The sequence below is a fragment of the Staurois parvus genome, unplaced genomic scaffold (genome assembly GCF_062004578.1).
Source record: "Staurois parvus isolate SC_StPar_1 unplaced genomic scaffold, SC_StPar_1.0 ptg000037l, whole genome shotgun sequence".
Taxonomy (NCBI): Eukaryota; Metazoa; Chordata; class Amphibia; order Anura; family Ranidae; genus Staurois; species Staurois parvus.
The window spans coordinates 206,234-453,786 of record NW_028317833.1 but is presented as its reverse complement, the minus strand read 5'-3'; the positions used below and the strand labels follow the sequence as shown (position 1 = coordinate 453,786).

General features: G+C 46.0%; 4 protein-coding genes and 1 long non-coding RNA gene across 5 annotated transcripts; 4 read left to right on the top strand and 1 right to left on the bottom strand.

Moving 5' to 3' along the window:
- The first annotated feature begins 35,881 nt into the window (after window positions 1-35,881).
- On the top strand, window positions 35,882-189,839 carry LOC149470589 (uncharacterized). The gene is made up of 2 exons (XR_016308346.1): window positions 35,882-36,004; window positions 189,752-189,839. It is a non-coding gene; the product is annotated as an uncharacterized LOC149470589 (long non-coding RNA).
- LOC149470592 (uncharacterized) lies at window positions 58,454-63,026 on the top strand. Its single transcript, XM_089662125.1, has one exon. It carries the CDS (start codon window positions 58,637-58,639, stop codon window positions 59,699-59,701), a length of 1,065 nt encoding a protein of 354 aa, XP_089518251.1. The 5' UTR covers window positions 58,454-58,636; the 3' UTR covers window positions 59,702-63,026.
- LOC149470591 (uncharacterized) lies at window positions 109,008-110,331 on the top strand. The gene has a single exon (XM_089662150.1). It carries the CDS (start codon window positions 109,263-109,265, stop codon window positions 109,989-109,991), a length of 729 nt encoding a protein of 242 aa, XP_089518276.1. The 5' UTR covers window positions 109,008-109,262; the 3' UTR covers window positions 109,992-110,331.
- On the top strand, window positions 128,407-145,501 carry LOC149470590 (uncharacterized). The gene is made up of 7 exons (XM_089662100.1): window positions 128,407-128,762; window positions 128,854-129,084; window positions 129,201-129,298; window positions 129,388-129,609; window positions 131,430-131,636; window positions 131,743-131,884; window positions 143,301-145,501. The coding sequence occupies exons 2-7, from the start codon at window positions 128,907-128,909 to the stop codon at window positions 145,214-145,216; spliced, it is 2,763 nt and encodes a 920-aa protein (XP_089518226.1). The 5' UTR covers window positions 128,407-128,762; window positions 128,854-128,906; the 3' UTR covers window positions 145,217-145,501.
- Window positions 189,840-216,233: 26,394 nt separating the features above from the next.
- On the bottom strand, window positions 216,234-217,166 carry LOC149470588 (uncharacterized). The gene has a single exon (XM_089662113.1). It carries the CDS (start codon window positions 217,156-217,158, stop codon window positions 216,430-216,432), a length of 729 nt encoding a protein of 242 aa, XP_089518239.1. The 5' UTR covers window positions 217,159-217,166; the 3' UTR covers window positions 216,234-216,429.
- Between the last annotated feature and the right edge of the window lie 30,387 nt (window positions 217,167-247,553).

Here is a 247,553-nt window from a genome sequence, read left to right as displayed (position 1 = left end):
GGTGGCACTTGCAGGGGGCACTGATGAGTGGCACTGCTGGATCCTGGTGGGAGGCACTGCTGGGCAGCACTGCAAGGCACTGATCATCAGGGCCCTGATGATCAGTGCTGATCTACCCTTTGATAGCTTCTGGTTACCGATAACCAGCAACTGTATTTACTGCTTGATCTGCTCTGTCATTGGATACAGCTGATCACGTGGTAAAAGGCCACATCATCACGTGATCAGTTGTGTCCGTAGGGCTCAGTGATCACAGATTTCGTCAGGTGCTCACCCCTGGGGGTGCGCTGCAGTGCATGTTCTGGAAGGACATCATATGATGCCCTTCCAGAACTGGGTAACCAGGGGTATAGCGTGGTCACCAAGTGGTTAAAGGCTCACCAATCCCACATCTTAATCTTTAATGTGCACCTGTATGGAGATCCCTCTTTGGATGTGATGATCCCTCTGCACTGTGCTGGACCGGTGGATGCCTAATTGGAGGAGCAGCTGCTGCAGCTATATCACCCAGGCAGGCCGACGCATGGATTTTTTATGTAATTTTTGCATTTTTCAAAATCTTTTGATAAAAATTAGATCTGCAAAATACCGTGCCTCTGATCAAATACTTTGGGGTGTCTACTTTCTAAAACAGGGTCATTTGGGAGGTGTTTGAACATTCCTGGCAATTCAGGACCTCTGAAACTGGGATAGGTAGTATGGAAACTAAATATGACCTTTGAAAGCCTGAACGTGGTCATTAGATTTTGGACCCCCTTACGTGGCTAGGCTTCCAAAAATGCTCTCATATGTGGTATCCCCAGAATTAGCAGAATGTGTGTTGGGGGTGTAATTCCACATATATCCATGTCTTGTGTGAGAAATATCTCGTCTCTGACAACTTTGTGTAAAAAAAAAAAATCTTGCATGCACTCAACATGCCTCTCTGCAAACACCCACATCCCATATACAAGGGGCCTAAGAGATACCATCAGCTTGTGTCCCATTCCACCAGACTCCTAGAACTGGAAGAGGACATTTTTGAGGGGATGTGTTGTAGAAGAACCCAGACCACGGTATTGTGCGGTGAAAATATCATCCAACTTTATTCATCATATATATGTGACACTTTAACAACAGAAGGAAAGAGATAGATTGTTTACATTTCAAGGATCTATTTATACCGTTTATATCATCTATGCTAAGAAACTGATTAACATATGCCACGCCCCTCATTAATACCAGCCCCGCCCACTTATGTAACCCTCTAAACATCCAAATCCCTGTAACTTCCCAGAAGACACTTTCATCTTTTATCCATAACAAGCTGATTGGGTACAAGAGAACCCCGAGCCCCTCCTGCTCATTCCCACACAACAAGTCCATGTCACCATCTACAAGGTGAGAGGACCTGAAGGAGAACAAGACCATGACCACCAGGACCATCGCCTGACTGAAGCCATGCTCACATTTCTTTCTAATGCTGCTTCTATGGTCTACTCAGATACAGATTTGGCAGATGTACATTCGTGTCTTCAAGGAGCTGATAAAACATGATCTGTGCTTGACCATCTTTTTTGGGGACCAGAGGTGACATTAGGGGTCTGATAGACCTCTTGTGTTTCTTTACAGAGAATCTGTGACCAGCAATATGTTATCACATGCGAGGCTATTAACCCCCTATATGGCAATAATAAAGTTCAGAGGAAAAAAAGGTTAAAAGTAACACACTGTAAATGAAAAAAACACAAAAAACACATTTTAAAGCCCCCAGTTCCCGTATACATGAGCAATTGCAAGGGTTGGGTGCGGTTATGTAGGAAAACATCAATCACACTACACATTGTACATATCTCTGCACACACCAGAGGGAGAGGAATAACTCGAGGGCCATCATTCATGGTTCACTATATAAACTGATGACCTGTAAAGGCTTTTAAAGCGTCACCTATGGATAATATTTGGTACTGAATTTTGTCACCATTTCACAAGCACATGACATTTTTAAAGCTTGATATGTTTGGTATCTATATACTTGATGACAACCTCATCTTTCATCAAATTGGGTCATATATTGTGTTTGTCTGCACTGGAATTATTGTTAGAGTTTTTTTTTTACTGAAAATATGCATTTCATAGACAGCTGTGCTAATATTGTGTGATAAAAACCACCACCATTTTATTCTCCAGGGTCTCTGCTTTCAGAAAATAAGAAAATGTTTTTTGGGTTTTAAATAATCTTCTGGCCTAACAATGTGAATGTAATCATGTGCATAAACAAGCAAAATCAACTGGCAGCAAAACACACAACAGCAACAATGTATACAATTATCATCAAATCTATAGTAGCAACTAATGGCCTAAGAAGCAAAGCCACCATATTACTCAACCAAGTTCCAGCTAAACCCATCCAAGAAAATGGATCCCACTTCCCCCCACCCAGGTGACTGTTGGAACTCCTTTTCCTTGTGTAGATATCTCCTTCTGAGATCCTCATGATCTAATATAAATGTACAACACTCTCTGACACCAGTTTGTAGACTCTGCCTTGATCTTCCGAGAGATAGTCAGCCACCATGCAGTTCTGTGACACCACCTTAGGTGATGGAGCCACTTCTGCTGTCAGCTCTGCTATACCATCAATGGTGTCATTGGTTATCTGATCCATGACTCCAGTACACCGGTTCATCTTACTTATCTTAGATTACTTAGATTCCCCATCCCGTCTATGAAGGGCTCACTGCATAAAACATCTCCACTCCAGAGAAAATGATTCTTCTCACTGGAAGGCCAGGGGGGTATTGGGAGAAATTGAGGCTTTCCCTTACAGATATGGGGGAGGGGCAACATCACCTAAAGTACAGCTATGGGTGGAATTGAAGGGAAGCCATTTTAGGGCGCTCCTTCCACACAAGAAGCAATATCATCTGGAAGGACTAGGAATCCATTGGACCAATGGGGATTAAACATTCTGCAATACATTGAGACACCATGAAATGTTACTGGCCTGTGATTGGCTCTCCTCTTGTTAGTGAAGTGAGACTCCCCTTGTCGGTGTCATTAATGGAAAGAAACCATGTGAAATGTTTCCCCCCAAATCCAAAAAGGTGACCCTCGTCGGTAGGTAGCCATCCTACTATTCCTGATATGAGTTTGTAGTCCCTGCTACTACAGGAAACATGCGGGCGAACATTTACACCTTTTACAGCAGGACAGTAAATATCAGAACACAATCCAAACATCAGACCAACAGCAGGAAGTCTGCTAACTGAATGTGTAATGCAATCTGTCATTAGCATTCCCAGAGTTCCCTCTGCAACATAGTTGTATCAGCTGTTGGTCCTGTCTGTAGATCTGTTATTTTCCCACCTTCTGTAACAGGGTGACAACCCTGATCATTCTGCAGGAACATTACACAGCAGCGTTGTCACCCTGTACAGGGAAGTCTTAGATAGATTATAAGTAAGACACACAACAAGTAAAGCCCAACTTCAGCTAACGCTTCTACAGCAGTTACAGCAACAGGTTCTCTATAAGGTCCAACCCCCCATATGAATGACAACTGACAGTTGTGAGCACCACCGGAAGTGTTATAGGATTTGCCCCAACCCCTCCAACTGCCATTTTTCCCAAAAGACTTGGCCTTCTACAGGAAGTAGACAAAAAATATCTACTGGGAGGGACAACAAAAAATAAAACAATAAGAGACTCGGAAAAACAAAGCCTGCTCTGCTAATGACAGATTTCATTATTAATGTCATTACTGATTTTGCCCATAGTTACACTTTGGTGCCAACGTTGTAATATTTCCAGGGAGAAGAAGTTTTCTTTACAAACTTTCCACCAAAAAGAGATGTGTGCACTCAGAGTGATTATTGTGAACCCCAATCAGAGGAATGTCAGTCCCCCGGAAGAAGTGGTAGGAATATGACCGCACACTCAGCACTTTGTAAGTTCAGATCTCTGGCAGTTGTATTGTGTGATTAGTCTATGGAGAGGAGTAATAGCTGGAAAGAGAAAACATGGAACAAGGATTTCTGATCTTCACCTGATGGAATCCCATTTGGCAGAACCACATGGAACACAAGTGGCCAGCTGGGCTTACGTTTTACTGCTGAATACATCCCCTAAATCAGCAGAAACTCAGTATTGGAAGGCCTGCATCAGCTTGGGATGTTGTTTTCTCACTGAACAGAGACTTCTTTCTAGCTGGTGTCACAGACACAGACCTGCCTGAAAGGTTGTCATCCATGAGATGATATCCTACAACCTCACAAACACCCCCTTTCCTCTCTTTGATCACAATCTCATCACCTTCACAGTCTCCTCATCTTCAAACACTTATCCCTCCAATCAGCAATCACCTGCAGAAACCTTCACAACTTGAACCCTTCTCCCTTCCACTCTGCAACTGACCAACTCTATGACAGAATCTCTCCCCTGTCCTGCCCTGACCTGGCCACTGCTGTCTACAACAGTTCACTTTCATCCACATTAGACTCACTTGCTCCTCTAACATGAATCATCAGGCCCCGCCCATTACAACCTTGGCAGACTGACAACACCAGAGATCTTAAATGACATAGTCGTGTGCTGGAGCGAATGTGGCGTAAAACCAAATCCCAGCAAGCATTCACCCGATATAAATCTGCTTTCTTCACATACAATTCCTCCCTCCATGCTGCCAGACAAGCCTACTTTGTCACTCTCATCAATAGCTTGTCATCCAGTCCTCATCGTCTCTTCTCTACTTCTAACTCTCAGCTTTCTCCACCTCCACCCAGTACCTCACTCACTTCTCACGAGATTGCAAATCATTTCAAAAACAAGATTGATGCAATTCGTAGGGACATCTCCACTGCACAGACATCCATCCCACTTAGCATACCTTATACTGAACCTCCCTCCACACTTTCCTCTTTTGACCTTCCTACTACCGAAGAGGTCACTAAGGTTTCTCAGAAGCCCGTCTCACTACCTGCCCCTGGATCCTGTCCCCTCACAACTACTATGGTCATCCTCTTCTTCCATCCTATGTTCCCTCACTCACATCTTCAATCTCTCCCTCTCTACTGGTGCCTTCCCCTCCTCTCTAAAGCATGCGCACATCACTCCCATACTTAAAAAGCTCTCGCTGGACCCCACCAACCTGAACAACTTAAGACCCATCTCCCTGCTGCCATTTACCTCTAAACTCCTAGAACGCTTAGTCTACAATCGCCTGAGCTCCTCCCACCTCACCGACAACAACCTTCTTCACCCTTTACAGTCTGGCATTCCCTTACTACACTCCACTGAAACTTCCCTACTAAAACTCACTAATGATCGACTAACTGCTAAAACCAATGGCCACTACTCCATACTCATCCCAACCAATGGCCACTACTCCGTACTCATCCCAACCAATGGCCACTACTCCGTAATCATCCCAACCAATGGCCACTACTCCGTACTCATCCCAACCAATGGTCACTACACCGTACTCATCCCAACCAATGGCCACTACTCCGTACTCATCCCAACCAATGGCCACTACTCCGTACTCATCCCAACCAATGGCAACTGCTCCTCACTCTTACTACATGACCTCTCTGCAGCTTTTGATACGGTTGACCATCCCCTCCTCCTCAAAAAACTCCACTCTCTTGGCCTCCAAGACTCTGCGCTCTCCTGGTTCTCCTCCTACCTATCACAGTGCTCATTCAGCATTACCTATAACTCTGCCTCCTCCTCTTCACTCCCTCTTTCTGTAGGGGTCCCTCCAGGTTCTGTCCTTGGACCCCTACTCTTCTCCATCTACACCTCCTCCCTTGGTTACTTGATAAACTCCCATGGCTTTAAGTACCATCTCTATCCTGATGACATACAAATCTATATTTCTACCCCTCACCTCACCCCTTCAGTCTCCTCCTCACCTCACCCCTTCAGTCTCCTTTCGCATTACTACCCTACTAAGTGACATATCGGCATGGATGTCACTACACTTCCTCAAACTCAATCTTTCCAAAACTGAGCTCTTTGTATTCCCCCCAGCCTGTGCCCCTCCCCTGACTTCTCCATCAAGATCAATAACACAACCATCAGTCCCTCCCCTCATGCCAGGGCGCTAGGTGTAATCCTAGACTCCCATCTGTTATTTCAGCCCCAAATCCAATCACTGTCCAAATCTTGTAGACTTCACCTCCGCAACAGCTCCAAGATATGGCCGTTCTTAACCTCGGAAACCACTAACCAACTTATTCAGTCTCTTGTTATATCACGCCTCGACTATTGCAACTCCCTCATTGGCCGACCTCATTGCAGGCTATCCCCTCTTCAGTCTATCATGAATGCTGCTGATATCCACCTTACAAACCATTCTGTATCAGCCATCCCTATCTGCCAATCCCTCCACTGGCCTCCATTCAGTGTCCTCCACCAATCCCTCCACTGGCCTCCATTCAGTGTCCTCCATCCCCCTCTGCCAATCCCTCCACTGGCCTCCATTCAGTGTCCTCCACCTCTCTTTGCCAATCCCTCCACTGGCCTCCATTCAGTGTCCTCCACCTCTCTTTGCCAATCCCTCCACTGTCCTCCATTCAGTGTCCTCCACCAATCCCTCCACTGGCCTCCATTCAGTGTCCTCCATCCCCCTCTGCCAATCCCTCCACTGGCCTCCATTCAGTGTCCTCCACCTCTCTTTGTCAATCCCTCCACTGGCCTCCATTCAGTGTCCTCCACCAATCCCTCCACTGGCCTCCATTCAGTGTCCTCCATCCCCCTCTGCCAATCCCTCCACTGGCCTCCATTCAGTGTCCTCCACCTCTCTTTGCCAATCCCTTCACTGGCCTCCACCCTCTCTGCCAATCCCTCCACCCCTCTCTGCCAATCCCTCCACTGGGCTCCATTCAGTGTCCTCCACCAATCCCTCCACTTGCCTCCATTCAGTGTCCTCCATCCCCCTCTGCCAATCCCTCCACTGGCCTCCATTCAGTGTCCTCCACCTCTCTTTGCCAATCCCTCCACTGGCCTCCACCCTCTCTGCCAATCCCTCCACTGGCCTCCACCCCTCTCTGCCAATCCCTTCACTGGCCTCCACTCAGTGTCCTCCACCCCTCTCTGCCAATCCCTTCACTGGCTTCCCATTGCCCAACGGAGAAAATTCAAAACACTAACAATAACATATAAAGCCATTTATAACTCTGCCCCAAATTACATCACCGATCTTGTCTCCAAATATCACCCAAACCGTACTCTCCGCTCCTCGCACAACCTCCTGCTCTCTAGCTCCCTTGTCTCCTCCTCCCATGCTCGTCTCCAGAGCTTCCCCCATCCTCTGGAACTCTCTACCCCAATTTATCAGACTATTGCCTACTCTGCTCACTTTTAGGTGATTTCTGAAAACCTATATCTTCAGGGAAGCCTATCCTGCTCTCAGCTAATAATGGAATCTTCTACTCTTCCAACCAGTCCATCCCCCACAGTTACTACCTTTTGTACCACTAGCCCCTCCCTCCTAGATTGTAAGCTCTGAGGAGCAGGGCCCTCCTATCCCTCTTGTATTAAACTGTATGGTTACTGTATTGTCTCCCGTTATATTGTAAAGCGCTGAGCAAACTGTTGGCGCCATAAATCCTGTATAATAACAATAATAATAATATCAATGAGAGATGAAATGTGGAAAGAAGGCATTGATAATGGGAGAGGAGATGGAACAGGTAATGGGAGGAGTGGACAAGGTGGGCTTAGCTGGAGACCTCAAGCCTGGCTGATGATGTATCAATAGTCAGAAGAACCTGGAATGGACTCTCCCACTGAGGCTTCAGAGACTTGGTAAGATAATAGATCCCATCCTAGTCTCTGGTACTGAGGCAGTGTTGGTCATGTATTACCTCAGGATCCAGAAATGAAGAAAATGCTTGGAAACACAACTCAGTTGGTGTATCATGAAAATGCATTACATGTTCATTCAAAGCTCCATAAAAAAGATAAAGATGAGAATCATGAGGGAAGCTGTTCAGTTATTGATGCTTATCTTAAAAGAAATTGTCAAGCGATAAAATATTCAAATCCCTTCTAGTTGTGTATTGATGGACATAAGCACTAAACTCAGTTCATCCAATCATTACATTCCAGTTTGCTCAGATTTTAGTTTGTTTCTTCTAAAGTAGCATTTTATCTTCTCCCTTCTTCTCTAGCTTGTGGGATGACATTGTGGATGTGAAACTAACTTGTGACACCTGAAACTTATTTAATATTCCTTTTTTCCAGAATATAATCTATGCTGAAATTTGTGAATCCTCCGGTGATAGATTAGACCAGCATTAACTCTAAAAGTTTTGTCACATGGAGAGCATTAAAATGACTTCTCTCCAGTGTGACTCCTCTGGTGTCTGATACGATCTGACTTCCGTGTAAAAGCTTTATCACATTCAGAACACTGATATGGCTTCTCTCCACTGTGAATCCTCTGGTGTGTGATAATATATGACTTCTGTGTAAAAGCTTTATCACATTCAGAACACTGATATGGCTTCTCTCCAGTGTGAATCCTCTGGTGTGTGATAAGATGTGACTTCTGTGTAAAAGCTTTATCACATTCAGAACACTGACATGACTTCACTCCAGTGTGAATCCTCTGGTGTCTGATAAGACTTGACTTCACTGTAAAAGCTTTATCACATTCAGAACACTGATATGACTTCTCTCCAGTGTGAATCCCCTGGTGTGTGAGAAGACTTGACTTCTGAGTAAAAGCTTTATCACATTTAAAACACGGATATGACTTCTCTCCAGTGTGACTCCTCTGGTGTGTGATAAGATGTGACTTCACTGTAAAAGCTTTATCACATTCAGAACACTGATATGACCTTTGTCCAGTGTGAAGCCTCTGGTGTGCGATAAGACTTGACTTCTGTGTAAAAGCTTTATCACATCCAGAACACTGATATGGCTTCTGTCCAGTGTGAATCCTCTGGTGTCTATTAAGATATGACTTTGCTGTAAAAGCTTTATCACATTCATAACACTGATATGGCTTCTCTCCAGTGTGAACTCTTTGGTGTGTGATAAGGTATGTCTTGCGTGTAAAAGTTTTGCCACATTCAGAACACTGATATGGCTTCTCTCCCTTGCGAACCTTCTGGTGTGTGATATATTTTCTCTCCATTGTAAAATCTACAAACAAGTAGTTTGAAATGACTCCTCTTATGTATACTGGGGTTTGGACTTTATTGTAAAGCCATTGTCACTTCCAGAACACTGAAATTACTTTTCTCCTGCTGGATCAATGTGGAAGAGGATCCAAACCATGACTTTTAGAACACAGATATGACTTGTATCCCGTGTGAATCCTCCAGTGAACTGCAGTAAAGACTTTCAGTCAATTAAGACACCCATATGTCTTGTTTTCCATGTGACTCAGCTGTATTCATGAAGACAAAAAAGTCCCAAAAACCTGGTTCATCAATCTACCTGTAGAGAAAGAAAAAAGATAGAATTCTATATAAAAGGGCTACATAAAGTTGCTTTCTATTTTTAATGTTCATTACTAAATATATCTTATGAATAGAAAGAATATGTACAGCATTATCTACAGTATTTTTTAATCAAATAGATTTTATTAATAAAGTTTATAAGTGCGCACAGTATTCCCAACATTCAGCCCAGACAATGGAGTCATACATTCTCACGTATAGGCAGTTGTGGCACTGTTACAGATCATACAGAACAATAACTTGCTTTGTCTATGGTGTCAGTTTTACCTTTTATAAACAAATGAACAGAGAAAAGAAGAAACAACCTAGAACAATTCAGCTGTACATGGCAAGTAACTCCCCCCAGTACATACATAGATAGCTGACAACAATCAATGAGGACTGTGTCTCCAGGATCATACCCCAAGTATGGGTCTCCAATGTAGTTACCATTCAGTAGGATACAACTGGCCGTTCTCCTTCTATGGGGCTAAAAGAGATAAGATTTTAAAAGCCTATGAAGAACTAACCAGGAGTGAGCAAGGAGTATCCAGCCAGTTCTGCCAGACATACATCTCCTGGGGAATTACAATGTTGGAGAGTTCATTTTTCACATGTTAATGTGGAGTTCACCTGCTCAATTCACTGTTGTCTGCTGGGAGTTTGAGATGATAGCCAAGATCGGGATATTTTTTATGGTCAAGCAGCCTCACTATTGCTATATGACTTGTAATAGGAGGAGGTATAAATAATTCCTCCTCTATTGACACCAAGAGGCACACCTGAGGAATATTGAATACCAACATTATAACACTGGTCATATCGTTCCACTTTTTGAATATCTCCAAAACACGTATCAAATCCCCAACATCACCGCTACAAGTGGGGTCAAAGGGGAAATCCCTCCTGTCCTAGCTGAACAATTGAGCTGGAGTCCTGAAAGCTCTATGCAAAAGAAATGACTGAGTTTCTGTGAAGAGGACAGAGACATGAGAGGTATGGAGGTCACAATCACCTCCCACCACTCTCTCATTTTCTCTGTTTCCCATTTCTTTCTAATAGGTCTTCGGCAAGAGTCAAAAGACTGGAATAAATAGATGAGAGATCATGCCTTTCCCACTGGTGCCATCTGAAGCCCATTAACAAGTGTGAGAGTGATGTGAAATCTGTATCTGATGGAAGTAGCAATCGATGGATGGGATCTGATGTGTCTACTAAGTCCCACCTGGTAAGATGCTGAAGTTGGGCAGCTATAAAATAAAGTCTAGCATTTGGTATTGCTAGGCCTCCTTGGTCTTCACCATACTGTAGAGTAGTGAGTTTGATTCTAGCTGACGGCTTCTTCTAAATGAGTTCCCCAAACTGGGAGTCTATACTGGAGAACCACTTACGAGGTGTCCACATGGGAGAATTGTGGAGTATATAGAGGAATTGTGGGGTCCATATCTTCTCTTGTTCATAGATGTTATTGGAAAGAGATAATAGTTTTACAAGGAGCTCATAATGTGATTGCAGGACTCAACAACAGTGTCAGGGAAGATCGCTGCAGCGCACGAATCTGCGCATGCGAAGGATCCTGACAAGGCATACAGGAAGGCGGGCACTAGGACCCAGGCGCACCTGTCACCAATGACGGCGGTGGGCAGGCACTAGAACCCAAGCGCGCCTATCGGTGCCAGGCGGGCTATTTAAACGGGCCACTGCAGGATCCAAATTGCCGTATGGTCTTATTCCTTTGCCTGTGATTCCTGACTCTCAGTTGTTTCCTGTTGCCGAACCTAGCCTGCTCCTGACTACCATTGACCTTCTCCTGCCCTGACCCCTGGCTTGTCTCTGGATATTCTTCTGCCTGCTCTTGGTCATTCTGACCTTCTGTTGCTGAACCTGGCCTGTGACCCGACTATGCTTCTGCCTGCTGCTCTGGTCTGCTCTGCCTTTTGGGACACCAAACCCGGCCCGCCTGACTCCGCTACCTGTCACATGGATCCATCTGCATCCTGCTCTGATCTGCTCTGCCTTTTCACATCAGGCTCACTACTAAATTACGTGACACTAGAAGTCTCCTCTACCGCAGCTGGGCATACCTTGGGGCCACAACCTGGTCTCAGCCTGCTCCAAGTCCATCCCCACCATCAGGGGCTCTGGTGAACAAGCAGACTGGGGCTTAGACCCCGTGCCCTAGAGAACCCCAAACTGTGGACCTATAGAGCTACCGCTAGAGTCGTGACAGTACCATACGGCCATGTCTGAGCCTGGAAGAGGACCTTCTCCCCTGGATGAGATATGTCATCATTTGACCGCACTTACCCAGGCTGTTAAGATCTTACAGGATGGATATGCACATTTGGAAGAACGTATCCAAACCTTGGCTACACCAGCTTCTGTACCAACAGATCCGGCTACTTCTCCCTCGGCCAGTGATTCCTCAGAAACCCGTACTAGTACGGTGGTCAAGTTACCTTCACCTTAAGCTTGTGTGCCTACTCCAGAACGATTTATTGGGGATCAAAGTAAATTCAGGGCATTCAGAAACGCATGTCAGCTGTATTTTGACCTGCAAACACAAACTTTCTCCACAGAGGCTTTTAAGGTGGGGTTCATCATCTCCTTGCTGCAGGGAGAACCTCAGGGTTGGGCCCACTGCCTGCTCAAGAGTCACCATCCACACCTAAACACCATGGCTACATTCTTCAATGCCATGGCCCAGCTATACGACGATCCACAGCGGACAACTACAGCTGAAGCAGCATTACATGCGCTTCAACAGGGTCGCCAAGCAGCAGAGGACTATATCTCAGACTTTAGACGATGGAGTGGTGACACAAACTGGAACGATGCAGCCCTACAACATCAGTTCCACCTGGGCCTGGCCGAACCCCTCAAGGACGAGCTAGCTCAGGTAGGCATACCTGGTTCCTTGGAAGATCTGATTGCGTTAGCCATCCAGATTGACCGTCGGCTACGATAACGCAGGTTGGAAAGATCCAACCAAGCTCTGAGGCCTACCTGGGTGCTACCCAAGTTTCCAGCCCAGCACAATCCCCCCGCTAGAACCCGGGATTCTGAGGATACGGATGCCCCGGAACGTATGCAACTCGGGCTAATACATCCTTCACTAACTACCGAGGAATGCCAAAGATGTCGGGTCCACAACCTCTGTTTATACTGTGGAGAACCAGGCCATTATGTGCTCAGCTAAATTGCGTAAGTGCATCTTTGTTTCTTCAGCTGCTCCTCCATCATGTTCAAATAGTTCAACTCACCTGGCTGTTCCCATTTCCTTCCAGCATCCCGGAAGAACTGTGTAGGTGACGGCAATTATTGACTCGGGGGCCTGCAGCTGCTTCATAGATTTAAACTTTGCCGCCCAACAACATATCCCATTACTGCCAAAAGAACACGGGTTAAACATTTTTCTTGCTGATGGAACCCGTATTAAATCCGGACTGGTAGACAAAGAGACCCCACCAATCCATACTACAGTAACCAACCATCATCAGGAATTTTTACTTCTAGATGCTATCACCGCCCCACTGTTTCCTCTCATACTGGGCCTTCCTTGGCTACGGGGCACATGAACCTCAAATTAACTGGAAGTCGGGCTCGATCCAATTTCCCTCTTCTTACTGCCAGGAACATTGTTTGCCCAAGGTATCCTCAGGTCCACCTACCCTACTGTGCATGGACTCTGATACGGAACTCTCTCAAACAATTCCTCCAGCTTACCATGACTATCTTGATGTATGCAGTAAACGGGGAGCAGATACACTTCCTCCTTATCGATCCTATGACTGTCCGATCGATTTGCTTCCCGGGTCTGAAACCTCCATTGGGCAGATCTTCCCCTTATCTGAATGGGAACTAGGAGTTCTAAAGGAATATATCGAGGAGAATCTTCAGAAAGGGTTCATTTGGCCCTCCACTTCACCAACTGGAGCTGGAATATTCTTTGTAGAAAAAAAGGACAAGTCCTTGCGGCCCTGCGTGGATTATCGGAAACTAAATAAGATTACCGTTAAGAACCGGTATCCCCTTCCCTTGGTTCCTGAACTATTCCAGAGACTCAAGACTGCCACTATCTTCACCAAGTTGGATTTGAGAGGGACATAAAACCTGGTCCGCAAACAGGAAGGGGACGAATGGAAAACGGCCTTCCGCACCCGTTTCGGCCACTTTGAATACCTGGTCATGCCATTTGGGTTATGCAACGCGCCTGCTACTTTCCAACATTTCATTAATGACATTTTCAGAGATTACCTGGATGTTTTTGTTGTCATCTACCTGGATGATATATGTAAATCCTCCTGCGCTTCTATGTCTCCTAGGATGAGTAAAAGGAACAGCCGCTCACATCCAAATCTCACCTTAAGATAGAACTAATAAATCTAATATATAAATGATGTAGCGCTGTAATAACTCATGAGTATGGTTATAAACATATCACTCTACTGACATCCAAAAGATAGCAATTGTGACATATATAAGTGATGTGTGCAATATAGAATACACTTATATATGGTTGCACTTCTCTACGGTTGGTGAATCACAGGATTCCCAAACATCATACTTATGAGCATCCTACCATTGCCTGACTAAAGAGGAATAGAGGAAGGAGGAGGAGAGAGAGTATAGAAGGTGGTGGAGTCATTTCTGGCCTGGAGGAATCGTGTAGGATCCAGGGTGATCCAAGAGGCTTATTTGGCCCCTGTGGGTCGCAGGGGGAAAGTGAGCGGGCACGCCTGCCATATAGGAGTACTTCTCACTACCTGCACTGGCACAGCAGCACATGGTGTGATCATTGCATTGTGTGGATTTTTGAGACACAACTTGACACTGAATATAGTGGACTTTTTATTATTACATTATTATTACATTACATTGAGTTTATATAGCGCCAAAGGGTTTGCTCAGCGCTGTACAATAGAGGGGGGGACAATACATGAAACATTACAGCAACTACGAACAGCACACGAGGGGTAAGAGGGCCCTACTCTTTCGAGCTTACAATCTAGGAGGGAGGGGGTAGTGGTACAGGAGGAAGTGGCTGTGGGGGATGGAGTGGTAGGAGGAATGAAGGAGAGCAGCAGTTAGGTGAGGGTGGGGTAGGCTTCCCTGAAGAGGTGGGTTTTCAGGGAGCGCCTGAAGGTGAGGAGGGAAGGTGACAGTCTGATTGATTGGGGTAGTGAGTTCCAGAGGATGGGGGAGGACCTGGAGAAGTCTTGCAGACGTGCGTGTGAGGAGGAGACCAGGGAGCAAGATAGAAGGAGGTCCTGTGAAGAGCGAAGGGTACGGGTAGGGTGGTACTTGGGAATCAGGTCGGTGAGGTAGTTAGGGGCAGTGTTGTGAATGGCTTTGTAGGTCAGAGTGAGTAGTTTGAATTTGATGCGTTGGGCGATAGGGAGCCAGTGGAGGGAGAGGTAGAGGGGGGTGGCAGAGGTGGAGCGGGTGGTGAGGTGGATGAGTCTAGCCGCTGAGTTGAGGATGGTCTGAAGCGGGGAGAGCCTGCACTGGGGTAGGCCGATGAGGAGGGAGTTGCAGTATATAAGTGATCACCATTGTTTATATAAGTCACTTATCTGATGATGCATAACCCTGTATAGGGAAGCACTGTGTGACAATGATGATATGATCACTTGTTTATGATCACTTGGATATTTATAAGTGTATTCTATATTGCACACATCACTTATATATGTCACAATTGCTATCTTTTGGATGTCAGTAGAGTGATATGTTTATAACCATACTCATGAGTTATTACAGCGCTACATCATTTATATATTACATCTACCTGGATGACATTCTGATTTTCTCCGCATCTCTGGAGGTACACCGAGACCATGTGAGATGCGTTCTGGAACGGCTTTGCCAGCATGGACTATATGCTAAGGCAGAGAAATGCAACTTTGAGCAACAGAGCATTCCATTCCTGGGCCTGATCATCTCTACTGCCAGAATTGCAATGGTTCCCAAAAGATCACTGCAATTTTGGAATGGCCGGTACCCTCAGACAAAAAAAGAGTTCAGGGGTTCATCGGATTTGCAAATTTCTACTGGAAATTCATTAAGAACTTTTCAAGCCTCATTTCACCTATCACTCACCTCACCAAGTTAGGAGTCCACTTCCATTGGACCCCAGAGGCGCAAGCGGCTTTTGAGACAGTGAAGAAATTATTCACAGCAGCCCCCATCTTAAGCCATGAAGACTCCTCTCTTCCTTACACCTTGGGAGTAGATGCGTCCTAAAACGCAGTAGGGGCAGTTCTTTCACGAAGGAAAGGCCTGAAGGAACTAATGCATCCAGTAGCCTTCTTCTCTAGGAAACTTACCTCAGCTGAAAGGAACTACAACATTGGGGACCGAGAACTCTTGGCAATAAAGACAGCACTGGAGGAATGGAGATACCTGCTGGAAGGGGCCATACATCCAATTCTGATATATAGCGATCACAAGAATTTAGAATATTTAAGGACTGCTAAACGTCACAAACCACGCCAGGCTAGATGAGAACTGTTTTTCTCCAGATTCATTTTTCACATCACCTACAGGCCAGGATCCAAAAACACTAAACCAGATGCGCTTTCACGTATGTTCGAGGATCCAAAAGAATCTCCAAAACCGGACACCATTCTACCAGCAGGGAATTTCTTGCTATTAAAGTCTGAACTTCTGTCTCAATTGCAGCAGGCCTCAGTAGGAGCCTCTAGTCCACCTGGAATCACTGTACAAAACAGGGAAGGGCTTTTATGGAAAGGGGAGCAAATTTTGGTACCCGAAGAGGCACAAATTCTTGTTCTGGGTTACTGCCATGATCACCCGTTAAGCAGGTCACTTCAGGGTTTCCAAGACATTGGAATTGGCCCAACGCTCGTTCTGGTGGCCGAATATGGCTAAGGATTGCAAAATATATGTAAGGACTTGTGCCATCTGCAATCGGAACAAGACCACTCGAAACAAGGCCTGGGGTTTACTTAAACCTCTACCAGTGCCTGATAGGCCTTGGAAAATGATATCCATGGACTTTATAGTGGAACTTCCGCCTTCCCAAGGACATACTGCTATTTTTGTGGTTGTGGACCGGTTATCAAAAATGGCCCAATTTTTGCCACTAAGGAATACACCCTCTGCTTCTGAGACTGCTCGGATTTTCATTAAAGAAATCGTAAGACTCCATGGAGTTCCTGTGAACATTGTCTCGGACCGAAGGGTACAATTTACTTCGAGATTTTGGAAAGCGCTATGCGAAACCCTGGAAATCAAGTTATCCTTTTCCTCTGCCTACCACCCACAAACAAACAAACGGGCAAACCGAACGAACCAATCAGACCCTGGAACAATACATCAGATGTTACACATCCTTCCTCCAAGACTACTGGGTGGCAATCTTACCTCTGGCAGAGTTCGCATATAACAATGTTAGCCATTCTGCCACTAAACAATCACCATTTTTTGCTAACTATGGGTTCCACCCTACTTTTTACCTGACCTGGTCCCAGAAACTTCCGTTCCTGCTGCTCAGAATATACTAAATTTCTTTGTCTCTAACAATAAATTGTTACAAGAGGCGGTCGCAAAAGCCCAGGAAGACAACAAGAGGGTCTTCAACAGAAAGAGAAGGGAAGAACTGATTCTGCATCTGGGAGACCAGGTCTGGCTGGCTACAACTAATCTGAAGATGGCGTGCCCTTCGAGGAAGTTGGCACCAAGGTTTGTGGGCCCATTCTTGATAAGACACAGAATTAAAGTCACATATGAATTGGCACTTCCGGAGTCCATTAGAGTACACCCAGTTTCCCACGTGTCACTGTTGAAACCTGCCGTACCTGATCCATTTCCTAGTCATAGGTCAAGGTGCGCCGAGTCCATAGACGTGGACAGGGAAGAGGAATTTGAGGTCAAGGCTGTTGTGGACTGTAGGAAAAGGAGGGGTCAGACACAGTACCTTATTAAGTGGAAGGGGTTTGGTCCGGAGGAAAACTCATGGGAACCAGCTCAGAATGTTCATGCCACAGACCTAGTTCAGGAATTTTTTCACAGTCACCCGCAAAAGAGGAGCCAATTGGGCATCCAGAGGCTGCCCATAAGGGGGGGCAATGTCAGGGAAGATCGCACGAATATGTGCATGCGCAGCATACCGATAAGACATACAGGCAGGCGGGCACTAAGACCCAGGCGCACCTGTCACCAATGACAGCACCGGGCAGGCACTAGGACCCAGGCACGCCTTTTGGCGCTGGGCGGGCTATTTAAACTGGCCACTGCAGGATCCAAATTGCCGTATGGTCTTATTCCTTTGCCTGTGATTCCTGACTCTGAGTTGTTTCCTGTTGCCGAACCTAGCCTGCTCCTGACTACCATTGACCTTCTCCTGCCCTGACCCCTGGCTTGTCTCTGGATATTCTTCTGGCTGCTCCTGATCATTCTGACCTCCTGTTGCTGAACCTGGCCTGTGACCCGACTATCCTTCTGCCTATTTCTCTGGTCTTCTCTGCCTTCTTGGATACAAAACCCGGCCCGCCTGACTCCGCTACCTGCCGCACGGATCCATCCGCATCCTGCTCTGGTCTGCTCTGCCTCTTCACGTCAGGCTCACTACTAAAGTATGTGACACTAGCGGTCTCCTGGACATACCTAAGGGCCGCGACCTGGTCTCAGCCTGCTCCAAGTCCATCCCCACCATCAGGGGCTATGTTGAAAAAGCACACTGGAGCTTAGATCCCGCGCCCTAGGGAACCCCAAACTGTGGACCTATAGAGCTACTTCTAGAGTCTTGACAAACAGTAAGTCAGAAGGGGTACAACCCTTAGAGGTAACATACAGGTTGTAATTTGTACACTACAAATAATATCTTCATACATTAAGATTAAATTAATACATTTTTCAAAAAATTTGAAAAAAAAGTTTGTTTCTATTATAAAATTTAGCAAACAGGTAATTTTTCTACTTCACTGATGTGAGTTGATGAGGCTGCACTGATGAGCTGGCACTGATAGGCAGCACTGATGATGGGTACTGATAGTCGGCACTCATAGGCAGCACTGCTGGGCACTGACTGGCGGCACTGCTGGGCAAAGGTGGGTGACACTGCTGGGCACTTGTGGGCGGCACTGGTAGGTGGCTCTGCTGGGCACCGATCCTCAAGGCACTGATCATCAATGATCGATGCCGATCCCTCCTCTGACAACTGCCAGCAGTACTTTCCTCATGCTCTGACAGGGTGAGGAAAGTGCAGTCAAGACCCGGCAATTGCATTTCCTGATGACCAGCGTGTCATAGGACACGGCAATCACGGAGATCACGGGGGGCACGCAGGAGAGCGCGTTCTGGGAGGACATCATAGGACGGCCTACCAGGACTGGCCAGCCACAGTGCAGCCGTCATTTGGCTACCTTCGGTCATCAACTAGTTAAAGCAGCACTTCCCCTTTTGGGTGGAGCTCTACTTTAACTTCAGCAAGAGATAACAGTGCTATAGTATCAAGGGGGGAGTGAATGTAGGGACTGAAACATGTTATATACTCTATAGTATCATTTCTGGTACTCTCACAGTGGGAGTATAGATACCATACACATCCCTCCTCAGCTTCTCACCCCTCCCCCATACACATCCCTCCCCAGCTTCTCACCCCTCCCCCATACACACCCCTCCCCTGCTTCTCACCCCTTCCCCATACACATCCCTCCCCAGATTATTATACAGTATTTATAAAGCGCCAATGGTTCGCTCAGCGCAGTACATTAGAAAGGGGGACAGAACATGTGACAGAACAATACCAATACAATGCAAAACATGAGGGGATTGAGGGCCCTGCTCTTTCGAGCTTACAATCTAGGAGGGAGGGGATGGTGGCACAGGAGGAGATAGCTGTGGGGGTTGGAGTAGGAAGAGTGGAGGAGGTCAGCAGGTTAGCAGGGGGTGGGGTAGGCTTCCCTGAAGAGATGGTTTTTCAGGGTGCGCCTAAAGGAGAGGAGAGTAGGTGATAATCTGATGGGTTGCGGCAGGGAGTTCCAGAGGATGGGTGACATCCTGGAGAAGTCCTGGAGGTGGGCATGGGAGGAGGAGACCAGGGAACTAGAGAGAAGGAGGTCTTGTGAAGAGCGGAGTGTGCGTGCTGGGTGGTACTTGGATATTAGGTCAGTGATGTAGTTCGGGGCAGTATGGTGGACAGCTTTGTACATCAGTGTTAGGATTTTGAATTTGATCCGTTGTGCAATCGGAAGCCAGTGGAAGGATTGGCAGAGGGGGGTGGCGGACACTGAGTGGAGGCCAGTGGAGAGATTGGCAGAGGGGGGTGGAGGCCAGTGGAGAGATTGGCAGAGAGGGGGTGGCGGAGATGGAGCGGTTGGTAAGGTGGATGAGTCTGGCAGCCGTATTCAGGATCGACTGAAGAGGGAATAGCCTGTGGTGAGGCAGGCCAGTGAGGAGGGAGTTGCAGTAGTCGAGTCGTGATATGATGAGGGAGTGGATGAGCTGTTTAGTGGTTTCTGGGGTTAGGAACGTGCAGATTTTGGCGATGTTGCGGAGGTGGAGTCTGCATGAGTTTGTTAAAGATTGGACTTGGGGCTGGAAGGATAGGTTGAAGTCCAGAATGACACCAAGTACTCTGGCCTGCGGGGCGGGTTTGAAGGTGGCGTTGTTGGATGTGACGGAGAAGTCAATGGGGCGTGGTGTCCGGGCTGGGGGGGAAGACAAGAAACTCGGTTTTGGAGAGATTCAGTTTAAGGAAGTGGAGCGACTTCCAGTCTGATATGTCGCTCAGTAGGCTTGTGATTCAGGCGGAGACCGAGGGGGTGAGGTGGGGGGTTGAGAGATAGATTTGTGTGTCGTCGGCATAGAGGTGGTAGTTGAAGCCGTGAGAGTGTATGAGTTGGCCAAGGGAGGAGGTGTAGATGGAGAAGAGAAGGAGCCTGAGGACAGAGCCTTGAGGGACCCCAACAGAGAGGGGGAGTGAGGGGGAGGTGGTAGCATTATAGGTAACGCTGAAAGAGCGTTGTGACAGGTAGGATGAGAGTCAGGAGAGAGCAGAATCTCTGAGGCCAAGGGAGTGTAGTTTTTTGAGGGGGAGGGGGTGGTCGACTGTGTCGAAGGCCGCAGAGAGGTCAAGGAGTAGGAGCACTGAATAGTGGCCATTAGCTTTGGCGGTTAGCAGGTCGTTGGAGAGTTTGAGTAAGGCAGTTTCGGTGGAGTGTAGGGGACGGAAGCCGGACTGTAGGGGATCGAGGAGGTTGTTGTCGTTGAGGTGAGAGCTTAGGCGGGTGTAGACTAGGCGCTCGAGGAGTTTAGATGTAAATGGGAGCAGGGAGATGGGTCTGAGGTTGTTCAGGTCATTGGGGTCCAGTGAGGGCTTTTTAAGTATGGGGGTGATGTGTGCATGTTTCAGAGGGGAGGGGAAAGTGCCGGAGGAGAGAGAGAGATTAAAGATGTGGGTGAGGGAGCGTAGGATGGAGGGGGAAGGAGGTCATAGGAGTTGTGAGGGGATAGGGTCGAGGGGGCAGGTGGTGAGGCGGGCATCAGAGAGGATCTTGGAGGCTTCCTCGATGGTAATAAGGTCAAAGGTGCGGAGTGTTAGGGGGGCTTCAGTATGAGGAATGTAGGGTGGGGTGGAAGTGGGGGTCAGAGCAGTGGTGGGGCCGTGGGAGAGGGGTGATGAGGGGGTAGTTGAATGAGGGGGAACGAGGTTGGAGGGAATTTGAGCAGCGACAAAGTCCCTGTGGGTTATGTCGAGAGAGAGGGGGGATGAGGGGGTAGCTGTGTGAGAGGGGACGGGTTGAGAGGGCATGTGAGTTGCGGCGATGTCCTTGCAAATTGTGTCAATCTTGTTTTTGAAGTGATTGGCAATCTCAAGGGCAGTGAGTGAGGTGCTGGGTGGAGGTGGGGGTGGCGAGAGTAGAGAGTTGAAGGTGGAGAAGAGTCGGCGAGGATTGGAGGAGAAGGCCTTGATGAGGATCAGGAAGTAGGCTTGTTTGGCTGCGTGGAGGGAGGAGGTGTAGGTGTGGAAGGCAGATTTGTAGCGGGTGAAGGCTTGTTGGGATTTGGTTTTGCGCCATAGTTGCTCCAGGGCACGACTGTGTCGTTTGAGGGTTTTGGTGTGATCAGTCTGCCAGGGCTGGAGCGGTCGGGGTCTGACATTGCGTGTGGTTAAAGGCGCTAGTGAGTCAAGGGCTGTTGACAGCGCGTTGTTGTAGGTGGTCATAGCCAAGTTGGGGCAGGACAGGGGGAGGATGCTGTCGTGGAGTTGATCAGCTGCAGAGTGGAGGGGGCAGGGTTAAGGTTGCGGAGATTACGGCTGGTAGTAGTGTGACATTTGGAAGGGTAGGCGTTGGAGGACGAGGAGATAGGGAAGGTGATCAGGTTGTGGTCAGAGAGAGGGAAGGGGGTGTTGGTGAGGTTGTGGGGAGCGCAGCGGTTGGAGAAGACGAGATCAAGGATATTACCGTTGGAGTGGGTGGTGGATTGTATGCACTGTGCAAGTGCAAAGGAGGAGGTTAAGTGGAGGAGATGGGATGTGTCCGGGTTGTCGAGGTTGACAGGGATGTTGAAATCCCCAAGGATGATGGTGGGTAGCTCAGAGGAGAGGAAGAAGGGTAGCCAGGAGGAAAAGTCATCCAGGAAGCGGGGTATGGATCCAGGAGGCCGGTATATCACAGCAATCTTCAGGGGGGTTGGGGAGAATAGTCTGACGCAGTGGGCCTCGAAGGAGGAGAAGGATAGGGAGGGGGGTTTGGGAGGACTCGGAAGGTGCTCTGCGGTGACTGGAGCAGACCAACTCCAACCACCTTTACGACCGTTAGGCCTGGGTGAGTGGGTCCAGGTGAGACCTCCGTAGGAGAGTGCAGCAGGGGAGGTAGAGTCAGTGGGCTGGATCCAGGTTTCTGTGATCGCTAGAATGTTGAGGGAGCGGGAAACAAAGAGGTCGTAGATGGCGGTGAGCTTGTTGCACACCGATTGGGCGTTCAGGAGTGCACATGAAAACGGGGGGGAGATTTTAGGGAGCAGGGGGACAGATACTAAGTTGCGGGGGTTGAGGCAGGACGTGGAGGCGGGAGGGTGTTGTGCGGGTGAGGAAGGTGGTGGAGGGCCAGGATTCGGGGAGATGTCACCCACGGTTAGGAAGAGGAGAAGGGTGAAAAAGGTGGCATGGGAGCGGGATGTGCAGGAGCGTGAGAAACTACTAGTGGAGGTGTTCGGGTCAGTGGGAGAGTGGAGTAATAGGAGGAGGTGGTGGGTGCCGTAGTGGGGTGAAGGAAGCAGTGAGGACACGATACACAAATGTTTGGGAGGGGCAGAGGGATATAGTGAATGGATTTTGGGAACGGAGGAGAGGAAAATGAGAAGGAGGAGTGGAAGAGGCATTGTGGGGAGGTGATGAGAGCAATAGTAGGGAGATGATAGCAATGAGGGGGAGATGTAGGGAGATTCTCAACCCTCCCCCATACACATCCCTCCCCAGTTTCTCACCCCTCCCCCATACACAACCCTCCTCAGCTTCTCACCCCTCCCCCATACACAACCCTCCTCAGCTTCTCACCCCTCCCCCATACACAACCCTCCTCAGCTTCTCACCCCTCCCCCATACACAACCCTCCTCAGCTTCTCACCCCTCCCCCATACACAACCCTCCTCAGCTTCTCACCCCTCCCCCATACACATCCCTCCTCAGCTTCTCACCCCTCCCCCATACACATCCCTCCTCAGCTTCTCACCCCTCCCCCATACACATCCCTCCTCAGCTTCTCACCCCTTCCCCATACACATCCCTCCTCAGCTTCTCACCCCTCCCCTATACACATCCCTCCCCAGCTTTTTACCCCTCCCCTATACACATCCCCCCCAGCTTCTCAAACCTCTCTCATACACATCCATCCCAGCTTCTCACCCCTCCCCCATATATATATATCCCTTCCCAGCTTCTCACCCCCTCCCCCATACACCCCTTCTGAGCTTCTCACCCCTCCCCCATACACATCCCTCCCTAACTTCTCACCTTTCCCTAGCTTCTCACCCATCCCCCATATATATCTTCCTTAGCTTCTTGCCCCTCCCCCATACACAGCTGTAATGAAACCGACCCAGACTGCGCTTGAGTACTTCTGTTAGAATACCACTTCCCCGTCCGAACACCGACCACAGACACCACAGCCAACCATACAAGACTAGACGACACCAGTCCTGAAGTAAACCAGGAGGTAGACTAGTTGATTTGAACACAGATACAAGATATATACACTCAGGGGACAATCCCCCCTCCCTGCATAATGACCCTGGGCGGGGCAATCTACCTTTATTATGTGATAGGTTAGTGTAGCGCTACAAACATAAGAGCATAATAAAAAACATATAATAATAGACACAATATGAATGGCACACATCTCATAGTGCAATAAGGTGACCATGTGATGATAAAACAGAATAGATGTGAACATATGTGGCCCAAGCCCCACTCAGTAATGTGAGAAGTGAGTACTATATAGGTATGATAAGTGAGTACACAAAGAAAATGCAATAAAGGTGATCACATGATAAACTTCAAGTGATGGTCGTCACGATCCTGACGAAGTCACATGACGGTGACGCAACGCATAGATACGTGGTGACGCAGCATCCGGTCCACGGTGACGTGCTTCCGGTACGGCCGCCATCTTAGCCTACCTTGAATGTGAATAGGAAACCCATGCAGTACACCCATACATCCCTATGGAATGGTGGCTTCTTATACAGCATGTGAGTTTACAACTTTACTTTTTTAATAAAAGCACCTATTGTATGGCTTTATATGAGAGATTCTTCCTGTGCTTTTATCACCCGGTTGAGAGGTTTATCCTGCTGAGACCAGGAGCCAGTGTACCCTGATTACTTACCTTACCGGATGAGATGTCCATGGGAGACTTGCTGGTGATTTCTGCAATTTTGGATCAAGATCCTGAGTGATCTTAAAGCCGTACAGGCCCTTTGGGCTGCTGAGTGGAGGTGAGGGGGCAATTTAGCCACAGGAGGAGAGTCGCTCACCATCACTTGACGTTTATCGTGTGATCACCTTTATTGCATTTTCTACTGCTTTGAGCTTGAGCACCACCTTCTAGCCTAATGAACGTTTATACAGCGATGTGACTCCACTTGAAGCTTACTGTGTTCTCACCTACATTGTGTTCTGTCTTCAGCTGAGCGCCATCATATCGTGTGATGTACTTTGTGTACTCACTTATCATACCTATATAGTACTCACTTCTCACATTACTGAGTGGGGCTTGGGCCACATATGTTCACATCTATTCTGTTTTATCATCACATGGTCACCTTATTGCACTATGAGATGTGTGCCATTCATATTGTGTCTATTATTATATGTTTTTTATTATGCTGTTATGTTTGTAGCGCTGCACTAACCTATCACATGATATTGATCTTTTGACTGTTGGGTACCAGTTTGAGTGCTAGCCGCTTAGTATTTGAGGGACTCCAGTGAGCGCAGGAGGATTATATATACAGTATTGAATTTACATTTATTAACAGGAGACACAAAAGGTATTCAAACTTCACACCAGCAGACAGTCCCATCAGGAGGGAGGGCCGCTGAAGACCCCCCCCCCCCACCAACCAATACACACAAACACATACATCCCATAATAGTTTGCTCCCAAGCCAGACAAACAATAGAACAATGAGATGCAACCACACGGCATTAAACAATGAACAACCTCCCACCCCCCCTAGACATGTCTACACAATATCAGGACATCTCACCCTGCACCCCTAACAGGCACAGGGTGACTTACACATAAGTGGGATATGGAGAGCTTAGACAGGGGTCTCCCCACCTCTCCAAAGTAAGCTGGGTTCCATGGGCCCCCCACCCAAAGTGACTCCCATCACATATCTCCCCTTTTGGCAGGGGACCCCAAACAGGTTGACTCTGAAGTTAGTCTGTACTTCCAGTCCCCCAATGCCAGCACCCACACAGTACCCCAAACAAATTGTCCCACACATAGCAATACTCACTCAGCCAACCTCTGCCTCTCTCGTAGAACATATCTGCCACTGGGGAGAAGTACGGACTGGTCCTTCTCCCTGAAGTCCTCTCAGCCACTGGAGAGAAGACAGGGTGGCTGGGCCAACTCCATCATGCTGTGGGGGATCTGGGCCGACTGCCCAGCATCCCTGGGGTACCCAGGTGGTGACTGTATTGTCATCCACTTTGACTTGATGGACATCCCCCAGTGTTCGCAAAGTAAGGCTGACATCCTCCTGTCCCAGTGCCAGACCCTTTTCTGGGGTTGTGTCAGTGGAAACCGAAGTCCCATCCACGGACATCAGCTCATGCAGTTGTGAGGTGCCGATTGCATCCTCTTCCTGTAGCTCCTGCGGTGCTGATTGTTGTGGTCAGAGGTCAACCACGCCATGTCCTGATGACAGCTCTTCTGCTGGAGGCGCGATGGCCGGTTCCTCCTCCGCAGAAAAGTCAATCAAATCCCCAGTCTCTGGAACTGGTATCTGGGAATAGGCATTTGCCATCTCCTGTCCATGGAACCCAGAAGATGTTACCAGTGCTGGGCAGAGGCTAGCAGAGCTCTGCCCTTTTGTCAGCACTTCAGATTTGGGGACGGCAATCTCTGGAATTTCCACTGCCGATTCTTGGGCATGCTGCTGAACATGTTTTAGCAGCTGCCTGTATGCCCTTTCCAGATCCTGTTCTTTCATCAGTAGGTATTCCAGATCTGGTTCAAGCTTTGAGACCCCTGTGAGACCGAACATAGCCTCTCTGTATTGTCGCAGGTCCTCCAGGGTAGGTTCTCCTTCTTTGCCAAACACAAAATGATTTGTAAGGCTCTCCCACAGCAATCCAGGACCACCAAAGTCCTATCCCTTCAGAGAGAATTCTGTTGTCATTCCAAAATATTTCTGCTTTGCATTGCAGAGCCCGATATCGGTTGTCCAGCTCTATCTCCTGCTGGACCATCCTGTCCAATTCAGTCACCCATTGCTCCTGGGGTCCCAGGAATGGCATCCGTAACTTCCTATGGTCCCTGGCCCATTCCCCTGTGCTTGGATAGCATTTGCCCTTGTCCATACCAGCAGCCTGGAGGGCTCCACTCTAAAGCACCACCTGAATCCGCTGCCTGAGCTCCAGGTACTCATCCACAGACACAGTCCTGGGGTATTCTGCAAGAACGATCTGCAGCAACCCCGGGAACTCTGATGCCAGGTCCACATCTCCACTGGGGTGACCGACATCTACTTTCCTGATCTTGAATCCCGGTAGTGGTTTGGACGTGTTCACAGCCAGGAAGCACAACCTTGGCACCAATGTAATGGAACCGACCCAGACTGTGCTTGAGGACTTCCGTTAGACTACCACTTCCCCCTCCGAACACCGACCACAGACACCACAGCCGACCATACAAGACTAGACACCAGTCCTGAAGTAAACCAGGAGGTAGACTAGTTGATTTGAACAAATATACACTCGGGACAATCCCCCCCCTCCTTGTATAATGACACAGGGCGGGGCAATCTACATTTAGTAACAAGAGACACCAGAATATTGATCTGTCTATAGCAGGGACAGGAGCCGGGACCAGGAATAGGAGATCCACCTGACTTACCCGTGTGCTCTGACATGGAGAAGATCCCATGCTGGCCCTATGGTGGCCGTGTGTTCAGGATGGAGACCGACAATCACAGGATCGTCTGGAAGCCGATCTAAAATGGCTGAAAGGAGGAAAGTGTTCCCGGGACAGGAAGTGACACAGACAGGAAGTGACTCCAGACAGATTTATACAGAGGCTGCAGCATGGAGAGCAGACACTAGATGGTGCTGGTCCAAAAATAGCTGAATAGCATAAAACAACAGAGAAAAAAAACTGAAAAACAAAAGATGATGGCGGCTCCTAAACTTTTATTGTCAATGTATGCACAGTTATCACATTACAGTGGATTAGATCTCCCTCCATTTTGTTGTAGCCCGCCTGTCCTTCCTCCGGCGGCCATTTTCCCTTAGTCTAATACAATGTTCTCACAGTTATCACATTACAGTGGATTAGATCTCCCTCCATTTTGTTGTAGCCCGCCTGTCCCTCCTCCAGTGGCCATTTTCCCTTAGTCTGATATGAATGCTGGCACATTTTGTCCCCTGATATTAGACATTAGCCGGGTGATTGTATACACACAGCGGGCAGATCTCAATCAATGTTACCCACTAGTCTATACTGTCACGGGGTTGGCCAGCCAATCATGTGGCTCCTATTCTGTCCTTCCAATGACCATTCCTAGTACATAGGACTCATCTTCCATACTACATTCATGATACAACAAGATGGAAACTCCCAATATACAGAGAAAATCTCCCATAAAATACATAGAAATCACATCTGCCCTAAAGGGCCATAAACATAAGAAGATTGCCCCCGACGCCCCCAGAATCATCTACAATACTAGCCAAGGTGTCATTGGTCCCCCTAATACACGGATAGTACCCCAATCCTGCATTCATACATGTGACAATACACCATGGATTCCTCCCGCTCTATATTATGTCTCCATACAAATCAGTCGCCATCCAATCCATCCATCTCACAAAAGCTCCAATACCCAGCAAATGTTTCCGTCTCCTCCTAGTAATAACCATGTGATCTCCATGAGAATAAAGCGCCAATTTGTGTCCTTATCCCCTCCCCCTACGCAGGATGTACACGCCTTCATGGCCACGCCTCTTTATGTAACTGACAATTGCGCGGTCGTGCAACGCTGCACCCAAACTAAATATCCGTCCTTTCTTCACACAAATAGAGCTTTCTGTCGGTGGGATGTCATCACCTGCGCGCTTTTTATTTTTCACGCCATAAACAAAAAAAGACCAAAGATTTTTAAGAAAAACGATATTTTGTACTTTCGGCTATAAAATATATAAAGTAACCTCAAAGTTAGTTATAAATTTCACCAAAATGTCTCCCGCTCCATGTTTATGGGAAAAGGACCCCAATAAGTGGATATTGATTGCTGTGTGTGACCGTTATATTGTCTGCAGACTATGGGGAGATCATGGGGTGTACACAGCTTGTACTTCTCACTGCACAGCACATTTCTGGGGGGCTAAGATACCAGGACACCCCCAATACCAGGACACCCCCAAATACCAGGACACTCCCAATACCAGGACACCCCCAAATACCAGGACAGGACACCCCCAATACCAGGACACCCCCAAAACCACGACACCCCCAATACCAGGACACTCCCAAATACCAGGACACCCCCAATACCAGGACACCCCCCAATACCAGGACACCCCCAAATACCAGGACATGACACCCCCAAATACCAGGACACCCCCAATACCAGGACACCCCCAAATACCAGGACACCCCCAATACCAGGACACCCCCAAATACCAGGACACCCCCCAATACCAGGACACCCCCAAATACCAGGACACTCCCAATACCAGGACACCCCCCAATACCAGGACAGGACACCCCCAATACCAGGATGGGACACCCCCAAATACCAGGACAGGAAAAACACCCCCAAATACCAGGACATTACAAACACCCCCAAATACCAGAGCAGTATAAATACCCCCAAATACCAGGATAGTACAAACACCCCCAAATACCAGGATAGTACAAACACCCCCAAATACCAGGACAGTACAAACACCCCAAATACCAGGATAGGACAAACACCCCCAAATACCAGGACGGGACTCCCCCAAATACCAGGACAGGACAAACACCCCCAAATACCAGGACGGTACAAACACCCCCAAATACCAGGACAGGACAAACACCCCCAAATACCAGGACAGCACAAACACCCCCCAATACCAGGACAGCACTAACACCCCAAATACCAGGACAGGACAAACACCCCCAAATACCAGGATAGGACAAACACCCCCAAATACCAGGACAGCACTAACACCCCAAATACCAGGACAGGACAAACACCCCCAAATACCAGGACAGGACAAACACCCCCAAATACCAGGACAGGACAGTACACACCCCCTGTGACGGGGGTAGGCAGGACAGGACAAACACCCCCAAATACCAGGACAGGACAAACACCCCCAAATACCAGGATAGGACAAACACCCCCAAATACCAGGATAGGACAAACACCCCCAAATACCAGGACAGCACTAACACCCCAAATACCAGGACAGGACAAACACCCCCAAATACCAGGACAGGACAAACACCCCCAAATACCAGGACAGGACAGTAAACATCCCCTGTGACGGGGGTAGGCAGGACAGGACAAACACCCCCAAATACCAGGACAGGACAAACACCCCCAAATACCAGGACAGGACAAACACCCCCAAATACCAGGACAGGACAGTACACACCCCCTGTGACGGGGGGGGGGGAGGACAGGACACACAGAGCAGATGATAAACACACAAAGCTTTATTGAAAGAATGACAATCACTCAATTGGAGTCAGCAGGCAGCGTCTCAGTGCCCAGTGTAGGGGAAGAGCAGGGAGAGGGCCCAAAACAATTGTAATCCGGCCCCAGGGGGCAAAGTCAGAGTCTCTGGCAGTTTGTAATCCAAACAGGGAAGAGAAAGGGGGGAGAGTTCATGGACAGTCCATAGGGGAATAAAACGGGTGCAGACACTCACGGGTCCAGCAGGGATGTCCTGGCTCACAGCAGACGACAGCAGGGGGGCGACCCTCCTCAGCACACCGGGCCCCAGAGAATTAGGAGGAGTATCGTGGGGCTCAAAGCAGGTGGTCCTAGCACACAGCAACAGCGGGTTTTCCGGGACCCAGAGTATTAGAGTATAGGGGGGCCCACAGCAAAGAGTCTTATAAAACAGCAACAGCGGGTAATCCGGGCCCCAGAGTATTCAACAGAGTATAGGGGGGCCCACAACAGGTAGTCCTATCACACAGCAACAGCGGGTAATCCGGGCCCCAGAGTATTAGGCAGAGTATTGTGGGGCCCACAACAGGCAGTCCTAGCACACAGCAACAGCGGGTAATCCGGGCCCCAGAGTATTCGACAGAGTATAGGGGGGCCCATAACAGGTAGTCCTAGCACACAGCAGCAGCGAATAATCCGGGCCCCAGAGTATTAGGAAGAGTATAGGGGGGCCCACAACAGGCAGTCCTAGCACACAGCAGCAGCGGATAATCCGGGCCCCGGAGTATTAGACAGAGTATAGGGGGGCCCACAGCAAAGCAGTCCTAGCACAGAGCAGCAGCGGATAATCCGGGCCCCAGAGTATTAGGCAGAGTATAGGGGGGCCCACAACAGGTAGTCCTAGCACACAGCAACAGCGGATAATCCGGGCCCCGGAGTATTAGGGAGAGTATCGTGGGGCCCACAGCAGGTAGTCCTAGCACACAGCAACAGCAGGTAATCCGGGCCCCAGAGTATTAGGCAGAGTATAGGGGGGCCCACAACAGGCAGTCCTAGCACACAGCAACAGCAGATAATCCGGGCCCCAGAGTATTAGGCAGAGTATTGTGGGGCCCACAACAGGTAGTCCTAGCACACAGCAACAGCGGGTAATCCGGGCCCCAGAGTATTAGGCAGAGTATTGTGGGGCCCACAACAGGCAGTCCTAGCACACAGCAACAGCGGGTAATCCGGGCCCCAGAGTATTCGACAGAGTATAGGGGGGCCCATAACAGGTAGTCCTAGCACACAGCAGCAGCGAATAACCCGGGCCCCAGAGTATTAGGAAGAGTATAGGGGGGCCCACAACAGGCAGTCCTAGCACACCGCAGCAGCAGATAATCCGGGCCCCAGAGTATTAGGCAGAGTATAGGGGGGCCCACAGCAAAGCAGTCCTAGCACACAGCAGCAGCGGATAATCCGGGCCCCAGAGTATTAGGCAGAGTATAGGGGGGGCCCACAGCAGGCAGTCCTAGCACACAGCAGCAGCGGGTAATCCGGGCCCCAGTGTATTAGACAGAGTATAGGGGGGCCCACAGCAAAGCAGTCCTAGCACACAGCAGCAGCGGATAATCCGGGCCCCAGAGTATTAGGCAGAGTATCGTGGGGCCCACAGCAGGCAGTCCTAGCACACAGCAGCAGCGGATAATCCGGGCCCCAGGTATTAGGCAGAGTATAGGGGGGGCCCCCAGCAAAGCAGTCCTAGCACACAGCAGCAGCGGATAATCCGGGCCCCAGAGTATTAGGCAGAGTATAGGGGGGCCCCCAGCAAAGCAGTCCTAGCACACAGCAGCAGCGGATAATCGGGGCCCCAGAGTATTAGGCAGAGTATCGTGGGCAAACTAAAAAATCCCAGCGCCAATCAAAGAAAGTGTACAATTATGCAGCTGTGCACCAGTGAAAACCACCAATAATGAATAACACAAAAAAAAGCGCAAAAATTAAATAAAAAACAATCACAAATAAATAAATGTAAAAAATATATGTATAATATTTCAAACATAAGTCCTTATTCCCAATTCCCAAAAGGATTTTCAAGACAATGTTCCAAAATGTGCTTCCACCTGATCACCACGTGACACATCATATTGACCGCACTCACCAGATGGAGGTGAGTAATAAGCCTCATAGGATATAAGGGATCCTATAGCCCCTCAAGAGGAACTCAAATCTCCTTCTTCACCCTGCTTAGATACAGCAATCGACTCCACTCTACTTCTCCATGGAATCCTCAATCATGTGCAAGGAAAGAAAGGCTACATAGTGTAATCCTGCCACTCAATACCATAGAAATCCATAGAATAAGGACACTCACATGTTTCATACAATAACAGGCCTTGTTTAGTAGCCTCAAAGGCTTCAAAGGAACAAGATTCCAAATTGTAAATATAGGGATCTCACGCTTTAAGAATCACTGTAGAGGATGACCAGCTTTCCACCTCTAAGATGGCCGCTTGAACCACAAAAGACGGCGTGTGTTCCAAATACCGGAAGTGACGTTGGACCGCACGGTATTTGGAATGCACGCCGTATTTTGCGGATTCTTAAAGCGTGAGATCCCTATATTTACAATTTGGAATCTTGTTCCTTTGAAGCCTTTGAGGCTACTAAACAAGGCCTGTTATTGTATGAAACATGTGAGTGTCCTTATTCTATGGATTTCTATGGTATTGAGTGGCAGGATTACACTATGTAGCCTTTCTTTCCTTGCACATGATTGAGGATTCCATGGAGAAGTAGAGTGGAGTCGATTAAATATATAAATTGTGCCGCGCTCCTGTGTATAAATAATTACAATATTCACTATTTCAAATGACAATCCAAAGTAAAAAAAAAAAAAAAATATGAAAAAATAATAAAATGATATATATACTTATATGTAGTGTATAAAATACAATTATCTTCTGCTTATAACACCATAAATAAATACCGCATACTGTGCTGGTGACAATAGTAAATAGTGATAGTGATAAAAACAATATATATAAAAAGTGCTCATAGACAGTCCTCTTTCAATGTAAATTATGATGGTTCAATGCCGCTCCCATAATCCACTGCAGTGTGATTTTATTATGCCTCACCTCAGGTTTTCCTTATAAAAAGGCAAAACTAGCTTTTTGTCCTTATAGGACTGCTGGGATGATCCTGGAGTGGAGTCGATTGCTGTATCTAAGCAGGGTGAAGAAGGAGATTTGAGTTCCTCTTGAGGGGCTATAGGATCCCTTATATCCTATGAGGCTTATTACTCCCCTCCATCTGGTGAGTGCGGTCAATATGATGTGTCACGTGGTGATCAGGTGGAAGCACATTTTGGAACATTGTCTTGAAAATCCTTTTGGGAATTGGGAATAAGGACTTATGTTTGAAATATTATATATATATATATATTTTTTTTGCACAGAGTATAGGGGGGCCCACAGCAAAGCAGTCCTAGCACACAGCAGCAGCGGATAATCCGGGCCCCAGAGTATTAGGCAGAGTATCGTGGGGCCCAAAGCAGGTAGTCCTAGCACACAGCAGCAGCGGGTAATCCGGGCCCCAGAGTATTAGGCAGAGTATCGTGGGGCACCCAACAGGTAGTCTTAGCACACGGCAGCAGCGGATAATCCGGGCCCAGAGTATTAGACAGAGTATTGTGGGGCCCACAGCAGGTAGTCCTAGCACACAGCAACAGCAGGTAATCCGGGCCCCAGAGTATTAGGCAGAGTATCGTGGGGCCCACAGCAGGTAGTCCTAGCACACAGCAACAGCAGGTAATCCGGGCCCCAGAGTATTAGGCAGAGTATTGTGGGGCCCACAGCAAAGCAGTCCTTGGAGTATGGCAGCGTGCCCAGCGGGTAATAATACTGTAAATCCCGGGTAATACTGCAGAGTGTCAGCGAGTAATAATCCTCCTGATCCCGGTATTACTGCAGAGTGTCAGCTGGTAATAATCCTCCAGATCCTGGGGTCTTTGCAGAGTGGCTGCGGGGGTCTTGCCTCATCGCAGACCTCCCAGCTGCTGTTTAGTGGACAGAACGACCTGGGACGCTCCCCACCGGCCTTCTTAAGACCAGTGTAGGACGCTCCCAGTCATCCTGGCAACCATGGGGCGGCGTGCCGCATTTCCCAGCAACGAGGCACACCCCCATGACATGGACCACGCTCACGAGAGTACGGCCTTTGTTAGTCAGCGAGTGCAGGAGCGGGAAACTCCTGTGCCAGCGCTGTACTCACCAGGGCCATGCGGCGTTGGGCTGACTGCCGCGGCCTGGAACATCCCTGCGGGGGGTCCGCCCCTTCTCCTGCTGGATGGCTGGAGAGGTGTGAACCTTACCGCAGGGAACTATCTCTCCCCCTCCAGCTGCTCTGGATAGAGACAGAGAGGTGACAGGAGTCACACCTCTCATCCTGGATGGCTGGGCTTCAAAGGGGTGTGACATGATGAGAGGGGGAGAGGTGGGTGGAGCTGAGAGGAGGGAGAGCGCACAGCCTGGCACACCGTGACACTTGAGTTTGGTGTTGGGTCTGGTATGTTGGTTGGAGGAGGAAGCTTGACACTGGAGATCTCGTCACAAATTGTGTCCATCTTCTTGAAGTGACTGGCAATCTCCTGTGCAGTAAGTAAGTTGGTGGGCGGAGGCAGTGGGGGGCGGAGTAAGGAATTAAGGGTAGACAAGAGTGACGAGGATTGGATGAGAGGGTCTTGATGAGAGTTGTAGTAGGTTTGCTTAGCAGCATGGAGGTTGGAGTTGTATTTGAGGACAACATGGAGCGGGAGACATTTTGGCCAAAATTTATAACTAACTTTGAGGTTACTTTATATATTTTATAGCTGAAAGTACAAAATATCGTTTTTCTTCTAAATTTTCAGTCTTCCTTTGTTTATAGCGTGAAAAATAAAAAGCGCACAGGTGATGACATCCCACCGACAGAAAGCTCTATTTGTGTGAAGAAAGGACGGATATTTAGTTTGGGTGCAGCGTTGCACGACCGCGCAATTGTCAGTTACATAAAGAGGCGTGGCCATGAAGGGGTGTACATCCTGCGTAGGGGGAGGGGATAAGGACACAAATTGGCGCTTTATTCTCATGGAGATCACATGGTTATTACTAGGAGGAGACGGAAACATTTGCTGGGTATTGGAGCTTTTGTGAGATGGATGGATTGGATGGCGACTGATTTGTATGGAGACATAATATAGAGCGGGAGGAATCCATGGTGTATTGTCACATGTATGAATGCAGGATTGGGGTACTATCCGTGTATTAGGGGGACCAATGACACCTTGGCTAGTATTGTAGATGAATCTGGGGGCGTCGGGGGCAATCTTCTTATGTTTATGGCCCTTTAGGGCAGATGTGATTTCTATGTATTTTATGGGAGATTTTCTCTGTATATTGGGAGTTTCCATCTTGTTGTATCATGAATGTAGTATGGAAGATGAGTCCTATGTACTAGGAATGGTCATTGGATGGACAGAATAGGAGCCACATGATTGGCTGGCCAACCCCGTGACAGTATAGACTAGTGGGTGACATTGATTGAGATCTGCCCGCTGTGTTTATACAATCACCCGGCTAATGTCTAATATCAGGGGACAAAATGTGCCAGCATTCATATCAGACTAAGGGAAAATGGCCGCCGGAGGAGGGACAGGCGGGCTACAACAGAATGGAGGAGGAAGATCTAATCCACTGCACTGTAATGTGATAACTGTACAAACATTGATATCAGACTAAGGGAAAATGGCCGCCGGAGGAGGGACAGACGGGCTACAACAAAATGGAGAACAAAAATCTAATCCACTGCACTGTAATGTGATAACTGTGTTTTTATTTATAACAGAAGTTTACGAGCCGCCATCATCTTTTGCTTATCAGGTTTTTTCCCTGTTGTTTTACGCTATTCAGCTTTTTTGGACCAACACCCTCTAGTGTCTGCTCTCCATACTGCAGCCTCTGTATAAATCTGTTGAGTCACTTCCTGTTCAGTGCCACCACCTCTCAGGTCACTTCCTGTTTGTGTCACTTCCTGTTCTCTGTCACTTCCTGTCCCGGGAACACTTTCCTCCTCTCAGCCATTTTAGATCGGCTTCCACAGGGTCCTGTGATTGTCGGTCTCCATCCTGAACACACGGCCACCATAGGGCCACCATAGGATCTTCTCCATGTCAGAGCACACGGGTAAGTCAGGTGGATCTCCTATTCCTGGTCCCGGCTCCTGTCCCTGCTATAGACGGACCAATCATCTGTGACCGAACCTTCCTCCTCGTCATCGATGATCTGGGTGTATTATTATTATTTATTCCAGGTACTTATATAGCGCCGTCAGTTTACATCTATATTGTACATTCCTGGATCCTGTCCCCATACAACTCCTCCGGTCACCCCCTTCCATCATTCGCTCCGTCACTCACATCTTTAATCTCTCCCTCTCTACTGGCGCATTCCCCTCCCCCCTAAAGCATGCGCACATCACCCCCATACTCAAAAAGCCCTCCCTGGACCCCACAAACCTGAACAACCTCAGACCCATCTCCCTGCTGCCACTCACTTCCAAGCTCCTTGAGCACTTCGTCTACAATCGCCTGAGCGCCCACCTGTAACATACATGTAAGATTTGAGTGGATAAAGATTTGATCAGTAGAAATATGGAATCATAGCCATAACAGGTGGAATGGATAGGATATGATCAATAGGCTGAAAGCCGGGCTTCTGGGATGTGACATGAAGGTGCAGACTGGAGTAGATGAGATGAGGCCACGCCCTCTCATTGTAAAGGTGTGTTCAGGAACAGTCTGGTCATTAAGGATGTATATTGAGCCCCTGGGCAGTAGGGAAATGAATGGTCATCAATGGATCTGGGATACAGATGTGTATGTATACACAATGACTCCATAGGCCTTACAGACTCAATCATCATTTAGCATGAGTCTAAAGCCCCGCCTCCTGGAGGTGACACTTCTTGTGTGTCAATCAGGTTATCACTTTCTGGGGAAACAGGTTTGGAGTTAAATGACAGCAGACTGTCTGCCTGAGGTGGAAAGCTCTATAGGTAATATTCACATCAAAGAAGTATGTTTCATCTCTCATAGCTGAAATATTAGTTGCAGAGATATGAACATACTCCCTTCTTGTAGGCCATTCTGTGCGCTGCACTTGCATATGAAAATCATAGTTGTGGCTTGGGGGGAAAAGCCAGAAAACGCAGGAAACGGTTAGGTGACGCTGGGTCGCGACCATTGAACAGTGTTTGGTACTGTCGTGATCGGGCTGATGCACTAGTGTCAGAAATCCAATCCCCGACTTGGGGTTCAGGCCAGTCTTGGCCCAATTGGACTTGGGAGGTCAGCATCCACAGCATATTGTGGGCAGATGCAAGAGCCGCCCCCCATGGTCGGTTGGCCGAGGACTAATGTCCCGCCTATGTCCTAATCCGAATATATTGATTACACGGACATTTGGACACTTGTGATTCATATGGAGCTGGTTCGATTGACCAATGGATTGCTAAGTTTCTGGCTTGCTCCCTGTTGCGTCCGCAAATGCGCGTCTCGGTTAGCTAGTCGCTGTGGGCATGGCGTGTGGGGGACACGTGACAGGGTGATCGTTGACAGATTCTTGACACCACCTCACTGACAGCAACCCCTACAGTCTGGCTTCCTTCCCCTACACTCCACCGAAATCGCCCTACTCAAAATCACCAATGACCTGCTAACCGCCAAAGCTAATGGCCATTACTCAGTGCTACTACTCCTCGACCTCTCCGTGGCCTTCCACACAGTTGACCACCCCCTCCTCCTCCTTAATAAACTACACTCCCTCGGCATCAGAGACTCCGCTCTCTCCTGGCTCTCCTATCTATCCCAACGCTCCTTCAGCGTTACCTATAACGCTACCACCTCTTCCTTTCTGTTGGAGTCCCCCAAGGCTCTGTCCTCGGGCTCCTCCTCTTCTCCATCTACACCTCCTCCCTTGGCAAACTGATACACTCCCACGGCTTCAACTATCACCTCTATGCCGATGACACGCAAATTTACCTCTCCACCCCTCACCCCTTCAGTCTCTGCCCGTATCACCCACCTACTGAACGACATATCAGACTGGATGTCACTCCATTTTCTCAAATTGAACCTTTCCAAAACTGAGCTCCTGATTTTCCCCCCAGCCCGCGCCCCCCCATCCTTTCCATCACAACCAACAACGCCACCATGAATCCCACCCTGCAAGCCAAAGTCCTGGGTGTCACTGTAGACTCCAATCTGTCTTTCCAACCCCATGTCCAATCGCTGGCAAAATCATGCAGGATCCACCTCCGCAACATCTCCAAAATACGTTCATTCCTAACCCCTGACACTACTAAACTACTCGTTCACGCCCTTATTATCTCACGTCTGGACTACTGCAACTCCCTCCTCACCGGCCTCCCTCATCACAGACTATCCCCGCTTCAGTCTATCCTGAACTCAGCGACCACACTCATCCACCTCACCAACCGCTCCACATCTGCCACCCCCCTCTGTCATTCCCTCCACTGACCACTCAGTGTCCTCCACCCCTCTCTGCCAATCCCTCCACTGGCCTCCACTCAGTGTCCTCCACCCCCCTCTGTCATTCCCTCCACTGGCCTCCACTTAGTGTCCTCCACCCCCTCTGTCATTCCCTCCACTGGCCTCAACTTAGTGTCCTCCACCCCCCTCTGTCATTCCCTCCACTGGCCTCCACTCAGTGTCCTCCACCCCCCTCTGTCATTCCCTCCACTGGCCTCCACTCAGTGTCCTCCACCCCCCTCTGTCATTCCCTCCACTGGCTCCCAATTGCCCAACGCATAAAATTCAAACTACTAACACTGACATACAAAGCCATTCATAACTCCGCCCCAAACTACCTCACCGACCTGATACCCAAATATCACCCAACCCATAATCTTTGCTCCTCACAAGACCTCCTACTTTCTAGCTCCCTGGTCTCCACCTCCCTCGCCCGACTGCAGGACTTCTCCAGTACTTTCCCCATCCTCTGGAACTCACTACTCCAATCCATCAGACTGTCAACTACCCTCCTCACCTTTAGGTGCACCCTGAAAACCCATCTCTTCAGAGAAGCATACCCCGGCCTCACCTAACAGCCGATCTCCTCCACTCCTCCTACCACTCCATCCCCCACAGCCACTTCCTCCTGTACCTCTACCCCTCCCTCCTAGATTGTAAGCTCAAAAGAGCAGGGCCCTCGCACCCCTCGTGTATTGTATTGTTACTGTATTGTCTCATGTTCTGTCCCCCACTATAATGTACAGCGCTGAGCAAACCTTCTGCCGCTATATAAATACTGTATAATAATAATAATTCCCATCAGTCCCCGCCCCCGAGGGGCATACAATCTAAGGTCCTAACTCACATTCATACGTACACATACTAGGGAACACTTAGGAGACAATTCACCTCCCAGCATGTCTTTGTAGTGTAGAAGGAAACTGGAGTACCCGGAGGAAACCTACGCAAGCACAGGGAGAACATGCAAACCCTATGCAGGTGGTGCCATGGTCGGGATTTGAACCAACAACCCGAGTACTGCCAGATGGAAGTGCTAACCACTCAGCCACTGTGCTGCCCCGTGCTGTATATATCTCAGCATCTACTTCTCAGTGTTGGTTTCCTCCTCATTGCCGGCCATCATTTGGGCCTCAGAATGGCTCCGGTATTCCCTCCTAGGAAGGACATTCAGGCAGATCTCCCACCATGTTCCTCTGATGTGTCCGAGACAGAATAACAGGAGAGACACCAGGTATGTATGGGAGAGGGGTGAAAAGCTGGGCGGGGATATGTATGAGGGAGGGGTGAGAAGCTGGGAGGGATGTGTATGGGGGAGGGGTGAGATGTTGGGGAGGACTGTGTATGGGGGAGGGGTGAGAAGCTGGGAGGGGATATGTATGGGGGAGGGGTCAGAAGCTGGGAGGGATGTGAATGGTGGGAGAGGGGAGAAGATGGGGATTAATGTATATGGGGGAGGGGTGAGAAGTTAGGGAGGGATGTGTATGGGTTAGGGGTGAAAAGCTGGGGAGGGATGAGAAGCTAGGAGGGGATAAGTATGGGGGAGGGGTGAGAAACTGGGAGGGATGCGAATGGTGGAGGGGTGAGAAGTTGGGGAGGGCTTTTGTGACGGGAGTCACTTTGGGTGCGGGGCCCATGGAACAGCTCACTTTGAAGAGGTGGGGAGACCCCTGTCTCAGCTCCCCATATCCCTCTTATGTGTAAGTCACTCTGTGCCTGTTAGGGGTGCAGGGTGAGATGTCCTGACATTGTGTAAACATGTATAGGTGGGGTGGGGGGTTGTTCATTGTTTAATGCCATGTGGTTGCATCCCATTGTTCTATTGTCTGTCTGGCTTAGGAGCAAACTATTATGGGATGTATGTGTTTGTGTGTATTAGCTTAGTGGGGGGCGGGTCTCCAGCAGCCCTCCCTCCTGATAGGACTGTCTGCTGGTGTGAAGTTTTAATACCTGTGTGTCTCTTGTTACTAAATGTAGATTGCCCCGCCCTGTGTCATTATGCAGGGTGGGGGGACTGTCCCGAGTGTATATACAGTCAGGTCCATAAATATTGGGACATGGACACAATTCTAACATTTTTGGCTCTATACACCACCCCAATGGATTTGAAATGAAACAAACAAGATGGGCTTTAACTGCAGACTGTCAGCTTTAATTTGAGGGTATTAACATCCAAATCAGGTGAACGGTGTAGGAATTACAACAGTTTGCATATGTGCCTCCCACTTGTTAAGGGTCCAAAAGTAATGGGACAATTGGCTTCTCAGCTGTTCCATGGCCAGGTGTGCGTTATTCCCTCATTATCCCAATTACAATGAGCAGATAAAAGGTCCAGAGTTCATTTCAAGTGTGCTATTTGCATTTGGAATCTGTTGCTGTCAACTCTCAAGATGAGATCCAAAGAGCTGTCACTATCAGTAAAGCCATCATTAGGCTGAAAAAAACAAAACAAACCCATCAGAGAGATAGCAAAAACATTAGACGTGGCCAAAACAACTGTTTGGAACATTCTTAAAAAGAAGGAACGCACCGGTGAGCTCAGCAACACCAAAAGACCCGGAAGACCACGGAAAACAACTGTGGTGGATGACGGAAGAATTCTTTCCCTGGTGAAGAAAACACCCTTCACAACAGTTGGCCAGATCAAGAACACTCTCCAGGAGGTAGGTGGATGTGTGTCAAAGTCACCAATCAAGAGAAGACTTCACCAGAGTGAATACAGAGGGTTCACCACAAGATGGAAACCATTGGTGAGCCTCAAAATCAGGAAGGCCAGATTAGAGTTTGCCAAACGACATCTAAAAAAGCCTTCACAGTTCTGGAACAACATCCTATGGACAGATGAGACCAACATCAACTTGTACCAGAGTGATGGGAAGAGAAGAGGATGGAGAAGGAACTGCTCATGGTCCTCAGCATACCACCTCATCAGTGATCATGGTGGTGGTAGTGTCATGGCGTGGGCATGTATGGCTGCCAATGGAACTGCTTCTCTTGTATTTATTGATGATGTGACTGCTGACAGAAGCAGCCGGATGAATTGTGAAGTGTTTCGGGAATATTATCTGCTCATATTCAGCCAAATGCTTCACAACTCATTGGACGCTTCACAGTGCAGATGGACAATGACCCAAAGCAGACTGCAAAAGCAACCAAAGAAGTGGAATGTTCTGCAATGGCCAAGTCTATCACCTGACCTGAATCCGATTGAGCATTTCACTTGCTGAAGACAAAACTGAAGGGAAAATGCCCCAAGAACAAGCAGGAACTGAAGACAGTTGCAGTAAAGGCCTGGCAGAGCATCACCAGGGATGAAACCCAGCATCTGGTGATGTCTATGCGTTCCAGGCTTCAGGCTGTAATTGACTGCAAAGGATTTGCAACCAAGTATTAAAAAGTGAAAATTTGATTTATGATTATTATTCTGTCCCATTACTTTTGGTCCCTTAACAAGTGGGAGGCACATATGCAAACTGTTGTAATTCCTACACCGTTCACCTGATTTGGATGTAAATACCCTCAAATTAAAGCTGACAGTCTGCAGTTAAAGCACATCTTGTTCGTTTCATTTCAAATCCATTGTGGTGGTGTATAGAGCCAAAAATGTTAGATTGTGTCCATGTCCCAATATTTATGGACCTGACTGTATATTGTATCTGTGTTTAAATAATGTAGTCTACCTCCTGGTTTACTTCAGGACTGGTGTCTAGTCTTGTATGGGCGGCTGTGGTGTCTGTGGTTGGTGTTCGGAGGGGGAAGCGGTATTCTAACGGAAGTACTCAAGCGCAGTCTGGGTCGGTTCCGTTACAGCTGTGTATGGTGTAGGGGCAAGATGCTAAGGAAGATATATATGGGGGAGGGGTGAGAAGCTGGGGAGAGATGTGTATGGGGGAGGGGTGAGAAGCTCAGAAGGGATGTGTATGGGGGAGGGGGTGAGAAGCTGGGCAGTGATATATATGGGAAGTGGTGAAAAGTTGGAAGAGGATATGTATGAGGGAGGTTTGGGAAGCTTGGGGGGATGTGCATAGGGGAGGGATGTGTATGGGGGAGGTTTGAGAAGCTGGGGGAGATGTGTATGGGGGAGGGGTGAGAAGCTGGGGAGGGATGTGTATGGGGGAGGGGTGAGAAGCTGGGGAGGGATGTGTATGGGGGAGGGGTGAGAAGCTGGGGAGGGATGTGTGTGGGGGAGGGGTGAGAAGCTGGGGAGGGATGTGTGTGGGGGAGGGGTGAGAAGCTGGGGAGGGATGTGTGTGGGGGAGGGGTGAGAAGCTGGGGAGGGATGTGTATGGGGAAAGGGTGAGAAGCTGGGGAGGGATGTGTATGGGGGAGGGGTGAGAAGCTGGGGAGGGATGTGTATGGGGGAGGGGTGAGAAGCTGGGGAGGGATGTGTATGGGGGAGGGGTGAGAAGCTAGGGAGGGATGTGTGTGGGGGAGGGGTGAGAAGCTGGGGAGGGATGTGTGTGGGGGAGGGGTGAGAAGCTGGGGAGGGATGTGTGTGGGGGAGGGGTGAGAAGCTGGGGAGGGATGTGTGTGGGGGAGGGGTGAGAAGCTGGGAAGGGATGTGTGTGGGGGAGGGGTGAGAAGCTGGGGAGGGATGTGTGTGGGGGAGGGGTGAGAAGCTGGGAAGGGATGTGTGTGGGGGAGGGGTGAGAAGCTGGGGAGGGATGTGTGTGGGGGAGGGGTGAGAAGCTGGGGAGGGATGTGTGTGGGGGAGGGGTGAGAAGCTGGGGAGGGATGTGTGTGGGGGAGGGGTGAGAAGCTGGGGAGGGATGTGTGTGGGGGAGGGATGTGTGTGGGGGAGGGGTGAGAAGCTGGGGAGGGATGTGTGTGGGGGAGGGGTGAGAAGCTGGGGAGGGATGTGTGTGGGGAAAGGGTGAGAAGCTGGGGAGGGATGTGTATGGGGGAGGGGTGAGAAGCTGGGGAGGGATGTGTATGGGGGAGGGGTGAGAAGCTGGGGAGGGATGTGTATGGGGGAGGGGTGAGAATCTGAGGAGGGATGTGTATGGGGGAGGGGTGAGAAGCTGGGGAGGGATGTGTATGGGGGAGGGGTGAGAAGCTGGGAAGGGATGTGTATGGGGGAGGGGTGAGAAGCTGGGGAGGAATGTGTGTGGGGAAAGGGTGAGAAGCTGGGGAGGGATGTGTGTGGGGGAGGGGTGAGAAGCTGGGGAGGGATGTGTGTGGGGGAGGGGTGAGAAGCTGGGGAGGGATGTGTGTGGGGGAGGGGTGAGAAGCTGGGGAGGGATGTGTGTGGGGGAGGGGTGAGAAGCTGGGGAGGGATGTGTATGGGGGAGGGGTGAGAAGCTGGGGAGGGATGTGTATGGGGGAGGGGTGAGAAGCTGGGGAGGGATGTGTATGGGGGAGGGGTGAGAAGCTGGGGAGGGATGTGTATGTGGGAGGGGTGAGAAGCTGAGGAGGGATGTGTATGGGGGAGGGGTGAGAAGCTGGGGAGGAATGTGTATGGGGAGGGGTGAGAAGCTGGGGAGGGGTGAGAAGCTCAGGAGGGATGTGTATGGGGGAGGGGTAAGAAGCTGGGGAGAGATGTGTATGGGGGAGGGGTGAGAAGCTCAGAAGGGATGTGTATGGGGGGGGGGTGAGAAGCTGGGCAGTGATATATATGGTAAGTGGTGAAAAGTTGGGAGAGGATATGTATGAGGGAGGTTTGAGAAGCTGGGGGAGATGTGTATGGGGGAGGGGTGAGAAGCTGGGGAGGGATGTGTATGGGGGAGGGGTGAGAAGCTGGGGAGGGATGTGTATGGGGGAGGGGTGAGAAGCTGGGGAGGGATGTGTATGGGGGAGGGGTGAGAAGCTGGGGAGGGATGTGTATGGGGGAGGGGTGAGAAGCTGAGGAGGGATGTGTATGGGGGAGGGGTGAGAAGCTGAGGAGGGATGTGTATGGGGGAGGGGTGAGAAGCTGAGGAGGGATGTGTATGGGGGAGGGGTGAGAAGCTGAGGAGGGATGTGTATGGGGAGGGATGAGAAGCTAGGGAGGGATGTGTATGGGGGAGGGGTGAGAAGCTGGGGAGGGATGTGTATGGGGAGGGGTGAGAAGCTGGGGAGGGATGTGTATGGGGGAGGGGTGAGAAGCTGGGGAGGGATGTGTATGGGGAGGGGTGAGAAGCTGGGGAGGGATGTGTATGGGGGAGGGGTGAGAAGCTGGGGAGGGATGTGTATGGGGAGGGGTGAGAAGCTGGGGAGGAATGTTTATGGGGGAGGGGTGAGAAGCTGAGGAGGGATGTGTATGGGGAAGGGGTGAGAAGCTGGGGACGGGTATGTATGGGGGAGGGGTGAGAAGCCTGGGACGGGTATGTATGGGGGAGGGGTGAGAAGCCTGGGACGGGTATGTATGGGGGAGGGGTGAGAAGCCTGGGACGGGTATGTATGGGGGAGGGGTGAGAAGCCGGGGATGGCTATGTATAGGTGTTCTGTCTCTCCAATCTAAGCATTGATAGTGTGATCTCTGTAGCTTACAGTTGTGATGAGATGGTGATAACTTCATCCTCAGTTGGATACCACAGTCAGTGACTCCATCGATAAGACATCTTGTAGATCTTGTGAAGTTTCTTCCATAAACTGAGAGAATCTTACAACAATGAACATTCGATCGGTCAAAAGATCATAATGTTTCTGCTTCTTGCCATGAGGCTAGAACTGCAATGCATTTCTGGGAAAGGGGGAGGGGCTATCTATACAACATTAAACCAAATAAACTTTAGTTCAAGTCCAATATAAATAATGAAGATTCTTTCCGGGAACATCTGCAAAACAAGAGGGAAGGGAAGAACAAAGGAAAACAATGCAAACATTCAGCATAATTCTTGCAGATGTTGGTGTGGAAAGTCCAGGCTGAGACATGGAAATCCATATTCAGAGGAGAAGGCAGCAACATGCACCTTCCTTCTTACCTCCCTGTAATTCAGGTGGATGACTTGTCTTCCTCTTTGGTTCCTTTATAGGCCTGAAGTAAAGGTGTGCAGAACCTTCTTTCATGACTCTAACTTCTACCTTGCGTACCTTTCCATCGTTACTTGGCATAGTCTTTGTAATAAGACCCATGGGCCAATGGTTACCATGGGAATCTGTCTCCTTCAAAACAACTACGTCTCCCACTTGTAGATTGGGTTTGCTAGTTTGCCATTTATTACGACTTTGAAGGGTAGAAAGGTACTCCATCTTCCAGCGATTCCAGAACACATTAGCAAGATGTTGAACCCGTCGCCATTGATGCTTGTAAATGTTGGGGTAATCAAGTTCCTCTGTGGGAATAGTGGCTACCCCAGTTTTTTGGGTAAGAAGAGTGGCTGGAGTGAGCAACACTGGGAACTCGGGATCTGAGGACACAGGGACCAATGGCCTTGCATTGATTATAGCGGACACTTCTGCAAGAAGAGTGACTAAGATTTCATGAGTAAATTGAGAAGTTTTCTGGTCCAGTAGCATAGAGTCCAGGATCTTTCTTGCAACTCCAATCATGCGTTCCCAAGAGCCTCCCATGTGAGAGGAATGAGGTGGGTTGAGTTCCCATTTACACTTATTGCCACTCAAGAAAATCTCTATCTTTTCTGCTCCTGTAAAATGAGTCCCACAGTCAGATCTCAGGGACTTTACAGGTCCTCGTACAGAAACAAATCTTCTGAAATCATTAATGATACAAGAAGAGTCCATTGATTCTATCACATCAATGTGCACTGCACCAATGCTCAAGCAAGTGAACAGCACAGCCCATCGCTTATTGTTAGCAACTCCGCCACGAGTTCTGCGTGTAACAACAGTCCAGGGGCCACATATGTCCATGCCAACATTAGTAAATGGTGGTTCAGTGCTTAATCAGTCAGCTGGCAACTCTGCCATTTGTTGTTGGGAAGCGGGAGTCTGACTGAAATACCCTAGTGCATTCGGGGTCCGGTTCCGTTACACTTCCCTCTTAGTTTTTGACACTTGACGCATTTGAGGAGTATGGACGATATACACCTTTTCATCCGGACGATCCAGAAACCTGCAGACCTTACTGCTCCCTCAGGAAAGTGATGACCTTGGTGCTGAACTCGCTCATGGAAATGTCTAACACAGCAGTAATGTGATGACGTCCTTGAATAATGAGGGGATTTCTCTCTTCTCTGGATGAATCGGATCTTCCAATGTGACCACCGACTCACAATAGCTTGTTGTGATCAATTACTGGAATTCATTTGCACAGAGAGCTATCCTTAGGTTGAGTCCTTTTGATATGTTAGCAATCTCTTGTGAGTACACTTCATGTTTGACACATTGAATAATGACCCTTTCTGCTTGAAGGACCTCCTCCATTGTAGGGGGGGGGCTTTACAGATGTGCCAGTTGTGACACTTTTTTCAGTGCTAGAGCTGTTTTCAAACTGATGAGCAATGTGAACAAGACGTGCAATGGCTCGTACAACAGAGGACCACTTAGAAAAACATTCAAAACGGTGAGGACTCAGCCCTGCCCTTGCTTTCATAGAGGTGTTGAGTGTGATGGTAACAGCTCTGATTTCCTTATCATATTCCGGATGAACCAGTTCAAAGGTGGAATTTGTTGAACTTGAGATAAGTTTATCATTCAAGAGTACTGGTGGATATAGCCAAGATGTGTCCAGAAATGCAGTGGTAGGTACTGCACGACTGCCGCTGTCAGCAGGGTTGAGGCTAGTTGGAACACAGTGCCATTGTTCAGGGGTAGAGAACTGCGTTATGCGTTCCACTCTGTTGCCGACATACATGTAGAACTGTCTGTGCGATTGTGTATATATCCTAGCATTATTTTGCTGTCTGTATAAAAGTCAAAGGAGTCTATTTCAACATCTGTGTCAAGTTTTATGAGCTCAGCAATTTCCACAGCTGCACTAAGTTCAAGCCTTGGAATAGTATGTGCATGTTTTGGTTTGAGCTTGGTCTTGCCCATGATAAATCCTACACCCACTTTACCGCTGGGATCCGTAGCTCGAAGATAAGCCACCGCAGCAAGGGCTTCATTGGATGCATCGGAGAAGACATGAATCTTTCTTCTGGTGGCATTCTTTAAGGATGCTTGTGTGTAAGAGCGTGGTATCTGGGGGAGTTCTAATGCTTTTAGAGACTGTTTCCAGGATTCCCACCTTTGTGGTTTCTCCTTGGGTAAGGGCGTATCCCAGTCTGAGCTTTCAGAAGTAAGTTGTCTCAGCAGTATCCTACCCTAAATGGTGAACGGTGTAATGAAACCTAAGGGATCATAAATGCTGTTCACTGTAGAAAATACTCCTCACTTTGTGAAGGGCTTGTCACAGGCTGATGCTTGAAATGTGAATGTGTCTTGTTTAACATTCCAAAGCAATCCAAGATTGTGTTGTGTAACAGGTCAGATCCTAGTTGGAATTTCTTCACACTGACAGCATGATCATCAGAAGGAAAGGCTATCATGATCTTGTCAATGTTAGAGATGATTTTGTGAAGTCTGAGGTTCGCAGTGGCAAGCATGTTCTGGGTTCTACTAAGAAGGTCATTAGCTTCTTCTTCATTGGGCACAGATTTGAGTCCATCATCTACATAGAAATTAATTTCGACGAACTATCTTGCATCAGATCCAAATTCTTTCTCACCCTCTTGAGCTGTTTTCCTCAGTCCATAAATTACTACTGCAGGAGAAGGACTGTTACTGAAAACATGTTCCTTCATTCGGTAGTCTGTGACTTCATTGTTGGCATCATTATTGCGGAACCTGAGGAAGTTTCTGTAGTCTTCGCAGACGATGAAACAGTGGAACATCTGCTGAATGTCAGCCATAACAGCAATTTGCTCTTGTCTGAAGCGAAGTAAAACTCCTATGAGATTGCTGTTCAGATTAGGCCCAGTGAGAAGATTGTCATTGAGGGAGACACCTTCATGATGAGCACTTGAGTCAAAGACCACCCTAATCTGATCAGGATTGCAAGGATGGTAGACGCCAAAGCATGGTAGGTACCAACATTCTTCTCCTTCTGTAAGAGGAGGTGCAGGCTCAACATGATCTCTCTCAAACACTTTCTGCATAAAGTCCACAAAGTGCTTTTTCATCTCAGGCTTCTGGTTCACACTGCGATTTAAAGAAACCCTGATTCTGCATGTACCTGTTATTTGGTAGTCTCTTTCTTGGGGTACAAAATGGTAGAGGTGCTACTAACTATTGGAATCATCTTGGTAGAGCTCTTTACTCATGGTTTTCAAGAATTCTTTGTCTTCTATGGTAGCTGCCAACTCAATATCTTTAGTGGTTACCTCAGACACTGTGTTGCTGATGTTGTCATCCCAGAGATTAAGAACTTTCTTATTGTCTTGTATGATGGGCCGTTGTGCACCTTTTTTCAAACAGTCTTTCTTTCACGATATATTTATGTGGTCATTGTGCAGAACAAGTTGTTTGTCCATTTGACAGGACATGTGGTTTAAGGGGAAGAGACTGAGTAGGACCTCCTGTCCTGGTCTAGGCAGACATTGCCTATGATGACCCATCCTAGGTCCAGACGTTGAGCATATGGTACATTGTGTGGACCGTTGATTTGATGACTAACTTTGTGCACCCTTAGAACTGAGATCTTAATATTCCCTCCAGCCCGTACCCCCTCCCCTGACTTATCCATCAAGATCAATAACACAGTCATCAGTCCTTCCCCTCATGCCAGGGTACTTGGTGTAATCCTAGACTCCCATCTGTCCTTTCAGTCCCAAATTCATTCACTGTCCAAATCTTGTAGACTTCACCTCCGCAACATCTCCAAGATACGGCCGTTCTTAACCTCAGAAACCACTAAGCAACTTATTCACTCCCTTGTTATATCTCGCCTTGACTATTGTATCTCCCTCCTCATTGGCCTACCTCATCGCAGGCTATCCCCTCTTTAGTCTATCATGAATGCTGCTACCAGACTCATCCACCTTACTAACTGTTCTGTATCAGCCACCCCTCTCTGCCAATCCCTCCACTGGCCTCCAATCAATGTCCTCCATCCCTCTCTGCCAATCCCTCCACTGGCTTCCATTCAGTGTCCTCCATCCCTCTCTGCCAATCCCTCCACTGGCTTCCCATTGCCCAACAGATAAAATTCCAAACAATAACAATAACATATAAAGCCATTTATAACTCTGCCCCAAATTTCATCACCGATCTTGTCTCCAAATATCACCCAAACCGTACTCTGTGCTCCTCGCACGACCTCCTGCTCTCTAGCTCCCTTGTCTCCTCTTCCCATGCTCCTCTCCAGGACTTCTCCAGAGCTTCCCCCATCCTCTGGAACTCTCTTTCCCAATTTAGCGCCTACTCTGCTCACTTTTAGGCGATCTCTGAAAACCTATCTCTACAGGGAAGCCTATCCTGCCCTCAGCTAATAATGGAATCTTTTACTCTTCCAACCAGTCCATCCCCCACAGTTACTACCTTTTGTACCACTAGCCCCTCTCTCCTCGATTGTAAGCTCCTGGGATCAGGCCCTCCTATCCCTCTTGTATTGAACTGTATTGTTGCTGTATTGTCTCCCATTATATTGCTTGATCTGGGCGCTCCCCGCCTTGTTTTGCCTCAGGAAGATTGTTTGTGAGCGTAGCAGAGTTGTGCGAATATTGATGAAGAGCTTGCACATGGTCATCACGGTCACACTCTATACATTTGATCGCTTTACAGTCCTTTGCAAAGTGTTCCATGGAGGCACAGCATTTGTAGCAAACCCCAAATTTCCTCAAAAGTTCTTTACGTTCTTTGAGAGTTTTCTTTCTGAAGCCGATACATTTCTTAAGTGGATGTAGTTTGTTATGTATTGGACATTGGCGATTTGGGTCCTCAATTCTCTTGTTTTGATCAGTCTTTTCAAGAACTGTAGCAGGTGCAGGTAGATCATTAGTCCTTTTCACTAACGCTGGACATCTACGGTCTCCGTGAGACATAAGTGTGTTCATAGGTCTTGGAGAGAGTGTACGGAGAAGGTTTGAGTCCCCATATGAGAAACTTGGGTCATTCTCAGTGTCTGCAATTCTTCTGATGAACTCACAGAAGTAGGAAAAAGGAGGAAAGGCAACTCTATATTATTCCTTATACTTTGATCCAAGCGCTGCCCATCTTTCTTGTATTCCATATGGTAGCTTGAGAAAAATAGGTTTGATGCTATGAGAGGTGTCAAGATAACTGAGACCAGGTAAGTTGATGTCAGAATAGCAAGTTGAAGCTCTAATAGAATATCACGGAGTTCTTGAAGATTGCCATTAGCAGACATCCATGGAAAGCTTTGCAACCTTTTGACTAAAGCATCTTCAATGGCCTCTGGGCTGCCAAAGATATGTTCAAGTCTGCCCCAAGAAGCATTAAGGCCTGCAGCAGGGTTGTCAATATGAACTGCTTTGAGCCTCTTGATGCGTTCAGTAGACTGGGGACCTAGCCATCTGATGAGTAGATCTAATTCCTCAGTGGCATTGATGTCTAGGTCACTCATTGTGGCCTTAAAGTGGATTTCTAGCCTCTGTAATTTTCAGGCTTGTCATCAAACTTGGTGAGGCCTGTCTTAACAAGTTCTCTGCGATGCATGTATTTAGCAGACTTTGACATGTCGTGTTTTCTGATTTTGGGTGCATGACTGCAGGTGGAACAGAGTTGGTTGTGGCGGTGGACTTACGTGGAGTGACTTGGCAACATATGTTGCTGCTAAGTCATTCAGTACCAGCACTGGCTTAAAGTTCATTGGCATGTTAGTTTGTAGAGTAGTGCATTTGCTAGGAGGTACTGTGTTGGTGCCAAAGTATGATGGACGGTCTATTAAATACACACCAGTGTCTGCAGCTATCTGAGATGTTGCAGTCTGATGTATTGGAGGATATAAGGGAAAATTGTCTTGAGGTACAGTAGGTGCAGAGAAGAGACTGCTGTGACAGAAAGTTGACGTTCTGGAGAGGTGTGTGAACAATCTGAGACATAAGATACAACTGAGTGTCTGGAACTGTTGTCTCTTTTGTTTTCACTAGCGGCTTGTTCTAAGACCCTTAACCTTTCCATGGCTGTGGCATGATCACATTGTTTTTCCAAAACTTCCATTTCTGCCTTTTGGCGTGTGGCTTCAGCTTCTTTCTCTGCTTTCTGATGTGCGGCCCGAGCCTCCATTTCTGCTTTCTTTTGGGTGAAAGCTGCCTGAATTTTAGAAGCTTCAGCATCAGCACGGGCTTTTATTAGTTGTTGACTGAGTGTAGAAGACCTTGATTGTATGGATTTGAAAGCTCTTGAGGAGCATCTAGTAGATGGAGAGCGATAAGATCTGGATTCATGGAGCTGTGTTATTCTCACTTCTGCCTTTGTCTTTGTTCACACCACTACATTGTCTCTTTCAAGATTGAGCGCCTCAAAACTCATTAATTCTTCCAATGACCTTTGAGTGTTGTGCCACTTTAGGAGAGCAATAGATTTAACACACAGTCTTTGATAATTCTCATAAGCAACATTCAATTGCTGGATAGCACCCCCTAGTTGTATTGGCTCATGAGATTGTTGGGAGGCAGCAGACATGCATTTAACAGTATTAGTCCATAAGTCATTAATATTAGACAGCAATTCTAACTTGTCAGCATGAAGATTCTCTTGAATTTTCCAGGATGGTTTTTTTAAGCGTTTTGTATAATTCAGGGTTTAAGTCCTGCTCTGGATGAAGCGCTGATTATGGTTGTGTGTTAGTTTCCCCAGACTGTATATTACTTTCCTGAAACATCATGTTAGCAAGGAGAGGGGTTGATAGAAAGTTTACAGAGAAATGTATCAATTTTTCTGTGGGTGAGTTCAGGTTTCCTAGGCAATGATTGCAGAAAGGTTTTCTTTCTCTTATAATTTCACAGACAAGCCATGTGCTAATGCATACAGATGCAGTGTATAAACTTGCAGTTGTAAGACATTCACATCAATAATTTGTCCTGACACTCATGGGTGTTATGCTGAGATATACTTGCAGACATGTACAGGCTTGTGTAGAGATGGTGGCACTCTCTGTAGCTGCTATATCCATCTATGTAACATCTCACTGTGTGCAGATAGCAAGGATCCTGTGAAGACATTTCACTGATCTTTTGACTGTTCTGTCTCTCCAATCTAAGTATTAAAAGTGTGATCTCTGTAACTTACAGTTGTGATGAGATAGTGATAACTCCAATCTCAGCTGGATAGCACAGTCAGTAACGCAATCAAGATGATGTCTTGTAGATCTTGTGAAGTTTATTCCATATACTGAGAGAATCTTACAAGAATGAACATGATAGGTCAAAAGATCATACTGTGCTCTGCTTCGTGAGACATTAGGCTTGCTGAAATGCATTACTGGGAAGAGGGGTGGGCTATCTATACAGCAAGAACTAAACCAGAGGAAAGGGAGGAGCAGAGACAAAATAGAGAGAACACTTAAAGGCATATGACAGTCATGTGAAACATGACAGACATCCTGGTCCAAACGACCCCTCTCATGGATGGGTTGTATCACGGTTGTAAAAAATGACAATTCTGCCCAAAATATTATACCTTAGTCCTACCCATATATATACCTTCCTGTTTCCTCCGCATATTACAGTGTCATGCCACCATTTAGGTATGGGGCACTATTAAACTGCATCTACCCAGGTCCATCCGTACCTTACCAAAACTTAGAGTGGTCTGGGGCTTCCGAACTTTGCAAAATATTTCCAAGCTGCACATCTTGCTCAACTCCCTAATTATCATGCAGTAAAAGTGACCCCCCCCCCATGGGTCCCTATAGAGTCAGTAGATTGGGACCCCTTATCAGTTGCCAATTTGCTATGGCTACACCCAAGAGGCCGTCAATCACTCCAAAACCCAATTACTCAACACTACCCATCTATCTGGGACAGTCTAAAGTTCTGATACACCTTTCAGTCACTCCATAACCCACTCATGGCATACCTCCTCAATCCAGGCTTTTATCCGGCATGGATGCCTCCATCTTCTTTTCATGCTTGTCCTAGAACTAGTCTAGTTCAAACTTACAATTTCACAGCACCAGACTCCTTTTATACCCTTCCAAACCCTATGTGACTCCCACAAAATATCTAGACCTGAAAGTTTTAGATATCTTCAGATCAATCACTTTTGTTCCTCCCACTTACACACCAACCCCCTCCCTCCCAGACTTGACAAGGTTTGAACACATATGTAAATATAACCCCCATGTCAGAGGTTTGATTTCCACCTTATATACACAGCTACCAGCTCCACCACCTTACACTTCATACCATATACATCCAAGTGGGAATGGGATTTAAATCTACATTTAGAAATCCTCCTCCCAAAATATAGTAGCCATGGAGACTAACCACAAAACTCTCATGTCCTGGTAAAAAAGAAAAAAATCACACAGGCGGTGCAAACACCTAGCGCATTATCCAAACTTAATTTAAAAAGACAAAAAACCTACTCGCAAAATATGTACATGAAAAAGCCTAAAAAGCCACAGTGATGATTGTGGCAGAACCGTTCCGCCTAGGCTTCCTCGTGCAAAGCGATGCGTCTTAGCCAATGGTCCCATCGTCCTGCTAGACTTCCAGTGTTCTGTCAAGGCATGTATTAGAGCTCAAAACCAATCCTTTCCTGCTATCCCAAACCACGAGTCAGAAATTCGTGTAGGGTGAAATGAATCAATCTTTATTGAACAGAGTTCAGTATATACAGCTTCACCCCCACCAGACAGCCTGGCACCGGGTTTTCCCCACCCACAACAAAACCCTACAACACAACAATACAGTATTAACTGTCAGGGCAGGAGCTGTGGAACGGACAGGCAGGCCTAATGGCAGGGTCACGCACCGACTGACGACAACCACCACCCACAGACCGGAGTCCCTCAGGACGCGGAGTCTAAATCCCAGGCTGCCCTTCACCAGGGCCCCTGATGGTGGGGATGGACTTGATGCAGCCAGGGACCAGGTCACGGCCCCCGAGACACCCCAACTGTGGTAATGGTCACCGCCAATGGCATGTAGCTGGTAGGAACCAGATAAGACAATAGCGTAGTCGGGCACGCCGGGTCGATAATAACGAGACAAACGGAACAGAACGGTAGACAAGAATAACAGGTCACAGGCCAGGTTCAGCAACAGGAGGTCAGATAAATGGAAAACACAGAGAATAGTCTAGTCAAAAGCTGAGTCAGTTTCCAGGAGAGCCACGAGAGTATAAACAGAGCTTGTTGCAACACCAACACACAAGACACGAATACAAAGAGCACGTGCGGACAACAGGCTTATATGTGATCAACCACACCCCTCTGGGGGATGGACCGCAGAGGACTGAAGGCATAAAAGACTCCCACCATGCTCTGCAGAAACCCAAGATGGATGCCAGCACATGGAGCAGCATAACCTCTGGGAAAAGGTAGGACCTTGACAATGAACTCTATAGAAGTGAAAGACTACAAGGTCACATTTCCCTAAACAAACAGTGTAGAATGCCTGTCTACATAACAGCTGCTAAACATATACAGCTTTACCAAGGGGAGAATAGGAAGACCACTTAACAAGGGGAGAAAACCAGAACAAAAAGGGCAAAATGTTATCAGAAAGGGACAGTTCGTCACAATGGCCCAAACTGATGTCAGAGTGTCAAATTGGTGGTGCGGTCAGCCTGCTGATGCATTTCGGGGACGTGTCCCTTTCCTCAGAGCTGAAGAGTTGATGCCCTAATATATATATGTGCGACCAGTGCTGCCTACAGCAAAGACCACTCCCCTCAGGTACCTGGTCCCTGCCCGGATTGCTACATTCATTCCGTCCTAATCCCTGACTTGTTTTCGTGGCTGCTCTGAAGCAGTTACCCACCACATACCCACCTTCACATGTGGTGGACCTGCCCGGTTGTTCAAACGTATTGGTGCAAAATATTCCATGTGCCTACAGTTCTTTATGAAGAAGTTACAGTATATATATCCATCCGGCCACTGCCTCATTTAATAACAAACCCCAAGAAGTATACCTTATGGTGTGTCTCCAAGCTATGGATGGAAGGAAAGGGATCACCCCACCAGCAAGTGAGAAGAAGGGAGCATGAGTCAGAGCGATTCCAGTGTCAGCCAATACAAGTAAAGGGATGGATGCAGTGTGACCAAGCCCTAGTTGGCTGGGTGAAATGCATCAGAGGGTGTGGCTAGAATGGCAGCTGAGGCCATTCCTCAACACTGGACTGGGGTTGGTTGACCAGCATCCATTCCTTTACTTGCATAAGGCCCAAGAAGTGACACACTGGCAATTCAAACTACTCCTGTAGGTCACCACCACGGCTTAGCAAACCATAGCGAAGGCCTGGAAATCCACCCACCTCAATACCACTGAAACTAAGAATAGTGTCACTCGAGCCACGATAAATGTCAAAGTAGAAGCCGTCCTATTAGACAGAGTGCATAAAAATGAACAACTATGGCAACCATGGGTTGACCATTTCCTACCCTCAAACTCTGATGAAACCTTACTCTCTTTGTAGTCCTGAGTCCATTAGGTAACCCACTACTCAGTTGCTACTCTATACAGGCACACACCCTCCCCCCTGGGGACCTCCTCTCCTCCCCCCTTATCTGTACCCCTTTCTTCACTACTCTTGCTCTTATCTCTCCATTGCTCTCTTCCTTTTCACCTTTCCTCTCATTAGCTCTTTATCCCTTATGGGGGTTTTCCCAATTGAGGGAACCTACACTATCAGTTTGAATTTTCAGTGACGCAGACAGGTCACCCACTCGTCTGCCACTGGTATCTGCATACAGGTTGAAGTACTAAATCTATACTCCCACTGTGAGAGTACCAGAAATGATACTATAGAGTATATAACGTGCCAGTCTCTACATTCACTCCTCCCTTGATACTATAGCACTGTTATCTCTTGCTTAAGTTAAAGCAGAGCTCCACCCAAAAGGGGAAGTCCTGCTTTAAGGACCCCACTCCCCAATAAGAACTGGCACCTTTTGAGGGGGGGAGTACCTGAAATTGACAAGTACTCACTTCCACTTCTGCTGCAGTCACATAGGTGATCAGAAACAGAAGTTGTCCTCCCCCTCCCTCCCTGTAGTCTTCTGGGACACATGACAGGTCCTAGAAGACTACAGGACCATTCACAAAGCACAGAGATACTCGCTCATGAAGCCGCAAGCTGTCACAGCTGGGTGCCCACACTGAAGATGCTGGCGCTGAGAACACAGGGCGGCCGGTAAAACAGGCTGCGGGGAGGACACCACGAGATCGAGGGACAGGTAAGTATCTGTCTTTTAAAAGTCAGCAGCTACAGTTTTTGCAGCTGCTGACTTTTATTTTTTTTTTTTTATTTTCACTGGAACTCCACTTTAATGTATGAAGATATTGTTTGTACTGTACAAATTACAACCTGTACGTTACCTCTAAGGCTTGTACCCCTTCTGACTTACTGTTGGTGAGTCCTGCAATCACATTGTTATGAGCTCCTTGTAAAACTATTATCTCTTTCCAATAAAATCTATGAACAAGAGAAGATATGAACTCCACAATTCCTCTATATACTCCACAATTCTCCCATGTGGACACCTCGTAAGTGGTTCTCCAGTATAGACTCCCAGTTTGGAGAACTCATTTAGAAGAAGCCGTCAGCTAGAACCACACTCACTACTCTACAGTATGGTGAAGACCAAGGAGGCCTAGCAATACCAAATGCTAGACTTTATTTTATAGCTGCCCAACTTCAACATCTTACCAGGTGGGAGTTAGTAGACACATTAGATCCCATCCATCGATTGCTACTTCCATCAGATACAGATTTCACATCACTCTCACACTTGTTAATGGGCTTCAGATGGCACCAGTGGCAAAGGCATGATCTCTCATATATTTATTCCACTCTTTTGACTTTTGCTGAAGACTTATAGAAAGAAATGGGAAACAGACAAAGAAACAGAGAAAATAAGAGAGTGGTGGGAGGTGATTTTGATCTCGATACCTTTCATTTCTCTGTCCTCTTCACAGAAACTCAGTCATTTCTTTTGCATAGAGCTTTCAGGACCCCAGCTCAATTGTTCAGCTAGGACAGGAGGGATTTCCCCTTATGACCCCAATTGTAGTGGTGATATCGGGGATTTGATACACGTTTTGGAAATGTCCAAAATTATTCAAAAAGTGGAATGATATGACCAGTATTATAACGTTGGTATTCAATATTCCTTGGGTGTGCCTCTTGGTCTCAATAGAGGAGGAATTATTTACACCTCCTCCTATTACAAGTCATATAGCAATAGTGAGGCTGCTTGACCATAAAAATTATCCCGATCTTGGCTATCATCTCAAACTCCCAGCAGACAACAGTGAATTGAGCAGGTGAACTCCACATTAACATGTGAAAAACTAACTTACCAACATTGTAATTCCCCCAGGAGATGTATGTCTCTCTGGCAGAACTGGCTGGATACTCCTTGCTCACTCCTAGTTAGTTCTTCATAGGCTTTTAAAATCTTAGCTCTTTTAGCCCCATAGAAGGAGAACGAGCCAGTTGTATCCTACTGAATGGTGACTACATTGGAGACTGATACTTGGGGTATGATGCTATAGACACGGGCCCCATTGATCGGTGTCAGCTATCTATGTATGTACTGGGGGGAGTTACTTGCTGTGTACAGCTGAATTGTTCTAGGCTGTTTCTTCTTTTCTCTGTTCATTTGTTTATAAAAGGTAAAAGTGACACCATAGACAAAGCAAGTTATTGTTCTGTATGATCTGTAACAGTGCCACAACTGCCTATACATGAGAATGTATGACTCCATTGTCTGGGCTGAATGTTGGGAATACTGTGCGCACTTAAACTTTCTTAATAAAATCTATTTGATTAAAAAAAATACTGTAGATAATGCTGTACATATTCTTTCTATTCATAAGATATATATATATATATATATATATATTAAAAATAGAAAGAAACTTTATGTAGTCCTTTTATATAGAATTCTAACTTTTTTTTTGTACAGGTGGATTGATGAACCAAGTTTTCGGTCATGTTGGTCTTCATGAATACAGCTGAGTCACATGGAAAACAAGACATATGGATGTCTTAATTGACTGAAAGTCTTTATCGCAGTTCACTGGAGGATTCACACGGGATACAAGTCATATCTGTGTTCTAAAAGTCATGGTTTGGATCCTCTTCCACATTGATCCAGCAGGAGAAAAGTAATTTCAGTGTTCTGGAAGTGATAACGGCTTTACAATAAAGTCCAACCCAAGTATACATAAGAGGAGTCATTTCAAACTACTTGTTTGGAGATTTTACAATGGAGAGAAAATATATCACACACCAGAAGGTTCACAATGGAGAGAAGTCATATCCTTGTTCTGAATGTGACAAAACCTTTACATGCAAGAAAGACCTTATAGTACACCATAGAGTTCATACTGGAGAGAAGCCATATCAGTGTTCTGCATGTGATAAAGCTTTTACACAGAAGGCAAATCTTAAAACACACCAGATGATTCACAATGGAGAGAGGCCATATCAGTGTTCTGAATGTGATAAAGCTTTTACTGTGCAGTCACATCTTATCACACATCAGAAGATTCACACTGGAGAGAAGCCATATCAGTGTTCTGAATGTGATAAAGCTTTTACAGAGAAGTCACATCTTATCAGACACCAGATTGTTCACACTGGAGAAAAACCATATCAGTGTTCTGAATGTGATAAAGCTTTTACACAGAAGTCAAGTCTTATCAAACACCAGAGGATTCACACTGGAGAGAAGCCATATCAGTGTTCTGAGTGTGGCAAAACTTTTAAAACCAAGAGGGAGCTTATAATACACCAGAGGATTCACACTGGAGAGAAGCCATATCAGTGTTCGGAATGTGATAAAGCTTTTGCAAAGAAGTCACATCTTATCAGACACCAGAGAATTCACACTGAGGAGAAGCCATATCAGTGTTCTGAATGTGATAAAGCTTTTGCAAGGAAGTCACATCTTATCACTCACCAGATGATTCACACTGGAGAGAAGCCATATCAGTGTTCCGAATGTGGCAAAACTTTTACAACCAAGAGGGAGCTTATAATGCACCAGATGATTCATTCTGGAGAGAAACCATGTCAGTGTTCTGAATATGATAACGCTTTTGCAAAGAAGTCACATCTTATCACACACCAGAGGATTCACACTGGAGAGAAGCCATATCAGTGTTCTGGATGTGATAAAGCTTTTGCAAGGAAGTCACATCTTATCAGACACCAGATGATTCACACTGGAGAGAAACCATATCAGTGTTCTGAATGTGGCAAAGCTTTTACACATAAGTCAAATCTTATCAGACACCAGAGGATTCACACTGGAGAGAAGCCATTTTAATGCTCTCAATGTGACAAAACTTTTACAGTTAGTGTTGGTCTAATTATCACCGGAGGATTCACAAATCTCAGCATAGATTATTTTCTGGAAGAAAAGAGATATTAAAGAAGTTTCAGGTGTCACAATTCAGTTTTACATCCCCAATATCATCCCACAAGCTGGAAAAGAGAAAATGTTACTTTAAAAGAAGCAAACTAAAATCTGTGAGCAAACTAGAATGTAATGATTGGATGAACTGAGTTTAGTGCTTATGTCCATCAATCACACAACTAGAAAGGAATTGAATATTTTATATTTTGACAATTGTTTTAAGATAAGCATCAATAACTGAACAGCTTCCCTCATGATTCTCATCTTTATCTTTTTTATGGAGCTTTGAATGAACATGCAATGCATTTTCATGATTCACCAACTGAGTTGTGTTTCCAAGCATTTTCTTCATTTCTGGATCCTGAGGTAAAACATGCCCAACACTGCCTCAGTACCAGAGACTAGGATGGGGTCTATTGTCATCTTACCAAGTCTCTGAAGCCTCAGTGGGAGAGTCCATTCCAGGTTCTTCTGACTATTGATGCATGATCAGCCAGGCTTGAGGTATCCAGCTAAGCTCACCTTCTCCAATCCTCCTGTCACGGATTTACCCACACGCCTTGCCCATAGCGACTAGCTAACCGAGGCGCGCAAGTGCGGCCGTGACTTGGGGTAAGAGGGAATAAGGGGGACTTAACTTTGAATATATAAAACAGTATGAGGGAGCATGTTCTGCCGCGATCCGAGATGGCCGCTTAAGCTAGGAGCTCCCACCGGCCAGAGACATCCTGCTTCCTTGCATGGAGGATCGGGTGAGCACAGGGCAGACAAACATGGGTAAAGCGGACCGGAACACCTCTGGAGCCTGGTCCTGCTCCCCACGGGTCCCTAATCAGCAGTCAGCACGGCATATACAGGAGCTATTCCACTCCCAGCAGAGGGACAGACCACAGTTATCCCCCTCTCCCCCTCTGCAGCCATTCCACGGAGCACAGCATCAGACTCTGTCCCACAGCATGATCTCTCTGAATCTCATGCCTTATCGCTGAGAGACCTACATGCTGTGGCAGCTGACATTAAAATAACATTCACTACTGCCCTTACTGACCTACGTGATGACCTCCACTCCCTGGGCACCAGATTAGAAGGGGTGGAACTCTCTGCCAAACAAAACGCAGACGCAATAGTGGAACTACAGCAGATGATCGCCTCCCTCGCTTCAAGCATCCGTGAATTCTATAGACATATTGAGGATTTAGACAATCGTGGACGCAGGCATAACATCAGAATCCGTGGTGTACCAGAATCTGTAGAACCAAACGAAATTTCAAGAACAGTCATGGCGTTCTTTAATGACCTGCTGGGCCCGCCTGCCTGTGACGCCTATTGACATGGATCATGCACATAGATAACTCCAACCCAGGGGCAGAGATACCGACCCTCCCCCAAGAGACATAGTATGTTGTCCAGTTTTCCATTTAAAGATATCCACAGATGCGCCAGAGAAAGAAGACGCCTTTTGTATCGGGGGTCAGAAATACATCTGATCTCTCCACTCTGACCCTACAACAAAGAAGAGAACTCCGCCCCCTAATGGACTCACTCCGATCCCACAACATACCCTACAGGTGGCGATTCCCCTTCTGCCTTTCCGCACGGGCGCACTGCTAATCTGCGGTTCCCAGAGGAATTGCTCAATTTCTGTGCTGCTCTGGAAATACCATTACTGGACCTTCCTGACTGGTACAGGAATATGCAGATCCCTTCTGCCGCAGAAACTGGAACCGGAAACCAGTGCAATGGAGTGGCAAGGCCACCTTTTTTGTCGACGCCGCTCTGCTCCCTCGACCCCTCCAAGACCTCACAAAAGGGGCTCTACTACCACATCCAGCCCAATGGCTTTTCCTGCACACAGAAGGTCCCGCTGTGATGCTTAGGAGTTCTGCACCTCCTCTCGCTCCTGCCCCTCTCATCCACAACACATTACCAACTTACTACCAGCTTCTGAACATCACACCTCACCTCCGAAGTTTATCGGGAAAACTCCTGTTCCTCTGATACTACCCTTAGGGGCCTCAGAATCCCCACCCTGAAAGCCCTCCCAAACCTGCTCCAGCTTGTACTTCCTGACACTCCGGCATACAATCATCTGTACACCTTTTTGGAGGCTCCCTGGATCTCACTCTGCAACCCCCCGCCTTCCAATTCCTCGCCCATCCGCCACGATCCGTCTCACTTTGCCTCTCTTCTCTGCAAGCCTCCTTGTGGCACTGCCACTACTACCTTAGACTGCAACCACCTGACTTCCATCTGAGTCTCCATTTCCGCTAATCTCCTTCCACGAGGCCCTTGTCAAGTCTACTTGGATTGGGACTCATGGATTGTTCCTTTGTGTTATTGCATTGTTGTTTTATACCTGTGAGCGAGCATCACCTCCATAGGCTCCCTGGATGGTAATCCCCTTTAAGAGTTTGGTAATCCCTTTACTACTTTTGCATCTCCATCCATCCCATGCTCACGTATAGTGCTAGGCCTATAATCTTCCTAAGCAGGCCCTTTGACACTGGCCGCTCCCTTCCATCCCTCTCCCCCTGCAGGTGCGTGCTTAGGCACTCTCTCAAGACCTATTTGAGGTGCTGCTCGACTCCCTTGATGCCTTCTGAGCCTATGCTGATACATTTCCTGGTTTTCTTGCCTTTGTTTCCTCCCCTTCATGTAATGTGTAGTGCCTTGTATGCTGGCGGCCTAATTGGTCATTTTTCACATTCTGGTCGCCCTAAGTTATCGTTATTGTTATGTATCTAACCTACAATGCCTTAGGTAGATGGTGGTACTGCTTGCCCTCCTCCTGGGGGGGGGGGGGCGGGGAGTGCCACCTGTAGCTCTACCTCAGAGCGTTTGATACCTGGTCTGCTATTTTGGTTTTCCTAGTTCACGTTTTAGCCTACAGTACACTCACCCTCGCGTATGTGATATCTACCTGCCCTAAACCGCTGTGTGTGATACCCAAACATCTATCCCTCTCACTGCTGTTATTCCTTATACATTTAGTTCCAAATCTTTCTTAAGACATCACAACTTACCCATTCTGCCGGGAACGGCTGCTACACCACCTTATCTGACTTCGCATATAAGTTCTATACCGTCGGGTCCATAAATATTGGGACATCGACAAAATTCTAACATTTTTGGCTCTTTACACCACCACAATGGATTTGAAATGAAACAAACAAGATGTGCTTTAACTGCAGACTGTCAGCTTTAATTTGAGGGTATTTACATCCAAATCAGGTGAATGGTGTAGGAATTACAACAGTTTGCATATGTGCCTCCCACTTGTTAAGGGACCAAAAGTAATGGGACAATTGGCTTCTCAGCTGTTCCATGGCCAGGTGTGTGTTTTTCCCTCATTATCCCAATTACAATGAGCAGATAAAAGGTCCAGAGTTCATTTCAAGTGTGCTATTTGCATTTGGAATCTGTTGCTGTCAACTCTCAAGATGAGATCCAAAGAGCTGTCACTATCAGTGAAGCAAGCCATCATTAGGCTGAAAAAACAAAACAAACCCATCAGAGAGATAGCAAAAACATTAGGCGTGGCCAAAACAACTGTTTGGAACATTCTTAAAAAGAAGGAACGCACCGGTGAGCTCAGCAACACCAAAAGACCCAGAAGATCACGGAAAACAACTGTGGTGGATGACCGAAGATTTCTTTCCCTGGTGAAGAAAACACCCTTCACAACAGTTGGCCAGATCAAGAACACTCTCTGGGAGGTAGGTGTATGTGTGTCAAAGTCACCAATCAAGAGAAGACTTCACCAGAGCGAATACAGAGGGTTCACCACAAGATGGAAACCATTGGTGAGCCTCAAAAACAGGAAGGCCAGATTAGAGTTTGCCAAACGACATGTAAAAAAGCCTTCACAGTTCTGGAACAACATCCTATGGACAGATGAGACCGACATCAACTTGTACCAGAGTGATGGGAAGAGAAGAGTATGGAGAAGGAAAGGAACTGCTCATGATCCTAAGCATACCACCTCATCAGTGAAGCATGGTGGTGGTAGTGTCATGGCGTGGACATGTATGGCTGCCAATGGAACTGCTTCTCTTGTATTTATTGATGATGTGACTGCTGACAGAAGCAGCCGGATGAATTGTGAAGTGTTTCGGGCAATATTATCTGCTCATATTCAGCCAAATGCTTCACAACTCATTGGATGCCGCTTCACAGTGCAGATGGACAATGACCCAAAGCAGACTGCAAAAGCAACCAAAGAGTGTTTTAAGGGAAAGAAGTGGAATGTTATGCAATGGCCAAGTCAATCACCTGACCTGAATCCAATTGAGCATGCATTTCACTTGCTGAAGACAAAACTGAAGGGAAAATGCCCCAAGAACAAGCAGGAACTGAAGACAGTTGCAGTAGAGGCCTGGCAGAGCATCACCAGGGATGAAACCCAGCGTCTGGTGATGTCTATGCGCTCCAGACTTCAGGCTGTAATTGACTGCAAAGGATTTGCAACCAAGTATTAAAAAGTGAAAGTTTGATTTATGATTATTATTCTGTCCCATTACTTTTGGTCCCTTAACAAGTGGGAGGCACATATGCAAACTGTTGTAATTCCTACACTGTTCACCTGATTTGGATGTAAATACCCTCAAATTAAAGCTGACAGTCTGCAGTTAAAGCACATCTTGTTCGTTTCATTTCAAATCCATTGTGGTGGAGTATAGAGCCAAATATGTTAGAATTGTGTCGATGTCCCAATATTTATGGACTTGACTGCCCTGCCCTCTCCCTTCCTCTACAGTCCCCACATCTTATTTTTCTCAGGATCCACCAGGCGGCAGGCTCCCCCATTTTGGTTCTACACTCACCTCGTTTCCCACACAGTGGGCTCAGTGAGCTCTTACTGACTTCAGCCGGCTACTTCCTTTTTCTCCTCCTTCTCCTTCCCTCCTCACTTTCTCTCCCTCTACCCCTTTTTTTTCTTGTCCCCTCTCTCACCCTTCTCTCCCATTCACAAGTGGACTAGCTGGTCTATTCCTCCCGCCGGTTAATACTTCCTTTTAATGACAACTTTCTTTTTCCTTTCTCTCTCTCTCCTCCTTCCCCCCCTTCTTGTTTTTTTTTTTCTTTTTCTCCCCTTCCCTCCCTTCCTTCTCCAATCCTTCCCCACTTCCCTTACTCCCAGTGTCCACCAGGCTTATTATTCACGACACTTTGGACATGACCTCCTCCAACTCTCCATCAGGACAGTTGTCTGGAAAAGTACCTATATTTATACAAAGAGCGGATGTCATCTTTCTTTAAGAGACACATTTTTGTCAAGATTCCATCCCCAAGCTCTTTAGCTCGTGCTTCCCAACTGTTTATCATGCCGCTAACCCTTTGGCTAAATTGAAGGGCGTGGCCATTCTGATAGCAAGACACCTCCCCTTGACAATTTCAGATTCACTCCCGGACCCCGAAGGCAGATACTTGTTTCTAAAAGGCACTTTTGCTAATCGGCCCATCACGCTTGCAAATCTCTACGCTACCAATACCAAGCAGGTATTCTTTGTCCGCTCGATCACTGCCTCCCTTTCCTCCTTCCAGACAGGCATGCTGATTCTGGGGGGAGATCTGAATGTCCCCTTATGCCCATTATTGGACTCCTCCTCAGGTAGCTCCTTTTTACTATACAAAGCTGTTAGGTGGATTTTCACTCACCTACAGGACCTACAACTCCATGATTCCTGGCGACTGCTTAACCCTAATGTCAAAGACTACACATTCTTTTCTCCACGGCACAACAAATATTCCAGAATAGAATACATTTTCTTATTGCAAGTAGATCTCTCACTCCTCCACGTCACCTCCATAGAACCGATGGTTCTCTCGGACCACCACCATGACCACGACATTGCGTTTCCCCAAAAAACACTCCCGCTCTAAGTTCTGGTGACTGGACACTTCCCTTCTATCCGACATAGCAACTGAAACTGAGATCTGTTCCAAATTAACTATTTCTCAACAAACCAAACTCCAGAAACCTCCTCTCTAACGCAATGGTAGGCACATAAATGTGTCATATGCGAAGTCCTCATAGCCATAGCCATGAAATGTAAACGAGACAGACAAGAGCGTCTACAACTTCTTACAGATAGAATCCAATACACAAGCCGCGTTGACACTGACTGAACTCACGCCTGCTCGTTCTCAGCTCCTGACTGAAGTGGGCAAGGCAGCCAAAGGTAGATATATTTTGTCACAAAAGCTATTCTATGAATTTGCGAATAAAAGTGTGAGTTTTCTAGCTAGAGCCCTTCAAGAAAAAAAGTCGAGCATGACAGTCCACAAAATCAGGGGTCTGGATGGTGCTGTTGCCTCATCAAACATCGACATTGCTTCTCATTTCAAGCAGTTTTACAACACCCTATACAACCTCCCCCCTGAACATCCCCCATCTGAAGCCGTTACACCCAGGGCCCCTCTGATATCTGACTTTCTTCATCTTTATAGTCCCACCGCACTTCCTGAGGATACGGCAGAAACCTTAGAACAAAACATTATGTCTGATGAGCTTCAGCGAGCTGTCAAACAACTGAAACCTGGTAAGAGCCTGGATACTGATGGTTTCTCTGCAGCTTACCACAAATAATTTCTTGACATCCTGAGCGACCCTTTCCTCGCTGCCTTAAATACCTTCTTCTCATCCCCCCCACCACAACATCACCTCTTAGAAGTGCACATCACAGTCATACCCAAAGGGGATAAAGATGCAACTTTGGTATCCAATTATAGGCCCATATCCCTCTTGAACGTAGATTTCAAAATATTTGCAAAAATTCTTGCCAATCGTCTCCTTCCCTTACTCCCCTCCTTGATCAACTTAGATCAAGTGGGTTTCATCCCTGGCAGAGAAGCAAGAGATAATACCACCAAGGCCCTTCACCTCCTCTACTGGCTTCACACATCTAATACCCCTAGGTTCCTCCTCTTTTTGGATGTGGAGAAGGCCTTTGACAGAGTGGCATGGGACTATCTGAAGGCGTCCCTGCAGGCGATCGGTCTGAAAGAACAAATGCTTAACTTCATTATGGCCCTGTATTCTGGCCCAATGGCACAGGTTCGAGTGAATGGCCACCTATTGAACCCCTTCCCCCTCGGGAATGGGACGCGTCCCCTCTCCCTGCTCCTCTTTGTACTATCATTAGAACCACCGTTACACAAAATCCATTTGAATCCTGACATCAAAGGCATTACTGCAACAGCTCAAGAATACAAAATTGCTGCTTATGCAGACGACATCCTACTGTTTTTAGCGGATCCTTAAACCTCCTTGCCCAATCTGCTGAAAGACTTGTCATTCTTTCAATATCTTTTGAATCTCAAAATTAATTATTTTAAGTCCTATGCCCTTAGCATCACTCTCTCCTCTGACATGGTATTGTTTTGCCAATCCCGGTTCCCGTTCCATTGGGAAAAGGAGGCCCTCACTTATCTAGGTATCCAGCTCACTCGTTACCTAAATGACCTATATGCCAAAAACTTTGTCACAGCTCTCAGATCAATTCAGGACGACCTTACGAAGTGGCACCATCCTTGCTTCTCATGGTCCGGGAGGGCTGCCATACTCAAAATGAACGTATTCCCTCACCTCCTCTATCTTTTTCAAACCCTACCTATGCAACTACCACATGCCTTTTTTTACCTCATGTAGAAGAATGTGCTCATTGTTTCTTTGGAATCACAAGCGTCCATGCATTTTGTATTCACAATTGGTTCTCCCTAGATCTAAGGGAGGGATCAGACTCCCTGACCTACAACGTTACTATTGGGCTTGCCATCTTTCTAGAGTTATTGATTGGCACGTTCATTCGACCACCAAAGCTTGGGTGAATTTAGAGAACTCATTTTCCCCCTTCCCTATAGCATCGATCCCTTGGCTTCTTGCAAAGCACACACCTCAGGCCCTCCTCACACACCCATTGTTGGGATCTACTCTGAAATTCTTCCCTTTGACCTGCAAGTTGGCCTCCATTTTGGATGCTCCTAACCCCTTAACCTCTCTCAGCTTAAATCCCGACTTCCATCCAGGAATGCATAAGACCTTTCTATCCCAACATTGGCCACGTAGCCAGATGAAGGCTGAACACTTTTTCTAAAAGGGCCGATTGAAACCTTACTCTTCATTGGTGGACAGCATGAGAGATCGTACATTCCCCTTCTGGGCTTACCTCCAAATCAGGCACTTTTTGCAAACACATGAACACCGTCATAAATGGACCCGTTCTCTTACCCCCTTTGAATCTATTTGCTCTAAAACCGAACCCCAGAGGCATCTGATTTCATTAGTCTACCTCCTCCTAGTTGGAGGTGGGAATTATGACACACACACCCCCCCCCCCTGCAGAGCTTAGAGCAGGGACCTGGAAACAGATTTCTCCTCTTTGGACTCGGATCAAATATTTACATATCAACGCAAGAAAACAGCTACAAACTGGCCTCCCGTTGGTACCGTACCCCTTCTAGAATCCATTACTACAATCCCTCTCTGCCTAACAAGTGTTGGAGATTTGGGGCACCAGATGGGTCTTTCCACCATATCTGGTGGTCATGCCCAAGTATCCAATCCTGCTGGCAGGAGGTTCATCAGATAACTTTGACAGTATCTACATTACCTCTCGATTTCTCTCCAGTCCAATTCCTCCTCCACTATTCCTCCCTCCCCAGACACCTTTATTTTAAATCACTTGCTATGCAATTGTTGTATTTGTAATTGTTTGTTTTCCTAACCATCTCTCTATGTATGGCTTTTGCCCATTGTGATATATTGCATTTTCTCTTTTTTCTATCACACTGTATTACTATGTACTTAGTGTATATTTTAAATGCCTTGTAATTTGCTAATAAACATTATGTAAAAAAAATAAAACAGAATATAAGACCGGCCATGATACACTTTCACAGCCTGCACTACCTCTTGGCCACCACCGGAGGGAGACTCCACTCCAATCCGGATAGCTAAATACACACAAAGGCAGATACAAATCTTATACACAATCTGGTGCACTAATTAGAGTTGAGGAGCAGCTTAGCAATCACACACCCTTCTAGGATCCCTTCAGCTATCCTACAGAACCCCAGTGTTAATCACTCTTCCACTGTCCACACACCGACACACCACAAACGGTAGCTGGCCACCAGCCAACAGTTTATCCACAGAACGGTCTGTTGGGACACCACACACACACATCACTGTGTGGCAGATCTGTTACCTTTTACAATCTGCACGCAATCTGCCAACATGCAGTGCAATTGCATACAGATTGGCAATGAGCTTGACCGAGCATATAAAAACACTAAAATACAATACAATCTAATCGTCCCCTACACTCCACCAAAACCTCCCTACTCAAAATCACCAATGACCTGCTAACCGCCAAAGCTAATGGCCCCTACTCAGTCCTCTTACTCCTTGATCTCTCCGTGGCCTTCAACACAGTTGACCACCCCCTCCTCCTCGATTAACTACACTCCCTTGGCATCAGAGACTCCGCTCTCTCCTGGCTCTCCTCCTATCTCTCTCAACGCTCCTTCAGCGTTACCTATAACGCTACCACCTCCCCCTCTCTGTTGGGGTCCCCCAAGGCTCTGACCTCGGGCCCCTTCTCTTCTCCATCTACACCTCCTCCCTTGGCAAACTGATACACTCCCACGGCTTCAACTATCACCTCTACGCCGATGACACACAAATTTACCTCTCCACCCCTCGCCTCACCCCTTCATCCTCCGCCCGTATCACTCACCTACTGAATGACATATCAGACTGGATGTCGCTCCATTTCCTAAACCTTTCCAAAAACCGAGCTAATTTTCCCCCCAGCCTGCGACCTCCCCCCCACCCACTCTATCACAACCCACAACACCACCATCAGTCCCACCCTGCAAGCCAAAGTCCTAGGTGTCACTCTAGACTCAAACCTGTCCTTCTAACCCCATGTCCAATCGCTAGCAAGCTCATGCAGGCTCCACCTCCGTAACATCTCCAAAATACATCCATTCCTAACCCCTGACACTACTAAACTACTCGTTCACTCCCTTATTATCTCACGCCTGGACTACTGCAACTCCCAACTCACCGGCCTCCCTCATCACAGACTATCCCCACTTCAGTCAATCCTGAACTCAGCGGCCAGACTCATCCACCTTACCAACCGCTCTGTATCTGCCACCCCCCTCTGTCATTCCCTCCACTATCTCCCGATTGCCCAAGGCATCAAATTCAAACTACTCACACTGACATACAAAGCCATTCATAACGCTGCCCCAAACTACCTCACCGACCTGATACCCAAATACCCTACCCGTAATCTTTGCTCCTCACAAGACCTCCTACTTTCTAGCTCCCTGATCTCCACCTCCCACGCCCGACTGCAGGACTTCCCCCATCCTCTGGAACTCACTACCCCAATCCATCAGACTGCCACCTACAATCCTCACCTTTAGGCGCACCCTGAAAACTCATCTCTTCAGGGAAGCCTACCCCACCCTCACCTAAAAGCCGATCTGCTCCACTCCTCCTACCACTCCATCCCCCACAGCCACTTCCTTCTGTACCACTATCCCCTCCCTCCTAGATTGTAAGCTCGAAAGAGCAGGGCCCTCATGTATTGTTTTGTTACTGTACTGTCCCCCACTATAATGTACAGCGCTGAGCAAACCTTTTGGTGCTATATAAATACTGTATAATAATAATAATCTCTCCGAAGATAGGAGCCCAAGCTTAAATACCCAGAAATCACTTATTAATTTTAAGATTAATATCCTGAAAGTGGGTGGGGCATAAACTATGTGCAAAGTATAGAAAGTTATAAAAAATACAAGAAGACACACATTGACTATTCACTATAAAATAAAAGGGAATAAAAAACAGAAATAAAACTTTTACCAAGATTTATCCTGCGACTGGAGCAAGTCAGAGAATCCGTAATCCGTTAGTCGATTGAACCAGCTCCATATGAATTACAATGTCCAGATCCTCAATTTATGGGGCTATGTATTATTATTATTATACAGTATTTCTATAGTGCCAAAAGGTTTGCTCAGTGCTGTACATTATAGTGGGAGACAGTACATGAGACAGTACAGTAACAAAACAATACACGAGGGGTTCAACGGCCCTGCGCTTTCGAGCTTACAATCTAGGAGGGAGGGGATAGTGGTACAGGAGGAAGTGGCTGTGGGGGATGGAGCGGTAGGAGGAATGGAGGAGATCGGCAGTTAGGTTATGGATGAGGGCTGGACATTAGTACTTAGCCAATCGACTCTGGGGGGTGTTCCTGTACCCGCCCACAGGCTGTTCTGGGTGATGAACTGCCCAAAATCAATTGGACCAAGACCGGTTTGAATCAACAAGTCGGGGATTGAATTTCCGATACCAGTGCATCAGTCCGATCCCGACAGTACCAATCACTGCTCTGCTATCACACTCCAGCGCCACATAGCCAGTTCCTGCATTTTCCTGGCATTCTACATAGGTCACAAATATAGTTTTATATGCCGATGTAGCCTACAGAGTGCCCCATCAGAAGAAAGTATTTTCATCTCTCTGCAACTAATATTTTAGCTTTTATGAGAGATGAAACATACTTTTTTGATGTATGTATATACTTTTAGAGCTCCCTAGACAGCTCCGAGCCCCCTTGGTGTCATGAAGCCGAAACGTCTGCGTTTCTCTTTTAAGCTTCAGGAAGATGGCAAAGTCTGATTACATATAGGTGAGAAAATCTTATTAGCACCCAGGTGCCACTTCCAGAGGAAGCTAGGTCCTTTCAGATGCTAATTGATGACCATCTGTCTCCGAATACCTTATTTCTTTAATGACAAGGAATTAACTAAATTTACGATTACATATTGCTACAGGTCACATTTCAGCTACTCAAATCTTTACATTTATGTCACACCTCCCTTTACATGTTCCATCTCCTCTCCCATTATCAATGCCTCCTTTCCACATTTCATCTCCTCTCATGGATGACAACTTTTCAGGCAGGTCTGCGGCTGTGACACCAGCTAGAAAGAAGTCTCTGTTCAGTGAGAAAACAACATCCCAAGCTGATGCAGGCCTTCCAATACTGAGTTACTGCTGATTTAGGGGATGTATTCAGCAGTAAAACGTAAGCCCAGCTGGCCACTTGTGTTCCATGTGGTTCTGCCAAATGGGATTCCATCAGGTGAAGATCAGAAATCCTTGTTACATGTTTTCTCTTTCCAGCTATTACTCCTCTCCATAGACTAATCACACAATACAACTGCCAGAGATCTGAACTTACAAAGTGCTGAGTGTGCGGTCATATTCCTACCACTTCTTCCGGGGGACTGACATTCCTCTGATTGGGGTTCACAATAATCACTCTGAGTGCACACATCTCTTTTTGGTGGAAAGTTTGTAAAGAAAACTTCTTCTCCCTGGAAATATTACAACGTTGGCACCAAAGTGTAACTATGGGCAACATCAATAATGACATTAATAATGAAATCTGTCATTAGCAGAGCAGGTTTTGCTTTTCTGAGTCTCCTATTGTTTTATTTTTTGTTGTCCCCCCCAGTAGATTGGTGTTTTTTTTTGTACTTCCTGTAGAAGGCCAAGTCTTTTGGGAAAAATGGCAGTTGGAGGGGTTGGGGCAAATCCTATAACACTGCTGGGGGTGCTCACAACTGTCAGTTGTCATTCATATGGGGGGTTGGACCTTATAGAGAACCTGTTGCTGTAACTGCTGTAGAAGCGTTAGCTGAAGTTGGGCTTTACTTGTTGTGTGTCTTACTTATAATCTAAGACTTCCCTGTACAGGGTGACAACGCTGCTGTGTAATGTTCCTGCAGAATGATCAGGGTTGTCACCCTGTTACAGAAGGTGGGAAAATAACAGATCTACAGACAGGACCAACAGCTGATACAACTATGTTGCAGAGGGAACTCTGGGAATGCTAATGACAGATTGCATTACACATTCAGTTAGCAGACTTCCTGCTGTTGGTCTGATGTTTGAATTGTGTTTTGATATTTACTGGCACCGACAAGGGGAGTCTCACTTCACTAACAATAGTAGAGCCAATCACAGGCCAGTAACATTTCATAGTGTCTAAATATAATTGCAGAATGTTTAATCCCCATTGGTCCAATGGATTCCTAGTCCTTCCAGATAACATTTGCTTCTTGTGTGGAAGGAGCACCCTAAAATGGCTTCCCTTCAATTCCACCCATAGCTGTACTTTAGGTGATGTTGCCCCTCCCCCATATCTGTAAGGGAAAGCCTCAATTTCTCCCAATACTCCCCTGGTCTTCCAGTGAGAAGAAACATTTTCTCTGGAGTGGAGATGTTTTATGCAGTGAGCCCTTCATAGACGGGATGGGGAATCTAAGTAATCTAAGATAAGTAAGATGAACCGGTGTACTGGAGTCATGGATCAGATAACCAATGACACCATTGATGGTATAGCAGGGCTGACAGCAGAAGTGGCTCCATCACCTAATGTGGTGTCACAGAACTGCATGGTGGCTGACTATCTCAGAAGATCAAGGTGGAGTCTACAATCTGGTGTCGGAGAGTGTTGTCCATTTATTTTAGATCATAAGGATCTCAGAAGGGGATATCTACACAAGGTAAAGGAGTTCCAACAGTCACCTGGGTGGGGGGAAGTGGGATCCATTTTCTTAGATGGGAATAGTTGGAACTTGGTTGAGTAATATGGTGGCTTTGCTTTTTTATGCACATGATTACATTCACATTTTAGAACACAAGATTACTTGAAACCCGCAAACATGTTTTATTTTCTGAAGCAGAGACCCTGGAGAATATAATGGTGGTAGTTGCCATTTTCTATGTCATAGGATATTAGCTCAGCTGTTTATCAAATTTATTTTAGGTACTTATATAGCGCCGTCAATTTACACAGCGCTTTACATATATATTGTACATTCACATCAGTCCCTAACCCTCAAGGGGTGTACAATCTAAGGTCCCTAACTCACATTCATACATACACATACTAGGGACAATTTAGACAGGAGCCAATTCACCTCCCATCATGTCTTTGTAGTGTGGGAGGAAACAGGAGTACCCAGAGGAAACCCACACAGGCACAGGGAGAACATGCAAACTCCAGGCAGGTGGTGCCGTGGTTGGGATTTGAACCAACAACCCGAGTACTGCCAGGCGGAAGTGCTAACCATTTAGCCACTGTGCTGCCCACAGTGTGCATTATGAAATGCACATTTTCTGTAAAAAATCCCACTAAAGTTCATTTTAATGCTCAAAAAACACAATATATGACCCAGTTTGTTTGGTGAAATATAAAATATTGGGTTGGCATCAAGTATATAGATACCAAAAATGCCAAACTTTAAAAATTGTGCGTATTTGTGAAATGGTGACAAACTTCAGTACCACAAATTGTCCATAGGTGACGCTTTAAAAGCCTTTACAGGTCATCAGTTTATATAGTGAACCATGAATGATGGCCCTAGAGTTATTCCTCTCCCTCTGGTGTGTGCAGAGATATGTACAATGTGTAGTGTGATTGATGTTTTCCTACATAACCGCACCCAACCCTTGCAATTGCTCATGTATACAGGAACTGGGGGCTTTAAAATCTGTTTTGTGTGGTTTTTCATTTACAGTGTGTTACTTTACACTTTTCTTTCTGTGAACTTTATTATTGCCATATAGGGGGTTAATAGCCTCGCATGTGATAACATATTGCTGGTCACAGATCCTCTTTAAAGAAACACAAGAGGTCTATCAGACCCCTAATGTCACCTCTGGTCCCCAAAAAAGATGGTCAAGCACAGATCATGTTTGATCAACTCCTTGAAGACACAAATGTACATCTGCCAAATCTGTATCTGAGTAGACCATAGAAGCGGCATTAGAAAGAAATGTGAGCATGGCTTCAGTCAGGCGATGGTCCTGGTGGTCATGGTCTTGTTCTCCTTCAGGTCCTCTCACCTTGTAGCTGGTGACATGGACTTGTGTGGGAATAAGTAGGAGGGGCTCGGGGTTCTCTTGTACCCAATCAGCTTGTTATGGATAAAAGATGAAAGTGTCTTCTGGGAAGTTACAGGGATTTGGATGTTTAGAGGGTTACATAAGTGGGTGGGGCTTGTATTAATGAGGGGTGTGTCATATGTTAATCAGTTTCTTAGCATAGATGATATAAATGGTATAAATAGATCCTTGAAATGTAAACAATCTATCTCTTTTCTTCTGTTGTTAAAGTGTCACATATATATGATGAATAAAGTTGGATGATATTTTCACCACACAATACCATGGTCTGGGTTCTTCTACAACACATCCCCCCAAAAATGTCCTCTTCCAGTTCTAGGAGTCTGGTGGAATGGGATACAAGCTGATGGTATCTCTTAGGCCCCTTGTATATGGGATGTGGGGTAACTCCTTTTTGCAAAGTAGACCCCACAAGGTATTTGCAGAGAGGCGTGTCGAGTGCATGGAAGATTTTATTTTTTGGCAAAAATGTTATAGAAAATTACAAAAACCAGAGCTAGACTTACCGGTAACTCCTTTTCTACGAGTCTTCCAGGGCAGCCATCTGAGACCTAGAGCTCCTCCCTCCGGATCAGGAAACACACCATCCCCCATGCCTTTAAAAGGCGGGCCTCACATCCAGTTATTAAAAGAGAACTAGCGGAAGCCACTGAAAGACACAAATATAGGTAAATACATTTCCATGCAGTCAACCTTAACTCCCTTGGTTGTACATTTGAAGGGTGGGAATTACCGGCTGTCCTGGAAGACTCGTAGAAAAGGAGTTACCGGTAAGTCTAACTCTGGTTTTCTCCCTACGTCTTCCAGGACAGCCATCTGAGACGATAAACGAGAACTTACCCCCTTAGGGTGGGTCCACCGCCTGGAGGACCTTGCGTCCGAATGCCTGTTCCTTATCTGACAGGATATCCAAGCGATAATGCTTCACAAAGGTAGAAAACCTCGACCAAGTGGCTGCCTTACAGATTTCCTCCGGCGAAGCCCCGGCTCTCTCCGCCCAGGACACTGCCAAGGATCTAGTTGAGTGGGCCTTAACAAAAGGAGGCGGAATCCCCAAGACCTTGTAAGATTCCCCAATTGCCAGCCTAATCCACCTGCCTATCGTGGCTTTAGATGCTGCCAACCCCCTTCTCTGCCCTGAAAACAAAACAAAAAGGGAATCCGACTTCCTAAATTCCCTGGACCTGTCTAAATAAATTATAAGACTCCTCCTTACATCCAGGTACCCTAGCCTTTCTTCCTCTTTACCTTCAGAGGAATAACAAAACGTCGGCAGAACAATATCCTGTGACCTGTGAAAAGAGGAGGATACCTTAGGAAGAAATCCCGGATCAGTCCTAAGCACAACCCTATCCTTAAGAATGGTCAAGTAAGGCTCCCTAATAGAGAGTGCTTGTAGCTCACTCACCCTAGGGGCCGATGTGATTGCTACCAAAAAAACTATTTTTAAGGTTAAAAACTTGAATGCTGACTCCTCTAAAGGTTCAAAAGGTTCTCGGACCAAAGCCCTTAGGACCAGGGACAGATCCCAACTCGGACAACCTCCCACCTTAGCAGGCCTAGCCCTGGAGAGAGATCTGAAAAAATCTACTACGAAGGGATTTTGTTGCAAAGAGCACTGCAAAAAAATACTCAAAGCAGAAGCCTGTACTTTCAAGGTGCTGATCGAGAGTCCCCTATCGGCCCCCTCCTGAAAAAAATCCAAAACCATCAGAATGTCCAGGGGCCCTGGTCTGTCCGAACACCACGAGGTAAATCTTTTCCAGACCTTTGAATAAATGGCTCTGGTTACCGGCTTGCGACAGCTCACCAAAGTCTTTACTACCTGATCAGAGAACCCCCTGGCTCTGAGGATCTGCTCCTCAAAAACCAAGCCATCAACCGTAACGTCTTGACTCGCGGATGCAGAAGAGGACCCTGCGCAATCAGATCTGCCCTGTCCAGCAAGGGATACGGGCAAGCTGAAGCCAGCCTGTTCAGTAGGGAAAACCATGGCTTCTCGGCCAAAAAGGTGCGATCAAGAGTAGATCCGACCTTTCCCCTAAAAATTTTTGCAGGACCGCCGGAATCAGCCTGATTGGAGGGAACGCATAGGCCAGCTCGAAATCCCAAGCGGTCGACAGAGCGTCTATCCCCAAGCTCTGCTCTCGCGAGTTTAGGGAAAAGAACTGGTCGACCCTCCTGTTCTCCCGTGACGGAAAAAGATCCACCTCCGGTTTCCCCCACCTGGACACCAACTCCTGAAATACCTCCTGGTTGAGTGACCAATCGTCGTGGGAGAATGGCCGTCGGCTCAGGAAAACCGCAAGCGAATTCTGAGAACCCTTTAAGTGTACCGTCGAAATTGATCGCAGATTCTGTTCTGCCCAGGTCAGAATATCGCCTGCGATCCTCTGCAGCGAAGGACTCCTTGTCCCCCCCTGTTTGTTCACATACGCTACTGTTGCCATGTTGTCTGAACGAACCTGCACATGAAGGCCCTTCAACCCTGCCTGAAAAACCTCCAAGGCTTTCCAAACCGCCAACAGCTCCCTTTGATTTGAGGGCTTTAAGGAGTCCTCCCGGGACCACCTCCCCTGGGCCGTTCTCCCTTGTAGATGAGCTCCCCAACCAAAACTGCTGGCGTCTGTGGTTAAAATGAGTGGATCCAATGGCCTCCAATCCAGACCCCTGGTCAAGTTTCTCTCCTTTCGCCACCACCACAGAGATCTCTTGACTCTGGACGGAAGCCGGACCAGCCGGTCCAGATCTGAGACATTTCCGTCCCATTCCCTTAACAAGAAGGCCTGGAGCGGTCTTTGGTGAAATCTCGCCCATGGAACCGCCGGAAAGCAGGATGTCATGAGACCCACTGCCCCTGCGACTTCCCTCACTGAAACAGGCAGGTTGCACTGCAACCCTAACAACACCCGATTCATCTTCGCGATCTTTTCTCGTGGCAGAAAAATCTTTCCCTCTACAGAAGAGATCTCGTACCCTAGGTAAACCACCCTCTGTGCGGGTATAAGAGACGACTTTTCCCTGTTGATGAGCCAGCCCAGACCCTGCAGGAGATTCTGGGCTACTCCCAGTTGCTCGAGCAACTGTTGCCGAGACCCGGCCACCAAAAGCAAGTCATCCAGGTAAGGAACCACCAAGATTGATCTCAGCCTCAGGGGAACCAGATATTCTGCTAAAACCTTCGTAAAGATCCTGGGAGCCGATGCTAGACCGAAGGGCAAGGCCCGAAACTGCCAATGGAAAGTCTGCGACCCTATCCTTATGGCCAACCTCAGGAACTTCTGACTTGTCTGATGGATGGGAATGTGAAAGTAAGCATCTCTCAAGTCCACTGTGGGCATGAAGCACCCCCGGAACAGGATATTCTTTACAGAATAAATTGATTGCATTCTGAAGCGTTTGTACTTTAGAGCCTGATTTAGGGAGCGTAGATTCAGGATTAACCTGAATTTGCCTGAAGGCTTTCCCACAACAAAGACGTGTGAATAACATCCTGAACCCCGCTCGTTCTGAGGCACCTGCACCAGAACTCTCTGGTCCACCAATTCCCCTATAAGACCCCATAACGCCTGAGACTTCCTGCGGTCCTTGGGAAGATCGGTAACCAAGAACCTGTTTGGAGGGCAGTCCTCGAACTCTACCCTGTAGCCTCCCTGAATCAGGCTCCAAATGAAGGGGCTCGGGGATATAGAAGCCCACTGAGGGAGAAAGGACCCCAACCTTCCCCCTACCGGGCCATCTAAGTCATTGGGGCTTGGAGGATCCCTGAGGAGGATTGAATAATATCCCTCCCCGGTCTCTGTTTTTATGCCCTGTCCAATGCTTTTTTGGCTGAACTTCTCTATTCGGAAGCACTTGGGTTCTAGGCCGAAAGGCTTTCCTAGGAAAGACCTTTTTTCTACTCTCTGGGAAGGCCTTTTTTCTATCTGCCGTACGCTCGAGAGCCTCCTCCAGGCCTGGGCCAAAAAGGTTATCCCCCAAAAATGGCAATGCGCATAAACGTAACTTAGATGCTGAATCCCCTGCCCAGGTCTTTAACCACAAAGCTCGCCTAGCGGAATTAACCAGGGCTGAAGAGCTGGCCGCGAGCTTGACTGATTCTGCCGAGGCATCCACCAAAAACCCCGCGGCCTTCAAAAGCAACGGTAGCGACTTTAGAATCTGCTGCCTCGAGGTTCCTGCTAGGTGATTCTGTAGTTGGGCTAACCAGCACTCCAAATTTCTGGCCACGCAAGTCGCCGACAGAGCTGGCTTCAAACTGACTGAAGAGGATTCCCAGGCTCTTCGCAACAAAACTTCCCCCCTCTTGTCCATAGGGTCCTTTAAGGCCCCCATGTCCTCAAAGGCCAGATTCGTCCTCTTTGAAATCCTGGACAAAGGGGCGTCCAACTTTGGAACCTTATTCCAGGGTTGCGAGGGATCATCATCAAAGGGGAATCTCCTCTTTAGGGCACCCGAAAAGAAGGGCCTCCTCTCCGGGCTTTCCCACTCCTGTCTGATAGTCTCAACCAAGGAACTATGGACCGGAAAAACCCTGACTTTTTTAGCATGAAGCCCTTGATACATGAGATCATGCTTCGACAAGGTCACTTCTTCCTCCTCTATCTCCAGAGTCTCATAAATTGCCTTTAAAAGCTCATCCACCTCTTCCAGGGCCAATCTATACTTAGAGCCTGAAGAGGTGGGGGCTTCCTCATCCTCGGACCCTGAACCTAATTTGGAGGACGCCCAGATCGAGGAACATCTTCCTCTGTCTCCTCTTCTGGAACTACCTGCCGGGAGGGTATTATCCCCAATGCAGACTGCGAACCTATCTCCAAAGGAGACTGAACCCTATCAAGAAGGGACCGAAACGCCTGAAAAGTTGCTGACATATCCTCCTTAATAGAGGACAAAACTTTATGGCATGTCGTAAAAGATTTGTCTCTAACAAGACAATCAATGCAGTTGCGGCATAAGGGCTTCTCATATCCTGCGCCTAACTTGGCTGCACACACTGCACATCTCCTCTTTGGGGCCTGTACCGGGGTCCTGTCCTGTGTTTTAGTCTAAAAAAGAAATGACAAAAACAAAACCAGGCACCCGAGAAGAACAATATCCCAGGACCCCCACTGCACCCAGTGATGGGAAAAAAACTGCAGCGTGCCTAACACCCACAACCTTGGGGACTTAAGGGACCTCTTAAAACCCCCCCCAGGGATATAGCATAAAGGGGAGCCTCCCCAAGCTTACCTGGGAGGAGCCGGTACGAGGACCGGGGTCAGCCTGCGAAGGACCAGCTTCCATTGTCCCCCTGGCGTGGAGACAGCGCCGCCGCTCCGCACGCCCACCAGCTTTTAATTCCCCTGGTGGTGCCTGCACCTCTGGAGACCGGAGCCGCGTCTCCGGCGCCCGGCGCTGACGTCACTGGTGGACTTCCGGCCTGTGGAGCGCATCCGCCCTACTACTTCCGGTTCCTGGAAGGCAAGGCCGCGCCCAACCGGAAGTCCCACCTCTCCCCTGCACATTCAACTGAATGCCGGGTCAGAGGAGAGAAAACGATCAGGGTAAGCCCCCAGAGACTCGTGCCAGTGCCGGTTACCCACCTGGGCCTGAAGGACACCACCAGATGCCAGCCCCACCACGTGGAAGGCACCGGGGATGGAGGTAACAGACCGCACTACACCCTTCCAGGCCAGCCTTCCTGATAGTGCGAGGATCACCTTGGCTCCTACAGCGTGAATCCTTCCGGCTCACTAAAAAACTGGATGTGAGGCCCGGAGGCCCACCTTTTAAAGGCATGGGGGATGGTGTGTTTCCTGATCCAGAGGGAGGAGCTCTAGGTCTCAGATGGCTGTCCTGGAAGACGTAGGGAGAAAAACATTTATTTTTTTTTACACAAAGTTGTCAGAAACAAGATATTTGTTTCATGTACAGGAATGCAGACAACACAAGATGCTGGTGTGAGGAATCATGTTGTACAACAGAACTGCATCCAGGTCAGCATAGAACAGGAAGCAGGAAGTATAAGGCCATGCAATATTCCCGGATACAAGTCGGGTCACAGGATTTGCATAATAACTCTATAACATCTCCCTTTTTTACATTCAATTCAAACCTTGTAAACAATGAAACTAAAACAGATCCTGAACAGTCTTGAACATGGCATGCTGTGTGACTGGTAGATACACTACAGATTGAGTCTATCTGGTGGTCTGGAAACTCGACCACTACGCAAGGCCACAGGGATTTTCCTGGGGAAATCCGTTCAGCTCCAGAAGGTGTTGATAAGGAGCGACCCTCTTTCCTGGCTGGTGTGTTTGGCAAAGAAGAACTTGACGGGATATGTGGCTGCATATTGTCATCCTCATTGTATCCCGATATGATAGCAGAGTTCTCTCTGCTTTGAGTATATGGTCCAGTAGGACTCGGGGCATTGAGCACCTCAGGAGGATCACGTGCAGGATGCTCATAGGCTTGTGTGATGAATCGTTCTGCCTTTCGCAGGTCCACTCGATTGCGGTGGTAAAGACTGCCTTCTACATCCACAAGATCTGATCGAGGAGCAACCCTCTGCACACAGGAACCTAGTCTCCAGCGACCGGTCCTGTCACCTGGAAGAGGCTTCATACGGATTGGCTCTCCAATGCTTAGTTCAGGTAAGTCTTTAGCAGACACATCATATGACAGTTTGGCAATCTGTTTCCTCCGCTGCAGTTTCGCCGGGACACCTGTAACCACACAAGGATCAAGTAATATGTTTGCCACAGGCAATGAAGTCTTCAGTCTCCTAGACATCAAGCGCTGTGCAGGACTACTGTCCATGCCTTCAGATGGGGTGTTCCTCCAATGTAGAATGGCCTTCCACGGATCAGTACCATCAAACTTGGCCTTCTTACAAAGATTCTTCACTATCTTGACAGCCGATTCCGCTTTGCCATTTGCTTGCGGGTGCCTCGGGGATGAGGTAACATGCTCGAATCCCCAATCTTTAGAGAACCGTCTGAATTGCTCACATGCAAATTGAGGTCCATTATCCGAGATGACTCTATCCGGCTGGCCATAATGTGCAAACTGTACTTTACAACGCTTGATGGTAGTATCAGCAGACAGGTCAGGAAGTAGCTCAATCTCCCAAAAGTCAGAATAGTGATCAACAATTAGTAGAAAATCCTGGCCAGCATAATTCAGCAAGTCCATGCTTACAATTTGCCAAGGCCGGGTGGGCAGCACATGCGACATCATAGGTTCTTTCTGTTGTGCCTGCGCATATTCATTGCATGCCGAGCAACAGCTAACAAAGTCTCTAATCTCATTCTGCATGTTGGGCCAGTATAGGGTATCACGTGCTTGCCTATAGCATGCTTCTCCACCAATGTGACTGGCATGAATACGAGTCAGCATCTCCCATCTTAAAGATTTAGGAATGATGACCCTTGGCCCCTTGTACAGTATACCATCTTGGATGGCGATTTCATCTCTGAAAGTCCAATATTCTCTCACAAGTAATGGGGCTTCCAACTTGGAATCAGGCCAACCGTTCAGAACAACATATTTAAGAGCCTGCAAACTCTCATCGGTTTCAGTGTGCTGTTTTATCTGAAGCAATCGTTGGTCCGTGACGTTTAAATAGTCTGAATGATTAATCTGTGACAGGACCTCCAGGTCCCGCTGAACATTGCAAACTGTGTGTTGTGCATACTCAGGTGTACCACCTGCTGCTGTAGCTCTGCTAAGAGTGTCACTAATGTACATTTCAGGACCAGGTTTATAGACAACATTTAGGCAGTAGTTTTGTAACGTGACAACATGCTCTGTAGACGTTTGGGTGCACACAAAAGTGGTTTCTGGAAAATAGAAATCAGAGGTTTATGGTCAGTTTCTGCCGTGATCTCGTCGTGCCCATAGAGGTAGTGGTGAAAGCGCTGGCAGGCAAACACTATACTCAGACATTCCTCTTCTATTTGTGCGTAGTTTTGTTCCGTAAGAGTCAGTGCCCTTGAAGCAAAAGCGATAGGCTGGCAAGCTTGCAATAGACAACACCCAAGTCCAGTTTTGCTTGCATCACTTTGAATAGTTACAGGTTTTGTAACGTCATAGTTCTTCAGGACAGGTGTGTCCGTGACCAAGCGTTTGATGTCCTGCACTGCATTATCATGCTTAGGAAGCCAATGCCAAACAGCGTCCTTGTCCAGAAGCCTTCTCAATGGCTCACAGACCTCTGAAAGGTGTGGTAGGAATTTTGCTAGGTAGGTAACAAATCCAATGAAGCGCTGCAGGGATTTCACATTTGCTGGCTGCGGCATATCCAGTATGGCTCTGATTTTTTCTGGGTCAGCCTTCAAACCCCCCCAGGTTAGAATGTGTCCATGAAAGTGGACCTCTTTGACCTTGAATTGCAGCTTTTTCATGCCAAGTCTCAATTTTACCTGCCTACAATGATTCATCAGTTCCAGCAGTTTGCCATCATGATCTTACTCTGCTTCCTCATCTGTGTCCCCACAGCCAACCACAAGGATGTCATCAGCTATTGGTTCAATACCATTGAGTCCAGCCAATAGTTCATGTTGTTTATGTTGATACACATCTGGTGCAACTGATATTCCAAAAGGCAGTTTGCGCCATCTTTTCCTGCCCCACGGAGTCCAGAAGGTTGTCATGTAACTACTTGCATCATCCAACTTACACTGTAAAAATGAATCCCGGGCATCAACAAGCGTGAACAGACGTGCCTTAGGCAGCTTGTACAAAACATCCTCGAGAGTTGGCATGATGTAGTGAGATCGTCTCAGTGCCATATTTAAGAATTTGGGATCTATGCATATTCGTAGTTTATTTGGCTTCCTTACAATCACCATGTTACTTATCAGTCAGTTGTGTCAGTCACTGGTGCCAAGTGTCCATTGGCCTCATACTGGTCAAGCTGTGCCTTAACTGCCTGTTTTAATGCCATTGGCACATTGCGTGGTGCACATTGGACTGGAGGGACACTCACATCAAGGTGGAAATGAACTTCCCCTGGTACAGATTCTACTGGCCCAGTAAACACATCACTAAATTCCTTTAGCAGCAGTTGTTTTGTCAAGGGCCCCTTGGATAGATTGTCCATCACATTAAGCTCTGCAGGGACGGAGAAACGTATCAGCCCTAGACGCTCACAGGATGAGCCAGACAACAGTGGCTTTTGGCTGCTTCCACAATTTCACACTCCAGCTTGTGTGTTAGTCCACGTATGGCACATTCTGTCTTGAAGAGCCCCAGAGATTTCATCATCGCACCGGAGTATAACTTTAATCTGGTGTCACTTGGCAGTAGACGTGCTTCTGGTGCTGACACCATTTTGTCTCTGAAGCACATTACATCCCACGTTGTTCCTGAATGGAGGTGACAGGATTGGGGCTTATTATTTACATGTAAAGTGACAAACCATTTCCTTCCTCTGGATTGCACAGCGCCGATCAATTCACTGCTGTCTATAACTTCAGTGGTGTGTGTCTCTTCCTCATATGCGGATGTGTTCTCCACGTTGTGTCATTTGCCTATTGATGACCGTCGTTTACTTGACAAACAAACGTTAGCAAAATGGTTTGTTCTTCCACAAGACTTCCAAGACTTCCCATAAACTGGACACGGCTCTTTAGATCTTTCATGCACAGTCCCACAGTATTTGCAAGCTGTAGGGTTGGCAGTATTTGTGCTCATCAGGCGGCGTTGCTGAAGTTTGTTCCTGTTGCCATGCTGCATTGCAATGTTTATGCTGTCGGTCTGCTGTCTGTCCTGTTCCATAACTTTCAGACGTCTGTCAGTGAGCTCTGCTGTACGGCACGTCTCAATGGCTGTGTGTAGAGTGAAGTCATGTTCTCTTAGGAGGCGCCTGCGTGTGCTCTCTCGCTAGCTATACCAACAACAATTGTGTCCCTTATCAATTGGTCTCTGAGTGCCATATTCACAAGTTGCTGCCTTTTCTCTCCAGTGTGTAACAAAGTGATCCAAAGATTCTCCCTCTTCTTGTTTGCAGCATCCAAACACATCCCTTTCATAAATGACATTTGTAGCAGGTATGAGATCATCTTCCAGTATATTTACAATGGCTGTAACATTGTGTTGCTGATCTGCTGTGAGGGTCACATTGTGTTTATACACATGCCTGCATTCACTGCCCATGACTCTTCTCAGAGTTGCTGCCGGCATTCCTGCACATTTCTCATTCCAGCCTGTAGCCAGACAATAATCTTCACATTCAGCTCTGAAAGATTCCCAATTGCTGCTCCAATCCCCACTCATTGTCATCCCCTCTGGGGGAGGTATGCCATTCATGGCAGCCATATTGTCAGGAAGCCTCTGAGCTATCAAATCTCAGACAATCCTCAGTCTCAGGCTGTAGTTCACAAACCTGTGTTTCCCAAAGCTGCTGCCCTCCAAACAAGAGGCTCAGTCCTGGCAGCTCCCCTGTCAAAGCCTACTGTACACGGATTGGCTCTGGGGGGAGGAGCCTGAACATGGCGGCCGAGGAGAGCGTGAAGGCACTAGCAGCTTGCTAGGCTCCGCTTCCCGTCTTCCCCAGGGACCCTCTGGAGCAATTATACGAAGGGGCAGACTCACCAGAGTTCAGCGGGCCGAGGAGGAGAGGCTGGAGAGCAGGGGATGTGAGCGGGTCGTGAAGGGAGGCAGGAGCCTGGGCAGCTGGGAGACGAGGAGACGCGGCAGAGCATGTAACTAGCCGCAGAGGATCTCTGGGAGGAGGAGAGACCGGCCGGCATCCCGAGGAGAGAGGGAAGTGCCGGTTTACTCCTGGCCTCGATCCCCGGCGTGCAGACCTGCTCTGGACCCAGGAAAAGCAGGAGACCCAGCCTGTTGCCAGTGGATGATCCCAATATGATTGAAAGGCCCAAGGAGACCCGGAGGAATCCCCCCAAAAGAAAAAGGAAAAATGGACCGGGAAAGCCCTCTAGCCGATGGCCGGAGCCTCTGACAAGGAAAGAGAATGGTGAGTGAGAGCGGCTGGGGCTGTCTATATGCTGGAATCATCTATGTATTATAATCTTCTGTGATAGAGAGGAGGAAGAAGGTGAAGGAGAGGAGGGGGGGATTCCCAAGGGTCAAGAAGAGGTGGAGAAGAAAAGAGGATTAAGGAGACCCAGAAAAGTAAAGTAAAAGGAAAAATAGCAAGGCAAGGCTGGGTTAACAAGCTATAGACATTGGACTTACACTTGTCTAGTGATCATAGAGGAAAATAAGACCCATAGAGGACATGAAGAATAAAGGAGTTAAAGGAGCAGGGCTCAAAGGGTCCCAAACGGGTACGATCAAAAAATATACTTCTCAAGGAAATATAACTCCAGAAAGGGCCCAAGGTGCTAGTGAAAATGGAGAAATGGAAATCAGTTTGGGAAATAGCCCAAGATTATCACTAGGCATGAATAGCAGCTGTAGTTTACAAACGGTGGAAAGGCTGGAGAAAAAAGAATCTGATGGTGAACTACAAGTACCAAATAAGAAAGAGATGATAGAAATGTTTCAAAAATTGGAGAAAATGATAAAGCAAGAAATGACAACTATTCGGAATGATTTGGGGCATTTATTGTTGAGAGTGGAGGAAACGGAGGAGAAAGTTAAGAATCAGGCCCAAACCATTGCTAAACTTGAAAGGAAGACAACAAACATGGACTTTATTCAGAAAAAACTGCTTTATAGGATGGAGATACAAGAGAATAAGGAAAGAAGGAGTAATCTTAGGGTACGAGGAATACCAGAGTCTGTAAAAGGGGAACCATTGTATGAACTAGTTAGTAAAATTTTAAACTTCATAATGGACAGAGTGGAATCAGAAGTGACTAATCTGGATGGAGTGTTCAGAATAGGAAAGTTCAAACAGACCACGGGGAAGGAGAGACCAAGAGATACAGTTGTTCAATTTCAAAAATTTGGGGACAAAGATAAGATCTGGAGGAAGATTAAAGGAAGATCAATAATTAAATATAGAGATATAGAAATCCAAATTTATGCAGACTTAACACCAGAGACCCTATGGAGAAGAAGATCCCTGAGACCTTTATTGGAGCAAATGAGAAAGCAGAATGTGCAGTACAGATGGGGAACCCCAGAATGCCTAATTGGATGGAAAAATGGAGTCACAGCTTATCTGAGATTTCCGGAGGAACTGAGAGATTTTTGTGAGAGATTGGACTTGCAAAGAATGGAGATAGAAGGATGGGAAGAAGAAAAAGGAGAATTAGAAGATATAAGAAAAGAGGACTGGCATCGGGTCGGGAGGGGAAGGGGGGAGGGCTTGGGGCGAGGGAGAGAGTGAGGGGAGAAATAGGGACTTTGATTTTTTTTTTTTTTCCTCTTCTCCCCTCCCTCTCTCTCTTTCTCTTGCTCTCCCCATTCACCCCCCTTCGAATAATAGAATATCTCTTCCGGATTATTTATGTATTTTTTTTGTGTGGGGGTATTGGGAACTTTCTGAGTCAAACTGTTAGAGAGAGGGAAACTGGGGAGGATGGAGGAGAGGTGAGCCGTCCATGGGCGGAGGTCAACCCCAAAGTCTTAAATCAAGGGTGGGAATGGTCCCACAAATGATTAGTAGGCACTCTACAAGCCTAAAAAGGGGGAGGGGGATGGGAGGGGGGAGGGAGGGGGGGATGGGGGCTGGGCTGGAGGGGGGAGATGGGGGTCGGGTTGGAGGGAGGGGTGGGGTTACTGGGTTAATACTCTGCACGATAGTAGGAAAAAAGAGAAGGAGGCGATGTGGGATAGAGATAGAGTGAATTAAAAAGGATGGAAGAAATACAGTTTATAACCTATAATGTGAATGGGTTGAATAGTCCTGGGAAAAGATTTAAGTTGTTTAAAGAGTTACATCATAGGGCAACGTCAGTGGTATTTTTACAGGAGACACATTTTGAGATAGAGGCAAATGTGAAATTAAAATCTAAATATTACCCAACATGGTATTACACTGACTCTCCAATTAAAAGAGCAAAAGGGGTTGCAATAGGATTGGCAAAGAAAATGAGATTTGAGTTGGAGGATAGAAGGACCGATCCTGAGGGGAGATTCTTATTCCTGAAAGGTAAATTACAGGGAATTGAGTGTACATTGGCCAATATATACTGCCCCAATAAGAAACCGGAGATGTATATGAAGGGTTTGCTGAAAAAATTGATAGAATTTAAAAAAGGGCGTTTGATAGTAGCAGGAGATTTAAATTTCTGTATGGACCCACAAAAGGATGCAACCTCTTCTGTGCAGAGAGAGGGAGGTGGGTCTCTGAGAGCTCTGAAAAAAGCGATCCACGAGTATCAACTAGTGGACACCTGGAGAATAATGCATATGAAGGACAGAGACTATACCTTCTTCTCTAATGCACATGAGACATACTCGAGACTAGATTACATCTTAATAGACCATCAACTCATTGAACTTTTGGTTAAAATAGAAATAGAGACAAGAACGCTCTCGGATCACGCTCCTGTCGTAATGAAAATTGGATGGGGAAAATGATGGACTGGAGGTTTAGGGCGGAGGTTAAATGAGGCTCTTCTGCAGGATGAGGATATAGTTCAGAAGATCGGGGAAGAGATTAAGCTATATTTTAAGGAGAATGAAACAGAGGAAGTATCGATAGCTACAGTTTAGGAGAGCCATAAGGTATATATAAGAGGAATCTTGATTGCGGCAGGAGCAAGGAAGAAAAAAGAAAGAAGAGAGAGGGTCAGTGGACTGTTAAAAGAAATATTGGACTTGGAGCAGATACATAAGAAGAAAATAACAAAAGAAACAAGACAGAAGTTAATGGATAAAAAAGATGAGCTTGAGATGTTGATGGAAGAGGAGAGGAGAAGAGTATATAACAAAGTTTTAAGTGAGAGATATAGATGGGGAGACAGACCGGGAAAATATTTAATGAAAGCTCTGAATAAAAAGAAAAACAGGAACTATATAGAAAAGATAAAAAGTCCTAAGGGGGAGTTGGCCCACTCAACTAAAGAGATTATTAAAGTGTTCACGGAATATTATAGAAAGTTGTATAATATTAGTCCCCAAGGCTCTCTAAAAGAAACTCGAGAGGGTATTGAGGAAAAAAGGATGATATATTTAAAAAATGCGGGATTACCAAAACTAAGTGAAGCACAGTTGAACTCCTTGGACACGGAAATTTCCCAGGAAGAAATTAAAGCAGCATTAAGAAGTATAGGGGGAGGAAAAAGCCCAGGACCGGATGGTTATACAGTGAAGTACTACAAAAAATATAGTGAATTACTGTTACCCAAGCTGAAGAAGTATATGAACGCCCTGGGAGGTGGGATGGAGGTGAGGAGAGAATCTTTACAGGCCCATGTAGTACTCATTCACAAGGAGGGAAAAGATCCTTCTCAGTGCTTCAGCTATAGTCCAATTTCATTATTGAATACTGATACCAAGTTGTACGCAAAGGTTCTAGCAAACAGGTTGAAAGATCTAATGTCTGAGTGGATTCATGGAGTTAAGGTGGGTTTTGTACCAGGGAGAGAGGGTAGAGATAACGGCTTGAGAACCCTGATGCTTATTCAGAAAAGTAGAAAAGGGAAAGCCCCGGTGGTGCTCTTGTCAATTGATGCAGAGAAGGCATTTGATAGAGTGGACTGGGGCTTTATGATGGATAATTTAGAAGCGCTGGGGATAGGAGATAGAATGCGTGAATGGATAAGTAAACTATATAGGGAGCCCACCGCAATCATTACGGTAAATGGGGAGAGATCAGACCCCATTGGGATGTCTAATGGAACAAGACAGGGCTGCCCACTGTCTCCTTTATTATATGTTTTGTCACTGGAACCTCTGTTGTCAATAATAAGGAATAGTGGAGCGGTAAAGGGAATTCAGATAGAAACTATAGAACATAAAGTAGCGGCCTTTGCGGACGACCTGTTGTTCTATGTGGGGAATCCCCGAATAACACTCCCAAACATAATGAAGATCCTGAAGGAGTACGGTGAACTATCAAATTTAAAAATTAATCCAACAAAAACAGAGATTCTGAACATTAATGTACCAAAGAGCGAAAAAGAAAAACTACAAAAAGAATTCCCCTTTATATGGAGAGAAAAAGATATAAAATACCTAGGAATAAAACTCACTGTCTCATCTAAGCATTTATATAGATTAAACTATATTTCTTTGATAAATGAGATCAGGGAAGAATTAAAAACACTAGAAGGAGGAAACCCATCATGGATAGGACGTATAAACCTAGTCAAAATGGTAATTATGCCTAAAATATTGTATAGATTTCAAATGGTACCAATCAAAATTCCAGAGGCTTTCTTTAAGATAATAAAAAAAATGTTAACAAGATATATATGGAAGAATAAAAAACCAAGAATATCATATGAAATACTAAGTAGGAATAAAGAGAAAGGGGGAATGGGTCTGCCAGATGTCAAGAGATACTATAAAGCAGTAGTTTTAGCAAGAATATATGATTGGACATTCAACCATAAGGGGAAAAGTTGGGTAAAAATTTAAAATGATCTTAGTGGTATTAGATTGAGCAAGATGATATGGGTTCCAACACAGTTTAGAGGAATTAAAGAAAGCACAAGTACCTACACTTTAAATGTTTTAAGGATATGGGACAATTTACACAAAAACATGAAATGGGAATTCAATTCTATATTAATGCCTCTTACAAACAATGAGTACTTTCCCCCAGGAAAGGATGAGATATCAGGGAGATGGTTTAAAAAGGAAGATATCCAACTGAGAGATGTTCTGGTTGAGGGGGAATTGAGACCATTTAAAGAATTAAAAGAGAAGAAGGGAGATATTTTCACTAGAATAGATGAGTGGAAATACCATCAATTAAAAAGCTTTATTGGAAATCTTCCGAAACCCCTGAGATTAAAACAGGAGTGGAATATGTTTGAAAGGCTGTTAGAATCACGTAGGGATGGGAAGCACGGTATAGCGAACATATATAGAATAATCACAGAATTAGACACAAACACAAAGTTAATTTTTTTAACAAAATGGGAAAGAGACATGGATGTAGTTTTTGACGAGGACAAGCAGAAAAAGATATTTAGACTGATACACGAGAATGTTAGTATGAGAGAGGTTGAGATTAATTATAAGTGTGTGACACGATGGCACATTACACCGAGTATTGAGCATAAGATGAGCGGGGAAAAATCAAAAATGTGTTGGAGAGGATGTGGAGAGATAGGCACGGTGTTTCACATATGGTGGGAATGTCCGAAAATGCAAGCTTTTTGGAAGACAATAGTTAATTTGATTGAAAAAATAACTGGTAAAGACATAGGGTTAGACCCAACGATGTGCCTCCTACATAATGTTGAGTCATCAGTAAATAAATATAAAGAATCAGGCGTATGGTACTATTTGAATGCGGAAAAGGTTTGATACCCAAGTATTGGCAGAAAACAGAGGTACCGAAGGAGGAAGACTGGATCAATAGAGTAAACCAGATCAGTAGAATGGAAAAAATGTACCATATCCAGGAAGATAGAATGGGAGTATATTATATGAGGTGGGAAAAGTGGGAAAAATCAGGATTGAAAGAGAAATACAGAAAACTATAAACAAGGATGTTACCTAAAGTTAGTGGCCTCGAGAGATTGGAGTGGGTTAGAGCTTGCAGAGGGGGAGGTGGGGGGAGGGGGGGGGGGAAGGAGGTGGGAGGGTTGGGAAAGAAAAGAGGTTTTAGAAGGGGAATTGTAGAAATGTTATGAATGTTCATTTATATGCGATGTGTCTCCTTTAATGGATATTTGTAAAAGCATGAAAAATTAATAAATATTTAAATAAAAAAAAAAAAAAAGAGGCTCAGTCCTGATTCCAGTCACTTCTGACACCATGTTTCATGTACAGGAATGAAGACAACACAAGCTGCTGGTGTGAGGAATGATGTTGTACAACAGAACTGCATCCAGGTCAGCATAGAACAGGAAGCAGGAAGTAGAAGGCCATGCAATATTCCCGGATACAAGTCGGGTCACAGGATTTGTACAATGACTCTATAACAGTTTCCATCTTGTTGTATCATGAATGTAGTATGGAAGATGAGTCCTATGTACTAGGAATGGTCATTGGAAGGACAGAATAGGAGCCACATGATTGGCTGGCCAACCCCGTGACAGTATAGACTAGTGGGTGACATTGATTGAGATCTGCCCGCTGTGTGTATACAATCACCCGGCTAATGTCTAATATCAGGGACAAAATGTGCCAGCATTCATATCAGACTAAGGGAAAATGGCCGCCGAAGGAGGGACAGGCGGGCTACAACAAAATGGAGGAGGGAGATCTAATACACTGCACTGTAAAGTGATAACTATGTTTCATTAATAATAGACCAAGGGAAAATGGCCACAAAAGAAAGTACAGGTGGTCTACAAAAAAAAGGAGGTTGGAGACCTAATCCACTGCACTGTAATGTGATAAATGAGATGTAATTAAAATTAGACCAAGGGAAAATGGCATCCGAATAAGGGACAGACAGGCTACAACATAATGGCGCCCGATTAGTCTATTAAGGATTATAATGGTATATATAGGCAGCTGTACGTCCGATGGCCAACTCCTGAGGAAGTCACGTGATGTGATGTAACCTGTAGAGTGGGACAATGACTTCAAGCTGCTAAATAGGAAGTTTACGAGCCGCCATCGTCTTTTGTTTTTCAGTTTTTTTTCTCTGTTGTTTTATGCTATTCAGCTTTTTTTGGACCAGCACCATCTAGTGTCTGCTCTCCATACTGCAGCCTCTGTATAAATCTTTTTGGAGTCATTTCCGGTCAGTGTCACTTCCTGTCTGGTGTCACTTCCTGTCTGTTGTCACTTCCTGTCCCGGGAACACTTTCCTCCTTTCAGCCATTTTTTGATCCAGAGGGTCCTGTGATTGTCGGTCTCCATCCTGAACACACGGCCACCATAGGGCCAGCATGGGATCTTCTCCATGTCATAGCACAAGGGTAAGTCAGGTGGATCTCCTATTCCTGGTCCCGGCTCCTGTCCCTGCTATAGATGGACCAATCATCTGTGACCGAACCTTCCTCCTCGTCATCGATGATCTGGGTGTATTATTATTATTTATTCCAGGTACTTATATAGCGCCGTCAGTTTACATATATATTGTACATTCCCATCAGTCCCCGCCCCCGAGGAGCGTACAATCTAAGGGCCCTAACTCACATTCATACATACACATACTAGGGACAACTTAGGAGACAATTCACCTCCCAGCATGTCTTTGTAGTGTAGGAGGAAACCAGAGTACCCGGAGGAAACCCACGCAGGCACAGGGAGAACATGCAAACTCCAGGCAGGTGGTGCCATGGTTGGGATTTGAACCAACAACCCGAGTACTGCCAGGTGGAAGTGCTAACCACTCAGCCACTGTGCTGCCCCGTGCTGTATATACCTCAGCATCTACTTCTCAGTGTTGGTTTCCTCCTCATTGCCGGCCATTAAATGGGCCTCAGAATGGCTCCGGTATTCCCTCCTAGGAAGGACATTCAGGCCGATCTCCCACCATGTTCCTCTGATGTGTCCGAGACAGAATACCAGGAGAGACACCAGGAGAACCCGCTGGGACCTGACACTCCGAGAACCAGAGTTATGGTGGAGTATAGACCCTTCCTGAGACACTCCTCCCTGGGAACGGTCATACCTCCGTACTCCTCTCCTGTACATACCCATCACTGTCATACCTCCGTACTCCTCTCCTGTACATACCCATCACTGTCATACCTCCACACTCCTCTCCTGTACATACCCATCACTCTCATACCTCCGTACTCCTCTCCTGTACATACCCATCACTGTCATACCTCCGTACTCCTCTCCTGTACATACCCATCACTGTCATACCTCCGTACTCCTCTCCTGTACATACCCATCACTGTCATACCTCCGTACTCCTCTCCTGTACATACCCATCACTGTCATACCTCCGTACTCCTCTCCTGTACATACCCATCACTGTCATACCTTCGTACTCCTCTCCTGTACATACCCATCACTGTCATACCTCTGTACTCCTCTCCTGTACATACCCATCACTGTCATACCTCCGTACTCCTCTCCTGTACATACCGATCACTGTCATACCTCCGTACTCCTCTCCTGTACATACCCATCACTGTCACACCTTCGTACTCCTCTCCTGTACATACCGATCACTGTCATACCTCCGTACTCCTCTCCTGTACACACCGATCACTGTCATACCTCCGTACTCCTCTCCTGTACATACCCATCACTGTCATACCTCCACACTCCTCTCCTGTACATACCGATCACTGTCATACCTCCGTACTCCTCTCCTGTACATACCCATCACTGTCATACCTCCGTACTCCTCTCCTGTACATACCCATCACTGTAATACCTCCGTACTCCTGTACATACCCATCACTGTCATACCTCCGTACTCCTCTCCTGTACATACCCATCACTGTCATACCTCCGTACTCCTCTCCTGTACATACCCATCACTGTCATACCTCCGTACTCCTCTCCTGTACATACCCATCACTGTCATACCTCCGTACTCCTCTCCTGTACATACCGATCACCGTCATACCTCCACACTCCTCTCCTGTACATACCCATCACTGTTATACCCCCCCACTCCTCTCCTGCACGTACCGATCACTGTCATACCCCCCACTCCTCTCCTGTACGTACCGATCACTGTCATACCTCCACACTCCTCTCCTGTACATACCCATCACTGTCATACCTCCACACTCCTCTCCTGTACATACCGATCACTGTCATACCTCCACACTCCTCTCCTGTACATACTACCCACCATCGTATCATCTGCAACTCCTCTCTTACATTTACTACCTGCAGTTATGCTCTTCTTCTTAAATTGTGGAATAACTCGATGACTTACATACTTTTCAGACCTTGTGAAATAAATATAAAGAATCAGGCATATGGTACTATTTGAATGCGGCAAAAGGTTTGATACCCAAGTATTGGCAGAAAACAGAGGTACCGAAGGAGGAAGACTGGATCAATAGAGTAAACCAGATCAGTAGAATGGAAAAAATGTACCATATCCAGGAAGATAGAATGGGAGTATATTATCCTCACCATCCTCCAGAGACTTCCCAAAATCCCTTACCAAAAAATAAGACACAATTCAACTGGTAGACTCCTGGAGGGCACATAATGTAGGAGCTAGAGATTATTCATTTTACTCCCACCCACATGAGTCTTATGCTAGACTAGATTATATCTATTGCTCCCCCATTCTGCTGGCTAACTCTAGGAAAGCTTGCATTCATTTAAGCCCCTGGTCAGATCATAATATTATCGCGCTGTCTATCACTTTTATAGGTCTAGCCCCTACTCCCTACTCCTGGAGACTTAACGACTCTATGCTTACGGATATTAACACTCGCCATGAAGTAGTTACTTCCATTCAAGAATACTTTCAGTCAAACACAACTCCCGATATCTCCCCGGCCATCTTGTGGGTAGTCCATAAGGCAGTCCTGCGAGGTCACCTTATTTCTATGGCTTCTTCTAGAAATAGAGAGCGATGGAAACAAATTCAGAAACTTACCCGAGAATTAGAATCACATTATAGGGCTCATGTTGGCAATCCATCTCTCTTTAACAAACCATGATATCGCAAAAGCGTCTAGAACTGAATACTTTACTATTCCAGAAAACTAAAAAAAAGGTCTACTCTGGTCGACGGCCTCTTTTTTATTACATAGTAATTCAGGGTCTACTATGTTGGCACAGAAATTAAACCATTCAATACGACCCCCACATATCTACAAGTTACATACTAAATCCGGCAGTATCTCCTCTCTTCCTCGTGAAGTCCTGGGTATTTTTGAAAAATTTTATTCCACCCTATTAGCTCCCCTACAACCAACTTCTGCTTCCTCAAATGGCTCATGGCTTGATTCTATACCCCTCCCTGTTCTCTCATCCTCTCAGATATCCTCTCTCAATGCCCCATGCACTTTGAGAGAAATATCCTGTGTGATTAGCGCACTCAGAACTTCCACAGCACCGGCCCTGATGGGTTCACGGCCAGTTATTATAAACATTTTACTCCTACATTGGCTCCCTCTTTGATGTCATTATTCAATGATGTTTTGCAGGGCGGTAGGTTTCCTGAGGAGATACTCTTGGCTAACCTGTCTCTATTACCTAAACCCCAGAAAGACCATCATTTACCTCAAAACTATAGACCAATCTCAGTGATGAACAATGATCTGAAAATATTTAGCCACATTCTGGCAGATAGGTTGGCCCCATTATCTCCTCTTTGGTCTCACCGGACCAATCGGGATTTATCCCAGGCAGACTTATCACAGACAATATTCCTCTCACATTAAATGTTATTCAGGACGTCAATTTGCATTCTAAAGAAGTTTTGTTATTGATAGTGTCCTCTGGCCCAGGGGCGGACTGACCATTCAAGCACTCGGGCACTGCCCAAGGGCCCAGGGTCAGTAGGGGGCCCCATGAAATGCCCCTAGTACCTTTTTTTTATAGGCTTTTTTGGGTGTGCTTTGAGTGTGGGCAAGGACACGGCCCCATGTTCCTATATTGCCCGGGGGCCCCATGAGTTGTCAGTCCACTCCTGCTCTGGCCATACTTGTTTTCATTACTGTAGTAGATGGGCTTTAGTGATGAATTTCTGTCTGGTGTACATGCTTTGTATGACTCCCCCCAAAACAAGAATAAGACTTCCAGGCTGCAATTCTGTATTTTGTACACTAGGCGGAGGTACCCGTCAGGGTTGTCCTCTTTCACCCTTATTATTGGCGCTTGTTTTGGAACCCTTGGCAGTTGCAATAATCACACTCAGACATTTCTGGTTACCCATTATTGGTTCACATTTCACAATTTGTATGTATGCAGATGATGTTATGCTTTTCCTTACTAAACTGTTGGTGTCATTGCCTGACTTCTGCTCATTATTGAATGACTTTGTAACAGTATCAGGTCTTACTGTAAATTTTACTAAATCAGTAGTTCTGCCTATTAATGTTCCTGATTCCCTGGGTGCATCTCTCCGCAATTCTTTTCCATTTCGTTGGGCCACAGATCAGATTTCATACCTAGGTATAAACCTCACCCCCAGATACTCAAAATTATTTGCTGCTAAATGGCCACCATGTGTGTCACGCCTCTCACCTCTATTGAAGATCTGGCATGGATCCCCTATCTCATTCTTGGCAGAGTCACGGCAGTAACAATGAATGTCTTCCCTAAATTACTTTATTTAGATCACTCCCAATCCCTGTCTCATAAACGTTCTTAGATCGCTTTCAACGGATTATTAATAATTTTAGTTGGCGTAACAAACGCCCTCGTTTTACTTCATCGGTCCTCTACCGGTCACAATGGGCGGGAGGCCTAGGTCTCCCCAATTTCTGGCTTTACTACCTGTCAGCCCGTTTCGCACAGCTATCACAATGGGTGACTATTACTTCCCAGGTCCCATGGATCAGATTTGAATCTCAGTCTATACATCCATTCTATTTACAAGGTGTATCATGGTCCAAAATTCCCCCCCCCCCCTCGTTATTGCTCTATAATTCCATTGTCCAATCATTGATGTTTTGGTCCCGTTATAAACTTAAATTGAATCTTGTCTCCTCTGTCTCACCAGGTTCATCATTTTTTTTGGTGACCCAAATTTTATTACAGCATTCTCATCTTCACAGGTATTCCGTTGGTGGTATGATAGGTCCTTTATTAGGTTATCTGACTTTCAGAGAGGAGGATCTTGTATCACTTTTGAGATGCTACGCATACTTTTTGATATTCCGCTTCGTGAATATTATCATTATCGACAGATTAGACATTTTTTAATTCACATTTTGATCTTACACCTTCATCAACTATTTTATTTTTTGAATGTATTAGCCGTGACTCTCCTAGGGGCAGGGGTCTTATTTCAGATTTGTATCGCCAATTTGTGGTTACTTTCTTTCCCTCACCCCCTCTTTATAGACAGAAATGGGAGGCTGATAGTGATGTCACTTTTTCTGATGAGGATTGGGATTCCATGATGGATAATGTGTGTAAGAGCTCTAGATCTTTCTGTCCATGAGACGGCCCTCAAAGTAATAACCAGATGGCATCATATCCCATCTAGACTACACGCCATGTATCCAGGGATGTCCCACCTTTGTTTCCGGGGCTGTGGCCTTGCTGGTACTCTACTGCATATATTTTGGGCCTGCCCAAGCCTCTCATTGGTGTGGCGCAAAATTTCTGAAGTTGCCTCTGCAGTGGCAGGTGCTCCGGTGCATCTGTCTATGCAGTCCTGCCTACTGGGAGCCCCTATCTCGGGAGTTCAGACTGAGGTTATGAGGCTAATCAATAGCATTTGTATATCCACCCTATGGGCTATTGCCCTACATTGGAAATCCCTCACAGTACCATTGACCACAGTTCTGCAGAGTTGATGCGGTGATGCTCATGGAGAGAATTCATTATACTCTATTGGATAAGATGCATTTATTTGACAGAAAATGGGAACTTTGGAGAACTCACAGGCATTTACTAGATCAATAAGGACCATTTATGCTTTGATTGATTGAGTTACTTTGTTGGTCGTTTTATAACTCTGCCTCCCTCTCTACCTATATTGCTCATGTACTTAATTTATTTTCTCTTTTTCCCTTTATTCTACATAATTTCACCTTTGAAATGAATACTGCAGTTGTTCCTTGTTTCTCTTGTATATTCTATTTGAAGCTGTAATGCCATTTGAAGTCTATTTCTTAAAAAATAAAAACGTTTGTAAACAAAAAAATATATATTTAGTATAATTCTTCAATTTGTGCAACTAACAGGTCAATGCTGTTAGCTAAACCTTCTACCAATAGCTGGACAACAAAATAACAAACGGATCACCCTTTCATCCAGCTGTGGTCTAATGCTGTTTAATGCCCATGATACCCAGCCAAGCATAGCCTCTTTGAACAATGCATACACTTACCAACTGCTTATATCTGCAGGCTGACATCTTATTCCCAATAGTCTATCCTTGACCTGACTCCTCTATACAACAGATAGTTAATATCCTGTTTTTGACCTCTGTGGCTTCTGAAGATGTTCACTGCTCCCCCACATTTTCCTTGGTAGCCCTGAGTTGGGCCTGCCCAGGACTGTTTTTTTCCCGTCCATTTATATCCCAGTGACATAGACAGATGGACAACCTACCTGTTTTCACATCGTGGCCTTTTGGCCTCCTGACCTGTTTTGTCAGACATTTCTCTCTTTACTAACCTTGCTTCCCCCACTTCTCTCCTCCTTTCTTTCTCTTATTCCTGTCCCAGGAGTGATGATGTCACCATGATGCGACACCTACAATCAGCTTTGCATCTGTCCTTTATCATGGTTCCAATAAATATACTTACCCTGAATGTTCGGGGAATAAAAAAATTAAGGCCTTCAAATCCTTTGCCCATGCCAAAGCACATGTGGTGGGCCTGCAGGAGACTCATTTCACTGCCAGCCATATGCCGAAATATCTCAGCTCTTCCTACCCACAGGTTTATATGGCTTCTGCCGCAACTAAACGCACAGGTGTACTCAAAGCTTTCCACTGCTCTACTCCCTTTACACCCAAGGAAGGGATCTGGGACCCAGAGGGCCGTTATATTTTCTAGTGGGTCACCTCCTTGACTCAGAGATCACTGTAGCTTCATACTATGCCCCAATTGCAGTCCTAACTCCCATTTGCTGCAAGTAATAGATTCCCATAAATTAGGTACACTTTTACTATGTGGCAGTTCCAGCCAGCTAGTTTATCCCTTTTCAGACAAATCCCCCATAACCTCTTATCCATCCACATCCTCCTTCCAGCAACAACTCCAACAACGCTCTCTCATAGACACATGGCAAGAAGATAACCCAGCTAGAAGACACTATACATACTACTCATATCCACATAAATCTTTCTCCTACATTGACCATATATTTCTGACTAGAGGTGTGTCCCCATCCCTCTTGTCCTGAACCATCATACCTTACCCCTGGACTGGTCACAAAGCTGTCCTCTTGACCCTCTCCTCCTTAGTACCCCAACAAACCAGAACTACATGGAGTCTAAATGGCCCACCCATCCCACAGACTGGACATTGAACTAGCCATCAAAGAATACCTGACACATAACACAACTGATGACATCTCTCTCCTGACCTTTTGGGAAGCCGATAAATCTGTAATTAGAGGAGCCTGTATCGGCCAAGCCTCACATCTCAAGAAAGGACAGCGAGCAATCCATCACCGCTTAGAAACCTCATTTCACCAGGCCAACAAAGCCTTCCAATCAGACCCCTCACCTTCTCATAGATTGTCCTGGACAAGACCAGGCTAGAAATAAATGTTTTCTTGACAGAATCAGATGATAAAGTTCTACGCCAATCCAGGCATGAACATTATATGAACGCAAACAAACCTGACACTTTTCTAGCCCTGGCACTGCGAACCTCAGACCACACACAGACTTGTCCATTTAAAGATTACAAAAACTTCACACACCAGCCATCCTAATAAAATATTACAGGTCTTCCACAAACATCTAGCAGAATTATACTCTGAGACCGGCTCCTATGATGAATCGCAGGCCACTGGACTTTTCTCAAGCCTGTCTCTACCAACACTCTCAGCTTCTCAATGTTCTTCCCTGGAAACACCTATTACAGAACTTGAGGTCCCCGAACTCCATCAAGTCCCTAAAGTCTAATAAGCGGCCTGACCCAGACAGCTTACAGCCCTATATTCCAAATATTTACTAACCTCCTTCCACCTTTATTGGTTAATGCATTTAATGCCTTACTCAAAGGTTATTCTTTCTGCTCAGACTCCCTAACCGCAGTCATTTCTATGCTACCTGAACCCCAATCAGATCACACCACATGGCTTCATTACACACCAATCTCCCTTCTTAACTTAGATGTTAAAATCCTAGAAAAATCCTATCTGCATGGCTGAACTCTATCATAGGCACCTTGATACACAAGGATCAGATGGATTTTAACCCCCCTCTGCCAAGCCGAGACCACAGAGTGATTTTGCTAGAACATGCAGCTTGCATACGCCGCATACCCGGCTGTTTCCTTTCCTTAGACATAAAAAAAGCCTTTGACTCCAATGGATATCACCCCTTTACACCTCCCCAAGGGCTTACTTGAGGTACGTGGGTTACAAGTCAGACTTTTTTTCCATGCAAAGGGGAATGAGGCAAGGCTGCCCCTTGCCCCCCCCCTCCTTTTCACTCTAGTGAATGAACCTTTAGCACAGCTGATAAGAACTAACACAAATATTAAAGGATTAGAACTTGGCGGTCATCATCATAAGTTATGCTTTTTCTCTGATGACAATCTCCTCTTCATGTCTTCTCCTTTGATCTCAGCACCCAACCTTCTCCAATGCCTGGACCAATTTGCAGCGATTTCGGACCTGGTTGTGAATCCCCAAAAAGTCTACAGATCTTAATATCTCTCTACCCTCCTTAACTGTGTCACAACTACAACGTCCTCCACCCTTCTCTTGGTCCAGTCAATATATTCCTGATTTAGGACCCAAGCTGATGGCAGACCTCAATATTCTATATTCTGCTAACTACCCTCCTATGTTAACACACCTTACCAATCTTATGACATCCTGGTCCAAACTACCCCTCTCATGGATGAGTTGTATCACGGTTGTAAAAAAATGACAATTCTGCCCAAAATATTATACCTTTATTGGGTCCTACCCATATATATACCTTTTTGTTTCCTCTGCATATTAGTGTTGCGCCACCACTTATGTATGGGGCACTATTAAGCTGCATCTGCCCAGGTCCATCCTTACCTTACCGAAACTTAGAGTGGTCTGGGGCTTCTGAACTTTGCAAAATATTTCCAAGCTGCACATCTTGCACAACTCCCTAAATATCACGCAGTAAAAGTGACCCCCCCCCCCATGGGTCGCTATAGAGTCAGTAGATTGTGACCCCTTATCAGTTGCCAATTTACTATGGCTACACTCCAGAGATCATCGCTCACTCCAAAACCCAATTACTCAAAACTATCTGTCATAGCTGCCCCCCCCTTCTCAGCCCTTTCTCTGTCCCTGCTCTCTTTCTGCCGTCTCTCATCCATGCCCCTCCCCCCCTCCTGCAAATATGAAACTAACTCCTAAGGCAAGCTTGAGCCACCCTAGCTCTGCCCCCCCCCCGGTTGCCTAGGTGACTAGGGGGGTCCGACCAGTTTTAAGAAGCTGATGCAGAGCTCCCGAGGTATTCATCGCTGGGTAGCTGACGGAAGGAGCCCGAGAGCTGTGGCCGGGACCTTTTGTGGCCAGGCTTGGCAGAGACCCAAGGCTGCCTAGGACCCCCCTTCTCCCACAGCTGGGGAAGACTTTACTTGCTACAGAGACTCTCCCTTGGCTCTCGTGCTGGACTTTAAGTGTGTTGGTCCTTCCGTGTCATCCTGGACTGGCATATTCACCCTCCCTGCGAACTTCCCTATTCGGTGACTGCCGTCTGTTTGTCTCAATAAAGCTTTGTGCGTTTGCCATCTACTCTGTGTGTTCTGTCCTGCCTACGCTCCGTCACACTACCCATCTATCTGGGACAGTCTAAAGTTCTGATACACCTTACAGTCACCCCATAACCCACTCATGGCATACCTCCTCATTCCAGGCTGTTATCTGGCATGGATGCCTCCATCTTCTTTTCATGCTTGTCCTAGAGCTAGTCTAGTTCAACACCAGACTCCTTTATACCCTTCCAAACCCTATGTGACTCCCACAAAATATCTAGACCTGAACTTTTTAGATATCTTCAGATCAATCACTTTTGTTCCTCCCACTTACACACCAACCCCCTCCCTCCCAGACATGACCAGGTTTGAACACTGTAACGGGGTTCGCTCGGCAGTGGGTGGGTGTGACCCCCTGGATGGGTGCACAACACAAAACACAGGCACAGCACAACAGTGGAGGTGAAAAAAACAAAAAGGTGCAGTTTATTTACAATATTTACAGAAAAACGTAAAAAAAATAAGAAACATCAAATCCTGGCCAACTTGGATACTTACTGTACAACATAGCTTCCCTAGCTACCCACCAGGTACAGCCTGATGCTATACCTAGCCCCTGTTAGTTGGAGGCTTAGCCACACAGGCTATTGTCTCACTGCACACAGATAGGATGTTGCTCCCCAGTCAGTTCAGGCACAGATCTGGTTCCAGGTTGGAGCAACTCACTAAGCAGGCTGGGAAGTTTTATAAAGGCCTTAATGAGCGCACTATCTTCAGCTGGGCTCATCACCTCAGTGCTGAAGGACTCAGCACTTCCCCCCCCTAGTGGAACAAATCCCCATATAGTCTAAACCTTGGACAAATGTATCGTCCATCCAGGACACAACCAGGTGATTTCACCTGCCTACTGTCACATACCCCCCCCCCCTCTTGTTTTAACCTTGGGGTTGTAACACCAGTAGCCAGGCAGGCATGAACCCGGGATAAAGCATCCACATTTCCCATCTGAACTCCAGGGCGATGCTTTACCGTGAAGTTAAATTCTTGTAGGGCCAGGAACCACTTATTTACCCTTCTATTGGTCTCTTTATTTTGAGCCATCCATTTCAAGGGAGCGTGATCCGTGACTAGGTCAAAATGTCTGCCTAGCAGATAGTACCGCAGGGAATCTAGAGCCCACTTTACTGCTAAACACTTCTTCTCAATTGTGGTGTAATTTTCCTTGTGAGACTTAAGCTTTCTGCTCAGGTAGATTACCGGGTGCTCCTCCCCCTTCCAAACCTGGGACAACACTGCTCCTCAGCCAACATCGGATGCATCCGTCTGGACCACAAAGTCTTTTGAGAAGTCTGGTGAGTATAGAACTGGCTGGCTACATAAGGCCCTTTTTAAAGACTGAAATGCTGCTTCAGCCTCCGGGGACCACTTAACCACGACTGACTCCTTCCTTTTTGTCAAGTTGGTTGGGGCACTGCCAGAGAAGAAAAATGGGGAATGAATCGCCAATAGTAGCCAGCAATACCTAGAAAAGCCCGTACCTGCTTCTTGTTGTTTGGGCGTGGCCAACTCTATCGCTTCAACTTTGTTGATCTGGGGTTTTATTACTCCTCTCCCAATGGTGTACCTGGCCTCTTCCTGTCCAATCGTACACTTCTTTGGGTTGGCCGTAAACCCAGTTTTCCGTATTGAGTCTAGTACAGCCTGAACTTTTGGCAAATGTGAGGTCCAATCTGCGCTATGGACAATCACATCGTCCAGGTAAGCTGCAGCATACTTCTGATGGGGGCGAAGAATTTGATCCATTTTGCGCTGAAAGGTGACCGGTGCATTCTGTAACATGAACGGCATTCTTCTATACTGGAATAACCTTCTGGGGTTCCAAATGCAGTCTTCTCCTTTGCTGACTCAGCTAGGGGTATCTGCCAATATCCTTTGGTCAAATCGAGCGTCGTCATGTACCGGGCTGCTCCCAGACGGTCGATTAATTCATCTATCCTCGGCATGGGGTAGGTGTCAAACTTTGTAACTTTATTTAACTGTCGGAAGTCGTTACAAAATCGCTAGCTCCCATCCGGTTTGGGCACCAACACTATGGGGCTGGACCAGTCACTCTGGGACTCCTATCGCAACCAGGTGATTTCACCTGCCTACTGTCACATAACATATGTAAATGTGACCCCCATGTCAGAGGTTTGATTTCCACCTTTATATACACAGCTATCAGCTCCACCACCTTACACTTCATTCCATATACAGTTGTGTTCAAAATAATAGCAGTGTGTTGGAAAAAGTGACTAAAGCTGAAAATCCTTCTAATAGCTTTTATTTCCATCCACACAAATGCATTGGGAACACGACACATTCTATTCCAAATCACAACATGAAGAAAAATACATCAAATTTGTGTTGTTCCTCTAAAAAAATACATAGACTGAAAAATGTTTGAAGATTTTGCTTTCCTTTGAATGACTTCATGAATATTTGGTTGTAGTCGCACTGTTTCTGAGAACTGCTGTACATCTGTGTTGCATGGAGTCACCCAACTTCTGGCCCCTGTGATCAGGTATTCCAGCCCAGGATGATTGGACCACATTCCACAGTTCTTCTCTATTTCTTGGTTTTGCCTCAGAAACTGCATTTTTGATGTCACCCCACAAGTTTTCTATTAGATGAAGATCTGGGATTGGGCTGGCCACTCCATAACGTCCATCTTGTTGGTCTGGAACCAAGATGTTGCACGTTTACTGGTGTGTTTGGGGTCATTGTTTTGTTGGAACACCCATTTCAAGGGCATTTCCTCTTCAGCATAAGGCAGCATGACCTCTTCAAGTATTCTGATGTATTCAAACTGATCCATGATCCCTGGTATGCGATAAATAGGCCCAACACCGTAGTATGAGAAACATCCCCATATCATGATGCTTGCACCACCATGCTTCACGGTCTTCACAGTGTACTGTGGCTTGAATTCAGTGTTTGGGGGTCGTCTGACAAACTGTCTCCGCCCACTAGACCCAAAAAGAACAATCTTACCTTCATCAGTCCACAAAATGTTGCGCCATTTCTCTTTAGGCCGGTCAATGTGCTCTTTGGCAGATTGTAACCTCTTCAGCACACGTCTTTTTCCCAACAGTGGGACTTTGCGGGGACTTCTTGCAGATAGCTTGGCTTCACATAGGGGTCTTCTAATTGTAACAGTCCTCACAGGGAACGTCACACCTTTTTTCATCTTCCTGGAGCTGATTGTTGGCTGAGTCCGCGCCATTTTGGCTATTCTTCTATCCATTCCAATGGTAGTTTTTCGCTTTCTTCCTCGTCTTTCAGGTTTTGGTTGCCACTTTAAAGCATTTGCGATTATTTTAGCTGAGCAGCCAATCATTTTCTGCACTGCTTTATATGTTTTCCCCTCTCCAATCAACTTTTTAATCAAGGTACGCTGTTCTTCTGAACAATGTCTGGAACGACCCATTTTCCTCAGAATTTCAGAGAGAAATGCACTGTAACCAGCATGTCCAACATGTGCTGCCTTCCTTCCTTAAATAAGGGCAATAATTGCCACCTGTTTATCAAAGAATGAATGACCTCACTAATAGAACTCCACACTGCTATTATTTTGAACACGCCCCTTTCAATGAGTGATTCAATGACACAGAATCAGCAGCATGCATGTCATGACTGTTGGGTCTGTTGGATTTCTATGACTCTACTACACCTGCTAGGAAATTATTTGCCATGTAGAAATCTCATATGATGTCCTCCCAGAATGCGCTCTCCTGCATGCCCCCGGGGGCATGAACCTGGCGATCTCCATGATTGCTGTGTCCTATGACACGCTGGTCATCGGGAATTGCAGTTGCCGGTTCTCGACTGCACTTTCCTCACGCTGTCAGAGCAAGAGGAAGGAACTGCCAGCAGTTGTCAGAGGAGGGATCATAAGGGCACTGATGATCAGTGCCCTGAGGATCGGTGCCCAGCAGCGCCACCCACCAGTTCCGCCCACAAGTGCCCAGCAGTGCCACCCACCTTTGCCCAGCAGTGCTGCCAGTCACTGCCCACCAGTGCCGCCCAGCAGTGCCGCCCGTCAGTGCCCAGCAGTGCCACCTATCAGTGCCGCCTCATTAGTGCTGCCTATCAGTGCCCATCAGTGCTGCCTATCCTTGCTGCCTATCAGTGCAGCCTCATCAACGCACATCAGTTAAGGAGAAAAATTACCTGCGGGGAGTAAATACCACCAAAAGAAAGCTCTATTTGTGTAAAAAAAAGATAAAAATTTCAATTGAGTACAATGTTGCATGATCGCGCAATTGTCATTTAAAGTGCGACAATGCTGAAAATTTGCCTAGTAAGGAAGGGGGTATAAGTGCCTGGTAGGCAAGTGGTTAAGGACCCCACTGGCACCTATCAGTGCCGCCTCATCAGTGCTGACTATCAGTGTTGCCTATCAGTGCTGCCTATTAGTGCACATCAGTGATGGAGAAAAATTACCTGTTTGCAATATGTTATAATAGAAACAAAGAAACTTTTTTTTTTTTTTTTGCTCTTTTTTTGTTTATAGCACAAAAAATAAAACACCCAGCGGGGGGTAAAGACCACCAAAAGAAAGCTCTATTTGTGTAAAAAAAATTATAAAAATGAATACAATGTTGCATGACCTTACAATTGTCATTTAAAGTGTGGCAACATTGAAAGTTGAAAATTGGCCTGGTAAGGAAGGGGGTATAAGTGCCTGGTAGGCAAGTGAATAAGGACCCCACTGGCACCTTTTGGGGGGGGGTAACCGAAATTGACAGGTACCCGCTCCCACTTCTACTGCAATCACCTAGGTGATCAGAAGCGGAAGTTGTCCTCCCCCCTCCCTCCCTGTAGTCTTCTGGGACACATGAAAGGTCCTAGAAGATACTCGCACATGCTCAGTGGGCACCCGGATGTGAAGCCGCAAACTGTCACAGCTGGGTGCCCACACTGAAGATGCCGGCACTGGAAACACAGGGCGGCCGGTGAAACGGGCTGTGGGGAGGACACCACGAGATCGAGGGACAGGTAAGTGCCCGTCTTTTAAAAGTCAGCAGCTACAGTTTTTGTAGCTGCTGACTTTTATTTTTTTTTATTTTCACTGGAACTCCACTTTAATGTATGAAGATATTATTTGTACTGTACAAATTACAACCTGTACGTTACCTCTAAGGGTTGTACCCCTTCTGACTTACTGTTGGTGAGTCCTGCAATCACATTGTTATGAGCTCCTTGTAAAACTATTATCTCTTTCCAATAAAATCTATGAACAAGAGAAGATATGGACCCCACAATTCCTCTATATACTCCACAATTCTCCCATGTAGACACCTCGTAAGTGGTTCTCCAGTATAGACTCCCAGTTTGGGGAACTCATTTAGAAGAAGCCATCAGCTAGAATCAAACTCACTACTCTACAGTATGGTGAAGACCAAGGAGGCCTAGCAATACCAAATGTTAGACTTTATATTATAGCTGCCCAACTTCAACATCTTACCAGGTGGGACTTAGTAGACACATTAGATCCCATCCATCGGTTGCTACTTCCATCAGATACAGATTTCACATCACTCTCACACTTGTTAATGGGCTTCAGATGGCACCAGTGGGAAAGGCATGATCTCTCATCTATTTATTCCCGTCTTTTGACTCTTACCGAAGACTTATAGAAAGAAATGGGAAACAGAGAAAATAAGAGAGAGTGGTGGGAGGTGATTGTGACCTCCATACCTCTCATCTCTCTGTCCTCTTCACAGAAACTCAGTCATTTCTTTTGCATAGATCTTTCAGGACTCCAGCTCAATTGTTCAGCTAGGACAGGAGGGATTTCCCCTTATGACCCCAAATGTGGTGATGTCGGGGATTTGATACATGTTTTGGAGATGTCCAAAATTATTCAAAAAGTGGAACGATATGACCAGTATTGTAATGTTGGTGTTCAATATTCCTCGGGTGTGCCTCTTGGTCTCAATAGAGGAGGAATTATTTACACCTCCTCCTATTACAAGTCATAGAGCAATAGTGAGGCTGCTTGACCACAAAAAATATCCCGATCTTGGCTATCATCTCAAACTCCCAGCAGACACCAGTGGATTGAGCAGGTGATCTCCACATTAACATCATAGGTTTTTAAAACTTTAGCTTTTTTAGCCCCATAGAAGGAGAACGAGCCAGTTGTATCCTACTGAATGGTAACTACATTGGAGACCCATACTTGGGGTATGATCCTGTAGACACAGGCCACATTGATTGGTGTCTGCTATCTATGTATGTACTGGGAGGAGTTACTTGCCGTGTACAGCTGAATTGTTCTAGGCTGTTTCTTCTTTTCTCTGTTCATTTGTTTATAAAAGGTAAAAGTGACACCATAGACAAAGCAAGTTATTGTTCTGTATGATCTGTAACAGTGCCACAACTGCCTATACGTGAGAATGTATGACTCCATTGTCTGGGCTGAATGTTGGGAATACTGTGCACACTTATAAACTTTCTTAATAAAATATATTTGATTAAAAAAAATACTGTAGATAATGCTGTACATATTCTTTCTATTCATAAGATATATTTAGTAATGAACATTAAAAATAGAATGCAAATTTATGTAGCCCTTTATATAGAATTTTAATTTTTTTTTTTTTGTACAGGTGGATTGATGAACCAAGTTTTCGGTCATGTTGATCTTCATGAATATAGCTGAGTCACATGGAAAACAAGACATATGGGTGTCTTAATTGACTGAAAGTCTTTATTGCAGTTCACTGGAGGATTCACACGGGATACAAGTCCTATCTGTGTTCTAAAAGTCATGGTTTGGATCCTCTTCCACATTGATCCAGCAGGAGAAAAGTAATTTCAGTTTCTGGAAGTGACAATGGCTTTACAATAAAGTCCAAACCACATATACATAAAAGGAGTCATTTCATACTACTTCTTGTTTGGAGATTTTACAATGGAGAGAAAATATATCACACACCAGAAGGTTCACAATGGAGGGAAGTCATATCGGTGTTCTGAATGTGGCAAAACTTTTACAAGCGAGAGAGACCTTATAGTACACCAAAGAGTTCACACTGGAGAGAAGCCATATCAGTGTTCTGAATGTGATAAAGCTTTTACACAGAAGTCACATCTTATCACACACCAGAGGATTCACACTGGAGAGAAGCCATATCAGTGTTCTGAATGTGATAAAGCTTTTACAGAGAAGTCACATCTTATCACACACCAGAGGATTCACACTGGAGAGAAGCCATATCAGTGTTCTGAATGTGATAAAGCTTTTACAGAGAAGTCACATCTTATCACACACCAGAGCATTCACACTGGAGAGAAGACATATCAGTGTTCTGAATGTGATAAAGCTTTTACAGTGAAGTCAAGTCTTATCACACACCAGAGGAGTCACACTGGAGAGAATTCATATCAGTGTTCTGAATGTGATAAAGCTTTTACACGGAAGTCAAGTCTTATCACACACCAGAGGATTCACACTGGAGAGAAGCCATATCAGTGTTCTGATTGTGATAAAGCTTTTACACAGAAGTCAGATCTTATCACACACCAGAGGGTTCACACTGGAGAGAAGCCATATCAATGTTCTGAATGTGATAAAGCTTTTACACAGAAGTCAGATCTTATCAGACACCAGAGGATTCACACTGGAGAGAAGCCATTTTAATGCTATCAATGTGACAAAACTTTTACAGTTAATGCCGGTCTAATCTATCACCGAAGGATTCACAAATTTCAGCATAGATTAAATTCTGGAATAAAAGGGATATTAAATAAGTTTCAGGTGTCACAAGTTAGTTTCACATCCCCAATGTCATCCCACAAGCTAGAGAAGAAAGGAAGATAAAATGTTACCTTAAAAGAAACAAACTAAAATCTGAGCAAACTGGAATGTAATGATTGGATGAACTGAGTTTAGTGCTTATCTCCATCAATACACAACTAGAAGGGATTTGAATATTTTATCTTTTGACAATTTTTTTAAGATAAGCATCAATAACTGAAAAGCTTCCCTCATGATTCTCATTCTTTATCTTTTTTTATGGAGCTTTGAATGAACATGTAATGCATTTTCATGATACACCAACTGAGTTGTGTTTCCAAGCATTTTCTTCATTTCTGGATCCTGAGGTAATACATGACAAGCACTGCCTCAGTACCAGAGACTAGGATGGGGTCTATTGTCACCTTACCAAGTCTCTGAAGCCTCAGTGGGAGAGTCCATTTCAGGTTCTTCTGACTATTGATACATGATCAGCCAGGCTTGAGGTCTCCAGCTAAGCCCACCTTGTCCATTCCTCCAATTACATGTTCCATCTCTTCTCCCATTATCAATGCTTTCTTTCCACATTTCATCTCTTCTCATTATTATTATACAGGATGTATATAGCACCAACAGTTTGCTCAGCGCTTTACAATATAATGGGAGACAATACAGCAACAATACAGTTAAAAACAAGAGGGATACGAGGACCCTGCTCCTCGGGGCTTACAATCTAGGAGGGAGGGGCTAGTGGTACAAAAGGTAGTAAATGTGGGGGATGGACTGGTAGGAGGAGTAGAAGATTCTATTATTAGCTGAGGGCAGGATAGGCTTCCCTGAAGAGAGAGGTTTTCAGAGATCACCTAAAAGTGAGCAGAGGAGGCAATAGTCTGATAAATTGGGGTAGAGCATTCCAGAGGATGGAGGAAGCTCTGGAGAAGTCCTGGAGATGAGCATGGGAGGAGGAGGCAAGGGAGCTAGAGAGCAGGAGGTTGTGCGAGGAGCGGAGAGTACGGTTTGGGTGATATTTGGAGACAATATTGGTGTTGTAATTTGGGGTGGAGTTATAAATGACTTTATATGTTATTGTTAATGTTTTGAATTTTATCCGTTGGGCAATGGGAAGCCAGTGGAGGGATTGGCAGAGGGGGGTGGAGGACACTGAGTGGAGGCCAGTGGAGGGATTGGCAGAGAGGGGTGGAGGACACTGAGTGAAGGCCAGTGAAGGGATTGGCAGAGAGGGGTGGCTGATACAGATTGGTTAGTAAGGTAGATGAGTCTGGCAGCAGCATTCATGATAGGATAGCCTATCAAGAGGGGATAGCCTGCAACGTGGTCGGCCAATGAGGAGGGAGTTACAATAGTCAAGGCGAGATATAACAAGGGAGTGAATAAGTTGCTTAGTGGTTTCCGAGGTTAGGAACGGGCGTATCTTGGAACTGTTGCGGAGGTGAAGTCTACAAGATTTGGACAGTGATTGGATTTGGGACTGAAAGGACAGATGGGAGTCTAGGATTACACCTAGTACCCTGGCATGAGGGGAGGGACTGATGATTGTGTTATTGATCTTGATGGAGAAGTCAGGGAAGAGGGCACAGGCTGGGGGGAATACTAAGAGCTCAGTTTTGGAAAGATTGAGTTTGAGGAAGTGGAGTGACATCCATGCCGATATGTCGCTTAGTAGGTTAGTAATGCAAGAGGAGACTGAAGGGGCGTGGTGAGGAGGAGACTGAAGGGATGAGGTGAGGGGTAGAAAGATAGATGTGTGTGTCATTAGCATAGAGTTGGTACTTAAAGCCATGGGAGCTTATCAAGTGACAAAGGGAGGAGGTGTAGATGGAGAAGAGAAGGGGTCCAAGGACAGAACCTTGAGGACCCCTACAGAAAGAGGGAGTGAAGAGGAGGAGGCAGAGTTATAGGTAACGCTGATCGAGCGCTGCGATAAGTAGGAGGAGAACCAGGAGAGAGCAGAGTCTTGGAGGCCAAAACAGTTCAGTTTTTTGAGGAGGAGGAGGGGATGGTCAACTGTATCAAAAGCTGCAGAGAGGTCAAGTAGTAAGAGTACTGAGTAGTGGCCATTGGTTGGGATGAGTACGGAGTAGTGGCCATTAGTTGGGATGAGTACGGAGTAGTGGCCATTGGTTGGGATGAGTACGGAGTAGTGGCCATTGGTTGGGATGAGTATGGAGTAGTGGCCATTGGTTGGGATGAGTACGGAGTAGTGACCATTGGTTGGGAGGAGTACGGAGTAGTGGCCATTGGTTGGGATGAGTACGGAGCAGTGGCCATTGGTTTTAGCAGTTAGTAGATCATTAGTGAGTTTTAGTAGGGCAGTTTCAGTGGAGTGTAGTGAGGGAAAGCCAGACTGTAAAGGGACAAGAAGGTTGTTGTCGGTGAGGTGGGAGCTCAGGCGATTGTAGACTAAGTGTTGTAATAGTTTAGAGGTAAATGGCAGCAGGGAGAAGGGTCTTAAGTTGTTCAGGTTGGTGGGGTTCAGGGAGGGCTTTTTAAGTATGGGAGTTATGTGCGCATGCTTTAGAGGGGAGGGGAAGGCACCAGTAGAGAGGGAGAGATTGAAGATGTGAGTGAGGAAGCATAGGATGGAAGAAGAGGGTGACCATAGTAGTTGTGAGGGGACAGGATCCAGGGGGCAGGTAGTGAGACGGGCTTCTGAGAGAACCTTAGTGACCTCTTCGGTAGTAGCGAGGTCAGAAGAGGAAAGTGTTGAGGGAGGTTTAGTATGAGGTATGCTAAGTGGGATGGATGTCTCTGCAGTAGAGTTGTCCCTACGAATTGCATCAATCTTATTTTTGAAATGGTTTGCAATCTTGTGAGCAGTGAGTGAGGTACTGGGTGGAGGTGGAGAAAGTAGAGAGTTAAAAGTAGAGAAGAGACGACGAGGACTGGATGACAAGCTATTGATGAGAGTGACAAAGTAGGCTTGTTTGGCAGCATGGAGGGAGGAATTGTATGTTAAGAAAGCAGATTTATATCAGGTGAATGCTTGGTGAGATTTGGTTTTAAGCCACAATCACTCCAGCGCACGACTATGTCGTTTAAGATCTCTGGTGTTGTCAGTCTGCCAAGGTTGTAATGGTCGGGGCCTGATGCTTCATGTTGTTAGAGGAGCAAGTGAGTCTAATGTGGATGAAAGTGAACTGTTGTAGACAGCAGTGGCCAGGTCAGGGCAGGACAGGGGAGAGATTCTGTCATAGAGTTGGTCAGTTGCAGAGTGGAAAGGAGAAGGGTTCAAGTTGTGAAGGTTTCTGCGGGTTATTGCTGATTGGAGGGATAAGTGTTTGAAGATGAGGAGACTGTGAAGGTGATGAGATTGTGATCTGAGAGAGGAAAGGGGGTGTTTGTGAGGTTGTAGGATATCATCTCATGGGTGACAACCTTTCAGGCAGGTCTGCGGCTGTGACACCAGCTAGAAAGAAGTCTGTTCAGTGAGAAAACAACATCCCAAGCTGATGCAGGCCTTCCAATACTGAGTTACTGCTGATTTAGGGGATGTATTCAGCAGTAAAACGTAAGCCCAGCTGGCCACTTGTGTTCCATGTGGTTCTGCCAAATGGGATTCCATCAGGTGAAGATCAGAAATCCTTGTTCCATGTTTTCTCTTTCCAGCTATTACTCCTCTCCATAGACTAATCACACAATACAACTGCCAGAGATCTGAACTTACAAAGTGCTGAGTGTGCGGTCATATTCCTACCACTTCTTCCGGGGGACTGACATTCCTCTGATTGGGGTTCACAATAATCACTCTGAGTGCACACATCTCTTTTTGGTGGAAAGTTTGTAAAGAAAACTTCTTCTCCCTGGAAATATTACAACGTTGGCACCAAAGTGTAACTATGGGCAAAATCACTAATGACATTAATAATGAAATCTGTCATTAGCAGAGCAGGTTTTGTTTTTCCGAGTCTCCTATTGTATTATGTTTTGTTGTCCCTCCCAGTAGATTGTTTTTTTTTTGTACTTCCTGTAGAAGACCAAGCATTTTGGGAAAAATGGCAGTTGGAGGAGTTGGGGCAAATCCTATAACACTGCTGGGAGTGCTCACAACTGTCAGTTGTCATTCATATGGGGGGTTGGACCTTATAGAGAACCTGTTGCTGTAACTGCTGTAGAAGCGTTAGCTGAAATTGGGCTTTACTTGTTGTGTGTCTTATAATCTATCTAAGACTTCCCTGTACAGGGTGACAACGCTGCTGTGTAATGTTCCTGCAGAATGATCAGGGTTGTCACCCTGTTACAGAAGGTGGGAAAATAACAGATCTACAGACAGGACCAACAGCTGATACAACTATGTTGCAGAGGGAACTCTGGGAATGCTAATGACAGATTGCATTGCACATTCAGTTAGCAGACTTCCTGCTGTTGGTCTGATGTTTGAATTGTGTTCTGATATTTACTGTCCTGCTGTAAAAGGTGTAAATGATCGCCCGCATGTTTCCTGTAGTAGCAGGGACTGCAAACTCATATCAGGAATAGTAGGATGGGTACCTACCCGAGGGGGTCACCTTTTTGGATTTGGGGGGAAACATTTCACATGGTTTCTTTCCATTAATGACACCGACAAGGGGAGTCTCACTTCACTAACAATAGGAGAGCCAATAACAGGCCAGTAACATTTCATGGTGTCTCAATGTATTGCAGAATGTTTAATCCCCATTGGTCCAATGGATTCCTAGTCCTTCCAGATGATATTGCTTCTTGTGTGGAAGGAGCGCCCTAAAATGGCTTCCCTTCAATTCCACCCATAGCTGTACTTTAGGTGATGTTGCCCCTCCCCCATATCTGTAAGGGAAAGCCTCAATTTCTCCCAATCCTCCCCTGGCCTTCCAGTGAGAAGAAACATTTTCTCTGGAGTGGAGATGTTTTATGCAGTGAGCCCTTCATAGACGGGATGGGGAATCTAAGTAATCTAAGATAAGTAAGATGAACCGGTGTACTGGAGTCATGGATCAGATAACCAATGACACCATTGATGGTATAGCAGAGCTGACAGCAGAAGTGGCTCCATCACCTAAGGTGGTGTCACAGAACTGCATGGTGGCTGACTATCTCTCAGAAGATCAAGGTGGAGTCTACAAACTGGTGTCAGAGAGTGTTGTACATTTATATTAGATCATGAGGATCTCAGAAGGAGATATCTACACAAGGTAAAGGAGTTCCAACAGTCACCTGGGTGGGGGGAAGTGGGATCCATTTTCTTGGATGGGTTTAGCTGGAACTTGGTTGAGTAATATGGTGGCTTTGCTTCTTAGGCCATTAGTTGCTACTATAGATTTGATGATAATTGTATACATTGTTGCTGTTGTGTCTTTCGCTGCCAGTTGATTTTGCTTGTTTATGCACATGATTACATTCACATTGTTAGGCCAGAAGATTATTTAAAACCCCAAAAACTTTTTCTTATTTTCTGAAAGCAGAGACCCTGGAGAATAAAATGGTGGTTTTTATCACACAATATTAGCACAGCTGTCTATGAAATGCATATTTTCAGTAAAAAAACCCACTACCGATAATTCCAGTGCAGACAAACACATTATATGACCCAAATTCATGAAATATGAAAGATGAGGTTGACATCAAGTATATAGATACCAAACATGTCAAACTTAAAAAATGTCATGTGCTTGTGAAATGGTGACAAACTTCAGTACCAGATATTGTCCATAGGTGATGCTTTAAAAGCCTTTACAGGTCATCAGTTTATATAGTGAACCATGAATGATGGCCCTAGAGTTATTCCTCTCCCTCTGGTGTGTGCAGAGATATGTACAATGTGTAGTGTGATTGATGTTTTCCTACATAACCGCACCCAACCCTTGCAATTGCTCATGTATATGGGAACTGGGGGCTTTAAAATGTGTTTTGTGTGTTTTTTCATTTACAGTGTGTTACTTTACACTTTTCTTTCTCTGAACTTTATTATTGCCATATAGGGGGTTAATAGCCTCGCATGTGATAACATATTGCTGGTCACAGATCCTCTTTAAAGAAACACAAGAGGTCTATCAGACCCCTAATGTCACCTCTGGTCCCCAAAAAAGATGGCCAAGCACAGGTCATGTTTGATCAGCTCCTTGAAGACACGAATGTACATCTGCCAAATCTCTATCTGAGTAGACCATAGAAGCAGCATTAGAAAGAAATGTGAGCATGGCTTCAGTCAGTCTATGGTCCTGGTGGTCATGGTCTTGTTCTCCTTCAGGTCCTCTCACCTTGTAGATGGTGACATGGACTTGTTGTGTGGGAATGAGCAGGAGGGGCTCGGGGTTCTCTTGTACCCAATCAGCTTGTAATGGATAAAAGATGAAAGTGTCTTCTGGGAAGTTACAGGGATTTGGATGTTTAGAGGGTTACATAAGTGGGCGGGGTTGGTATTAATGAAGGGCGTGGCATATGTTAATCAGTTTCTTAGCATAGATGATATAAATGGTATAAATAGATCCTTGAAATGTAAACAATCTATCTCTTTCCTTCCGTTGTTAAAGTGTCACATATATATGATGAATAAAGTTGGGTGATATTTTCACCGCACAATACCATGGTCTGGGTTCTTCTACAACACATCCCCCAAAAATGTCCACTTCCAGTTCCAGGAGTCTGGTGGAATGGGACACAAGCTGATGGTATCTCTTAGGCCCCTTGTACATGGGGGGTCCGGCCCCTGTGGGTGCAATGCTGGCATTATAATACACCTGGTAGGCACAGGTACAGCGTCCAGCCCCGCTGCCTGCAGCCTGTCAAAGTCTACACTACAGCTGGACGGGGCTCAATGCTGCACCACGTTTACCTCGTGTTTAGGGCGCTCTGTGTTCAGGGAGAAATGGCCGCCATCCTGATCAGACAAAGCATAGAGCAGATGTAGGCCGGTGCAGTCTGCTTCTTCCACTGTAGGTGGCTCTCAACCAGAGTGACATCCCAGCCTGGAGAGGAAGTCGGGGGACACTTGGCTTCTCTGTGGTTTCCCGGTTCCTGGAGACGGCGTGGATTGAAGGGGTCCATGGAGTCCTGGGGACATTTTTACATTTTTTTTTATTTCTTGTTTACACCTTTTAAAAATCATTTATTCCTGAAGATCACTAAACCACAAATCTGATGTATTCTTTGATAGCAGACACCCTATATAATTCAATGTTGGGAGTTGTCATTTTCTATGTTACATGATATTAGCACAACAGTTTATGAAAGGCAACATTTCAGGAACAATATAGTAACGTTTATTTCTGAGCACATAAATGCAATTCATGACCTATTTTCTGGTGAAATATAAAAGATGAGGTTGTGCCGAGGAAATGGGATTCCCAACATGTCAAGCCGTAACACTGTGTGCACTTGGAACGCTTTAATAGCCCCTCCAGGTCATCAGTATAGAGTTACACAGGAGCACTGGTGCTCCAATCATTGCTCTCCCTCCGGCGTGTGCGCTGATATGTAACATGTGTGGGGATCACTGTGTTCCTATGTAGGCGCCCCAATGTGCGTGTTTTTGTAGGTGTGTGTCGGGGGAGGGGGGCTCTAACATTTTTGCATTTTTAAAAAAATGTGTCTCTTTCTATGCTTAAAACTTTATTTATTTTGTCCATAACTTGTATTGCTATCATGTAGGGGACCAATAGCCTCCTATGTGATGGCATATAGGTGACAGGTTCTCTTTATGGAGACCCCTGGGGTATATTAGACTCTGGATGTCTCCTCTCTACTCCACTGCAGATGATGGAACACAGACCACCTTCCATCAGCTGCTTCCCCCTGGCACTGATCCCGGAGATTTACAGCTCCAGTCCAGGAAGTGATGTCATCCACGTCATGCATGTCACTTCCTGGTCTATGTACAGGAGGTCCACTGAGCTCCCGCCACCCTTCCCAGTGACACCCACCATGACAGGACCATGCTCTGCTGTCCGGTGGCGGGGTCAGGGCACATTGCAGCAATGTTCATGGAAGTAACAGGCGGATTCACAGCCATTTGTATCACTTCCACATGAAATCAGACTTTACTAAAGTCCTCACACTCCCGGCTGTATAGTGGTGGGGAATGTTCAAAAAATAACAAATCTGTAGGATTGTTAAAAATCCAAATCCCCAGCAAGTGGCTGCAGGTTCATATTTTACCACCCCCCTATCCTGGCACCCTAAGATGGTTGCCTAAGCCTCCTTAAAGGTGGTCATTGTGGTGTCCTCATACTGGGGAGGAGTAGCAGAATGGGTTTTGGGGTGTAATTCCACATATCCCCATGGCGTGTGCCAGAAATAGCTCATTAAATTACATTTTGTTTTTCATTTTCCAATAACTTATGGCAATAACTGTAAATGTTCCATGGACACAACATGCCTCTCAGCACATACCTTGGGATGTATCCTTCCCATAAAGGGGACATTTGGGGATGTTTGTAAGGTCCGGGCATTTTACTGCCTCAAGAAATGTGATCGGCAGTCAGAAAGTAACAGCGACGTAAAAGCTGCATAAATTCCATTCTATATCCCATAGTTTGTAGACGCCATAACTTCACACAAACCAATCAATATCCACGGATTCAGCTATGCTTCTACCAAAGACACGGAGCAGAATACACGTTGTACTACATGTATGAAGAAATCTGATTTTATGGGATATGTTTTATAACAAAGTAGAAGATATCATTTAATCCAATCTGAAAATCAGTGTTGCTCTCTCTCATACACGCCATATTCATGTACATATATACATATAAAATATACAATAAAAGTCCTTATAATTGGGACAGTTCAATCAAATATTGTGCTAGAATAAAGGTGTTTGATATAGAATGTGCTCCAGAAAACTGCAGTGCTCCCCCGTGAAATCTGCACCTCCACCTATGGATAAGGATGGCCGCTCACCTCATAGTATGGACCTATAAACTAATATAGGTCAACCAAGCAAAAGGATTCCATGAAAAATATCATTTGTATTAAAAAATAAACCCCCAGTGCTGATCAAATACCACCAAAGAACGCTCTATTTGTGTGCAAAATGATATCAATTTAATTTGTGTGCAGTGTTGCATGACCGCACAATTGGCAATGCTGAATGGCAAAAAATACCCCGGTCAAGAAGGGGGTAAAACTTTCCGGAGCTGAAGTAGAAATAAATAAATCTTGCTGTCATCGTACAGTTTGGTTTCATTTTCTTGTGACATTTCTTGGACTGCAGTTCTTCTGAGCTCCACAAGGTGGTGATCACACAATTACAGAGACAGGAAATCTCTATGGAAGACAGGAAGTGATGTCAGGCAAAGACAGGAAGTGATGTCGGGCACATACAGGAAGTGATGTCAGGCACAGGCAGGAAGTGATGTAAGGCACAGTGTTAGAAATCAAAATTATGATTCGGCACTTATATTGATGGCAAGCTTGCAAATTATTTGGTTTTTATGATTAATCATAATTAATATTAATATGTTTGAATAGACGCCTGAAGCCAATAGTATTACAATTCTTCAATTATAGCTGAGACCAAAAGATATATAAGTTAAGCTGAGACAGTAAATACGGGTAAGTTAGCTAGACCAGCTAAACCAGCTGAAGACTATATTGAGGCATAGCAGGTTAGAAGTCTCTAGTAATATGTCAAGGGTATTAGGAGGACTCATTATAGATTTACTATTACATTATGTATTTTAATAGTATCTGTGTGTATTTAGTATACATTTCTAATATTGATACATATATAGATTAGTGATTATACATTGATATGTTCTTAAGCTATATTATTCTTTAAATATGAATAGCTGAGGTTACATCATCGGCTTACAATATTATGTACATCAGCATCCATATGTTCCTGTCCATCAAAAACATTATGTGAGTGTCGTCCCCTCCCTTCTATGCCATACAAGGTATTAAGAATCTCTCGTTATGACACACTCATTCTGCATAAAAAGGTCCATAAGGGACAGAGGAGGGGAGACACTCACACGCTAACACTGACACTTTGACATACACGCACACACACGTATGAGAAGCTGGAACAGGTGCTTACTGAAGACAAGATCATCATTTCCGTCTATTTCTGGTTTCTTCCCAAAAAGACATGAGAAGGACAAGGAGAACATGAAAGACAGAACAGCACATGGCCGGACTTCAATAACTAAAAATGGTGACTTTATCTTTAAACTTCAGCTCGATATTTCTACAGTAGTTTTATCTACATGGAACTGTTCATGATACGCTTTACATTGTTATTTTACATCATTGTGTGATAGAATAAAATCACACTTTATTTTTATTTCAACGGCTCTTTCATTCATAATAGCCTCAAGACACTAAAAGAAGTATTGTATGTGTCTAAAATCCAACATTTTGGTGAGCCAGCCTCCGCCAAAGTTTTTTCTCCGGTTTTCCATTCCTTGATAAGGGGGAGAACGCACAATTCTGTGATTGTCAAGTCTGGGAAAAGCGCGGTGAAAAGAACCTAGCAGAAAAGCCGATTAAACAGACGTGGACGAGAGGTCCAGTGACTGAGCCGGGTCAAACGAGAAAATCTTTTGATTTCAGTGAGTAACAATTATGGAATTTATTGATGACTTAGTTAATGAAAGCAAGCTAGAGTTTAAAGATGTTTCTTTATATCCTGAAGACAGTCAGCTATGGCACTATATGTATAATGAATGTTTACAGGCCAATATTTAGATAGATAAATCTAGATTTACTGTGCACAGACAGCGTAAAAAGATATCTAACATCTTACATTTAGTAAGAATATGCAACAAAAGTTTGAATTTTGAATGTTGATTTACCTGTTAAAAAAGCTTGTACATTAAAACAGACAGAATGTAGTACTGTACAGAATACAGAAATACATGAAAATTTGTCTCAAGATGCTCTTAGTTGCCCAAACTGTGACATTTTTTGTAATTCTATAGAAAATCTTGAGGAACAAATTGACTCAAAGACAAATCTTTTGTTAAGACTGCAGAATGACAGTAAACAGGTTGCCATGATAAACACAGATGACAAACAGAGTGATTCAAGATCAGAGCCACGGCTGTCCGATATCTCTGAAAGTTCGGATATTGACTCTGATGACGAAACACAAATTAAACATAAAGAATTGTTATGTAAAACTGCAAAACTTAAGTTGCAAATACATAATCAATGAATGAAAGTTTTAAAAGACATCCCTGCTTATGATTCAGATAAAGATATCTACAGCAACATGGAAATGTATGAAATGAATGTCAAATGCCATCAGCTTCCAAATCATGAAATAAATTATTTATTTACGTTATGGCTACCAATTAAATTTATGTCTCAAATTAAAAATTCTGTTGTTAATGATAAATATCAGAAAAAACATAGTGACGCGACAGACAGACTGCAACAATTGCTGTTATGTTCAACAGGTGAAGACGTACCTTCTGTAGAAATGCTAGACTTACTTCAGACTACTGCTGACGAAGACCCTTTTGAGTTTAAAAATAAGTTTTCCAAAGCATATAAAATTATATTTGGAGTAGAAAATGAAGAAGACTCAGCTATGATCAAAGCTTTTGTAAAGAAATTCAAGTATCTTGATCCAGTAACCATTGTCATAGCAGAGGAAAAACAAAATCTGAATGACATAGTAAGTTTCATTGACAAAATCCGGAGAAAATTGCAAAATAGCAATCTCACTTATGAGGTAGCTGTGATTCAAAGTGACAAAAATAGTCAGACAGCAGCCATGCCAGGAACCACAAGTCCCAGTAAGAATGACAACGACAGATGCAAGCAAGTGAGTCATAAAGAGAATACCACATGCTTTCACTGTCATAAACAAGGTCATATCAGACGCCATTGTTGGAAGTTTAAACTTGACTCACAAATAAAGAAAATGGAAATAAAAAGTGAAAAAGCAGCTTTTGTACAACCTGCTGTGTTGTGTAATGATAAAAGTTTAACTGAATTGCCTTATGCCTCAACAGTTACACAGATTCATACCGTATATACTCGAGTATAAGCCGAGTTTTTCAGCCCATTTTTTGTGCTGAAAAACGGCCCCCTCGGCTTATACTCGAGTCAACGTCGAGTCAACGTTGCAGATGACATGCCGTCCCTGTCATCTGGACACACCCCCGGGATCAATCCTGTCAGTGTGGGAGGAATAGTGCCCCATCGTTGGTGTTAGTGGGGGGGGATTACTGCCCCATCGTTTGTGTCAGTGGGGGTAGGAATAGTGCCCCATCGTTGGTGTCAGTGGGGGGAGGAATAGTGCCCCATCGTTGGTGTCAGTGGGGGGAGGAATAGTGCCCCATCGTTGGTGTCAGTGGGGGGAGGACGAGTGCCCCATCGTTGGTGTCAGTGGGGGGAGGACGAGTGCCCCATCGTTGGTGTCAGTGGGGGGAGGAATAGTGCCCCATCGTTGGTGTCAGTGGGGGGAGGACGAGTGCCCCATCGTTGGTGTCAGTGGGGGGAGGACGAGTGCCCCATCGTTGGTGTCAGTGGGGGGAGGAATAGTGCCCCATCGTTGGTGACCCCTGGTCCAGCCTGGGCTCGTTCGCTCCCTCCCTCTCCCATGGTACACACTTACCTGTCAGATGTCTTCCTTCTCCGGCCGCTCTCCTCTTCACTCGATCGATCTGCGCGGTCCCGCTTGGCTCCTCCTCTCGCCGGTGATTGGGCGCCTGTGTGCCTCTCCTGAGCTACAGTTCCGGCGGCCAATCACCGGCGAGGAGGTGGAGCTTGGAGAGGAGGAGCCGAGCGGCACCACGCAGATTGATCGAGTGAAGAGGAGAGCGGCCGGAGAAGGAAGACATCTGACCGGTAAGTGTGTACCATGGGAGTGAGCGAACGAGCCCAGGCTGGAGCAGGGGTCACCAACGATGGGGCACTCGTCCTCCCCCCACTGACACCAACGATGGGGCACTCGTCCTCCCCCCACTGACACCAACGATGGGGCACTATTCCTCCCCCCACTGACACCAACGATGGGGCACTATTCCTCCCCCCACTGACACAAACGATGGGGCACTATTCCTCCCCCCACTGACACAAACGATGGGGCAGTAATCCCCCCCCACTAACACCAACGATGGGGCACTATTCCTCCCACACTGACACCAATGATGGGGCACTATTCCTCCCCCCACTGACACCAATGATGGGGCACTATTCCTCCCCCCACTGACACCAATGATGGGGCACTATTCCTCCCACTGACACCAATGATGGGGCACTATTCCTCCCACTGATACCAATGATGGGGCACTATTCCTCCCACACTGACACCAATGATGGGGCACTATTCTCCCCACTGACACCAATGATGGGGCACTATTCCTCCCACTGACACCAGTGATGGGGCACTATTCCTCCCCCCACTGACACCAATGATGGGGCACTATTCCTACCCCCTCGGCTTATACTCGAGTCAATAGTTTTTCCCAGTTTTTTGTGGTAAAATTAGGTACCTCGGCTTATATTCGGGTCGGCTTATACTCGAGTATATACGGTAATTTGATTAGCAACAACTATTCTGACAACATGGTGAGAAGGGTTGTCACTGACACAAATGGTTTATTACCAGTTCCAAAAATAGAATCACGTCCACATTCATCCCCAATACCGTTAGAATTTGTCGCTCCAATTGTATTGGATGACAATGGAAGACCATTTGTACATGGTTTACTAAATGGTAAAAAGATTAAATTTTTAATTGACAGCGGATCTGAGATTAGCCTTACCAGAGAAAACGTACCTGTGAAACCAAATTCACCCATGTGTAATATAAAAGGTTTTAATAATACAGGTCATTCCACTGCTAGACAGGTGCCTAATGTAACATTTGAAGTACCTGGGCTAGTGAAAACTAACATTGATATTTGGTATAGTAATGCCACCGAGAATATTCTTGGCATTGATTTTATCAATAAGCAGAAGTGGATTATTGATATTATGACCAAAGTTATTTGGAGGAATCCATCTAGGCCCAAATCAATGTTAATGGATCCTTCTATATACAGTGATGTTGGTTTCAACTCTAAAATGTCTACAGCACAAAGATGGCCTGATACTGATGGTAATTATGCTTTAAAGGAATTGGTACAACGTTTTCCAAGTTTGTGGTCAAAGTTTAAAAATGACATAGGAACTTTGAAAGATACAGAATTGAATATTGAGGGAAAAGATCCTATACCCCTTAATCAGTATGAGTTACCACAAGAATCAATAGGACCACTTTCTGCCATTATTCAAGAGTTTGTACAACTTGGCATTTTAAAGAAAACACAATCAGTGGTAAATAACTGTATTTGGCCTATCAAAAATGCTGACAATTCATATTCTTTGTCAGTTGATTTCAGGACACTGAATAAACATATCACAAATAACAAAGCAGTTGTTCCTGTTCATTCTAATATCAAGTTACATTTAAAGGCCGAATCCAAAGTGTTTTCTGTTTTGGAAATCGATAACAGTCATTTTTCGATCCCCTTAGCTAAAAGTTGTCAATACAAGCTAGCTTTTAAGTTTCAGAAAGAGACCTATGCATTCACTCGATTAGTAGCTGGTTTAGACATCAGTGATGGTGTAGTCCATGAATCCATAGCAAAAATTCTATCAACATTTTCAAGGCCAGAATGCATTTTTCAGCATGTAAATACAATTATGCTGAGTACGCAGAATGTTAACGAACATATTACTCTTTTGTCTGAGTTATTTATGTTGTTACAGGATGCAGGCCTAAAATTAAACCCGGAAAGAGTTCAGCTGATGAAAAGTCAGGTGAAATGCTTTCACATGCAGATTAGTCAAGGGAAGAGACAATTATTACAAGAAACAGTCAGAGCTATCACTGCCTTTCCAGTTCCTACAACTCATAAAGCATTGCAACAATTTTTGAAAAACATAAATAATTGCAAAGAGTTTATACATGGTTTCGCAGAGAAAGTTAAGCCATTACATCATCTTTTGAAGAGTAAAAATAACTTAGTTGACCAATGGGGTCCAAATGAGAATAATGCTTTAAAAGTGTTGAAAAAGGATTTGCAGAATGCGCCAGCATTAGGTACAATTGAGATTTGTTCCAATGCTCCTTTTGTTGTGAAAACTCATGTATCTGATAATGCAATTTCAGTAACTTTGTCTCAATTAAAAGAAGGTAATGAGAGACTAATTAGTTACTTCCCCAGAGATTTATCACCATTGGAAAGAACTTTTACATCAGAGGCACAACAACTGTTGAGTTTCTTTTATGCAATCAAAGCTTCAGAAAGCACAGTGAAGTCACACAGTATCATATTACAGTCTCCTGACAGTTCACTAAGAAGAATTCTTGAGGAAGATACATTCAGAGAATGTGGTGAAAGGTATCCTCAGTGGATAAGAGCACTGTTAGCCAAACACATTGTGATAGGTACAGCTGTATCAGACAAGTCTCTACCTCACATTAACAGCAACACATGTATTACTGAAGAACACTCTAACACCAGAATAATGACATCAGCACAGAAAACAGCTACGCATATTTCTAATATTATAGGGATGAGAACAAAGGCATAAACCTTTGTCATCTCTGGGGTGATACAAAACCTTTCTTTGTTTAGTAAAACAGGGTTTTGCGGTCATGACCTATGATGAAATATTGCGTCCTGTCATACCTAACTATCACACTACTTTTGTATTCTAGTTTAGGTACTTTTAGACAGGATTAGGACAGTATTTTGATTGATATATAGAAGTTTTCTGTAAAAGGAAATAGGAAGTAATGATACTTCACAATATGTGTTTCAAACTCATACACTGATTGTTCCATAATCTTTCATATTTGTTGAAAAAAGGTGTAAGAATAATGTAATGTTTGTGCCAAAGTAATGATACTGCATTTCTTTACAGAAATGGCATCTAAAATCAAATATGAAGCGTAACAATCTCCTACAAGCCAACGTTAAGGAATTTGGACGTTAAAGAAGAGATCTTCATATGGGAAGAAGATTGAACAAGAGCTCAATACTTCACACTTGTGACTGATTTATCACGTTTAACAAAAATGTTTCTACTTTACAGAACTTAAAGAAGATATTTTATAGACATTGCATGAAGAAAAGATTCATCAAGAGGAAATCTATTTATTATTAGTGATAACATCATTTATTATTGAAAATATTGTTATAGGTCACATATACATTTTAATGATCCTTTTATTCCGATACTTACATCCATATTGGGATTATATTAATATTATTATTATTATTTTTTATTTTTTACATATTCATATACAGAATATTTTTTGGTTAAAACTTCATAGAGTTATTCCAGTTATTATAATATCTTTTGTCAAAAGATTTAAGAAATATATTACTCTTATAGGAGTAATAGAAACTTATGACACATTTTAGAATGGAAAGTATATTTCCGGAGAGTTAAAATATTATACAAATATGGAAATATACTACATTAATTATTATTACATCATTTAATTATTATTTTTATTATTATTATTATTACTATTATCATATATCAATTAACATTATGATTACGAATTTTTAGGAAGAGAAACTGAAGATAAGGTATAGAGTTCTGAAGGAAAGTTATTTTTGATTGGTCCAGTTATGAAGAATATGTACGATCATTTGGTATAAGACGGTGTGTATGGGACATGAATGAAGTGTGCATTGGTTGATCATTAATTTTAGACTAATCATAATAAGGGGGATATGTTAAATCTAAATTATGATTCGGCACTTATATTGATGGCAAGCTTGCAAAATATTTGGTTTTTATGATTAGTCATAATTAATATTAATATGTGTAAGTGGTCTATTGACAAATGATAGTATTTACTATTCTTCAATTATAGCTGAGACCAAAAGATATACAAGTTAGGTTGAGTATACTATATTTAGGCATAAAGTATCTGGTAGTTATGTCGAGGTTATTAGAAGTGACTTACTATTACATTATGTATTTTAATAGTATCTGTGTGTATTTAGTATACATCTCTAACATTGATACATATATAGTTTAGTGATTATACATTGATATGTTCTTAAGCTATATTATTCTTTACGTCATTAGCTTATAATATTATTTACATCAGCATTCATATGTTCCTGTCCATCAAACATCATATGTATAGCATCCTTTCCTTATATGAAATGGCTTTGCTAAGCAGTAATAATTTCCATAGAAGGTATTAAGATCACTAACTATGACGTACATTTGCCTCTTAAAAGACCATGAGACATCGGACAAGAGAGACTCTCTCACACACACACACTTACACGCTACATGACTCTTGCATACACACGTCTGAGAAGCTGTAACAGCTGCTAGATCATCATTTCCGTCTACTTCCGGCTTCTTTACAAAGTCTAGAAGGACAGCATTAAGGACAAGGACATGAAGGACAGAACAGCCATGACAGATAATGGTGACTCTTTCTTTGAACTTTTGCTTGTCAGTTTTACAGTAGTTTTATCTCCATGGAACTGTTCATGATACGCTTTACATTGTCTATTTTACACCATTGTGTGATAGAATAAAATCACACTTCATTTTTTATTTCAATGGCTCTTTCATTCATAATCGCCTCAAGACACTAGAAGAAGTATTATATGTGTCTAAAAATCCAACAACATATCAGAGTGTTTGGCTGTAAAGCATATGCCCACATTCCAAGTCAGAAACGCTCCAAGTTGGAGAACAAAGCCATAGAAGGCATTCTGGTTGGCTACAGTGAGCAGAGGAAGGGATATAGAATCCTTTGTCCAAAGACCAACAAGGTCACAGTAAGCCGCAGTGTTTATTTTGATGAAAGTGAAGCACCAGATAATACAATTCTTGAAAAATGTGGAGAGGATTTACGCGCTGAATCGGCAAGAGACACTGACCCATGCGAAGCAGGACAAGAGCCAGAACAAGAAGAAGTGGAACTTACAATCAACGAGCCAATAGAACCCACTGAACAACAAGAAATCAGAAGATCCTCTCGAATGACAAAAGGGATACCACCCCGCAGGTTATCATACGCTGCTAAAACACATCAAACACGGGAGCCAACATCCTGGGAAGACATAGAAACTTTGCCGAGAAGGGAAGCCGATCAGTGGAGAAAAGCAGCTGAAGAAGAAATGAAATCACTTCAAGAAAATAAAACTTGGTCACTAACAGAACTCCCTCCCGGTCACAAAACCATCGGAAGCAAATGGACTTTTAAAGTGAAATATGATGCAGAAGGAAACATCCATAGATACAAAGCAAGATTAGTTGCCAAGGGATTTATTTATTTATTCTGTATATCTTTTGTTTTTATCTTGTGTTCTGTGTTTATAAGACTTTTCTATCTGTAGTAAAATATATTTTTTAAACAGTTGGTTACATAAAAGTTAGTTTTATTGTTTCTTACTTTTTATTAGTTATTTTGGCTCCTCCCTGATATCTCTGTAAGGTAATACAATGCAGGATTGGGTATTAGGGGACATTTCTCGGGGCTGCAGTTCCTCTGAACTCCACAAGATGGTGATCTCATTTCTGCTAACCAGACAGGACTTCTCTATGGAATGCAGACAGGAAGTGATGTCAGGAACAGACAGGAAGTGATGTCAGGAACAGACAGGAAATGATGTCAGGAACAGACAGGAAGTGATGTGGAATAAAGACAGACTGTGCCATGCGGTGTGAAGGAGATCGGAGACATTGCAGAAAGTAGCAGCAGAGGAGGTAATAAGATGTTGTGTTCTATTTACAGCCAGTAACCCCCCGTCATGTCCGTCCTCTTCCTCCATAGTCATGTGACGTCTTTTATTTCCAGCAGATGATACACATCAAAATTTAGAAGGACACAAGGACCTCTACAAGTAAGTCATGATGGAGGACCACCAGAGAGGACACAAGGACCTCTACAAGGACTTCATAATGGAGGACCACCAGAGAGGACAGAAGGACCTCTACAAGGATGTCATGATGGAGGACCACCAGAGAGGACACAAGGACCTCTACAAGGACGTCATGATGGACAATCAGCCGCCCCTCACATCACCGGGTAAGAGGAGACTTTATTGTAAAGGAGAGAGCAGTACGGAGGATCCACCTAGATCCCCCATCATCTGATAAACACATAGAAACAATGGATTCAGTCAGTGTGTGTGTTTCCTACAGATGGATCCAGTCATGGGAACCCACCAGAGAGATGTCCCCGTCCTCTGTATTCCCGGGATTCCACACAGGAAGGTCACACCATCCCTCACCATCATCAGGTAGATGAGGAACAATCACTGATAGCATCATTAGGATCTGTAAATTATCTGCATTGTTACCATTGATGTCATTTTTATTATATATTCAGAGTGGAAACCTGAGAGATCCTGAAGTTGAAGTTAAAGAAGAGATAAAAGAGGAGGAGGATGGGGGGATGGAGGAGTCAGAGATTCCAGAAGGACACCAAGATCTGTACCAGGACACCATGGTGGAGTCATCCAGCTACAGGAATCTACCAGAGAGATGTCCCCGTCCTCTGTATTCCCGGGATTCCACACAGGAAGGTCACACCATCCCTCACCATCATCAGGTAGGTGGATCAAGTTATGGGAACCCACCAGAGAGATGTCCCCGTCCTCTGTATTCCCAGGATTCCACACAGGTAGGTCACACCATCCCTCACCATCCTCAGGTAGATGTGTATAAATTATAACTATTAGTGATTGTTCTTCAAGGGTGTTTGTTACATTGAATTTCTTTTTGAACGTTTAGAGTGGAATCCTCGGGGATGATAATATTGTTAAAGAAGAGTATAAAGAGGAGTATGGAGTGATGGAGGAGTTTTCAGAAGGACACAAGGATATGATGGAGCCACCTAATACCAGGAACCCACCAGAGAGATGTCCCCGTCCTCTGTATTCCTGGGATTCCACACAGGAAGGTCACACCATCCCTCACCATCATCAGGTAGATGGATCCAGTCATGGGAACCCACCAGAGAGATGTCCCCATCCTCTGTATTCCCGGGATTCCACACAGGAAGGTCACACCATCCCTCACCATCATCCGGTAGATTATTATTATACAGTATTTATATAGCGGCAGAAGGTTTGCTCAGCGCTGTACATTATAGTGGGGACAGAACATGAGACAATACAGTAACAATACAATACACGAGGGGTGCGAGGGCCCTGATCCTTGGAGCTTACAATCTAGAAGGGAGGGGGTAGAGGTACAGGAGAAAGTGGCTGTGGGGGATGGAGTGGTAGGAGGAGTGGAGGAGATCGGCTGTTAGGTGAGGGTGGGGTAGGCTTCCCTGAAGAGATGGGTTTTCAGGGTGCGCCTGAAGGTAAGGAGGGTAGGTGACAGTCTGATGGATTGGGGTAGTGAGTTCCAGAGGATGGGGGAAGTCCTGGAGTCGGGAGTGGGAGGAGGAGACCAGGTAGCTAGAAAGTAGGAGGTCTTGTGAGGAGCGAAGAGTACGGGTTGGGTGGTATTTGTGTATCAGGTCGGTGAGGTAGTTTGGGGCGGAGTTATGAATGGCTTTGTATGTCAATGTTAGGAGGTTGAATTTAATGAGTTGGGCAATCTGGAGCCAGTGGAGGGAATGACAGAGGGGGGTGGAGGACACTGAATGGAGGTCAGTGGAGGGAATGATAGAGGGGGGTGGAGGATACTGAATGGAGGCCAGTGGAGGGATTGGCTGAGGGGGGTGGAGGACACTGAATGGAGGCCAGTGGAGGGAATGACAAGGGGGTTTAGAGGACACTCAATGGGGGCCAGTGGAGGGAATGACAGAGAGGGGTGGAGGACACTGAGTGGAGGGAATGACAGGGGGGTGGAGGACACTGAGTGGAGGCCAGTGGAGGGAATGACAGAGGGGGGTGGCAGAGCGGTTGGTGAGGTGGATGAGTCTGGCCGCTGAGTTCAGGATAGACTGAAGCGGGAATAGTCGGTGCGGAGGGAAGGCCGGTGCGGAGGGATGGCCGGTGCGGAGGGGAGGCCGGTGAGGAGGGATGGCCGGTGGTGCGGGAAGCTGGTGAGGAGGGAGGCCGGTGGTGCGGGATGGCCGGTGAGGAGGGATGGTAGGTGGTGCGGGAGGCCGGTGAGGAGGGATGGCCGGTGGTGCGGGAGGCCGGTGAGGAGGGGCTGGCCGCTGAGTTCAGGATAGCCGGTGAGGAGGTCGGCCGGTGAGGGGGGAGGCCGGTGAGGAGGTTGGCCGGTGAGGAGGGATGGCCGGTGAGGAGGTTGGCCGGTGGTGCGGGAGGCCGGTGATGAGGGAAGCCGGTGAGGAGGCAGTTGCAGTAGTCCACACGTGAGATGATAATGGGGTAGATGATGACAATTATTGGTAGGTGGGATTTATACTCGGCATGTTTGTTACAATGAATGTTTTATTATATCTCTCAGAGTGGAATCCTCGGGGATGAGAATATTGATGGTAAAGAAGAGTATAAAGAGGAGGATGAGGAGGATGGAGTGATGGAGGAGTTTTCAGAAGGACACAAGGAGATGATGGAGCCACCTAATACCAGGAACCCACCAGAGAGATGTCCCCGTCCTCTGTATTCCCGGGATTCCACACAGGAAGGTCACACCATCCCTCACCATTGCAAGGTTGGTGGGATGGAGCATCTAGAACATGGATTCATACAGACAATGTGTGGAGTTTCTGTGACCTTCTATCTTCCAGATGATATTTCCTCTCCTTCTCTTGATGTAGAGTGGAGATCCAATCGATATAGAATTTGAGGTGAAAGCAGAAGAAGAAGAGGCGTATGTGAGGGATGATCAGCAGTCTATGGAGGAGGATGGAATAACGGGGACATTTATAGAGGAGGACACTCCTACAGAGATCAGCACAGGTGGGTCATGAACACCAAATCCATTCCTCCACCCATACTGCTCACTGATTGGTCCAGAGTAGGGCGGGGGCGGGGTGATATCAGCCTGTAATACATCAGAAGAAACAATGCCGTCCCGATTGATCCGGTAAACGTATCTGGATTATATCTGCGACTCACTTCAATAAAAGCGTGGATTGTAAACCTGAAATACTGGAACTCAGAAAAAATGGCGGCTGACTGGCGCATTACCGCCTACAAAGTGGTTCCTTCCATCCCATGCGGAGTCATGTGACCTACAAACGTCCAATGCCATGTTGTATGTATTAGATCACACGGGTCATAGAAAGGTTGTCATTCACATGGTGGACGTGCTGTAATCATAGAGGGGAGTGGAGGCCAGTGGAGGGAATGACAGAGGGGGGTGGAGGTCAGTGGAGGAATTGGCAGAGAGGGGTGGAGGCCAGTGTAGGGATTGGCAGAGGGGGATGGAGGGATTGGCAGAGAGGAGTGGAGGTCGGGAGGGATTGGCAGAGATGGGTGGAGGGATTGGCAGAGGGGGTGGAGGACACTGAATGGAGGTCAGTGGAGGGATTGGCAGAGGGGGGTGCAGGACACTGAATGGAGGCCAGTGGAGGGATTGGCAGAGGGGGGTGGAGGTCAGTGGTGGGAATGAAAGAGGGGGGTGGAGGTCAGTGGAGGGATTGGCAGAGGGGGTGGAGGACACTGAATGGAGGCCAGTCGAGGGAATGACAGAGGGGGGTGGAGGCCAGTGGAGGGATTGGCAGAGGGGGGTCGAGGACACTGAATGGAGGTCAGTGGAGGGATTGGCAGACGGGGGTGCAGGACACTGAATGGATCCCCCCTTATGTATTATACATGGAGATCATATCCCCCCTTATGTATTATACATGGAGATCATATCCCCCCTTATGTATTATACATGGAGATCATATACCCCTTATGTATTATACATGGAGATCATATCCCCCCTTATGTATTATACACGGAGATCATATCCCCCCTTATGTATTATACATGGTGATCATATCCCCCTTATGTATTATACATGGAGATCATATCCCCCCTTATGTAATATACATGGTGATCATATCCCCCCTTATGTATTATACATGGAGATCATATCCCCCCTTATGTATTATACATGGAGATCATATCCCCCCTTATGTAATATACATGGTGATCATATCCCCCCTTATGTATTATACATGGAGATCATATCCCCCCTTATGTATTATACATGGTGATCATATCCCCCCTTATGTATTATACATGGAGATCATATCCCCCCTTATGTATTATACATGGAGATCATATCCCCCCTTATGTAATATACATGGTGATCATATCCCCCCTTATGTATTATACATGGAGATCATATCCCCCCTTATGTATTATACATGGAGATCATATCCCCCCTTATGTATTATACATGGAGATCATATCCCCCCTTATGTATTATACATGGAGATCATATCCCCCTTATGTATTATACATGGAGATCATATCCCCCTTATGTATTATACATGGAGATCGTATCCCCCTTATGTATTATACATGGAGATCGTATCCCCCTTATGTATTATACATGGAGATCGTATCCCCCCTTATGTATTAAACATGGAGATCGTATCCCCCCTTATGTATTATACATGGAGATCGTATCCCCCCCTTATGTATTATACATGGAGATCATATCCCCCCTTATGTATTATACATGGAGATCATATCCCCCCTTATGTATTATACATGGAGATCATATCCCCCCTTATGTATTATACATGGAGATCATATCCCCCCTTATGTAATATACATGGTGATCATATCCCCCCTTATGTATTATACATGGAGATCATATCCCCCCCTTATGTATTATACCTGGAGATCATATCCCCCCTTATGTATTATACATGGAGATCATATCCCCCTTATGTATTATACATGGAGATCATATCCCCCCCTTATGTATTATACATGGAGATCATATCCCCCCGTTATGTATTATACATGGAGATCATATCCCCCCCTTATGTATTATACATGGAGGTCATATCCCCCCGTTATGTATTATACATGGAGATCATATCCCCCCGTTATGTATTATACATGGAGATCATATCCCCCCGTTATGTATTATACATGGAGATCATATCCCCCCGTTATGTATTATACATGGAGATCATATCCCCCCGTTATGTATTATACATGGAGATCATATCCCCCCCTTATGTATTATACATGGAGATCATATCCCCCCCTTATGTATTATACATGGAGATCCTATCCCCCCTTATGTATTACACATGGTGATCACATCCCCCCTTATGTATTACACATGGAGATCACATCCCCCCCTTATGTATTATACATGGAGATCACATCCCCCCGTTATGTATTATACATGGAGATCATATCCCCCCGTTATGTATTATACATGGAGATCATATCCCCCCCTTATGTATTATACATGGAGATCATATCCCCCCCTTATGTATTATACATGGAGATCACATCCCCCCTTATGTATTATACATGGTGATCACATCCCCCCTTATGTATTACACATGGAGATCACATCCCCCCCTTATGTATTATACATGGAGATCACATCCCCCCCCTTATGTATTATACATGGAGATCACATCCCCCCCCTTATGTATTATACATGGAGATCACATCCCCCCCCCTTATGTATTATACATGGAGATCACATCCCCCCCCTTATGTATTATACATGGAGATCATATCCCCCCCCTTATGTATTATACATGGAGATCATATCCCCCTTATGTATTATACATGGAGATCATATCCCCCCCCTTATGTATTATACATGGAGATCATATCCCCCCTTATGTATTATACATGGAGATCATATCCCCCCTTATGTATTATACATGGAGATCATATCCCCCCTTATGTATTATACATGGAGATCATATCCCCCTTATGTATTATACATGGAGATCATATCCCCCCCTTATGTATTATACATGGAGATCATATCCCCCCTTATGTATTATACATGGAGATCATATCCCCCCCTTATGTATTATACATGGAGATCATATCCCCCCTTATGTATTATACATGGTGATCATATCCCCCCTTATGTATTATACATGGAAATCATATCCCCCTTATGTATTATACATGGAGATCATATCCCCCCTTATGTATTATACATGGAGATCATATCCCCCCTTATGTATTATACATGGTGATCATATCCCCCCTTATGTATTATACATGGAGATCATATCCCCCCTTATGTATTATACATGGAGATCATATCCCCCTTATGTATTATACATGGAGATCATATCCCCCCTTATGTATTATACATGGAGATCATATCCCCCCCTTATGTATTATACATGGAGATCATATCCCCCCCTTATGTATTATACATGGAGATCATATCCCCCCTTATGTATTATACATGGAGATCATATCCCCCCTTATGTATTATACATGGAGATCATATCCCCCCTTATGTATTGGGATTTTTAATATCAGACCCTATATTGTTTATTATTATTATACAGTATTTATAAAGCACCAATAGTTCGCTCAGCGCTGTACATTACAGAGGGGGACAGAACATGTGACAGAACAATACCAATACAATGTGATACATGAGGGGATCGAGGGCCCTGCTCTTTCGAGCTTACAATCTAGGAGGGAGGGGATGGTGGCACAGGAGGAGATAGCTGAGGGGGATGGAGTGGTAGGAAGAGTGGAGGAGGTCGGCAAGTTAGCAGGGGGTGGGGTAGGCTTCCCTGAAGAGATGGGTTTTCAGGGTGCGCCTAAAGGAGAGAAGAGTAGGTGATAATCTGATGGGTTGGGGCAGGGAGTTCCAGAGGATGGGTGACACCCTGGAGAAGTCCTGGAGGCGGGCATGGGAGGAGGAGACTAGGGAACTAGAGAGAAGGAGGTCTTGTGAGGAGCGGAGTGTGCGTGCTGGGCGGTACTTGGATATTAGGTCAGTGATGTAGTTCGGGGCAGTATGGTGGACAGCTTTGTACGTCAGTGTTAGGATTTTGAATTTGATCCGTTGCGCAATCGGAAGCCAGTGGAGGGATTGGCAGAGGGGGGTGGAGGCAAGTGGAGGGATTGGCAGAGGGGGGTGGAGGCAAGTGGAGGGATTGGCAGAGGGGGGTGGAGGGATTGGCAGAGGGGGGTGGAGGGATTGGCAGAGGGGGGTGGCGGAGATGGAGCGGTTGGAAAGGTGGATGAGTCTGGCAGCCGTATTCAGGATGGACTGAAGCAGGGATAGCCAGCGGCGAGGCAGGCCAGTGAGGAGGGAGTTGCAGTAGTCGAGTCGTGATATGATGAGGGAGTGGATGAGCTGTTTAGTGGTTTCTGGGGTTAGGAACGTGCGGATTTTGGCGATGTTGCGGCGGTGGAGTCTGCTTGTTGCGGAGGTGGAGTCTGCTTGTTGCGGAGGTGGAGTCTGCATGTTGCGGAGGTGGAGTCTGCACGAGTTTGTTAAAGATTGGACTTGGGGCTGGAAGGATAGGTTGGAGTCCAGAATGACACCCAGTACTCTGGCCTGCAGGGCGGGTTTGATGGTAGCGTTGTTGGATGTGATGGAGAAGTCAATGGGGGGTGGGGTTCGGGCTGGGGGGGAGACAAGAAACTCGGTTTTGGAGAGATTCAGTTTAAGGAAGTGGAGCGACATCCAATCTGATATGTCGCTCAGTAGGTGTGTGATTCGGGCGGAGACCGAGGGGGTGAGGTGGGGGGTGGAGATCGAGGGGGTGAGGTGGGGGGCGGAGACCGAGGGGGTGAGGTGGGGGGTTGAGAGATAGATTTGTGTGTCGTCGGCATAGAGGTGGTAGTTGAAGCCGTGAGAGTGTATGAGTTGGCCAAGGGAGGAGGTGTAGATGGAGAAGAGAAGGGGCCCAAGGACGGAGCCTTGAGGGACCCCAACAGAGAGGGGGAGTGAGGGGGAGGTGGTAGCATTATAGGTAACGCTGAAAGAGCGTTGTGACAGGTAAGATGAGAGCCAGGAGAGAGCAGAATCTCTGAGGCTGAGGGAGTGTAGTATTTTGAGGAGGAGGGGGTGGTCAACTGTGTCGAAGGCCGCAGAGAGGTCAAGGAGTAGGAGCACTGAATAATGGCCATTAGCTTTGGAGGTTAGCAGGTCGTTGGAGAGTTTGAGTAAGGCAGTTTCGGTGGAGTGTAGGGGACAGAAGCCAGACTGTAGGGGATCGAGGAGGTTGTTGTCGTTGAGGTGAGAGCTTAGGCGGGTGTAGACTAGGCGCTCGAGGAGTTTAGATGTAAATGGGAGATGGGTCTGAGGTTGTTCGGGTCATTGGGGTCCAGGGAGGGCTTTTTAAGTATGGGGGTGATGTGTGCATGTTTCAGAGGGGAGGGGAAAGTGCCGGAGGAGAGGGAGAGATTAAAGATGTGGGTGAGGGAGCGTAGGATGGAGGGGGAGGGAGGTCATAGGAGTTGTGAGGGGATAGGGTCGAGGGGGCAGGTGGTGAGGCGGGCATCAGAGAGGATCTTGGAGGCTTCCTTGATGGTAATAAGGTCAAAGAGTCGGAGTGTTGGGGGAGCTTCAGTATGAGGAATGTAGGGTGGGGTGGAAGTGGGGGTCAGAGCAGTGGTGGGGCCATGGGAGAGGGGTGATGAGGGGGTAGCTGTGTGAGGGTGAAGGGGGTTGGAGAGAGTTTGAGCAGCGACGAAGTCCCTGTGGGTTATGTTGAGGGAGAGGGGGGATGAGGGGGTAGCTGTGTGAGAGGGGACAGGTTGAGAGGGCGTGTGAGTTGTGGAAATGTCCTTGCGAATTGTGTCAATCTTGTTTTTGAAGTGATTGGCAATCTCAAGGGCAGTGAGTGAGGTGCTGGGTGGAGGTGGGGGTGGCGAGAGTAGAGAGTTGAAGGTGGAGAAGAGTCGGCGAGGATTGGAGGAGAAGGCCTTGATGAGGGTCAGGAAGTAGGCTTGTTTGGCTGCGTGGAGGGAGGAGGTGTAGGTGTGGAAGGCAGATTTGTAGCGGGTGAAGGCTTGTTGGGATTTGGTTTTGCGCCATAGTCGCTCCAGGGCACGACTGTGTCGTTTGAGGGTTTTGGTGTGATCAGTCTTCAGGGCTGGAGCGGTCGGGGTCTGATGTTGCGTGTGGTTAAAGGGGCTAGTGAGTCAAGGGCTGTTGAGAGCGCATTGTTGTAGGCAGTCATAGCCAAGTCGGGGCAGGACAGGGGGAGGATGCTGTCATGGAGTTGATCAGCTGCAGAGTGGAGGGGGGCAGGGTTAAGGTTGCGGAGGTTACGGCTGGTAGTAGTGTGACATTTGGAGGGGTAGACGTTGGAGGACGAGGAGATAGAGAAGGTGATCAGGTTGTGGTCAGAGAGAGGGAAGGGGGTGTTAGTGAGGTTGTGGGGAGCGCAGCATAAATATATTAATAAGTAAGGGTCCCGACACTGAGCCTTGGGGTACCCCACTAATAACACTGACCCTTGGGGTACACCACTGACACCCCCAGACCATGCAGAGTATGAATCATTAACCACTACTCTCTGAATACGATCTTTCAGCCAGTTTTCATTTATATTCAGATTTTTCCAGCCCATAGACTTTACCTTACACATTAGCCGTGTGTGGGGAACTGTGTCCAAGTATACCACGTCCCCCGCCACCCCTCTGTCCGGGTATGCCACGTCCACCGCCACCCCTCTGTCCAAGTATACTACGTCCCCCGCCTCCCCTCTGTCAGCTTCCACTGATTACAGAATACTAATACTGAGAGTCCTGACCCTTATACTATATAACTTGTACATTCCATACTCCTGACCCCTGCACTATATACTCCGTGTTGTACATTACATACTCCTGACCCCTGCACTATATACTCCGTGTTGTACATTACATACTCCTGACCCCTGCACTATATACTCCGTGTTGTACATTACATACTCCTGACCCCTGCACTATATACTCCGTGTTGTACATTACATACTCCTGACCCCTGCACTATATACTCCGTGTTGTACATTACATACTCCTGACCCCTGCGCTATATACTCCGTGTTGTACATTACATACTCCTGACCCCTGCGCTATATACTCCGTGTTGTACATTACATACTCCTGACCCCTGCACTATATACTCTGTGTTGTACATTCCATACTCCTGACCCCTGCACTATATACTCCATGTTGTACATTCCATACTCCTGACCCCTGCACTATATACTCTATGTTGTACATTACATACTGCTGACCCCTGCACTATATACTCCATGTTGTACGTTACATACTCCTGACCCCTGCACTATATACTCTGTGTTGTACATTCCATACTCCTGACCCCTGCACTATATACTCCATGTTGTACATTACATACTCCTGACCCCTGCACTATATACTCTATGTTGTACATTACATACTGCTGACCCCTGCACTATATACTCCATGTTGTACGTTACATACTCCTGACCCCTGCACTATATACTCCGTGTTGTACATTCCATCCTCCTGACCCCTGCACTATATACTCTATGTTGTACATTACATACTGCTGACCCCTGCACTATATACTCCATGTTGTACGTTACATACTCCTGACCCCTGCACTATATACTCCGTGTTGTACATTCCATCCTCCTGACCCCTGCACTATATACTCTATGTTGTACATTCCATCCTCCTGACCCTTGCACTATATACTCCATGTTGTACGTTACATACTCCTGACCCCTGCTCTCCCCCTCCCCCCACTGCTATATATACACATAATCTGGATACTCTTTTGTTCCCCCCATTTCCTCCCAGCTGGACATTTTATATCGGATGATGTGATTGGAGCACAGACTTTTACATGGTGATAATAATGAGATAACATCCTCCAACCAGAAAGTGATAATGAGGGAGGAGTCAATACCCCAATGAGGGTGGTCTTCAGGATGAGGGATGAGTCAATACCCCAATGATGGTGGTCTTCAGGATGAGGGAGTAGTCAATACCCCAATGATGGTGGTCTTCAGGGTCAGGATGAGGGAGGAGCAAATACCCCAATGATGGTGGTCTTCAGGGTCAGGATGAGGGAGGAGCCAATATCCCAATGATGGTGGTCTTCAGGATGAGGGAGGAGTCAATACCCCAATGATTGTAGTCTTCAGGGTCAGGATGAGGGAGGAGTCAATACCCCAGTGATGGTGGTCTTCAGGATGAGGGAGGAGTCAATATCCCAATGATGGTGGTCATCAGGGTCAGGATGAGGGAAGAGTCAATACCCCAATGAGGGTGGTCTTCAGGATGGGGGAGGAGTCAATACCCCTGTAACAGAAGCGTAGGCAGAACAGAGCACACGGAGAAGATGGGGAACACACAAACTTTATTGAAGCAACAAATTGACAGACACTCAACAGGGAAATGGCAGGAAGCGTGATGTGTGCGCAAACCAGGGACTATTCCAGGCACGGGGGGGGGGGGGGTATTCAGCGACAGGCAGGCAATCTCCCCCCCTCGACTTGGGGCCTCAACCGAGCTCCCTCCGTGATTGGACAGCGGATTGGAGACTCGGGCAACAGGTGGGAACCTACCACTGGGCAGGGGACTCGGGCAACAGACGGCAACCTACCACTGGGCAGGGGTCTCGGGCAACAGATGGCAACCTACCACTGGGCAGGGGCCTCGGGCAACAGACGGCAACCTACCACTGGGCAGAAGACTCGGGCAACAGACGGCAACCTACCACTGGGCAGGGGACTCGGGCAACAGACGGCAACCTACCACTGGGCAGGGGTCTCGGGCAACAGATGGCAACCTACCACTGGGCAGGGGCCTCGGGCAACAGACGGCAACCTACCACTGGGCAGAAGACTCGGGCAACAGGCGGCAACCTACCACTGGGCAGAAGACTCGGGCAACAGATGGCAACCTACCACTGGGCAGGGGCCTCGGGCAACAGGCGGCAACCTACCACTGGGCAGGGGCCTCGGGCAACATGCGGCAACCTACCACTGGGCAGGAGACTCGGGCAACAGACGGCAACCTACCACTGGACAGGGGTCTCGGGCAACAGACGGCAACCTACTACTGGGCAGGGGCTTCAGGCAACAGGCGGCAACCTACCACTGGGCAGGGGCCTTGGGGACTCAACGGGACTCTAGCTGTGGAGGCTGGCCACAGCACAGCTCCCACCCAGCTTTCTAGGGTCATTGGGTTCACAGGGACTCAACAGGTAGCGATGGCTCAAGCACTCAGGGGCACCACAGGTAGCTATACTCTGGGCATGCCACCAGGACATGGGTGATCAGTGCACACACAGCGGGGCGGTTTGGAACACGGGTGGTCGGTGCACACATCGGGGACAGTTCAGAACATGGGTGGTCGGTGCACACAACAGGAACAGTTCAGGACACGGGTGGTCAGTGCGCACAACAGGAACAGTTCAGGACACGGGTGGTCAGTGCACACAGCAGGAACTGTTCAGGACACGGGTGGTCAGTGCGCACAGCAGGAACAGTTCAGGACACGGGTGGTCAGTGCGCACAGCAGGAACAGTTCAGGACACGGGTGGTCAGTGTGCACAGCAGGAACAGTTCAGGACACGGGTGGTCAGTGCGCACAGCAGGAACTGTTCAGGACACGGGTGGTCAGTGCGCACAGCAGGAACAGTTCAGGACACGGGTGGTCAGTGCGCACAGCAGGAACAGTTCAGGACACGGGTGGTCAGTGCGCACAGCAGGAACAGTTCAGGACACGGGTGGTAAGTGCGCACAACAGGAACAGTTCAGGACACGGGTGGTCAGTGCGCACAACAGGAACAGTTCAGCACACTCACGGTAAGCAGCTTGTAGACCCTCAGCGGCAGGCGGCTCCAGACAGGGACGACCAGCGGTCAGCGTTCCAGGGACAACCAGCGATCAGCAGACAGCAGCAGCTCCCAGGGCACTCAGCAGCAGACAGCCTCCAGGGACACGCAGCCATGGATAGTGTACAGGGTCCCTCAGCCACAGCTCCCAGGGCACTCAGCAGCAGGAAGGGTGCAAGGGTGCTCAGTAGACAGGCTTACAGACTGGCAGGGTCTCAGTTGTGGGGTCTGACCTTTGAGGAGAAGGCTCATGCAGAGCTGTGGAGACTCCCAACCCTGGGGTATTGTAGAGGGCTGCAGTCCTGACCTTTTGGGGGTCTGCAGAGTGCGCGGGGGGATGGCTGGGGAGGCTCGGTCCCCCTCACCCAAGCCTCCCAACATCTTTCTGGGAGCAGGATGATTCTACCCACATGGCCAGGAACAAAAGGGAAGGCTGCTTCCTGTGTGGGTCTCTTGAAGATCATGTGGGACGCGGCTAGGTTGCCTCGGCAACGGCTGGCCCAGCCCTGTCCATGGAAGCCCCACAGACCTTCTAATGTACAAGGAGGAAGGGAGGGGTGGAGGGATATGGCGGGGGATGGGAGAGGCACTGGCAGTCTGTGACAACCCCAATGATGGTGGTCTTCAGGGTCAGGATGAGGGAAGAGTCAATACCCCAATGATGGTGGTCTTCAGGATCAGGGAGGAGTCAATACCCCAATGACGGTGGTCTTCAGGAGCAGGATGGGGGAGGAATCATTACCCCAATGATGGTGGTCTTCAGGGTCAGGATGGTGGAGAGGTCCATACCCCCATGACGGTGGTCTTCAGGATGAGGGAGGAGTCAATACCCCAATGATGGTGGTCTTCAGGGTCAGGATGAGGGAGGAGTCAATACACGAATGATAGTGGTCTTCAGGATGAGGGAGGAGTCAATACCCCAATGATGGTGGTCTTCAGGATGAGGGAAGATTCAATACCCCAATGATGGTGGTCTTCAGGGTCAGGATGAGGGAGGAGTCAATACCCCAATGATGGTGGTCTTCAGGATGATGGAGGAGTCAATACCCCAATGATGGTGGTCTTCAGGATGGGAGAGGAGTCAATACCCCAATGATGGTGGTCTTCAAGGTCAGGATGAGGGAGGAGTCAATACCCCAATGATGGTGGTCTTCAGGATGAGGGAGGAGTCAATACCCCAATGATGGTGGTTCTCAGGATGGGAGAGGAGTCAATACCCCAATGATGGTGGTCTTCAGGGTCAGGATGAGGGAGGAGTCAATACCCCAATGATGGTGGTCTTCAGGATGAGGGAGGACTCAATACCCCAATGATGGTGGTCTTCAGGATCAGTCCAGTCTTCATCTCTCGTCCTATAATCCCCTCATCACTGTCCCTCCTATAAAAGACAGTTCTGGTTGTTTCCTCACTCTCTGACTAAGGTCCATGAATAAAGAAATGACCTGGTAGGAGATCAGAGGAGCCATTTCCTAATTCCCTTGAGGGTGGAATTGTAAGCTCCTCAGAGACCAAGCTGCCTGATGTGGGTGGAGTCCTGGTTTGGGGGAACCAATCAGCTCCTGTCTAGTAATCCTCTTTGTCTTTGTATTTTAGTCCATGGCCGGGAGATGAGGAAAACCTCCGAGGATTGTCTCACTTTGTCTCCAGACTGGAAAGTAGAAGATGAGGACATCACACAGTATAGTCCAAGAGAAAACCCGGCTCCCTCCAATGTCCATCCGGCACCACCCAGTGTAGATGGACCATCGGATTCTTTATATCCTGAGGAACCTCAGACTGTGCGGGACCTGGCCGGCCTTCCAATAGGGAAGAGGTTCTCCTGTCCTGAGTGTGGGAAATGTTTCCAATATAAATCCGTTCTTAAGGATCATATAAGAACTCACACGGGGGAGAAGCCGTATTCCTGTCCTGAGTGCGGGAAATGTTTCAAATTTAAAGCTAAACTAAATGTGCATATAAGATCTCACACGGGGGAGAAGCCGTATTGCTGTCCTGAGTGCGGGAAATGTTTCAAATTTAAATCTAATCTAAATGTGCATATAAGAGCTCACACGGGGGAGAAGCCGTATTCCTGTTCTGAGTGTGGGAAATGTTTTGTAGAAAAATCAACACTTATCATACATCAGAGGTCTCACACGGGGGAGAAGCCGTATTCCTGTTCTGAGTGCGGGAAATGTTTTGTAGAAAAATCAACACTTATCATACATCAGAGGTCTCACCCGGGGGAGATGCCGTATTCCTGTCTTGAGTGTGGGAAATGTTTTCCTTATAAGTCCTATCTTTCCAGACATCAGAGATCTCATGCGGGAGAGAAGCCGTATTCCTGTCCTGAGTGCAGGAAATGTTTTTCTACAAAACAAACACTTACCGTACATCAGATGTCTCATACGGGGGAGAAGCCACATTCCTGTCCTGAGTGCGGGAAATGTTTCCGTCATAAATCCGGTCTTAATGTGCATATAAGATGTCACATGGAAGAGAAGCCGTGTTCCTGTCCTGAGTGTGGGAAATGTTTCCAATATAAATCCCTTCTTGAGGAGCATATAAGATCTCATACGCGGAAGAAGCTGTATTCCTGTCCTGAGTGCGGGAAATGTTTCCATTATAAATCCCATCTTAATTTGCATGAAAGATCTCACACGGGGGAGAAGCCATATTCCTGTCCTGAGTGCGGGAAATGTTTCCAATATAAATACAATCTTAATAGTCATGAAAGATCTCACACGGGGGAGAAGCCGTATTCCTGTCCTGAGTGCGGAAAATGTTTCAAACGTAAATCTAAACTAAACGTGCATATAAGATCTCACACGGGGGAAAAGCCGTATTCTTGTTCTGAGTGCGGGAAATGTTTTGTAGAAAAATCAACACTTCTCACACATCAGAGGTCTCACACGGGGGAGAAGCCGTATTCCTGTGCTGACTGTGGGAAATGTTTTATAGCAAAATCAACACTTATCGTACATCAGAGGTCTCACACAGGGGAGAAGCCATATTCCTGTCCTGAGTGTGGGAAATGTTTTTCCTATAAGTCCTATCTTTCCAGACATCAGAGATCTCACACGGGAGAGAAGCCGTATTCCTGTCCTGAGTGCGGGAAATGTTTTTCACGGAAGTTCCATCTTCACACACATCAGAGGTCTCACACGGAGGAGAAGCCGTATTCCTGTCCTGAGTGCGGGAAATGTTTTTCACAGAAGTCCTATCTTCACACACATCAGAGGTCTCACACGGTGGAGAAGCCACTTTCCTGTCCTGAGTGCGGGAAATGTTTTTCAGATGATTCTAGTCTTTACACACATCAGAGATGTCACACGAGGGAAAAGCCGTATTCCTGTCCTGAGTGCGGGAAATGTTTTTCCTATAAGTCCAAACTTAACATACATCAGAGATCTCACACAGGAGAGAAGCCATATTCTTGTCCTGAGTGCGGGAAATGTTTTCCCTATAAGATCTATCTTTCCAGACATCAGAGATCTCACACGGGAGGGAAGCCGTATTCCTGTCCTTAGTGCGGGAAATGTTTTTCATATACTCGCAGTCTTTACAAACATCAGAGATATCACACGGGGGAGAAGCCACTTTCCTGTCCTGTGGTGGAAATGTCCCTCACTGAAGTCCTGTCTTCCTGTACATCAGGGATTATATCGTGGTAGACAGATCAGACCGGGGTCAGTCCTTATTGGGGGGCGAAATGGGGAAAGATGGGGGGAGGGCTATGGCAGATGGTAAGAAGGTTCCCATGTTACAACCAGTGGAATTGGTACCATTTGTATGAAAATAAAAAATACACAAAATCCGTGTGAACAAAGTGTCAGTGGATGAAGGTGTCAGGGAATGGTGTCAATGAACGAGGTGTCAGGGAATGGACAAGGTGTCAGTGAATGAAGGAGGTGTCAGTGAATGGAAGTGTTTGTTCCCCAATGCCAGAAGTCTGCCCAGCACAATAGGTGAGTTGGAAGGTTTGGTGAATGAAGAGAACTAGGATTGGATTGGTATTGCTGAATCTTGGCTTCATTCCTCACATGACTGGGCCATTCATATTCCTGGCTAGGTTCTCTTTCGGAGTGACGGGGAAATAGGAAAGGGGGTGGAGTCTGGAATAGGAAAGGGGGTGGAATCTGTCTGGAATAGGAAAGGGGGTGGAGTCTGTCTCTGTGAGAAGTGATCTCAGCGAGTGTGAGAGGACCTAGATGATGGAGAGTGTGATGAGGTTGAAGTATTATGGGTGGAGCTGCACATGGGGGGCGGTACTACAAAGGTCATCATTGGAGTCTGTTATAGGCCTCCCAGTGTTAATGAGGAGGTGGAGACTACGCTCCTCCCACAGATGGAAGGGGCGGGGACAGTGATAATAACCAACCCCAACTAGGAATGATGCTCGGCTGGACCTGGTCATAGAGGGCCAAACTAGGAATGATGCTCTGCTGGACCTGGTCATAGAGACCCCAACTAGCAATGATGCTCTGCTGGACCTGTGTCATAGAGGCCCCAACTAGGAATGATGCTCTGCTTGACCTGTGTCATAGAGGCCCCAACTAGGAATGATGCTCTGCTGGACCAGTGTCATAGAGGTCCCAACTAGGAATGATGCTCTGCTGGACCTGGTCATAGAGGCCCCAACTAGGAATGATGCTCTGCTGGACCTGTGTCAAAAAGGTCCCAACTAGGAATGATGCTCTGCTGGACCTGGTCATAGGGGCCCCAACTAGGAATTATGCTCTGCTGGACCTGGTCATCTCCAACCATGCAGAGATTATTATGAATGTCCATATACAGAACATCTGGGTAGCCGTGACCATAACATGATTTCATTTATTGTTAGCTGTAAACAGCGAGCACATACGGGGAGAATAAAAACGTTCAACTTTAAGAGAGCTAATTCTCCAAGGCTGAGAGCTGCTCTCCAAGACTTAGAATGGGAGGAATATTGGCATCGATGAACACAACACAGAAATGGGAGTTCTTCACAAAGACTGTATGACCTGGATTTACTATTGTGCCTGGGCGCATGTCCGTGGGCGTCTCCTGTGTGTGGAGTCGTCTGACAGCCGGCACTCGGTGGCGTCTCCTGTGTGTGGAGTCCTCTGACAGCCGGCACTCAGTGGCGTCTCCTGTGTGTGGAGTCCTCTGACAGCTGGCACTCGGTGGCGTCTCCTGTGTGTGGAATCCTCTGACAGCCGGCACTCGGTGGCGTCTCCTCTGTGTGGAGTCCTCTGACAGCCGGCACTCGGTGGCATCTCCTGTATGTGGTGTCCTCTGACAGCCGGCACTCGGTGGCGTCTCCTGTGTGTGGAGTCCTCTGACAGCCGACACTCGGTGGCGTCTCCTGTGTGTGGAGTCCTCTGACAGCCAGCACTCGGTGGCGTCTCCTGTGTGTGGGGTCCTCTGACAGCCGGCACTCGGTGGCGTCTCCTGTGTGTGGAGTCCTCTGACAGCCGGCACTCGGTGGCGTCTCCTGTGTGTGGTGTCTTCTGACAGACGGCACTCGGTGGCGTCTCCTGTGTGTGGAGTCCTCTGACAGCCGGCACTCGGTGGCGTCTCCTGTGTGTGGAGTCCTCTGACAGCCAGCACTCGGTGGCATCTCCTGTGTGTGGAGTCCTCTGACAGCCGGTACTCGGTCACGTCTCCTGTGTGTGGATTCCTCTGACAGCCGGCACTCGGTGGCGTCTCCTGTGTGTGGAGTCCTCTGACAGCCGGCACTCGGTGGCGTCTCCTGTGTGTGACAACCAGCACTCGGCAGATCTTTATGGACTCTCATTGGATTTCCTTAGTTCTAGTGATTCTATTTTTGTTTCTTATCCTTTATAATTATTTCTGTGATGATTTTACTTATTTCAATATTTATTTTGACAGCTGAATGTAAAAATAAAGGTCTGCAAAAGAAAAAAAAACTGTGTGGGGTCCCCCCTCCCATCCATACCAAGCCCTTCAGGGGTCCCCCCTCCCATCCACACCAAGCCCTTCGGGGGTCCCCCCTCCCATCCACACCAAGCCCTTCGGGGGTCCCCCCTCCCATCCACACCAAGCCCTTCGGCTGTCCCCCCTCCCATCCATACCAAGCCCTTCGGGGGTCCCCCCTCCCATCCACACCAAGCCCTTTGGGGGTCCCCCCTCCCATCCACACCAAGCCCTTCGGGGGTTCCCCCTCCCATCCACACCAAGCCCTTCGGCTGTCCCCCCTCCCATCCATACCAAGCCCTTCAGGGGTCCCCCCTCCCATCCACACCAAGCCCTTCGGGGGTCCCCCCTCCCATCCACACCAAGCCCTTCGGGTCTGGTATGTATATTAATGGGTAACTCTACGCCGAAATAACAAAAAACAGTGTGGGGTTCCCCCAAAAATTCATACCAGACCCTTATCCGAGCATGCAGCCTGAAAGGTCAGGAAATGGGGAGGACGAGCGAGCGCCCCCCGCCCTCCTGAACCATACCAGGTCACATGCCCTCAACATGGGGGGGTGCTTTGGGGCAGGGGGGCTCACCCCCAAAGCACCTTGTCCCTATGTTGATGGCGACAAGGGCCTCTTCCCCACAACCCTGGCCGGTGATTGTGGGGGTCTGCGGGTGGGGGGCTTATCAGAATCTGGAAGCCCCCTTTAAAAAGTTTAAAGTTCAAGTTTAACAAACTTGACTGATTGATGTCATCAAGGAACCTTGATTAAGGTCATCAAGAAATCTTAACTGATGTCACCAAAGAACCTGATTGATTGAGGTCAGCAAAGAACCTTGATTGATTGATGGCACCAAGGAAAGTTGATTGATGTCACCAAGGAAACTGGATTGATGTCACCAAGGAAACTTGATTGATGTCACCAAGGAAAGTTGATTGATGTCACCAAGGAAACTGGATTGATGTCACCAAGGAAAGTTGATTGATGTCACCAAGGAAACTTGATTGATGTCACCAAGGAAACTTGATTGATGTCACCAAGAAATCTTGATTGATGTCACCAAGGAAAGTTGATTGATGTCACCAAGGAAACTTGATTGAGGTCACCAAGGAAACTTGATTGCTTGATGTCACCAAGGAAACTTGATTGATGTCACCAAGGAACCTTGATTGAGGTCACCAAGGAACCTTGATTGATGTCACCAAGGAACCTTGATTAATGTCACCAAGAAACCTTGATTGATGTCACCAAGAAACCTTGATTGATGTCACCAAGGAACCTTGATTGATGTCACCAAGAAACCTTGATTGATGTCACCAAGAAACCTTGATTGATGTCACCAAGGAACCTTGATTGATGTCACCAAGAAACCTTGATTGGTGTCACCAAGAAAACATGATTGATTGATGATGTCACCAAGAAAACTTGATTGAGCTCACCAAGAAAACTTGATTGATTGGTGTCACCAAGAAAACTTGATTGGTGTCACCAAGGAACCTTGATTGCTGTCACCAAGAAAGAAAACTCCATTAGTGTAGCATCACTGATGTCACCAAGAAGAAAATTCCACAAAGTTAGAAAGCTAGCAAACAAATAAGTAGACTTTTTTCTTCAGAGCTGAAGCATCCAACCACTTAAGATAACAGCAAAAAACAGAAGCTTGCTGGGAGCAGAAGGGGGTTACACAGGGACTGGCTTATAGGTGTTCTGTTTGCTCGTGTCCAATACTACTGAAACTCAGTTCCCGGGCATTTTGGTGCAAGCCCTGCAGCCCATTGAAGACACTGGGACTTTTGGAGACATCAAGCCATGAACAACGCCATGGACTCTGGCCTCACAGAGGTATGCCTGGGCAGCCACACTACTATAGTTAGCTAGGGGGAAAGATGTTGTTCATATTGAACTGTACACTGCAACCCATTCAGTGAAGGATCCTGATCTGAAGGTATTCAAAGGGGTGAATAATGTTGGTTCTGGTGCATCTAAAGAACACGGGTGTGTATCGCACTGAGGGGTATAAAGTGACATTGTTATAAAAGGGTTAACTCGGCAAGACCAGGAGAGGAGTGTAGTTGCTATGGGTAACCAAGTGAAGGAACAAGCTACAAGCAACCAATTGTTAGGTGTGGTACCTGGTAAGGTGACATGTCCTCTGGTAGCGAGGGGCTCATTGTCTGGCTCCCTCTCTAGCGGTCGGCATCCAACAGAAACAAGATCCAAACTCCCCATTACAGAAATCTATGTCCTGGTCATGAGGTACGGGAAGGAAGGAGCATGCATGAGGTCCATGCTAGGTGCATGGTGGGACTCCATTCTGTTACTGGGAGTGAGGTAACAGAGGTACACTGGACTGGTGGAGTGGGCACAGGCTCAGCACGTCCCTCCTAATACAACATACAAGATACAGCATGTAGTGTCATGAGACAAGTCGCTTTTCAGAGGAACTCTGTGCTTTAATTCCCGCATTCAGTGAAGGTTCATCTCCAAGTCGGGGAACTGCCTTAGTGTTTGACTTTTCATATGACTGCGATATCCACCTGGTCTCTGGACATCAATGAGCATGCTCCACCCGAAAGCGAGCAGGGCAAAGATGACCCTGCCCATAGGCGGCAGTATAACCTGCCTCCTGTGTCCCTCAATGGACAAGAAAGGAAAATACCTTAGTAGCTTAGAAGAAAGCTAGAGCCCCTGTCAGATTTTTATTTCTGTCTGCTCCTTGTAGAGTTCCCCTGACTTCCTGATTGGTAAATTGTTGTCAGGAGGACAGGAAGTGTAGGAAAATCTCTCAAAGGAGCCCCAGATAGTAAAAACCTGACAGGAGTTCTAATCCTTCCCCACTCCATCCACAATTAATGTTTTGGTCTCCATTTGTAATTTAAATCTGCTTGACCCAGCCTACCTCTATGGTTACACCCTGAGTAGTAAGCCAGCCAAAACCCCGGACACCCCCCCACCCCCCCACATATACACCCATTCACCAGGATACAAATCATTGTCATGTATTGTGTGTTAGAAGGAACAGACACCTCTGATTGTGGACGGAGGTCTGATCTGACCCTATTTAATAAACACAACACAACTGACTCCATGTAACTCGTCTGTCCAGTCACATCATCGATATATCTTGTCGTATACAATAAAGATTGTATGATTTGTGTCGGTGACTTTGTGCCGGGATAACATTGGTACTGTTGAAAAGCTAAGCGGTTATATAATGGGGATAGCTGGATCTGTGAGGTGCATTCATAGGCTTGCTGAGCGGATGTTTATACAAGATGGCTGCCGGGCCCCTCATCCAGGAAGATGTCCCTTGGTGGGGAAATATCTTCTTATCTTCCAGGATTGTCCTCAGACACTCACTCATTACTCTTCTGGCCCCAGATAATAATAACAACAGAAAAATGACTCAAAATTCACCACAGAGAGGTTTCGCCCTTCTTATTGTACAAAAAAAATAAACAGGTTGAGTAGTTTGAGTCCCCCTAGAAGTCCACTTCCCCCTCGTACAGGAGGATTCCGCTGAACACTGTCAGAGGCTCATCAGAATGGGCCAACTTTCCGGTCACCAGGTCAATGCAGACGGTGTCACCCGCACTCAGCTTGTTTTCTACGAGGGGCTTCTTCTCCAGGCCTTCTGGTTGGTAGCCCTCAGAGTCCACCCTGGCAATGCCCAAGTTGGATTTGGAGAGCACAGCTTCAATCTTTTCATCTTTGTAGCTAGTCAAGATGGTACTAAAGAAGTACCTGCCTTCTACTGGGGCAATGAAGATACCTGGGAAGAAAACGAACATGGCTAGTTTGGGGCAATTCACCACAATATCTCTTCCTCTCCAAACCACCACAGACAAGGACTTGCAGAAAATAATGTGGCCTGTATAAGGAAATAATCAGCCACTACTGCAACTCTTTATATAAGGTAGGCCACACCCACCACTGCAACTCTTTATATAAGGTAGGCCACACCCACCACTGCAACTCTTTATATAAGGTAGGCCACACCCACCACTGCATCTGTTTATATAACATAGGCCACACCCACCACTGTCATTCATTGGGTCAGAGAAAGTGTTTGCACCTGATGAATCCTCTTCCCACCTGCGGTAACCCTTGGTATACAGGCCCCACAAATCAGAGTCAGAAAGAAAGCCACAGTGACGTGTACCTGTGCAGCATACAACAGAACATTGAACAGGGATGTGAAGGGAACCCTATTGGCAATATTTCTTGGCCCTATGGGCACAATTCCCTCCAGATTATCGCATGAGTTAAGGCAGTCACATGACCACATCTCGCATGCAATACTGACAATGTCAATTCACTTTTGCTAGTATGCGGCATTTCCCATAAATCGGAAAACACTCAGGAAATCAAACATAAAAAGGCCTTACACCGCGGTCACATCCAAGCCGATTTAGAAATTGTGCGATGTACAGCGAAGATGTCGATTTCCTCACGATTTGCAAGACATCTGACACCAATATCTATGCAAAGTAGTACATGTATTACTATAGAAATCAGTGTCGGAAACGCACCCATGTGACCGCTCTAATAGCAGACAATAGGGTGCAACTTGGCATATGATTTTCAAACCAACAACCCTAGCATTGTGAGGCAGCAGTGCTAACCACTAATCCACGGAGCTGTGACACTAATCCTGCCTGTATTTCTGTGGTGTGAATCAATCCTAGGTCCCTGGGCAAGGTCAGTGTAACTAGCCAGATATCTCCCATGTGACACAAATGTTGTGCTATGTTACCAATTCACATGTATGTTGGTTGTATGTATCCCAATACAAAGGATTACAATACTAATACAGGCGTACCTCGGGGTCCCAACGCCTCAGGGAATGTAATTTTCGGTTTACGAATGAAAATCCATTGAAAATAACGCCTCGGTGGACGGAGTGCGCATGCGCGGCCGGTGGGACGGACATGTCCCCATGAGGCTCCGTCTCCCCGTCGGGTGACGGCGCATTACAGCAGTGGGTCCCGGCCCACAACCACTCAAAGGGGATCCGATCCCCATGGCAACAACCCCGGGGTCCGATCCGCCCGGGTCTGAGGCGGATCCTCAGCATCAGGCCGTGGGAATCTGACAGGGGACTGTGTCCCCACTGTGAGCTGGCCATAAGCCCGCCCGCCGCTGCACACAGCATACCGCGGTTGCGGTGAACAGAGAGAGAGCAGGGGGGCTGAGCACAGTATAACATCCCCCCTCCTTAGCAAGCAGCAAAATGGTTAAAGGGGCACCCCAGCATCAGGTCCCCCCATCGACCAAAACTATTAAAGAGGCCTTGGCAAAGGCTTCCACAAAGATGGCCGCCGCTCCAACACGTGGAAGCAAGCAAGCAGCAGGGGTATATGCAGCCCTACAGGATCCGCAGCCCAGCCATCCCTGCACGTCTGAGGGTGAGTCCAACAATGAGACAGATGTCCCTGCACAAGCCCTGACACCTGACCTTACACCCCCTGACCTTTTATCATGATTTGAAAAAATGCTACACAAAGCTTTGAAGCAAACCTCGGACCGCATCACTGCCACGCTATCTAGGGAAATCCGTGAGCTAGGACAGCGCACTGCGGACCTAGAACAGAGGGTAGATGGTCTTGATGCTTCGCTTCAGACGCTTACGGATGACTAGAGATGAGCGAATTATTCAAAAATTCGATTCGGCTGATTCGCCGAATTTCAGGAAGAAATTCGATTCGATGCGAATTTATTCGCTACAAAGTTAACTTATAAAAAGGGTTTCTAGGCTTCAGAGAGCCTTTAAATTAGTGCAGAACACTGTACCTTTAATTTAAATGCCCTTGGAGATGAGGAAGGAGAAGGATAAGGATGAGAAGAAGGAGAAGGAGAAGGATGAGAAGAAGGAGAAGGATGAGAAGAAGGAGAAGGATGAGAAGAAGGAGAAGGAGAAGGAGAAGGATGAGAAGAAGGAGAAGGAGAAGGATGAGAAGATGGAGAAGGAGAAGGATGAGAAGAAGGAGAAGGAGAAGGATGAGAAGAAGGATGAGAAGAAGAAGAAGGATGAGAAGAAGAAGAAGGATGAGAAGAAGGAGAAGGAGAAGGATGAGAAGAAGGAGAAGGATGAGAAGAAGGAGAAGGATGAGAAGAAGGATGAGAAGAAGGATGAGAAGAAGGAGAAGGATGAGAAGAAGGATGAGAAGAAGGAGAAGGATGAAAAGAAGGATGAGAAGAAGGAGAAGGATGAGAAGAAGGAGAAGGATGAGAAGCAGGATGAGAAGAAGGAGAAGGATGAGAAGAAGGATGAGAATAAGGAGAAGGATGAGAAGAAGGAGAAGGATGAGAAGAAGGAGAAGGATGAGAAGAAGGATGAGAAGAAGGAGAAGGATGAGAAGAAGGATGAGAAGAAGGAGAAGGATGAGAAGAAGGATGAGAAGAAGGATGAGAAGAAGGATGAGAAGAAGGAGAAGGATGAGAAGAAGGATGAGAAGAAGGATGAGAAGAAGGAGAAGGATGAGAAGAAGGAGAAGGATGAGAAGAAGGATGAGAAGAAGGAGAAGGATGAGAAGAAGGAGAAGGAGAAGGATGAGAAGAAGGAGAAGGATGAGAAGAAGGAGAAGGATGAGAAGAAGGAGACGGAGAAGGATGAGAAGAAGGAGAAGGATGAGAAGAAGGAGAAGGATGAGAACAAGGAGAAGGATGAGAAGAAGGATGAGAAGAAGGATGAGAAGAAGGAGAAGGATGAGAAGAAGGATGAGAAGAAGGAGAAGGATGAGAAGAAGAAGGATGAGAAGAAGGAGAAGGATGAGAAGAAGAAGAAGGATGAGAAGAAGGAGAAGGATGAGAAGAAGAAGAAGGATGAGAAGAAGAAGAAGGATGAGAAGAAGGAGAATTCCAAGCCGGCAAAAAGTGTATCTGCAGAGCTCCGCTATTTCTTAGCGGAGCTCTGCAGATACACTTAGCGGAGCTCTGCAGATACACTTTTTGCCGGCTTGGAATTCTTCTTATTTTCATCCTACTTCTTCTTCTTCTTCTTCTTCTTCATCCTCATCCTCTTCTTCTTCTTCTGAGGATGAGGATGAAGAAGAAGAAGAAGTAGGATGAAAATAAGAAGAATTCCAAGCCGGCAAAAAGTGTATCTGCAGAGCTCCTCTAAGTGTATCTGCAGAGCTCTGCTATTTCTGACAGTTCTGTGACATTCACTCCATACAGCGGTTGAAACATTGTATCTATTTGTTTCCATTTATGGAAACAAATAGATACAATGTTTCAACCGCTGTATGGAGTGAATGTCACAGAACTGTCAGAAATAGCGGAGCTCTGCAGATACACTTTTTGCCGGCTTGGAATTCTTCTTATTTTCATCCTACTTCTTCTTCTTCTTCTTCTTCATCCTCATCCTCTTCTTCTTCTTCTGAGGATGAGGATGAAGAAGAAGAAGAAGAAGTAGGATGAAAATAAGAAGAATTCCAAGCCGGCAAAAAGTGTATCTGCAGAGCTCCTCTATTCTGCAGATACACTTAGAGGAGCTCTGCAGATACACTTTTTGCCGGCTTGGAATTATTCTTATTTTCATCCTACTTCTTCTTCTTCATCCTCATCCTCATCCTCTTCTTCTTCTTCTGAGGATGAGGATGAGGATGAAGAAGAAGAAGAAGAAGAAGTAGGATGAAAATAAGAATTCCAAACCGGCAAAAAGTGTATCTGCAGAGTTCCTCTATTTCTGACAGTTCTCTGACAGCTCCTTCACATGTACAGCGGTTGAAACATCTGTTTCCGAATAAAAACATCTGTATCCTAAATGGAAACAAATAGATACAATTTTTCAACCGCTGTAAATGTGAAGGAACTGTCAGAGAACTGTCAGAAATAGCGGAGCTCTCTGCAGGGACACTTTTGCCGGCTGACCGGGAAAAATCCGATTCGCGCACCCGAAGTAGGCAAATATTCGGATTCGACGCAAATCGAATTTTTCCTGAAATTCGTATCGAATTCCACTTCGCCTGGTTCGATTCGCTCATCTCTACGGATGACCTTGATCTTCTGCGTGACGAAAACGCTACATTATTAACACGACTGGAGGACTTTGAAAACTGAGCACGGCGCTCAAACCTGCGTATACGTGGCCTTCCGGAAACGATTGTTGATGTCCAATCAACGATAACAGTTTTGTTCCAAGAGCTTGCTCCAGCTATCCCAATTGACAGATTAGAATTGGATAGATTTCACAGGGCGTTAGCACCACGACGCGCGGATGGTCCACCATGCGATATTATAGCCAAGCTCCACTTTTTCCGTACCAGGGAGCAACTCCTGCAGGCTGCCCGTAATGCAGAATCTCTACAGTTCCAAGGTCATACCTACCAATTGTTCCAAGATCTATGCCCCGCAACCATCTCCAAGCGCAGGGCAATGAAACCCCACCTACAAGTACTCCAACACCACGCTATACAATATAGGTGGAGCTTCCCCTTCGCAGTGCGTTTCCGATACCAATCCCGAGATTACACCTGCAAGACTCCAGAAGACCTTTTAGACACCCTACGGATCCTGCAACTACATTCCCCAGCGACGTCTTCAGAAAGCGCCAAGCGGAGGTCCACATCCTGCTCGCCGCGGAAGTCCCTCTCCACAAGTGCAGTTGAAGGTCAACTCAATTTCCACAAGCGGGGACGTTTTTCGTCTCCAGGCCTACCTTCGCAAGATACCATGGACTGAACAATATTCCATGCTTATTTTTCTTTTTCCTTTTTTTTCGCCACATGCATCGTAAGGTGTACTTGTTTAGTTATCACCATGGCGGTTACCACCGTAGTTATCCACTCCCTTACACCAACGTTATCCAACTAGCACTACTAGTGCCGCCTGAGTCTAGGACCCCTGATTTTCTTGAATGTTCTTTTTATACACCAGCTTTTTTTTTTTCTCTATCGGGACCTAGCCACCATTTATTAAATACGCAGCTGTCACCCTCACGGTCCGCGTCCCTGCACACTCCACCCTAGCCCCTGTGTTATTGGTTATTTAATAACACTTGGGCTATTGTTCCCTGGCCAACCCTGATTCAGGGTGTCCTTAGGGAACCCACCTTTTAGGCCACGAATGGCCTTCTACACCCCTTCTTACCTGTTACCTTTCTCATACCGTACCCCTCCTCCTTCCTTCCAACATGACTCCATGACTTCGCACAACACGCTTCGCAACGCTCTCATCCCCTGCGGGCCTGTATCAACATATCAGCAGCATAGTACCACATGGACTTTGTATAGCCAGGCGCTGGGCAGTGCGAACTCCGCGTGTAGGCTCATGGATATCTCTGCAAGCCACTACCGACCTGAACTGTATCTGGATGGATGTGTTTTAATAAAGATCGTATCGGGCCCATTCAGATACAGACTGACACTGTTTAATCTAAGGGATGCTTGTACAGACAATGTACATACTACTAGGAGATGATAGTATGTAAAGGATGGGAAGTTCGCTCTCCACAGAGAGCTTATGGGGGAGTATTCCAGTATAGATAAGAGGAAAGGCTACACTCCAATCAGGATGTATATTCTGTGTATGGACAGTCCCTATACATTGTTGTGTGGGAGGGGATTGACCTGACCCTCATGTGGGGGAGCGTGTGTGTGCTTTTAATAAAACAGGAGTCTGGGGTTAGAGCCAGTCTCAGAGTGAATTAAAACTGCAACCTGAGAGTGTCATGTGATCATTCCTGGGTAACGGGAGCTCCATGTTCTCCACATATCAACAGAGCTAAACCAGTTGGAGGCGCAGGAATCGTGGAGTTAAGCTGCAGTCACGGTAAGCACGGTAAGCAAAATTCACATAGCTTTATGGGGGATTGCTGCGCATCCAACTGCGGGTACTCACGGTAAGGAAAAATTTGTTAAAAGCAAATTTCCAAGACACTCCACTGAAGAGGTCACTAAGGTCTTCTCAGAAGCACGCCTCACCACTTGCCCCTTTGACCCTGTCCCCACACAACTCCTCTGGTCACCCTCCTCCTCCATCCTATGCTCCCTCACCCACATCTTCAATCTCTCCCTCTCTACTGGTGCATTCCTCTCCCCCTAAAGCACACGCATATCACTCCCATACTCAAAAAACCCTCCCTGGACTCCACCGACCTGAACAACCTCAGACCCATCTCCCTGCTGCCATTTACTTCCAAACTCCTCGAGCACTTAGCCTACAATCGCCTAAGCGCCCACCTCACTGACAACAACCTCCTCGATCCACTACAGTCTGGCTTCTGTCCCCTACACTCCACCGAAACCGCCCTACTCAAAATCACTAACGACCTGCTAACCGCCGAAACTAATGGCCATGGCCATTACTCAGTCCTCTTACTCCTTGACCTTTCTGCGGCCTTCGACACAGTTGACCACCCCCTCCTCCTTAATAAACTACACTCCCTCGGCATCAGAGACTCCGCTCTCTCCTGGCTCTCATCCTATCTATCCCAATGTTCCTTCAGCGTTTTCTATAACGCTACCACCTCCCCCTCTCTCCCCCTCTCTGTTGGGGTCCCCCAAGGCTCTGTCCTCGGGCCCCTTCTCTTCTCCATTTACACCTCCTCCTTCGGCAAACTGATACACTCCCACGGCTTCAACTATCACCTCTATGCCGATGACATGCAAATTTACCTCTCCACCCCTCGCCTCACCCCTTCAGTCTCTGCCCGTATCACCCACCTACTGAACGACATATCAGACTGGATGTCGCTCCATTTCCTCAAATTGAACCTTTCCAAAACCGAGCTCGTGATTTTCTCCCCAGCCCGCGCCCCCCACCCTCTCCTTCACGACCAACAACGCCACCATCAGTCCCACCCCGCAAGCCAAAGTCCTAGGTGTCACTCTAGACTCAAACCTGTCCTTCAAACCCCATGTCCAATCGTTGGCAAACTCATGCAGGATCCACCTCCGCAACATCTCCAAAATACGTACTTTCCTAACCCCAGACACTACTAAACAACTCGTTCACTCCCTTATTATCTCACGTCTGGACTACTGCAACTCCCTTTTCACTGGCCTCCCTCATCACAGACTATCCCCGCTTCAGTCTATCCTGAACTCAGCAGCCAGACTCATCCACCTTACCAACCACTCCGCCTCTGCCACCACCCCCCCTCTGTCATTCCCTCTACTGGCTCCTGATTGCCCAACGCATTAAATTCAAACTACTAACACAGACATACAAAGCCATTCATAACGCTGCCCCAAACTAACTCACCGACCTGATACCCAAATACCACCCTACCCGTAATCTTCGCTCCTCACAAGACCTCCTACTTTCTAGCTCCCTGCTCTCAACCTCCCATACATGACTTCAGGACTTCTCCAGGACTTCCACCATCCTCTGGAACTCACTATCCCAATCCATCAGACTGTCACCTACCCTCCTCACCTTAAGGCACACCCTGAAATCCCATCTCTTCAGGGAAGCCTACCCCACCCTCACCTAACAGCCAATCCCCTCCACTCCTCCTACCACTGCATCACCCACAGCCACTTCCTCCTGTACCACTATTCCCTCCCTCCTATTATTATTATTATACAGTATTTATAAAGCGCCAATAGTTCGCTCAGCGCTGTACATTACAAAGGGGGACAGAACATGTGACAGAACAATACCAATACAATGCAATACATGAGGGGATCGAGGGCCCTACTCTTTCGAGCTTACAATCTAGGAGGGAGGGGATGGTCGCACAGGAGGAGATAGCTGTGGGGGATGGAGTGGTAGGAAGAGTGGAGGAGGTCGGCAAGTTAGCAGAGGGTTGGGGTAGGCTTCCCTGAAGAGATGGGTTTCAGGGTGCGCCTAAAGGAGAGGAGAGTAGGTGATAATCTGATGGGTTGGGGCAGGGAGTTCCAGAGGATGGGTGACACCCTGGAGAAGTCCTGGAGGCGGGCATGGGAGGAGGAGACCAGGGAACTAGAGAGAAGGAGGTCTTGTGAGGAGCGGAGTGTGCGTGCTGGGTGGTACTTGGATATTAGGTCAGTGATGTAGTTCAGGGCAGTATGGTGGACGGCTTTGTACGTTAGTGTTAGGATTTTTAATTTGATCCGTTGCGCAATCGGAAGCCAGTGGAGGGATTGGCAGAGGGGGGTGGCGGAGACAGAGCGGTTGGAAAGGTGAATGAGTCTGGCAGCCGTATTCAGGATCGACTGAAGCGGGGATAGCCAGCGGCGAGGCAGGCCAGTGAGGAGGGAGTTGCAGTAGTCGAGTCGTGATATGATGAGGGAGTGGATGAGCTGTTTATTGTTTTCTGGGGTTAGGAACGTGCGGATTTTGGCAATGTTGTGGAGGTGGAGTCTGCACGAGTTTGTTAAAGATTGGACTTGGGGCTGGAAGGATAGGTTGGAGTCCAGAATGGCACCAAGTACTCTGGCCTGCGGGGCGGGTTTGATGGTGGCATTGTTGGATGTGATGGAGAAGTCAATGGGGGGTGGTGTCCGGGCTGGAGGGAAGACAAGAAACTCGCTTTTGGAGAGGTTCAGTTTAAGGAAGTGGAGCGACATCCAGTCTGATATGTCGCTCAGTAGGTGTGTGATTCGGGCGGAGACCGAGGTGGTGAGGTGGGGGGTTGAGAGATAGATTTGTGTGTCGCCGGCATAGAGGTGGTAGTTGAAGCCGTGAGAGTGTATGAGTTGGCCAAGGGAGGAGGTGTAGATGGAGAAGAGAAGGGGCCCAAGGATGGAACCTTGAGGGACCCCAACAGAAAGGGGGAGTAAGGGGGAGGTGGTAGCATTATAGGTAATGCTGAAAGAGCGTTGTGACAGGTAGGATGGAGCCAGGAGAGAGCAGAATCTCTGAGGCCGAGGGAGTGTAGTTTTTTGAGGAGGAGGGGTTGGTCGACTGTGTGGAAGGCCGCAGAGAGGTCAAGGAGTAGGAGCACTGAATAGTGGCCATTAGCTTTGGCGGTTAGCAGGTCATTGGAGAGTTTGAGTAAGGCAGTTTCGGTGGAGTGTAGGGGATGGAAGCCAGACTGTAGGGGATCGAGGAGGTTGTTGTCGTTGAGGTGAGAGCATAGGCGGGTGTAGACTAGGCGCTCAAGGAGTTTAGATGTAAATGGGAGATGGGTCTGAGGTTGTTCGGGTCATTGGGGTCCAGGGAGGGCTTTTTAAGTATGGGGGTGATGTGTGCATGTTTCAGAGGGGAGGGGAAAGTGCCGGAGGAGAGGGGGAGATTGAAGATGTGGGTGAGGGAGCGTAGGATGGAGGGGGAGGGAGGTTGTAGGAGTTGTGAGGGGATAGGGTCGAGGGGGCAGGTGGTGAGGCGGGCATCAGAGAGGATCTTGGAGACTTCCTCGATGGTAGTAAGGTCAAAGGTGCGGAGTGTTGGGGGAGCTTCAGTATGAAGAATGTAGGGTGGGGAAGTGGAGGTCAGAGCAGTGGTGAGGCCGTGGGAGAGGGGTGATGAAGGGGTAGCTGAGTGAAGGGGAACGGGGTTGGAGGGAGTTTGAGCAGCAACGAAGTCCCTGCTGGTTATGTCGAGGGGGAGGGAGGATGAGGGGGTAGCTGTGTGAGAGGGGACAGGGTGAGAGGGCATGTGAGTTGCGGCGATGTCCTTGCGGATTGTGTCAGTCTTGTTTTTGAAGTGATTGGCAATCTCAAGGGCAGTGAGTGAGGTGCTGGGTGGAGGTGGAGGTGGCGAGAGTAGAGAGTTGAAGGTGGAGAAGAGTCGGTGAGGATTTGAGGAGAGGGCCTTGATGAGGGTCAGGAAGTAGGCTTGTTTGGCTGTGTGGAGGGAGGAGGTGTAGGTGTGGAAGGCAGATTTGTAGCGGGTGAAGGCGTGTTGGGATTTGGTTTTGCGCCATAGTCGCTCCAGGGCACGACTGTGTCGTTTGAGGGTTTTGGTGTGATCAGTGTGCCAGGGCTGGAGCGGTCGGGGTTTGATGTTGGGTGTGGTTAGAGGCGCTAGTGAGTCAAGGGCTGTTGACAGCGTGTTGTTGTAGGCAGTCATAGCCAAGTCGGGGCAGGACAGGGGGAGGATGCTGTCATGGAGTTGATCAGTTGCAGAGTGGAGGGGGCAGGGTTAAGGTTGCGGAGGTTACGGCTGGTAGTAGTGTGACATTTGGAGGGGTAGGCGTTGGAGGACGAGGAGATAGAGAAGGTAATAAGGTTGTGGTCAGAGAGAGGGAAGGGGGTGTTAGTGAGGTTGTGGGGAGCGCAGCGGTTGGAGAAGACAAGATCAAGGATATTACTGTTGGAGTGGGTGGTGGATTGTATGCACTGTGCAAGTGCAAAGGAGGAAGTTAAGTGGAGGAGATGGGATGTGGCCGGGTTGTTGAGGTTGACAGGGATGTTGAAATACCCAAGGATGATGGTGGGTAGCTCAGAGGAAAGGAAGGGTAGCCAGGAGGAAAAGTCATCCAGGAAGCAGGATATGGATCCAGGAGGCCGGTATATCACAGCAATCTTCAGGGGGGTTGGGGAGAATAGTCGGACGCAGTGGGCCTCGAAGGAGGAGAAGGATAGGGAGGGGGGGTTTGGGAGGACTTGGAAGGTGCTCTGTGGTGACAGGAGCAGACCAACCCCACCACCTTTACGACCGTTAGGCCTGGGTGAGTGGGTCCAGGTGAGACCTCCGTAGGAGAGTGCAGCAGGGGAGGTAGAGTCAGTGGGCTGGATCCAGGTTTCTGTGATCGCTAGGAGGTTGAGGGAGCGGGAAACAAAGAGGTTGTGGATGGCGGTAAGCTTGTTGCACACCGATCGGGCGTTCAGGAGTGCACATGAAAACAGGGGGGGAGATTTAGGGAGCAGGAGGACAGATACTAAGTTGTGGGGGTTGTGGCGGGACGTGGAGGTGGGAGGGTGTTGTGCGGGTGAGGGAGGTGGTGGAGGGCCAGGATTCGGGGAGATGTCTCCCGCGGTTAGGAGGAGGAGAAGGGTGAGAAAGGTGGCATGGGAGCGGGATGTGCAGGAGCGTGAGAAACTACTAGTGGAGGTGTTCGGGTCAGTGGGAGAGTGGAGTAATAGGAGGAGGTGGTGGGTGCCGTTGAGGGGTGAAGGAAGCAGTGAGGACACAATATACAATTGTTTGGGAGGGGCAGAGGGATATAGTGAATGGATTTTGGGAATGGAGGAGAGGAAAATGAGAAGGAGGAGAGGAAGAGGCATTTTGGGGAGGTGATGAGAGCAATAGTAGGGAGATGATAGCAATGAGGGGGAGATGTACAAGTTTTGGGGTGGAGCAGAGGGGTAAAGAAATGAGATTTGGGAACAGAGGATAGTAATATGATAAGGAGAAGAGGGGTGTATTATATAAAGGTACACGGAGTGGGACTCAGGCATGTAGGAGATGTTTCCCGGGGTGATTGCTTGCAGTCTGTCCAGCGTGCAGTAGAGTTTCTTGCTGTTGTTGTGTCTTCCTGCTGCTGAAGTTCTCCTGCTTTAGTTCAACTGCTGTGTTTAACTGCATCCCACTCCTTCAACACAGCACTCAATCAGAAGCAGCACCCCCATCAGAGACTGTGCCCCCCATCAGTGATCTCCCCCCATGAGCTGATCTAAATTTATAGGGAGATGCTCAAATGAGCATTCAACTCCACCCCAATTAGAAGCTGATAAAGGATCACATGAATAGTGGGGGATGTTTCATTGGGAACAGGCTACAGTCGTAAACCTGAGTGCAGCTGGAGGTGAGGAATGGTCAACATACACAAATATAAATACATCATTTGTTCTGAATTTAACAGGAGTCAATGCGTTTTCCTAGTTAAGAGCGGAGATAGGAGATAGATGCATTTACCCAGAGGAAAGAGCAAATAACAACAAAGGGCCAGAAGAGAACTAGGGAAATGAGGAAATAGAATTTGTTTCCCTAAAACTTGCTTAGCTTATGTATATATTGCTGACCATCAGATTTACAGAGCTATATTTTTTTTTACATAATTCGGACAACCCCTTTAAGGTTTTTTTTGGCATTTTATATCTTAAATGCACTTATGTGAATTAATAGTAATTTGGACTTTAAATTTGGTTAAAAACCCTTAATATAAAAAAAAACCGAAAAATTATTTTTTTTTTATAAATTTGAAGACAATTTTGCAGTTTGAGGCAAATCATGACGTCTAAGAGTTTTTTCAATATTTTATTTGTTTTCAATATTTTTTTATTTGTTTTCAGCACACCAAAATACATGGAAATTAGATGAAAATAATCAAACAGCTTTTTAGTCGCAGACCTGTGTTATAAGTAAGACACACAAGAAGTAAAGCCCAACTTCAGCTAACGCTTCTACAGCAGTTACAGCAACAGGTTCTCTATAAGGTCCAACCCCCATATGAATGACAACTGACAGTTGTGAGCACCCCCAGCAGTGTTATAGGATTTGCCCCAACCCCTCCAACTGCCATTTTTCCCTAAACACTTAGTCTTCAAAAGGAAGTACAAAAAAAAAAAACAATCTACTGGGAGGGACAACAAAAAATTAAAACAATGGGAGACTCAGAAAAACAAAACCTGCTCTGCTAATGACAGATTTCATTATTAATGTCATTATTGATTTTGCCCATAGTTACACTTTGGTGCCAATGTTGTAATATTTCCAGGGAGAAGAAGTTTTCTTTACAAACTTTATACCAAAAAGAGATGTGCGCTCTCAGAGTGATTACTGTGAACCCCAATCAGAGGAATGTCAGTCCCCCGGAAGAAGTGGTAGGAATATGACCGCACACTCAGCACTTTGTAAGTTCAGATCTCTGGCAGTTGTATTGTGTGATTAGTCTATGGAGAGGAGTAATAGCTGGAAAGAGAAAACATGGAACAAGGATTTCTGATCTTCACCTGATGGAATCCCATTTGGCAGAACCACATGGAACACAAGTGGCCAGCTGGGCTTACGTTTTACTGCTGAATACATCCCCTAAATCAGCAGTAACTCAGTATTGGAAGGCCTGCATCAGCTTGGGATGTTGTTTTCTCACTGAACAAAGACTTCTTTCTAGCTGGTGTCACAGTCGCAGACCTGCCTGAAAGGTTGTCATCCATGAGAGGATATCCTACAACCTCACAAACACCCCCTTTCCTCTCTATGATCACAATCTCATCACCTTCACAGTCTCCTCATCATCAAACACTTATCCCTCCAAGCAGCAATCACCTGCAGAAACCATCACAACTTGAACCCTTCTCCTTTCCACTCTGCAACTGACCAACTCTATGACAGAATCTCTCCCCTGTCCTGCCCTGACCTGGCCATTGCATTCTATAACAGTTCACTTTCATCCACATTAGACTCACTTGCTCCTCTAACCACACGAAGCATCAGGCCCCGACCATTACAACCTTGGCAGACTGACAACACCAGAGATCTTAAACGACATAGTCGTGTGCTGGAGCGAATGTGGCATAAAACCAAATCTCACCAAGCATTCACCCGATATAAATCTGCTTTCTTCACATACAATTCCTCCCTCCATGCTGCCAGACAAGCCTACTTTGTCACTCTCATCAATAGCTTGTCATCCAGTCCTCGTCGTCTCTTCTCTACTTCTAACTCTCAACTTTCTCCACCTCCACCCAGTACCTCACTCACTGCTCACGAGATTGCAAATCACTTCAAAAACAAGATTGATGCAATTCATAGGGGCATCTCCACTGCACAGACATCCATCCCACTTAGCATACCTTATACTAAACCTCCCTCAACACTTTCCTCTTTTGACCTTGCTACTACCGAAGAGGTCACTAAGGTTCTCTCAGAAGCCCGTCTCACTACCTGCCCCCTGGACCCTATCCCCTCTCGACTCTTCCGGTCACCCCCCTCTTCCCTCATCTGCTCCCTCACCCACATCTTCAATCTCTCCCTCTCTACCGGCGTATTCCCCTCACCTCTAAAGCATGCGCACATCACTCCCATACTTAAAAAATCCTCCCTGGACCCCACCAACCTGAACAACTTAAGACCCACCTCCCTGCTCTTGTTTACTTTTAAACTCTTAGAACGCTTAGTCTACAATTGCCTGAGCTCCTCCCACCTCACCGACAACAACCTTCTTGACCCTTTACAGTCTGGCTTTCCTCACTACACTCCACTGAAACTACCCTACTAAACCTCACTAATGATCTACTAACTGTTAAAACCAATGGCCACTACTCCGTACTCATCCCAACCAATGGCCACTGCTCCGTACTCATCCCAACCAATGGCCACTACTCCGTACTCATCCCAACCAATGGCCACTACTCCGTAGCCATCCCAACCAATGGCCACTACTCCGTACTCATCCCAACCAATGGCCACTACTCCGTACTCATCCCAACCAATGGCCACTACTCCGTACTCATCCCAACCAATGGCCACTACTCCGTACTCATCCCAACCAATGGCCACTACTCCGTACTCATCCCAACCAATGGCCACTACTCCGTACTCATTCCAACCAATGGCCACTACTCCGTACTCATTCCAACCCATGGCCACTACTCCGTACTCATCCCAACCAATGATCACTACTACGTACTCATCCCAACCAATGGCCACTACTCCGTACTCATTCCAACCCATGGCCACTACTCCGTACTCATCCCAACCAATGATCACTACTCCGTACTCATCCCAACCAATGGCCACTACTCCGTACTCATCCCAGCCAATGATCACTACTCCGTACTCATCCCAGCCAATGATCACTACTCCGTACTCATCCCAGCCAATGATCACTACACTGTACTCATTCCAACCTATGGTCACTACTCCATACTCATCCCAACCAATGGCCACTACTCTGTACTCATCCCAACCAATGGCCACTACTCCGTACTCATCCCAACCAATGGCCACTACTCTGTACTCATCCCAACCAATGGCCACTACTCCGTACTCATCCCAACCAATGGCCACTACTCCATACTCTTACTACTTGACCTCTCTGCAGCTTTTGATATGGTTGACAAATCCCTTCTCCTCAAAAAACTCCACTCAGTTGGCCTCCAAGACTCTGAACAAGCTCTGCAATAGGTAGGAGAACCAGGAGAGAGCAGAGTTAACTATAACTCTGCCTCCTCCTCTTCACTCCCTCTTTCCATAGGGGTACCTCAAGGTTCCGTTCTTGGACCCCTACTCTTCTACATCTACACCTCCTTCCCCTACTGCCATGGTTTTAAGTACCATCTCTATGCTGATGACACACAAATCTATATTTCTACTACTCACCTCGCCCCTTCAGTCTCCTCTCTCATTACTAACCTACTAAGCGACATATCGGAATGGATGTCACTCCACTTCCTCCAACTCAATCTTAACAAATCTGAGCTCTTAGTATTCCCCCCCAGCCTGTGCCCCCTCCCTGACTTCTCCATCAAGACCAATAACACAACCATCAGTCCCTCCCCCCATCAAAAAATGTCAAAAGATAAAATATTCAAATCCCTTCTAGTTGTGTGCTTGATGGACATAAGCACTAAACTCAGTTCATCCGATCATTACATTCCAGTTTGCTCACAGATTTTAGTTTGTTTCTTTTAAAGTAACATTTTAACTTTTCCCTTCTTCTCTAGCTTGTGGGATGACATTGGGGATGTGAAACAAACCTGTGACACCTGAAACTTCTTTAATATTCCTTTTCTTCCAGAATTTAATCAATGCAGAAATTTATGAAACCTCCGGTGATAGATTAGACTGGCATTAACTATAAAACTTTGTCACATTGAGAGCATTAAAATGGCTTCTCTCCAGTGTGCCTCTTCTGGTGTTTCATAAGATCTGACTTATATGTAAAAGCTTTATCACATTCAGAACACTGATATAGCTTCTCTCCAGTGTGAACCCTCTGGTGTCTGATAAGATTTAACTTCTGAGTAAAAGCGTTATCACATTCAGAACACTGATATGACTTCTCTCCAGTGTGTATCTTCTGGTGTCTGATAAGATTTGACTTCACAGTAAAAGCTTTATCACATTCAGAACACTGATATGGCTTCTCTCCAGTGTGAATCCTCTGGTGTTTGATAAGATGTGACTTCAATGTAAAAGCTTTATCACATTCAGAACACTGATATGGCTTCTCTCCAGTGTGAATCCTCTGGTGTGGGATAATATGTGATTTATCTGTAAAAGCTTTATCACATTCAGAACACTGATATGACTTCTCTCCAGTGTGAATCCTCTGGTGTGTGATAAGACTTGACTTCACAGTAAAAGCTTTATCACATTCAGAACACTGATATGACTTCTCTCCAGTGTGAATCCTCTGGTGTGTGATAAGATGTAACTTCAATGTAAAAGCTTTATCACATTCAGAACACTGATATGGCTTCTCTCCAGTGTGAATCCTCTTATGTCTGAAAAAATTTGACTTCTGTGGGGAAATATGAGCTAGGGCTATTGATTCAGGTATACCATTTCTGTATTCATTATGCTTGCATTGTGACAAGAGTTAGAGTGATGCTTTAAATAGATGAAATTATTATGTCTTAAGTAAATGTTATAAGACATGCCAGCATTATTTTCGAGCTTATATGGAAAATTTTAAATGGTATATGTATGTCACAAGTACAACCACAAAGTAACACAAAGTTACAGGGTGGACGCCTAGACTGCAGGTGTCTGCAAAACATCGTACAAAACATAGATGTTCAGATAAGAGATCTGGGAACACAGCCAAAAATGGCAGGATGTACTGACTGAGGTTAACATTTTAACAGTTTAAGAAAAGGTGCACCTTGTCTAGTATCTGGGTAGAAGTTAAAGGTACGCTTTACTATTGGATAATTTGAGTTTGTCTTACTATTGGATAATTTGGGTTTGTGGTTTTTGCCTTTATAAGCTGTAATGTACGTAATAAACTTTGCAATCTTCCTGTATCCTACTTGAGTGTTGGTTATGTTGATTGCCCGATCGCGATCGAGCCCGTGCCACACCCAGACGCTGCGCAGCACAGAGATAATATAGAAATAAGAATATAAGGATTCCAGGAAAGGGGGAATTCCTAACAGCTGGTACCAGAAGTGGGGTCCCGCTAATCCGGGTGAGTAATATCGTTTCAATATACCCTTGATATATTATGATATTGCCTGCTCTGGATACGGTGACGTCTCACGTATAGTGAAACTGAAAGTAGTTTAGTGTTTTGTAAAGGAGGGGTTCTGTTCTCGCTCCTAGAATAGTGTAGTTTAGTGTTTTATGATGGAGGGGTTCTGTTCTCGCTCCTAGAATAGTGTAGTTTAGTGTTTTATGATGGAGGGGTTCTGTTCTCGCTCCTAGAATAGTGTAGTTTAGTGTTTTATGATGGAGGGGTTCTGTTCTCGCTCCTAGAATAGTGTAGTTTAGTGTTTTATGATGGAGGGGTTCTGTTCTCGCTCCTAGAATAGTGTAGTTTAGTGTTTTATGATGGAGGGGTTCTGTCTCGCTCCTAGAATAGTGTAGTTTAGTGTTTTATGATGGAGGGGTTCTGTTCTCGCTCCAATAGTGAAGTGTAAAGTTACATAAAGGCGGGGTTCTGTCTCGCGCCGTATATAAAGGTTCTTATTTTTAACTGCGGGAAGGGTCAGACTCGTTCTCTGCAGGTTTATCAGCTCTGTGACAGTTTAGACTGTACAGACTGTACAGGAAACATTGAGGGGTTCTGTTCTCGCTCAATAAAGAAAAAGACATAAAAGAGGCAGGGAAATTTAAAACGGAGCTAAGTTCCGTTTTTAGGGAAATGTCTGAGGTGTGCCGGTGCTAATTGTATATAAAAGCAACGTTGTATTGTGGATAATTGTTTGTTAAATGTTTGAAGTGTGAATGAAGCGTATTGCAAGAGTAACGCGTTACTGGTGTCCATATTGTCTGCAGTCTCATGATTTTTACTGATATATTGTATATAGGATCTATATAATTACCCCGTGTTATTGAATTAGCATTAGCATTAGCATTAGATGAATCTAGCAGAAAGGAAAAGTTTGACTGATCAAAGGAAGGAGAAAACAGTAGAACAGATAGCAGCAGAAGACACACTTGTAGTGGTTGAACAGAAAACAAAGAAAGACCGAATATCAAACATAACACTTCCACTGATTACAGTAGGGGACACAAAGGTACAGGTACCCTTACCAGTGGGATTAAGGATCTTAAATTCTTGTGTCCTAACCCCAGATGACATACTCATCAAATTAACCTTTGCATTCCTGCCCATGTGCCCGGTTGCGTTGATGGGTAGAGAATTAATGTCTGAGCTCATGATCAGCATAACATTTGACAATCAAGGAAGACTGACAGCTAAGACTAAGATGTGTGAACTGACTAATCCAAAGAGAAAGGACCATATAGGACTTTACATACTTCTACCAAATGACCCGACCTCCCACCCAATTTGGGCGGAGGACAAAACTGCAGTAGGCTTTGTTAATTGCACCCCTTACAAGCCAAACTTAAAACAGGACGCGGTCCCTTGTTTTCAAAAACAGTATCCCCTGTCTGAAGAAAAGATAGAGGGTATAAGACCAGCCATACAAATTTATCTGACATGGGTGTTCTCAGACCGACAATAAGTCCCTGGAACACACCTATTAATTAAGCAGATGGTTCATTGAGGCTAGTCCAGGATCTCAGGAAGGAACAATTATTCCCCTACCTCCATTGGTAGCAGATATTACGGCAATTTTTGGGGCTATTCCCAGCAGCTCGCGATTCTACACTGTAATAGATCTGTCCAATGCTTTCTTTAGCATTCCGGTTGAAGTAAATGCCCAGAACATGTTTGCTTTTCAATGGGGCGGTGGTCAGTTGACCTGGTCTCGTCTTCCTCAAGGCTATGGGGATAGTCCTGCTGCTTTCTCAATGGTATTGAAAGCATCTTTAGACAGTTGGGAGCCAAAGAGGGGATCCACCTTACTCCAATACGCAGACGACCTAATGGTCAGCCATGAAGACTGTGAGGTAGACTCAAGACACTTGCTAGATTACCTAGCCGGAAAGGGCCATTTGGCCTCAAGAAAGAAGATACAATGGGTACAGGAACAGGTGGAATACCTGGGTTGCCTGATTTCAGGAGGAGAAAGGTCTGTCTCCCCAGCCAGGGTAAAAGCCCTAATGTCCCTCACACTACCAACAACCAAGGCTGCAATGATGTCCTTCCTTGGGTCAATAGTGTATTGCAGGCAGTGGATACCTGACTGTTCCCACAATGATTCGATTCTCAGGGATACAACAAAACAAGAGGCCCCACAACAGATAGAGTGGACCCCGGAGAGGAAGGAAGCTTTTGGTAGACTGATCAGATCACTGACTAATGCCCCAGCCTTAGCACTGCCGGACTATGAGAAGGAGTTTCAGCTTTAAAGTGTAGTGTCAGCGGACGCATTTGCAGCCGTACTCACACAGGAACACGGTGGAAAAATAGACCAGTGGCTTACCTTTCCAAGAAGTTGCCTTGTGTGGTTTTGGGCATGCCTCATTGCCTTCAAGCGATGGCTGCTTGTGCTATGGCTGTAAAGGATGCAAGTAAACTGACACAGGGATCACCGACTGTGTTATACACCACACATTCAATAGCAGTGCTAGTGCACAATATGACGACACAGCACATGACAGCACAGAGACTGAGTGGATATGAAGTGATCTTACTCAGCACTGCCAACTTGCAGTTTAAGACTTGTCCGGAAACTGACAAATTTGGGTGAGACGGGAGGAAAAATGGTGACTATACCCACTCTACATGACTGTGAGGAAATGGTGTTAGACAATACTACACCCAGAGATGATCCAAAGGACATACCCCAATCGGGCAGTATAGATGTTTGTGTTGATGGCAGCTGTGTCAGACCAGATGATCATACCTACCAAACGGGTTATGCTGTAGTGATGCTACCAGACATAATCATTGAAGCCAAACCGCTTCATGCTAATTCAGCCCAGCAAGCTGAGTTAGTCGCGCTAACGCGCGCCTGTCAACTTTTTGCTGACCAAAGAGTGAACATTTATACTGACAGCAGATATGCATATGGGGTAGTACATGATTATAACATGATCCGTTAGCCAGAGGTAACAATTCAGCAGACAGAGCAGCAACGGAAGCAGCCGTGTCATCCACACCCACACACAACATGACCTTGTTTATGAAGACAGACTGAAGAAAGCCACAGGGGGAACTTTAAAGAACTGGCTGTTATATCTCCCCGCAGTTCTTTACCAAAAAGACCACCCCTAATAAAAAGACTGGACTTTCCCCATATGAAATACTGATGGGTAGACCACCAAATGACTGCCAAACCCCAGGTGACGAAACTAACTTTTCTGCTTTACAGGAGGAATACATAAAACATCTGGTAAGTGTGTTATCTGAAAACCAAGAAAAGGTGTCTGTCACCTGTCCTCCTCTTTCCACAGATCCCACTCATCCATTCCTGCCGGGTGACAAAGTTCGAATCAAACAACTGGCTGCAAGGAAAATGACGGGACCCATTTTTCAAGGCCCATTTGAAGTCCTTAAAGTCGCCAGAACAGCAGTTCTAACTGACCAGACTCCACAATGGATCCATGCATCGAGGTTGAAGAAATACCTGGAGATGAAGGACTCCCCAAGAGGTTCACAGAGAACACAGTTTCTATGCCCCCCGACATCCCACCCCAGAACTCCTGATACTGATACCCCCAGCACAACAGCACACTTTTACCTGTTGGATGAATGGATACCCCACCCCATTGCATCCCACTGACCCACAGACATTGGGTTATACATAACCGAGACTGTTAACATACATATGATCAGTATGCTAGAAGATCCATCTATTAAGACACTGAATGAACCTCATCCACTTAGTGCACATTTTCGGTTCAAAATGAGACTTACTGATGACAAATGAAAGAATCCTATAAGACATGGACAGCTTACATCCCAAAGGCCTCAAGACCCGGAGGAAGATGAATCTCAGGACAAAGGGGATTCCGAGATAACAGAGGACCCCCTTTCTTCTGACAACCAATCAAGTAATGGAAGGTGCCATAATATTCGGAAGTGGTACCGGGGTATTCCAAAGATTTATAAAAAATTAATTGCACTTTATACACTAGCACTTCTTTTTGCAATTATTATTTATTTAGAAGTTGCTATATGGGGAGTGGGTAAGACTATGAAGCTAGCCGTTAAGCACAAGAGCCCAGACTCCACCTCTCCAACAGACGGCTCCAGACTTACTTTGTTTGGACAATCCAGAAAGGAGGTGTGGTATTCTGAGTGATCATGTTGAACAAAGGTTCAATATGATCAAAGAGGGGGTTGTGGGGAAATATGAGCTAGGGCTATTGATTCAGGTATACCATTTCTGTATTCATTATGCTTGCATTGTGACAAGAGTTAGAGTGATGCTTTAAATAGATGAAATTATTATGTCTTAAGTAAATGTTATAAGACATGCCAGCATTATTTTCGAGCTTATATGGAAAATTTTAAATGGTATATGTATGTCACAAGTACAACCACAAAGTAACACAAAGTTACAGGGTGGACGCCTAGACTGCAGGTGTCTGCAAAACATCGTACAAAACATAGATGTTCAGATAAGAGATCTGGGAACACAGCCAAAAATGGCAGGATGTACTGACTGAGGTTAACATTTTAACAGTTTAAGAAAAGGTGCACCTTGTCTAGTATCTGGGTAGAAGTTAAAGGTACGCTTTACTATTGGATAATTTAAGTTTGTCTTACTATTGGATAATTTGGGTTTGTGGTTTTTGCCTTTATAAGCTGTAATGTACGTAATAAACTTTGCAATCTTCCTGTATCCTACTTGAGTGTTGGTTATGTTGATTGCCCGATCGCGATCGAGCCCGTGCCACACCCAGACGCTGCGCAGCACAGAGATAATATAGAAATAAGAATATAAGGATTCCAGGAAAGGGGGAATTCCTAACAACTTCTTTATAAAAGCTTTATCACATTCAGGACACTGATATGGCTTCTCTCCAGTGTGAATCTTCTGGTGTCTGGTAAGATGTGACTTCTGTGTAAAAGCTTTATCACAATCAGAACACTGATATGGCTTCTCTCCAGTATGAATCCTTTGGTGTCTGATAAGATCTGACTTCCGTGTAAAAGCTTTATCACATTCAGAACACCGATATGACTTCTCTCCCTTGTGAACCTTCTGGTGTCTGATATATTTTCTTTCCATTGTAAAATCTCCAAATAAGAAGTAGTTTGAAATGACTCCTCTTATTTATACTTAGTTGGACTTTATTGTAAAGTCATTGTCACTTCCAGAACACTGAAATTACTTTTCTCCTGCTGGATCAATGTGGAAGAGGATCCAAACCATGACTTTTAGAACACAGATATGACTTGTATCCCGTGTGAATCCTCCAGTGAGCTGCAATAAAGACTTTCAGTCAATTAAGACATCCATATGTTTTGTTTTCCATGTGACTCAGCTGTATTCATGAAGACCAACATGACCGGAAACTTGGCTCATCAATCCACCTGTACAAAAAAAAAAAAAGAATTTTATATAAAGCTAATGGCCACTATTCAGTGCTCCTACTCCTTGACCTCTCTGCGGCCTTCGACACAGTTGACCACCCCCTCCTCCTCAAAATACTACACTCCCTCGACCTCAGAGATTCTGCTCTCTCCTGGCTCTTATCCTACCTGTCACAACGCTCTTTCAGCGTTACCTATAATGCTACCACCTCCCCCTCTCTGTTGGGGTCCCTCAAGGCTCTGTCCTTGGGCCCCTTCTCTTCTCCATCTACACCTCCTCCCTTGGCCAACTCATACACTCTCACGGCTTCAACTACCACCTCTATGCCGACGACACACAAATCTATCTCTCAACCCCCCACCTCACCCCCTCGGTCTCCGTCCGAATCACACACCTACTGAGCGACATATCAGACTGGATGTCGCTCCACTTCCTTAAACTGAATCTCTCCAAAACCGAGTTTCTTGTCTTCCCCCCAGCCCGAACCCCACCCCCCATTGACTTCTCCATCACATCCAACAACGCCAATATCAAACCCGCCCTGCAGGCCAGAGTACTTGGTGTCATTCTGGACTCCAACCTATCCTTCCAGCCCCAAGTCCAATCTTTAACAAACTCGTGCCGACTCCACCTCCACAACATCGCCAAAATCCGCACGTTCCTAACCCGTACCGATCACTGTCATACCTCCACACTCCTCTCCTGTACGTACCGATCACTGTCATACCCACCACACTCCTCTCCTGTACATACCGATCACTGTCATACCTCCGTACTCCTCTCCTGTACATACCCATCACTGTCATACCCCCCACACTCCTCTCCTGTACATACCGATCACTGTCATACCTCCGTACTCCTCTCCTGTACATACCCATCACTGTCATACCTCCGTACTCCTCTCCTGTACATACCGATCACTGTCATACCCCCCACACTCCTCTCCTGTACATACCCATCACTGTCATACCCACCACACTCCTCTCCTGTACATACCGATCACTGTCATACCTCCGTACTCCTCTCCTGTACATACCCATCACTGTCATACCCCCCACACTCCTCTCCTGTACATACCGATCACTGTCATACCTCCGTACTCCTCTCCTGTACATACCCATCACTGTCATACCTCCGTACTCCTCTCCTGTACATACCGATCACTGTCATACCCCCCACACTCCTCTCCTGTACATACCCATCACTGTCATACCCACCACACTCCTCTCCTGTACATACCGATCACTGTCATACCTCCGTACTCCTCTCCTGTACGTACCGATCACTGTCATACCCACCACACTCCTCTCCTGAACGTACCGATCACTGTCATACCTCCGTACTCCTCTCCTGTACGTACCGGTCACTGTCATACCTCCACACTCCTCTCCTGTACGTACTACCCACCATCGTATCATCTGCAACTCCTCTCTGCATTTACTACCTGCAGTTCTTTTTAAATTGTGGAATAATACACTTTAATTTGTATTTCATGATAAATCCTGCCTCATCTCTGCCTCTCTACCTGCAGCCTAACAATGAGGTGTGCATGCAGCCACTGATCTATTTCTGGCTTTTGTCTCTCAGTCATTCTAATCTTCATTTCTCCAAACGTCCTCCAGGACAGCCTTCCTGAGACAGAGCTCCTCCCTCTGGGACAGGAAACACGTAAGCACAGTACTATAAAAGGCGGACCACCAGGACTCCTTATGTATCAAGGTTTGTATGTTAGACTAGGGTCTTTCCAGTCCATAGTTCCCTGGTTGATACCATTAAGCAGGAATGGGAAAGCCCTGAGAGGAAACCCTTTTTCTCAAGTAATCAAGGAGGTTCTGGTCAGAGGCTGCGGTGTCATCCGGCTCAGCAGTGGACACACAAGATGACACACAAGATGAATTCTAACACTCGAGGTCACACTTCGCTCACAGACTCATCACACAGCTATGGGTATGGGTATTGGCTCCACACTCCCAGACAGGCTCCACCTTGTAATGCTCACAACAAGCAAGCCAGGACAAAAAATGGTGCTAATAGTGTAGTACCACTTTTATTAAGTATTGTAACAAATCCAAGATACAAAAATGATAAAACTCACATTAGGTCAATAAGTGGCCTTCCTGGTGGCCATGTACAGCCAGGCGTCTCAACTACACTATTAGCACCATTTTTTGTCCTGGCTTGCTTATTGCGAGCATTACAAGGTGGAGCCTGTCTGGGAGTGTGGAGCCAATACCCATACCCATAGCTGTGTGATGAGTCTGTGAGCGAAGGGTGACCCCGAGTGTGAGAATTCATCTTGTGTGTCCACTGGTGAGCCGGATGACACCGCAGCCTCTGACCAGATCCAGATGACTCCATCATCAGGTTTATACATATAATGCTCATATTATATGTACTTCTGGTAAGTGCATAACTTAACCAGATCCTTACCGGATTCTGGCACCTATATCACTAGACACGGAACACCTGCTACAATTTTTTGGATGTTATTCCTATGGAACTTTCCATTATTATGATGGGACTCCTATACTTTTGTTGTACATAGACATACCAATATTATGATTTTCTTTTCTCTATATTTTTCTAGCACTGCATATTTATTTATTTAAAAAATTAAACACCCTTCAACTGGTAGACTCCTGGAGGGCACATAATGTAGGAGCTAGAGATTATTCATTTTACTCCCACCCACATGACTCTTATGCTAGACTAGATTATATCTATTGCTCCCCCATTCTGCTGGCTAACTCTAGGAAAGCTTGCATTCATTTAAGTCCCTGGTCAGATCATAATATTATCGCTCTGTCTATCACTTTTATAGGTCTAGCCCCTACTCCCTACTCCTGGAGACTTAACGACTCTATGCTTACGGATACTAACACCCGCCATGAAGTAGTTACTTCCATTCAAGAATACTTTCAGTCAAACACAACTCCTGATATCTCCCCGGCCATCTTGTGGGTAGTCCATAAGGCGGTCCTGCGAGGTCACCTTATTTCTATGGCTTCTTCTAGAAATAGAGAGCGGTGGAAACAAATTCAGAAACTTACCCGAGAATTAGAATCACATTATAGGGCTCATGATGGCAATCCATCTCTCCTTAACAAAACGATGATATCGCAAAAGCGTCTAGAACTGAATACTTTACTATCCCAGAAAACTGAAAAAGCTCTACGCTGGTCGAAGGCCTCCTTTTTATTACATAGTAATTCAGCGTCTACTATGTTCACATAGAAATTAAACCATTCAATACGACCCCCACATATCTACAAGTTACGTACTAAATCCGGCAGTATCTCCTCTCTTCCTCGTGAAGTCCTGGGTATTTTTGAAATTTTTATTCCACCCTATTAGCTCCCCCGCAACCAACTTCTGCTTCCTCAAATGGCTCATGGCTTGATTCTATACCCCTCCCTGTTCTCTCACCCTCTCAGATATCCTCTCTCAATGCCCCATGCACTTTGAAGGAAATATCCTGTGTGATTAACGCACTCAGAACTTCCACAGCACCGGCCCTGATGGGTTCACGGACAGTTATTATAAACATTTTGCTCCTACATTGGCTCCCTCTTTGATGTCATTATTCAATGATGTTTTGCAGGGCGGTAGGTTTCCTGAGGAGATACTCTTGGCTAACCTGTCTCTATTACCTAAACCCTTGAAAGATCATCATTTACCTCAAAACTATAGACCAATCTCAGTGATGAACAATGATCTGAAAATATTTAGCCGCATTCTGGCAGAGAGGTTGGCCCCTATTATCTCCTCTTTGGTCTCACCGGACCAATTGGGATTTATCCCAGGCAGACTTATCACGGACAATATTCCTCTCACATTAAATGTTATTTAGGACGTCAATTTGCATTCTAAAGAAGTTTTGTTGCTGAGCCGGGACATTAACAAGGCCTTTGATGGTGTCCTCTGGCCATACTTGTTTTCATTACTGCAGAAGATGGGCTTTAGTGATGAATTTCTGTCTGGTGTACATGCTTTGTATGACTCCCCCCAAAACAAGAATAAGACTTCCAGGCTGCAATTCTGTATTTTGTACACTAGGCGGAGGTACCCGTCAGGGTTGTCCTCTTTCACCCTTATTATTGGCGCTTGTTTTGGAACCCTTGGCAATTGCAATAATCACACTCAGACATTTCTGGTTCCCCATTATTGGTTCACATTTCACAATTTGTATGTATGCAGATGATGTTATGCTTTTCCTTACTAAACTGTTGGTGTCATTGCCTGACTTCTGCTCATTATTGAATGACTTTGTAACAGTATCAGGTCTTACTGTAAATTTTACTAAATCAGTAGTTCTGCCTATTAATGTTCCTGATTCCCTGGGTGCATCTCTCCGCAATTCTTTTCCATTTCGTTGGGCCACAGATCAGATTTCATACCTAGGTATAAACCTCACCCCCAGATACTCAAAATTATTTGCTGCTAATTGGCCACCATGTGTGTCACGCCTCTCACCTCTATTGAAGATCTGGCATGGATCCCCTATCTCATTCTTGGCAGAGTCACGGCAGTAACAATGAATGTCTTCCCTAAATTACTTTAGATCACTCCCAATCCCTGTCTCAAAAACGTTCTTAGATCGCTTTAAACGGATTATTAATCATTTTATTTGGCGTAACAAACGCCTTCGTTTTACTTCATCGGTCCTCTACCGGGCGCAATGGGCGGGAGGCCTAGGTCTCCCCAATTTCTGGCTTTACTACCTGTCAGCCCATTTCGCACAGCTATCACAATGGGCGACTATTACTTCCCAGGTCCCGTGGATCAGATTTGAATCTCAGTCTATACATCCATTCTATTTACCAGGTGTATTATGGTCCAAAATCCCCCCCCCCCTCGTTATTGCTCTATAACTCCATTGTTGCCCAATCATTGATGTTTTGGTCCCGTTATAAACTTAAATTGAATCTTGTCTCCTCTGTCTCACCAGGTTCATCATTTTTTGGTGACCCAAATTTTATTACAGCATTCTCATCTTCACAGGTATTCCGTTGGTGGTATGATAGGTCCTTTATTAGGTCATCTGACTTTCAGAGAGGAGGATCTTGTATCACTTTTGAGATGCTACGCATACTATTTGATATTCCGCTTCGTGAATATTATCATTATCGACAGATTAGACATTTTTTAATTCACATTTTGGTCTTACAACTTCATCAACGATTTCATTTTTTGGACGTATTAGCCGTGACTCTCCTAGGGCCAGGGGTCTTATTTCAGATTTGTTTCCCCAATTTCTGGTTACTTTCTTTCCCTCACCCCCTCTTTATAGACAGAAATGGGAGGCTGATAGTGATGTCACTTTTTCTGATGAGGATTGGGATTCCATGGTGGATAATGTGTGTAAGAGCTCTAGATCTTTCTGTCCGTGAGACGGCCCTCAAAGTAATAACCAGATGGTATCATACCCCATCTAGACTACACGCCATGTATCCAGGGACGTCCCACCTTTGTTTCCGGGGCTGTGGCCTTGCTGGTACTCTAGTGCATATATTTTGGGCCTGCCCAAGCCTCTCATTGGTGTGGCGCAAAATTTCTGAAGTTGCCTCTGCAGTGGCAGGTGCTCCGGTGCATCTGTCTATGCAGTCCTGCCTACTGGGAGCCCCTATCTCGGGAGTTCAGACTGAGGTTATGAGGCTAATCCATAGCATTTGTATATCCACCCTATGGGCTATTGCCCTACATTGGAAATCCCTCACAGTACCATTGACCACAGTTCTGCAGAGTTGATGCGGTGATGCTCATGGAGAGAATTCATTATACTCTATTGGATAAGATGCATTTATTTGACAGAAAATGGGAACTTTGGAGAACTCACAGGCATTTACTAGATCAATAAGGACCATTTATGCTTTGATTGAGTTACTTTGTTGGTCGTTTTATAACTCTGCCTCCCTCTCTACCTATATTGCTCATGTACTTCATTTCTTTTCTCGTTTTCCCTTTATTCTACATAATTTCACCTTTGAAATGAATACTGCAGTTGTTCCTTGTTTCTGTTGTATATTCTATTTGAAGCTGTAATGCCATTTGAAGTCTATTTCTCAAAAAATAAAAACGTTTGTAAACAAAAAAATATATATTTAGTATAATTCTACAATTTTTGCAACTAATAGCTCAATGCTGTTAGCTAAACCTTCTACCAATAGCTGGACAACAAAATAACAAACAGATCACCCTTTCATCCAGCTGTGGTCTAATGCTGTTTAATGCCCATGATACCCAGCCAAGCATAGCCTCTTTGAACAATGCATACACTTACCAACTGCTTATATCTGCAGGCTGACATCTTATTCCCAATAGTCTATCCTTGGCCTGACTCCTCTATACAACAGATGTTTAATATCCTGTTTTTTGGCCTCTGTGGCTTCTGAAGATGTTCACTGCTCCCCCACATTTTCCTTGGTAGCCCCGAGTTGGGCCTGCCCAGGACTGTTTTTTTCCCATCCATTTATATCCCAGTGACATAGACAGATGGGCAACCTACCTGTTTTCACATCATGGCCTTTTGGCCTCCTGACCTGTTTTGTCAGACATTTCTCTCTCTTTACTAACCTTGCTTCCCCCACTTCTCTCCTTTCTTTCTCTTATTCCTGTCCCAGGAGCGATGATGTCACCATGATGCGACACCTACAATCAGCTTTGCATCTGTCCTTTATCATGGCTCCAATAAATATACTTACCCTGAATGTTCGGGGAATAAAAAAGTTAAGGCCTTCAAATCCTTTGCCCATGCCAAAGCACATGTGGTGTGCCTGCAGGAGACTCATTATACTGCCAGCCATATGCCGAAATATCTCAGCTCTTCCTACCCACAGGTTTATATGGCTTCTGCCGCAACTAAACACACAGGTGTACTCAAAGCTTTCCACTGCTCTACTCCCTTTACACCCAAGGCAGGGATTTGGGACCCAGAGAGCCGTTATATTTTCTAATGGGTCACCTCCTTGACTCAGAGGTCACTATAGCTTCATACTATGCCCCAATTGCAGTCCTAACTCCCATTTGTTACAAGTAATAGATTCCCATAAATTAGGTACACTTTTACTATGTGGCAATTCCAATCAGCTAGTTTATCCCTTTTTAGACAAATCCCCCATAACCTCTTATCCATCCACATCCTCCTTCCAGCAACAACTCCAACAACGCTCTCTCATAGACACATGGCAAGAAGCTAACCCAGCTAGAAGACACTATACATACTACTCATATCCACATAAAACTTTCTCCCACATTGACCATATATTTCTGACTAGAGGTATGTCCCCAGCCCTCCTATCCTGAACCATCATACCTTACCCCTGGACTGGTCACAAAGCTGTCCTCTTGACCCTCTCCTCCTTAGTACCCCAACAAACTAGCACTACATGGAGTCTAAATGGCCCACCCATCCCACAGACTGGACATTGAACTAGCCATCAAAGAATACCTGACACATAACACAACTGATGACATCTCTCTCCTGACCTTTTGGGAAGCCCATAAGTCTGTAATTAGAGGAGCCTGTATCAGCCAAGCCTCACATCTCAAGAAAGGACAGCGAGCAATCCATCACCACTTAGAAACCTCATTTCATCAGGCCAATAAAGCCTTCCAATCAGACCCCTCACCTTCTCATAGATTGTCCTGGACAAGACCAGGCTAGAAATAGATGTTTTCTTGACAGAATCAGACGAAAAAGTTCTACGCCAATCCAGGCATAAACATTATATGAACACAAACAAACCTGACACTTTTCTAGCCCTGGGACTGCGAACCTCAGACCACACACAGACTTGTCCATTTAAAGATTACAAAAACTTCACACACCAGCCATCCTAATAAAATATTACAGGTCTTCCACAAACATCTAGCAGAATTATACTCTGAGACCGGCTCCTATGATGAATCGCAGGCCACTGAACTTTTCTCAAGCCTATCTCTACCAACACTCTCAGCTTCTCAATGTTCTTCCCTGAAAACACCTATTACAGAACTTGAGGTCCCGAACTCCATCAAGTCCCTAAAGTCTAATAAGCGGCCTGGCCCAGACAGCTTACAGCCCTATATTCCAAATATTTACTAACCTCCTTCCACCTTTATTGGTTAATACATTTAATGCCTTACTCAAAGGTTATGCTTTCTGCTCAGACTCCCTAACAGCAGTCATTTCTATGCTACCTGAACCCCAATCAGATCACACCACATGGCTTCATTACACACCAATCTCCCTTCTTAACTTGGATGTTAAAATCCTAGAAAAATCCTATCTGCATGGCTGAACTCCATCATAGACACCTTGATACACAAGGATCAGATGGGTTTTAACCCCCCTCTGCCAAGCCGAGACCACAGAGTGATTTTGCTAGAACATGCAGCTTGCATACGCCGCATACCTGGCTGTTTCCTTTCCTTAGAAATAAAAAAAGCCTTTGACTCCAATGGATATCACCCCTTTACACCTCCCCAAGGGCTTACTTGAGGTATGTGGGTTACAAGTCAGACTTTTTTTCCATACAAAGGGGAATGAGGCAAGGCTGCCCCTCCCCCCCCCCCTCCTTTTCTAGCGAATGAACCTTTAGCACAGCTGATAAGAACTAACACAAATATTAAAGGATTAGAACTTGGCGGTCATCATCATAAGTTATGCTTTTTCTCTGATGACAATCTCCTCTTCATGTCTTCTCCTTTGATCTCAGCACCCAACCTTCTCCAATGCCTGGACCAATTTGCATTGACTTCGAACCTGGTTGTGAATCCCAAAAAGTCTACAGCTCTTAATATCTCTCTGCCCTCCTTAACTGTGTCACAACTACAACGTCCTCCACCCTTCTGTTGGTCCAGTCAATATATTCCTGATTTAGGACTGTATCGGAAGCATAGGCAGGACAGAACACACGAAGAAGATGGGGAACACACAAAACTTTATTGAACTCTGAAAGACAATCAGAACAGTTCATGGCACTCCGCAACATGCGGCTCATAGGGACACCCACAGTAAGTGGGCTCACGGGGACTCAGCGGGACACTAGCTGTAGAGTCTGGCCTAGCACAGCTCCCACCCAGCTTTCTAGGGTCATCGGTGCGTTCAGGACATGGGGAAGGTCGGTGCGCACAACAGGGACCGTTCAGGACACGGAGGGGGTCATTGCGCACAACGGACAGTTCAGGACATGGGTAGTCTGTGCACGCAACAGGGAAAGTTCAGGACTCGGGTAGTCTGTGTGCACAACAGGGACAGTTCAGGACTCGGGTAATCTGTGCGCGCAACAGGGACAGTTCAGGACTCGGGTAGTCTGTGCGCGCAACAGGGACAGTTCAGGACTCGGGTAGTCTGTGCGCATAACAGAGACAGTTCAGGACACGGGGGAGGTCGGTGCACACAATAGGGACAGTTCAGGACACGGGTAGTCTGTGCGCGCAACAGAGACAGTTCAGAACACGGGGGGGGGTCGGTGAGCACAACAGGGACAGTTCAGGACATGGGTAGTCTGTGCACACAACAGGGACAGTTCAGGACACAAGTAGTCTGTGCGCACACCAAGGGCAGTTCATGGTTTCAAGGGACACTCCGGTAGGCGACTTGCAGACGCTCAGCAGCAGGCAGCTCTCAGGGAGGTAGGCGACTTGCGGACGCCCAACAGCAGGCAGCTTCCAGGGACCCTCAGCAATGGACGGCGGCCCTCACAGTGGCCAGCTTCTCAAGGGACAGCAGTGATCGTCAGGCTAGCGATCAGCAGCAGGAGCCCTCACAGCGGCCAGCTCCTCCAGGGACCCAGCAATCAGCAGCAGGGGCCCTCGCAGTGGCCAGGAACAGCAGTGGGGGTAGCATGGCTGCAGGGTCTGACCTTAGAACAGGGGGGCTCATGCAGAGCGCTCAGCAGGGATGCCTGTGAAGGCCCGGTCCCCACCCTGACCTCCCACGACAGCAGTGGCGGCGGGCCAAGGGAGAGCGGCCGGACGGCATTAGGAGGAAGGGAGAGAGAGAGCAAGCCTGGTCTCACGCTGGCGTTTTTAAAAGCCGCACACAACACTTCCTCGTTGAAATGGCCGGCCCAGCGCCGCATTGCTGGGGTAGCGAGGCATGCCCCCCTCACTCCAGCCATGCGCAGGGAGCGCGGCTTTTGTCTCTGGCGGGGTGCAGAGCGCGGGAAGCCCTGCACCTGCCGGGGCACACAGAGACCTCCCAGAGGCCCCCCGCCGGGATTTCCTGGTGAGGGGGGGTCTCAGTGGTCCCCTCCCCTCATCCTGCTTCACGGCTGTGTGCGGCGAGTGGAAAGAGAGTGAGCCGGGCGCACGTGACACTGATTCCCACCTGTCACAGGATGAGAGGGGGGAGAGGTGGGGAAGCTGCAGTGAGGGAGAAGAGCAAGCCTGGCACACCGTGACAAGGACCCAAGCTGATGGCAGACCTCAATATTCTATATTCTGCTAACTACCCTCCTATGTTAACACACCTTACTAATCTTATGACATCCTGGTCCAAACTACCCCTCTCATGGATGGGTTGTATCACGGTTGTAAAAAATGACAATTCTGCCCAAAATATTATACCTTTATTGGGTCCTACATATATATACATATATAATGTCACAATATAGGTACTGCCAGGGTGCCCAAATCTGTTATATCTCCCTCCCAAATATAGTACATTTCAGCCCCGCAAATAAAGTGCATTCCAGTCCCAATTTCATTAGCCAGTTTCCCCCAATTCCCTTAGCACATTGCAATTTAATTAATAAAGCTCAGCTCCCATTTCAGTAGTTGTTTCCCCCCTGTCAGGATGACCTTCCCCCCTGCTGCCTCTCGTCCTGCCGCGGGTCTTTGAAGCAGAGCCGTGCAGGACAAGAGGTGCGGCTCCTCTCACCTCCGCCACTATCTTCTCCCCATCCTGTGAGGCCTTAGGGGAAAAGAGAGTGAGGTTCACACCTCTCTGCGGAGAGGTTCTGGACCGCGATGTCAGAATGACGCCGCACGGTCCCGGCATCCGTCCTGTGCTTGCGGATGCCACCGGACAAAGGCCTTGATCACGAGAGCACGACCGGTGTCCAGGGGATGTGCCTCATTGCCGAACAACAATGCTCACCGCCCACCACTGCCAGGACGACCGGGAAGCGACCTGCATCGGTTTAAGAGACTGATGCCGGGCTCTTCCTGGTCATTCATTTTGCTGCCAAGCCACCGAGGGATCCCAGATGAGGCAGGACCATCGTGGCCACTCTGCATAGACCCCCAAGTATAAGGGGAGCCTCTGCAAGCTGCCGCTCTGCACTCCCCAAAGCTAAGGGGGAGAACCACGCCAGCTGCCCATCGCAAGCCCCAGAGAAGGGGGAAACATCCGCAAGCTGCCACTCTGCAAGCCCCAAGGATAAGGGGGAGAACCACACAAGCTGCCCACTGCAAGCCCCAAGCTAAGGGGGAGAACCACACCAGCTGCCCACCGCAAACCCCATAGAAGGGGGAGACCTCCACAAGCTGCCACTCTGCAAGCCCCAAGCTAAAGGGGAGAACTACACCAGCTGCCCTCTGCAGGCATCTAGGACTCGGGGGGATTATTACCATGGACTATGCCACACATACTCTGGTTTCAGGGCAAGTACTTGATGTCATACTACCTTGCTCCCCTGTGGACCCGGGCACCCCTGTAGGATCTGTGAGTGAATGCTCCCCTTTTTTCCCTGAACTGTTCTTGTACTCCCTCTCCTCCTCCCTGTTTGGATTACAAACAGCTGTAGAGACTTTAACTTTGCCCCTGGGGCTGGACTACAATTATTTTGGGCCCTCTCCTTGCTATTTCCCATACAGAGCACTGCCACCCCCCTTGCAATCTCCCATTGAGTGCACATCTTGCTCAACTCCCTAAATATCACGCAGTAAAAGTGACCCCCTCCTATGGGTCACTATAGAGTCAGTAGATTGTAACCCCTCATGAGTTGCCAATTTACTATGGCTACACCCAAGAGACCGTCACTCACTCCAACACCCAATTACTCAACACTACCCATCTATCTGGGACAGTCTAAAGTTCTGATACACCTTACAGTCACCCCATAACCCACTCATGGCATACCTCCTCCATCCAGGCTTTTATCCGGCATGGATGCCTCCATCTTCTTTTCATGCTTGTCCTAGAGCTAGTCTAGTTCAACACCAGACTCCTTTATACCCTTCCAAACCCTATGTGACTTCAACAAAATCTCTACATCTGAAATTTTTAGATATCTTCAGATCAAACACTTGTATTGCTCCCACTTACACATGAACACCTCTGTCCCAGACATGACTAGGTTTGGACACATATGTAAATGTGACCCCCCATGCCAGACTTTTGATTTCCACCTTATATGCACAGTTACCAGCTCCACCACCTTACACTTCCTTACCATATACATGCAAGTGGGAATGGGATTTAAATCTTCATTTGAAAACGATTGGGCAGACATATGGTCTGCTGCAAAATCCTTCTCCCAAAATATAGTTGCTATGGAGACTAACCACAGCACTCTCATGTACTGGTACCTGGTCCCTGCCCGGATCGCTAAATCCATCCCTAATCCCTGACTTGTTTTCGTGGCTGCTCTGAAGCAGGTATCCACATTTGGTGGACCTGCCCAGTTGTTCAAACGTATTGGTGCAAAATATTCCATATGCGTAATAGTAAAATGTTACAAAGCGTGCTCTAAGAATTTATTTTAAAATATTCCATATGCCTACAGTTCTTTATGAAGAAGTTACAGTATATATATCCATCCGGCCACTGCCTCATTTAATAACAAGCCCCAAGAAGTATACCTTATGGCATGTCTCCAAGCTATGGATGGAAGGAAAGGGATCACCCCACCGGCAAGTGAGAAGAGGGGAGCATGAGTCAGAGCGATTCCAGTGTCAGCCAATACAAGTAAAGGGATGGATGCAGTGTGACCAAGCCCAAGTGGGCGGGGTGAAATGCATCAGAAGGCGTGGCTAGAATGGCAGCTGAGGCCATTCCTCAACACTGGACTGGGGTCGGTTGACCAGCGTCCATTCCTTTACTTGCGTAAGGCCCAAGAAGTGACACACTGGCAATTCAAACTACTCCTGTAGGTCACCACCACGGCTTAGCAAACCATAGCGAAGGCCTGGAAATCCCCACACCTCAATACCACTGAAACTAAGAATAGTGTCACTCGAGCCACGATACATCTCAAAGTAGAAGCCGTCCTATTAGACAGAGTGCATAAAAATGAACAACTATGGCAACCATGGGTTGACCATTTCCTATCCTCAAACTCTGATGAAACCTTACTCTCTTTGTAGTCCTGAGTCCATTAGGTAACCCACTACTCAGTTGCTGCTCTATACAGGCACACACCGTCCCCCCTGGGGACCTCCTCTCCTCCCCCCTTATCTGTACCCCTTTTTTCACTACTCTTGCTCTTATCTCTCCATTGCTCTCTTCCTTTTCACCTTTCCTCTCATTAGCTCTTTATCCCTTATGGGGTTTTTCCCAATTGGGGCAACCTACACTATCAGTTTGAATTTTCAGTGAGGCGGACAGGTCACCCACTCGTCTGCCACTGATATCTGCATACAGGTTGAAGTACTAAATCTATACTCCCACTGTGACATGCAAAAGTTGTTTCATCAGAAAAGAGGATTTGGACCACTGAGCAACAGACAAGGTCTGTTTTTCTTTAGCCCAGGTAAAACGCTTCTGATATTTTGTTGTTCAGGAGTGGCTTGACAAGAGGAATACGACATTTAAAGCCCATGTCCAGGATCCATCTGTGTGGTAGCTCTTGATGCACTTACTCCAGCCTCAGTCCACTCCTTGTGAAAGTCCCCAACACTTTTGAATGGCCTTTTCCTGACAATCCTCTCCAGGCTGCGGTCATCCCTGCTGCTTGTGCACCTTTTTCTTCCACACTTTTCCCTTCCACATAACTTTCTATTAATGTGCTTTGATACAGCACTTTGGAAACATCCAACTTCTTCTGCAATTCCCTTTTGAGGCTTTCCCTCCTTATGGAGGGTGTCATTGATGGTGTCTTTCCCATGATTGTGATTCCTACTGAACCAGACTGAGAGACCATTTAAAGGCTCAGGAACCCTTTGCAGGTGTTATTGCTTAATTAGCTGATTAGAGTGGAACACTTTGAGCCGAGAATATTCCACCTTTTCACAATATTCTCATTTTCTGAGATTGTGGATTTGGGGTTTTCATGAGCTCTAAGCCATAATCATCACAATGATGACAAATCACGGCTTTGCATGGAATGAGTCTATCTCATATATTAGTTTCACCTTTTAAGTTGCATTACTGAAATAAATGAACTTTTGCACGATATTCTAATTTTTTGAGTTTCAACTGTATACTCCACAATTCTCCCATGTGGACACCTCGTAAGTGGTTCTCCAGTATAGACTCCCAGTTTGGGGAACTCATTTAGAAGAAGCCGTCAGCTAGAATCAAACTCACTACTCTACAGTATGGTGAAGACCAAGGAGGCCTAGCAATACCAAATGCTAGACTTTATTTTATAGCTGCCCAACTTCAACATCTTAGTAGACACATTAGATCCCATCCGTTGGTGTCTACTTCCATCAGATACGGATTTCACATCACTCTCACACTTGTTAATGGGCTTCAGATGGCACCAGTGGGAAAGGCATGATCTCTCATATATTTATTCCAGTCTTTTGACTCTTGCCGAAGAATTATAGAAAGAAATGGGAAACAGAGAAAATAAGAGAAAGTGGTGGGAGGTGATTTTGACTTCCATACCTCTTATCTCTCTGTCCTCTTCACAGAAACTCAGTCATTTCTTTTGCATAGAGCTTTCAGGACTCCAGCTCAATTGTTTAGCTAGGACAGGAGGGATTTCCCCTTATGACCCCAATTGTAGCGGTGATGTTGGGGATTTGATACACATGTTTTGGAGATGTCCAAAATCATTCAACTGTGGAACGATATGTCCAGTATTGTAATGTTGGTATTCAATATTCCTCGGGTGTGCCTCTTGGTCTCAAAACAGGAGGAATTATTTACACCTCCTCCTATTACAAGTCATATAGTAATAGTGAGGCTGCTTGACCATAAAAAATATCCCGATCTTGGCTATCATCTCAAACTTTCAGCAGACAACAGTGGATTGAGCAGGTGATCTCCACATTAACATGTGAAAAACGAACTTACCAACATTGTAATTCCCGCAGGAGATGTATGTCTGGCAGAACTGGCTGGATACTCCTTGCTCACTCCTAGTTAGTTCTTCATAGGCTTTTAAAATCTTAGCTCTTTTAGCCGCATAAAAGGAGAATGGCCAGTTGTATCCTACTGAATGGTGACTACATTGGAGACCCATACTTGGGGTATGATCCTGTAGACACAGGCCTCATTGATCGGTGTCAGCTATCTATGTATGTACTGGGGGGAGTTACTTGCCATATACAGCTGAATTGTTCTAGGTTGTTTCTTCTTTTCTCTGTTCATTTGTTTATAAAAGGTAAAAGTGACACCATAGACAAAGCAAGTTATTGTTCTGTATGATCTGTAACAGTGCCACAACTGCCTATACGTGAGAATGTATGACTCCATTGTCTGGGCTGAATGTTGGGAATACTGTGCGCACTTATAAACTTTCTTAATAAAATCTATTTGATTAAAAAAATACTGTAGATAATGCTGTACATATTCTTTCTATTCATAAGATATATTTAGTAATGAACATTAAAAATAGAAATCAACTTTATGTAGCCCTTTATATAGAATTCTATCTTTTTTCTTTCTCTATAGGTGGATTGATGAACCAAGTTTTTGGGACATTTTGGTCTTCATGAATACAGCTGATTCACGTGGAAAATAAAACACATGGATGTCTTAATTGACTGAAAGTCTTTACTGCAGTTCACTGGAGGATTCACACGGGATACAAGTCATATCTGTGTTCTAAAAGTCATGGTTTGGATCCTCTTCCACATTGATCCAGCAGGAGAAAAGTAATTTCAGTGTTCTGGAAGTGACAATGGCGTTACAATAAAGTTCAACCCAAGTATACATAAGAGGAGTCATTTCAAACTACTTGTTTGGAGATTTTACAATGGAGAGAAAATATATCACACACCAGAAGGCTTGCAAGGGAGAGAAGCCATATCCTTGTTCTGAATGTGGCAAAACTTTTACAAGCGAGAGAGTCCTTATAATACACCAAAGATTTCACAATGGAGCAAAGTCATATCAGTGTTCTGAATGTGATAAAGCTTTTACACAGAAGTCAAATCTTATCAGACACCAGAGGATTCACACTGGAGAGAAGCCATATCAGTGTTCTGAATGTGATAAAGCTTTTACCGTGAAGTCACATCTTATCACACACCAGATGATTCACACTGGAGAGAAGCCATATCAATGTTCTGAATGTGATAAAGCTTTTACAGAGAAGTCAAGTCTTATCAGACACCAGAGGATTCACACTGGAGAGAAGTCATATCGGTGTTCTGAATGTGATAAAGCTTTTACACAGAAGTCAGATCTTATCAGACACCAGAGGATTCACACTGGAGAGAAGCCATTTTAATGCTCTCAATGTGACAAAACTTTTACAGTTAATGCCGGTCTAATCTATCACCGGAGGATTCACAAATCTCAGCATACATTAAATTCTGGAAAAAAAGGAATATTAAAGAAGTTTCAGGTGTCACAAGCTAGTTTCACATCTCCAATGTCATCCCACAAGCTAGAGAAGAAGAAAGAAGATAAAATGTTTCTTTAAAAGAAACAAACTAAAATCTGTGCAAACTGGAATGTAATGATTGGATGAACTGAGTTTAGTGCTTATGTCCATCAATACACAACTAGAAGGGATTTGAATATTGTATCTTTTGACAATTTTTTTAAGATAAGCATCAATAACTGAACAGCTTCCCTCATGATTCTCATCTTTATCTTTTTTTATGGAGCTTTGAATGAATTTGCATTGCATTTTCATGATTCACCAACTGAGTTGTGTTTCCAAGCATTTTCTTCATTTCTGGATCCTGAAGTAATACATGACCAACACTGCCTCAGTACCAGAGACTAGGATGGGGTCTATTGTCATCTTACCAAGTCTCTGAAGCCTCAGTGGGAGAGTCCATTCCAGGTTCTTCTGACTATTGATACATGATCAGCCAGGCTTGAGGTCTCCCGCTAAGCCCACCTTGTCCACTCCTCCCATTACATGTTCCATCTCCTCTCCCATTATCAATGCCATCTTTCCACATTTCATCTCCTCTCATTATTATTATTATTATACAGGATTTATGGCGCCAACAGTTTGCTCAGAGCTTTACAATATCATGGGAGACAATACAGCAACAATACAGTTAAATACAAGAGGGATAGGAGGGCCCTGCTCCTCGGAGCTTACAATCTAGGAGGGAGGGGCTAGTGGTACAAAAGGTAGTAACTGTGGGGGATGGATTGGTTGGAAGAGTAGAAGATTCCATTATTAGCTGAGGGCAGGATAGGCTTCCCTGAAGAGAGAGGATTTCAGAGATCGCCTAAAAGTGAGCAGAGTGGGCGATAGTCTGATAAATTGGGGTAGAGCATTCCAGAGGATGGGGAAAGCTCTGGAGAAGTCCTGGAGATGAGCATGGGAGAAGGAGACAAGGGAGCTAGAGAGCAGGAGGTTGTGCGAGGAGCGGAGAGTACGGTTTGGGTGATATTTGGAGACAAGATTGGTGATGTAATTTGGGGCAGAGTTATAAATGACTTTATATGTTATTGTTAATGTTTTGAATTTTATCCATTGGGCAATGGGAAGCCAGTGGAGGGATTGGCAAAGAGGGGTGGAGGACACTGATTGGAGGCCAGTGGAGGGATTGGCAGCGAGGGGTGGCTGATACAGAATGGTTAGTAAGGTGGATGAGTCTGGCAGCAGCATTCATGAAAGACTGAAGAGGGGATAGTCTGCAATGTGGTCGGCCAATGAGGAGGGAGTTACAATAGGCGAGATATAACAAGGGAGTGAATAAGTTGCTTAGTGGTTTCCGAGGTTAAGAACGGCCATATCTTGGAACTGTTGCGGAGGTGAAGTCTACAAGATTTGGACAACGATTGGATTTGGGACTGAAAGGACAGATGGGAGTCTAGGATTACACCTAGTACCCTGGCATGAGGGGAGGGACTGATGATTGTGTTATTGATCTTGATGGAGAAGTCAGGGAGGGGGCACAGGCTGGAGGGAATACTAAGAGCTCAGTTTTGGAAAGATTGAGTTTGAGGAAGTGGAGTGACATCCATGCCGATATGTCGCTTAGTAGGTTAGTAATGCGGGAGGAGACTGAAGGAGTGAGGTGAGGAGGAGACTGAAGGGGTGAGGTGAGGGGTAGAAAGATAGATTTGTGTGTCATTAGTATAGAGGTGGTACTTAAAGCCATGGGAGTTTATCAAGTGACAAAGGGAGGAGGTGTAGATGGAGAAGAGTAGGGGTCCAAGGACGGAACCTTGAGGGACCCCTACAGAAAGAGGGAGTGAAGAGGAGGAGGCAGAGTTATAGGTAACGCTGATGGAATGCTGCAATAGATAGGAGGAGAACCAGGAGAAAGCAGAGTCTTGGAGGCCAAAAGAGTTGAGTTTTTTGAGGAGGAGGGGATGGTCAACTGTATCAAAAGCTGCAGAGAGGTCAAGTAGTAAGAGTACTGAGTAGTGGCCATTGGTTGGGATGAGTACGCAGTAGTGGCCATTGGTTGGGAGGAGTACGGAGTAGTGGCCATTGGTTGGGATGAGTACGGAGTAGTGGCCATTGGTTGGGATGAGTACGGAGTAGTGGCCATTGGTTGGGATGAGTACGGAGTAGTGGCCATTGGTTGGGATGAATGCGGAGCAGTGGCCATTGGTTGGGATGAGTGCGGAGCAGTGGCCATTATTTGGGATGAGTGCGAAGCAGTGGCCATTGGATGGGATGAGTGCGGAGTAGTGGCCATTGGTTGGGATGAGTACGCAGTAGTGGCCATTGGTTGGGATGAGTATGGAGTAGTGGCCATTGGTTGGGATGAGTACGGAGCAGTGACCATTGGTTGGTATGAGTACGGAGTAGTGACCATTGGTTGGTATGAGTACGGAGTAGTGACCATTGGTTGGGATGAGTATGGAGTAGTGGCCATTGTTTGGGATGAGTATGGAGTAGTGGCCATTGGTTGGGATGAGTACGGAGTAGTGACCATTGGTTGGTATGAGTACGGAGTAGTGACCATTGGTTGGGATGAGTACGGGGTAGTGGCCATTGGTTGGGATGAGTATGGAGTAGTGGCCATTGGTTGGGATGAGTACAGAGTAGTGGCCATTGGTTTTAGCAGTTAGTAGATCATTAGTGAGTTTTAGTAGGGTAGTTTCAGTGGAGTGTAGTGAGGAAAGCCAGACTGTAAAGGGTCGAGAAGGTTGTTGTCGGTGAGGTGGGAGTTCAGGCGATTGTAGACTAAGCGTTCTAGGAGTTTAGAGGTAAATGGCAGCAGGGAGATGGGTCTTAAGTTGTTCAGGTTGGTGGGGTCCAGGGAGGGCTTTTTAAGTATGGGAGTGATGTGCGCATGCTTTAGAGGGGAGGGGAAGGCACCAGTAGAGATGGAAAGATTGAAGATGTGAGTGAGGGAGCATAGGATGGAGGGGGAGGGTGACCGTAGTAGTTGTGAGGGGACAGGATCCAGGGGGCAGGTAGTGAGACGGGCTTCTGAGAAACCTTAGTGACCTCTTCGGTAGTAGGAAGGTCAAAAGAGGAAAGTGTTGAGGGAGGTTTAGTATAAGGTATGCTAAGTGGGATGGATGTCTGTGCAGTGGAGATGTCCCTATGAATTGCATCAATCTTGTTTTTGAAATGATTTGCAATCTCGTGAGCAGTGAGTGAGGTACTGGGTGGAGGTGGAGAAAGCTGAGAGTTAGATGTAGAGAAGAGACGACGAGGACTGGATGACAAGCTATTGATGAGAGTGACAAAGTAGGCTTGTCTGGCAGCATGGAGGGAGGAATTGTATGTGAAGAAAGCAGATTTATATCGGGTGAATGCTTGGTGAGATTTGGTTTTACGCCACATTCGCTCCAGCACACGACTATGTCGTTTAAGATCTCTGGTGTCAGTCTGCCAAGGTTGTAATGGGCGGGGCCTGATGCTTCATGTTAGAGGAGCAAGTGAGTCTAATGTGGATGAAAGTGAACTGTTGTAGACAGCAGTGGCCAGGGCAGGACAGGGGAGAGATTCTGTCATAGAGTTGGTCAGTTGCAGAGTGGAAAGGAGAAGGGTTCAAGTTGTGAAGGTTTCTGCAGGTAAATGCTGATTGGAGGGATAAGTGTTTGAAGATGAGGAGACTGTGAAGGTGATGAGATTGTGATCATAGAGAGGAAAGGGGGTGTTTGTGAGGTTGTAGGATATCCTCTCATGGGTGACAACCTTTCAGGCAGGTCTGTGTCTGTGACACCAGCTAGAAAGAAGTCTCTGTTCAGTGAGAAAACAACATCCCAAGCTGATGCAGGCCTTCCAATACTGAGTTACTGCTGATTTAGGGGATGTATTCAGCAGTAAAACGTAAGCCCAGCTGGCCACTTGTGTTCCATGTGGTTCTGCCAAATGGGATTCCATCAGGTGAAGATCAGAAATCCTTGTTCCATGTTTTCTCTTTCCAGCTATTACTCCTCTCCATAGACTAATCACACAATACAACTGCCAGAGATCTGAACTTACAAAGTGCTGAGTGTGCGGTCATATTCCTACCACTTCTTCCGGGGGACTGACATTCCTCTGATTGGGGTTCACAATAATCACTCTGAGTGCACACATCTCTTTTTGGTGTAAAGTTTGTAAAGAAAACTTCTTCTCCCTGGAAATATTACAACGTTGGCACCAAAGTGTAACTATGGGCAAAATCACTAATGACATTAATAATAAAATCTGTCATTAGCAGAGCAGGTTTTGTTTTTCCGAGTCTCCTATTGTTTTATTTTTTTGTTGTCCCTCCAGTTGTTTTTTTTTGTCTACTTCCTGTAGAAGACCAAGTCTTTTGGGAAAAATGGCAGTTGGAGGGGTTGGGGCAAATCCTATAACACTGCTGGGGGTGCTCACAACTGTCAGTTGTCATTCATATGGGGGTTGGACCTTATAGAGAACCTGTTGCTGTAACTGCTGTAGAAGCGTTAGCTGAAGTTGGGCTTTACTTGTTGTGTGTCTTATAATCTATCTAAGACTTCCCTGTACAGGGTGACAACGCTGCTGTGTAATGTTCCTGCAGAATGATCAGGGTTGTCACCCTGTTACAGAAGGCGGGAAAATAACAGATGTACAGACAGGACCAACAGCTGATACAACTATGTTGCAGAGGGAACTCTGGGAATGCTAATGACAGATTGCATTACACATTCAGTTAGCAGACTTCCTGCTGTTGGTCTGATGTTTGGATTGTGTTCTGATATTTACTGTCCTGCTGTAAAAGGTGTAAATGATCGCCCGCATGTTTCCTGTAGTAGCAGGGACTGCAAACTCATATCAGGAATAGTAGGATGGGTACCTACCCAAGGGGGTCACCTTTTTGGATTTGGGGGAAACATTTCACATGGTTTCTTTCCATTAATGACACCGACAAGGGAAGTCTCACTTCACTAACAATAGGAGAGCCAATCACAGGCCAGTAACATTTCATGGTGTCTCAATGTATTGCAGAATGTTTAATCCCCATTGGTCCAGTGGATTCCTTGTCATTCCAGATGATATTGCTTCTTGTGTGGAAGGAGCACCCTAAAATGGCTTCCCTTCAATTCCACCCATAGCTGTACTTTAGGTTATGTTGCCCCTCCCCCATATCTGTAAGGGAAAGCCTCAATTTCTCCCAATACTCCCCTGGCCTTCCAGTGAGAAGAAACATTTTCTCTGGAGTGGAGATGTTTTATGCAGTGAGCCCTTCATAGACGGGATGGGGAGTCTAAGTAATCTAAGATAAGTAAGATGAACCGGTGTACTGGAGTCATGGATCAGATAACCAATGACACCATTGATGGTATAGCAGAGCTGACAGCAGAAGTGGCTCCATCACCTAAGGTGGTGTCACAGAACTGCATGGCGGCTGACTATCTCTCGGAAGCTCAAGCGGAGTCTACAAACGGGTGTCAGAGAGTGTAGTCCATTTATTTTACATCATGAGGATCTCAGAAGGAGATATCTACACAACGTAAAAGAGTTCCAACAGTCACCTGGGTGGGGGGAAGTGGGATCCATTTTCTTGGATGGGTTTAGTTGGAACTTGGTTGAGTAATATGGTGGCTTTGCTTCTTAAGCAATTAGTTGCTACTATAGATTTGATGATAATTGTATACATTGTTGCTGTTGTGTGTTTTGCTGCCAGTTGATTTTGCTTTTTTATGCACATAATTACATTCACAATTTAGAACAGAAGATTAAACCCGCTGTTGGATTTTTAGACACATATAATACTTCTTTTAGTGTCTTGAGGCGATTATGAATGAAAGAGCCATTGAAATAAAAAATGAAGTGTGATTTTATTCTATCACACAATGGTGTAAAATAACAATGTAAAGCGTATCATGAACAGTTCCATGTAGATAAAACTACTGTAAAAATAACAAGCAAAAGTTGATAGAAAGAGTCACCATTTTTAGGTATTGAAGAACGGCCATGTGCTGTTCTGTCTTTCATGGACGCCTGTCCTTCTTATGTCTTTGTTGAAGAAGCCGGACGTGACTATATTGTAGCCGGAAGTGATCTCAGTATGCACCTGTTGCAGCTTCTCAGACGTGTGTATGCAAGAGTCATGTAGCGTGTAAGTGTGTGAGTGTGTGTCCTGTCCGTTGTCTCATGGCCTTTTATGAGGCAAATGTACGTCATAGTTAGTGATCTTAATACCTTCTATGGAAATTATTACTGCTTAGCAAAGCCATTTCATATAAGGAAAGGATGCTATACATATGATGTTTGATGGACAGGAACATATGTATGCTGATGAACCCTCAGCTATATATTTAAAGAATAGTATAGCTTAAGAACATATCAATGTATAATCACTAAACTATATATGTATCAATGTTAGACATGTATACTAAATACACACAGATACTATTAAAATACATAATGTAATAGTAAGTCACTTCTAATAACCTCGACATAACTACCAGATACTCCTATGCCTAAATATAGTATACTCAACCTTCAACTGGTTAGCTTACTCCTGTCTTATTTTACTGTCTCAGCTTGACTTATTCATATCTTTTTCAGTCTCAGTTTAATTGAAGAATACTAATACTACCATTTGTCAATAGACCACTTTCACATATTAATATTAATTATGACTAATCATAAAAACCAAATATTTTGCAAGCTTGCCATCAATATAAGTGCCGAATCATAATTTAAATTTATTAAAAATTCCCCTTATTATGATTAGTCTAAAATTAATGATCAACCAATGCACACTTCATTCATGTCCCATACACACCGTCTTATACCAAATGATCGTACATATTCTTCATAACTGGACCAATCAAAAATAACTTTCCTTCAGAACTCTATACCTTATCTTCAGTTTCTCTTCCTAAAAATTCTTAATCATAATGTTAATTGATATATGATAATATAGTAATAATAATAATAATATAATAATAATAATTAAATGATGTAATAATAATTAATGTAGTATATTTCCATATTTGTATAATATTTTAACTCTCCGGAAATATACTTTCCATTCTAAAATGTGTCATAAGTTTCTATTACTCCTATAAGAGTAATATGTTTCTTAAATCTTTTGACAAAAGATATTCTAATAACTGGAATAACTCTATGAAGTTTTAACCAAAAAATATTCTGTATATGAATATGTAAAAAATAAAAAATAATAATAATAATATTAATATAATCCCAATATGGATGTAAGTATCAGAATAAAAGGATCATTAAAATGTATATGTGACCTATAACAATATTTTCAATAATAAATGATGTTATCACTAATAATAAATAGATTTCCTCTTGATGAATCTTTTCTTCATGCAATGTCTATAAAATATCTTCTTTAAGTTCTGTAAAGTAGAAACATTTTTGTTGAACGTGATAAATCAGTCACAAGTGTGAAGTATTGAGCTCTTGTTCAATCTTCTTCCCATATGAAGATCTCTTCTTTAACGTTCAAATTTCTTCACGTTGGCTTGTAGGAGATTGTTACGCTTCATGTTTGATTTTAGATGCCATTTCTGTAAAGAAATGCAGTATCATTACTTTGGCACAAACATTGCATTATTCTTGCACCTTTTTTCAACAAATATGAAAGATTATGGAACAATCAGTGTATGAGGTTGAAACACATATTGTGAAGTATCATTACTTCCTATTTCCTTTTACAGAAAACTTCTATATATCAATCAAAATACTGTCCTAATCCTGTCTAAAATTACCTAAACTAGAATAGAAAAGTAGTGTGATATTTAGGTATGACAGGACGCAATATTTCATCATAGGTCATGACCGCAAAACCCCGTTTTACTAAACAAAGAAAGGTTTTGTATCACCCCAGAGATGACATTATTATTGATTATTGTTCTCATCCCTATAATATTAGAAATATGCGTAGCTGTTTTCTGTGCTGATGTCATTATTCTGGTGTTAGAGTGTTCTTCAGTAATACATGTGTTGCTGTGAATGTGAGGTAGAGACTTGTCTGATACATCTGTATCTATCACAATGTGTTTGGCTAACAGTGCTCTTATCCACTGAGGATACCTTTCACCACATTCTCTGAATGTATCTTCCTCAAGAATTCTTCTTAGTGAACTGTCAGGAGACTGTAATATGATACTGTGTGACTTCACTGTGCTTTCTGAAGCTTTGATTGCATAAAAGAAACTCAACAGTTGTTGTGCCTCTGATGTAAAAGTTCTTTCCAATGGTGATAAATCTCTGGAGAAGTAACTAATTAGTCTCTCATTACCTTCTTTTAATTGAGACAAAGTTACTGAAATTGCATTATCAGATACATGAGTTTTCACAACAAAAGGAGCATTGGAACAAACCTCAATTGTACCTAAAGCTGGCGCATTCTGCAAATCCTTTTTCAACACTTTTAAAGCATTATTCTCATTTGGACCCCATTGGTCAACTAAGTTATTTTTACTCTTCAAAAGATGATATAATGGCTTAACTTTCTCTGCGAAACCATGTATAAACTCTTTGCAATGATTTATGTTTTTCAAAAATTGTTGCAATGCTTTATGAGTTGTAGGAACTGGAAAGGCAGTGATAGCTCTGACTGTTTCTTGCAATAATTGTCTCTTTCCTTGACTAATCTGCATGTGAAAGCATTTCACCTGACTTTTCATCAGCTGAACTCTTTCCGGGTTTAATTTTAGGCCTGCATCCTGTAACAACATAAATAACTCAGACAAAAGAGTAATATGTTCGTTAACATTCTGCGTACTTCGCATAATTGTATTTACATGCTGAAAAATGCATTCTGGCCTTGAAAATGTTGATAGAATTTTTGCTATGGATTCATGGACTACACCATCACTGATGTCTAAACCAGCTACTAATCGAGTGAATGCATAGGTCTCTTTCTGAAACTTAAAAGCTAGCTTGTATTGTCAACTTTTAGTTAAGGGGATCGAAAAATGACTGTTATCGATTTCCAAAACAGAAAACACTTTGGATTCGGCCTTTAAATGTAACTTGATATTAGAATGATCCGGAACAACTGCTTTGTTATTTGTGATATGTTTATTCAGTGTCCTGAAGTCAACTGACAAAGAATATGAATTGTCAGCATTTTTGATAGGCCAAATACAGTTATTTACCACTGATTGTGTTTTCTTTAAAATGCCAAGTTGTACAAACTCTTGAATAATGGCAGAAAGTGGTCCTATTGATTCTTGTGGTAACTCATACTGATTAAGGGGTATAGGATCTTTTCCCTCAATATTCAATTCTGTATTTTTCAATGTTCCTATGTCATTTTTAAATTTTGACCACAAACTTGGAAAACGTTGTACCAATTCTTTTAAAGCACAATTACCATCAGTATCGGGCCATCTTTGTGCTGTAGACATTTTAGAGTTGAAACCAACATCACTGTATATAGAAGGATCCATTAACATTGATTTGGGCCTAGATGGATTCCTCCAAATAACTTTGGTCATAATATCAATAATCCACTTCTGCTTATTGATAAAATCAATGCCAAGAATATTCTCGGTGGCATTACTATACCAAATATCAATGTTAGTTTTCACTAGCCCAGGTACTTCAAATGTTACATTAGGCACCTGTCTAGCAGTGGAATGACCTGTATTATTAAAACCTTTTATATTACACATGGGTGAATTTGGTTTCACAGGTACGTTTTCTCTGGTATGGCTAATCTCAGATCCGCTGTCAATCAGAAATTTAATCTTTTTACCATTTAGTAAACCTTGTAGAAATGGTCTTCCATTGTCATCCAATACAATTGGAGCTACAAATTCTAACGATATTGGGGATGAATGTGGACGTGATTCTATTTTTGGAACTGGTAATAAACCATTTGTGTCAGTGACAACCCTTCTCACCATGTTGTCAGAACAGTTGTTTCTAGTCAAAGTATGAATCTGTGTAACTGTTGAGGCATAAGGCAATTCAGTTAAAATTTTATCATTACACAACAAAGCAGGTTGTACAAAAGCTGCTTTTTCACTTTTTATTTCCATTTTCTTTATTTGTGAGTCAAGTTTAAACTTCCAACAATGCCGTCTGATATGACCTTGTTTATGACAGTGAAAGCATGTGGTATACTCTTTATGACTCACTTGCTTGCATCTCTCGTTGTCATTCTTACTGGGACTTGTGGTTCCTGGCATGGCTGCTGTCTGACTATTTTTGTCAGTTTGAATCACAGCTACCTCATAAGTGAGATTGCTATTTTTCAATTTTCTCCGAATTTTGTCAATGAAACTTACTATGTCATTCAGATTTTGTTTTTCCTCTGCTATGGCAATGGTTACTGGATCAAGATACTTGAATTTCTTTACAAAAGCTTTGATCATAGCTGAGTCTTCCTCATTTTCTTCTCCAAATATAATTTTATATGTTTTGGAAAACTTATTTTTAAACTCAAAAGGGTCTTCGTCAGCAGTAGTCTGAAGTAAGTCTAGCATTTCTACAGAAGGTACGTCTTCACCTGTTGAACATAACAGCAATTGTCGCAGTCTGTCTGTCGCGTCACTATGTTTTTTCTGATCTTTATCGTTAATAACAGAATTTTTAATTCGAGACATAAATTTAATTGGTAGCCATAATGGAAATAAATAATTTATGTCATGATTTGGAAGCTGATGGCATTTGACATTCATTTCATACATTTCCATGTTGCTGTAGATATCTTTATCTGGATCATAAGCAGGGATGTCTTTTAAAACTTTCATTCATTGATTATTTGCAACTTAAGTTTTGCAGTTTTACATAACAATTCTTTATGTTTAATTTGTGTTTCGTCATCAGTCAATATCCGAACTTTCAGAGATATCGGACAGCTGTGGCTCTGATCTTGAATCACTCTGTTTGTCATCTGTGTTTATCATGGCAACCTGTTTACTGTCATTCTGCAGTCTTAACAAAAGATTTGTCTTTGAATCAATTTGTTCCTCAAGATTTTCTATAGAATTACAAAAAATGTCACAGTTTGGACAACTAAGAGCATCTTGAGACAAATTTTCATGTATTTCTGTATTCTGTACAGTACTACATTCTGTCTGTTTTAATGTACAAGCTTTTTTAACAGGTAAATCAACATTCAAAATTTTGTTGCATATTCTTACTAAATGTAAGATGTTAGATATCTTTTTACGCTGTCTGTGCACAGTAAATCTAGATTTATCTATCTGAATATTGGCCTGTAAACATTCGTTATACATATAGTGCCATAGCTGACCGTCTTCAGGATATAAAGAAACATCTTTAAACTCTAGCTTGCTTTCATTAACTAAGTCATCAATAAATTCCATAATTGTTACTCACCGAAATCAAAGGATTTTCTTGTTTGACCCGGCTCAGTCACTGGACCTCTCGTCCACGTCTGTTTAATCGCCTTTTCTGCTAGGTTCTTTTCACCGCGCTTTTCCCAGACTTGACAATCACAGAATTGTGCGTTCTCCCCCTTATCAAGGAATAGAAAACCGGAGAAAAAACTTCGGCGGAGGCTGGCTCACCAAAATGTTGGATTTTAGACACATACAATACTTCTTTTAGTGTCTTGAGGCGATTATGAATGAAAGAGCCGTTGAAATAAAAATAAAGTGTGATTTTATTCTATCACACAATGGTGTAAAATAACAATGTAAAGCGTATCATGAACAGTTCCATGTAGATAAAACTACTGTAGAAATATCGAGCTGAAGTTTAAAGAAAAAGTCACCATTTTTAGTTATTGAAGTCCGGCCATGTGCCGTTCTGTCTTTCATGTTCTTGTCCTTCTCATGTCTTTTTGGGAAGAAGCCGGAAATAGACGGAAATGATGATCTTGTCTTCAGTAAGCACCTGTTCCAGCTTCTCATACGTGTGTGTGCGTGTATGTCAAAGTGTCAGTGTTAGCGTGTGAGTGTCTCCCCTCCTCTGTCCCTTATGGACCTTTTTATGCAGAATGAGTGTGTCATAACGAGAGATTCGTAATACCTTGTATGGCATAGAAGGGAGGGGACGACACTCACATAATGGTTTTGATGGACAGGAACATATGGATGCTGATGTACATAATATTGTAAGCCGATGATGTAACCTCAGCTATTCATATTTAAAGAATAATATAGCTTAAGAACATATCAATGTATAATCACTAATCTATATATGTATCAATATTAGAAACGTATACAAAATACACACAGATACTATTAAAATACATAATGTAATAGTAAATCTATAATGAGTCCTCCTAATACCCTTGACATATTACTAGAGACTTCTAACCAGCTATGCCTCAATATAGTCTTCAGCTGGTTTAGCTGGTCTAGCTAACTTACCCATATTTACTGTCTCAGCTTAACTTATATATCTTTTGGTCTCAGCTATAATTGTAATACTATTGGCTTCAGGCGTCTATTCAAACATATTAATATTAATTATGATTAATCATAAAAACCAAATAATTTGCAAACTTGCCATCAATATAAGTGCCGAATCATAATTTTGATTTCTAACACTGTGCCTTACATCACTTCCTGCCTGTGCCCGACATCACTTCCTGTCTTTGCCCGACATCACTTCCTGTCTTCCATAGAGATTTCCTGTCTCTGTAATTGTGTGATCACCACCTCGTGGAGCTCAGAAGAACTGCAGTCCAAGAAATGTCACAAGAAAATGAAACCAAACTGTACGATGACAGCAAGATTTATTTATTTCTACTTCAGCTCCGGAAAGTTTTACCCCCTTCATGACCGGGGTATTTTTTGCCATTCAGCACTGCCAATTGTGTGGTCATGCAACACTGCACACAAATTAAATTGATATCATTTTGCACACAAATAGAGCTTTCTTTGGTGGTATTTGATCAGCACTGGGGGTTATTTTTTAATACAAATGATAGTTTTGATGGAATCCTTTTGCTTGGTTGACCTATATTAGTTTATAGGTCCATACTATGAGGTGAGCGGCCATCCTTATCCATAGGTGGAGGTGCAGATTTCACGGGGGAGCACTGCAGTCTTTCTGGAGCACATTCTATATCAAACACATTTATTTTAGCACAATATTTGATTGAACTGTCCCAATTATAAGGACTTTTATTGTATGTTTTATATGTATATATGTACATGAATATGGCGTGTATGAGAGAGAGCAACACTGATTTTCAGATTGGATTAAATGATATCTTCTACTTTGTTATAAAACATATCCCATAAAATCAGATTTCTTCATACATGTAGTACAACGTGTATTCTGCTCCGTGTTTTTGGTAGAAGCATAGCTGAATCCGTGGATATTGATTGGTTTGTGTGAAGTTATGGCGTCTACAAACTATGGGATATAGAATGGAATTTATGCAGCTTTTACGTCGCTGTTACTTTCTGACTGCCGATCACATTTCTTGAGGCAGTAAAATGCCCGGACCTTACAAACATCCCCAAATGTCCCCTTTATGGGAAGGATACATCCCAAGGTATGTGCTGAGAGGCATGTTGTGTCCATGGAACATTTACAGTTTTTGCCATAAGTTATTGGAAAATGAAAAACAAAATCTCTTTGCACCAAGTTGTCATTTAATGAGCTATTTCTGGCACACGCCATGGGGATATGTGGAATTACACCCAAAACACATTCTGCTACTTCTCCCCAGTATGAGGACACCACAATGACCACCTTAAGGAGGCTTAGGCAACCATCTTAGGGTGCCAGGATAGGGGGGTGGTAAAATATGAACCTGCAGCCACTTGCTGGTGATTTGGATTTTTAACAATGCTACAGATTTGTTATTTTTTGCACATTCCCCACCACTATACAGCCGGGAGTGTGAGGACTTTAGTAAAGTCTGATTTCATGTGGAAGTGATACAAATGGCTGTGAATCCGCCTGTTACTTCCATGAACATTGCTGCAATGTGCCCTGACCCCGCCACCGGACAGCAGAGCATGGTCCTGTCATGGTGGGTGTCACTGGGAAGGGTGGCGAGAGCTCAGTGGACCTCCTGTACACAGACCAGGAAGTGACATGCATGACGTGGATGACATCACTTCCTGGACTGGAGCTGTCAATCTCCGGGATCAGTGCCGGGGGAAGCAGCTGATGGAAGGTGGTCTGTGTTCCATCATCTGCAATGGAGTAGAGAGGAGACATCTACAGTCTAATATACCCCAGGGGTCTCCATAAAGAGAACCTGTCACCTATATGCCATCACATAGGAGGCTATTAGTCCCCTACATGATAGCAATACAAGTTATGGACAAAATAAATAAAGTTTGAAGCATAGAAAGAGACACATTTTTTTAATAATGCAAAAATGTTAGAGCCCCTCCTCCCCCGACACACACCTACAAAAACACGCACATTGGGGCGCCTACATAGGAACACAATGACCTCCACACATGTTACATATCAGCGCACACGCCGGAGAGAGAGCAATGATTGGAGCACCAGTGCTCCTGTGTAACTCTATACTGATGACCTGGAGGGGCTATTAAAGCGTTCCAAGTGCACACAGTGTTACGGCTTGACATGTCGGGAATCCCATTTCCTCGGCACAACCTCATCTTTTATATTTCACCAGAAAATAGGTCATGAATTGCATTTATGTGCTCAGAAATAAACGTTACTATATTGTTCCTGAAATGTTGCCTTTCATAAACTGTTGTGCTAATATCATGTAACATAGAAAATGACAACTCCCAACATTGTATTATATAGGGTGTCTGCTATCAAAGAATACATCAGATTTGGGGTTTAGTGATCTTCAGGAATAAAATGATTTTTAAAAGGTGTAAACAAGAAATAAAAAAAATATGTAAAAATGTCCCCAGGACTCCATGGACCCCTTCATTCCACGCCATCTCCAGGAACCGGGAAACCACAGAGAAGCCAAGTGTCCCCCAACTTCCTCTCCAGGCTGGGATGTCACTCTGGTTGAGAGCCACCTACAGTGGAAGAAGCAGACTGCACCGGCCTACATCTGCTCTATGCTTTGTCTGATCAGGATGGCGGCCATTTCTCCCTGAACACAGAGCGCCCTAAACACGAGGTAAATGTGGTGCAGCATTGAGCCCCGTCCAGCTGTAGTGTAGACTTTGACAGGCTGCAGGCAGCGGGGCTGGACGCTGTACCTGTGCCTACCAGGTGTATTATAACGCCAGCATTACACCCACAGGGGCCGGACCCCCATTTACAAGAGGCCTAAGAGATACCATCAGCTTGTGTCCCATTCCACCAGACTCCTAGAACTGGAAGAGGACATTTTTGGGGGGATGTGTTGTAGAAGAACCCAGACCACGGTATTGTGCGGTGAAAATATCATCCAACTTTATTCATCATATATATGTGACACTTTAACAACAGAAGAAAAGAGATATATTGTTTACATTTCAAGGATCTATTTATACCATTTATATCATCTATGCTAAGAAACTGATTAACATATGCCACGCCCTTCATTAATACCAACCCCGCCCACTTATGTAACCCTCTAAACATCCAAATCCCTGTAACTTCCCAGAAGACACTTTCATCTTTTATCCATAACAAGCTGATTGGGTACAAGAGAACCCCGAGCCCCTCCTGCTCATTCCCACACAACAAGTCCATGTCACTATCTACAAGGTGAGAGGACCTGAAGGAGAACAAGACCATGACCACCAGGACCATCGCCTGACTGAAGCCATGCTCACATTTCTTTCTAATGCTGCTTCTATGGTCTACTCAGATACAGATTTGGCAGATGTACATTCGTGCCTTCAAGGAGCTGATCAAACATGATCTGTGCTTGACTATCTTTTTTGGGGACCAGAGGTGATATTAGGGGTCTGATAGACCTCTTGTGTTTCTTTAAAGAGGATCTGTGACCAGCAATATGTTATCACATGCGAGGCTATTAACCCCCTATATGGCAATAATAAAGTTCAGAGAAAGAAAAGTGTAAAGTAACACACTGTAAATGAAAAAACACACAAAACACATTTTAAAGCCCCCAGTTCCCGTATACATGAGAAATTGCAAGGGTTGGGTGCGGTTATGTAGGAAAACATCAATCACACTACACATTGTACATATCTCTGCACACACCAGAGGGAGAGGAATAACTCTAGGGCCATCATTCATGGTTCACTATATAAACTGATGACTGTAAAGGCTTTTAAAGCGTCACCTATGGACAATTTCTGGTACTGAAGTTTGTCACCATTTCACAAGCACGTGCCATTTTTTAAGTTTGACATGTTTGGTATCTATATACTTGATGCCAACCTCATCTTACATATTTCATCAAATTGGGTCATATATTGTGTTTGTCTGCACTGGAATTATCGGTATTGGGTTTTTTTTACTGAAAATATGCATTTTATAGACAGCTGTGCTAATATTGTGTGATAAAAACCACCACCATTTTATTCTCCAGGGTCTCTGCTTTCAGAAAACAAGAAAAAGTTTTGAGGGTTTTAAATAATCTTCTGGCCTAACAATGTGAATGTAATCATGTGCATAAACAAGCAAAATCAACTGGCAGCAAAACACACAACAGCAGCAATGTATACAATTATCATCAAATCTATAGTAGCAACTAATGGCCTAAGAAGCAAAGCCACCATATTACTCAACCAAGTTCCAGCTAAACCCATCCAAGAAAATGGATCCCACTTCCCCCCACCCAGGTGACTGTTGGAACTCCTTTACCTTGTGTAGATATCTCCTTCTGAGATCCTCATGATCTAATATAGATGTACAACACTCTCTGACACCAGATTGTAGACTCTGCCTTGATCTTCTGAGAGATAGTCAGCCACCATGCAGTTCTGTGACACCACCTTAGGTGATGGAGCCACTTCTGCTGTCAGCTCTGCTATACCATCAATGGTGTCATTGGTTATCTGATCCATGACTCCAGTACACCGGTTCATCTTACTTATCTTAGATTACTTAGATTCCCCATCCCGTCTATGAAGGGCTCACTGCATAAAACATCTCCACTCCAGAGAAAATGTTTCTTCTCACTGGAAGGCCAGGGGAGTATTGGAAGAAATTGAGGCTTTCCCTTACAGATATGGGGGAGGGGCAACATGACCTAAAGTACAGCTATGGGTGGAATTGAAGGGAAGCCATTTTAAGGCGCTCCTTCCACACAAAAAGCAATATCATCTGGAAGGACTAGGAATCCATTGGACCAATGGGGATTAAACATTCTGCAATACATTGAGTCACCATGAAATGTTACTGGCCTGTGATTGGCTCTCCTATTGTTAGTGAAGTGAGATTCCCCTTGTCGGTGTCATTAATGGAAAGAAACCATGTGAAATATTTCCCCCAAATCCAAAAAGGTGACCCCCTTGGGTAGGTAGCCATCCTACTATTCCTGATATGAGTTTGTAGTCCCTGCTACTACAGGAAACATGCGGGCGATCATTTACACCTTTTACAGCAGGACAGTAAATATCAGAACACAATTCAAACATCAGACCAACAGCAGGAAGTCTGCTAACTGAATGTGTAATGCAATCTGTCATAGCATTCCCAGAGTTCCCTCTGCAACATAGTTGTATCAGCTGTTGGTTCTGTCTATAGATCTGTTATTTTCCCACCTTCTGTAACAGGGTGACAACCCTGATCATTCTGCAGGAACATTACACAGCAGCGTTGTCACCCTGTACAGGGAAGTCTTAGATAGATTATAAGTAAGACACACAACAAGTAAAGCCCAACTTCAGCTAACGCTTCTACAGCAGTTACAGCAACAGGTTCTCTATAAGGTCCAACCCCCCATATGAGTGACAACTGACAGTTGTGAGCACCCCCAGCAGTGTTATAGGATTTGCCCCAACCCCTCCAACTGCCATTTTTCCCAGAAGACTTAGTCTTCTACAGGAAGTACAAAAAAAAAAATACAATAGGAGACTCAGAAAAACAAAACCTGCTCTGCTAATGACAGATTTCATTATTAATGTCATTATTGATTTTGCCCATAGTTACACTTTGGTGCCAACGTTGTAATATTTCCAGGGAGAAGAAGTTTTCTTTACAAACTTTACACCAAAAAGAGATGTGTGCACTCAGAGTGATTATTGTGAACCCCAATCAGAGGAATGTCAGTCCCCCGGAAGAAGTGGTAGGAATATGACCGCACACTCAGCACTTTGTAAGTTCAGATCTCTGGCAGTTGTATTGTGTGATTAGTCTATGGAGAGGAGTAATAGCTGGAAAGAGAAAACATGGAACAAGGATTTCTGATCTTCACCTGATGGAATCCCATTTGGCAGAACCACATGGAACACAAGTGGCCAGCTGGGCTTACGTTTTACTGCTGAATACATCCCCTAAATCAGCAGTAACTCAGTATTGGAAGGCCTGCATCAGCTTGGGATGTTGTTTTCTCACTGAACAGAGACTTTTTTCTAGCTAGTGTCACAGCCGCAGACCTGCCTGAAAGGTTGTCACCCATGAGATGATATCCTACAACCTCACAAACACCCCCTTTCCTCTCTATGATCACAATCTCATCACCTTCACAGTGTCCTCATCTTCAAACACTTATCCCTCCAATCAGCAATCACCTGCAGAAACCTTCACAACTTGAACCCTTCTCCTTTCCACTCTGCAACTGACCAACTCTATGACAGAATCTCTCCCCTGTCCTGCCCTGACCTGGCCATTGCTGTCTACAACAGTTCACTTTCATCCGCATTAGACTCACTTGCTCCTCTAACATGAAGCATCAGGCCCCGCCCATTACAACCTTGGCAGATTGACAACTCCAGAGATCTTATAGACATAGTCGTGCGCTGGAGCGAATGTGGCGTAAAACCAAATCTCACCAAGCATTCACCCGATATAAATCTGCTTTCTTCACATACAATTCCTCCCTCCATGCTGCCAGACAAGCCTACTTTGTCACTCTCATCAATACCTTGTCATCCAGTCCTCGTCGTCTCTTCTCTACTTCTAACTCTCAACTTTCTCCACCTCCACCCAGTACCTCACTCACTGCTCACGAGATTGCAAATCATTTCAAAAACAAGATTGATGCAATTTGTAGGGGCATCTCCACTGCACATACATCCATCCAACTTAGCATACCTTATACTAAACCTCCCTCCACACTTTCCTCTTTTGACCTCACTACTACCGAAGAGGTCACTAATGTTCTCTCAGAAGCCCGTCTCACTACCTGCCCCCTGGATCCTGTCCCCTCACAACTACTACGGTCATCCTCTTCTTCCATCCTATGCTCCCTCACTCACATCTTCAATCTCTCCCTCTCTACTGGTGCCTTCCCCTCCTCTCTAAAGCATGCGCACATCACTCCCATACTTAACAAGCCCTCCCTGGACCCCACCAACCTGAAAAACTTAAGACCCATCTCCCTGCTGCCATTTACCTCTAAACTATTAGAACTCTTAGTCTACAATCGCCTGAGCTCCTCCCACCTAACCGACAACAACCTTCTTGACCCTTTACAGTCTGGCATTCCCTCACTACACTCCACTGAAACTACCCTACTAAATCTCACTAATGATCTACGAACTGCTAAAACCAATGGCCACTACTCCGTACTCATCCCAACCAATGGCCACTACTGCGTACTCATCCCAACCAATGGCCACTACTGCGTACTCATCCCAACCAATGGCCACTACTGCGTACTCATCCCAACCAATGGCCACTACTGCGTACTCATCCCAACCAATGGCCACTACTGCGTACTCATCCCAACCAATGGTCACTACTGCGTACTCATCCCAACCAATGGTCACTACTCTGTACTCATACCAACCAATGGTCACTACTCCGTACTCATCCCAACCAATGGCCACTACTCTGTACTCATCCCAACCAATGGCCACTACTCAGTACTCATCCCAACCAATGGCCACTACTAGAGATGAGCGAAGAAATGAAAAATTCGATTCGGCTGATTCGGCGAATTCCAGTGTGAAATTCGATTCGATGCGAATTTCTCCGCTACGAAGATGACTTATTTAAAGGGTTTCTAGGCTTCAGAGAGCCTTTAAATTAGTGCAGAACACTGTACCTTTAATTTAAATGCCCTTGGAGATGAGGAAGGAGAAGGAGAAGGAGAAGGATGAGAAGAAGGAGAAGGAGAAGGATGAGAAGAAGGAGAAGGAGAAGGATGAGAAGAAGGAGAAGGATGAGAAGAAGGAGAAGGATGAGAAGAAGGAGAAGGAGAAGGAGAAGGATGAGAAGAAGGAGAAGGAGAAGGATGAGAAGAAGGAGAAGGAGAAGGATGAGAAGAAGGAGAAGGATGAGAAGGAGAAGGATGAGAAGAAGAAGGATGAGAAGAAGGAGAAGGATGAGAAGAAGGAGAAGGAGAAGGATGAGAAGAAGGAGAAGGAGAAGGATGAGAAGAAAGAGAAGGAGAAGGATGAGAAGAAAGAGAAGGATGAGAAGGAGAAGGATGAGAAGAAGAAGGATGAGAAGAAGGAGAAGGATGAGAAGAAGAAGGATGAGAAGAAGGAAAAGGATGAGAAGAAGAAGGATGAGAAGAAGGAGAAGGATGAGAAGAAGGAGAATGATGAGAAGAAGGAGAAGGATGATAAGAAGGAGAAGGAAGAGAAGAAGGAGAAGGAGAAGGATGAGAAGAAGGAGAAGGATGAGAAGAAGGAGAAGGATGAGAAGAAGGAGAAGGAGAAGGATGAGAAGAAGGAGAAGGAGAAGGATGAGAAGAAGGAGAAGGATGAGAAGAAGAAGGATGAGAAGAAGGATGAGAAGAAGGAGAAGGAGAAGGATGAGAAGAAGAAGGATGAGAAGAAGGAGAAGGATGAGAAGAAGGAGAATGATGAGAAGAAGGAGAAGGATGAGAAGAAGGAGAAGGATGAGAAGAAGGAGAAGGATGAGAAGAAGGAGAAGGATGAGAAGAAGAAGAATGAGAAGAAGGAGAAGGAGAAGGATGAGAAGAAGAAGAATGAGAAGAAGGAGAAGGAGAAGGATGAGAAGAAGGAGAAGGATGAGAAGAAGGAGAAGGAGAAGGATGAGAAGAAGGAGAAGGAGAAGGATGAGAAGAAGGAGAAGGATGAGAAGAAGGAGAAGGATGAGAAGAAGGAGAAGGATGAGAAGAAGAAGGATGAGAAGAAGGAGAAGGAGAAGGATGAGAAGAAGAAGGATGAGAAGAAGGAGAAGGATGAGAAGAAGGAGAAGGATGAGAAGAAGGAGAAGGATGAGAAGAAGGAGAAGGAGAAGGATGAGAAGAAGGAGAAGGAGAAGGATGAGAAGAAGGAGAAGGAGAAGGATGAGAAGAAGGAGAAGGATGAGAAGGAGAAGGATGAGAAGAAGAAGGATGAGAAGAAGGAGAAGGATGAGAAGAAGAAGGATGAGGAGAAGAAGGAGAAGGATGAGAAGAAGGAGAATGATGAGAAGAAGGAGAAGGATGATAAGAAGGAGAAGGAAGAGAAGAAGGAGAAGGAGAAGGATGAGAAGAAGGAGAAGGATGAGAAGAAGGAGAAGGATGAGAAGAAGGAGAAGGAGAAGGATGAGAAGAAGGAGAAGGAGAAGGATGAGAAGAAGGAGAAGGATGAGAAGAAGAAGGATGAGAAGAAGAAGGATGAGAAGAAGGAGAAGGAGAAGGATGAGAAGAAGAAGGATGAGAAGAAGGAGAAGGATGAGAAGAAGAAGGATGAGAAGAAGGAGAAGGAGAAGGAGAAGGATGAGAAGAAGGAGAAGGATGAGAAGAAGGAGAAGGAGAAGGATGAGAAGAAAAAGGATGAGAAGAAGGAGAAGGAGAAGGATGAGAAGAAGGAGAAGGATGAGAAGGAGAAGGATGAGAAGAAGGAGAAGGAGAAGGATGAGAAGAAGGAGAAGGATGAGAAGAAGGAGAAGGATGAGAAGAAGGAGAAGGAGAAGCAGAAGAAGAAGGATGAGAAGAAGGAGAAGGAGAAGGATGAGAAGAAGGAGAAGGAGAAGGATGAGAAGAAGGAGAAGGATGAGAAGAAGGAGAAGGAGAAGGATGAGAAGAAGGAGAAGGATGAGAAGAAGGATGAGAAGAAGGATGAGAAGAAGGAGAAGGATGAGAAGAAGGACAGTTCTGTGACAGTTTCTGTCTATTTCTGACAGTTCTGGGACATTCACTCCATACAGCGGTTTCAACCGCTGTATGGAGGGAATGTCATAGAACTGTCAGAAATAGACTATTAATGACAGTTCTGGGACTGTCCTTCCATGCAGCGGTTGAAACATTGTATGTATTTGTTTCCATAAATGGATCCATTTATGGAAACAAATACATACAATGTTTCAACCGCTGCATGGAAGGACAGTCCCACAACTGTCATTAATAGTCTATTTCTGACAGTTCCATGACATTCCCTCCATACAGCGGTTAAAACAGCTGTATGCAGTGAATGTCCCAGAACTGTCATAAATAGTCTATTTCTGACAGTTCTGGGACATTCACTCCATACAGCGGTTTCCGGCAAAAAGTGTATGTGCAGAGTTCCTCTATTCTGCAGATACACTTAGAGGAGCTCTGCAGATACACTTAGAGGAGCTCTGCACATACACTTTTTTCCGGTTTGGAATTATTCTTATTTTCATCCTACTTCTTCTTCTTCTTCTTCATCCTCATCCTCTTCTTCTTCTGAGGATGAGGATGAAGAAGAAGAAGAAGAAGAAGAAGAAGTAGGATGAAAATAAGATTAATTCCAAGCCGGCAAAAAGTGTATGTGCAGAGCTCCTCTAAGTGTATCTGCAGAGCTCCTCTAAGTGTATCTGCAGAATAGAGGAACTCTGCACATACACTTTTTGCCGGCTTGGAATTATTCTTCTTTTCATCCTACTTCTTCTTCTTCTTCTTCTTCTTCTTCTTCATCCTCATCCTCATCCTCTTCTTCTGAGGATGAAGAAGAAGAAGAAGTAGGATGAAAAGAAGAATAATTCCAAGCCGGCAAAAAGTGTATGTGCAGAGTTCCTCTATTTCTGACAGTTCTCTCACAACTTCTTCACATGTACAGTGGTTGAAACATCTGTATCCTAAATGTAAACTAATAGATACAATGTTTCAACCGCTAAACATGTGTTCCTTCTGTCAGAGAACTGTCAGAAATAGCGGAGCTCACTGCAGGGACACTTTTGCCGGCTGATCGGGAAATGTTCGATTCGCGCACCCGAAGTAGGCAAAATTTCGGTTTCGACACGAATCGAATATTTCCTGAAATTCGACTCGAATTCCGGTTCGCCTAGTTCGATTCGCTCATCTCTAGCCACTACTCCGTACTTATCCCAACCAATGGCCACTACTCCGTACTCATCCCAACCAATGGCCACTACTCCGTACTCATCCCAACCAATGGCCACTACTCCGTACTCATCCCAACCAATGGCCACTGCTCCTTACTCTTACTACATGACCTCTCTGCAGCTTTTGATACGGTTGACCATCCCCTCCTCCTCAAAAAACTCCACTCTCTTGGCCTCCAAGACTCTGCGCTCTCCTGGTTCTCCTCCTACCTATCACAGAGCTCATTCAGCGTTACCTTTAACTCTGCCTCCTCCTCTTCACTCCCTCTTTCTGTAGGGGTCCCTCCAGGTTCTGTCCTTGGACCCCTACTCTTCTCCATCTACACCTCCTCCCTTGGTCACTTGATAAACTCCCATGGCTTTAAGTACCATCTCTATCCTGATGACATACAAATCTATCTTTCTACCCCTCACCTCACGCCTTCAGTCTCCTCCTCATCTCACCCCTTCAGTCTCCTTTCACATTACTACCCTACTAAGTGACATATCGGCATAGATGTCACTCCACTTCCTCAAACTCAATCTTTCCAAAACTGAGCTCTTAGTATTCCCCCCAGCCTGTGCCCCCTTCCCTGACTTCTCCATCAAGGTCAATAACACAACCATCAGTCCCTCCCCTCATGCCAGGGTACTAGGTGTAATCCTAGACTCCCATCTGTCATTTCAGCCCCAAATCCAATCACTGTCCAAATCTTGTAGACTTCACCTCCGCAACATCTCCAAGATATGGCCGTTCTTAACCTCGGAAATCACTAAGCAACTTATTCACTCCTTTGTTATATCACGCCTCGACTATTGTAACTCCCTCCTCATTGGCCGACCTCATTGCAGGCTATCCCTTCTTCAGTCTATCATGAATGCTGCTGATATCCACCTTACAAACCATTCTGTATCAGCCATCCCTATCTGCCAATCCCTCCACTGGCCTCCATTCAGTGTCCTCCACCAATCCCTCCACTGGCCTCCATTCAGTGTCCTCCACCTCTCTTTGCAAATCCCTCCACTGGCCTCCATTCAGTGTCCTCCACCAATCCCTCCACTGGCCTCCATTCAGTATCCTCCACCTCTCTTTGCCAATCCCTCCACTGGCCTCCACTAAGTGTCTTCCACCCCTCTCTGCCAATCCCTCCACTGGCCTCCATTCAGTGTCCTCCACCTCTCTTTGCCAATCCCTCCACTGGCCTCCACCCTCTCTGCCAATCCCTCTACTGGCCTCCACCCCTCTCTGCCAATCCCTTCAATGGCCTCCACTCAGTGTCCTCCACCCGTCTGCCAATCCCTCCACTGGCCTCCACTCAGTGTCCTCCACCCCTCTCTGCCAATCCCTTCACTGGCTTCCCATTGCTCAACGGAGAAAATTCAAAACACTAACAATAACATATAAAGCCATTTATAACTCTGCCCCAAAATACATCACCGATCTTGTCTCCAAATATCACCCAAACCGTACTCTCCGCTCCTCGCACGACCTCCTGCTCTCTAGCTCCCTTGTCTCCTCCTCCCATGCTCGTCTCCAGAGCTTCCACCATCCTCTGGAACTCTCTACCCCAATTTATCAGACTATTGCCTACTCTGCTCACTTTTAGGTGATTTCTGAAAACCTATATCTTCAGGGAAGCCTATCCTGCCCTCAGCTAATAATGGAATCTTCTTCTCTTCCAACCAGTCCATCCCCCACCTTTAGTACCACTAGCCCCTCCCTCCTAGATTGTAAGCTCTGAGGAGCAGGACCCTCCTATCCCTCTTGTATTAAACTGTATGGTTACTGTATTGTCTCCCGTTATATTCTAAAGCGCTGAGCAAACTGTTGGCGCCATATAAATCCTATATAATAACAATAATAATAATATCAATGAGAGATGAAATGTGGAAAGAAGGCATTGATAATGGGAGAGGAGATGGAACATGTAATGGGAGGAATGGACAAGGTGGGCTTAGCTGGAGACCTCAAGCCTGGCTGATGATGAATCAATAGTCAGAAGAACCTGGAATGGACTCTCCTACTGAGGCTTCAGAGACTTGGTAAGATGACAATAGACCCCATCCTAGTCTCTGGTACTGAGGCAGTGTTGGTCATGTATTACCTCAGGATCCAGAAATGAAGAAAATGCTTGGAAACACAACTCAGTTGGTGTATCATGAAAATGCATTACATGTTCATTCAAGGCTCCATGATAAAGATGAGAATCATGAGGGAAGCTGTTCATGATTTATTGATGCTTATCTTAAAACAAATTGTCAAGCAATAAAATATTCAAATCCCTTCTAGTTGTGTATTGATGAACATAAGCACTAAACTCAGTTCATCCAATCATTACATTCCAGTTTGCTCAGATTTTAGTTTGTTTCTTTTAAAGTAGCATTTTATCTTTTCCCTTCTTCTCTAGCTTGTGGGATGACATTGGGGATGTGAAACTAACTTGTGACACCTGAAACTTATTTAATATTCCTTTTTTCCAGAATATAATCTATGCTGAAATTTGTGAATCCTCCGGTGATAGAATAGACCGGCATTAACTGAAAAAGTTTTGTCACATTGAGAGCATTAAAATGGCTTCTCTCCAGTGTGACTCCTCTGGTGTGCAATAAGATGTGACTTCCGTGTAAAAGCTTTATCACATTCAGAACACTGATATGGCTTCTCTCCAGTGTGAATCCTCTGGTGTGCGATAAGATCTGACTTCTGTGTAAAAGCTTTATCACATTCAGAACACTGATATGACTTCTCTCCAGTGTGAATCCTCTGGTGTGTGATAAGATGTGACTTCACTATAAAAGCTTTATCACATTCAGAACACTGATATGGCTTCTCTCCAGTGTGAATCCTCTGGTGTGTGAGAAGACATGACTTCTGAGTAAAAGCTTTATCACATTTAAAACACTGATATGACCTTTGTCCAGTGTGAAGCCTCTGGTGTGCGATAAGATGTGACTTCCGTGTAAAAGCTTTATCACATTCAGAACACTGATATGGCTTCTCTCCAGTGTGAATCCTCTGGTGTGCGATAAGATCTGACTTCTGTGTAAAAGCTTTATCACATCCAGAACACTGATATGGCTTCTCTCCAGTGTGAATCCTCTGGTGTCTATTAAGATATGACTTTGCTGTAAAAGCCTTATCACATTCATAACACTGATATGGCTTCTCTCCAGTGTGAACTCTTTGGTGTATTATAAGGTATGTCTTGCGTGTAAAAGTTTTGCCACATTCAGAACACTGATATGGCTTCTCTCCCTTGCAAGCCTTCTGGTGTGTGATATATTTTCTCTCCATTGTAAAATCTACAAACAAGTAGTTTGAAATGACTCCTCTTATGTATATTTGGGTTGGACGTTATTGTAAAGCCATTGTCACTTCCAGAACACTGAAATTACTTTTCTCCTGCTGGATCAATGTGGAAGAGGATCCAAACCATGACTTTTAGAACACAGATATGACTTGCATCCCGTGTGAATCCTCCAGTGAACTGCAGTAAAGACTTTCAGTCAATTAAGACATCCATGTGTTTTATTTTCCATGTGACTCAGCTGTATTCATGAAGACAAAAAAGTCCCAAAAACCTGGTTCAACAATCTACCTGTAGAGAAAGAAAAAAGATAGAATTCTATATAAAGGGCTACATAAAGTTGCTTTCTATTTTTAATGTTCATTACTAAATATATCTTATGAATAGAAAGAATATGTACAGCATTATCTACAGTATTTTTTAATCAAATAGATTTTATTAAGAAAGTTTATAAGTGCGCACAGTATTCCCAACATTCAGCCCAGACAATGGAGTCATACATTCTCACGTATAGGCAGTTGTGGCACTGTTACAGATCATACAGAACAATAACTTGCTTTGTCTATGGTGTCACTTTTACCTTTTATAAACAAATGAACAGAGAAAAGAAGAAACAACCTAGAACAATTCAGCTGTACACGGCAAGTAACTCCCCCCAGTACATACATAGATAGCTGACACCGATCAATGAGGCCTGTGTCTACAGGATCATACCCCAAGTATGGGTCTCCAATGTAGTTACCATTCAGTAGGATACAACTGGCCGTTCTCCTTCTATGGGGCTAAAAGAGATAAGATTTTAAAAGCCTATGAAGAATTAACTAGGAGAGAGCAAGGAGTATCCAGCCAGTTCTGCCAGACATACATCTCCTGGGGGAATTACAATGTTGGTAAGTTTGTTTTTCACATGTTAATGTGGAGTTCACCTGCTCAATTCACTGTTGTCTGCTGGGAGTTTGAGATGATAGCCAAGATCGGGATATTTTTTATGGTCAATAAAAAGCAGCCTCACTATTGCTATATGACTTGTAATAGGAGGAGGTGTAAATAATTCCTCCTCTATTGAGACCAAGAGGCACACCTGAGGAATATTGAATACCAACATTATAACACTGGTCATATCGTTCCACTTTTTGAATATCTCCAAAACACGTATCAAATCCCCGACATCACCGCTACAAGTGGAGTCAAAGGGGAAATCCCTCCTGTCCTAGCTGAACAATTGAGCTGGAGTCCTGAAAGCTCTATGCAAAAGAAATGACTGAGTTTCTGTGAAGAGGACAGAGAGATGAGAGGTATGGAGGTCACAATCACCTCCCACCACTTTCTCTTATTTCCTCTGACTGTTTCCCATTTCTTTCTAGAAGTCTTCAGTAAGAGTCAAAAGACTGGAATAAATAGATGAGAGATCATGCCTTTCCCACTGGTGCCATCTGAAGCCCATTAACAAGTGTGAGAGTGATGTGAAATCTGTATCTGATGGAAGTAGAAACCGATGGATGGGATCTGATGTGTCTACTAAGTCCCACCTGGTAAGATGTTGAAGTTGGGCAGCTATAATATAAAGTCTAACATTTGGTATTGCTAGGCCTCCTTGGTCTTCACCATACTGTAGAGTAGTGAGTTTGATTTTAGCTGACGGCTTCTTCTAAATGAGTTCCCCAAACTGGGAGTCTATACTGGAGAACCACTTACGAGGTGTCCACATGGGAGAATTGTGGAGTATATAGAGGAATTGTGGGGTTCATATCTTCTCTTGTTCATAGATGTTATTGGAAAGAGATAATAGTTTTACAAGGAGCTCATAATGTGATTGCAGGACTCAACAACAGTGTCAGGGAAGATCGCTGCTGCGCACGAATCTGCGCATGCGCAGGATCCTGACAAGGCATACAGGAAGGCGGGCACTAGGACCCAGGCGCACCTGTCACCAATGACGGCGCTGGGCAGGCACTAGGACCCAGGCGTGCCTATCGGTGCCGGGCGGGCTATTTAAACGGGCCACTGCAGGATCCAAATTGCCGTATGGTCTTATTCCTTTGCCTGTGATTCCTGACTCTGAGTTGTTTCCTGTTGCCGAACCTAGCCTGCTCCTGACTACCATTGACCTTCTCCTGCCCTGACCCCTGGCTTGTCTCTGGATATTCTTCTGCCTGCTCCTGGTCATTCTGACCTTCTGTTGCTGAACCTGGCCTGTGACCCGACTATGCTTCTGCCTGCTGCTCTGCCTTTTGGACAACCAAACCCGGCCCGCCTGACTCCGCTACCTGCCACATGGATCCATCTGCATCCTGCTCTGATCTGCTCTGCCTTTTCACATCAGGCTCACTACTAAATTACGTGACACTAGAAGTCTCCTCTACTGCAGCTGGGCATACCTTGGGGCCACAACCTGGTCTCAGCCTGCTCCAAGTCCATCCCCACCATCAGGGGCTCTGGTGAACAAGCAGACTGGGGCTTAGACCCCGCGCCCTAGGGAACCCCAAACTGTGGACCTATAGAGCTACCGCCAGAGTCGTGACAGTACCATACGGCCATGTCTGAGCCTGGAAGAGGACCTTCTCCCCTGGATGAGATATGTCATCATTTGACCGCACTTACCCAGGCTGTTAAGATCTTACAGGATGGATATGTACATTTGGAAGAACGTATCCAAACCTTGGCTACACCCGCTTCTGTACCAACAGATCCGGCTACTTCTCCCTCGGCCAGTGATTCCTCAGAAACCCGTACTAGTACGGTGGTCCAGTTACCTTCACCTTAACCTTGTGTGCCTACTCCAGAACGATTTAATGGGGATCAAAGTAAATTCAGGGCATTCAGAAACGCATGTCAGCTGTATTTTGACCTGCAAGCACAAACTTTCTCCACAGAGACTGTTAAGGTGGGGTTCATCATCTCCTTGCTGCAGGGAGAACCTCAGGGTTGGGCCCACTGCCTGCTCAAGAGTCACCATCCACACCTAAACACCATGACTACATTCTTCAATGCCATGGCCCAGCTATACGACGATCCACAGCGGACAACTACAGCTGAAGCAGCATTACATGCGCTTCAACAGGGTCGCCAAGCAGCAGAGGACTATATCTCAGACTTTAGACGATGGAGTGGTGACACAAACTGGAACGATGCAGCCCTACGACATCAGTTCCACCTGGGCCTGGCCGAACCCCTCAAGGACGAGCTAGCTCATGTAGGCATACCTGGTTCCTTGGAAGATCTGATTGCGTTAGCCATCCAGATTGACCGTCGGCTACGTGAACTCAGGTTGGAAAGATCCAACCAAGCTCTGAGGCCTACCTGGGTGCTACCCAAGTTTCCAGCCCAGCACAATCCCCCTGCTAGAACCCGGGATTCTGAGAACCTATGCAACTCGGGCTAATACATCCTTCACTAACTACCGAGGAATGCCAAAGATGTCGGGTCCACAACCTCTGTTTATACTGTGGAGAACCAGGCCATTATGTGCATTCCTGCTCAGCTAAATTGCGTAAGTGCATCTTTGTTTCTTCAGCTGCTCCTCCATCATGTTCAAATAGTTCAACTCACCTGGCTGTTCCCATTTCCTTCCAGCATCCCGGAAGAACTGTGTAGGTGACGGCAATTATTGACTCGGGGGCCTGCAGCTGCTTCATAGATTTAAACTTTGCCGCCCAACAACATATCCCATTACTGCCAAAAGAACACGGGTTAAACATTTTTCTTGCTGATGGAACCCATATTAAATCCAGACTGGCAGACAAAGAGACCCCACCAATCGATACTACAGTAACCAACCATCATCAGGAATTTTTACTTCTAGATGCTATCACCGCCCCAACTGTTTCCTCTCATACTGGGCCTTCCTTGGCTGTGGGGCACACGAACCTCAAATTAACTGGAAGTCGGGCTCGATCCAATTTCCCTCTTCTTACTGCCAGGAACATTGTTTGGCCAAGGTATCCTCAGGTCCACCTACCCTACTGTGCATGGACTCTGATACGGAACTCTTTCAAACAATTCCTCCAGCTTACCATGACTATCTTGACGTATGCAGTAAACGGGGAGCAGATACACTTCCTCCTTATCGATCCTATGACTGTCCGATCGATTTGCTTCCCAGGTCTGAAATTTCCATTGGGCGGATCTTCCCCTTATCTGAATGGGAACTAGGAGTTCTAAAGGAATATATCGAGGAGAATCTTCAGAAAGGGTTCATTTGGCCCTCCACTTCACCAGCTGGAGCTGGAATATTCTTCGTAGAAAAAAAGGACAAGTCCTTGCTGCCCTGCGTGGATTATCGGAAACTAAATAAGATTACCGTTAAGAACCGGTATCCCCTTCCCTTGGTTCCTGAACTATTCCAGAGACTCAAGACTGCCACTATCTTCACCAAGTTGGATTTGAGAGGGACATAAAACCTGGTCCACATACGGGAAGGGGACGAATGGAAAACGGCCTTCCGCACCCGTTTCGGCCACTTTGAATACCTGGTCATGCCATTTGGGTTATGCAACGCGCCTGCTACTTTCCAACATTTCATTAATGACATTTTCAGAGATTACCTGGATGTTTTTGTTGTCATCTACCTGGATGATATATGTAAATCCTCCTGCGCTTCTATGTCTCCTAGGATGAGTAAAAGGAACAGCCACTCACATCCAAATCTCACCTTAAGATAGAACTAATAAATCTAAAGGGCCATAAACATAAGAAGATTGCCCCCGACGCCCCCAGATTCATCTACAATACTAGCCAAGGTGTCATTGGTCCCCCTAATACACGGATAGTACCCCAATCCTGCATTCATACATGTGACAATACACCATGGATTCCTCCCGCTCTATATTATGTCTCCATACAAATCAGTCGCCATCCAATCCATCCATCTCACAAAAGCTCCAATACCCAGCAAATGTTTCCGTCTCCTCCTAGTAATAACCATGTGATCTCCATGAGAATAAAGCGCCAATGTGTGTCCTTATCCCCTCCCCCTACGAAGGATGTACACCCCTTCATGGCCACGCCTCTTTATGTAACTGACAATTGCGCGGTCGTGCAACGCTGCACCCAAACTAAATATCCGTCCTTTCTTCACACAAATAGAGCTTTCTGTCGGTGGGATGTCATCACCTGCGCGCTTTTTATTTTTCACGCCATAAATAAAAAAAAAGACCAAAAATTTAGAAGAAAAACGATATTTTGTACTTTCAGCTATAAAATATATAAAGTAACCTCAAAGTTAGTTATAAATTTCACCAAAATGTCTCCCGCTCCATGTTTATGGGAAAAGGACCCCAATAAGTGGATACTGATTGCTGTGTGTGACCGTTATATCGTCTGCAGACTATGGGGAGATCATGGGGTGTACACAGCTTGTACTTCTCACTGCACAGCACATTTCTGGGGGGCTAAGATACCAGGACACCCCCAATACCAGGACACCCCCAATACCAGGACAGGACACCCCCAATACCAGGACACCCCCAAATACCAGGACACCCCCAATACCAGGACACCCCCAATACCAGGACACCCCCAAATACCAGGACAGGACACCCCCAATACCAGGACACCCCCAATACCAGGACACCCCCAAATACCAGGACACCCCCAATACCAGGACACCCCCAATACCGGGACACCCCCAAATACCAGGACACCCCCAAATACCAGGACACCTCCAATACCAGGACACCCTCAAATACCAGGACACCCCCCAATACCAGGACACCCCCAAATACCAGGACAGGACACCCCCAATACCAGGACACCCCCAAATACCAGGACACCCCCAATACCAGGACACCCACAATACCAGGACACCCCCAAATACCAGGACACTCCCAATACCAGGACACCCCCCAAATACCAGGACACCCCCAAATACTGGGACAGGACACCCCCAAATACCAGGACACCCCCAATACCAGGACACCCCCAAATACCAGGACACCCCCAATACCAGGACAGGACAACCCCAAATACCAGGACACCCCCAAATACCAGGACATGACACCACCAAATACCAGGACACCCCCAAATACCAGGACACCCCAAATATCAGGACACCCCCAATACCGAGACACCCCCCAATACCAGGACACCCCAAATACCAGGACACCCCCAAATACTGGGACAGGACACCCCCAAATACCAGGACACCCCCAATACCAGGACACCCCCAAATACCAGGACACCCCCAATACCAGGACAGGACAACCCCAAATACCAGGACACCCCCAAATACCAGGACATGACACCACCAAATACCAGGACACCCCCAAATACCAGGACACCCCAAATATCAGGACACCCCCAATACCGAGACACCCCCCAATACCAGGACACCCCAAATACCAGGACATCCCCAATACCAGGACACCCCCAAATACCAGGACGGTACAAACACCCCCAAATACCAGAGCAGTATAAACACCCCCAAATACCAGGACAGGACAAACACCCCCAAATACCAGGACAGCACAAACACCCCCAAATACCAGGATAGTACAAACACCCCCAAATACCAGGACAGTACAAACCCCCCCAAATACCAGGATAGTACAAACACCCCAAAATACCAGGACAGGACAGTACACACCCCCTGTGATGGGGGGGGGGGCAGGACAGTACAAACACCCCCAAATACCAGGACAGGACAGTACACACCCCCTGTGACGGGGGTAGGCAGGACAGGACAAACACCCTCAAATACCAGGACGGGACACCCCCAAATACCAGGACAGGACAAACACCCCCAAATACCAGGATGGTACAAACACCCCCAAATACCAGAGCAGTATAAACACCCCCTGTAAAATATCGTATTGACTCGATATTTTATTAACTTGTATTGATGAGAAATGTTCAAATAGAAAGTCCTTCCACTTCTTGTAAAAACTCAAAAAGATGATTTAATAATAACATTGCATAAAATTAGAAATAAAATATTGGCATACAGAATGTTTAAATAATGTCCAAAAAATATAGTTAAGTTCTTGATAATAAGATTGTATATATGTATATGTGTGTGTATGTGTGTGTGTATGTCTGTCGCATCAAGGCTGCTATAGAGTGAGAGAGACTCAAAACTTTGTTCTACTCTTAAGAGCAATCCAGCCCCCACCAACCTAAAAGTGGGTTGGTATTCTCTTGTAGTCCTACTAAGATAATTGCTTCTCTCAAAGTCTGAGTGTAACTTTATCTCTTACATAGATGGGGGAGGATGGGGGAAGGTATAGCTAATTGCTCTCATATGTGGCTTGAATGTAAAGGAAAAACCCAAGATATTTGTTCACAGACTATGAAGTCTAATTCCTTACTTTTCCCAATCTAGAACAAATATAAATATAATAACTCAATTATTCTATTAAGATCCAACTCATTCATACTTATGTTAGTACTGTTAATAAGAAGATATTAGATATTAGGTTAAGGAAAGCTTCTAACACCCCCAAATACCAGGACAGGACAAACACCCCCAAATACCAGGACAGGACAAACACCCCCAAATACCAGGACGGGACAGTACACACCCCCTGTGACGGGGGTAGGCAGGACAAGACAAACACCCCAAATACCAGGACAGGACAAACACCCCCAAATACCAGGACTGGACAAACACCCCAAAATACCAGGACAGGACAGTACACACCCCCTGTGATGGGGGGGGGGGCAGGACAGTACAAACACCCCCAAATACCAGGACAGGACAGTACACACCCCCTGTGACGGGGGTAGGCAGGACAGGACAAACACCCCCAAATACCAGCACAGGACAGTACACACCCCCTGTGACAGGGAGGGGGGGCAGGACAGAAGACACCGAGCAGCTGATAAACACACAAAGCTTTATTGAAAGAATGACAATCACTCAATTGGGGTCAGCAGGTAGCTTCTCAGTGCCCAGTGTAGGGGAAGAGCAGGGAGAGGGCCCAAAACAATTGTAATCCGGCCCCAGGGGGCAAAGTCAGAGTCTCTGGCAGTTTGTAATCCAAACAGGGAAGAGAAAGGGGGGAGAGTTCATGGACAGTCCATAGGGGAATAAAACGGGTGCAGACACTCACGGGTCCAGCAGGGATGTCCTGGCTCACAGCAGACGACAGCAGGGGGCGACCCTCCTCAGCACACAGCAACAGTGGGTAATCCGGGCCCCAGAGTATTAGGCAGAGTATAGGGGGGGCCCACAACAGGCAGTCCTAGCACACAGCAATAGCAGGTAATCCGGGCCCCAGAGAATTAGAGTATAGGGGGGCCCACAACAGGTAGTCCTATCACACAGCAGCAGCGGATAATCCGGGCCCCAGAGTATTCAACAGAGTATAGGGGGGCCCACAGCAGGTAGTCCTAGCACACAGCAACAGTAGGTAATCCGGGCCCCAGAGTATTAGGCAGAGTATAGGGGGGCCCACAACAGGCAGTCCTAGCACACAGCAACAGCAGATAATCCGGACCCCAGAGTATTAGGCAGAGTATTGTGGGGCCCACAACAGGTAGTCCTAGCACACAGCAACAGTGGGTAATCCGGGCCCCAGAGTATTAGGCAGAGTATTGTGGGGCCCACAACAATAGTCCTAGCACACAGCAACAGCGGGTAATCCGGGCCTCAGAGTATTAGGCAGAGTATAGGGGGGCCCATAACAGGTAGTCCTAGCACACAGCAACAGCGGGTATTCTGACATGGTGGCGGCAGAAATACCGGAGCGGCCGCTTTATATTCGCTCCATAAGACGCACTGACATTTTCCCCCCTTTTTTGGGGGGAAAAAAGTGCATCTTATGGAGTGAAAAATACGTTATATAATATTTCAAACATAAGTCCTTATTCCCAATTCCCAAAAGGATTTTCAAGACAATGTTCCAAAATGTGCTTCCACCTGATCACCACATGACACATCATATTGACCGCACTCACCAGATGGAGGTGAGTAATAAGCCTCATAGGATATAAGGGATCCTATAGCCCCTCAAGAGGAACTCAAATCTCCTTCTTCACCCTGCTTAGATACAGCAATCGACTCCACTTTACTTCTCCATGGAATCCTCAATCATGTGCAAGGAAAGAAAGGCTACATAGTGTAATCCTGCCACCCAATACCATAGAAATCCATAGAATAAGGACACTCACATGTTTCATACAATAACAGGCCTTGTTTAGTAGCCTCAAAGGCTTCAAAGGAACAAGATTCCAAATTGTAAATATAGGGATCTCACGCTTTAAGGATCACTGTAGAGGATGACCAGCTTTCCACCTCTAAGATGGCCGCTTGAACCGCAAAAGACGGCGTGCGTTCCAAATACCGGAAGTGACGTTGGACCGCACGGTATTTGGAACGCACGCTGTCTTTTGCGGATTCTTAAAGCGTGAGATCCCTATATTTACAATTTGGAATCTTGTTCCTTTGAAGCCTTTGAGGCTACTAAACAAGGCCTGTTATTGTATGAAACATGTGAGTGTCCTTATTCTATGGATTTCTATGGTATTGAGTGGCAGGATTACACTATGTAGCCTTTCTTTCCTTGCACATGATTGAGGATTCCATGGAGAAGTAGAGTGGAGTCGATTAAATATATAAATTGTGCCGCGCTCCTGTGTATAAATTATTACAATATTCACTATTTCAAATGACAATCCAAAGTAAAAAAAAATAAATAAATAATAAAATGATATATATACTTATATGTAGTGTATAAAATACAATTATCTTCTGCTTATAACATCATAAATAAATACCGCATACTGTGCTGGTGACAATAGTAAATAGTGATAGTGATAAAAACAATATACTGTATATGAAAAGTGCTCATAGACAGTCCTCTTTCAATGTAAATTATGATGGTGCAATGCCGCTCCCATAATCCACTGCAGTGTGATTTTATTATGCCTCACCTCAGGTTTTGCCTTATAAAAAGGCAAAACTAGCTTTTTGTCCTCATAGGACTGCTGGGATGATCCTGGAGTGGAGTCGATTGCTGTATCTAAGCAGGGTGAAGAAGGAGATTTGAGTTCCTCTTGAGGGGCTATAGGATCCCTTATATCCTATGAGGCTTATTACTCCCCTCCATCTGGTGAGTGCGGTCAATATGATGTGTCACGTGGTGATCAGGTGGAAGCACATTTTGGAACATTGTCTTGAAAATCCTTTTGGGAAAATAAGGACTTATGTTTGAAATAGTATATATATATATTTTTTTTTTTTGCACAGAGTATCATGGGGCCCACAGCAAAGCAGTCCTAGCACACAGCAGCAGCGGATAATCCGGGCCCCAGAGTATTAGGCAGAGTATCGTGGGGCCCAAAGCAGGTAGTCCTAGCACACAGCAGCAGTGGGTAATCTGGGCCCCAGAGTATTAGGCAGAGTATAGGGGGGGGCCCACAGCAAAGCAGTCCTAGCACACAGCAGCAGTGGGTAATCCGGGCCCCAGAGTATTAGGCAGAGTATCGTGGGGCCCCCAACAGGTAGTCTTAGCACACGGCAGCAGCGGATAATTCGGGCCCCAGAGTATTAGGCAGAGTATCGTAGGGCCCAAAGCAGGTAGTCCTAGCACACAGCAGCAGTGGGTAATCCGGGCCCCAGAGTATTAGGCAGAGTATCGTGGGGCCCAAAGCAGGTAGTCCTAGCACACAGCAGCAGTGGGTAATCCAGGCCCCAGAGTATTAGGCAGAGTATCGTGGGGCCCCCAACAGGTAGTCTTAGCACACGGCAGCAGCGGATAATCTGGGCCCAGAGTATTAGACAGAGTATCGTGGGGCCCACAGCAGGTAGTCCTAGCACACAGCAACAGCAGGTAATCCGGGCCCCAGAGTATTAGGCAGAGTATTGTGGGGCCCACAGCAAAGCAGTCCTTGGAGTATGGCAGCGTGCCCAGCAGGTAATAATACTGTAAATCCCGGGTAATACTGCAGAGTGTCAGCTGGTAATAATCCTCCAGATCCCGGGGTCTTTGCAGAGTGGCTGCGGGGATCTTGCCTCACCGCAGACATCCAAGCTGCTGTGTAGTGGACAGAACGACCTGGGACGCTCCCCACCGGCCTTCTTAAGACCAGTGTAGGACGCTCTCAGTCATCCTGGCAACCGTGGGGCGGCGTGCCGCATTTCCCGGCAACGAGGCACACCCCCATGACATGGGCCACGCTCACGAGAGTACGGCCTTTGTCAGTCGGCGAGTGCAGGAGCGGGAAACCTGTACTCACCAGGGCCATGCGGCGTTGGGCTGACTGCCTCGGCCTGGAACATCCCTGCGGGGGGTCCGCCCCTTCTCCTGCTGGATGGCTGGAGAGGTGTGAACCTCACCGCAGGGAACTATCTCTCCCCCTCCAGCTGCTCTGGATAGAGACAGAGAGGTGACAGGAGTCACACCTCTCATCCTGGATGGCGGGGCTTCAAAAGGCCGTGACATGATGAGAGGGGGAGAGGTGGGTGGAGCTGAGAGGAGGGAGAGCGCACAGCCTGGCACACCGTGACACTTGAGTTTGGTGTTGGGTCTGGTATGTTGGTTGGAGGAGGAAGCTTGACACTGGAGATCTCGTCACAAATTGTGTCCATCTTTTTGAAGTGACTGGCAATCTCCTGTGCAGTAAGTAAGTTGGTGGGCGGAGGCAGTGGGGGGCGGAGTAAGGAATTAAGGGTAGAGGAAAGTGACGAGGATTGGATGAGAGGGTCTTGATGAGAGTTGTAGTAGGTTTGCTTAGCAGCATGGAGGTTGGAGTTGTATTTGAGGACAACATGGAGCGGGAGACATTTTGGCCAAAATTCATAACTAACTTTGAGGTTACTTTATATATTTTATAGCCGAAAGTACAAAATATTGTTTTTCTTCCAAATTTTTGGTCTTTTTTTGTTTATAGCGTGAAAAATAAAAAGCGCACAGGTGATGACATCCCACCGACAGAAAGCTCTATTTGTGTGAAGAAAGGACGGATATTTAGTTTGGGTGCAGCGTTGCACGACCGCACAATTGTCAGTTACATAAAGAGGCGTGGCCATGAAGGGGTGTACATCCTGCGTAGGGGGAGGGGATAAGGACACAAATTGGCGCTTTATTCTCATGGAGATCACATGGTTATTACTAGGAGGAGACGGAAACATTTGCTGGGTATTGGAGCTTTTGTGAGATGGATGGATTGGATGGCGACTGATTTGTATGGAGACATAATATAGAGCGGGAGGAATCCATGGTGTATTGTCACATGTATGAATGCAGGATTGGGGTACTATCCGTGTATTAGGGGGACCAATGACACCTTGGCTAGTATTGTAGATGAATCTGGGGGCGTCGGGGGCAATCTTCTTATGTTTATGGCCCTTTAGGGCAGATGTGATTTCTATGTATTTTATGGGAGATTTTCTCTGTATATTGGGAGTTTCCATCTTGTTGTATCATGAATGTAGTATGGAAGATGAGTCCTATGTACTAGGAATGGTCATTGGAAGGACAGAATAGGAGCCACATGATTGGCTGGCCAACCCCGTGACAGTATAGACTAGTGGGTGACATTTATTGAGATCTGCCCGCTGTGTGTATACAATCACCCGGCTAATGTCTAATATCAGGGGACAAAATGTGCCAGCATTCATATCAGACTAAGGGAAAATGGCCGCCGGAGGAGGGACAGGCGGGCTACAACAAAATGGAGGAGGGAGATCTAATCCACTGCACTGTAATGTGATAACTGCAAAAACATTGATATCAGACTAAGGGAAAATGGCCGCCGGAGGAGGGACAGGCGGGCTACAACAAAATGGAGGACGAAAATCTAATCCACTGCACTGTAATGTGATAACTGTGTTTTTATTCATAACAGAAGTTTACGAGCCGCCATCGTCTTTTGCTTATCAGGTTTTTTCCCTGTTGTTTTACGCTATTCAGCCTTTTTGGACCAACACCCTCTAGTGTCTGCTCTCCATACTGCAGCCTCTGTATAAATCTGTTGAGTCACTTCCTGTTCAGTGTCACCACCTCTCAGGTCACTTCCTGTCTCGGGAACACTTTCCTCCTCTCAGCCATTTTAGATCTGCTTCTAGAAGGTCCTGTGATTGTCGGTCTCCATCCTGAACACACGGCCACCATAGGGCCAGCATGGGATCTTCTCCATGTCAGAGCACACGGGTAAGTCAGGTGGATCTCCTATTCCTGGTCCCGGCTCCTGTCCCTGCTATAGACGGACCAATCATCTGTGACCGAACCTTCCTCCTCGTCATCGATGATCTGGGTGTATTATTATTATTTATTCCAGGTACTTATATAGCGCCGTCAGTTTACATCTATATTGTACATTCCTGGAGCCTGTCCCCATACAACTCCTCCGGTCACCCCCCTCCATCATTCGCTCTGTCACTCACATCTTTAATCTCTCCCTCTACTGGCACATTCCCCTCCCCCCTAAAGCATGCGCACATCACCCCCATACTCAAAAAGCCCTCCCTGGACCCCACAAACCTGAACAACCTCAGACCCATCTCCCTGCTGCCACTCACTTCCAAGCTCCTTGAGCACTTCGTCTACAATCGCCTGAGCGCCCACCTGTAACATACATGTAAGATTTGAGTGAATAAAGATTTGATCAGTAGAAATATGGAATCGTAGCCATAACAGGTGGAATGGATAGGATATGATCGATAGGCTGAAAGCCGGGCTTCTGGGATGTGACATGAAGGTGCAGACTGGAGTAGATGAGATGAGGCCACGCCCTCTCATTGTAAAGGTGTGTTCAGGAACAGTCTGGTCATTAAGGATGTATATTGAGCCCCTGGGCAGTAGGGAAATGAATGGTCATCAATGGATCTGGGATACAGATGTGTATGTATACACAATGACTCCATAGGCCTTACAGACTCAATCATCATTTAGCATGAGTCTAAAGCCCCGCCTCCTGGAGGTGACACTTCTTGTGTGTCAATCAGGTTATCACTTTCTGGGGAAACAGGTTTGGAGTTAAATGACAGCAGACTGTCTGCCTGAGGTGGAAAGCTCTATAGGTAATATTCCCATCAAAGAAGTATGTTTCATCTCTCATAAAAGCTGAAATATTAGTTGCAGAGATATGAACATACTCCCTTCTTGTAGGCCATTCTGTGCGCTGCACTTGCATATGAAAATCATAGTTGTGGCTTGGGGGGAAAAGCCAGGAAAACTCAGGAAACGGTTAGGTGACGCTGGGTCGCGACCATTGAACAGTGTTTGGTACTGTCGTGATCGGGCTGATGCACTAGTGTCAGAAATCCAATCCCCGACTTGGTGTTCAGGCCAGTCTTGGCCCAATTGGACTTGGGCAGGTCAGCATCCACAGCATATTGTGGGCAGATGCAAGAGCCGCCCCCCATGGTCGGTTGGACCGAGGACTAATGTCCCGCCTATGTCCTAATCCGAATATATTGATTACACGGACATTTGGACACTTATATGGAGCTGGTTTGATTGACCAATGGATTGCTAAGTTTCTGGCTTGCTCCCTGTTGAGGCCGCACATGCGCGTCTCGGTTAGCTAGTCGCTGTGGGCATGGCGTGTGGGGGACACGTGACAGGGTGATCGTTGACAGATCCTTGACACCACCTCACTGACAGCAACCCCTACAGTCTGGCTTCCGTCCCCTACACTCCACCGAAATCGCCCTACTCAAAATCACCAACGACCTGCTAACCGCCAAATCTAATGGCCACTACTCAGTGCTACTACTCCTCAACCTCTCCGTGGCCTTCCACACAGTTGACCATCCCCTCCTCCTCCTTAATAAACTACACTCCCTCGGCATCAGAGACTCCGCTCTCTCCTGGCTCTCCTCCTATCTATCCCAACGCTCCTTCAGCGTTACCTATAACGCTACCACCTCCCCCTCTCTCCCCCTTTCTGTTGGAGTCCCCCAAGGCTCTGTCCTCGGGCCCCTCCTCTTCTCCATCTACACCTCCTCCCTTGGTAAACTGATACACTCCCTCGGCTTCAACTATCACCTCTATGCCGATGACACGCAAATTTACCTCTCCACCCCCCACCTCACCCCTTCAGTCTCCGCCCGTATCACACACCTGCTGAACGACATATCAGACTGGATGTCGCTCCATTTTCTCAAATTGAACCTTTCCAAAACTGAGCTCCTGATTTTCCCCCCAGCCCGCGCCCACCCCATCCTTTCCATCACAACCAACAACGCCACCATGAATCCCACCCTGCAAGCCAAAGTCCTAGGTGTCACTGTAGACTCCAATCTGTCTTTCCAACCCCATGTCCAATCGCTGGCAAAATCATGCAGGCTCCACCTCCGCAACATCTCCAAAATACGTTCGTTCCTAACCCCTGACACTACTAAACTACTCGTTCACGCCCTTATTATCTCACGTCTGGACTACTGCAACTCCCTACTCACCGGCCTCCCTCATCACAGACTATCCCCGCTTCAGTCTATCCTGAACTCAGCGACCAGACTCATCCACCTCACCAACCGCTCCGCTTCTGCCACCCCCCTCTGTCATTCCCTCCACTGGTCTCCACTCAGTGTCCTCCACCCCTCTCTGCCAATCCCTCCACTGGCCTCCACTCAGTGTCCTCCACCCCCCTCTGTCATTCCCTCCACTGGCCTCCACTTAGTGTCCTCCACCCCCCTCTGTCATTCCCTCCACTGGCCTCCACTTACTGTCCTCCACCCCCCTCTGTCATTCCCTCCACTGGTCTCCATTCAGTGTCCTCCACCCCCCTCTGTCATTCCCTCCACTGGCCTCCACTCAGTGTCCTCCACCCCCCTCTGTCATTCCCTCCACTGGCCTCCACTTAGTGTCCTCCACCCCCCCTCTGTCATTCCCTCCACTGGCTCCCAATTGCCCAAAGCATAAAATTCAAACTACTAACACTGACATACAAAGCCATTCATAACTCTGCCACAAACTACCTCACCGACCTGATACCCAAATATCACCCAACCCGTAATCTTTGCTCCTCACAAGACCTCCTACTTTCTAGCTCCCTGGTCTCCTCCTCCCACGCCCGACTGCAGGACTTCTCCAGTACTTTCCCCATCCTCTGGAACTCCCTACCCCAATCCATCAGACTGTCAACTACCCTCCTCACCTTTAGGCGCACCCTGAAAACCCATCCCTTCAGAGAAGCCTACCCCGCCCCCACCTAACAGCCGATCTCCTCCACTCCTCCTACCACTCCATTCCCCACAGCCACTTCCTCCTGTACCACTACCCCCCCCTCCTAGATTGTAAGCTCCCAGGATCAGGGCCCTCGCACCCCTCGTGTATTGTATTGTTACGGTACTGTTTCATGTTCTGTCCCCACTATAATGTACAGCGCTGAGCAAACCCTTTAGCGCTATATAAATACTGTATAATAATAATAATTCCCATCAGTCCCCGCCCCCGAGGAGCGTACAATCTAAGGTCCTAACTCACATTCATACGTACACATACTAGGGAAAACTTAGGAGACAATTCACCTCCCAGCATGTCTTTGTAGTGTAGAAGGAAACTGGAGTACCCGGAGGAAACCTACGCAAGCACAGGGAGAACATGCAAACCCCATGCAGGTGGTGCCATGGTCGGGATTTGAACCAACAGCCCGAGTACTGCCAGGTGGAAGTGCTAACCACTCAGCTACTGTGCTGCACCTTGCTGTATATATCTCAGCATCTACTTCTCAGTGTTGGTTTCCTCCCCATTGCCGGCCATTAAATGGGCCTCAGAATGGCTCCGGTATTCCCTCCTAGGAAGGACATTCAGGCCGATCTCCCACCATGTTCCTCTGATGTGTCCGAGACAGAATAACAGGAGAGACACCAGGTATGTATGGGAGAGGGGTGAGATGCTGGGAGGGATATTTATGGGGGGGTGAAAAGCTGGGAGGAGATATGTATGAGGGAGGGGTGAGAAGCTGGGAGGGATGTGTATGGGGGAGGGGTGAGATGTTGGGGAGGACTGTGTATGGGGGAGGGGTGAGAAGCTGGGAGGGGATATGTATGGGGGAGGGATCAGAAGCTGGGAGGGATGTGAATAGGGGGAGAGGGGAGAAGATGGGGATTAATGTATATGGGGGAGGGGTGAGAAGTTAGGGAGGGATGTGTATGGGTTAGGGGTGAAAAGCTGGGGAGGGATGAGAAGCTAGGAGGGGATAAGTATGGGGTAGGGGTGAGAATCTGGGAGGGATGCGAATGGTGGAGGGGTGAGAAGTTGGGGAGGGCTTTTGTGACGGGAGTCACTTTGGGTGCGGGACCCATGGAACAGCTCACTTTGAAGAGGTGGGGAGACCCCTGTCTCAGCTCCCCATATCCCTCTTATGTGTAAGTCACCCTGTGCCTTTTATGGGTGCAGGGTGAGATGTCCTGACATTGTGTAAACATGTATAGGTGGGGTGGGGGGGTTGTTCATTGTTTAATGCCATGTGGTTGCATCCCATTGTTCTATTGTCTGTCTGGCTTAGGAGCAAACTATTATGGGATGTGTGTGTTTATGTGTATTAGCTTAGTGGGCGGCGGGTCTCCAGCAGCCCTCCCTCCTGATGGGACTGTCTGCTGGTGTGAAGTTTTAATACCTGTGTGTCTCTTGTTACTAAATGTAGATTTCCCCGCCCTGTGTCATTATGCAGGGTGGGGGGACTGTCCCGAGTGTATATACAGTCAGGTCCATAAATATTGGGACATCGACACAATTCTAACATTTTTGGCTCTATACACCATCCCAATGGATTTGAAATGAAACAAACAAGATGAGCTTTAACTGCAGACTGTCAGCTTTAATTTGAGGGTATTAACATCCAAATCAGGTTAACGGTGTAGGAATTACAACAGTTTGCATATGTGCCTCCCACTTGTTAAGGGACCAAAAGTAATGGGACAATTGGCTTCTCAGCTGTTCCATGGCCAGTTGTGTGTTATTCCCTCATTATCCCAATTACAATGAGCAGATAAAAGGTCCAGAGTTTATTTCAAGTGTGCTATTTGCATTTGGAATCTGTTGCTGTCAACTCTCAAGATGAAATCCAAAGAGCTGTCACTATCAGTGAAGCCATCATTGGGCTGAAAAAACAAAACAAACCCATCAGAGAGATAGCAAAAACATTAGGCGTGGCCAGAACAACTGTTTGGAACAAGCTAACCTTAAGCTAATAGGTACACAGAGCAAACAAACAAACAAACCAATAGGTATACAGTGCAGTCAGGGCTGGAGAGGTGGAATGGTCAGGCAGGCCAAGCCCACAGCACGGATTTCCTCAGGGCGCGGTGTCTAAGTCCCAGCCTGCTATTCACCAGGGCCCCTGATGGTGGGGATGGACTTGGTGCAGACTGGAACCAGGTCGCGACCCCTGAGTGCGCCCGGCTGTGGTAGAGAGTGCTGGCAGGTCCAGGTCCGAGCGGGATTGATGGATGGATGGATGGATGACAGTCAGGAGCGACGTGGTCAGACTAGCCGGGTCAGTAACGGTGGGGACAGGCACAGTACAAGCAGCAGACAAGGGTAGTCAGGTCACACGCTGGGTTCAGTAACTCACGGGCAGCACGGTACAGAGGATCAGGCAGAAGGATGGTCAGGGACGACCCGGGGGTCAGAGCAGGAGAATGTCAGCATGGATCAGAACAGGCAGGGTCGGCAACAAGGAACGCACTACAGGAACACAGGAATCAGGAACAGGAACACAGGTTTACAAGGTACAGGGGCCCATGGAAAACACACACCAAGGCCCAGACTGCAGGTCTGGCCATCCCTTAAATACACCTGCATAATCAGCTTCAGGTGTTTGGCTGGCTGCAGGGTTGAGTCTCTGATTGCTGAGAGCACCCGCTGGCCAGCCCTGGTACTGCAGCCCACAAGGCAGGTGAGTCCCACCATTACTGGCAAGTCCATTCCTGACAGTAGGTGTATGTGTGTCAAAGTCACCAATCAAGAGAAGACTTCACCAGAGTGAATACAGAGGGTTCACCACAAGATGTAAACCATTGGTGAGCCTCAAAAACAGGAAGGCCAGATTAGAGTTTGTCAAGCGACATCTAAAAAAGCCTTCACAGTTCTGGAACAACATCCTATGGACAGATGAGACCGACATCAACTTGTACCAGAGTGATGGGAAGAGAAGAGTATGGAGAAGGAAAGGAACTGCTCATGATCCTAAGCATACCACCTCATCAGTGATCATGGTGGTGGTAGTGTCATGGCGTGGGCATGTATGGCTGCCAATGGAACTGCTTCTCTTGTATTTATTGATGATGTGACTGCTGACAGAAGCAGCCGGATGAATTGTGAAGTGTTTCGGGAATATTATCGGCTCATATTCAGCCAAATGCTTCACAACTCATTGGACGCTTCACAGTGCAGATGGACAATGACCCAAAGCAGACTGTAAAAGACACCAAAGAGTTTTTTAAGGGAAAGAAGTGGAATGTTCTGCAATGGCCAAGTCCATCACCTGACCTGAATCCGATTGAGCATTTCACTTGCTGAAGACAAAACTGAAGGGAAAATGCCCCAAGAACAAGCAGGAACTGAAGACAGTTGCAGTAGAGGCCTGGCAGAGCATCACCAGGGATGACACCCAGCGTCTGGTCATGTCTATGCGTTCCACACTTCAGGCTGTCATTGACTGCAAAGGATTTGCAACCAAGTATTAAAAAGTGAAAGTTTGATTTGTGATTATTATTCTGTCCCATTACTTTTGGTCCCTTAACAAGTGGGAGGCACATATGCAAACTGTTGTAATTTCTACACCGTTCACCTGATTTGGATGTAAATACCCTCAAATTAAAGCTGACAGTCTGCAGTTAAAGTACATCTTGTTTGTTTCATTTCAAATCCATTGTGGTGGAGTATAGAGCCAAAAATGTTAGATTGTGTCCATGTCCCAATATTTATGGACCTGACTGTATATTGTATCTGTGTTCAAATAATGTAGTCTACCTCCTGGTTTACTTCAGGACTGGTGTCTAGTCTTGTATGGTCGGCTGTGGTGTCTGTGGTCGGTGTTCGGAGGGGGAAGCGGTATTCTAACGGAAGTAATCAAGCACAGTCTGGGTCGGTTCCGTTACAGCTGTGTATGGGGGAGGGGCAAGAAGCTAAGGAAGATATGTATGGGGGAGGGGTGAGAAACTGGGGAGAGATGTGTATGGGGGAGGGGTGAGAAGCTCAGAAGGGATGTGTATGGGGGAGGGGGTGAGAAGCTGGGCAGTGATATATATGGGAAGTGGTGAAAAGTTGGGAGAGGATATGTATGAGGGAGGTTTGAGAAGCTTGGGGGGATGTGCATAGGGGAGGGATGTGTATGGGGGAGGTTTGAGAAGCTGGGGGAGATGTGTATGGAGGAGGGGTGAGAAGCTGGAGAGGGATGTGTATGGGGGAAGGGTGAGAAGCTGGAGAGGGATGTGTATGGGGGAGGGGTGAGAAGCTGGGGAGGGATGTGTATGGGGGAAGGGTGAGAAGCTGGAGAGGGATGTGTATGGGGGAGGGGTGAGAAGCTGGGGAGGGATGTGTTGGGGGAGGGGCGAGAAGCTGAGGAGGGATGTGTATGGGGGAGGGGTGAGAAGCTGAGGAGGGATGTGTACGGGGGAGGGGTGAGAAGCTGAGGAGGGATGTGTATGGGGGAGGGGTGAGAAGCTGAGGAGGGATGTGTATGGGGGAGGGGTGAGAAGCTGGGGAGGGATGTGTATGGGGGAGGGGTGAGAAGCTGAGGAGGGATGTGTATGGGGGAGGGGTGAGAAGCTGAGGAGGGATGCGTATGGGGGAGGGGTGAGAAGCTGAGGAGGGATGTGTATGGTATCTATACTCCCACTGTGAGAGTACCAGAAATGATACTATAGAGTATATAACATGTTTCAGTCCCTACATTCACTCCCCCTTGATACTATAGCTTTGTTATCTCTTGCTGAAGTTAAAGTAGAGCTCCACCCAAAAGGGGAAGTGCTGCTTTAACTAGTTGATGACCGCAGGTAGCCAAATGACGTCTGCACTGTGGCTGGCCAGTCCTGGGAGGCCGTCCTATGATGTCCTCCCAGAACGCGCTCTCCTGCGTGCCCCCCGTGATCTCCGTGATTGCCGTGTCCTATGACACGCTGGTCATCAGGAAATGCAATTGCCGGGTCTTGACTGCACTTTCCTCACCCTGTCAGAGCATGAGGAAAGTACTGCTGGCAGTTGTCAGAGGAGGGATCGGCATCGATCATTGATGATCAGTGCCTTGAGGATCGGTGCCCAGCAGAGCCACCTACCAGTGCCGCCCACAAGTGCCCAGCAGTGTCACCCACCTTTGCCCAGCAGTGCCGCCAGTCAGTGCCCAGCAGTGCTGTCTATGAGTGCCGACTATCAGTACCCATCATCAGTGCTGCCTATCAGTGCCGCCTATCAGTGCCGCCTCATCAACGCACATCAGTGAAGTAGAAAAATTACCTGTTTGCTAAATTTTATAATAGAAACAAACTTTTTTTTTTTCAAATTTTTTGAAAAATGTATGAATTAATCTTAATGTATGAAGATATTATTTGTAGTGTACAAATTACAACCTGTATGTTACCTCTAAGGGTTGTACCCCTTCTGACTTACTGTTTGTCAAGACTCTAGAAGTAGCTCTATAGGTCCACAGTTTGGGGTTCCCTAGGGCGTGGGATCTAAGCTCCAGTCTGCTTGTTCACCAGAGCCCCTGATGGTGGGGATGGACTTGGAGCAGGCTGAGACCAGGTCGCGGCCCCCAGGTATGTCCAGGAGACCGCTAGTGTCACATACTTTAGTAGTGAGCCTGATGTGAAGAGGCAGAGCAGACCAGAGCAGGATGCGGATGGATCTGTGCGGCAGGTAGCGGAGTCAGGCAGGCCGGGTTTTGTATCCAAGAAGGCAGAGAAGACCAGAGAAGTAGGCAGAAGGATAGTCGGGTCACAGGCCAGGTTCAGCAACAGGAGGTCAGAATGATCAGGAGCAGCCAGAAGAATATCCAGAGACAAGCCAGGGGTCAGGGCAGGAGAAGGTCAATGGTAGTCAGGAGCAGGCTAGGTTCGGCAACAGGAAACAACTCAGAGTCAGGAATCACAGGCAAAGGAATAAGACCATACGGCAATTTGGATCCTGCAGTGGCCAGTTTAAATAGCCCGCCCAGCGCCAAAAGGCGTGCCTGGGTCTTAGTGCCTGCCCGGTGCTGTCATTGGTGACAGGTGCGCCTGGGTCTTAGTGCCGGCCTGCCTGTATGTCTTATCGGGATGCTGCGCATGCACATATTCATGCGATCTTCCCTGACATTGCCCCCCCCTTATGGGCAGCCTCTGGATGCCCAATTGGCTCCTCTTTTGCGGGTGACTGCGAAAAAATTCCTGAACTAGGTCTGTGGCATGAACATTCTGAGCTGGTTCCCATGAGTTTTCCTCCGGACCATACCCCTTCCACTTAATAAGGTACTGTGTCTGACCCCTCCTTTTCCTACAGTCCACAACAGCCTTGACCTCAAATTCCTCTTCCCTGTCCACGTCTATGGACTCGGCGCGCCTTGACCTATGACTAGGAAATGGATCGGGTACGGTAGGTTTCAACAGTGACACGTGGAAAACTGGGTGTACTCTAATGGACTCCGGAAGTGCCAATTCATATGTGACTTTAATTCTGTGTCTTATCAAGAATGGGCCCACAAACCTTGGTGCCAACTTCCTCGAAGGGCACGCCATCTTCAGATTAGTTGTAGCCAGCCAGACCTGGTCTCCCAGATGCAGAATCAGTTCTTCCCTTCTCTTTCTGTCGAAGACCCTCTTGTTGTCTTCCTGGGCTTTTGCGACCGCCTCTTGTAACAATTTATTGTTAGAGACAAAGAAATGTAGTATATTCTGAGCAGCAGGAACGGAAGTTTCTGGGACCAGGTCAGGTAAAAAGGTAGGGTGGAACCCATAGTTAGCAAAAAATGGTGATTGTTTAGTGGCAGAATGGCTAACATTGTTATATGCGAACTCTGCCAGAGGTAAGATTGCCACCCAGTAGTCTTGGAGGAAGGATGTGTAACATCTGATGTATTGTTCCAGTGTCTGGTTCGTTCGGTTTGCCCGTTTGTTTGTGGGTGGTAGGCAGAGGAAAAGGATAACTTGATTTCCAGGGTTTCGCATAGCGCTTTCCAAAATCTCTAAGTAAATTGTACCCTTCGGACCGAGACAATGTTCACAGGAACTACATGGAGTCTTACGATTTCTTTAATGAAAATCCGAGCAGTCTCAGAAGCAGAGGGTGTATTCCTTAGTGGCAAAAATTGGGCCATTTTTGATAACCGGTCCACAACCACAAAAATAGCAGTATGTCCTTGGGAAGGCGGACGTTCCACTATAAAGTCCATGGATATCATTTTCCAAGGCCTATCAGGCACTGGTAGAGGTTTAAGTAAACCCCAGGCCTTGTTTCGAGTGGTCTTGTTCCGATTGCAGATGGCACAAGTCCTTACATATGTTTTGCAATCCTTAGCCATATTCGGCCACCAGAACGAGCGTTGGGCCAATTCCAATGTCTTGGAAACCCCGAAGTGACCTGCTTAATGGGTGATCATGGCAGTAACCCAGAACAAGAATTTGTGCCTCTTCGGGTACCAAAATTTTCTCCCCTTTCCATAAAAGCCCTTCCCTGTTCTGTACAGTGATTCCAGGTGGACTAGAGGCTCCTACTGAGGCGTGCTGCAATTGACACAGAAGTTCAGACTTTTTTTTTTATATTAACAATTTTTATTGGTTTTCATGAAATACAAACAGTATATTTCAAAAGGATAAGAAAAGAAAATAAACATAACAGAAAGATACATCGATGGCAAAATTAAATAGTGTCAGGACCAGCGGAGTCATAAATATCAATGTAAAGGATATCAGGGCCTTGCAATGTGGGCCGGCATAGAAGAGGTGAAAGTATCCCACGGGAGCCAAATCATCTCAAATACAGCAAACGAACAACTATGTAGTGCAGTCAAATATTCCATCTGTCTTACATCAGCAATGAGTTTGTACAAAATCGACATTGAAGGAGGATTAGAGGATAACCAACACATAGGAATGCTTCTCCTGGCCGCGGTCAGCACATGTACAGCGAGTTTCCTGGATACTTTAGGTAATCCTGGGAATGGTAGACCCAGTAAAAAATGTAATGGATCAAGTGGGAGAGAGACATGCAGCAATGAATTCAGCAAGGAGAGAACATCCTGCCAGAAAGGAGTAATGGAGCTGCATGTCCAAAAAATATGATAGAGAGAACCAAGGTCTCTACTACAGCGCCAGCAATCAGGAGAAGCACTCGGATTATAAGCATGCAGAACCTCAGGTGTTTTATACCATAACATCATAATCTTGTAAATATTTTCCTTAAAAACTACACAGACAGAAGATCTAGATGCATTTTCCCAAATTTTCTTCCATGCTAATAAATCAATATCGCATTGTGTGGATTGAGACCACCTACGCATGTAAAGGTGAGTATCATTGGATAAGGAGGGGGCTTCCATAAGAAGTTTATAAGTATTAGAGATTATACCCCTATGGTGGGGACCCTGCATACATAAACTTTCAAAGGGAGTAGGCTTCCCCAGAGTCAATGAAGGAGATAAAGTGGAAAAAAGTGGCGTATTTGAAGATAAATATATAGGTGTTGAGAAGGTAAAAGGGCTTTTTTCTGGAGGACTGGGAATGAGTGTAACTTACGAGACACCGGGTGTACCAAGTGACGCAATTGAAAAAGGTTAGCTACAACCCAATGCGACATCCGGGACATGGCCATATTGTCTGGGAGATTAGGGTTATAGAGGACATTTGTCAGTGGGGAGCAATCGGAGGCCAGTGTAAATTTAGCCCTACATTTCCGCCAAACAGTCAGAGAAAAATACATAGGTCCCAGAAATAAATGGCGAAAGGTGGAGACATCCACTGCTGAGGTCGACCAAAGGAGAGAGCATGGATGAGCTGGGGACAATTGCAAAGATTCGATCTCAGTCCATGTGTTGGGAGGATGATGGGAAGACCATGACATGAGAAAACGAAGATGAGTTGCGTAGTAATATGTTATAATATCCGGGGCCCCCAAGCCCCTCCTAGATCGAGGGGAAAGCAAAACAGAATGTGCAATCCTGTGCCGCCTGTTGTGCCAAATAAAATGCAGGAAAGATTTCTGAAGAGAGTGAAGTTTGGACAAGGGAACGGGGAGAGTCGCAAACAGGTACAAAAGTTTAGGCAACACTGTCATTTTTAATACGTTAATGCATCCTAGGAAAGAGATGGGCAAGGCATCCCATCGCTTCAGAGAGCGAGAAATTGCTATAAATAGTGGAGGGAAATTGGCCTCGTATATGGATTGGTAAGAGGAAGTAAGATTAGTACCTAAATATTTTAAAGAATGGGTACACCACCGGTAGGGAAAGGCTTCCTGAAGCAAGGATAATGTGACAGGTGGGACGTGAATTGGGAGTGCCTCAGTTTTAGACGTATTAACTTTGTAACCTGAAATAGCCCCAAATTGTTTCAAGATCTGATGCAAAATCGGTAAAGAAGTATAGGGACTCGTGAGTGTGAGGAGGATGTCGTCTGCAAACAGCGATAATTTGTACTCATGGGTATGGGAATGTATCCCGTGAATATCCGGATTCGACCTAATGGCTGTGGCCAGTGGCTCCAGGCAAAGAATAAACAGCAGAGGGGAGAGTGGACAACCCTGACGTGTGCCATTTGACATCTGAAAAGGGAGTGAAAGAAAAGATGCTAATCTGACCTGCGAAAATGGGGAAGAATAAAGGGCCTTCAAGGCTGCTACAAATGGACCCCGGAAACCAAACCTCTCCAAAACCATAAACATGTAGGGCCAACTTAACCGGTCAAAAGCTTTTTGAGCGTCCAAGCTCAGTAACACAGCAGGGGTGGAGGATCGATTAACCAGATCAACCAGATCAATAGATCTCCTGGTGTTATCCGCAGCATGTCTGGAAGGCACAAAGCCCACTTGGTCCCTATGTATGAGTTTGGAAATAATTCCGGACAGTCGGTTGGCTAAAATTTTTGTGAAAATCTTGTAATCGGAATTAAGTAGGGCAATAGGACGGTAGTTGTCTACAATAGAGGGATCTTTATCGGGTTTAGGGATAACCGAGATATAGGCTCGTGAAAATTCAGTCTGGGGTGTGACCCCCTTAAAAAGATTTCTGTAAAGAGAAAAGAGATGGGGAGCCAGGATACCAATAAAGGTTTTATAATAGGTGTAGGGTAAACCATCCGGACCCAGGGCCTTACGAGAAGGGAGATGTTTAATTGTATCAAGTAATTCCTCTATCGTAATGTCGGCATTAAGAATGGCAATGTCTGAGGGTGATAGTCTCGGAAATGACAAGGAATCAAAAAAATTGTCAAAGGATAACTGTGTGAGAGGCGGGTGAAGGTCTGGGATCAAACAGTTATACAGTTTCTCATAGTAGGAGCCAAAAAGGGTTGCCATGACCTGAGGATCATAGGTAGGGCTGCCGTTTGGTTGGATTAAAAGATCAGGCATCGTGGAAGGAGACTGAGCTTTAAGTCGATTGACTAACATACGATGGGGTTTGTTGGAAAATTCATAAAATTTCTGTTTAACCCACAGAAGGGATTGTGCAGCCTTACTGGAGTCGAGGGTTTTAATTCGGTCACGTAAAAATGTTACCTTCCGGAGCCCAGAAATGGACGGCTTGGCCATCAACCGTCGCTCCGCCAAAAATAGTTGATGTACAAGAGAGGCCTTAGCACGTGCCGCAGATTTCTTTAAACGAGAACTCATAGAAATATAGAGTCCCCGAAATACCGCCTTATGGGCCTCCCATAAAATAGAGGAAGAGGCTACGGAGCCAACATTGAGGGTAAAATAGGTATCAAGTCCCCGAGACAATTCATCCCTAAGATGATCTGTGGAGAGGAAGGTCTCATTAAGGCGCCAATGACATGGTTTGGGTATAGCGGGAGAAAAGAAAAGGTTTAAAGTCAGAGAGGTGTGATCAGACCAGGTAATGGGGTTAATTTCAGAAGAGACCAAGAGTGGAAGCAGTGGGGCAGAGATGAAAAAATGATCTAAGCGGGAGAAGCTACGGTGAGGGGTGGAGTAGAAAGTAAATTGTTTATGGTTGGGGTGTTTAATCCGCCAGGCGTCGAAGAGACGATGCTCCCTTATCAGTCTACGAAAGGATTTTGAAGCGGAGCATTGCCGCTTCGAGGGTGTGGACTCAAAAAGAACTTTCCTGTCCTTATGGGGGAAAAAAAATCAAATTAAAATCACCCCCCACAATCACATGCGAAGTGAAAAAAGAGTCTAAAGCAGCCAGTGTTTGGGAAAGAAATTGCAATTGACCCGTAATGGGGGCGTATAAATTCAACAGAACAAGGGGAGTGTTACCCAGCATACATTCCAGAATAATGAAACAACCTTTTTGGTCAACTTTGGAGGAAACAATCCGAAGGGAGCAGTGCGACCCAATCAAAATTGCCACCCCAGCCTTCCCGGGGGGATCAAAGGCCGAATAGGCTTGGGGAAAAAATCTTTAGGCAAAACGAAAGGAGCCAGCTGATTTGAAATGGGTCTCTTGAACAAAAATAATGTCTGCTCCTGAGGATCGAAATTCCCTCAAAGCCATCCACCTTTTTTGAATGGAGTTGAGGCCCTTGACATTATACGACAGAAACCTCAAAGCCATTATAAAATAACAAAAATTGAAGCAAATGTGTTAGCATAAAAAAGAAATGAAATACCATCGATGCAATAGAAAAAAAAAACAAAAAACAATAAAGTAACACAGAAAGGTGTAAACATAGAAATTGACATAAGTATCCGTGAGGATATAAACTCGGGAACAACCAATTGGCCCAAGTCGTCTAGGCCTATGGCTAGACAAATTCGGGAGCAGCATGACAACCAAGACATCAGAAAAATTGTCATGCCCGGCCAGATAAAACAGAAGTGAGAAAATGCACCCAACAATGGTTCGGCCGGACAGAAAAGAGAAACCCGAAAAGAAAAAAAATTATGCAAAAAACCCAGGAAGGAAGGATCATCACCGGAAACACATCGGAAGGGCACCCCAGAGAATCATCATACAGACGGATCGATCTACTGAGGGTGACGTGGACGCTGTGGGGTACGTGTGAGTCTCTTCCGACCTCCGCGGACTGGAGTCCAGATCTTGTTGGGGGTGGCGGATGGACGAGACGGAGTTGGTGGCAGAGGGGACACATCTTCAGGCAAAGGTGGAAGTCCCAGGCGCTTTAAGAAGGAATCCGCCTCATGAAGATCACGAAGCACGACTTGGGTATTATCCCTAGTTACGACCAACCAAAAAGGAAACCCCCATTGGTAAAGGACATGATGTTGTTGAAGGTGTGTGGTGAGCGGCTTCAGGGCTCGCCTCTTGGCCAAGGTAGTCGGAGACAAATCGCAGAAGAGTTGGAGTCTGTCACCTTTAAATTCCAGAGATGATTTGTGGCGAGCAGCTGATAATAAGGCTTCTTTGCTTTGAAAAAAGTGGAAGCGAACTATGACGTCACGTGGTCTGGTGCCTTCGACAGGTTTTGGGCCCAGTGAGCGATGAGCCCTGTCCAATCGCCAGTCTGTTTCCGGAACCAATGGAGCAGTTGCGCTAAAGAAGAACAGAAGGTGACGGTGCAATTGCGCATCAGCGATTGATTCGGACATACCGCGTATACGGATATTTTGGCGCCGTTCCGTTTTCTAAATCCTCTTGCTGGAGCTGCATTTGGGACATGGAATGCTTCAAATATGCGTTATCCTCCTCCAAAACATGAACGTATTGCACCAAATCATCAAACTCAGTCTCCAATTTATCCGTGCGGTCTCCAATCTGAGTTATTTCCCCTCTGAGATCTAATGCCAGCTTTCCAATTTTAGTGGATATGGATGCGGTAATATTGCGCAGAAAAATTTGCAGCTTGTCATCTAGCGCTGAAAGTGTGAGGGAAGGAGACGGTATGGTTTGCTGAGATATCTGGGTGGAGGGAGGATGATTTCCCGATGCAGAGTATTCTGCTGCCCCCCCAGTTATATGCTGGGGATCCCCAGTTTTATTATGGGGATCAGAGTCCTCCATCTGGGGCTGAGTCAGGGCAGAGGCAGGCATGGAAGCTGACAGGCATGAAGGTGCAGTACCCTCCGTGACCACCGGGGGGCCGGGATCTCTCCCTGGGTTCCTGGGCATACTGGAGGCCGGGGATTGCGGCCTGGACAGGAACCGCCGGAGCGGCGAGGGCCGCGAATCCGGTGGCTACGGGAAGGGGGGCTTCCAGCGCCCTATCTTCCCCATACAGGTCTCTCCCTGGAGCCGGGCCGGGTGCCAAGTGGGTGTGACTCACCCTTATTAGCAGGGAAGCAGTGGCGCGTATCAGGTGAGTCCGTGCTGGCCGGGGATGAGTGGAGCTCAGCTAAAATGCAGCCGCCATCGTCCCTGGCCACGCATGTGCACCCGAAGTTCAGACTTTAATAGCAAGAAATTCCCTGCTGGTAGAATGGTGTCCGGTTTTGGAGATTCTTTTGGATCCTCGAACATACGTGAAAGCGCATCTGGTTTAGTGTTTTTGGATCCTGGCCTGTAGGTGATGTGAAAAATGAATCTGGAGAAAAACAGTTCTCATCTAGCCTGGCGTGGTTTGTGACGTTTAGCAGTCCTTAAATATTCTAAATTCTTGTGATCGCTATATATCAGAATTGGATGTATGGCCCCTTCCAGCAGGTATCTCCATTCCTCCAGTGCTGTCTTTATTGCCAAGAGTTCTCGGTCCCCAATGTCGTAGTTCCTTTCAGCTGAGGTAAGTTTCCTAGAGAAGAAGGCTACTGGATGCATTAGTTCCTTCAGGCCTTTCCTTCGTGAAAGAACTGCCCCTACTGCGTTTTCGGACGCATCTACTTCCAAGGTGTAAGGAAGAGAGGAGTCTGCATGGCTTAAGATGGGGGCTGCTGTGAATAATTTTGTCAGTGTCTCAAAAGCCGTTTGCACCTCTGGGGTCCAATGGAAGTGGGCTCCTAACTTGGTGAGGTGAGTGATAGGTTAAATGAGGCCCGAAAAGTTCTTAATGAATTTCCAGTAGAAATTTGCAAATCCGATGAACCCCTGAACTCCTTTTTTGTCTGAGGGTACCGGCCATTCCAAAATTGCTGTGATCTTTTGGGGATCCATTGCAATTCCGGCAGTAGAGATGATCAGGCCCAGGAATGGAATGCTCTGTTGCTCAAAGTTGCATTTCTCTGCCTTAGCATATAGTCCATGCTGGCGAAGCCGTCCCAGAACGCATCTCACATGGTCTCGGTGTACCTCCAGAGATGCGGAGAAAATCAGAATGTCATCCAGGTAGATGTAATATATAAATGATGTAGTGCTGTAATAACTCATGAGTATGGTTATAAATAGAGATGAGCGAAGTATTCAAAAATTTGATTCGGCTGATTCGGCGAATTTCAGGAAGAAATTTGAT

Excerpts from the sequence above, each read along its gene's own strand:
- LOC149470592 (XM_089662125.1), top strand. The coding sequence starts at position 58,637 with ATGGAGAGAAAATATATCACACACCAGAAGGTTCACAATGGAGAGAAG.
- LOC149470591 (XM_089662150.1), top strand. The coding sequence starts at position 109,263 with ATGGAGAGAAAATATATCACACACCAGAAGGTTCACAATGGAGGGAAG.
- LOC149470590 (XM_089662100.1), top strand. The coding sequence starts at position 128,907 with ATGATGGAGGACCACCAGAGAGGACACAAGGACCTCTACAAGGACTTC. Across the intron at positions 129,610-131,429 it reads CCATCCCTCACCATCATCAG|AGTGGAATCCTCGGGGATGA; the intron begins GTAGGTGGATCA and ends TATATCTCTCAG. Across the intron at positions 131,885-143,300 it reads TCCTACAGAGATCAGCACAG|TCCATGGCCGGGAGATGAGG; the intron begins GTGGGTCATGAA and ends TTTGTATTTTAG.
- LOC149470588 (XM_089662113.1), bottom strand. The coding sequence starts at position 217,158 with ATGGAGAGAAAATATATCACACACCAGAAGGCTTGCAAGGGAGAGAAG.